Source organism: Pelophylax lessonae (assembly GCF_965119305.1).
Source record: "Pelophylax lessonae genome assembly, chromosome: 10".
Taxonomy (NCBI): Eukaryota; Metazoa; Chordata; class Amphibia; order Anura; family Ranidae; genus Pelophylax; species Pelophylax lessonae.
The window spans coordinates 241,430,529-241,679,128 of NC_138777.1; the positions used below are offsets into that span (position 1 = coordinate 241,430,529).

The 248,600-nt window shown below is 49.9% G+C and overlaps 1 protein-coding gene and 1 long non-coding RNA gene across 4 annotated transcripts; one reads left to right on the forward strand and one right to left on the reverse strand.

The window, feature by feature from the left end:
* Positions 1-859: 859 nt before the first annotated feature.
* LOC309565356 lies at positions 860-3,318 on the forward strand. Its single transcript, XR_014225805.1, has 3 exons — positions 860-929; positions 1,527-1,585; positions 3,234-3,318. It is a non-coding gene; the product is annotated as an uncharacterized lncRNA (long non-coding RNA).
* Positions 3,319-6,659: 3,341 nt separating this feature from the next.
* PIEZO1 (piezo type mechanosensitive ion channel component 1 (Er blood group)) lies at positions 6,660-221,172 on the reverse strand. Of its 3 annotated transcripts, XM_082269696.1 has the most exons (50): positions 221,079-221,172; positions 193,957-194,079; positions 192,312-192,354; positions 185,806-185,971; positions 178,375-178,549; positions 173,764-173,977; positions 158,417-158,588; positions 154,603-154,716; positions 153,458-153,548; positions 148,301-148,398; positions 128,179-128,439; positions 126,128-126,239; positions 125,868-126,046; positions 122,804-122,952; positions 118,229-118,402; positions 112,067-112,176; positions 107,305-107,465; positions 102,641-102,817; positions 97,557-97,682; positions 90,360-90,560; positions 87,536-87,740; positions 87,346-87,450; positions 85,164-85,317; positions 82,984-83,227; positions 80,699-80,795; positions 78,827-78,995; positions 74,610-74,699; positions 74,378-74,454; positions 61,312-61,386; positions 59,467-59,567; positions 54,627-54,756; positions 49,270-49,341; positions 45,421-45,596; positions 40,585-40,721; positions 38,967-39,173; positions 37,583-37,841; positions 33,563-33,751; positions 32,515-32,689; positions 31,465-31,570; positions 28,560-28,707; positions 27,789-28,003; positions 26,658-26,816; positions 25,223-25,370; positions 23,336-23,524; positions 23,155-23,247; positions 17,809-17,981; positions 15,961-16,083; positions 14,239-14,318; positions 13,457-13,652; positions 6,660-7,262 (listed from the first exon to the last, which is right to left on the reverse strand). In XM_082269696.1, exons 1-50 carry the CDS (start codon positions 221,083-221,085, stop codon positions 7,013-7,015), a joined length of 7,395 nt encoding a protein of 2,464 aa, XP_082125822.1. In that variant the 5' UTR covers positions 221,086-221,172; the 3' UTR covers positions 6,660-7,012. The 3 variants fall into 3 exon arrangements, with proteins under 3 accessions (XP_082125822.1, XP_082125824.1, XP_082125823.1); XM_082269698.1 differs by lacking the exons at positions 148,301-148,398; positions 153,458-153,548; positions 154,603-154,716; ... (5 more) ...; positions 193,957-194,079; positions 221,079-221,172 and adding an exon at positions 146,759-146,776; XM_082269697.1 differs by lacking the exons at positions 148,301-148,398; positions 153,458-153,548; positions 154,603-154,716; ... (5 more) ...; positions 193,957-194,079; positions 221,079-221,172 and adding an exon at positions 146,726-146,734.
* Between the last annotated feature and the right edge of the window lie 27,428 nt (positions 221,173-248,600).

Consider the following 248,600-nt stretch of genomic DNA (forward strand, 5'->3'; position numbering starts at 1 on the left):
CCCCGCACCTCTGAGGGGGGTTGTGAAGAGACTCCTCCCCGCACCTCTGAGGGGGGTGTGAAGAGACTCCTCCCCCTGCACCGTTCAGGGGGGGGGGTGTGAAGAGACTCCTCCCCCTGCACCGTTCAGGGGGGGGGGTGTGAAAAAACTCCTCCCCCTGCACCGTTCAGGGGGGGGGGTGTGAAGAGACTCTCCCCGCACCTCTGAGGGGGGGTGTGAAGAGACTCCTCCCCCTGCACCTCTGAGGGGGGGTGTGAAGAGACTCCTCCCCCCGCACCTCTGAGGGGGGGTGTGAAGAGACTCCTCCCCGCACCTCTGAGGGGGGTTGTGAAGAGACTCCTCCCCGCACCTCTGAGGGGGGTGTGAAGAGACTCCTCCCCCCGCACCGTTCAGGGGGGGGGTGTGAAGAGACTCCTCCCCGCACCTCTGAGGGGGGTTGTGAAGAGACTCCTCCCCGCACCTCTGAGGGGGGTGTGAAGAGACTCCTCCCCCCGCACCGTTCAGGGGGGGGGTGTGAAGAGACTCTCCCCGCACCTCTGAGGGGGGGGGGGTGTGAAGAGATTTTCCCCTCACACCATGGCGGTCACACACAGGAAGAACCCCGCTGTTAGGATGGCAGTTTGTGAATGAAAAGCCGGGGAGAGCGACTGTCCCAAGTACTCGGACTTTATTAAAATGACTCCTTTGCTGTTTTCAGCCACACCTATTTATTAAAGGGGAACTCTACTTTCATGGGGTGGGGGTGTTACTCTTTAGGGTTTGTATTTGGGTTCTCCTGACATTAGTAGAGATGGATGTCTGATATCACATATTGGAGCTGATTGTTGTATTGGGATGTTTATTATCTTTATTTCCTTCTCAGTATTGCCGACACCCCGGACATCGCGCCGCTCCTCTGCTACAGCTGTAGACTGACCATCAAAGATCTGGTGAGGAAACCTTCCAAATCATTCTGTCACTCGGAGCCCCCCGAAGGGTGAGGGGTTCCCTTGGCTCAGAGCCCCCCCGAAGGGTTAGGGGTTCCCTTGGCTCAGAGCCCCCCCGAAGGGTGAGGGGTTCCCTTGGCTCAGAGCCCCCCCGAAGGGTGAGGGGTTCCCTTGGCTCAGAGCCCCCCCGAAGGGTGAGGGGTTCCCTTGGCTCAGAGCCCCCCCCGAAGGGTTAGGGGTTCCCTTGGCTCAGAGCCCCCCCCGAAGGGTTAGGGGTTCCCTTGGCTCAGAGCCCCCCCGAAGGGTGAGGGGGTTCCCTTGGCTCAGAGCCCCCCGAAGGGTTAGGGGTTCCCTTGGCTCAGAGTCTTGGCAGATTTTGTTTGTTTTGTTATGTTTTTTTGTTCTTTGTAACCAAAACCATGAGAAGTCTCTCTGTGTCTGTCTGTCTCTGTGTCTGTCTGTCTCTGTGTCTGTCTGCGCTCTGTCTGTCTGCGCTCTGTCTGTCTGCGCTCTGTCTGTCTGCGCTCTCTGTCTCTGTCTGTCTGTGGCACACAATCCTTTGCTGACAATTGATGGTAAATCTTCTTCTTCTCCTGGCAGAATTCTGTGGATAAGTTGCCCGCTTACATCTTGGAGGAGGGGGAACTCCGGATTCGCAGGTAAAGCTTCATAATAATCTGCAATACATGTCAGACTGGAGGGGGTTGGGGCCGATTGCACACCTAAAGGGGGAGATTTACTAAAACTGGAGAACACAGAATCTGGTGCAGCTGTGCATGGGAGCCAATCAGCTTCTTCAATGAAGCTTTGACAATAAATCCTTGCACTCTCCAGTTTTAGTAAATCTCCCCCCGATCTCTCCATGTGAGAGAGACTTTATTAGTACAGCAATTGTGGGTTCATGGTGAGCAAAGAACTGAAGAAATGACTGAATACTATGGAGAATAAATCGTTTTGACACGTCAGATGATTGTCATTAGAAGGGATTTCCTGCTGTATAGATGTGGGGGCGGGGCATACTTTGTTCAGCCTGAATTGTAGTTTTTATTTTATATCTGCATCCTGATTGGTGGTCTCCGCCCATAGACAGTCTAAGAATGATTGTTGTGTGTTTATTTTTCAACACAACAATCTGTGTGTAACCCCCGACATTGGCTGTACCCCCCCCCCCATCACCGGCGCTCTCCCTATCATTCCGCACCACACCGCTGAGTGCGTCCGATTACCGCTCACTTACAGGACGCATTCAGGATTATTACTTTTATTTATTTTTCCTAAAATGAAAGTCTCTTTGTATAATTGTAACCCTTCTCTGGATGATGAGATATTTCTGCTGAATATGACGGGTCTGAATGTGATTGGTTGTTCTGGAAAACAGGGCGGGTCTAACAGAAAGCGATATTTAACTCCTCACCATAGAAAGTGATTGTAAAAAGATGTAACATTCCTAAATTTTTACTGCCTTACACCCCCCCCCCCCCCCCCGTGCAAGGCGGGGATCATCTGATTAAGGCGGTGTCTCATTGCTTCCCCCCCCCCCCCCCCCCTTCTGCTTAGGCCCCTTTCACACTTTGTCACATGACCGGTCGTACCCCATGATTTCCAATGATTACCGTTCATATCGGTGCGACTTCAAAGTATTCCCTGCACTTTGGGAAGATTTTAATGCGTTTTGAGGTCCAAAGACAGCGGCATTGCTTCAAGTTGTGGCAAAATTGCGCGATTTTAAAGTCGCATGAGTGTGAAAGGGGCCTAAGAGAGGAATCATGTGATCTGGTGACCCCCCCCCCCCAGCACACAATGTGATCTGGTGACCCCCCCCCCGGCGCACAATGTGATCTGGTGACCCCCCCCCCCGGCGCACAATGTGATCTGGTGACCCCCCCCCCCGGCGCACAATGTGATCTGGTGACCCCCCCCCCCCGGCGCACAATGTGATCTGGTGACCCCCCCCCCCCGGCGCACAATGTGATCTGGTGACCCCCCCCCCCCCGGCGCACAATGTGATCTGGTGACCCCCCCCCCGGCGCACAATGTGATCTGGTGACCCCCCCCCCGGCGCACAATGTGATCTGGTGACCCCCCCCCCGGCGCACAATGTGATCTGGTGACCCCCCCCCCGGCGCACAATGTGATCTGGTGACCCCCCCCCCCGGCGCACAATGTGATCTGGTGACCCCCCCGGCGCACAATGTGATCTGGTGACCCCCCCCCCCGGCGCACAATGTGATCTGGTGACCCCGGCACCTCGCCGGCTGATTGGAGTTTTATTACACAAACCTTTTTTCTCTTCCATTTTGTTTCCAGGCTGGATATAAGAAAATCAATCGAAGAGTTTCTGCTGGATGACGATCCCGGAGACCTCTGATGTCCGTCTGTCTCCCAGCGCCTCCCCCCCCCCCCCCCAGGGGGCGGTAACTTCATCTGCAGTTATCTTTTAAAATCAATTTTATTTATTTTTAAAAATCTCGGCTCAGATCAAATCTGTTTTTATTTATTTATAGATCTTTTATTGTCTTCTCTCCCTTCCAGAATAAACTTCATTTTACAACTTGTTTTATATGAAGTAAATGTGTATCCAGGGGCGGGACAACAAGTCCTTACCCCCCCCCCCCCCCCCCAATCACTATTTATATACCCAAAGCAGTCCTTTTTTTTTTTTTCACACAAATTTTTGCAATTTACAAAAAACTTTTACTAAAATAAAGCGTTATTTCATTAAAATGTGTGGTATTTTATCTTCTGGGGGTGCTAATACCCCCTGCAGTGTATGGCAAGTCACTGCATACCCCAATTCAGTGCCCCCCTGCAGTGTACACCAACTCAGTGCACCTCCCCCCGCACTGTATGCCAAGTCACTGCACCCCCCCCCCCCTTGCAGTATACCCCAATTCAGCGCGCTCCCCGCAGCAGATGTATTATTATAGAAGAGGAGCAGAATATCAGTCAGAGGGGAGCTGCTGTCAGGACACGAGGATCTAAAACAACCAAATTATATTCTACAAAAATCTCTTCATAAATGTCAAATTTTCAATGAAAATAGTTGTAGAAATCCCTTTCTTCCACCAATAAAAAGACAGCTTTGGGGAGATTTCCCTTCACTTCCTGTCCCAAAGCCAAACAGGAAGTGAGAGGAAATCTCTGCAAATTAAAATAATGCCTTGGGACCCCCCAGGTCACCAGAACTAGTGTCCCCATTGGAAGATTTCCCCTCTATTACTTTCTGGGGACACCCCAAAATTTGGCATTTTCTTTCACTTTGACTGATAATGATAAACGGGAGAAAAAGAGGGGGGGCACAGACAGCAATAAAAAAAATCTGACAGGGGGGGTCTCATCTCTCCCCACACTAGAAAAAAAAAAAATTGTTTTGTCTTTAGTTATACTTCAAGTAACCCCCCCCCCCTCCCCCGATGATTCTGTGTTTTTATCCATATTTAGGTCTGTATGCATTACTGGTGAGAGAACGGATCCAAAAAGGTAGAGACTTCTCCAAACTGGCGATTTATATTTTTACATTCCTTCCCACAGATCGGGACTGCAACTTCTTTACTGCATCCATTCATTTATTTCCTTATTGAATTGACTTTACCGCCATTTTACTTACCTCACATACCAAAAACACGGCGTAAGTCGTGTAAATGACATTTTTAGCATCTGGAGAAAATGTCACCGGATTCAATTATCTCATGAGATATTCTTTGTGTTCTGAGCGCACACTGTGCGATTTGTGTTCTGAGCGCACACTGTGCGATTTGTGTTCTGAGCGCACACTGTGCGATTTGTGTTCTGAGCGCACACTGTTCGATTTGTGTTCTGACATTGATCAGCGCTCGTAGCCATTGGCTGCCAACACGGATTGCTGCTTTTCCAGCATCTCCCTTTGACAAAAGCCAATCATTAGAGCAGCTTCTGTCAGGACAGCCGTACACAGGGACCAAATGTTGGCGTTTCTGCTGACTCAGCTGATATTCAGCCTGTGTGGACTGCGCTGAACCCATTCCTCCTTCTCTGAATGATTGGACGAAGTCTCCAGTTGGTGTCGGTGAGCGCCGATGGGTGCAGTTTGTACACCAGAAAGACATTCAGCCTTTTCAGGAGAGATAATCAATGAAATATTTCTCTAACCATCTTGGACTTTTCTTCACGATCTCAGAAATCTCTGATTTCTACCGATCGGTAGTATAAATTAGGGCTGCAACTAACGATTATTTTTATTTTTTTTTGCTTAATTGAGTGTTTTTTTGATTAGCTAATTAATTCTGTAATTAATACAGACCCCAGACTGGGATGGGCTCACTCGGGGATGATGGGGCTCACTCGGGGATGATGGGGGTGTCACTCAGGGATATAGTCACTCAAACTTCAATAAGGAAAGGTTTTATATAAAAAGGTCATTAGAATGTTCATAATGGGGGGAGGGGCACCAGGGAAAAGCAAATGACACTTCAGCTATAACACTAATTGCAATGAAATCATAACTGCGCTCCTTGGAATGAATATCTGCCTGGCATGCACGGTTATCCTGGTATCCCCGGTATAAGCAGCGCGCTGTAACACTTGCCTGTCCCAAGCTCACAGAAAGTGCGGCGCCTCTTCCCTGACCACGTGTGCGTCTCACCGCCGATTTGCGTTCCACCCATAGCAGCTCTCCTATTGGCTCAGAACGTCCCATTCCATCTAAAAGCCAGCCAATCATCGCCAGCAGTTCTCCAGGCGCCAGAGATCAAACCTTCCCACAATACGGGGGAGCAGGAGACGGTCAGTGCACACCTCGGTGTGGACAGGGCCGGGGGGGGGGGGGGGGAATTCACCCGGCCAGCAATACTTCAAGCAGCGCTGCAGCCGGCCAGGGGGCGTGTGACGTGACGCGTCGACGCCTTTCAAGCACGTCGACAAATTTTTGGAGTCGACTACGTCGACGCGACGTGGCAGCCCTAGTATAAATATCACATAACACGCAACGTTTAGGAGATATTTACTTACATGCAGCCAGTTACTGGCACAGGAATGGCCGCCCGTTCTGTTTCTTCTGAGCTGTGAATGGTGGCTTCTGTGCGCATGTGTGGAAGTGACATCATCACAGATCTGGCCAGTCACAGAGACCGTAGAAGGAAGATGGAGGCGCCTGCAGCGCTGAATTCTCGGGGCGGGGAGGGCTTTGTTTTCAGGTAAGTTTAACATAATGTGTGAGTTTGCGATGCATATTGTGCCTTTACCCCCCCCCCCCCCCAAAAAAAAAACAAAATCTGTAGCGGTTTACAACCTTTATTATTCATAAATACTGATCTTATGTAACAAGTTATGAAGAAGTTTTATTTCACAGATGCCTTTTTAATAGTAAAAAATTGCTTTTGAAAAATAATGCGCTTCTTAGGTTTTGTTCAGAAAGCAGAAAATGGAGGCAGAAAACCGTGGCAGGCGGCCGCCCTGCGCTAAATTATCGCACATCAGGAGGCGGTCTCCGGTACAGTATTAGATCAGCACAGCCCCCCTCTGATTGGTCCGCCTTAGGGTAGTGTAAACACCAAGGCATCTTCCACTGTCAACATTGTAACAATATAACAACAACAATATATAAATAGAAGCTTTTTGATCTCCACTCACTCTGGTCCAGAACTTTGGTTGGAAGTTCCAAACTTTGACTTTTTAAAAAAAAATAAAAATGTGCTCATGAGTGATCGCCTCAGCGATGTGCGGTCTGATCCGGTTAAGACTTGCCGGTGCGATCCGGTTAAGACTTGCCGTGTAACTTGTCCGAATTGAGCAGCATTGTAGAGAGGAGGTTCCAGGAGATCCTTCATGAAAGGTCTCCGGTTGGCTCCAGCACTCTTCTGGTGAAGGATTTACGTTTCGGACACCCGGATCCCTGCCGGTGCTTCAGGAAGAAACGTTTACCGTGACTTCACCAATAACGTTCCTTACACCGACTCGGTAGTGTCTTCATTCCGCAAACATCACATAAATAATTCTAGTCCTGGGAGGTCGTATGATCCTCCTATCACTTCATGTCACTTACTCCGGCTTTCAGCTCCAGCATCTCATATCCAGCACAATTATTGCTCCAGTACTTGCACAGCAACATCTTAGTCCTTCTCCACCGTCCATTTGATCATAGTCTCTGGTGATCGATACAGGAAGATAAGTTTGGCATACAACTCTTCCTCCAGCTCCAACTCGCCACGCTCCCGCACCACGTAAATGTCCTGGCACAGCTTGAGAATATTGTCCACGCAGGGCAGCTCCTCAAACATGATGGAATGGGAGATCTCACTGAAGAAACCCCTCACAAACTTCCCGATGACGAGGACAATAGAAACGTAAAGTCCCATAATCCTGTGCAGGAGAGAAGAGTCAGAAACTCAGTATTTTCACACTGACAATGCGATGCCATTGGCTATTTCCTCTTTAAACAACAACTTGATTGGTTACAACAGAACTACTCCCCCCTCACTCCAGCATAGCAGTTTCCCACACCTACCCACCAATCCCACATCTTCCACAGGTCTGCTTCTGAGTACTGATCTTTGGCCATTTTTATTGGCCAGGCTGAGATAACATCACTTCCGCACATGCACGGTAGTTCCTTCACACCCACTTGCCAACCGCCTAACGTACATTTACTGCAGCAGGTCGGCTCTATTGCGCAAAATCATGTCCCTGTGTGTCATTTTGTGCAATTATCTCCTAGGTTTCCCTCCTGGGTTCCCCTTCTAGGTTTCCCTCCTGGGTTCCCCTTCTAGGTTTCCCTCCTGGGTTCTCCTCCTACTAGATGGTGCGATAGTGCCATGATTGGATAACAGGGATGTCAATCAACCCAATGTCAGCCGCCCACCCGCGATCGTTCCCCAGATAGGCAAAACGGCGATCTGACGGGAGAAGATGGAGATCTTGTATGTCTGCTAAGCAGGAACATACACCCTGGGTTCCCTTCTGATTTCCCCTCCTAGGTTTCCCCTCCTGGGTTCTCCTTCTAGGTTTCCCTCCTGGGTTCTCCTTCTAGGTTTCCCTTCTGATTTCTCCTCCTGGGTTCTCCTTCTAGGTTTCCCTCCTGGGTTCTCCTTCTAGGTTTCCCTCCTGGGTTCTCCTTCTAGGTTTCCCTCCTGGGTTCTCCTTCTAGGTTTCCCTCCTGGGTTCTCCTTCTAGGTTTCCCTCCTGATTTCTCCTCCTGGGTTCCCCTTCTAGGTTTCCCTCCTGGGTTCCCCTTCTAGGTTTCCCTCCTGGGTTCCCCTTCTAGGTTTCCCTCCTGGGTTCCCCTTCTAGGTTTCCCTCCTGGGTTCTCCTTCTAGGTTTCCCTCCTGGGTTCTCCTTCTAGGTTTCCCTTCTGATTTCTCCTCCTGGGTTCCCCTTCTAGGTTTCCCTCCTGGGTTCCCCTTCTAGGTTTCCCTCCTGGGTTCCCCTTCTAGGTTTCCCTCCTGGGTTCTCCTCCTACTAGATGGTGCGATAGTGCCATGATTGGATAACAGGGATGTCAATCAACCCAATGTCAGCCGCCCACCCGCGATTGTTCCCCAGATAGGCAAAACGGCGATCTGACGGGAGAAGATGGAGATCTTGTATGTCTGCTAAGCAGGAACATACATCCTGGGTTCCCTTCTGATTTCCCCTCCTAGGTTTCCCCTCCTGGGTTCTCCTTCTAGGTTTCCCTCCTGGGTTCTCCTTCTAGGTTTCCCTTCTGATTTCTCCTCCTGGGTTCTCCTTCTAGGTTTCCCTCCTGGGTTCTCCTTCTAGGTTTCCCTCCTGGGTTCTCCTTCTAGGTTTCCCTCCTGGGTTCTCCTTCTAGGTTTCCCTCCTGGGTTCTCCTTCTAGGTTTCCCTTCTGATTTCCCCTCCTGGGTTCCCCTTCTAGGTTTCCCTCCTGGGTTCCCCTTCTAGGTTTCCCTCCTGGGTTCTCCTTCTAGGTTTCCCTCCTGGGTTCTCCTTCTAGGTTTCCCTCCTGGGTTCTCCTTCTAGGTTTCCCTTCTGATTTCTCCTCCTGGGTTCCCCTTCTAGGTTTCCCTCCTGGGTTCTCCTCCTACTAGATGGTGCGATAGTGCCATGATTGGATAACAGGGATGTCAATCAACCCAATGTCAGCCGCCCACCCGCGATCGTTCCCCAGATAGGCAAAACGGCGATCTGACGGGAGAAGATGGAGATCTTGTATGTCTGCTAAGCAGGAACATACATCCTGGGTTCCCTTCTGATTTCCCCTCCTAGGTTTCCCCTCCTGGGTTCTCCTTCTTGGTTTCCCTTCTGATTTCTCCTCCTGGGTTCTCCTTCTAGGTTTCCCTCCTGGGTTCTCCTTCTAGGTTTCCCTCCTGGGTTCTCCTTCTAGGTTTCCCTCCTGGGTTCTCCTTCTAGGTTTCCCTCCTGGGTTCTCCTTCTAGGTTTCCCTCCTGGGTTCTCCTTCTAGGTTTCCCTCCTGGGTTCTCCTTCTAGGTTTCCCTCCTGGGTTCTCCTTCTAGGTTTCCCTTCTGATTTCTCCTCCTGGGTTCTCCTTCTAGGTTTCCCTCCTAGGTTTCCCTCCTGGGTTCTCCTTCTAGGTTTCCCTCCTGGGTTCTCCTTCTAGGTTTCCCTCCTGGGTTCTCCTTCTAGGTTTCCCTCCTGGGTTCTCCTTCTAGGTTTCCCTCCTGGGTTCTCCTTCTAGGTTTCCCTTCTGATTTCTCCTCCTGGGTTCCCCTTCTAGGTTTCCCTCCTGGGTTCCCCTTCTAGGTTTCCCTCCTGGGTTCCCCTTCTAGGTTTCCCTCCTGGGTTCTCCTTCTAGGTTTCCCTCCTGGGTTCTCCTTCTAGGTTCCCCTTCTAGGTTTCCCTCCTGGGTTCCCCTTCTAGGTTTCCCTCCTGGGTTCCCCTTCTAGGTTTCCCTCCTGGGTTCCCCTTCTAGGTTTCCCTCCTGGGTTCCCCTTCTAGGTTTCCCTCCTGGGTTCTCCTCCTACTAGATGGTGCGATAGTGCCATGATTGGATAACAGGGATGTCAATCAACCCAATGTCAGCCGCCTACCCACGATCGTTCCCCAGAGAGGCAGAACGGTGATCTGACGGGAGAAGATGGAGATCTTGTATGTCTGCTAAGCAGGAACACCTTTCTCTGTCTTCTGCCAGTCAGACCATCCCCCACACAGCAAGCACCAGCTAGGAGCACACTTAACCCTTTTGATCACCTGTTAACTCCTTCCCACACAGTGTCACCCAAACACTGGCTAGGCACACAGTTTACCCTTTGATCCCCCCTGATGTTTAACCCCTTCCCTGCCAGTGTAATTAGTACAGTGAATATTTTTAGAACTGATCACTGTAATAATCCCCGCCCATACTAGTAAAAAAATAAATAAAAATGCCATAAAAATATCCCCTAGTTTGTAGACACGATATAGAACTTTTACGCAAACCAATCAATATACGCCTATTGGGATTTTTTTTTTACCAGACAATAAGTAGCAGAATACTTATTGGAAAAAACTGATGAATAAATTTGACTTTTATTGGATGTTTTATAGCCGAAAGTAAAAAAAATGGAACAGCGAAAAAGGAAATTTCCAAGGCTAACGATAGCCAACCAGGTAAACAGGAGCTCAACCAAAACAACTGGAGACCCAGATAGTCCAGCTTTTGGATGGAACCAGAGCAGACTTCCGAAAATTCAGAATCCAGCCGAACTCCCTCAGAGTTCATATGGGGATCTCCAGGTTTTCCACCAGAGCAGTAGGAGACTCCGCTTGTAGAAGGAGGTCGTACAAGTAGCCCAGTACCGCGATCCCCCATTGGCGTAACAATGCTAGCACCGGGGCTAACACTTTTGTGAAGACCCGAGGAGCGGAGGCGAGACCAAAGGGTAATGCCACAAACTGAGAACGCTCCTCTCCCATGGGAAAGCGGAGGAAGGGCTGGTGACCGGCACATATTGGAATGTGAAGGTAGGCATCCTTGATGTTGATAGAGGGAAGATAATTCCTCTTAAGCAGGGATGCCACCACCGTGTGAATGGACTCCATTCAGAACATCTGCACCCGCACAAAGCAGTTCAGCGCCAGTTCAGAATTGGACGTACTTTGCCTTCCTTCCTGGGAACTGTAAAGAGGTTTGAGTAAAACCCCTGAAAACGTTCGGAAGTCGGAACTAGAACAATCACCCCTTGAAGTAAAAAGTCTTGCACTGCCCCAAAGAGACCCCATAAGGTAAGCGATCTAGGGACAAGTGCAGGTTGGAATGGAAGAACCTTGTCGGGGGGACAAGAGCAAAACTCAATCTTGTAGTCGGATCAAATTACTTTGTGGATCCTCTTGTTCTGTAACAGGGAGGTCCAATGATCCGGAAACCAACAGAGACGTCCCCCCCCCAGATACGGGTGAGAGCGCTCCTTCATGCAGAGGAAGCCTTGTCCGCAGGTCTGAAAGAGCCTGCTTGTGGCTTGCCAGACCAGGTCCTCTTTGAACCTCCGGTGGAGGCCCTGAAGGACTTTGATCCCTTGTCTTGTGACCCTGAGGGATGAAAAGGCCTCTTATGAGCAGAGAAGAATGGCCGACGTCTATGACAGGTCTCCTTGCCCTTGGTAGCCTGTGGAAGAAGGAGTACTCTTCACCCCTGTGAGACTCTTAATGATGTCCTCTAAGGAAGCTCCAAACAGGCGACCCCCTACAAGGGGGAGATCAGATAAGGTCTTCTTAGAAGTCTGGTCCACAAACCAGCATTTCAGACAGATAATACACCGAAGGACCACTGCTGGTACAGACAGTCTAAAATCAAAGCAGCCGCATCCAAAGAGGCATCACGGATAAACTGTAGCCCCTGGACCAACTGATCCTGCAGCTCCATAAAGGCAAAGGGAAGTGGTTTCTCCACAAGATCTCGGAATAAAAGTTTAGCTCACTCAGTCAGAATTTGCGACACCAGAGCAATAATAAATACCGGCCTCAGTGCCGAACCAGCCACAGTGAACATATGGCGGGGCCAGAGCCTCCGCCCTCCTATCAGCCGAATCTTTAAAAGCCGGGGACTCCCTAACCAGAATTAAGGGAGCTTCATTTAACCTGGAAACCGGCGAGCACTTTTTAAGCAGGGAATTCTCATAAGGACACCACATAGAAAAACGCTTAGAGTGTTTTGGACAACCCCACTGTTTTGTGACAATGTTGTCAAAGTAAGCGGAAAAGAGGAACATTCTCTGCTTTGGAGGGCTTGTGGGTGCCAAAAGGGGCCGACACCTCAGCCGCAACCTCCATTTTTAAAGTGTCACACACTGCACCAGCGCCTTTTCATGCGCGCTAGAGGAGCAGAGGAATCATCTTCACTATCTGAGCACTCAGGACGCAGACCCAGTAGGGTGACTCACGTCCGCAGTGGCCCGAAACAGATTTAGGATCCGATGAGACAGGGGAGGGCGGGAGGCGCTATATACTAAACTCACCTGGAAAACATATCAGGGGTGGGCCACCAACTGCAATCCCGCAAAGGGAACGCCGACGCAAAAAAACAAGGGGGTCGCCCTCCGAGCCCCTCATAATAGGAAATAGCCCCCTTAAAGGGGGGCCGCCCGCTGTGACACAGACGTGCAGGCAGGTTACCAGCGCTAAAAAGGGGCAGGTGCCCTACACATAAATGGCGGCATGGCTGCCATCAAAAAATAAACCGCCCCCACAGTGCCACCCCTTCCAAGGGAGGCGCCAAGCTGGCTGCATGGTCTAGGAGGCCGCAAGCCGCGGTCTACATTTTTGTAGAGACCCAGCCACAAGTGCACGGATCCCAGCCAGGCAGATGCCCAAAAGAAAGAGGGGAACCTAGGAGGAGAACCTAAAAGGAGAACCCAGGAGGAGAACCCAGAAGGGAAACCTAGGAGGGAACCCCGGAGGAGAACTCAGAAGGGAAACCTAAGAGGAGAACCTAGGAGTGTAACCCAGGAGGGAAACTTAGGAGGAGAACCCAGGAGGGAAACCTAGGAGGAGAACCCAGGAGGAGAACCGAGGAGGGAAACCCCGGAGGAGAACCCAGGAGGGGAACTAAGAAGGGTAACCTAAGAGAAGAACCTAGGAGGGTAACCCAGGAGGGAAACTTAGGAGGAGAACCCAGGAGAGAAACCCCGGAGGAGAACACAGGAGGCAAACTTAGGAGGAGAACTCAGGAGGGAAACTTAGGAGGAGAACTCAGGAGGGAAACTTAGGAGGAGAACCCAGGAGGGACACCTAGGAGGAGAACCCAGGAGGGACACCTAGGAGGAGAACCCAGGAGGGACACCTAGGAGGAGAACCCAGGAGGGACACCTAGGAGGAGAACCCAGGAGGGACACCTAGGAGGAGAACCCAGGAGGGACACCTAGGAGGAGAACCCAGGAGGGACACCTAGGAGGAGAACCCAGGAGGGACACCTAGGAGGAGAACCCAGGAGGGACACCTAGAAGGAGAACCTAGAGGGAAAGCCTCTGCTTTATAAAGGCCAAGCTCTGCCGAGCTCCACATAACGTTATTATCGGTATCCACCGAAGCGTGGAAGAAGTTGCATTAGACAAACAGGAAATTAGAATGTAAATAAATGATTTATAAAGACAATGGTGTACTGACCCGTATCCCGCCAGGAAGCCCAGACTTGGCGGACTGACTTTGTCATTAAATATGACCATGGGAAGGATGTCACAGTCTTTCTTGCATCCCTCCAGGTGGATCACCCACCACTCCAAGAAGCTGCTGTTGTCGGTTCCATCTCCTATATGCTTGCGATTCAGCTGAACGGTCACATTGAGGTAACTCTCTTCCTCATCTGTCCAACACAAAGGAAATAACATTAGAAATCCATGAAGGAGCACAGAAAATATTCCTGAATGTATACAAGGAACAGGCCTGTGTACTTTACTGAGGTAACCCGTGGGAACCAATCAAATTTCAGTTGTCTTGACTTCAGTTTAAGGATAACTACTGTAAGCAATGTCATCCTTTAACCAGTTCCCGGCCGGCCTACAGTCATATGACGCCCAGGCGGGACCTTCATCATATGACGTCCTCCCAGAACGTTCCACGCTGCAGTACGATCTGTTACCGGCTGTGTCCAATGACTGGTCACTGTACCGAACCACTGCCGGTACCATGTGATCACTATGACCAATCACAGCAGATCATGATAATTGCAAATAATAAAAGGCTTCCTTTCATGTCATTCGTTGTGTACAATTGTGTTGCTAGCTGTGATTGGTCACAGTGATCACATGGTACAGACAGGGCTAATCACAACAATACACACTGAAATAATCAATTTCATTCAGGAACAAATGGTTGTTTATAACAATGAAATTCATGGGTGTAAGCAATCATAATGTGTACAAAAAATAAAAGATGAGGTTGCGGTGTACCTGGCTGCAGCTGCTTCACAGGATTGGCCTCCGGCCCATTGGGGGCACGAATATATTTTGGAAATAAATGAGAGACGCAGCTGTAAAAGAAACAGAATCACATGACCAACCTTACCCAGAATACATTTCACCAAACGATTCCAAAGCCAACTTGCATGTTCTAAATAAATAAAATGCCTTAAAGCAGTGATCTCCAAACTGTGGCCCCGGGGCCAGATGTGGCCCTTAGATCACCATTCGCCCCCACCAACCCCATCAATGGGGCACTATTGCACCCATTAAAACCAATGATGGGGCATTTTCTACTACCCCTGGCCACAGTGCCGCCCCCCCTAAAGCCTGAAGGACAGTACACCAGCCCCTTGTTTAGAAAGTTTGGAGCCCCCCGACCTACAGGAAGGGTGGGGGAGGGAAGCGGCTCGGTGCTGCATGGATCTTCAGTAGTAAATGTCGTATTTAGGAACACTCCAGTCTGGAGTTTAGAGACAATTTTATTTCTTATTTTTGGATACAGTAAGGAGGGAGCGGCACCCCGGTCTTATTACTATATGTGCCCCCCATTGGGGGAGGGGGGATCCAACATCGTCACTTCCCACCACAACTCCAACTGAGAAGAAATCTTCCAGTGGGGACACCCGTACCAATGACATGTCTATAAGATTATTCTCTCCAACAGACCCCGGAGCAGGGCGCCCTTCATCTTTGGATAAAGAAGTCTCATACCATAAAGGTCAGTGAGATCTCCCAATGGGCTACACAAAATTATTTTATAAATTTTGACTTGATAAAGAAGCGATGTCCTGATATAAAAGTATGTCCTGATACAACTGAGTATAAAAGAGAAGAGGGCACCTCTAAGTGTAGCAATATGGTTCCATTTAATGAAGGTTCAACATTTAGCAACTCACATGGTTGATGATTAAAACGCATCTAAGTATGCCGGCATCCGGGGTAAATCTGTCCACATAGACCATCCTCCTCCCCGCCATCATCCCTTCCACACTGAACACATACACAGTGACCCCGCAGGGTTGTCACCCACACTGAACATATACACAGTGACCCCGCAGGGTTGTCATCCACACTGAACACATACACAGTGACCCCGCAGGGTTGTCATCCACACTGAACACATACACAGTGACCCCGCAGGGTTGTCATCCACACTGAACACATACACAGTGACCCCCCCCCCCCCCAGGGTTGTCACCCACACTGAACACATACACAGTGACCCCGCAGGGTTGTCATCCACACTGAACACATACACAGTGACCCCCCCCCCCCCCAGGGTTGTCACCCACACTGAACACATACACAGTGACCCCGCAGGGTTGTCACCCACACTGAACACATACACAGTGACCCCGCAGGGTTGTCACCCACACTGAACACATACACAGTGACCCCGCAGGGTTGTCATCCACACTGAACACATACACAGTGACCCCGCAGGGTTGTCACCCACACTGAACACATACACAGTGACCCCGCAGGGTTGTCACCCACACTGAACACATACACAGTGACCCCGCAGGGTTGTCACCCACACTGAACACATACACAGTGACCCCGCAGGGTTGTCACCCACACTGAACACATACACAGTGACCCCCCCCCCCAGGGTTGTCACCCACACTGAACATATACACAGTGACCCCGCAGGGTTGTCACCCACACTGAACACATGGAATACAGACGAGGACAGGTAGAGGAACTCACACTGGGGCTGAACGTTTTCCTTCCAGAAGATCAGCCAGCTGCATCCGCACCTCACTTCCCCGCTCCAGGTCCTTCGTGTGCTTCTCAAACGTGTTCTCCACAGTGCCCCCTTTAGACAAATCCCTGAAATAACCAAAAGACACAAAGAGTGGTTTAGTCTTCGCATGTTAGAATTCATCATTGTGTGTAAAGGTGACAGAGAACCCGATATTATTGCCCCTCCTTATATATCCGGCGTGAGGGAAGATAGAATGCTGGACACTGAGCCGCCATTCACTGAACAGAAATACAAACCCAGAAAAGCCGGAGCGGATTTCATCTATAGAATGGCAGCGTGCAATACGGAATAACACATGCAGTCCTTTATATAAATACATAGATAATTGCAGCGGTTGGAATGAGACTTCAAAAGCTCTTCTTGTAATATTCTGACAAATCCACCGATTACACGGCAATCACTCTGCAGGAAATCTGAGCCAAAGATACAGAAATCAATCTGCAGCAAAATAATCCATGTGGAACGCTTGTGGAAATTCTACAGCGAGGAGACGGCCGCCAATATATGAAGAGATCAGCGAGAGGAAAATTACCCAAATCTGCAAACATTCTCCCCAATCGGTGAAATCTCCACCCTACATGTTTCGTCCAACAGGACGCTCTCTGGGGATGAACAGTGACATTGTAACTCTATTAGAGAAACTTTCCACCCAACCAACAGAATTATAGGAGAAGTCCGGACACAATAATATCAATGTAAGAAAATCATCATTGGTGAAAAACACAAATCAAACATTCAGAACATGAAGCTGAAGACGGGGCGGGGTTACATGTCAGTCCCATCAGGACGAGAGCGCGGTACAAGCAACAAACTGTCCAATCAAATGTCCCAAAAAACACAAAGATACCGTCCAGACATCAGAAACACCTCAACTGACTGACGGACTCCGGAAGTCCGGGGACATAACAAGACAAACAGTTCAGGCACTGGGAGAGGTCACATGAAAAGAGCGGCGGCCATCAAACCCAACATTGCACGCAATCCGCAAATAACTAACAGAGATCATTAAATGTCATCCACCCCCCGCCCTCATTCCCACCCCCATTCCCGTCCTCATCTCCGCCCCTGCCCTCGTCCCCTCCCCCGATCCCGTCCTCATCCCCGCTCCTGCCCTTGCCCCCACCCCCGATCCCGTCCTCATCCCAGCCCCTGCCCTCACCGGCTCACCCCCACCCCAGATCCCATTCTCATCCCTGCCCTCACCCCTGATCCCGTCCTCATCCCCGCCCTCACCCCGATCCCGTCCTCATCCCCGCCCCTGCCCTCGCCCTCACCCCCGATCCCATCCTCATCCCTGCCCTCACCCCCGATCCCGTCCTCATCCCTGCCCTCGCCCCCACCCCCGATCCCGTCCTCATCCCTGCCCTCACCCCAGATCCTGTTCTCATCCCTGCCCTCGCCCCCATCCCTGATCCCGTCCTCATCACCACCCTCATCCTCGCTCCTGTCCTCGTCCCTATTCAGTGAACATCTTCTGAAAGAATGAAAAGTGTTTTCCTGGACAAGGTGGAGATCCCAACATCATCGTCCCCCCTTCTACCGCATACAGAGAACACTTTGTATTCATTGAGCAAATGCAAAGTGTTCTCCAAATGGCGCCTGTGCTGAGCGACCTCCTGCTTTCACAATGCAGCGGAGCAGCCGCTCGCCATGGGACAGGAACCTAGCAGCCATCACTATAGATGCATTTCCTAATACAGCGATTGGTCAGCGGATTTGTCAGAATGCTACAAGAAAACCCTCCAAGCGCTGCAATAGTTTCTATTTTTATTTCTCAGACATTTTCTAACCTCTGGAAGTTCCAGGTGAGACGAAGTGTAATATCGGAGGATCCATTCCTCAGCTCATCCCTCATCTGATCCCGGCTCGGAGGACTGATCCCCCATATTGATCCAGAGTTCCCCTCGATTCTTGCAGTCACAATGTCCTCATAGCTGTACAGAGTGATGAATTGCATCGCCGTCTACAAAGAGAACATAAAATGTCACTTCATCCAATACATAACATATTTCCCTTTCTATGTCTGACCAAGGGCGCCCCCTTGTGGATGGATTGTGCATCCATTACATTTACCCCAATATGCAATATGAACTCCGGATAGTCGCACTCCTGTAACCGCCTTTATTATACAAAGTGTCCATAAAATAACACCAATCACAACTGCAGTGAAGGGAGGAGCCTGCTGACGCATTTTGTGCTTATCCGTAACATATATTGGATATAAAAAGTCTACACACCCCGGGTAAAATGTCCAATTTCTGTGATGTAAAAAAAATGAGGCAAAGATAAATCATTTCAGAGCCTTTTCCACCTTTAATGTGACCTATAAACTGTACACACTGAAATCTTTTAGGGGGGGGGGAGTAAAAATAAAAAAACAAAATAATATGGTTGCATAAGTGTGCACACCCTTAAACTAATACTTTGTTGATGTTATTTCAGCTCTCAGTGTTTTTGGGGAGGAGTCTATCAGCATGGGACATCTGGGAAATATTTGCCCGCTCTTCTTTGCAAAAACTCTCCAAATCTGTCAGATTGTGAGGACATCTCCTGTGCACAGCCCTCTTCCCATCACCCCACAGATCTTCAATGGGATTCAGGTCTGGGCTCTGGCTGGGCCTTTCCAAAACTTTCATCTTCTTCTGACTCGGCCGTTCCTTTGGTGATTTGGATGGATGATTTGGGTCGTTGTCATGGTGAAAGATGAAGTTCCTCTTCGTGTTCAGCTTTCTAGCAGAAGTCTAAAGGTTTTGTGCCAATACTGACTGTTCATAATTCCCTCTACCATGACTAAGGCCGCTGTTCCAGCTGAAGACAAACAGCCCCAAATCATGACACTGCCACCACCATGCTTCACAGTGGGTATGGAGTTCTTTTGGTGATGTGCAGTGTTGTTTTTGCGCCAAACATTTCTTTTGGAATTATGGCCAAAAAGTTGAACCTTGGTTTCATCGGACCAGAACACATTTCCCACATGCTTCTGGGAGACTTCAGATGTAGCCGGGCTTGGATGTTTTTCTTGGTAAGAAAAGTCTTCCGTCTTGCCCCTCCCCCATAGCCCAGACATATGAAGAATACGGGAGATTGTTGTCACATGGACCACACAGCCAGGACTTCCCACATATTCCTGCAGATCCTTTATGTTGCTGTTGGCCTCCCTGACCAGTTTTCTTCTCATTATTGGAGGGACGTCCAGGTCTTGGTGATGTCACTGTTGTGTCAGATTTTCTCCACTGGATGATGACTCTTCTCTGTGTTCCATGGAATATCTAATGAATCGGACCCTTCTCCGGACTGAGACCTTCTAACAATGAGATCCCTTGGATGGAAGCTCTCTGAGGACCTTCTAACAATGAGATCCCTTGGATGGAAGCTCTCTGAGGACCTCTAACAATGAGATCCTCTGATGGAAGCTCTCTGAGGACCTCTAACAATGAGATCCCTCTGATGGAATCTCTCTGAGGACCTTCTAACAATGAGATCCCTTGGATGGAAGCTCTCTGAGGACCTCTAACAATGAGATCCTCTGATGGAAGCTCTCTGAGGACCTCTAACAATGAGATCCCTCTGATGGAAGCTCTCTGAGGACCTCTAACAATGAGATCCCTTGGATGGAATCTCTCTGAGGACCTCTAACAATGAGATCCCTCTGATGGAATCTCTCTGAGGACCTCTAACAATGAGATCCCTTGGATGGAAGCTCTCTGAGGACCTTCTAACAATGAGATCCCTCTGATGGAAGCTCTCTGAGGGCCTCTAACAATGAGATCCCTCTGATGGAAGCTCTCTGAGGACCTCTAACAATGAAATCCCTCTGATGGAAGCTCTCTGAGGACCTCTAACAATGAGATCCCTCGGATGGAAGCTCTCTGAGGACCTCTAACAATGAGATCCCTCTGATGGAAGCTCTCTGAGGACCTCTAACAATGAGATCCCTCGGATGGAAGCTCTCTGAGGACCTCTAACAATGAGATCCCTTGGATGGAAGCTCTCTGAGGACCTCTAACAATGAGATCCCTCTGATGGAAGCTCTCTGAGGACCTTCTAAGAATGAGATCCCTCTGATGGAAGATCTCTGAGGACCTCTAACAATGAGATCCCTCTGATGGAAGCTATCTGAGGACCTCCAACAAGGAGATCCCTCGGATGGAAGCTCTCTGAGGACCTCTAACAATGAGATCCTCTGATGGAAGCTCTCTGAGGACCTCTAACAATGAGATCCCTCTGATGGAAGCTCTCTGAGGACCTCTAACAATGAGATCCCTCTGATGGAAGCTCTCTGAGGACCTCTAACAATGAGATCCCTCTGATGGAAGCTCTCTGAGGACCTCTAACAATGAGATCCTCTGATGGAAGCTCTCTGAGGACCTCTAACAATGAGATCCCTTGGATGGAATCTCTCTGAGGACCTCTAACAATGAGATCCCTCTGATGGAATCTCTCTGAGGACCTCTAACAATGAGATCCCTTGGATGGAATCTCTCTGAGGACCTCTAACAATGAGATCCTCGGATGGAAGCTCTCTGAGGACCTCAAACAATGAGATTCCTCTGATGGAAGCTCTCTGAGGACCTCTAACAATGAGATCCCTTGGATGGAAGCTCTCTGAGGACCTCTAACAATGAGATCCTCTGATGGAAGCTCTCTGGAGACCTCTAACAATGAGATCCCTCTGATGGAAGCTCTCTGAGGGCCTCTAACAATGAGATCCCTCTGATGGAAGCTCTCTGAGGACCTCTAACAATGAAATCCCTCTGATGGAAGCTCTCTGAGGACCTCTAACAATGAGATCCCTCGGATGGAAGCTCTCTGAGGACCTCTAACAATGAGATCCCTTGGATGGAAGCTCTCTGAGGACCTCTAACAATGAGATCCCTCTGATGGAAGCTCTCTGAGGACCTTCTAAGAATGAGATCCCTCTGATGGAAGATCTCTGAGGACCTCTAACAATGAGATCCCTCTGATGGAAGCTATCTGAGGACCTCCAACAAGGAGATCCCTCGGATGGAAGCTCTCTGAGGACCTCTAACAATGAGATCCTCTGATGGAAGCTCTCTGAGGACCTCTAACAATGAGATCCTCTGATGGAAGCTCTCTGAGGACCTCTAACAATGAGATCCCTCTGATGGAGGCTCTCTGAGGACCTCTAACAATGAGATCCTCTGATGGAAGCTCTCTGAGGACCTTCTAACAATGAGATCCTCTGATGGAAGCTCTCTGAGGACCTCTAACAATGAGATCCCTCTGATGGAGGCTCTCTGAGGACCTCTAACAATGAGATCCCTCTGATGGAGGCTCTCTGAGGACCTCTAACAATGAGATCCCTTGGATGGAAGCACTCTGAGGACCTCTAACAATGAGATCCCTCTGATGGAAGCTCTCTGAGGACCTCTAACAATGAGATCCCTCTGATGGAAGCTCTCTGAGGACCTCTAACAATGAGATCCTCTGATGGAAGCTCTCTGAGGACCTCTAACAATGAGATCCCTCTGATGGAAGCTCTCGGAGGACCTTCTAACAATGAGATCCTCGGATGAAAGCTCTCTGAGGACCCTCTAACAATGAGATCCCTCTGATGGAAGCCCTCGGAGGACCTCTAACAATGAAATCCCTCTGATGGAAGATCTCTGAGGACCTTCTAACAATCAGATCCCTCTGATAGAAGCTCTCTGAGGACCTCTAACGATGAGATCCCTCTGATGGAAGCTCTCTGAGGACCTTCTAACAATGAGATCCCTCTGATGGAAGCTCTCTGAGGACCTCTAACAATGAGATCCCTCTGATGGAAGATCTCTGAGGACCTTCTAACAATCAGATCCCTCTGATAGAAGCTCTCTGAGGACCTTCTAACAATGAGATCCCTTGGATGGAATCTCTCTGAGGACCTCTAACAATGAGATCCCTCTGATGGAAGCTCTCTGAGGACCTCTAACAATGAGATCCTTTGGATGGAAGCTCTCTGAGGACCTTCTAACAATGAGATCCCTCTGATGGAAGCTCTCTGAGGACCTCTAACAATGAGATCCCTCTGATGGAAGCTCTCTGAGGACCTCTAACAATGAGATCCTCTGATGGAAGCTCTCTGAGGACCTCTAACAATGAGATCCCTCTGATGGAAGCTCTCGAAGGACCTCTAACAATGAGATCCTCTGATGGAAGCTCTCGAAGGACCTCTAACAATGAGATCCTCTGATGGAAGCTCTCTGAGGACCTCTAACAATGAGATCCCTCGGATGGAAGCTCTCTGAGGACCTCTAACAATGAGATCCCTCTGATGGAAGCTCTCTGAGGACCTCTAACAATGAGATCCCTCTGATGGAAGCTCTCGGAGGACCTCTAACAATGAGATCCCTCTGATGGAAGCTCTCGGAGGACCTCTAACAATGAGATCCATCGGATGGAAGCTCTCGGAGGACCTCTAACAATGAGATCCCTCTGATGGAAGCTCTCGGAGGACCATGGATTTTACTGTAGGATGCAACTAAGAAAATGTCAGGAAAGACCTCCAGAACAGCTGAACTTTATTTGGGGTAATCAGAGGCACTTTAAATGATGGCAGGTGTGTACTGACTCCTATTTACCATGAGTTTGAATGTGATTGCTTAATTCTGAACACAGCTACATCCCCAGTTATAAGAGGGTGTGCACACTTATGCAACCACATTATTTTAGTGTTTTCTTGTACAGTTTATAGGTCACATTAAAGGTGGAAAAAGTTCTGAAATGATTTATCTTAGTCTCATTTTTTTTACATCACAGAAACCGGACATTTTACCCGGGGTGTGTAGACTTTTTATATCCACAGTACAAAAAGGTCCAGCATGACCCAGTTGTATGCCTATGATAGACGAGGCAGTCCATTCTGGTGCTCGGATTTCTAGGGGGATGAGAGCAGTACGGGAACAAAGGGCTTTGGGAAGGTTAGTCTGGTCTAGGATTACATGGAAGTTTAGTGTTTGGGTTAATATTAGGATTATAGGGATCGGGTCTGAGTGTTGGGGATAGTGGAAGGGCTAGGAAGGCACGGTGTAACGCTCGCCATCTGGGGCACCAAGGTTCACCATCACTGCTCTATGTGGTAGTGAAAGCTCTGGTGATCATCAGCCCATGGGCCTCATTCATTATTGTATACTTACTGGCTGTCTCTCAAATTCATAGGTGAGGTCCTCATACTGTTGCTGGGTGAAGGGTTGGATGGATTGCTGCTGGGCACTCATGGTGAACAGAGGCTGGAGGAACATACAATGAGGTGAGAAGGTTTCTAAGGAAATGCTGATGATATAAAAATAAAGATTTCCCAGCGATTGTCCTACTTACCTCATATCCTCCCAACTTGAAGGTCACAGTCACATCAATAGGATGGTTGACCACTCCAACCACTGAGCGTACCAGGGACATGAAGAGCAAAGGGAACCAAATGATGCAGATGAGGAAGACGATAATCAGACCTCCCATCCCGTATTTCACCATCTTCTTCTTCTTCTGACCTTTGGGCTGAGGATATTTCTGTAAGAAGGAAAGTGTTAGAAACCGCTAATTGGCTAATACGCACATTATGCGTTCTCACGTTTGCACGCATTGACCCAGATGTTTTGGTGCCAAAGAAGGCCTATTTAAAGGCAGCTGTTGCATTTGCACTTTGCTGTCTTGTCTACAGCTCCTGCCTTTGTTCCTGAACCTGTGACCTGTTTCCTGCTGATCTCCTGTTGACCTTGTGGCTTGTCCCTGACTCTGCTTGTCTGCTGCCTGTCCTGACCCCAGGTTGTTTGACACCATTCTCTCGGATCTTCCTTGTCTATCTGCCTTCGGACCTTGACCAGTTCTCCCTTGGCGGGGCGACCCTGAGGACCGCAACCTGGTATCCACACGCAGCGAAGTCCATCCTCACCACCAGAGGCTCTGGCGAAAACCAGTGGATACTTAGATTCTGCACCTCAGGCTAGCCTGTGTCACTTACCTTGGGGGTTCCCGTCCAAGCTCCGCCCTCTAGGCGAACATCGGGGCCTATCTCTGCCGTCAGGTTACCACCAGCAACCTAACAGTAAGTCTTGTGATAAGGACATGAAACAGACGCCTTCCCTGGCCCCTCAGCCATCTCCCGCTACAGAGATGATATGGTTTCTCTTTAGTTGTGAGCTTTCCCTCTTGGTACATGGGGAGAGCTGTGGCTTATCGCAACTGCTATTTGTTTTTAGTTTAAGTATGGGATCATCAAATGCATATGGTGTTTTTTTCTATGTTTGGCCAAGTTATCAGACGATCATTGAGGAGACAATGATGGTTGACCTCATGTAACTCACACTTCTCATAGAATTATGCTTCAGAAACTAGAATGGCCGAATCACCTCACTCATTGGTGGTATTTTGTGGTACACATAGTTACATAGTAGGTGAGGGTTAGGGTTACATAGTTACATAGTAGGTGAGGTTGAATAAAGACAATAGTCCTTCCAGTTCCCCCTGTGTAGGTGTGTGTGGCTGTAATCATCTCACATACCCCTGAATGTTCTGATCCTTGAGATGTGTGTCTAAGAGTCTTTTAAAAGCCACCATACTACCCGCAGTTACTGCCAATTGTGGAAGAGAATTCCACAATCTTATTGGCCTTACTGTAAAATAACCCTTACGTAGCCTGAGATTAAATCTCTTCTCCTCTAATCGCATTGTATACCCTCGAGTCCTCATGCAATTCCTTCGAATGAACAGCTTTTTTTCTAAGCTGAGATCACCATTGAGATATTTATAAATTGCTATCATGTCCCCTCTCAGGCGTCTCTTCTCCAGGGAGAATAAATCAAGCGATTGCAGACGCTCTTCATAATTAAGGTCCTCCAATCCCCTAATCAGTTTAGTTGCCCTTCTCTGGACTCTCTCCAGCTCCAACACATCCCTCCTGAGGACTGGTGACCAGAACTGGACAGAATACTCCAGATGCGGTTGGACCAGAGTTTTATAAAGTACACGTTCACATGGTCATATACTTGAGGGCACATAATGTAAGTGGTACTTGTCTTCTTGTTCGTAGTTTTTGTTTGTGGAGAACATTTTGCCACCAGCATGTAACAGTTTACCAAGTTTTCTCCGTACTAACTTTCTGGAAACTCCAAAAAAAAAACAAAAAACATTGGAAATAAGAAGAAAACAGTTGCAGCTGGCAGAGGTCGGCTCTTTACCGTTTTTTGGGTGTCTGAGGCGTTTTCCTACCTTCTCTGTCTCCCGGCTACACTTGATAATAAAGATGTTGGCATAAATGTCCTCCACACACATCCAGTTGGAGAGGGAAAGGGTGGTGTCTGTCCATACCCAGTCCATGACGGCTCTCAGCTCCACCAGGAAGGGGACCAGGCGGAAACTGCAACACAAGAACAAACAGTATCTTAACTGTATCAGAACCATCTAAAAAACCAACACTGACCATCAATAACCAGTAACTGTCATATATACCTATGATGCAAAATTAAAGGAACACTCCACCTGCCATTTATTTCTCAGCTTTGTGTGTAGGCCGGGTGGTTGAATCCCTCTGTAGTGAGAACTCTGAGCAGGATAACGGCCTACAGCTCACTCCACTCGTAGTTATTATAAGGGATTGCGAATAGTTCATATTTAAAATGATTTTTATATTACAGAAATGACTCCTAATAACGGGACAACAGAAGGGAAGAGCCCATGGCTGGGGGGGATTCATCACATCACTGGAGTCCTCTATAGAATGCAAACCTCTATAAGGGGTCCTAGGAAGGGCAGCAGCTTTGCCCAACCACCTCCTAATTCACATTTATAGGGATTACAATAGACACAGAGTCTTTTCTGTATATCCTCTCCCTACCAGCAGAAGATCCAACTGGCTGAACCACCAATGGAAATATTTGCTGGTTTCACCTTATAACCTCTCCATAGACGAGCCTTTAACTGGAAGGGGGGGAGGAGACTGGATTGGGTTGTCTTATCTTATGTAGTTACTCATGGAAATATATTTGCATTGTATTACAGACAGCCATGTGATCATTGGACTTTATCATGACATTGTATGATCGAACGTATCTGGAGTTTGATCTGCATGTCTCTCTTGCCACGATTTCACGTTGGCTTTTTTACTTCTTTGAAAAACTTAATAAAAATCATTACCAATGTAACACCAATTCTATATAAGAGGCAGGAGGACCATAAGATGCTGGGAAAATTGGATTTTTTCTACATCCATTTCTTGGAGCAGATCACGGGACCCAGAGCAGAATATAATTATGACTATGTGGGTTATACGCCACCTATAGGTGAATGGACACGGTCAGTTGTGTTTACAACAGCAGACCATCCTCTCTCGGCGGGGAACGATCGCAGCTGCCGGCCCTGTGAATCGGCATCTCCGCTGCCTAGTGGGGGCAGGAGCGGAGGGCATACACATACGTCATTTCGCGCACCTGAGCCAGCCTGCCGTAGTATATATGCGGCGGGCGGTCAGCAAGTGGTTAAAGTAATGCAGTGCCGTATTTGGCAAAAAATGGCCTGGTCATGAAGGGGAGTAAATCTTCCAGAGGTCAAGTGGTTAAATCTCTGAAGAGGCCAATATTTTCAATGATAGTTAATATAAGAGGTAAAATGTCCACCACAACCCAATCAGACAGCACGATCTTCTCACCCCTGGAAGAGGAAGAGGTTGACGTGGTTGTATTTCTTGGTCAGGAAGTTGCCTAAAATGCGGGTTGGGTATCCACAGCGGATCTGATAGGCCGACAAAGCAAAGTAGATACACTTGACAAAATACCAAAGCTGAGCCACCGTGTTCTGGCTGAACATCCTGCAAATCAGAGAAAAGAAACAATATAAGTTCTAGAACTCCATCCTTATACATGGAATGAAGTCCATGGAGGTCAATGTCCCTCTACATAGAATGGAGGTCAATGGCCCTCTACATAGAATGGAGGTCAATGGCCCTCTACATAGAATGAAGTCCATGGAGGTCAATGTCCCTCTACATAGAATGAAGTCCATGGAGGTCAATGTCCCTCTACATAGAATGAAGTCCATGGAGGTCAATGTCCCTCTACATAGAATGAAGTCCATGGGGGGTCAATGTCCCTCTACATAGAATGAAGTCCATGGAGGTCAATGTCCCTCTACATAGAATGAAGTCCATGGAGGTCAATGTCCCTCTACATAGAATGAAGTCCATGGAGGTCAATGGCCCTCTACATAGAATGGAGGTCAATGGCCCTCTACATAGAATGAAGTCCATGGAGGTCAATGTCCCTCTACATAGAATGAAGTCCATGGAGGTCAATGTCCCTCTACATAGAATGAAGTCCATGGAGGTCAATGTCCCTCTACATAGAATGAAGTCCATGGGGGGGTCAATGTCCCTCTACATAGAATGAAGTCCATGGAGGTCAATGGCCCTCTACATAGAATGAAGTCCATGGAGGTCAATGTCCTCTACATAGAATGAAGTCCATGGAGGTCAATGTCCCTCTACATAGAATGAAGTCCATGGAGGTCAATGTCCCTCTACATAGAATGAAGTCCATGGGGGGGTCAATGTCCCTCTACATAGAATGAAGTCCATGGAGGTCAATGGCCCTCTACATAGAATGAAGTCCATGGAGGTCAATGGCCCTCTACATAGAATGAAGTCCATGGAGGTCAATGGCCCTCTACATAGAATGAAGTCCATGGAGGTCAATGTCCCTCTACATAGAATGGAGGTCAATGGCCCTCTACATAGAATGAAGTCCATGGGGGTCAATGCCCCTCCTCCTCTGCTCTTCCTTACCTCTCAGTTACGGCTGGAAGGATGAAGAACATCCAGACATGAATTCCAATCACCAGAATCACCTGGAAAATCAGCTTCCCAAGGACGGTTTTTCGGAGGTACAAAGCGCGGTCTATCACCATGGTGGAGAACTGGATGAGGAGCATAACCAGGAAGGCTTCCGGGACCTGATCATCGGACAGCGAGGATGTGATGTCCGCAGCCGCTGAGTGTTTCTAGGAGAAGGGACATCAATATAGGAGTCAGGTACGGATGACACGGGAAGAAGGATCCTTTCTACATTCACACATCAATGACATCATACTTGGAGCTTAACCACTTCCGGACCGCCCACCGTCTATTTACGCCGTTACTTCGACTGTAAATTCCGGGGGTTCTGGCAGCAGATAGCAGCCATAACCCCGGTATTATTTTTACACGGCAGGCGGTCTTCTTTGACATAAAAGTTGTCTCAGCACCACTGGATCACTTTTATGGGCGGTGGAATAGGTGTCCCCCCCCCCCCCCCCCCGCTTCTCGTCGTTTTTTTTCCCGCTTTCCGGTAGCGGGGAAAGCGATCTGATCCTCCGTCCTGATGGGCAGGAAGTCCGAAATAGGCCTGGTCCTCTGGTCCTTAAGTGGTTAATAGAGGACACAGAAGTATTCATACACGCCCACGAGGAGCTGACAATCTAAAATCCATATCATGGGAGCTCTTGTTTTTTTGACCTGCACTATTTGCCTGGTTGCTATGGGCAACAACACTTCTGTTCCATCCCTTCAGTCACTTACCCCAAAGGCCCAGAAGCCAAAGACAATGATGACAAAGTCCACCACATCGGCCAGGAACATCAGAGCATAGACATCCGTCGCGGCTCGATACGGAGTGTGAAGGATGTCATGGAAGAAGGATTTCACGGGGGTGTACACCCCCTTCGCCCTGCAAGGGACAGACAATACAAAGCTTTACCACAATAATCAGGACCTTTTATGTTCACATCTCATTGAACTCAGTCACCGTCTGCATACTTGTTGCAGGTCAGTGACTAAAAGTATTAAAGTACTGAGGTCAGCAAGAGAGCCAGGCAACCAGCATTTTCAGGGGAAGAGGTCAGCAAAGGCCGCCTCCATTTTTCTCTTATAAAAGGATTCTGATTTGTAATTGGATCCATAGGCGGTTCTCATGTGACATAATAATAGAGGGAATATGTGGATATTCATTGGCAGTTGGGCATCATAGATGGTTCTGATGTGGCACACAATAGTAAAGATATTACTGGTTTCATCAGACTGTAAACTGGGACTTCAGGGATTGGAGCAATGGGACTGGTTTCTTATTCTGGCCTCCCCACTATACAGTGGGTACGGAAAGTATTCAGACCCCCTTAAATTTTTCACTCTTTGTTATATTGCAGCCATTCTTCTTCCTCATGAATGTACACATAGCACCCCATACTGACAGAAAAACACAGAATTGTTGACATTGTTGCAGATTTATTAAAAAAGAAAAACGGAAATATCACATGGTCCTAAGTATTCAGACCCTTTGCTCAGTATTTAGTAGAAGCCCCCTTTTGATCTAATACAGCCAGGAGTCTTTTTGGGAAAGATGCAACAAGTCTTTCACACCTGGATTTGGGGATCCTCTGCCATTCCTCCTTGCAGATCCTCTCCAGTTCTGTCAGGTTGGATGGTAAACGTTGGTGGACGGCCATTTTTAGGTCTCTCCAGAGATGCTCAATTGGGTTTAAGTCAGGGCTCTGGCTGGGCCATTCAAGAACAGTCACGGAGTTGTTGTGAAGCCACTCCTTCGTTATTTTAGCTGTGTGCTTAGGGTCATTGTCTTGTTGGAAGGTAAACCTTCGGCCCAGTCTGAGGTCCAGAGCACTCTGGAGAAGGTTTTTGTCCAGGATATCCCTGTACTTGGCCGCATTCATCTTTCCCTCGATTGCAACCAGTCGTCCTGTCCCTGCAGCTGAAAAACACCCCCACAGCATGATGCTGCCACCACCATGCTTCACTGTTGGGACTGTATTGGACAGGTGATGAGCAGTGCCTGGTTTTCTCCACACATACCGCTTAGAATTAAGGCCAAAAAGTTCTATTTTGGTCTCATCAGACCAGAGAATCTTATTTCTCACCATCTTGGAGTTCTTCAGGTGTTTTTTTAGCAAACTCCATGCGGGCTTTCATGTGTCTTACACTGAGGAGAGGCTTCCGTCGGGCCACTCTGCCATAAAGCCCCGACTGGTGGAGGGCTGCAGTGATGGTTGACTTTCTACAACTTTCTCCCATCTCCTGACTGCATCTCTGGAGCTCAGCCACAGTGATCTTTGGGTTCTTCTTTACCTCTCTCACCAAGGCTCTTCTCCCCCGATAGCTCAGTTTGGCCGGACGGCCAGCTCTAGGAAGGGTTCTGGTCATCCCAAACGTCTTCCATTTGAGGATTATGGAGGCCACTGTGCTCTTAGGAACCTTAAGTGCAGCAGAAATCTTTTTGTAACCTTGGCCAGATCTGTGCCTTGCCACAATTCTGTCTCTGAGCTCTTCAGGCAGTTCCTTTGACCTCATGATTCTCATTTGCTCTGACATGCATTGTGATCTGGAAGGTCTTATATAGACAGGTGTGTGGCTTTCCTAATCAAGTCCAATCAGTATATTCAAACACAGCTGGACTCAAATGAAGGTGTAGAACCATCTCAAGGATGATCAGAAGAAATGGAAAGCACCTGAGTTAAATATATGAGTGTCACAGCAAAGGGTCTGAATACTTAGGACCATGTGATATTTCAGTTTTTCTTTTTTAATAAATCTGCAACAATGTCAACAATTCTGTGTTTTTCTGTCAGTATGGGGTGCTATGTGTACATTCATGAGGAAGAAGAATGAACTTAAATGATTTTAGCAAATGGCTGCAATATAACAAAGAGTGGAAAATTTAAGGGGGTCTGAATACTTTCCGTACCCACTGTAACTTCCCATCTCTTCCAGCAGCTTCAGTCTCCATACCACAATATAAGTGACAAATCCAACATGGCGGGAGAGAACATCCGATAACCCCAGCAGGTCTGAGGACCCGAAGACTTTGGAGCCCCCAACACCAACCCATACCAGTCCTGTGTGGAACCATTTTCAGGCCTAACTCCAGCTTTCATTTAACTTGAAATAGTTTGGATTCAAACTGGTCTAAACAAACGATTTCCTTCAGGAATACATGAGGCCGCTGTCAGCTCCGTACAGTACTCAGCGCTGGGCTCCGGTGAAAGTACGGGGACTTCCTGTTCCTGGAACAAATATGAGTTGGGGGTGGGGGCTGCTCAGCCATTCACAGGAGGCTTTGTATTTAATGAATAAATACAAGACTTTCTCTGATTGGGCGGATGATGTCATAGGCTCCACCTCAGTTAATGAGAGAACACCATATATTCATTCATAGAATACAAAGGCTCCTGTGAATGGCCGAGCAGCACCCAGTCTGACTCAACTTTTCTCCGGGTGTAGGAAGAGAAGTTCCCATCCCGCTGGCTGAACATGGCGCTGTATACTGGATGGAGCGGATACTATATACAGTTTGTTTGGTGCTGACAGCGGACTTATGTAGAGAAGGAAATAGGTTGTCTGGATGAACTCGATCCAAGCAAACTATTTCAGGGTAAATGAAGGGCGGAGTTACGCTTTACGCCTTTTATGTTCTTACATGCGAATGAAAACGGTTTCCACTTTCAGCCCAATCATCTTCACCCTGACAGCGGCCGGCTTCCTCTTCTTCTTCTCTGGATCTCGATGTTTCTCCTTTCCTCCATCTAGAGAACAAAGAATGAAGGTTATATCATGATCAGAGGTATATATATATATATATACTGCTTTTAGAACTTCGACTCTGAGAAAACAGACATATTTCTCTTTGATCGCCCCTGGTGGTATGTTTTCCTATCACACTGCGTGGGTAACATTACTGCCACAGTCCGTCCATACAGCCGTCCTTCCTCCTTTCCAGTATACCACACCTAACTGGTGAGTCAGCGAGTATCCCAATCCCTCCACTGCCAGGGGATATTCACCCCTCTTTTTTCTCTTTTTGGGCATCAACTGAATGAGTTAAACTGATAGAACATACAGTGAGCTTCTCATGTTGTGTTGTGACAGGCGCACCTTTGAAAATCTGTTCAGTTTATCTTCTTGATGGCAAATCTGGCGGTCCACTCCCCACGGTCTACTCCCATCGGTCTACTTCCAGTGGTCTACTCCCCGTGGTCTGCTCTCCGCTGTCTACTCCCATCGGTCTACTTCCAGTGGTCTACTCCCCGTGGTCTGCTCTCCGCTGTCTACTCCCAGCAGTCTACTTCCAGTGGTCTACTCGCCGCGGTCTACGACCATTGGCATATTATCTGTGGTCTGCTCTCAGTGGTCTATTCTCTGCAGTTTACTCCCAGCGGTCTACTCCCATCAGTCTGCTCCCATCAGTCTGCTCCCATCAGTCTGCTCCCAGCGGTCTACTCCCAGCGGTCTACTCCCAGCGGTCTACTCCCATCAGTCTGCTCCCAGCGGTCTACTCCCAGCGGTCTACTCCCAGCGGTCTACTCCCAGCGGTCTACTCCCAGCGGTCTGCTCCCAGCGGTCTGCTCCCAGCGGTCTGCTCCCAGCGGTCTACTCCCAGCGGTCTACTCCCAGCGGTCTACTCCCAGCGGTCTACTCTCAATAAATAGAATATGAAGAGGCCTGAAAATATCTCCAAAAATTTTCTCACCTTTGTCGGTCTCACTGGTCTGTGAATCTCCCCTCTTGCGCCGGCGGACCAGAGAACTGCGGCTCCCTTTGGGGTCTATATTGGTGGCGAGGTCGGTTTCCGGCTGGCTCGGTTTTCTCTCCTTCTGTGGTTTCTGTATGGGATTCATATCTTCCCGATCCCACAATCCATAACTCTGAAAAGACAAAGAATACCCCTCCCCCGTAAATGACATTTAAAAGGTAAAATGCAGGCAAAGCCACATACAAAGGTCTCTTCTTATTGGGGTTAGATGGAGGGGTGCTCTTTGCTGTCGGGGGGTGCTTTTCTCTCGGGGTGCTCTATGCTGTCGGGGGGCTCTTTTCTGTCGGGGGGCTCTTTGCTGTCGGGGTGCTCTTTGCTGTCAGGTGCTCTATGCTGTCGGAGTTCATTGGTCACACATTGTTTGCACTCACATGATATTCGGTACAAACGTAAACAGTCACTTCCGGCGCTAAGAGGTCCTCCGTAATGAAAGACAACGGTAACTTGAACCATCTAAGCGGATGCTGCCCCCCCCCCCCCTTAGCTGGGGTGGTCTGAATAGTACTAAAAAACGAAATAATCATGGAAGGCGCACGCACCCAGTGCATTACCATAAAACCGTATGAATCAGCCCTGAGGAAGGGGTACGGCCCTGAAACGCGTCAGCTGCTTACTCTGTTATGTGAATGTGATAGATGGGTGTCCCACTGCCCAGCGTTGGGTTTGTTTCTTGGTTTGACTCTTTCACCTTTAGTGAGTACCTATTTTTTGTTGTTCGCACTATTGAATGGCGTCATGGTAACGCTCTGGGTGCGAGCGCCTTCCATGTTTATTTTGTGTTTTTATGATATTAGGCTTTATTTAAAGGGTAAGCGCACCCAAATCTGACATTGGAGGTTTTGGCAGATGCTTGGCAGTTCTATCTTCCATTCAGGACTCTATGGTGGAGATTTCTGGGTCTGCACTCCTTCCATGGCCATTATAAAAGGTTTCCACCCTTCTTGTTGGATAGATTGTTCCGTACTTGTAAAGAGAATCCGCTTACCATGAGCAGAGATCGGTGGAAGAAGAGGGCCAGGAGTTGGATCAGGTCATATTTCACATAGGAGTCACTTTTCTCCACCCCGAGGATGCGCGGCGGGAAGAAGGGTTTCCCCTCAAAACGCACAAAAATGGTGTCGCTATTCCATGGAAAGAAGCTGAACTGACAGAGATACTTTATCACCACCATTATCTGGAGGAGAAGACAACATGGGGCAGGTCAGGGCTGGACTGGAGGCAAAATATATTAAATAGCATAAAATTCCGATCTTTATTCTCATAAATTCAATACAAATGCGGGGGATGGTAGACAGAGGAGGCTTCTAATGGGACAGACAAACCAAACATTTTATATTGTTTTCTGAAAGAGAGGCAACCATAATTCCACTGACAATCGTCTCCTTCTCTACCTTGGTGGCCGATGTGCTGCTGAGAAATCCGCCCCGTACCTTCCATGTGACAAAACCAAACCACCAACCACCTGGAATGGACAGTGCATGGCGGGAGGAGGACAGAACACCAATCACCAGACAGAACCTCCCCCAGCCAGAGGACACTTCCTGCCCCTAAGTCTCTGCTCCCCCAGTCTGAGGGGACACTTCCTGCCCCTAAGTCTCTGCTCCCCCAGTCTGAGGGGACACTTCCTGCCCCCAATGCCCCGTACACACGTGCAGATTATCAGTCTGCAGACTTACCTTTTCTATGTAGTGAAGGGCCTGCCGGATTGCATACAAATTGAAAGTGTTTAGGTTTGACCTCATATTATATGGTTTTGGTAAGTCTGCAGATAATCTGCACGTGTGTACGGGGCATTAGTCTCTGATCCCCCAGTCTAAGGGGACACTTCCTGCCCCTAAGTCTCTGCTCCCCCAGTCTGAGGGGACACTTCCTGCCCCTAAGTCTCTGCTCCCCCAGTCTGAGGGGACACTTCCTGCCCCAAGTCTCTGCTCCCCCAGTCTGAGGGGACACTTCCTGCCCCAAGTCTCTGCTCCCCCAGTCTGAGGGGACACTTCCTGCCCCAAGTCTCTGCTCCCCCAGTCTGAGGGGACACTTCCTGCCCCAAGTCTCTGCTCCCCCAGTCTGAGGGGACACTTCCTGCCCCAAGTCTCTGCTCCCCCAGTCTGAGGGGACACTTCCTGCCCCTAAGTCTCTGCTCCCCCAGTCTGAGGGGACACTTCCTGCCCCAAGTCTCTGCTCCCCCAGTCTGAGGGGACACTTCCTGCCCCTAAGTCTCTGCTCCCCCAGTCTGAGGGGACACTTCCTGCCCCAAATCTCTGCTCTCCCAGTGTAAATGGACACTTCCTGCCCCAAGTCTCTGCTCCCCCAGTGTAAATGGACACTTCCTGCCCCAAGTCTCTGCTCCCCCAGTGTAAGTGGACACTTCATGCCCCAAGTCTCTGCTCTCCCAGTCTAAGGGGACACTTCCCGCTCCAAGTCTCTGCTCTCCCAGTCTAAGGGGACACTTCCTGCCCCCAAGTCTCTGCTCTCCCAGTCTAAGGGGACACTTCCTGCCCCCAAGTCTCTGCTCTCCCAGTCTAAGGGGACACTTCCTGCCCCCAAGTCTCTGCTCTCCCAGTCTAAGTGGACACTTCATGCCCCAAGTCTCTGCTCCCCCAGTCTAAGCAGACACTTCCTGCCCCAAGTCTTTGCACACTTCCTGCCCCTAAGTCTCTGCTCCCCCAGTCTGAGGGGACACTTCCTGCCCCTAAGTCTCTGCTCCCCCAGTCTGAGGGGACACTTCCTGCCCCAAGTCTCTGCTCCCCCAGTCTGAGGGGACACTTCCTGCCCCTAAGTCTCTGCTCCCCCAGTCTGAGGGGACACTTCCTGCCCCAAATCTCTGCTCTCCCAGTCTAAGCAGACACTTCCTGCCCCAAGTCTCTGCTCCCCCAGTGTAAATGGACACTTCCTGCCCCAAGTCTCTGCTCCCCCAGTGTAAATGGACACTTCCTGCCCCAAGTCTCTGCTCCCCCAGTGTAAGTGGACACTTCATGCCCCAAGTCTCTGTTCTCCCAGTCTAAGGGGACACTTCCCGCTCCAAGTCTCTGCTCTCCCAGTCTAAGGGGACACTTCCTGCCCCCCAAGTCTCTGCTCTCCCAGTCTGAGGGGACACTTCCTGCCCCCAAATCTCTGCTCTCCCAGTCTAAGGGGACACTTCCTGCCCCCAAGTCTCTGCTCTCCCAGTCTAAGCAGACACTTCCTGCCCCAAGTCTTTGCACACTTCCTGCTCCAAGTCTCTGCTCTCCCAGTCTAAGGGCACACTTCCTGCCCCAAGTCTCTGCTCTCCCAGTCTAAGGGGACACTTCCTGCCCCCAAGTCTCTGCTCTCCCAGTCTAAGTGGACACTTCATGCCCCAAGTCTCTGCTCCCCCAGTCTAAGCAGACACTTCCTGCCCCAAGTCTTTGCACACTTCCTGCCCCAAATCTCTGCTCTCCCAGTCTAAGGGGACACTTCCTGCTCCAAGTCTCTGCTCCCCCAGTCTAAGGGGACACTTCCTGCCCCAAGTCTCTGCTCTCCCAGTCTAAGGGGACACTTCCTGCCCCAAGTCTCTGTTCTCCCAGTCTAAGTGGACACTTCATGCCCCAAGTCTCTGTTCTCCCAGTCTAAGCAGACACTTCCTGCCCCTGCCCCAAGTCTCTACTCTCCCAGTCTAAGGGGACACTTCCTGCCCCAAGTCTCTGCTCTCCCAGTCTAAGGGGACACTTCCTGCTCCAAGTCTCTGCTCCCCCAGTCTAAGGGGACACTTCCTGCCCCAAGTCGCTACTCTCCCAGTCTAAGGGGACACTTCCTGCCCCAAGTCTCTGCTCCCCCAGTCTAAGGGGACACTTCCTGCCCCAAATCTCTGCTCTCCCAGTCTAAGGGGACACTTCCTGCTCCAAGTCTCTGCTCCCCCAGTCTAAGGGGACACTTCCTGCCCCAAGTCTCTGCTCTCCCAGTCTAAGGGGACACTTCCTGCCCCAAGTCTCTGCTCTCCCAGTCTAAGGGGACATTTACTTCCCCAAGTCTCTGCTCCCCCAGTCTAAGGGGACACTTCCTGCTCCAAGTCTCTGCTCCCCCAGTCTAAGGGGACACTTCCTGCCCCAAGTCTCTGCTCTCCCAGTCTAAGGGGACACTTCCTGCTCCAAGTCTCTGCTCTCCCAGTCTAAGGGGACACTTCCTGCTCCAAGTCTCTGCTCTCCCAGTCTAAGGGGACACTTCCTGCTCCAAGTCTCTGCTCTCCCAGTCTAAGGGGACACTTCCTGCCCCAAGTCTCTGCTCTCCCAGTCTAAGGGGACACTTCCTGCTCCAAGTCTCTGCTCTCCCAGTCTAAGGGGACACTTCCTGCCCCAAGTCTCTGCTCTCCCAGTCTAAGGGGACACTTCCTGCTCCAAGTCTCTGCTCTCCCAGTCTAAGGGGACACTTCCTGCCCCAATTCTCTGCACTGGCTGGGTAGATGGAGAAACGGTTTTCAGAGGCAGGAACTATAGCAAGGGATCTCAACGCTGGAACCACAGATATCTGAGAGCAGATAATAAAGAATGTCAGCCGCACTCCGCTTAGTTCTTCTTGCAGTATTTTTCAATACTCAATAAACTGACTGCATACAGCGAATATCTCCACCCAAAAAACAGCCTTCCTTTACGCGTTTCACCACTTCTGGCTTTTTCACAAGGATAAGGGAAGTCCCAGACAGCCTTTAAAATCAGATGGCCTAATCCACCCCCCCCCCCAATAAAAAAAAAAAAAAACATGATGGCATCCTGAGAATTGATTAGGATTATGCTGCACTCTCTAGTTTTAGTAAATTAGACTCACAAAGTCTCTTCTATGTGAAAAAGTCTCCCGGCCAGCAAAGCTTCCAGACATACATTCCGCACATACATTCCGCACATACATTCCGCACATACATTCCGCACATACATTCCGCACATACATTCCGCACATACATTCCGCACATACATTCCGCACATACATTCCGCACATATGCTTCTCCCTTAAAGTTGTGAATTAAGGGGACAACATAGACTCATGGAAGCTCAGGACTCACCTCAGTGAACACAATGGCCGTCATCCAGAATTTCTTGCTTGGCCGGTGGATGGACAGCATTGCCCAGAGGAAGACCAGGATGGGAAGGAAGAGGGAGATGAGGGAGGCGCTCACCATGTTGTTCAGGATGATAATAAAGTAACAGAGGAGTTCTGAATGGGCGGCCACCAAGTGGTAGAGTGCAAGCAGCAGCCTCAGCGGGCGGCTCTGAGACCTGAAGAAATGACTCGATTCCGAGAGTTCTAGGAAGGTCAGCGGCCTGAGAACAGATAAGAGAGCAATGAGAAGACTGGAGGACCATGGCTTCATCAATGGTTGGGTGATCACAGACAGCCCTGTACTTTGTATAGAGGAACCCCTATAGGAAACCAAAGAACATGGAGGCCGCTTCTGCTGAGCTCGCCATTCTTCTTCTCTGGCTGTCCGGCTCCTCCATTGCCTTCAGTAGTTTGAGGAACTGACCTGGAACAACCAGGAAGAGTTCTGACCTCTGACCTCCATGTTTGTTCCAGGTCAGCGACTCGGAAACCACAAAAACAGCCAAAAAACTCGCAATCTTGGAAAGAATTCAGCAATGGCGTCCCACGCATTTCTTCCAGTATTCGTTTCCTTTCATATTTTCAGGCAATCCACAGAGTAATGAAATCCATCCAAACCAATCAGAATCATTATGTACAAAACGGGCATCAGTAAGATGAATTCTGATTGGCTGAGAAGTTCCTTAAAGTGGAACTAAACCCTCCGATTTATCCGTTTCCCAAAACCGTTCCATGGAAGGAAAGCAATGAAGGATCACCCTCATCCTCCACGTGTACTTATCTCAGCTCTCCACCCAACTGTCAAACCATCCAATCTCAGCTCTCCACCCAACTGTCAAACCATCCAATCTCAGCTCTCCACCCAACTGTCAAACCATCCAATGTCGGCTGTCATATCCCATTTATTACAGGAACTTATATACCACCGTCAATCTATACACATATATATTATACATTCATATCAGTCCTGCCCCCAAGGAGCTTACAATCTAAGGTCCCCGGGTCCCATTCACACAGACTAGGAGCAATTTAGAAAGGAGCCAATCCGTCCCAGTATGTCCTTCGAGGGTGGGAGGAACCCCGGAGCACCCAGAGGAAACCAGGCACATGGAGAACATGCAAACTCCATGCAGGCAGTGCCGTGGTTGGACCTCAGTGCTGCCAGGAGGAAGTGCTGACCACTTAGCTACTGTGCTGCCCCAAGCCACATGTGCAGTCCCATGCAGATCAGAGGCTAAGATGGCGGCTTCCTTGGCTGTAAAGTACAGGAGATTTTCTTGTTTATCAGACAGACAGGAAGTTCTTATTCTACAATATGGAGATTCCTCTTCCTCCCGGCCCCTTACCTGCATATTAATAATTCACTGGCGGTGCGGGAGCGTTTCGCTGGCACAACCTCCAGGATTTCTTGTCCCGCGGAGACCTCCTCCCAGGCCGCAGGGGTTGGAATCCGCTCCATGCTGTTACTGCGGGTGTTGTAGCCGGTACTGAGCGGAGTGATGATATCTGTACCGTCTACTATGCTGCTGATCCCTTCCTCCTCGTCACAGCCGCTGCGAGAGAAACGAAGAATGACATGAGGAATGACACAGGGCAGGAGGAATGACACAGGACAGGAGGAATGACGCAGGATAGGAGGAATGACGCAGGACAGGAGGAATGACGCAGGACAGGAGGAGTGACACAGGGCAGGAGGAATGACGCAGGGCAGGAGGAATGACCCCGGGGCGGGAGGAATGACACAGGGCAGGAGGAATGACGCAGGGCAGGAGGAATGACGCAGGGCACGAGGAATGACGCAGGGCAGGAGGAATGACGCAGTACAGGAGGAATGATGCAGGATAGGAGGAATGACACAGGATAGGAGGAATGACGCAGGATAGGAGGAATGACGCAGGACAGGAGGAATGACGCAGGACAGGAGGAATGACGCAGGGCAGGAGGAATGACACCAGATGGGAGGAATGACACAAGACGGGAGGAATGACACAGGATAGGAGGAATGACACAGGATAGGAGGAATGACACAGGATAGGAGGAATGACACAGGATAGGAGGAATGACACAGGATAGGAGGAATGACACATTATAGGAGGAATGACACATTATAGGAGGAATGACATAGGATAGGAGGAATGACATAGGACAGGAGGAATGACGCAGGACAGGAGGAATGACGCAGGGCAGGAGGAATGACACAGGGCAGAAGGAATGACACAGGACAGGAGGAATGACACAGGATAGGAGGAATGACACCGGGCAGGAGGAATGACGCAGGGCACGAGGAATGACGCAGGGCACGAGGAATGACGCAGGGCACGAGGAGTGACGCAGGGCAGGAGGAGTGACGCAGGGCAGGAGGAGTGACGCAGGGCACGAGGAATGACGCAGGGCAGGAGGAATGACGCAGGATAGGAGGAATGACGCAGGATAGGAGGAATGACACCGTACAGGAGGAATGACGCAGGACAGGAGGAATGACGCAGGGCAGGAGGAATGACGCAGGATAGGAGGAATGACACAGGATAGGAGGAATGACGCAGGATAGGAGGAATGACACAGGGCAGGAGGAATGACGCAGGGCAGGAAGAATGATGCAGGGCACGAGGAATGACCCAGGGCACGAGGAAAGACGCAGGGCAGGAGGAATGACGCAGGATAGGAGGAATGACGCAGGATAGGAGGAATGACGCAGGATAGGAGGAATGACGCAGGGCAGGAGGAATGACGCAGGGCAGGAGGAATGACGCAGGGCAGGAGGAATGACGCAGGATAGGAGGAATGACGCAGGATAGGAGGAATGACGCAGGATAGGAGGAATGACGCAGGACAGGAGGAATGACACAGGGCAGGAGGAATGACGCCGGAGAGGAGGAATAAAAACTACGCTTAGTGGGATCCCTCCTGGGACATTTTATTCCTCCTTTTCTCTTCTCTCTATCTCAAGGTTGTCCAATCACCTACCTTGTAGCCATACTGGTCTGGGAATCCACGCCTTTGTCAGGAGTCGGAGCTGCAGGTAATGTGGACGGAGCGGTGGCCTTGCTGTCCTGGCCGGTCTCATAGATGGTGGTCAGGTCCTTCCGGGTCACATCTTCCCCCTATAGGAATATATATATATATATAGTGAGAGCCAGAGCTTGATGCTGGTAATAAAATGAAAAGGTTGGGGATCGTCCATCTGAAGACAATCTATTGAGGAATTTGGGCCAATTTTATTTGTTAAATTTATAAACTTTTGAAAAATGCTTTATATTTTTTATTTTTTAAACTTTATCTGTGTTTTACAACAAATACTCATCAAACGCTGAGGCCCTCTTAGCCCCCGTTCACACTAGGGCGACCTGTGAGGCGACCTGGTCGCCTCCCATAGGGAAGCTGCGGACCCGTTCTAATAGGAGCGACACAAGTCCCTCCGACTTAGAAAAGGGGTCCGGAGCTTCTTTGGGGCGACCAGGAGGCGACCGCCATAGACTTCAATGTTATGAAGTCCGTGGCGGCCGCTCCGAGGTCGCAGTGCGAAGTAGCGTCGCCCCTATGTGAACGGGGCCTAACACGCTTCCCGCACTTCCATGGACCTTCTAAGTACAGACAGTTGGTCTTCTTGTAGACTCTCTGGGGGTTCATCTACTGAAGGCCAATAGGCTGTAACTTTGTAAAGGAAGTTGCATTTTGCAGGGGAATTGTTCGTAGAGCTGAATGAATGTGGGGAAATTTCACTTTGCCACAAATAACCAATCACATTCAAGGAAAATACCAAACAAGATTCTTGCTTGCGTATGATTGGATAATGAAAGTCAACTCATTCACTAAGCTCTGGGGAAAATTTCCTTGCAAAGTACAATCTCTCTTCAAAGGTGAAGTTTATCTGCCTTTAGTAAATCAATTCCAAGATCCCCAACTAAAACTTTGTACAGCTGCAGGAAAGCAAAGCAATCAGGTGAAATCATTGCTCCGCCTCCTTCCCTCGTAGCGTTCCACCTCCTTCCCTCGTAGCACTCCGCCTCCTTCCCTCGTAGTGCTCCGCCTCCTTCCCTCATAGTGCTCCGCCTCCTTCCCTCATAGTGCTACGCATCCTTCCCTCGTAGTGCTCCGCCTCCTTCCCTCGTAGTGCTCCGCCTCCTTCCCTCATAGTGCTACGCATCCTTCCCTCGTAGTGCTCCGCCTCCTTCCCTCAGTGCTACGCATCCTTCCCTCGTAGTGCTCCGCCTCCTTCCCTCGTAGTGCTCCGCCTCCTTCCCTCGTAGTGCTACGCATCCTTCCCTCGTAGTGCTCTGCCTCCTTACCTCGTAGTGCTCCGCCTCCTTCCCTCGTAGTGCTCCGCCTCCTTCCCTCGTAGTGCTCCGCCTCCTTCCCTCGTAGGGCTCCGCCTCCTTCCCTCGTAGTGCTCCACCTCCTTCCCTCGTAGTGCTTCTCCTCCTTCCCTCATAGTGCTACGCATCCTTCCCTCGTAGTGCTCCGCCTCCTTCCCTCATTGCGCTACGCATCCTTCCCTCGTAGTGCTACGCATCCTTCCCTCGTAGTGCTCCACCTCCTTCCCTCGTAGTGCTCCGCCTCCTTCCCTCGTAGTGCTTCTCCTCCTTCCCTTGTAGTGCTCCGCCTCCTTCCCTCGTAGTGATCCACCCCCTTCCCTCATAGTGCTCCGCCTCCTTCCCTCGTAGTGCTCCGCCTCCTTCCCTCGTAGTGCTCCGCCTCCTTCCCTCGTAGTGCTCCACCCCCTTCCCTCATAGTGCTCCGCCTCCCTCCCTTGTAGTGTAAAGTTCAGCTTGAGCTTTAGAGCTTAGTAAGGGTCCGGTTTTTTCATGCAGTGCAGATAAGGACAGCCAGGAAAAGGAGCGCATGGCTTGTCATGGCGGCGCGATCTCGCTCCTTCTACAGGACATTCGGGAATGTCCGTTCGGAAGGACGAGACTCCCGCCCGGCCATATATGTACAGTGGCCGGGTGGGAGGTGGTTAAGGTAAAAATGGGATTTTTGACTTACCGTAAAATCCATTTCTCTGATGTTCATTGATGGACACAGCGCCTGATCTTCATAACCATTGGGACGTTTCAAAGCCGTATTAAACATGAGGGGTGGGAACAGCAAGAAAAAAATTCCCAAGGCTAAACTGTAGCCAACCAGGTAACAGGAGCTCAACCAAAACAACTGGAGCTCACCTGAAAAACATTACCCCCCCCCCCCAAAGAGGGAAGAAGCCCCCTAAACAGCAGCCTGCAAAACCTTGCGGCCAAAGGAAGCATCCGCAGATGCCAACACATCGACTTTATAGAACTTTGTGAAAGTGTGCGCAGACGACCAAGTAGCCGCCTTGCACTCCTGCGTTACTGACGTCTGATGATGGAAGGCCCAGGAGGCACGGAGCGCCCACGTAGAATGCGCCTTCCCAGGGAAAGGAGGAACCGGACCCCTGATGGACTAGGCCTGCACTACCATCTGTCTGATCCATCTAGAAATAGTCACAGAAGAAGCGGACAGTCCTTTCCGAGACCCATCTGTGAGCACAAATAGTGAGTCTGACTTCCTAAAAGACTCCGCCAGGTACACCCTAATCGCCCGAACCACATCCAGGGAATGGAACGTAATTTCCGTAGGATGTTTAGGCCTGGGACACAGGGAAGGCAACACAAAGTCTTCTTTCAGATAGAAATCAGAGACCATCTTTGGAAGGAACGATGGATAGGGGCGAAGAACCACCTTATATCTCTGTAGACCACCAAATCAGGGGAACGACAAGACAACACCGCCAATTCCGACACCCTGCATGCAGAGGTGATAGCCACCAAAAAGGCCACCTTCTGGGATAGAGTAAACAGGGAAATCTCAAAAATATTTTCAAAGAGAGGCTTCTGTAGAGCTGAAAGCACCAAGTTGAGATCCCAAGGCAGTAGGGGGGACCGCACCGGTGGAGTCAAATGTTGAATCCCCTGAAAAAAAGGACGCACCAGGGATAGGCTACAACAAAATGGCGGCTCCACGAGGCTCCCAGGAAGGATCCCTGGGACCAGGCAAGACACAGAGCAAGAAGGGGGAGCCGTGGCAGGAGCCCCCAACCAGGTACAGCCCCCCCATAGACGATGCCTGGTTGCTAGCGGCTTACCCACCCCTATCGCCAGTACAGCACCCTGCCCCAGCCCCAGGAGGTAGCCAGACCAGAATACAACCCCAGAGTATAGGTGGAGGGGGGATGGGGGTGCAGAGAGGGGGGGATAGATGACCCACAGGACCATCAGACTCAAAGGGGGGGGGCCTAACGGGAAGTAGGGGAACCCGTGGGTCCGACCATCCCAGGGAGGGGCCCGTGTTCACCCCAAAACCCTCCAGGGGGGATAGCTACTCACAAAACTAGGAACCAGGCAGGCACCGCTCCAGGCAGAACCTCCTCTCCATCTAAATGGGGGAGGGCTGTCGGCCAGGAGGAACGCTGCGACTTGGGCCAAGACCCGGGCGTATGCAACCTCGCGAGGTGTTTAACTCGCAGGCCAGTCCCGGTTCTGGTGGGGCTATGTCGCGGCCGACCTAGCGCGGAGCTGAGGTTTGCATGCGCTCGCTGGCAAGACTGGGGTGACCACTGGACCTAGATTATCCAGCCCCACCGCCCAGTCCGGCAGTTGATTGTAGATCTCACAGGAAAAACCCAGCGGAAAAAAAATGGCAGGACCAGAGATTCCAGCACGGAACGAGGTCCTTACTCCTGACAAGGCAGAAAAGAGAACCTATAGCAGAGAGGGGAGGTATACCTCCTGGGACCGCCCATAGGGGTATTCAAGTTCTTTTTTTTGCCTAGTGTCTTACTCCTGTAGGGGGCAGTATAACCCAATGGTAAAGAAGATCAGGAGCTGTGTCCATCAATGAACGAAAGAGAAAAACATTTTTAGGTTTAGGATCACTTTAGGAATCCACCTGGAAGCGTCTTATTATTGAATGGGTGCCTCTGCTGACCACTCACTGGGCCTTTTCCTTTCTGCAGATATACTGCAGGAGTTTGCTGGGATTCTTACAGTTAATGGGAACATTTGCAGTCTTATAGGGCACTTTAGGAAAGTTTGACTATAGACCTACCCTTTATCTCAAATTCCTCCTCAATACAGCAATGCAGATGCCTAGGCACGCCTGGACCTCATAGTATCTGCAGTGTGAGAGGATCGAAGGCACTGAGGCTTTGCACAGATCTGGAGGGAGATTTGTGGATGTTGCTGCTGCGCTGCATTGCTGGAGAGAAAGCTTTACTGGAGGATCTGCAGTGCAAGGATCCCCCTGCTTCTTCTGTAGATCTGGCCTTCCTCCCCCTCCCCCGCTTCTTCTGTAGATCTGGCCTTCCTCCCCCTCCCCCGCTTCTTCTGTAGATCTGGCCTTCCTCCCCCTCCCCCTCCCCTGCTTCTTCTGTAGATCTGGCCTTCCTCCCCCTCCCCCTCCCCTGCTTCTTCTGTAGATCTGGCCTTCCTCCCCCTCCCCCTCCCCTGCTTCTTCTGTAGATCTGGCCTTCCTCCCCCTCCCCCGCTTCTTCTGTAGATCTGGCCTTCCTCCCCCTCCCCCGCTTCTTCTGTAGATCTGGCCTTCCTCCCCCTCCCCTGCTCTTTCCTACCCCTCTGGGCATTAGAATATCAGCCCTTGTAGGGGCAGCTCTGACCAAGGAAGCAAAGCGTTCCTCTATGAAGATTGACGAATACTTCCCCAGGTTTGTCTTTTTGTGGGCAGTTTACAAATTTTAGGTCCTCTCTAACAGCAAACCCCAAAATCTTTATATGTAACCTCATTATTTATAATACAGACAGTGAAATCTGCGAAATGTCATCTTACCTTGGATAGTTTTTGTGCCAGAATGTATCTCTCCACCCACAGAACAGTCGTCATGTCCACATACTGTCTGGTCAGTGTGCCCAGCCAGTCTACCAATCCATCCAACATGGCAAGCAAGAGGACCCAGAGAAACTTCAGTATATCAAGTATACGCTGCACCACATTACTGCCCCCTGCTGGAGAGAGAAATGTCAGATTAGATGGCATAAAATACCTTTACCCATCCCCCCACTGATCCCTGCGAAGTCCTGAAGATCCCAGGCCAAGCAATACACCGGTCCTCATTCACCCGGGAGTGTGAAAATTCAGCAGCTACAAATATCTGCTGACCTTAAAAGAACAAAAACTCCCCAGGACCAGAGGTCCGGCGCTGTCCTTCCAGCAGCCAATTCTTCTCAAGGATTCGGATCTTTGGTGCCACCATCATAGCTTCGGGAGCCGGCTGTCACCTCCTGATGACTCACAGCCAGCTCCCCACTGCACAAGCTGGAGACTGGGGGGTTCAGGGAGAGACTGGGGGGTTCAGGGAGAGACTGGTCCTACAGCCACCTGGGATGTGTGACAATATCCTAGGAGGACACAGGTGGGGGGAGGCCAAGGTGAGGACAAAACCATCCTTTCCCAGAAGAGGATTGAGGAAGTGGGAGGAGGTACCATGAAAAAGGTGCTCCTTTCCCCCCAAAAAGCTGCACTTTAGTTAAAGGGAAACTTTCATCTTCAGACGAAGGTCCACTTCAACTACTCTAACTTATATTCATACCCCATCTCTTCCAGAAATAACACCACATCCTGCCATCCCACTTACTGCCACCCCACCTATGGCCATTCAACGTACTGCCATCCCACATACTACCATCCCACTTACTGCCACCCAACTTACTACCATCCCACTTCCTGCCACCCAACTTACTGCCATCCCACTTCCTGCCACCCAACTTACTGCCATCCCACTTCCTGACACCCCACCAATGGCCATTCAACGTACTGCCACCCCACCTATGGCCATTCAACGTACTACCATCCCATTCCTGCTACCCAACTTACTACCATCCCACTTACTGCCACCCCACCTATGGCCATTCAACGTACTACCATCCCACTTACAGCCACCCAACTTACTACCATCCAACTTACTGCCATCCCACTTACTGCCATCCCACTTACTACCATCCCACTTCCTGCCACCCCACCTATAGCCATTCAACGTACTGCCACCCAACTTACTGCCATCCCACCTATTGCCATTCAACGTACTGCCATCCCACTTACTACCACCCAACTTACTATCATCCCACCTATTGCCATTCAACGTACTGCCATCCCACTTACTGCCACCCAACTTACTGCCATCCCACCTATTGCCATTCAACGTACTGCCATCCCACTTACTACCACCCAACTTACTGCCATCCTACCTATTGCCATTCAACGTACTGCCATCCCACTTACTACCACCCAACTTACTGCCATCCCACCTATTGCCATTCAATGTACTGCCATCCCACTTCCTGACATTCAACTTACTACCATCCCACTTCCTGCCATTCAACTTACTACCATCCAACTTACCGCCATCCCACCTATTGCCATTCAACGTACTGCCACCCCACTTACTGCCATCCCACATATTGCCATCCCACTTACTGCCACCCAACTTACTACCATCCCACTTAATGCCACCCCACCTATTGCCATTCAACGTACTGCCATGCAACCTACTGCCATCCCACTTACTGTCATCCCACATATTGCCATTCCACTTACTGCCACCCCACTTATTGCCATTCAACTTACTGCCATCCAACTTAATGCTATCCCATTTACTGCCGTCCCATTTACTGCCATCCAACATACTGCCATTTAACTTACCGCCATCCTACCTAATGCCATCCAACTTACAGTCATTATTGTTATTATTATACAGGATTTATATGGTGCCAACAGTTTATGCAGCGCTTTACAATAAAAAGGGGGACAGCACAATGAAGCTTACAATCTGTCATCCAACTTACGGTCATCCCACATATTGCCATTCAACATACTGCCACCCCACTTCCTGCCACCCAACTTACTGCCATCCCACCTATTGCCACCCAACTTACTGCCATACAACTGGCAATGGCGGAGCCTCAGTGGGTAGAGGAACAAGCAATAGAAGGTAGAAAGATAGAGGGGGGGGCGGAGTAAGGAGAGGACGATGACTAATCATGACTTGAAGAGTAGAGGAGGCTCTGCATAGAAACCGGGCCTGAGATCCACAGAGCTCCATAGTGACCGAGGATCCCATCCAAGTCTAATAAGTGCAGTACGGTATTCTGTGAACAAGGCCGACATCCTTTATACTTTCTATCCAAATCCATTTTATCAACCAATGACTAAAGAAGAAACCGGAGACAACCCCCAATATCTTTTTATGTTCACACCACTTTTTGTGTCATTTTATTGTTGTTTTTGGATATAAACTATTTTTAGATTCTGCATTAATAAAATACATATTTTTTGTCCATTTTCCCTTTTTTGGTGACTATTGGGGGTTGTCTCTGGTTTCTGCTATTGTCATTTTAGGATGATGGTACCTCCCCCCCTTTTTATTTCTTGGATTGGATGAATATATACAATCGAGGTCTATGATTTATATTATAAATAGTGACTGAGCTGTTTTGTAGGAAATCCCATCAATAACTAGAAATGAAAGTGAATGCAGACGTAGAATGCGGAGATCACTGCACCTCCATTCCTCTTCATGGAAGCCCAGAGACCCCCTAACACTGCAATCCCATCTACAAGGTTCAACCCTTACTAAGACCACCAGACCTTCTTATTGGACAGTGAAGCCATCCACCACAAGAATAAACCAATAGGAAAGTGCAGAAGGGGGGTTCCTGCTGCACATGGATAAGGCTGGAAGTACAAGGTCCCCCCTCCCCCCCCCAGTACCTGCACTTTATGCATTTACTATCTGCACTGGGGAAGTAAGAGCAGCAATCTGACTGTACTGTTCAGTAGGGGTTTCTGGATCACAAGAATTACAAATCTGTAGCAGGTAAGAGAGCTTGCACCCAATTCCTCTGGTATTTTGATACTAATCGCTGTATTGGTGTCACTGGCCCCCGAAAAGTGTCAGTCAGTGTCAGATTGTCCGCCGCAATGTCACAGTCCTGCTATAAGTCGCTGATCGCCGCCATTACTAGTAGAAAAAATAAATAAAAATCCATAAATCTGTCCAATAGTTTTGTAGATGCGATATCTTTTGCGAAAACCAATCAATAAACGCTTATTGGGATTTTTATTTTACCAAAAATATGAAGCAGAATACAAATTGGCCTAAAATGGTGAAAAGATTTGTTTTTTACACTTTTTTATTGGATGTTCTCTATAGCAAAAAGTAAAAAAAAATATTTTTTTCAAAACGGTGGCTCTTTTTTTTTTGGAGATCAAATACCGCTAAAAGAAAGCTCTGTTTGTGGGAAAAGAGAGACATGAATTTCGTTTGTGTACGGCGTTGCACGACCGCGCAATTACCAGTTAAAGCACCGCAGTGCCGAATTATAGAAGGTGCTCTGATCAGGAAGGGGTGAAACCTTCGGGGGATGGGGAGGATTGGCTGCCTGTCATTGAATCGCTCTTCATAGCTCTTGGCTGTCACATTTACTCAATGATTTCAGTAACCTGGAACATGCATGCAGATCAGGAGTTCAGACTTCACTGCATACATGCTTGGGGTCAGGGACCGGAGAGTACAGAGAAAGCCAGGGAACCGGCATTCCATAAGGAGATCCTCAATGGCGGCTCTCATGATCCACCACCAGGAGATGAATGGAAAGCCTGGAATGCGGCGGATTTCCTCACCTTGGTCCTCCTCCAGAGTCTGGGGCTCCTCCGGTTGTTCTGCTGGAGGTTCCTGGCTCTCAGGCGCCAACTCTGCAGCTAAAAGACAAAATTCAAGGGAAATAAAATGATTTTGGGGCCTTTTTACTGAAGTTGTCTCTAGAAGTTTATAGCAGTTTTCTATCTGTATTTCTCACTAATTCGATACATTGAATCCAAATTCTATGAAATACAAGCGAGCCGAGCCCAGAAACCCCCGTATCCTCCCAGGAGGGACTGGTCTTTGTATGGAACCATCCATAGTGGGTCAGTCGCCGGGAAGTCAGACACTTGTGTGGGATTATTCCATCTTCAGCTATTGAGCTCTGTGAACAGTTTTAAAGCAAACAAAGCTTGAAGGTGAGAAGAGGAGGAGGAGCCCCATGCCGTACTGAACGTGTGATACATTAAATCTACCAATTCACAGCACAGCACAGCACACACTCTAATGGGCATGGACCATTCTTATCAATGGAGTGAATGCAGTGAAATACAACACACAGAAAATTCATGGAGTTACAGTATCTCACAAAAGTAAGTACACCCTCCCATGTGACAACACTGAAGAAATGAGACTTTGCTACAATGTAAAGTAGTGAGTGTACAGCTTGTATAACAGTGTAAATTTACTGTCCCCTCAAAATAACTCAACACACAGCCATTAATGTCTAAACCGCTGGCAACAAAAGTCAGTACACCCCTAAGTGACAATCTCCAAATTGGGCAGAAAGTGTTAATATTTTGTGTGGCCACCATTATTTTCCAGCACTGCCTTAACCCTCTTGGGCATGGAGTTCACCAGAGCTTCACAGGTTGTCACTGGAGTCCTCTTCCCCTCCCCCATGATGACATCACAGAGCTGGTGGATGTTAGAGACCTTCCCCTCCTCCACCTTCTGTTTGAGGATGTCCCACAGATGCTCAATAGGGTTTAGGTCTGGAGACGCTTGGCCAGTCCATCACCTTTACCCTCAGCTTCTTTAGCAAGGCAGTGGTCATCTTGGAGGTGTTTGGGGTCGTTATGTTGGAATACTGCCCTGCGGCCCAGTCTCTGAAGGGAGGGGATCATGCTCTGCTTCAGTATGTCACAGTACATGTTGGCATTCATGGTTCCCTCAATGATCTGTAGCTCCCCAGTGCCGGCAGCCCCAGACCATGACACTCCCACCACTATGACTGTAGGAAGACACACTTGTCTTTGTACTCCTCACCTGGTTGCCCCCACACACGCCTGACACCATCTGACACCAAATAAGTTTATCTTGGTCTCATCAGAGCACAGGAGATGGTTCCAGTAATCCATGTCCTTAGTCTGCTTGTCTTCTGCAAACTGTTTGTGGGCTTTCTTGTCCATCATCTTTAGAAGAGGCTTTCTTCTGGGATGACAGCCATGCAGACCAATTTGATGCAGTGTGCGGCGTCTGGTCTGAGCACTGACAGGCTGACCCCTCCCCCACCCCTTCAACCTCTGCAGCAGTGCTGGCAGCACTCATACGTCTATTTCCCAAAGACAACCTCTGGATATGACGCTGAGCACGGCACTCAACTTCTTTGGTGGACCATGGTGAGGCCTGTTCTGAGTGGAACCTGTCCTGTTACACCACTGTATGGTGTTGGCCACCGTGCTGCAGCTCAGTTTCAGGGTCTTGGCAATCTTCTTATAACCTAGGCCATCTTTATGTAGAGCAACAATTCTTTTTTTCAGATCCTCAGAGAGTTCTTTGCCATGAGGAGCCATGTTGAACTTCCAGTGACCAGTATGAGAGAGTGAGAGCGATAACACCAAATTTAACACACCTGATCCCCATTCACACCTGAGACCTTGTAACACTAACGAGTCACATGACACCGGGGAGGGAAAATGGATAATTGGGCCCAATTTGGACATTGTCACTTATGGGGTGTACTTACTTTTGTTGCCAGCGGTTTAGACATTAATGGCTGTGTGTTGTCACTTAGGGGTGTACTGACTTTTGTTGTCAGCGGTTTAGACATTAATGGCTGTGTGTTGAGTTATTTTGAGGGGACAGTAAATTTACACTGTTATACAAGCTGTACACTCACTACTTTACATTGTAGCAAAGTGTCATTTCTTCAGTGTTGTCACATGGGAGGGGTGTACTTACTTTTGTCAGATACGTTATTTATGCAATCATTTCTCGGGTAAGAGTCAGGAAAGTCTCTTCATTAGAATTCTGCCACATCCGCTACATTGTGGAAGCGTGTCTCACCACAAGTCCCCCTCCCCCCCTCCTCCCCCAAACTAATAGGAAACAAGTGGGGGGCAGCAGTAAAGGACGCTGAATACAAATAGCTGCCTCGCACTGCAGTGGCAGAGTACGGATGTGAGGGGGCGCCCTCTGTTTTTCCTGATTAATCCGCGCACATTTTACAGAAGTCGCTTTTTACTTTGAAAGCAGAACTGAGGATTTCCCAACAAATACAACTCTGATCCAGAATCCCAACTTCCACATTTTATAAACAACCCGCAGGCCTCACATTGTCCCATAAACCTGCAGTCAGACTCCGCCCCCAAAAAACACTGGGAGCTGGGATACCAGCAACAAAGTATCAGTGTAAGGGTGTGCACACTTATGCAACTATCATTTTAGTTTTACTCCCCCCCCCCCCCCCTAAAAGATTTCAGCGTGTTGGTGGGCGGAGTTGTACAGTTTTATCGGTCACATTAAAGGTGGAAAAAGTTCTGAAATTATTTATTGTTGTCTCATTTTTTTTACATCACAGAAAGCGGACATTTTACCTGGGGGAGGGGGGGGGGGGTGTAGACTTTTATATCCACTGTAAATGGACCTGAATAGCAGGAGATCAAATTTCACAGGAAAGCTCCAGCAGAGCAATGGATGATTTCGTAGAAATGTCTCCACACGGTGGTTAGAAATGGTATAAACCCCTCCCCCACACACCATACAGAATTCATCATCTCTGATTTATTGAAGGAGAAAACCTTGAAATTTGTGTTCACAATAAATATGAAATCAATAACAGAAATGTTTAAAAAATGAATGAAAGTTCAGCTTCTCTCTGATAGGTGAACATTCACCTCCTTCAGTAAACCGACGCCCACATTTCATCATTTCCCATCATAGAAGGTTTACACCCACAAATATTCCGCCATTTTCTATACTTGCCGAAAAAATTTAAATTTGCTTTTCAAAAATAGAAATCTTTATATTTGTCAGATTCCTCATTTCTCTGTTCCTGGAATGGCCGCCTCTCCCATCCCCCTCCCCGGAGTCCAAACCACCGGCAGAATACAGAGAATCCGGAAAGTTCTCACAGCTTCACTCCTCCCACATTTTATATCACAGCCAACATGGATTCCATTCATTATTTTCCTCCATCCCCCATAATGACGAGAGAAGATTGTATGAAATCCCATGTACATAAGTATTCACCCCCTTTACCATGTACATAAGTATTCACACCCTTTCCATATACATAAGTATTCACACCCTTTGCCATGTACATAAGTATTCACCCCCTTTTCCATGTACATAAGTATTCACCCCCTTTTCCATGTACATAAGTATTCACCCCCTTTGGTGAAGCTCCTTTGGCACCAATTCCAGCCTCCAGTATTTCTGAGTATGATGCTACAAGCTTGGCACTCCTATGTTTGGGCAGTTTCTCCCATTATTCTTTGCAGGACCTCTCAAGCTCCATCAGGTTGGATGGGGGAGGGTCGGTTTTCAGATCTCTCCAGAGATGTCCAATCGGGTTGAAGTCTGGGCTCTGGCTGGGCCACTCAAGGACATTCACAGAGTTGTCCCGTAGTCACTCCTTTGTTATCCTTGCTGTGTGCTTAGGGTCGTTGTCCTGTTGGAAGATGAACCTTCGCCCCAGTCTGAGGTCCAGAGCGCTCTGGAGAAGGTTTTCATCAAGGATGTCTCTGTACATTGCTGCATTCATCTTTCCCTCCATCCTGACTAGTCTCCCAGTTCCTGCCCACACCATGATGCTGCCACCACCATGCTTCACAGTAGGGATGGTATTGGCCAGGTAATGGGCGGTGCCTGGTTTCCTCCAGACATGACGCCTCCCATTCAGGCCAAAGAGTTCAATCTTTGTTTCATCAGAGCAGAGAATTTTGTTTCTCATGGTCTGAGAGTCCTTCAGGTGCCTTTTGGTAAACTCCAGGCGGGCTGTCATGTGACTTTTACTGAGGAGTGGCTTCCGTCTGGCCACACCCATACAGGCCTGATTGGTGGAGTGGTGCAGAGACGGTTGTTCTTCTGGAAGGTTCTCCTCTCTCCACAGAGAAATGCTGGAGCTCTGTCAGAGTGACCATCGAGTTCTCGGTCACCTCCCTGACTAAGCCCCCCTCCCCCGATCGCTCAGTTTGGCCGGGCGGCCGCTCTAGGAGGAGTCCTGGTGGTTCCAAACTCCTTCCATTTACAGATGATGGAGACCACTGAGCTCATTGGGACCTTCAATGCTGTACCCTTCCCCCGATCTGTGCCTCCATACAATCCTGTCTCCGAGGTCTACAGACGATTCCTTGGACTTCATGGCTTGGTTTGTGCTCTGACATGCACTGTTACCTGTGGGACCTTCTATAGACAGGTGTGTGCCTTTCCAAATCATGTCCAATCACCTGAATTTACCACAGGTGGACTCCAATCAAGTTGTAGAAACATCTCAAGGATGATCAGTGGAAACAGGAGGCACCTGAGCTCAATTCTGAGTGTCATGGCAAAGGGGGTGAATACTTATGTACATGACAAAGGGGGTGAATACTTATGTACATGGCAAAGGGGGTGAATACTTATGTACATGGCAAAGGGGGTGAATACTTATGTACATGGTAAAGGGGGTGAATACTTATGTACATGGGATTTATTCACTTTTTTATTTTTAATAAATTTTCAAATATTTCACACAATCTTCTCTCACGTTGTCATTATGGGGGAGGGGTTTGTAGAGTTTGGAGGAAAATAATGAATGGAATCCATGTTGGCTGTGATATAAAATGTGGGAGGAGTGAAGCTCTGTGAGAACTTTCCAGATTCTCTGTATTACCGGGGACTCGGCATCGATAGAAATGTCCTCCAGCTGTTGCAAAACTACAAGTCCCATCATGCCTCTGGGTGTCATGCTTGTGGCCTATCAGAGCCTTGCATTGCCTCATGGGACTTGTAGTCCCCCAATCACAGGTTGAGCACCCATGACCTACAGAATACACAGAGAAGAAGATGATTGGTAGAAAGGTTTAGGGATCCATGAAATGGATAATGGCTGCCCCACCAGGGGGGGAGGGGATTATAGAATTCTACAGAGGGGACCCGGAAAGCATGAATATAATAATCAATCTTCACTCACCTCCTTCTGATTGGGCGTCTCCTTTCTGAGCTCCACCCGGAGTCTTTGCCGCTTCCATCCTTTGTTTCTGTTGACTCCGCCTCTCCTTCAGCGCAGACTTGGCATTGGTCACCCAGGCCTGATAAGCCAGCTAGATGGAGACACAACATAGGGGGATTAATGTACAGACAGACGGACGGACACAGCAATGATGGGTCAGAAATAGGAGGGGCTTACTGATCCATTGTTACTATGGAAACAAATTCAAGATTTAAAGAGAGTTTTTTTTTTTTGTGGAAGTCGGAATAAAATACTGGACTGAGGTCCCGGAGGTGGAGGAGAGATGGCCTGAGGTCCCCGGAGGTGGAGGAGCAGTGGCCTGAGGTCCCCGGAGGTGGAGGAGAGATGGCCTGAGGTCCCCGGAGGTGGAGGAGCAGTGGCCTGAGGTCCCTGGAGGGGGAGGAGCAGTGGACTGAGGTCCCCAGAGGTGGAGGAGCGGTGGACTGAGGTCCCGGAGGTGGAGGAGAGATGGCCTGAGGTCCCCGGAGGTGGAGGAGAGATGGCCTGAGGTCCCCGGAGGTGGAGGAGCAGTGGCCTGAGGTCCCCGGAGGTGGAGGAGCAGTGGCCTGAGGTCCCCGGAGGGGGAAGAGCAGTGGACTGAGGTCCCCAGAGGTGGAGGAGCAGTGGACTGAGGTCCCCAGAGGTGGAGGAGCGGTGGACTGAGGTCCCGGAGGTGGAGGAGAGATGGCCTGAGGTCCCCGGAGGTGGAGGAGAGATGGCCTGAGGTCCCCGGAGGTGGAGGAGCAGTGGCCTGAGGTCCCCGGAGGTGGAGGAGCAGTGGCCTGAGGTCCCCGGAGGGGGAAGAGCAGTGGACTGAGGTCCCCAGAGGTGGAGGAGCAGTGGACTGAGGTCCCCAGAGGTGGAGGAGCGGTGGACTGAGGTCCCGGAGGTGGAGGAGAGATGGCCTGAGGTCCCCGGAGGTGGAGGAGCGGTGGACTGAGGTCCCCGGAGGTGGAGGAGCGGTGGCCTGAGCTCCCCGGAGGTGGAGGAGCAGTGGCCTGAGGTCCCCGGAGGGGGAAGAGCAGTGGACTGAGGTCCCCAGAGGTGGAGGAGCAGTGGCCTGAGGTCCCCGGAGGGGGAGGAGCGGTGGACTGAGGTCCCCGGAGGGGGAGGAGCAGTGGTCTGAGGTCCCCGGAGGGGGAGGAGCGGTTGCCTGAGGTCCCGGAGGTGGAGGAGAGATGGCCTGAGGTCCCCGGAGGTGGAGGAGCAGTGGCCTGAGGTCCCGGAGGTGGAGGAGCAGTGGCCTGAGGTCCCGGAGGTGGAGGAGAGATGGCCTGAGGTCCCCGGAGGTGGAGGAGCAGTGGCCTGAGGTCCCTGGAGGGGGAGGAGCGGTGGCCTGAGGTCCCCGGAGGTGGAGGAGCAGTGGCCTGAGGTCCACGGAGGGGGAAGAGCAGTGGACTGAGGTCCCCAGAGGTGGAGGAGCAGTGGACTGAGGTCCCCAGAGGTGGAGGAGCGGTGGACTGAGGTCCCGGAGGTGGAGGAGAGATGGCCTGAGGTCCCCGGAGGTGGAGGAGAGATGGCCTGAGGTCCCCGGAGGTGGAGGAGCAGTGGCCTGAGGTCCCCGGAGGTGGAGGAGCAGTGGCCTGAGGTCCCCGGAGGGGGAAGAGCAGTGGACTGAGGTCCCCAGAGGTGGAGGAGCAGTGGACTGAGGTCCCCAGAGGTGGAGGAGCGGTGGACTGAGGTCCCGGAGGTGGAGGAGAGATGGCCTGAGGTCCCCGGAGGTGGAGGAGAGATGGCCTGAGGTCCCCGGAGGTGGAGGAGCAGTGGCCTGAGGTCCCCGGAGGTGGAGGAGCAGTGGCCTGAGGTCCCCGGAGGGGGAAGAGCAGTGGACTGAGGTCCCCAGAGGTGGAGGAGCAGTGGACTGAGGTCCCCAGAGGTGGAGGAGCGGTGGACTGAGGTCCCGGAGGTGGAGGAGAGATGGCCTGAGGTCCCCGGAGGTGGAGGAGCGGTGGACTGAGGTCCCCGGAGGTGGAGGAGCGGTGGCCTGAGCTCCCCGGAGGTGGAGGAGCAGTGGCCTGAGGTCCCCGGAGGGGGAAGAGCAGTGGACTGAGGTCCCCAGAGGTGGAGGAGCAGTGGCCTGAGGTCCCCGGAGGGGGAGGAGCGGTGGACTGAGGTCCCCGGAGGGGGAGGAGCAGTGGTCTGAGGTCCCCGGAGGGGGAGGAGCGGTTGCCTGAGGTCCCGGAGGTGGAGGAGAGATGGCCTGAGGTCCCCGGAGGTGGAGGAGCAGTGGCCTGAGGTCCCGGAGGTGGAGGAGCAGTGGCCTGAGGTCCCGGAGGTGGAGGAGAGATGGCCTGAGGTCCCCGGAGGTGGAGGAGCAGTGGCCTAAGGTCCCCGGAGGTGGAGGAGCAGTGGCCTGAGGTCCCCGGAGGGGGAAGAGCAGTGGACTGAGGTCCCCAGAGGTGGAGGAGCAGTGGCCTGAGGTCCCCGGAGGGGGAGGAGCGGTGGACTGAGGTCCCCGGAGGGGGAGGAGCAGTGGCCTGAGGTCCCCGGAGGGGGAGGAGCGGTTGCCTGAGGTCCCGGAGGTGGAGGAGAGATGGCCTGAGGTCCCCGGAGGTGGAGAAGCAGTGGCCTGAGGTCCCGGAGGTGGAGGAGCAGTGGCCTGAGGTCCCGGAGGTGGAGGAGAGATGGCCTGAGGTCCCCAGAGGTGGAGGAGCAGTGGCCTGAGGTCCCCGGAGGTGGAGGAGCAGTGGCCTGAGGTCCCCGGAGGGGGAAGAGCAGTGGACTGAGGTCCCCAGAGGTGGAGGAGCAGTGGACTGAGGTCCCGGAGGTGGAGGAGCAGTGGCCTGAGGTCCCCGGAGGGGGAAGAGCAGTGGACTGAGGTCCCCGGAGGTGGAGGAGCAGTGGCCTGAGGTCCCCGGAGGTGGAGGAGCAGTGGCCTGAGGTCCCCGGAGGGGGAAGAGCAGTGGACTGAGGTCCCCGGAGGTGGAGGAGCGGTGGACTGAGGTCCCCGGAGAGGGAAGAGCAGTGGCCTGAGGTCCCCGGAGGTGGAGGAGCGGTGGACTGAGGTCCCCGGAGGTGGAGGAGCGGTGGCCTGAGCTCCCCGGAGGTGGAGGAGCAGTGGACTGAGGTCCCTGGAGGGGGGGGAGCGGTGGACTGAGGTCCCCGGAGGGGGAGGAGCAGTGGACTGAGGTCCCCGGAGGTGGAGGAGCGGTGGACTGAGGTCCCCGGAGGGGGAGGAGCGGTGGACTGAGGTCCCCGGAGGGGGAGGAGCAGTGGACTGAGGTCCCCGGAGGTGGAGGAGCGGTGGCCTGAGGTCCCCGGAGGGGAAAGAGCGATGGCCTGAGGTCCCCGGAGGGGGAAGAGCGGTGGACTGAGGTCCCCGGAGGGGGAGGAGCGGTGGCCTGAGGTCCCCGGAGGGGGAAGAGCGGTGGACTGAGGTCCCCGGAGGGGGAGGAGCGGTGGACTGAGGTCCCCGGAGGGGGAGGAGCAGTGGACTGAGGTCCCCGGAGGGGGAGGAGCGGTGGCCTGAGGTCCCCGGAGGGGGAAGAGTGGTGGACTGAGGTCCCCGGAGGGGGAGGAGCGGTGGACTGAGGTCCCGGAGGTGGAGGAGCGGTGGACTGAGGTCCCCGGAGGGGGAAGAGCGGTGGACTGAGGTCCCTGGAGGGGGAGGAGCGGTGGAGAATGCAGGAAGCATTCCCTAGGGACGCATTTAACCCTTTGATCGTTTTTTTTATTTTTTGCGCTATAAATAAAAAAAAGAGCGACAATTTTGAAAAAAAAAAATAATATTTTTTATTTTCTGCTATAAAACAATGGAAGAAACGGAATTTCTTCTCAGTTTATTCCGATATTTATTCCGTCTTTGGTAAAAAAAATCCCAATTAGCGCCCATTGATTGGTTTGGGATGGATTTATGGAATTTTTATTTATTTTTTTACTAATAATGGCGATCAGCGATTTATAGCAGGACTGCGATATTGCGGTGGACAAATAGGACACTAACTGACACTTGTTTGGGGACCAGCGACCCTAATACAGTGATCAGTGCTAAAAATATGCACTGTCACTGTACTAATGACACTGGCAGGGAAGGGGTTAACATCAGGGGCAATCAAAGGGTTAAGTGTGCTCCTAGGGAGTGCTTTCTAACTGTGGGAGAGGTGCTTGTACTGGGGGGAGACAGAGATCTCCATTTTCCTCCCTTACAGAACGGCGGTCTGCTTCTATTCTGGACGATCGGTGGGGCCGCCGGACCTGTTGATTGGCTCCCGCTGTGTGCAATGTCGCAGTCCCGCAAAAAAAAAAATCGCAGATCGCCGCCATTACTCGTAAAAAAAAAAACAATAAAAATGACCGAAATCTTTCCCTTAGATAGTAAATGTGATAACTTTTGCGCAAACCAATCAGAATACGCTTATTGCGATTTTTTTTTACCAAACATAGGTAGCCGAAAACAAATTGGCCAAAAATGATAAAAAATTTTGATTTTTACTTTTTTTTGGGGAATTTCATATAAAAAAATGTGAAAAATATTGTTATTTTTTCAGAATTGTCGCTCTTTTTTTGTTTATAGAGTAAAAAATAAAAATCGCACCGATGATCAAATATCACCAAAATAAATCTCTGTTTGTGGGGAAAAAAGGACGTAAATTTTATTTAGGTACAGCGTCGCACGACCGCGCAATTGTCAGTTAAAGTCACGCAGTGCCGAATCGCAAAATGGGCCCTGGTCACCGAGCAGCCAAATCCTCCGGGGGTTGAAGTGAAGTATTTGGATGATTTGGTGTCTCTGCAGTAATGAGGATTGGTTACACTATGAGCGTCCAATCACACGCCATCTACACCCAGCCCTCATCCTCACCTGGAAGGCGCTCTGTTTGGGTGGCTTTGGTTCCTCCAGCCCTGACTCCTCCTCTTCCTCGCTGTCCGATTCGAATAGGAAATAATCTCCGGAGTGCAGCACTGGGGGACAGGAGAGACAAAAACTCAGCCGAGGCTTCATACAAACATAACAAATAAAAGAATTGACAAAGAACGAAGATTTTTATTTTACTGATAAATGTATCAAAAACTATCAGATGTCTCCCCGCCCCCCCTCCCGGGACCCTCCCCCTTCACCCTCATAGGACCCTCTCACTCCCCCGCCGGACACCCTCCAGCTCCCCTCCTAGGACCCTCCACCCCCCCTCCCGGGACCCTCCCCCTCCTAGGACCCTCCCCCTCCCCCCAGGACCCTACAGATCCCCCCCCAGGGAACCTCCCCTCCTAGGACCCTCCGCCCCCCCTCCCAGGACCCTCCCCCTCCCCTCCTAGGACCCTCCCCCTCCCCCCAGGACCCTCCAGCTCCCCCCCCAGGGACCCTCCCCTCCTAGGACCCTCCGCCCCCCCTCCCGGGACCCTCCCCCTCCCCCCAGGACCCTACAGATCCCCCCCCCAGGGACCCCCCCCTCCTAGGACCCTCCGCCCCCCCTCCCGGGACCCTCCCCCTCCCCTCCTAGGGCCCTCTCACTCCCCCGCCGGACACCCTCCAGCTCCCCCCCCCAGGGACCCTCCCCTCCTAGGACCCTCCGCCCCCCCTCCTGGGACCCTCCCCCTCCCCTCCTAGGACCCTCCCCCTCCCCCCAGGACCCTACAGATCCCCCCCAGGGACCCTCCCCTCCTAGGACCCTCCCCCCAGGACCCTCCCCCTCTCCTCCTAGGACCCTCCGCCCCCCTCCCGGGACCCTCCCCTCCCCCTCCCCTCCTAGGATCCTCCCCCCGGGACCCTCCCCCGGGACCCTCCAGATCCCCCCCCAGGGACCCTCCCCTCCTAGGACCCTCCAGCTCCCCCCCAGAGACCCTCCCCCCCTCCCGGGACTCTCCCCCTCCCCTCCTAGGACCCTCCCCCTCCCCCCAGGACCCTCCCCCTCCCCTCCTAGGACCCTCCGCCCCCCCTCCTGGGACCCTCCCCCTCCCCCCAGGACCCTACAGATCCCCCCCAGGGACCCTCCCCCCAGGACCCTCCCCCTCTCCTCCTAGGACCCTCCGCCCCCCTCCCGGGACCCTCCCCTCCCCTCCTAGGATCCTCCCCCCGGGACCCTCCCCCGGGACCCTCCAGATCCCCCCCCAGGGACCCTCCCCTCCTAGGACCCTCCTAGGACCCTCCAGCTCCCCCCCAGAGACCCTCCCCCCCTCCCGGGACTCTCCCCCTCCCCTCCTAGGACCCTCCCCCTCCCCCAGGACCCTCCCCCTCCCCTCCTAGGACCCTCCCCCTCCCCCCAGGACCCTCCCCCTCCCCTCCTAGGACCCTCCCCCTGGGACCCTCCTAGTGCAGCTGCATGGAATAGCTTGGAGAAGCTCCAGATATGGGAACTGAAACAAATCATTTAGAATATCAATGGATGCTAAACAGACCCTGGATGGGGATTGGCCATAAAAAAGTGATTGTTGTACAAACACAAAGATGGAAGTTTGCCTGTTTGTGCCGATGCGAAGGATGGAGCACTGCAGCGGCTGGCCGGTCACATGGAAAACCAAAGATTTCACTCCAGCCAATCGCTTCTTCCCAAATCAGGAGAAGTCTACAGACAGAGGAAGAAGAACCAGCAACTTCTGCTGCCACTTTCCTAGACAAGAGGACCCCAATATTTCCCTCAGATTCCGGAATGCAGCCGCCATGGATGGAGAATTATTGAAGGGATTTCCTCCATAGAGGACTGGGAAGTACCTGAAGCGTGATCCAGCCATGGGCGGCTCCAGTGGATCTTTTTAGATTTCTTCTTCTTTAATCCGTCCTCCTCTCCTGTGAGACAAGAAGAAGCCGCGGCGTCAGCGGGAGGAAAACGCAGAAACATTTCTGTACCGCCCCCAGAGACAAACTCAGCGAATAGAAAACATTTCTGTACCACCCCCAGCGACAAACTCAGCGAATAGAAAACATTTCTGTACCGCCCCCAGAGACAAACTCAGCGAATAGAAAACATTTCTGTACCGCCCCCAGAGACAAACTCAGCGAATAGAAAACATTTCTGTACCGCCCCCAGAGACAAACTCAGCGAATAGAAAACATTTCTGTACCGCCCCCAGAGACAAACTCAGCGAATAGAATACTGCAATAAAAATAACAATCATGTCACACGTCCTCCTCGGCTCTCCAGGCCCCTCCCTACTGAACATGTCACACTTCCTCCTCGGCTCTCCAGGCCCCTCCCTCCTGAATATGTCACACGTCCTCCTCGGCTCTCCAGGCCCCTCCCTCCTGAACATGTCACACTTCCTCCTCGGCTCTCCAGGCCCCTCCCTACTGAACATGTCACACTTCCTCCTCGGCTCTCCAGGCCCCTCCCTCCTGAACATGTCACACGTCCTCCTCGGCTCTCCAGGCCCCTCCCTCCTGAACATGTCACACGTCCTCCTCGGCTCTCCAGGCCCCTCCCTCCTGAATATGTCACACGTCCTCCTCGGCTCTCCAGGCCCCTCCCTCCTGAACATGTCACACGTCCTCCTCGGCTCTCCAGGCCCCTCCCTCCTGAATATGTCACACGTCCTCCTCGGCTCTCCAGGCCCCTCCCTCCTGAATATGTCACACGTTCTCCTCGGCTCTCCAGGCCCCTCCCTACTGAACATGTCACACTTCCTCCTCGGCTCTCCAGGCCCCTCCCTCCTGAACATGTCACACTTCCTCCTCGGCTCTCCAGGCCCCTCCCTCCTGAACATGTCACACTTCCTCCTCGGCTCTCCAGGCCCCTCCCTCCTGAACATGTCACACTTCCTCCTCGGCTCTCCAGGCCCCTCCCTACTGAACATGTCACACATCCTCCTCGGCTCTCCAGGCCCCTCCCTCCTGAATATGTCACACGTCCTCCTCGGGGCGGTGGGTTTTGCACATAGTGGCCCCAATCCTCCTCGGCTCTCCAGGCCCCTCCCTCCTGAACATGTCACACTTCCTCCTCGGCTCTCCAGGCCCCTCCCTCCTGAACATGTCACACGTCCTCCTCGGTTCTCCAGGCCCCTCCCTCCTGAATATGTCACACGTCCTCCTCGGGGCGGTGGGTTTTGCACATAGTGGCCCCGATCCTCCTCGGCTCTACAGGCCCCTCCCTCCTGAACATGTCACACTTCCTCCTCGGTTCTCCAGGCCCCTCCCTACTGAACATGTCACACTTCCTCCTCGGCTCTCCAGGCCCCTCCCTCCTGAACATGTCACACGTCCTCCTCGGCTCTCCAGGCCCCTCCCTCCTGAACATGTCACACTTCCTGCTCGGCTCTCCAGGCCCCTCCCTCCTGAATATGTCACACGTCCTCCTCGGCTCTCCAGGCCCCTCCCTCCTGAACATGTCACACGTCCTCCTCTCCTGAGAGACAAGAAGAAGCCGCGGCGTCAGCGGGAGGAAAACGCAGAAACATTTCTGTACCGCCCCCAGCGACAAACTCAGCAAATAGAAAACATTTCTGTGCCACCCCCAGCGACAAACTCAGCGAATAGAAAACATTTCTGTACCGCCCCCAGAGACAAACTCAGCGAATAGAATACTTCAATAAAAATAACAATCATGTCACACGTCCTCCTCGGCTCTCCAGGCCCCTCCCTCCTGAACATGTCACACTTCCTCCTCGGCTCTCCAGGCCCCTCCCTCCTAAACATGTCACATGTCCTCCTCGGCTCTCCAGGCCCCTCCCTCCTGAACATGTCACACGTCCTTCTCGGCTCTCCAGGCCCCTCCCTACTGAACATGTCACACTTCCTCCTCGGCTCTCCAGGCCCCTCCAACCTGAACATGTCACACGTCCTCCTCGGCTCTCCAGGCCCCTCCCTACTGAACATGTCACACGTCCTCCTCGGCTCTCCAGGCCCCTCCCTCCTGAACATGTCACACGTCCTCCTCGGCTCTCCAGGCCCCTCCCTCCTGAACATGTCACACGTCCTCCTCGGCTCTCCAGGCCCCTCCCTCCTGAACATGTCACACGTCCTCCTCGGCTCTCCAGGCCCCTCCCTACTGAACATGTCACACTTCCTCCTCGGCTCTCCAGGCCCCTCCCTACTGAACATGTCACACGTCCTCCTCGGCTCTCCAGGCCCCTCCCTCCTGAACATGTCACACTTCCTCCTCGGCTCTCCAGGCCCCTCCCTCCTGAACATGTCACACGTCCTCCTCGGCTCTCCAGGCCCCTCCCTCCTGAACATGTCACACTTCCCCCTCGGCTCTCCAGGCCCCTCCCTCCTGAACATGTCACACGTCCTCCTCGGCTCTCCAGGCCCCTCCCTCCTGAACATGTCACACGTCCTCCTCGGCTCTCCAGGCCCCTCCCTACTGAACATGTCACACGTCCTCCTCGGCTCTCCAGGCCCCTCCCTACTGAACATGTCACACGTCCTCCTCGGCTCTCCAGGCCCCTCCCTCCTGAACATGTCACACTTCCTCCTCGGCTCTCCAGGCCCCTCCCTCCTGAACATGTCACACTTCCTCCTCGGCTCTCCAGGCCCCTCCCTCCTGAACATGTCACACGTCCTCCTCGGCTCTCCAGGCCCCTCCCTCCTGAATATGTCACACGTCCTCCTCGGCTCTCCAGGCCCCTCCCTCCTGAACATGTCACACGTCCTCCTCGGCTCTCCAGGCCCCTCCCTCCTGAACATGTCACACTTCCTCCTCGGCTCTCCAGGCCCCTCCCTCCTGAACATGTCACACGTCCTCCTCGGCTCTCCAGGCCCCTCCCTCCTGAACATGTCACACGTCCTCCTCGGCTCTCCAGGCCCCTCCCTCCTGAATGTCACACGTCCTCCTCGGCTCTCCAGGCCCCTCCCTCCTGAACATGTCACACTTCCTCCTCGGCTCTCCAGGCCCCTCCCTCCTGAACATGTCACACGTCCTCCTCGGCTCTCCAGGCCCCTCCCTCCTGAACATGTCACACGTCCTCCTCGGCTCTCCAGGCCCCTCCCTCCTGAACATGTCACACGTCCTCCTCGGCTCTCCAGGCCCCTCCCTCCTGAATATGTCACACGTCCTCCTCGGCTCTCCAGGCCCCTCCCTCCTGAACATGTCACACTTCCTCCTCGGCTCTCCAGGCCCCTCCCTCCTGAACATGTCACACGTCCTCCTCGGCTCTCCAGGCCCCTCCCTCCTGAACATGTCACACTTCCTCCTCGGCTCTCCAGGCCCCTCCCTCCTGAACATGTCACACTTCCTCCTCGGCTCTCCAGGCCCCTCCCTCCTGAACATGTCACACTTCCTCCTCGGCTCTCCAGGCCCCTCCCTCCTGAACATGTCACACTTCCTCCTAGGCTCTCCAGGCCCCTCCCTCCTGAACATGTCACACTTCCTCCTCGGCTCTCCAGGCCCCTCCCTCCTGAACATGTCACACGTCCTCCTCGGCTCTCCAGGCCCCTCCCTCCTGAACATGTCACACGTCCTCCTCGGCTCTCCAGGCCCCTCCCTCCTGAACATGTCACACGTCCTCCTCGGCTCTCCAGGCCCCTCCCTCCTGAATATGTCACACGTTCTCCTCGGCTCTCCAGGCCCCTCCCTCCTGAACATGTCACACGTCCTCCTCGGCTCTCCAGGCCCCTCCCTCCTGAACATGTCACACTTCCTCCTCGGCTCTCCAGGCCCCTCCCTCCTGAACATGTCACACTTCCTCCTCGGCTCTCCAGGCCCCTCTCTCCTGAACATGTCACACGTCCTCCTCGGCTCTCCAGGCCCCTCCCTCCTGAATATGTCACACGTCCTCCTCGGCTCTCCAGGCCCCTCCCTCCTGAACATGTCACACTTCCTCCTCGGCTCTCCAGGCCCCTCCCTCCTGAACATGTCACACTTCCTCCTCGGCTCTCCAGGCCCCTCCCTCCTGAACATGTCACACGTCCTCCTCGGCTCTCCAGGCCCCTCCCTCCTGAACATGTCACACTTCCTCCTCGGCTCTCCAGGCCCCTCCCTCCTGAACATGTCACACTTCCTCCTCGGCTCTCCAGGCCCCTCCCTCCTGAACATGTCACACGTCCTCCTCGGATCTCCAGGCCCCTCCCTCCTGAATATGTCACACGTCCTCCTCGGCTCTCCAGGCCCCTCCCTCCTGAACATGTCACACTTCCTCCTCGGCTCTCCAGGCCCCTCCCTCCTGAACATGTCACACGTCCTCCTCGGCTCTCCAGGCCCCTCCCTCCTGAACATGTCACACTTCCTCCTCGGCTCTCCAGGCCCCTCCCTCCTGAACATGTCACACGTCCTCCTCGGCTCTCCTGGCCCCTCCCTCCTGAACATGTCACACGTCCTCCTCGGCTCTCCAGGCCCCTCCCTCCTGAATGTCACACGTCCTCCTTGGCTCTCCAGGCCCCTCCCTCCTGAACATGTCACACGTCCTCCTCGGCTCTCCTGGCCCCTCCCTCCTGAACATGTCACACTTCCTCCTCGGCTCTCCAGGCCCCTCCCTCCTGAATATGTCACACGTTCTCCTCGGCTCTCCAGGCCCCTCCCTCCTGAACATGTCACACGTCCTCCTCGGCTCTCCAGGCCCCTCCCTACTGAACATGTCACACTTCCTCCTCGGCTCTCCAGGCCCCTCCCTACTGAACATGTCACACGTCCTCCTCGGCTCTCCAGGCCCCTCCCTCCTGAACATGTCACACTTCCTCCTCGGCTCTCCAGGCCCCTCCCTCCTGAACATGTCACACGTCCTCCTCGGCTCTCCAGGCCCCTCCCTCCTGAACATGTCACACTTCCCCCTCGGCTCTCCAGGCCCCTCCCTCCTGAACATGTCACACGTCCTCCTCGGCTCTCCAGGCCCCTCCCTCCTGAACATGTCACACGTCCTCCTCGGCTCTCCAGGCCCCTCCCTACTGAACATGTCACACGTCCTCCTCGGCTCTCCAGGCCCCTCCCTACTGAACATGTCACACTTCCTCCTCGGCTCTCCAGGCCCCTCCCTACTGAACATGTCACACGTCCTCCTCGGCTCTCCAGGCCCCTCCCTCCTGAACATGTCACACTTCCTCCTCGGCTCTCCAGGCCCCTCCCTCCTGAACATGTCACACGTCCTCCTCGGCTCTCCAGGCCCCTCCCTCCTGAATATGTCACACGTCCTCCTCGGCTCTCCAGGCCCCTCCCTCCTGAACATGTCACACTTCCTCCTCGGCTCTCCAGGCCCCTCCCTCCTGAACATGTCACACGTCCTCCTCGGCTCTCCAGGCCCCTCCCTCCTGAACATGTCACACGTCCTCCTCGGCTCTCCAGGCCCCTCCCTCCTGAATGTCACACGTCCTCCTCGGCTCTCCAGGCCCCTCCCTCCTGAACATGTCACACTTCCTCCTCGGCTCTCCAGGCCCCTCCCTCCTGAACATGTCACACGTCCTCCTCGGCTCTCCAGGCCCCTCCCTCCTGAACATGTCACACGTCCTCCTCGGCTCTCCAGGCCCCTCCCTCCTGAACATGTCACACGTCCTCCTCGGCTCTCCAGGCCCCTCCCTCCTGAAAATGTCACACGTTCTCCTCGGCTCTCCAGGCCCCTCCCTCCTGAACATGTCACACGTCCTCCTCGGCTCTCCAGGCCCCTCCCTCCTGAACATGTCACACTTCCTCCTCGGCTCTCCTGGCCCCTCCCTCCTGAATATGTCACACGTCCTCCTCGGCTCTCCAGGCCCCTCCCTCCTGAATATGTCACACGTCCTCCTCGGCTCTCCAGGCCCCTCCCTCCTGAACATGTCACACTTCCTCCTCGGCTCTCCAGGCCCCTCCCTCCTGAACATGTCACACGTCCTCCTCGGCTCTCCAGGCCCCTCCCTCCTGAACATGTCACACTTCCTCCTCGGCTCTCCAGGCCCCTCCCTCCTGAACATGTCACACTTCCTCCTCGGCTCTCCAGGCCCCTCCCTCCTGAACATGTCACACTTCCTCCTCGGCTCTCCAGGCCCCTCCCTCCTGAACATGTCACACTTCCTCCTAGGCTCTCCAGGCCCCTCCCTCCTGAACATGTCACACTTCCTCCTCGGCTCTCCAGGCCCCTCCCTCCTGAACATGTCACACGTCCTCCTCGGCTCTCCAGGCCCCTCCCTCCTGAACATGTCACACGTCCTCCTCGGCTCTCCAGGCCCCTCCCTCCTGAACATGTCACACGTCCTCCTCGGCTCTCCAGGCCCCTCCCTCCTGAATATGTCACACGTTCTCCTCGGCTCTCCAGGCCCCTCCCTCCTGAACATGTCACACGTCCTCCTCGGCTCTCCAGGCCCCTCCCTCCTGAACATGTCACACTTCCTCCTCGGCTCTCCAGGCCCCTCCCTCCTGAACATGTCACACTTCCTCCTCGGCTCTCCAGGCCCCTCCCTCCTGAACATGTCACACTTCCTCCTCGGCTCTCCAGGCCCCTCCCTCCTGAACATGTCACACGTCCTCCTCGGCTCTCCAGGCCCCTCCCTCCTGAACATGTCACACTTCCTCCTCGGCTCTCCAGGCCCCTCCCTCCTGAACATGTCACACTTCCTCCTCGGCTCTCCAGGCCCCTCCCTCCTGAACATGTCACACGTCCTCCTCGGCTCTCCAGGCCCCTCCCTCCTGAATATGTCACACGTCCTCCTCGGCTCTCCAGGCCCCTCCCTCCTGAACATGTCACACTTCCTCCTCGGCTCTCCAGGCCCCTCCCTCCTGAACATGTCACACGTCCTCCTCGGCTCTCCAGGCCCCTCCCTCCTGAACATGTCACACTTCCTCCTCGGCTCTCCAGGCCCCTCCCTCCTGAACATGTCACACGTCCTCCTCGGCTCTCCTGGCCCCTCCCTCCTGAACATGTCACACGTCCTCCTCGGCTCTCCAGGCCCCTCCCTCCTGAATGTCACACGTCCTCCTCGGCTCTCCAGGCCCCTCCCTCCTGAACATGTCACACGTCCTCCTCGGCTCTCCAGGCCCCTCCCTCCTGAACATGTCACACTTCCTCCTCGGCTCTCCAGGCCCCTCCCTCCTGAATATGTCACACGTTCTCCTCGGCTCTCCAGGCCCCTCCCTCCTGAACATGTCACACTTCCTCCTCGGCTCTCCAGGCCCCTCCCTCCTGAACATGTCACACGTCCTCCTCGGCTCTCCAGGCCCCTCCCTCCTGAATATGTCACACGTCCTCCTCGGGGGGGTGGGTTTTGCACATAGTGGCCCCGAACCTCCTCGGCTCTCCTGGCCCCTCCCTCCTGTTCAGTGCCCCCACAGTAAGCAGCTTGCTATGGGGGCACCTGAACAGAGTCACAGCCCCCTGTATCCATTTAGGAACAGTGCTGCGTTTCGGCCCCGCCCCTTCTCTCTCCTCATTGGCTGACTCAGATTGACAGCAGTGGGCACCACAGCTGTGTCTAGGCCAATGAGTGGAGTCCTGGACAGGTGCTGAGACAGTCGTGGACATTGCTGGATAGAGAGGGGGCTCAGGTAAGTATTACGGTGGAAGAGGGGGGAGGGGCACACAAAGTTTTTTATCTTATGCATAAAATGCACCTTCAGCCTTTACAATCACTTTAACCCCTTGGAAAATCATTCATCGTTCTGGTACCGAATGAGAAACATTTTCATATTTGTCCCTTCAGATAATTTCAGAAGAACCGTCGTGATTGGCTCTTGAAAGTTGTATAGATCAGATCAAATTATAAGACGATCGATTCGATTTTCTGATGGCGTGTGCGAGGAATTAAGGATCTCCTGAAGTGGAACAACGACAGGATTCACCTCACTGGCAAGGATTAAATCCCTGCCCCCCCCCCCCCCTGATTTCCCTTTAATGTTTCTCTGCCTGACATCCAATCTCAATTCAACTTCACCAGGAAAAGTCGCGTTCCTCTATCACAGAGCTGCAGATATAGAGATCAGCTGGACGGTTTATAAATCCTGACCATGTGATATTCTACCCATTATCCATGTGAAATGCGTCAGTAATTTACCGACACCATTCATTGTTTAATAAAAATGTATTGAAAGGAAAAGTGGTGACAATAAATCACAGCGGGGGGAGGGGGAGGGGATTTTGCTGTACAGTAAACAAAGGGATTGAAGGCAGAAGGTGCATTCTATGCATTGGAATAAAAAGCCTTCTGTGTGCCCCTCCCCCCTCACCCCCCTAATACTTACCTGAGCCCCATCTCTATCCAGCGTTGTCCAGGATTCTCTCGGTCATCTGGGACTCTCCCTCTTTATTGACTGAGACACAGCCATGGTGCCATTGGCTCCATCAAAGTCAGTTAGCCAATCAGGAGAGTGAAGGGAATGGGGCTGAATGTCAGCTCTATGTCTGAATGGACACATGGAGCTGTGGCTTGGGTGTCCCCATAGTAAGCTGCTTACTGAGGGGGCACTAAACAGGAGGGGAGGGGCCAGGACCACAGAAGAGGAGTGCAAAACCAACGGCACAGAGGAGGAAGGGTGACATGATTGGTATTTTAAAAAAAAGGAGACTTTACAATCACTTTAAGAAAGTTCCATAAATTCAATGTTTTTCCATCGATTTATCTATAAGAAATGTCGGTAGCTGTGGAGAGAACCACACAGGTCCTTGTAGAGCGGAATATACTATATACTCTACACATTCAGGTCTATCACCCCCACCCAATAAATATCATTTCCCTCAAAGGATCTTCATGAATTACGCTAAACGTCTGACAATCGTAATACCAACCAAGACAGCAGAATAAAGTTATTAAACAAAGAAAGATAAAAGAAAAGAAACGGAACATTTCTAACAAAAAATCAAGTTTAATGCCGAGATTCTTCCTATAAAAATAGGATTTTTGTACTCACCGTAAAATCCTTTTCTCTGAGTTCACTGACAGACGCAGCTCCATATTCTTCACCATAGGGTTATACTGCCCTCTACAGGAGTAGGACTAGGCAGACAACACAAAAGCTTGGCTACGCCCTGTGGGCCGTCCTCAGATGTCATACCCCCCCCCCCCTTCTTAGAGATACTCAGTTTTGTAACAAGCAGTAACAGAAGCATAAAAGCTCCTTAGAGGGGTGGGGGCTGTAGAGGGGCAGGAGCTGTAGAGGGGCGGGAGCTGTGTCTGCCAATGAACTCAGAGAAAAGGATTTTACAGTGAGTACGAAATTCTGTTTTTTCTTCCGTTCATTGGCAGACACAGCTCCATATTCTTCACCATAGGGACGTCCCAAAGCAGTCCCAAACATGAGGGGTGGGAATACCAAACCCAAGGCTAAACACAAGCCAATCCAGGTAATAGTAGCTCAGCTAGAACAACAGGAGGCCGACCTGAAATACACCCTCAGGAGGGAAAACAGACCCACTAAATCGCAACCCGCAAAAACTTTGCAGCCAAAGGAGGCATCCATAGATGCCAAAACATCCATGTTGTAAAACTTCCAAAAAGTATGCGCCGACGACCAAGTGGTTGCCATGCACACCTCTGCCACTGACTCCGGATGACGGAAGCCCAGGAAGTACTGAGTGCCCGAGGAGAATGAGCCGCCACAGGGAAAGTGGGGAACCAGACCCAAAAGCGAATAAGCCTGGGTCACCGTGTGTCTGATCCATCTGGAAAAGGTAGCAGAGGAAGCCGGAATCCCCTTCCGCACCCCATCCGCAATCACAAAGAGCGAGTCTCACCCCTGAAGGGACTCAGTGGCTGCCAAATAGCTTGGACATCATCCAGAGTATAAAAGGCAAATACCCTGGGATGAGCCGGCCTGGGACACAAGGACGGCAGCACAATGTCCTCATTCAAATGGAAATCAGAGACAACCCTTGGGAGGAACGACGGCCATGGCCACAGGACCACCTGATCCCAGTGAACCACCAGATAGAGAGAACTACAAGACAAAGCACACAGTCAGTGTGTGAAACGCGTCTACCTTGTCACGATTGTCATATTTGGATGTCCAGTTAATAAATCTGGATTTTGACTCAACCTGGAGTGCTGCCAATTCCTTTTCCTTTATCAAGTTTTCACGGAGGCGAGCCGGGCATGCACCGGTGTGAGTCATCAGGCAATTACACCACCTTGAGCAGTGAGTTCTTGTCTGTTCAGCCGCCAACTCCGACACCCTGCGAGCAGAGGTCATCACTACCAAAAAAGTCCCGTTTTGTGACAGCGTAAGGAAAGGGATCTCCAATATATCTTCAAAGGGAGATTTTGAAAAACCGACAGAGCCAGGTTCAAATCCCATGGTGACAGAGAAGAACTTACAGACGGAATAAATTGATGAACCCCCTTAAGGTATGTACGCCCCAATGAATGAGAAGCCCAAGGTCTTTGAAAAAAGGCTGCCGAGGCCGACAGTTTGCCTTTCACGGTGCTCAAGGAAAGTTCCTGATTCAACCCTGTTGAAGAAAGGCCAGAATCTGAGCCACCAAAAAGGAACAAAGATGGACTCCACGAACCGCACGCCAGGAAATGTACGCCTTCCACATCCGATGATAAAGCTTTCCAGATGTAGATTTCCTCACCTTCAACATGGTTGGAATCACGAGCCAGACAAGCCCCTGTCCTTTAGCACCTGGCTCTTAACAGCCAGGCCGTCAAAGCCAGCAACTGTAAAACCGGATGGAAGATCGGTCCTTGAGACAACAGATTATATCTTAGAGGAAGAATCCACGGGGCATTGGCAACCAGTCGCACCAGGTCAGCGTACCAAGACCAGCAAGGCCAGTCCAGAGCCACCAGAATGACCGCAATCCCTTGGTCCTCGATCCTGAGTAGAAGTCACAGAAGAAGCTGGAGCGAAGGAAGGCGTAAATCAGATGGTACCGGCTCCATGGAGCCACCATAGCATCCGTGGTGTCTGCCAGAGGATCTCACGACCTGGCCACAAACCTAGGCACCTTTCTGTGGACACCAATAGAGCCACCTCAGGGGTGTCCCAACACAGACATATCTGATAAAACATGTCCGGATGAAGGGACCATTCCTCTGGTCCAACGCCAACAACCACTGAGGTAATCCGGCTGCCAAATTTTCACACCAGAAAAGTGCACAGCGCAGAAGGCAAGAATGATCTTGCCCACCGGACAATGCGGTACACCTCCAGGGATGCTAACACCCTCCTTGTGCTGTCCTGGTGATTGACAAACCCACGGCCGTAGCCCTGTCCGACTGAATCCGCACTGGGTCCCCCCGGAGCTCCGCCCAAAGTAAACCCTGATCGCTCAAGGTTTCAAGACATTGACGGGCAATCTGGACTCTTCCAGGGTCCAACAGCCCTAAGTCGAGTTCAGCCCCAGGACCCCTCCCCCCCTGGACAGGGTGGCATCTGTCATGACCACTGTCCAGTACAGGGGGGGAAAGGACTTGCCCTGTAGCAAGGTTGGGGAGCGCAGCCACCAGACCAGAGAACTCTTTGTCACCCGACTCAGCCAAATCCCATTGTCCAGCGACTTGGGACACTTGTCCCATTTGACCAGAATCTCCTTTTGAAGGAGTTTTTGTTTAGAACTGTGCAGAGTCTGCAGATGGAACCGCCTTGAAGGTGGACTTATTATCAGGCCTCAACACTCGCATATCCACCCGAAGGGGCGCCACTTGTGGGCTAACAACAGTTGAATCGCAGAATGCAACTTCTGCAACTTTCCCAGAGGAAGGAACGCTCTGGCTAGAGCTGAATCCAGAGTCAGTCCGAAATAATCCAATCTCCTGGTCAGAACCAGGGAAGACTTCTGAAATTCAGAAGCCACCCGATCTCCCGCAGAGTCTGGAAAGTAATTTCCACATCGGCCATCAGAGCCGATGGAAACTCTGCTCACAAGAGGAGGTCATCCAGGTATCCTAGCACAGCAATCCCCCGCTGACGCAGCAACGCGAAGATCGGGCCCAACACTTTCATGAGGAACCGAGGAGCGGAGGCTAGACCAAAGGGTAACGCCACAAACTAACAGTGTTCCTTCTCAGAGCGAAGCAGAGGAAATGCTGGGTGCTAATAGGAACGTGCAGGTAGGCATCCTTGACGTCTAAAGAAGCCAGGAACAACCTTGATGCAGGGACGTCACCGCCATCCAAAAGGACGTCATGAATTATTGCACCCGTACAAAACGGTTCAGGGCCTTGAGGTCCTGAATAGGACGAACTTGCCCTTCTTCCTTGGAACCATGAAAGGGTATGAATAACCCCCCCCCCCCCCCCCCCCCCCCCCGTAAACGTTCCAACACTGGAACCAGGACGATCACGCCCTGGGACAACAAGTCCTGCCCTGCCCACCAGGGAGTTTGCAGCAGAGCCAGGGGCAGGTGCACATTGGAAGAAAAGAACCTTTCCGGAGGACAAGAAACGGAATTCCATCTTGGAACCGGATACAATAACCCCATGGACCCACTGGTCACTGACCCAGGGAGGTCCATGGCCCCAGAACCACCGAAGACACCTCTACCACCCCAGACATGGATGGGGCAAACTGTCATGCCGAACGGGTCTTGTAAGCAGGTCTGGAGAAGAGAAGCTTGCTCTCAGATTGCCAGACCAAGGCCACTAGAAACCTCTCAAAGGGGCCTTGAAGGGCTTGGAACCTTTTCTTCTCGTGGGCTGAAATCATCCAGAGTGGCCCCGAACAGGCGCTCACCCTGAAAAGGCAATTCAGTCAGATCCTTCTTTGAGGTGGGATCCACAGACCAACACTTCAGCCACAAAAAACGCCTAAGCACCACTCCTGAACAAAAACTGAGTATCTCTAAGAGGGGGGGGGGGGGGGTATGCCAGCGAAGGACGGCCCACAGGGCGCAGCCAAGCTTTTGTGTTGTCTGCCTAGTCCTACTCCTGTAGAGGGCAGTATAACTCTATGGTGAAGAATATGGAGCTGCGTCTGTCAATGAAGAAATGATAAAACCTTATGGCTGTGTACCTGTCTCCTCCTCCTCATTCTCGCTCTGCTTCCTCCCCTGGTGGTAACGTTCCTGTTTCGCACGAATTCTCTCCATCCTGTAGAAGACAAAATGTAAAAAATTAAAGTGATTTCTACAATCTCAGTCTTCTCTAAAACACGGATTTTGTATCGGATTGAAATAATCCGGATCGGGTCGGTTTGGCCATTTATGATAATTGGGTTCGGTGTGTCGGAGAGTTCGGATACTTACTGCTTCTTCAGCTGGGTCAGTGAGCGTCTCTCAGTCTCATGGTGGAAATCCATGTTCTTCCTTATACTGGCCATATACAGCTCAAACCCCCTACAATGAGAGCGAGATATAAAATGTGGTCATGTTTCTGAACCCCGATATCTGCCCCTCAGAGGACCCTTCCAGGGGTAACATATCAATTATCTGCACCAAAAACTTTTATTGCCCGTTACAGAATTGTCACAGAAAATGGAATTCTTACATCGGAAAGATTCGTGATAATCACCACGATAATCACTACAGGCTATTAAATCCACACTCAAGCTGGAAATCTTTATTTGTGCAGTTTTAGCTGGGGTGTCCCCACTGGGAATATTATCCCTCACTTCCTGTCTAGCTGATAGAGAACAGGTGGTCAGTCATAATGCCCAGGGCACAGGCAGCATTTATACCCCTCAAAGGTTATAATTAGAAATGAGCTCAGGTGTGTTTGGATCCCAATCTGAACCCACCTTAGAGATCCCGCCAGGAAGCTTTCACCTGTACCGGGTCAAACCTCTACAACTGGGGCAATCCTCACCCCACAACCACACAAATATACGGGGCGAGTATACATATGGTGCTTATGGCTCAGTAGTGACAGATTCCTGGTGGGATCACTGAGGAGGGATTGGACTCAGATCCAAAACACACCGGAGCTCATTCCTAATTATAACTCTTCCCCACTATATCCAAAACTAAAAGGGGAAAAAGATTTAGATGGCTGGAGTTTCCCTTTAAACTCAACATGAACTCTAAGCCTCCCCTTCCCATATCCTAACCCATCGTGCCAACACTAAGCATGGGGCGCCTTCCCGCCAGGAACAAGGTTTTGGGGCACCTTCCCGCCAGGAACAAGGTATTGAGGTGCCTTCCCACCAGGAACAAGGTATTGGGGTGCCTTCCGCCCAGGAGCAAGGTATTGAGGTGCCTTCCGCCCAGGAACAAGGTATTGGGGTGCCTTCCGCCCAGGAACAAGGTATTGGGGTGCCTTCCCGCCAGGAACAAGGTATTGGGGTGCCTTCCGCCCAGGAACAAGGTATTGGGGTGCCTTCCGCCCAGGAACAAGGTATTGAGGTGCCTTCCGCCCAGGAACAAGGTATTGGGGTGCCTTCCGCCCAGGAACAAGGTATTGAGGTGCCTTCCCACCAGGAACAAGGTATTGGGGTGCCTTCCGCCCAGGAACAAGGTATTGAGGTGCCTTCCGCCCAGGAACAAGGTATTGGGGTGCCTTCCCGCCAGGAACAAGGTATTGGGGTGCCTTCCCACTAGGAACAAGGTATTAGGGTGCCTTCAAACCAGGAACAAGGTATTGAGGTGCCTTCCCACCAGGAACAAGGTATTGGGGTGCCTTCCAACCAGGAACAAGGTATTGGGGTGCCTTCCCGCCAGGAACAAGGTATTGGGGTGCCTTCCCGCCAGGAACAAGGTATTGGGGTGCCTTCCCGCCAGGAACAAGGTATTGGGGTGCCTTCCCACTAGGAACAAGGTATTGGGGTGCCTTCCCACCAGGAACAAGGTATTGAGGTGCCTTCCCGCCAGGAACAAGGTATTGGGGTGCCTTCCCACCAGGAACCAGGTATTGGGGTGCCTTCCCGCCAGGAACCAGGTATTGGGGTGCCTTCCCACTAGGAACAAGGTATTGGGGTGCCTTCCCACTAGGAACAAGGTATTGGGGTGCCTTCCCGCCAGGAACAAGGTATTGGGGTGCCTTCCCACTAGGAACAAGGTATTAGGGTGCCTACCAACCAGGAACAAGGTATTGAGGTGCCTTCCCACCAGGAACAAGGTATTGGGGTGCCTTCCAACCAGGAACAAGGTATTGGGGTGCCTTCCCGCCAGGAACAAGGAACAAGGTATTGGGGTGCCTTCCCGCCAGGAACAAGGTATTGGGGTGCCTTTCCGCCAGGAACAAGGTATTGGGGTGCCTTCCCGCCAGGAACAAGGTATTGGGGCGCCTTCCCGCCAGGAACAAGGTTTTGGGGCGCCTTCCCGCCAGGAACAAGGTATTGAGGTGCCTTCCCACCAGGAACAAGGTAAGGCCTATCAGTGCCCATCAGTGAAGGCAAAAAATTACTTTTTTACAAAATGTACTGACAGAAGCAAAGAAAAACGTTTTGTTTTGTTTTTTCAAAATTTTCAGTCTTTTATTCTTTTTATTTTTTTGTAAAAAATAAAACCCCAATGGTGATAGTGGCACCCCAATACCTTGTTCCTGCCTTCCCACCAGGAACAAGGTATTGGGGTGCCTTCCGCCCAGGAACAAGGTATTGGGGTGCCTTCCGCCGAGGAACAAGGTATTGAGGTGCCTTCCGCCCAGGAACAAGGTATTGGGGTGCCTTCCGCCCAGGAACAAGGTATTGAGGTGCCTTCCCACCAGGAACAAGGTATTGGGGTGCCTTCCGCCCAGGAACAAGGTATTGAGGTGCCTTCCCACTAGGAACAGGGTATTAGGGTGCCTTCCAACCAGGAACAAGGTATTGAGGTGCCTTCCCACCAGGAACAAGGTATTGGGGTGCCTTCCAACCAGGAACAAGGTATTGGGGTGCCTTCCCGCCAGGAACAAGGTATTGGGGTGCCTTCCCGCCAGGAACAAGGTGTTGGGGTGCCTTCCCGCCAGGAACAAGGTATTGGGGTGCCTTCCCACTAGGAACAAGGTATTGGGGTGCCTTCCCACCAGGAACAAGGTATTGAGGTGCCTTCCCGCCAGGAACAAGGTATTGGGGTGCCTTCCTACCAGGAACAAGGTATTGGGGTGCCTTCCCGCCAGGAACCAGGTATTGGGGTGCCTTCCCACTAGGAACAAGGTATTGGGGTGCCTTCCCACTAGGAACAAGGTATTGGGGTGCCTTCCCGCCAGGAACAAGGTATTGGGGTGCCTTCCCACTAGGAACAAGGTATTAGGGTGCCTTCCAACCAGGAACAAGCTATTGGGGTGCCTTCCCGCCAGGAACAAGGTATTGGGGTGCCTTCCCACTAGGAACAAGGTATTGAGGTGCCTTCCCACTAGGAACAAGGTATTGGGGTGCCTTCCCACCAGGAACAAGGTATTGGGGTGCCTTCCAACCAGGAACAAGGTATTGGGGTGCCTTCCCGCCAGGAACAAGGTATTGGGGTGCCTTCCCGCCAGGAACAAGGTATTGGGGTGCCTTCCCACTAGGAACAAGGTATTGGGGTGCCTTCCCACCAGGAACAAGGTATTGGGGTGCCTTCCCGCCAGGAACAAGGTATTGGGGTGCCTTCCCGCCAGGAACAAGGTATTGGGGTGCCTTCCCACCAGGAACAAGGTATTGGGGTGCCTTCCCGCCAGGAACCAGGTATTGGGGTGCCTTCCCACTAGGAACAAGGTATTGGGGTGCCTTCCGCCCAGGAACAAGGTATTGGGGTGCCTTCCGCCCAGGAACAAGGTATTGGGGTGCCACTATCACCATTGGGGTTTTATTTTTTACAAAAAAATAAAAAGAATAAAAGACTGAAAATTTTGAAAAAACAAAACAAAACGTTTTTCTTTGCTTCTGTCAGTACATTTTGTAAAAAAGTAATTTTTTGCCTTCACTGATGGGCACTGATAGGCAGCACTGATAGGCAGCACTGATAGGCAGCACTGATAGGCAGCACTGATAGGCAGCACTGATGGGCACTAATAGGCGGCACGGATAGATGGCACTGATAGGCAGCACTGATGGGCACTGATTGGTGTCACCAATGGCCAATGCTGGGGCTTTACTGTATTCAGGACACTGATGATTAGTGCCCTGATTACCTGTGCAGGTCACCCCTGGGAGGAAATGCTTCTGATTGGCTCTCCTCTCCTCATACTCTGTCAGTGTGAGGCAAGGAGAACTGATAAACATGACTTCCGTATTTACATGTGACCGGCTGTGATTGGACACGGCTGAACACATCAGCTCTTTACCAAGATTGGGGCCACGCCATGTCCTAGGAATGCGCCGCGATCGCTGCACACCTGTTCTGGGGCGCCATCATATGACATCACCACAGAATGAGAGCCGCACCGCTCTCCCCTCATTTGGCGGCGGGCGAGCGGGCGGGAAGTGGTTAGGGAGACATTTAAACACACATTAAAGAAGACGCACAGAGCGGTTTCCACTTCTGTCAGGATATATTATACTCTTAGATATCTCTATATCATATCCAATGTATGGCGTTCTCTGCCAATCGTTGGGAGAAGAGCGAACCTGAAGGCTTGCAGGGAGGAGGCGCGAAGGTCGTTGACCACATGGAGGAAGTAGGAGCTGAGGAAGACTCTTCTCTGCAGCAGGAGGAAGAAGAAACAGATACTGTCCCATATGATGCCGGCTTCTTCCACAGGGAGGGGACAGTCATGGCCTTTGTCCACTTCATGAGCTGAGGGAAGAAAGAGAAAGAAAATGTTCTCAGCACTACGACTCCTAAAGACAATCTACAGCCAATCAGAGGACATCTCAGTCCGGGAGTTTCTAGTGAAGGATACAAAGATAGTGCAGAAAATTGTCTGAACGGTTTGGAAACGGCTTTTATTGGCTCCACCATGACACCATTGGCTCCACCATGACACCATTGGCTCCACCATGACACCATTGGCTCCACCATGACACCATTGGCTCCACCATGACTGGACTGCATAAAGCCAGCGCCATAAAGACATTCATCATAAAACTGTGCTTTCCACCTCCAACCTTCACCCCATTATAGGGACCTTGGGGGACCTGCCAAGAGACCGAACCTCAACCCAACCTCTATAGAATTTATTACAATACCAATGGCAAGTCAGGTCTTCTGGTTCAACATCAGAACCTGACCTCACAAATGTTCTTTTATCTGAATGGGCACAAATTCCCACCATCCCCCTCCGAACATTTGTAGCTTTCCCAGTTAACTGGAGGATGTGTAAGACGCTAAAGGGGTCAACAAGATTTTGGAGTTGGATGTCCAACAAGCTCACATAGGAGTGATGGTCAGGTGTCCACATATGGTGATCTTCATGTCAGGGCTGCGCTAAAGCTGAATACCCAATTATAGTCACACCTTCTAAAAAAGAACCACATTTTCCGATACCCAACAAAGCAGAACCCCTCCCCCAACCATCAAATCAATGCCATACAGGTGACCCGAACACTCTAATCTTGGTATTCAGCTGCTGATTCATCCACATGATGTGTGATAACCATTGGGTTCAACCCGGGTGGATTTATTTCAAGTGGAACTTTTCACCCCCCTTTACATTATTTACCTTCTTACCTGTGCACCCCCTTTACAAAATGTACCCTCTAAGCTGTACACCTCCCTTTACATTATTTACCATCTTACCTGTACACTCCCTTTACAATATTTATCCTCTTACCTGTACACCCCCCTTTACAATATTTATCCTCTTACCTGTACACCCCCCTTTACAATATTTATCCTCTTACCTGTACCACTGGGTTATCCACAGAAAAAACATACTCACCTGCCCAGCAAATCCAACGCTGTCCGGTGTAAGTCACCGCTCCATCTAGGATCTCCAGGTCCCGCGCCATCTTCTCATGTGACGTCATCAGGTCAGCTGTCTCTTCTGGGTTCTTTGAGCCGGCCCCCTGATGATGCACAGTAGTGCATGCGCGGTTTGATGCAGATTTTCCTGATGCATGCGCAATGGGGCAATGGTATTTCTATCATATAGTATATTCCCATCATATAATGTATTTCCATCATATAATGTATTTCCATCATATAATGTATTTCCATCATATAGTGTATTTCTATCATATAGTGTATTTCTATCATATAATGTATTTCTATCATATAATGTATTTCTATCATATAATGTATTTCTATCATATAATGTATTTCCATCATATAGTGTATTTCTATCATATAATGTATTTCTATCATATAATGTATTTCTATCATATAGTGTATTTCTATCATATAGTGTATTTCTATCATATAATGTATTTCTATCATATAGTGTATTTCTATCATATAGTGTATTTCCATCATATAGTGTATTTCTATCATATAGTGTATTTCTATCATATAGTATATTCCCCCCCTCTATTCTTCGGTTTGGCGCGGCCCATACTCACGGTTGTAGTAACCCTTGACGGTGCAGACCAGGCTGAAGAGTTGGATCACCCAGCAGAAGTTGTTCTGCATTTGCTGCACAAACACACACGACAAAAGCTGGAAGACGAATAAATACAAAGACGGGTTACCTGACAATCTGCCATCTTTTAAGACATTTATCATGAATTAGGATCTTACAGTTAGTGGGCTATACAGTATAAATCATTTCAGAACTTTTTCCACCTTTAATGTGACCTATGCTTTTGACTTAGCATAAAATCCATTTCTCTGATGTTCAATGACGGACACAGCTCCTGATCTTCTTGACTTTTGGGTTATACTGCCCCCTACAGGAGTAGGACACTAGGCAGAAAAAAAGTCTGGCTACGCCTATGGAGAGTCCCAGGGGGTACACTCCCTCTCTCTTCTATAGGTACTTAGTTTTGTTTCAACCCCCCCACTGAAGGAAGGTCAAGACCCAAGACACCAAAAAAGAGCGAGGATGAACCCCAAGAGTCTCACACCACGCAATGTACATCTTCCACGTACGATGGTAGATCTTTCTAGAAGTAGATTTCCTAGCTTTTATCAGCGTTGGAATCATCGACTCAGACAGACCTCTATCCATCAGCACCTGGCATTCAACAGCAAAACCGTCAAAGCCAGCGACTGTGCAGTAGGATGGAAGATTGGTCCTTGGGACAGCAGATCCTCCTTGAGAGGAAGCTTCCAAGGAACGTTGGTGACCAGATCGGCGTACCAAGCCTGGGGAGGCTAGTCCAGGGCCACTAAGATGATCGGAATCCCTTGTGCCTCGATCCTGCGTAGAAGTCTTGGCAGAAGCTTGACAGGAGGGAAGGCGTAAATCAGACGATACTGACCCCAAAGGCCACCAGCGCGTCTGTAGCGTCCGCCAGAGGATCCCGTGACCGAGCCACAAACCTCTGAACCTTTCTGTTGAGCGGAGACGCCAACAGATCCACCTCTGGGATGCCCCACTGGTGACACAACTGATGAAACACCTCCGGATGAAGGGACCACTCTCCTTGGTCCAAGCCTGCCAACTGAGGTAGTCCGCCTGCCAGTTTTCCACCCCTGGAATGTGTACGGCGGAGAGGACTGAAACGAACCGCTCTGCCCAACTTAGAATGTTGGCTACCTCCAGAGCTACCAGAGCACTTCTTGTGCTTCCCTGGTGATTGACAGTTCAGCGCCTTGAGGTTCAGGATTGGATGCACCTTGCCTTCCTTCCAGAGAACTGTAAACAGGTTTGAGGAAAAACCTTGAAAACCTTTCCGATATCAGAAACGGGATAATCACCCCTTGAAGTAACAGGTCTTGCACCACCCCAAACAGACCCTGTAAGCGGTCTGGGGACAGGCGCAAATTGAAAGGAAAGAACCTTGCCGGTGTTGAATTACTCAATTTAAGGGGATCACAGAGGACAAGGGAAAGGTCTCTTTACAGTAAGAGCTGTGAAAATGTGGAATAGACTCCCTCCAGAGGTGGTTCTGGCCCGCTCACTGAATTGCTTTAAAAAAGTCCTGGATTCTTTCCTGGGTGTACATAATATAACTGGGTACTAATAATTTATAGGTCAAGTTGATCCAGGAAATATTCGATTGCCTCTCGGGAGGATCAGGAAGGAATTTTGGATCATGCTTCGCTGGGGTTTTTCGCCTTCTTCTGGATCAACTGCGGGTATAGGATTGTGTATATGGGATTGTAAGGTTGGGTTTTCTTTAGGCTTCATGTACACGGGACGTTGTTAAAAGTCTCTTTGAATGCTGGAATTTTTAGGACATTTAAAACGTCCGTTAGGTTGAGTTTGCACCAGCGTTTAGCCGGCGTTTGCGTTTAGAACCGTTCCTAGAGGTCAAAAAAGTAATTCCCCTTTAAAATGGAAAAACGCGAGCGCTAAACGCAGGTCATCGCGTTCGGTTGCATTCGGCCGCGTTTTGGCATTTGAAACGCCGGGAAACACACGCTCGAACGCAAATAATTGCTTTCCAAAAAACGGCCCTGATCTCAACTGCCTGCAAATGACTGTAAACGACCCGGTGTACATGGACAGATAAGATAACATTGAGGAGGGTTCAGGGGCTTCTGAAAAAAACGCCCAACTGCTCCTAAACGGCCATTTACAACGTCCAGTGTACATTGAGCCTTACTGTTTTTTGGTTTTCATTGGTTGGGCCAGTTGGACTTGTGTCTTTTTTCAATCTGACTAATTATGTAACTATGTGTATCTAAAACTGATTTCACACAGACCTAACAAATGTGTAAGGAGAATGTAATATCTCACCGATAGAAGGTTCTTGGAGAGGATAACAGTGATGTTATAGATGATCAGACAGTCCCATAGGACAAGTCTCGCCTTCAATGGCTTCTGCAGAAGAGCTGTGCCAGAAAGGAGGAGGTAGAAGCAGGACATCAGGTATCCCAGGCCAAAGACACTGATCCTGGTGGCCCCCGTGATAAAGACAATGGCCAGGACAAACCAGAAGAGATAGCGGAAGACCACCACCTTCAGCATGTCCAGGTATGACCTGTAATGAGAGTTATTATTGATGTCAGATGAAGCCGGGAGGAGAAATAACTGCAGCTATGAATACAAATGAGACATACAGAGCCCTTCAATGAGGTCATCTCCCCGTTTTATTCATTATTAGATCTTCACCTTTAATACTTCCTGAATTTCCAACCTCTTTATGAACTGTTGGCGTTTTATTTCCCTTAGACTTTTGCAAACCAGTAAGAAGACAGATAACGGTTCTCCAGCGCGGTTTAGAACTCGCCGCCGTGGGTTGAGGCTGAACTGTTATCACTGAAGGACTTTCCTCATCGTGGTTCTCTGTCTAGCAATTCTACAACTTTATTTTTGGCCAGGCAATGTATATTCAACTTTTTAATTATTGTCATAAATTTAAATGAATATGAATTTATGGTCTGCCATTAACAGCACCTTTTGAAGCGTTGTTAAAAATGCTTGCTGCATTTTTAGTGCATAATTGGGCGCACTAAAAAAAAAAAACCCACTAAAAACGCACCTCCCCATTGAAATGCATTGAATATGCAGCAAGAATTCATCAAAAATGCACTTGTGTGGCATTTTTGATGCATTTTTTTGAGCCGCGTGTGATGGGGAAATGGTATATTTTATATTTCCTTACTATTAAAGTGTCTCACTAATGCTTTCTATGCCTCCAAATCCTGGTCAAGGAGCCATATAGGGATGTAAGCAAAGTTCTACCGTATACTAAAGGAATGTTACTATTAAAGCGGAGTTCCATTCAAAAGTGGAACTTCCGCTTATCTGTACCCTCCCCCTCTCTGGTGCCACATTTGGCACCTTTCAGGGGGGGAGGGGGGAAAGCGGGTTCCTGTTTTTGACAGGTACCCTGTCTCCACCTCCGTTGGACCTTGCCGCGGCGAGGTTCGTGAGAGGTTCGGCCCCTACTCCTCCCTCTGCTTCCTGGCTAATTACCGAGCGCAGCGCGCTTTGCGCATGCACATTAGGGACCCGGCCTTGGAGCAAAAGGGTTCGCTGCCGAGTTCCCTTACCAGAAATGGCGGCGGCAGCACCCGACAGCCAAGGGAAACATTGGCTATGGTGCCTATATTGCTGGACTCCAGGACAGGTAAGTGTCCTAATATTAAAAGTCAGCAGCTACAGTATGTGTACAATATGTAATTTTGGGGGGGGCGGAACCCTTAACTGGTCAAGTCTTTGAGGGGTCGTATTGGAAAGCGAGTTGTCTTTTAAAGACCTTTATACCACAGCTAAAGCCTATAAGGTTTTTGTGTCACATCGGTGAGTGCCGTGCCATGCCATATAGTGGAGGGATCCGTGGCAGAAACAGCATCTTTACTATTCTTGTTATATTTTCTATTATTATCTGTCATTACTTTTAATAAATGTTATACTTTTAAGTATTTATGTGATCTCTCTTTGCACATATCGAACACAACCCAAAAAATGTGACAAACCAGCACGACCTACAAAAAACACACCATAAGCGCAGTAAAATCACAGACATTCTCAGGAGCCATTATTGGCCCCTTTTTTCTTCCGTCACAAGGCTGAAAACTTTTCTGCTGATAATTTTTGGCGGCTGAAATCTCAGTCCATCACTAGTTATTATTGAAAAGTAATATTGAATTTGCTTTTTACAGGCTTGGTCTTCCAGATTGTAATAAATATATTGTTTTGTAGGATAGCCACTAGAGGGAACTCTCATTGGCTCAGTGCAATTAGCCTCCTCCCAGCACCTGCTGAGATAAGGTATCAGGCAGGAAGGGAATACATTGCTTTTAATTAATTCTTGGATCCTATTTGCATTGTAAGGAGGAGCACAGCACATCCTGCAAAACCAGGAAGAAGAACTGCCTAAAACAAGGCCGCCCCCATGAATCCTGATGATTTGTGTGCACTGGCCCTTTAAAGCCTAAACACAGAAGAAGGTCAGAACAGGAAAGGCTCACCGGCAGTTGATGAAGTTGGGCGCCAGATTCGGCCGGCTACCAGGAAATTCGATTTGCTCCGCATTCTCTCCAGCCACCGTGTACCATTCTTCTTTCTTCTCATTCACAAACACCTTCCATTGTTGTGACGCACACAGAAGCAGGAGGAAATCATCTAAAGGGAGAGGAACCCGCAGCGTTAGTCATAGGGAGGAATGGAGGAAAACGCATGAAGATCACTAAAACTCCTGATCATAACTAATGGAATCCTCATCCAAACACAAGAGGAACCAGGGGACAGGACCACCTAAAGTGGAACTTTAGTCAGAAAATGAAGTCCTGCGAGATGACGTCAGGCGGTCCCCTCTGCAGGTCTAGCGATGTAATACATTAATAATAACCATCTATACTGTGTACAATCCAGTAGTAAAGCAGAATTAAATCCTCCTATCCTTTACAGCCAAGAAAGCTGCTTCTGTTTGATCTGCAACTGCCATGGTGCTGCACATGTGATCAGTCATGACTCTGGCCATTTGATGGTGTGACAGTTTGGTTGAGGACACAAGTAAATGTGACAGTTTGCAATCCCAGCAGTCCAGGAATGTGACGTGTTTTGAAACCGTTAGATCGATGGTTTTAGTTCCACTTTATGATTTACTGCTGCTCAGGGGCTCTGGGCTTCAGCAAAATGGCCGCCTCAGGCAAGAAGAAATGGGGCAATGCTAGAGGCAATTTAAATCTCACACTAATTTTGGTAGCAAAATTATTAATGTGGAATGGACTCCAGGGGGGCACATTGTGGGACGTGCGGCTGCAGCTCACACTTGCAGGTGTGCCTAATTATTTGTTAATTTGTGGGGGGTTATTCCCCCTTTAAACAAATTCACCTCACCTGCACAGGTAACCTTGATTGGAGGGATTCCATCACATGTTATTTGGATCCTGGTAATGAAGGTGGCCTTTTGGGACACACGGTGTGGCAGCCTCTGCTCAGCAAGCACCCCCCCTTGTTGTAGGCACTTCTATGGGGTTTGTCACCCTTAATTCAAGGGGGGGGGCAGTTTTTGAGATTTAAGTTACACTTGGCTTAATCCGCCAAATTTTCTTGCCATATCTGTGTGTATTTCAATTAAATTGTTATTTTTGGAGGGGGAGGGGGAGGGTGCAGCCTGAAATCCCATGTATGTTACTTGCTAAAGAATGTTATTTTATATCAATATGTTATGGGTAGAGATCCACTTTAACTTCCATGTGTTCTTTACATGCTCAGAATTTCCCATTATAAGGGGAACTACAGACAGACAAAAAAAAATGGAATCCAGCTTTGCAGCCATGGTGAACTTACCAATCCTACAACGTCCAATCACAGGCGGGGGCGGGGTTTTGACCCGTCTGTGTTGTTTAGTGATGTTGGTGGTAAGAAGCTCATAAACCTAAATGTGTATTACCAATCTCTCATTGAAAGTGAAGTTCTTATTTGTAAGAAAGAATGATGAACCCAAGTACTTTCAGATGGGAAGGTCAATGAGAATGGCAAGGGATGAGTTATCTTCCCTGAACCATCAGACCCACCAACCATCAGAACCACCAATCATTGGACCTACCAACCAACGGATCCATCAACCACCCGATCCACCAACCACCAGGCCCACCAACCACCGGACCCAACAACCACCGGACCCACCAACCACCGGACCCACCAACCACCGGACCCACCAACGCATGTACCCACCAACCACTGGGCCCACCAACCACCGGACCCACCAACCACCGGACCCCCCAACCACCGGACACACCAACCAACCACCGGATCCACCAACCACCGGAGCCACCAACCACTGGACCCAACAACCATCAGAACCACCAATCATTGGACCCAACAACCACCGGACCCACCAACCACTGGGCCCACCAACCACCGGACCCACCAACCACCGGAGCCACCAACCAACCACCGGATCCACCAACCACCAGAGCCACCAACCACTGGACCCAACAACCATCAGAACCACCAATCATTGGACCCACCAACCACCAGACCCACCGCAGACTCTCTTCACAAGCTGAGCTTGCCTAAGGTTTGATCCAGATTCCAGTAGCTCCGGGATTAATTTTTAATCATGAAAAACCCTGAAGGCAATGAAAAGCACTTCCTGAACCTTCACTAGAGAATCGGTCGTCCCTTGACCCCCGGCACACTTACAGATGAGGACGTTGGCTTTGGGAGGAGTGAAGAAGTCTGGCAGATACATCCATTTTATGAGAGCCGAATTGACAGGAACCATCTTGTCCCACCTCCAGGGGTATTCTGTCATTGAGGAAAAGAGACACAAGAAGTCACTAACATATCGAGGATGGTCACTACAAGAAAGATCAGGAGAGAGAAGACCCACCTATGCAGAGCACCGGCGGCATGCCCAGGCACAGCAAGTACTGCAAGAGGAGGAAGAAGACCAGGAATACGCAGTACTTGGGCCACAATGTAGCGATCTTCCCCCTCTGGCGTCGAGTCAGAATCACAATCAGCCAACAACCATGAAAGATCACCATGAAGTTCATTCGCTGGCCAATCACGTTTACAGTCAGCAGGAAGCAAATCTGAAGTGAGATGAGGGGGATGGGACTGCATGATAAGGAAGTACTAAAGAAAGAAAACGAACGATCCCAACACATAGAATGGATCGGTGTAGACAGATCCCAATGATCCCCAGTGCCTAAAAATGACCCCTTTCACTGCTCATTTATTAACCATGTCTGTGCATGTGACTATAGGAGACCGTATAGGAGACAGAATATGTGATAGTATAGGAGACCGTATAGGGGACGGTATATGTGATAGTATAGGAGACAGTAAAGAGGACATTATAGGATACAATATAGGTGACATCATAGGAGACATTTAGGTGACAGTATAGGAGACGTTATAGGTTATGGTATAGGTGACAGTATAGCAGAAATTAAAGGTGACATTATAGGTGAGGATATAGGGGACAGTATAGGAGACGGTATAGGTGACAGTATAGGTAACATTATAGGTGAGTGTAGGAGATATTATAGGTGACAGTACAAGAGATATTATAGAAACTAGAAACATAAAAGCACAATACACGTTAGGAGGGGAACCCTTGGGGGGAATCAAAAATGGAGAAGGATCTGGGAGTCTTGGTTGAGGATAGATTAGGCAACAGCATGCAATGTCAAGCGGCAGCTGCCAAGGCCAGCAGAATATTAGCATGCATAAAGAAAGGGATGTATTCCAGAGATAAGACTATAATCCTTCCACTTTATAAAACTCTGGTCCGACCGCATCTGGAGTATTCTGTCCAGTTCTGGTCACCAGTCCTCAGGAGGGATGTGTTGGAGCTGGAGAGAGTCCAGAGAAGGGCAACTAAACTGATTAGGGGATTGGAGGACCTTGACTATGAAGAGCGTCTGCAATCGCTTGATTTATTCTCCCTGGAGAAGAGACGCCTGAGAGGGGACATGATAGCAATTTTTAAATATCTCAATGGGGATCCCAGCTTAGAAAAAAGCTGTTCAGTCAAAGGGATTGCATGAGGACTCGAGGACATACAATGCGATTGGAGGAGAAGCGTTTTAACCTCAGGCAACGTGGGGGGTTCTTTACTGTTAGGGCTACAAGAGTGTGGAATTCTCTACCACAAGAGGTGGTTTCTGCGGGAAGTATGGTGGCTTTCAAAAGACTCTTAGACTTACATCTCAAGGATCAGAACATTCAGGGGTATGAGAGATGATGACAGCCACACACACCTACACAGGGGGAACTGGATGGACTATTGTCTTTATTCAACCTCACCTACTATGTAACTATGTAATATATAGGTGACAGTATAGGAGATATTATTGATGACAGTATAGGAGATATTATAGATGACAGTATAGGAGACGGTATAAGTGACAGTATAGGAGACAGTACAGGAGACAGTATAGGCGACGATATAGGTGACATTACAGGAAACCGTATAGGTGATGGTATAGGAGACCATATACATGACAGTATAGGCGACTGCATAGGTGACAGTATAAGAGACTGCATAGGAGACAGTATCGGTGATGGTATAGGTGACAGATAGGAGACATATAGGTGACAGTATAGGATACAGTGTATGTGACGGTATAGGTGACAATATAGGTGACAGATAGGAGACGTATAGGTGACAGTATAGGAGACTGTACAGGTGACAGTATATGAGACATTATAGCAGACAGTATAGGTGATGGTATAGGTGACAGATAGGAGACAGTATAGGTGACATTATAGCAGACAGTATAGGTGACAACATAGGAGACGGTATAGGTGACAGATAGGAGACAGTATAGGTGACGGTATAGGTGACAGATAGGAGACAGTATAGGAATAGGAGACGGTATAGGTGGTGGTATAGGTGACAGTATAGGAATAGGAGACGGTAAAGTTGACAGTATAGGAGACAGTATAGGTGACAGCATAGGAGACGGTATAGGTGACAGATAGGAGACAGTATGGGTGACGGTATAGGTGACAGATAGGAGACAGTATAGGAATAGGAGACGGTATAGGTGATGGTATAGGTGACGGATAGGAGACAGTATAGGAATAGGAGACGGTAAAGGTGACAGTATAGGTGATGGTATAAGTGACAGATAGGAGACAGTATAGGAATAGGAGATGGTATAGGTGACAGTATAGGTGACGGTATAGGTGATGGTAAATCTGAGTGGCATTTACTGACAGCAGAAAATGATTGAAGGTATCCCAGGCCGTACATCTGCAGATCTACCCCCTGTTTTGGGCTTTGGGTAGAAGTTGGACCATACTGGGAATGTATTTAATGGAGGGGGGCGTACACATTATAGGGGATCTGTACATATTATAAGGGATCTGTATACATTATACGGGATCTGTATACATTATACAGGATATGTACACATTATAGGGTATCTGTACACATTATACAGTTCCCACCACACCTTACTGAAGAGCGACAATCCCCACACTAACAAAGTGTCATGCATTGTGGTGCAGCGTGACTAAAAAATAAAACTGATCATGCGTCACTGAAATAAATGGGCTGCACCACCACAACGCACAGCAATAAACAGCAACCCACAGCAACACACGTACGCCGCTGCACCACAGTGATGAGCGCGGCCTCGGTACGGTTTTACTTCCCATACACCCGGGGACAAACCATTTCTCTTCCTCCCAGAACTCACCTCCAGACCGAACTTGTAGAAGAAATAGTTGATAAAATACTTGATGCAGTTTAGGAGTCCCTGATCCAGATGTTGCCGCCAAACTTCCGGGAAGACAGTGTGATTGCGCGGCACCTCCAGCTGATGGCGTTTGCGGTAGAACGTCTGGTGACGGTAAACGATGGCTTCAAATACGAGCAGAACCAGAACCTGCAGGTGATTCTGAAGAGACACAAAGTGACACCAAGCTAATTCCTCCATCTACAGAAGACACGCCCACTGCGCATTCCCAGACCTACAGAAGACACACCCACTGCGCATTCCCAGACCTACAGAAGACACGCCCACTGCACATACCCAGACCTAGAAAAGACACGCCCACTGCACATACCCAGACCTACAGAAGACACGCCCACTGTGCATTCCCAGACCTACAGAAGACACGCCCACTGCGCATTCCCAGACCTACAGAAGACATGCCCACTGCACATACCCAGACCTACAGAAGACACGCCCACTGCACATACCCAGACCTACAGAAGACACGCCCACTGCGCATTCCCAGACCTACAGAAGACACACCCACTGCGCATTCCCAGACCTACAGAAGACACGCCCACTGCACATACCCAGACCTAGAAAAGACACGCCCACTGCACATACCCAGACCTACAGAAGACACACCCACTGTGCATTCCCAGACCTACAGAAGACACGCCCACTGCGCATTCCCAGACCTACAGAAGACATGCCCACTGCACATACCCAGACCTACAGAAGACACGCCCACTGCACATACCCAGACCTACAGAAGACACGCCCACTGCGCATTCCCAGACCTACAGAAGACACGCCCACTGCGCATTCCCAGACCTACAGAAGAAACGTCCGCTGCGCATTCCGAGATCTACAGAAGACACACCCCCTGCACATTCCCAGACCTACAGAAGACACGCCCACTGCGCATTCCCAGACCTACAGAAGACACGCCCAGTGCGCATTCCCAGACCTACAGAAGACACGCCCGCTGGGCATTCCCAGACCTACAGAAGACACGCCCACTGCGCATTCCCAGACCTGCAGAAGACACGCCCTCTGCGCATTACCAGACCTGCAGAAGACACGCCCACTGCGCATTTCCAGACCTACAGAAGACACGCCTGTTTGTTTTTTTTTTTAATTTTGCAAATAATCATTCTTCATAAATTTTGGCCAAAATATATTCTGCTCCATTTCTTTGGTGAAAATACCCCAAATCAGTTTATATTTATCTGTATTTATAGGCCGATATTTTTGTACATTTAAAGTTTTGAAAAATAAAGACAATTTTTGACACAAATCTGGTACTGAACATGTTAATTTTTGTTTAATGCTTAATGGCTGGCTGGAACCGGGCTGCTGTGGGTGGGTGTATGGCTGTGATACACTCCCGCTAGACTAGTCCCGCCTCCAGACGAGGCTGTCCAAGGCGAGGGAGGTGGCCTAAGAAGGCAGAATAACATCACAAAAATATCGGCCAGTTCCGGGGCCGATACCGATATATCGGGGAAAGTGCATATCGGCCACCCATATATTGGCCTTGCCGATAATCGGTCGATCCCTAGGATATGTCGGGATTATTGGGGATTAAAATAATAGAAAAAAATGGATTTAAAAAGCCATGTATATTCCATTTTATGCATATAGATTGTGAACAGCATAGCTTCCATCTTGTTTGAAGGTGAAGAAAAGTTCATATATGATCTCTTGAAAAATGTCTGTTACAAGAGAGAGTAGAATTTCAACAGAGATCTTTGTATTTCTTTTAAAATCGTAAATAAGTGATACATTGACATCTCTATCAGATAAGACATAATGGTAGTGCCAGACGTTAGTCTGTCTGTAAGTATTGCAACAAAGGACAATAGTGTATTCATTAAGTTCATTTGAACTATATATTGTTAAGATACATCATTATGTGTGAGAAGATATTAGCCATAATTATGTCATTATATTATGTAAGGCATATACATATATATTTAGAAATTATTTGTATATCATATTTTGGGTTTATATTCTTACAGTAGTAGTCTTACTTAGAATACTTTTCTATTAAGTGTAAGAGCATGTGTATCTTGTCACTAATTATCTCATTTCAGAGAATTTTGTGTCTAAGTGTTTAAGGTATCATAAATACTACAAGCCAGACACAATAGATCTTCCAATCCGAGCCTAAATGTCTGACAGTAATATCAGCATTCAAATAATTAATGGATCTTCACTGGCCGGACAGGTCAAAGGTCATCAGATAAGAATATGTTCTAATTAGTCTAAATACCAAATCTAATGAACGGTACAATATTGCTCCCTTTGGACACACTAATAAATGCAGTCTTGGGATAATTTAGTATTTCCAATATAAATATATATATTGTATTAAAAATATAATTATTGAAATGGCATTACTTGCCAAGAAGAATGATGGAGATTAGATGGACATTTATGTATGTACTGAGAGTATGGACAAAGTTTTATGTTGTGTTTTATGGTTACTCTTAAATATAGAGAAATCATCCTTTAATTTTATTATACAAAACATTGGGTTAATTATTAAAGAGGTGCGACTATGACCTCACCAGTTAAGGTATAGAATATCCCAACCGATGGGGATAATGTTTCATCCCTCTGGGTTTAACTTATGGTAATTTTAATAGTCTTTTGTTCAATACCATATAAAAGGAAGAACCCAGATGAGAGACAGGACACATTACATTACATTGCCCAACATACATTACACTTGCAACATACACACTACTACATCCATCTAGACATACTCCATCTTGCTCCATCATTCATCTGAAACTTTGAGGGAAGCCAAACGAAACTCCTCCCTCACTGGCATCCATCTTAAGGACTCTGGTAACGACCATTTGAAGCTAGCAGCCATCTTAAGTGTGGTAAATATGCCTTGCTATGTTATTTGATATTATTCAATATTGTTTATTCCTTCTTTATATGTTTTATATTGCATATTTAAGGGTAATAAGATTACAATCCCAGCCGTATAAACCATAGTAGATTTTTCTCTAAAAAGCTGATTTTTGTTTTTATACATTTTTATTAATATCAGATTCAGTGCATTATTTGCAATTTCAAGTCTTCCGTTTTGCATGGCTTATTCTCGCTCCATCTGCAGTGAAGTGACTTTCGGCTATGCGATTCGCAGACAATTGTGGTCTGTTTATATAGAATACTTACCTATGGTTTATGCTATACCTGGAGAAAAGTTAATATTGCTTTCGTTTTGCTTTCACTTTGTTTTAGTTTCACTTTCATTATTGAGCTAAATATCACATTGCATTGATTGTTTGAAGTTAGTATTTTATGTAGAGTTATCTTTTTGTGTCATTTAAGTTTGATCATATATTGTGAATACATGTCTTGTGAATAAATATTTTATATATATTCCATACTGTAGACTATACTCACTAAGATTGGTATATGCTTTTAAAAAGAAATTAATCAATTAAAAATAATTCACTACATATTGATTTGTGGAAATAAGTGGAGATTCTCCTTCCTCACAGATCTTTGCTTATTGACATAGACACTGTTATATTCAGAGCAGTATAAATATTCTGACATAATGGACGCACAGCGAGATATTATTATTAAATATTCTTACAGATGTATATCTGATAATCCATCAATCAATATCTGATAATCCATCAATCCTGATCTAATTTCTTGTGACCCAAAAACGCCAGACACAATGTTTCTCAACTCTGGTCCTCAGGACCCCCTAACAGGCCAGATGTGAAGTATTACCTTGAGGAGATGCAGACTAGAATACTGCAATCACTGAGCAGTAAATGGGATCACCTGTGATGGATTTGACTTATTTTGCAAACCTGGCCTGTTAGCGGGTCCTGAGGACCAGAGTTGCGCCAGGACAGTACAAACCCCCCCAAATCCCCACTTCATGTAAAGTTGGGAGTCTGAGGCTTCGTGGAAAGTAGTGAGTCCGAGGCTTCATGGAAAGTAGGGAGTCTGAGAAATTTTTATTTGCTTCTAGGAACACGACACCCCCCAACTTCCGATAATCCGACCCTCACTGCCTAAGCGGCCAATCCCTAGGGCCCTAGGATAGTCCTATGAAAGCCAAAGAAGTGTGTGTATCACCCTTCAGATGGTTCATAGCTGCAGAGGGACCTCGAGGGCATCCAGAGGTGGACCTGCTTGTCTTGGTTCTCCACTGCATCACATTTTGGGTGGGGGTGGCGAGGTCTGTATACCATTTGTGTACAGAGCACCCCCAGGCGGCCATATTGCATTTTACAGAAAATTGCAGCGACTGGAGATTGAAAAGAAAAGAGAATTTCTAATCACATTCAATCACAATATTTGTGTAGAAATAGAATGAGATTTTTTTTTTTTATTTGCTTTTTTTGTTCTCACACAAGCGGAGTTACCCTTTAATTCTCTTCCTATCTGTAACATAATAATGTAATCCAAGAGTTGCTTTCAAGCTTTTATTAACCGCTTGCCGACTGCCTAACGTACATTTACTGCGGCAAGTCGGCTCTCCTGCGTGAAATCACGTCCCTGTACATCATTTCATGCAGGATCTCTGGGGGGCAGCGCTGCCGGAGGCGCAATTGCGGGCTGATTGGCTACAGGGGGAGCCAATTAGCGGGTAAAGCAGATCCGATATCCTCCGGTCACCGGTAATCGTTCCCGAGACAGACAGACAAGAGACCTGACAGGGGAGAAGATAGAGATCTTGTGTTTCTGCTTCCTACTAATACCTCCTCCCCGATACCTCCTCCCTGATGGCCGCACTCATTGCCTGAGGAAGAAGCACGCATGCTTGGAACGCGTGCACCTCCCACTCCATCTTCTACCTGGAAGTGAAGTTAGCGGCTCTTCTTTGACGGACGCCGTGTACCCGGAAGTGAAGTCAGCGGCTCTTCTCTGAGGGACACTGCGTACCCGGAAGTGAAGTTAGCAGCTCTTCTCTGAGGGACACTGCGTACCCGGAAGTGAAGTTAGCAGCTCTTCTCTGAGGGCCACCGCGTACCCGGAAGTGAAGTCAGCGGCTCTTCTCTGAGGGACACGGCGTACCCAGAAGTGAAGTCAGCGGCTCTTCTCTGAGGGCCACCGCGTACCCAGAAGTGAAGTCAGCGGCTCTTCTCTGAGGGACACTGCGTACCCGGAAGTGAAGTCAGCGGCTCTTCTCTGAGGGCCACCACGTACCAGGAAGTGAAGTCAGCGGCTCTTCTCTGAGGGACACTGCGTACCCGGAAGTGAAGTCAGCGGCTCTTCTCTGAGGGCCACCACGTACCAGGAAGTGAAGTCAGCGGCTCTTCTCTGAGGGACACTGCGTAACCAGAAGTGAAGTCACCGGCTCTTCTCTGAGGGACACCGCGTACCCAGAAGTGAAATCAGCGGCTCTTCTCTGAGGGCCACCCCGTACCCGGAAGTGAAGTCAGCGGCTCTTCTCTGAGGGACACTGCATACCCGGAAGGGAAGTCAGCAGCTCTTCCCTGAGGGACACCGCGTACCCGGAAGTGAAGTCAGCGGCTCTTCTCTGAGGGACACCGCGTACCCGGAAGTGAAGTCAGCGGCTCTTATCTGAGGGACACCGCGTACCCAGAAGTGCTGGGAGCCACCAACACAGCCGGACCCAGCGAAGATTCCCCAGATCCCTGCTGCTCATCCTCACACAGGAGTGGATGAACCCTTTACATGCCGGTTTATCATGTCCATCCTGTGAGTTTGCATTTGTCTGTTGTTATTAAACGCATCTTTTATACTGCACTTAGATGGTGCTGCTCTTTCTCTTTTCTTAAGCAGGAACACGAACCACACAGTTAGAAAGCACTCCCTATGGACATATTTAACCCTTTGATCGCCCCTGATGTTAACCCCTTCCCAGACAGTGTCATTAGTACAGTGACAGTGCATATTATTTAGCACTGATCACCAAAAAGCATAGTGTCCGATTTGTCCACCACAATATAGCAGTCCCGCTATAAGTAGCTGATTACCGCCATTACTAATTAAAAAATAAGATAAATAAAAATGCCATAAAAATATCCCCTAGTTTGTAGAAGCTATATATAACTTTTGCGCAAACCAATCAATATACGCTTTTTGGGATTTTTTTTATCAAAAATATGTAGCAGAATACAAATTTGAATAAATTAATGAAGAAATTTGATCTTTTACATTTTTTTATTGGATGTTGTATACTAGAAAGTAATATTGTTTTTTTTTTTTCTTTCAAAATTGTCTTTTTTTGTTTATAGCGAAAAAAAATAAAAAACACAGAGGTGATCAAATGCCAACAAAAGAAAGTTCTATTTGTGGGGAAAAAAAGGACACAAATTTTATTTGGGTACAGCGTCGCACGACCGCGCAATTGTCAAAGTAAAGCAGTGCCAAATCACAACAAATGGCCTGGTCATTAAGGGGGGTAAATCTTCCGGTCCAGAAGTGGTTAAAGTAATCCCTGGTGATCCTGCCATGAGGCGCCCTGTTCAGGTAGTTCCTGTTATGGGGGGAGAATGGTGTCACAATAGATGAGGGAAAAGAGTGGGTAATATGAAGAGAAGCGTGAAATGAATGAAGAGCGTCGCTTGGAATGAATGAAGAGCGTCACTTGGAATGAATGAAGAGTGTCACTTGGAATGAATGACGAGCGTCACTTGGAATGAATGAAGAGCGTGACTTGGAATGAATGACGAGCGTCACTTGGAATGAACGACGACCAGCACTTGGAATGAATGACGACCGTCACTTGGAATGAATGACGAGCGTCACTTGGAATGAATGAAGAGAGTCACTTGGAATGAATGACGAGCGTCACTTGGAATGAATGATGAGCGTCACTTGGAATGAATGACAAGCGTCACTTGGAATGAATGACAAGCGTCACTTGGATTGAATGAAGAGCGTCACTTGGAATGAATGATGAGCGTCACTTGGAATGAATGACAAGCGTCACTTGGAATGAATGACGAGCGTCACTTGGAATGAATGACGAGCGTCACTTGGAATGAATGACGAGCGTCACTTGGAATGAATGACGAGCGTCACTTGGAATGAATGACGAGCGTCACTTGGAATGAATGACGAGTGTCACTTGGAATGATCGAACCATCTCTGGCCACCTATGGAGATCTCAGCATTCAGGAATGTGTTATGATTATATAACAGTAGGGGGCGTCAGTGTACCTGAATGTAGCCCAGGTTGGGGTGACCTTTGCGGATTCCAAACCAGTTGGCAGGATCGATTGGTGAGCGGTACAGGGCGGAGTCCTGGATCTCCTCCTCCAGCAGGTTGGTGCCGTTGGGAAGAGGCTGAAATGGAACAGAGAATAATGAGAGACATTCGTTATCAGCGCAAATCACAAGAAATAAAATGAATATTTTTCTAATAGAAGCGGGGGAAGTAACAATGGAGGCTGATGGCGGCTGCAGGTCCTGCTGGGACTTTGTGTCAGAAATCCTAATTATTGCTTCACTCTCCGCCCCAAAGAAACAGAAAAGATCACAAAAATGGAGCCGTTCCCTGATAAATAAAACTTCATGAATTACTCCTCATGTATTCTCAGACTTTTCATGCCTGTATTTACTTTATAAGTCACATATATCAGCAACCGAGGACTTCTTTGTTTGGAACTAGAATAGGGCGCCTCCTGCTGGTTCTTTTAGGGGGTTCTCAATGCTGGTAGGCGCAGGCGGAGCCCAATTGTAAACTGGGAGTGGTCAGCGGCAGTACTGGTGGCACAAGTGAGCACAACAGTTCCGGATGTACAGAGATGTATGTGCAAGTGTCAACTCTGCAGGTGTCGGCTCTACAGGTGTCAGTTCTGCTGGTGTCAGCTCTGCAGGTGTCGGCTCTGCAGGTGTCGGCTCTGCAAGTGCCGGCTCTGCAAGTGTCGGCTCTGCAAGTGTCAGCTCTGCAGGTGTCAACTCTGCAGGTGTCGGCTCTACAGGTGTCGGCTCTGCAGGTGTCGGCTCTGCAAGTGTCGGCTCTGCAAGTGTCGGCTCTGCAGGTGTCGGCTCTACAGGTGTCAGTTCTGCAGGTGTCGGCTCTGCAGGTGTCGGCTCTGCAAGTGTCGGCTCTGCAAGCGTCAGCTCTGCAAGTGTCAGCTCTGCAAGTGTCAGCTCTGCAGGTGTCAGTTCTCAAGTTTCAGCTCTGCAGCTGTCAGTTCTCATGTGGCGGCTCTGCAAGTGTCAGTTCTCATGTAGCGGCTCTGCAGGTGTCAGTTCACAGGTGTCAGTTCTGAAAGTGTCAGTTCTGAAAGTGTCAGTTCTCATGTGGCAGCTCTGCAGCTGTCAGTTCTGAAAGTGTCAGTTCTCATGTGGCGGCTCTGCAGCTGTCAGTTCTCAGGTGTCAGTTCTGCAAGTGTCAGTTCTCAGGTAGTAGCAGTCAGTCAGGTTCCAGGAGACACACCATAAGCCAATTACCAAGCATGTGGAGCTACATTGTTGCAGGAAATTTTGGTGAGCCACCCCTGAAGAGTTCCATTTGCTTGTTAGGAGGAGTAAATGCTTTCGGAAGATTTCATTTTGAAGCTTCAAGTCTTCAAGGGGCCCCAAGAAGGTTGAAGAAGGTTACCTGGGATGCCTCAACTTATGGGGCATGCAGGTAAAAAGCCAGACATAGAGGCAGCTGAAGACCTTATGTGTATGCTGGGCATTGGAAGGGTACAATATTGGGGCACTCACCCCAACAAAAACATCCCCAGAACTCACCCCATTAATCAGCAAAGATGACCGGTCTAATGTACCACAGATCCAGTCTGCATACCTGTGGAATATACTGGGACTCACCTGTGTGCAGTGTATGGAGTTGGGACTCACCTGTGTGCAGTTTATAGAGTTGGGACTCACCTGTGTGCAGTTTATGGGGTTGGGACTCACCTGTGTGCAGTTTATAGAGTTGGGACTCACCTGTGTGCAGTGTATGGAGTTGGGACTCACCTGTGTGCAGTTTATAGAGTTGGGACTCACCTGTGTGCAGTTTATGGGGTTGGGACTCACCTGTGTGCAGTTTATAGAGTTGGGACTCACCTGTGTGCAGTGTATGGAGTTGGGACTCACCTGTGTGCAGTTTATGGGGTTGGGACTCACCTGTGTGCAGTTTATGGAGTTGGGACTCACCTGTGTGCAGTTTATGGGGTTGGGACTCACCTGTGTGCAGTTTATGGAGTTGGGACTCACCTGTGTGCAGTTTATGGGGTTGGGACTCACCTGTGTGCAGTTTATAGAGTTGGGACTCACCTGTGTGCAGTGTATGGAGTTGGGACTCACCTGTGTGCAGTTTATAGAGTTGGGACTCACCTGTGTGCAGTTTATGGGGTTGGGACTCACCTGTGTGCAGTTTATAGAGTTGGGACTCACCTGTGTGCAGTGTATGGAGTTGGGACTCACCTGTGTGCAGTTTATGGGGTTGGGACTCACCTGTGTGCAGTTTATGGAGTTGGGACTCACCTGTGTGCAGTTTATGGGGTTGGGACTCACCTGTGTGCAGTTTATGGAGTTGGGACTCACCTGTGTGCAGTTTATGGAGTTGGGACTCACCTGTGTGCAGTTTATGGGGTTGGGACTCACCTGTGTGCAGTTTATGGAGTTGGGACTCACCTGTGTGCAGTTTATGGAGTTGGGACTCACCTGTGTGCAGTTTATGGAGTTGGGACCCCCCTGTGTGCAGTTTATGGAGTTGGGACCCCCCTGTGTGCAGTGTATGGAGTTGGGACTCAGCTGTGTGCAGTTTATGGAGTTGGGACTCACCTGTGTGCAGTTTATGGGGTTGGGACTCACCTGTGAGCAGTTTATGGATTTGGGACCCCCTGTGTGCAGTTTATGGAGTTGGGACTCACCTGTGTGCAGTTTATGGGGTTGTGACTCACCTGTGTGCAGTTTATGGAGTTGGGACTCACCTGTGTGCAGTTTATGGAGTTGGGACTCACCTGTGTGCAGTTTATGGAGTTGGGACTCACCTGTGTGCAGTGTATGGAGTTGGGACTCACCTGTGTGCAGTTTATGGAGTTGGGACTCACCTGTGTGCAGTTTATGGAGTTGGGACTCACCTGTGTGCAGTTTATGGAGTTGGGACTCACCTGTGTGCAGTTTATGGAGTTGGGACTCACCTGTGTGCAGTGTATGGAGTTGGGACTCACCTGTGTGCAGTTTATGGAGTTGGGACTCACCTGTGTGCAGTTTATGGAGTTGGGACCCACCTGTGTGCAGTGTATGGAGTTGGGACTCACCTGTGTGCAGTTTATGGAGTTGGGACCCCCCTGTGTGCAGTTTATGGGGATGGGACTCACCTGTGTGCAGTTTATGGAGTTGGGACTCACCTGTGTGCAGTTTATGGAGTTGGGACCCACCTGTGTGCAGTGTATGGAGTTGGGACTCACCTGTGTGCAGTTTATGGAGTTGGGACTCACCTGTGTGCAGTTTATGGAGTTGGGACCCACCTGTGTGCAGTGTATGGAGTTGGGACTCACCTGTGTGCAGTTTATGGAGTTGGGACCCCCCTGTGTGCAGTTTATGGAGTTGGGACTCACCTGTGTGGAGTTTATGGGGTTGGGACTCACCTGTGTGCAGTTTATGGAGTTGGGACTCACCTGTGTGCAGTTTATGGAGTTGGGACTCACCTGTGTGCAGTTTATGGAGTTGGGACTCACCTGTGTGCAGTTTATGGGGATGGGACTCACCTGTGTGCAGTTTATGGGGTTGGGACTCACCTGTGTGCAGTTTATGGAGTTGGGACTCACCTGTGTGCAGTTTATGGGGTTGGGACTCACCTGTGTGCAGTTTATGGAGTTGGGACTCACCTGTGTGCAGTTTATGGAGTTGGGACCCCCCTGTGTGCAGTTTATGGATTTGGGACTCACCTGTGTGCAGTTTATGGAGTTGGGACTCACCTGTGTGCAGTTTATGGGGTTGGGACTCACCTGTGTGCAGTTTATGGAGTTGGGACCCCCCTGTGTGCAGTTTATGGAGTTGGGACTCACCTGTGTGCAGTTTATGGAGTTGGGACTCACCTGTGTGCAGTTTATGGAGTTGGGACTCACCTGTGTGCAGTTTATGGAGTTGGGACTCACCTGTGTGCAGTTTATGGGGTTGGGACTCACCTGTGTGCAGTTTATGGAGTTGGGACTCACCTGTGTGCAGTTTATGGAGTTGGGACCCCCCTGTGTGCAGTTTATGGGGTTGGGGCTCACCTGTGTGCAGTTTATGGATTTGGGACTCACCTGTGTGCAGTTTATGGAGTTGGGACTCACCTGTGTGCAGTTTATGGAGTTGGGACTCACCTGTGTGCAGTTTATGGAGTTGGGACTCACCTGTGTGCAGTTTATGGAGTTGGGACCCCCCTGTGTGCAGTTTATGGAGTTGGGACTCACCTGTGTGCAGTTTATGGAGTTGGGACTCACCTGTGTGCAGTTTATGGAGTTGGGACTCACCTGTGTGGAATTTATGGGGTTGGGACTCACCTGTGTGCAGTTTATGGAGTTGGGACTCATCTGTGTGCAGTTTATGGGGTTGGGACTCACCTGTGTGCAGTTTATGGAGTTGGGACTCACCTGTGTGCAGTTTATGGAGTTGGGACTCACCTGTGTGCAGTTTATGGAGTTGGGACTCACCTGTGTGCAGTGTATGGAGTTGGGACTCACCTGTGTGCAGTTTATGGAGTTGGGACTCACCTGTGTGGAATTTATGGGGTTGGGACTCACCTGTGTGCAGTTTATGGAGTTGGGACTCACCTGTGTGCAGTTTATGGAGTTGGGACTCACCTGTGTGCAGTGTATGGAGTTGGGACTCACCTGTGTGCAGTTTATGGAGTTGGGACTCACCTGTGTGCAGTTTATGGGGTTGGGACTCACCTGTGTGCAGTTTATGGGGTTGGGACTCACCTGTGTGCAGTTTATGGAGTTGTGACTCACCTGTGTGCAGTTTATGGAGTTGGGACCCCCCTGTGTGCAGTTTATGGGGTTGGGACTCACCTGTGTGCAGTTTATGGATTTGGGACTCACCTGTGTGCAGTTTATGGAGTTGGGACCCCCCTGTGGGCAGTTTATGGGGTTGGGACTCACCTGTGTGCAGTTTATGGATTTGGGACTCACCTGTGGGCAGTTTATGGAGTTGGGACTCACCTGTGTGCAGTTTATGGGGTTGGGACTCACCTGTGTGCAGTTTATGGGGTTGGGACTCACCTGTGTGCAGTTTATGGAGTTGGGACTCACCTGTGTGCAGTTTATGTGGTTGGGACTCACCTGTGTGCAGTTTATGGAGTTGGGACTCACCTGTGTGCAGTTTATGGAGTAGTCCTCCGGGATGACAATGGTCAGCTGATACAACATCTTACAGACGATGATAATGGAGGTCCAAATGGTACAAAGACTGGAAGCCATGGGCTGGAAGCGTGAAAACGGGACGGCAAACGCCCAGAGGATGACAAAGAGGAAATTCATCACAGAAACCTGAACAACAAATTAGAAGTAATAAGTTTTAGCCATCACCACCGTGTAACCACAGGGAGTATAAAGTATAAACATGTATACCTGGGACCATAGAAGTCTTCCCTGTGGGGGCCAAAGGTGAAGATTTCACTCCGGTTTATGATCAGGATTTTGTTTTTGTATTATATTGATGATTATTTGCAGTAATTCTGGGAAAGTGTTCTATTATTTGTATTGATTTCCTGTTATTTATTAATCTGTGTTTTCCACTTAAAGTTCAGCCCTTTTTCTGACATTTGTTGCTTACAAAGTAAAATCTGTATTTTCTGCTAGAAAATTACTTAGAACCCCCAAACATTTTATATATATATTAGCAGAGACCCTAGAGAATAAAATGGCGGTTGTTGCAATATTTTATGTCTCGGAGTATCATGTCACGCTTTAAAAACTCGTGGAATGGCGACAAACTACGGTACTTAAAATCTCCATAGCTGACGATTTAAATATTTTTAATAGTTGAATTTTTTATAGTTACCTACTTAGAGTTACAGAGGAGATCTGGGGATAGAATTAATCCTCTCGCTCTGACGATCGCGGCGATATCTCACATGTGTGGTTTGAACACCGTTTACATTTGAAGGTGCGACTTACGTATGCGTTTGCTTTGTGTGCGAGCACAGGGGGGGGGGGTGGGGCACTTCAAAAAAACATTTTTTTTTCCTATTTTATTTCTTCACTTTCCTTTAAAAAAAATAATTTCTGATCACTTTTATTGCTGTAAGGAATGTAAACATCAGTGACGGGTACTTTATGGAGGGATCTACAAGACCCGGACATCGCTTCCGGTTACTACATCTGAGACCCAATCAAAGCAGATCCCGGCATTGTTCGGGTCTCTGGTAAGCCGGCAGATGTGTTGGCTGGTGGTACGGGTCTCCCGGGGGGAAAGGAGAACCCCGGTGAGCAGTGGCAGGAGGGGGGAGGGAGGTTGAGCAGTGGCGGGAGGGGGGGAGAGCAGTGGCGGGAGCGGGGGGGGGGGGGGTGAGCATTGGCGGGAGGGAGGGGTGAGCAGTGGCGGGAGGGGGGAAGGGTGGTGAGAAGTGGTGGGGTGGGGGGCAGTGGTGGGAGGGGGGGAGGGAGGATGAGCAGAGGCGGGAGGGAGGGTGAGCAGTGGCAGGAGGGGGGGGGTGAGCAGTGGCGGGAGTGAGGTTGAGCAGTGGCGCCCCGCTCCCATTGCCTGTAATAACAGCCAGGTGGCTGATTAGCCCCATCTAATGTTATTATAAGAAAGCCAACCTTCTGCTCCAAAAAAATCGCTACGTCGCTGGTCGCCAACGGCTATTTATTCTACGTTGTATTTATTAGCATGGATGGTTTGGTTTAGTAGAGTGCAGATTTAGTGCAGATTTAATCTGTTTTATTTGGTGTGAATGGCTGTTATGGGGAATTTTGTCATGTTTTGTTCTATTCATTGATGTTATCTTGTGTCTTTCTTGAGTGTAATATGGGTTGCAATTATTTTCATTACATAGTTACATAGTTAGTGAGGTTGAAAAACGACATCAGTCCATCCAGTTCAACCTATGATGTGTGTGTGTTTACTGTTAACCGTACATTGTATACCCCTGTATGTTGTACATTGTATACCCCTGTATGTTGTACATTGTATACCCCTGTATGTTGTACATTGTATACCCCTGTATGTTGTACAATGTATACCCCTGTATGTTGTACATTGTATACCCCCTGTATGTTGTACATTGTATACCCCCTGTATGTTGTACATTGTATACCCCCTGTATGTTGTACATTGTATACCCCCTGTATGTTGTACATTGTATACCCCTGTATGTTGTACATTGTATACCCCTGTGTGTTGTACATTGTATACCCCCCTGTATGTTGTACATTGTATACCCCCTGTATGTTGTACATTGTATACCCCCTGTATGTTGTACATTGTATACCCCCTGTATGTTGTACATTGTATACCCCCTGTATGTTGTACATTGTATACCCCCTGTATGTTGTACATTGTATACCCCTGTATGTTGTACATTGTATACCCCCTGTATGTTGTACATTGTATACCCCCTGTATGTTGTACATTGTATACCCCTGTATGTTGTACATTGTATACCCCCTGTATGTTGTACATTGTATACCCCCTGTATGTTGTACATTGTATACCCCCGTATGTTGTACATTGTATACCCCTGTATGTTGTACATTGTATACCCCTGTATGTTGTACATTGTATATCCCCTGTATGTTGTACATTGTATACCCCTGTATGTTGTACATTGTATACCCCTGTATGTTGTACATTGTATACCCCTGTATGTTGAACATTGTATACACCTGTATGTTGTACATTGTATACCCCTGTATGTTGTACATTGTATACCCCTGTATGTTGTACATTGTATACCCCCTGTATGTTGTACATTGTATACCCCTGTATGTTGCACATTGTATACCCCTGTATGTTGTACATTGTATACCCCCTGTATGTTGTACATTGTATACCCCTGTATGTTGTACATTGTATACCCCTGTATGTTGTACAATGTATACCCCTGTATGTTGTACATTGTATACCCCCTGTATGTTGTACATTGTATACCCCCTGTATGTTGTACATTGTATACCCCTGTATGTTGTACATTGTATACCCCCTGTATGTTGTACATTGTATACCCCTGTATGTTGTACATTGTATACCCCTGTATGTTGTACATTGTATACCCCCTGTATGTTGTACATTGTATACCCCCTGTATGTTGTACATTGTATACCCCTGTATGTTGTACATTGTATACCCCCTGTATGTTGTACATTGTATACCCCTGTATGTTTTACATTGTATACCCCCTGTATGTTGTACATTGTATACCCCTGTATGTTGTACATTGTATACCCCTGTATGTTGTACATTGTATACCCCCTGTATGTTGTACATTGTGTACCCTCTGTATGTTGTACATTGTATACCCCTGTATGTTGTACATTGTATACCCCTGTATGTTGTACATTGTATACACCTGTATGTTGTACATTGTATACCCCCTGTATGTTGTACATTGTATACCCCCTGTATGTTGTACATTGTATACCCCCGTATGTTGTACATTGTATACCCCTGTATGTTGTACATTGTATACCCCTGTATGTTGTACATTGTATACCCCTGTATGTTGTACATTGTATATCCCCTGTATGTTGTACATTGTATACCCCTGTATGTTGTACATTGTATACCCCTGTATGTTGTACATTGTATACCCCTGTATGTTGTACATTGTATACCCCTGTATGTTGAACATTGTATACCCCTGTATGTTGTACATTGTATACCCCTGTATGTTGTACATTGTATACCCCTGTATGTTGTACATTGTATACCCCCTGTATGTTGCACATTGTATACCCCTGTATGTTGCACATTGTATACCCCTGTATGTTGTACATTGTATACCCCCTGTATGTTGTACATTGTATACCCCTGTATGTTGTACATTGTATACCCCTGTATGTTGTACATTGTATACCCCCTGTATGTTGTACATTGTATACCCCCTGTATGTTGTGGTCTTTAAGGTGCCCATCTAATAGTTTTTTGAAACTATCGATGCTCCCTGCTGATACGACTGCTTGCGGAAGAGAATTCCACATCCTTACCGCTCTTACAGTGAAGAACCTCTTACGCATTTTAAGGTTAAACCGCCTTTCCTCTAGTTTTAGTGAGTGGCCACGTGTCTTATTGTATTCCCTTTCTCTGAATAGTTTGTTCCTTATGCTAGGGTCGCCAGTACAGTATTTGTACATTGATGATATATCCCTGCCAATGGTCACTGTAATGGTCACCGTAATGGTCACCATAATGGTCATTGTAATGGTCACTGTAATGGTCATTGTAATGGTCACCATAATGGTCATTGTAATGGTCACCGTAATGGTCACTGTAATGGTCACTGTAATGGTCATTGTAATGGTCACTGTAATGGTCACTGTAATGGTCACCATAATGGTCATTGTAATGGTCACTGTAATGGTCAACATAATGGTTATTGTAATCGTCACCGTAATGGTCATCATAATGGTTATTGTAATGGTCATTGTAATGGTTATTGTAATGGTCACCGTAATGGTTATTGTAATGGTCACCGTAATCGTCACCGTAATGGTCATTGTAATGGTCACAATAATGGTTATTGTAATGGTCACAATAATGGTTATTGTAATGGTTACCATAATGGTTATTGTAATGGTCACCGTAACGGTCTCTGTAATGGTCACCATAATGGGTATTGTAATGGTCACTGTAATGGTCATTGTAACGGTCTCTGTAATGGTCACCATAATGGGTATTGTAATGGTCACTGTAATGGAGGCGGGGCTGCTCCAGGATGGGCTGCTCCCTGGTCACCAAACCACCAAGACTTTGTTATAACTCCTTCAGAGGTCTATGCATCACACACAGTTCAAATGCGAAGAGTTCAGCTCACCTCTAGCAGGGCCACCCACACGTTGTAAAGGGCCACCAGTTTCAGCACGTGCAGCTCCAGGATCCGCCAGAGGAAGACCTGAACCCCATGCAGGAGCTCCGAGAACTTGTAGAAGAGGACGGTGAGACGCTGAGCCACCAGATTCCACTTGCTGAGATTTTCTGAGACATAAAACAAGAAGACACAACAACATTCACACCATTACCAGTACGGTGTTCAGAGCTTCAGAGATTCTATTGGCTGAAAGGAATCTATAGATCAGGGATCCTTAAACTGCGACCCTCCAGCTGTTGCAGAACTACACCTCCCATCAGGCATTGTACAACTCTGACATTCACAGACATGACTAGGCATGATGGGAATTGTACTAAACAAATTCATTTAAAATGGCGCCTCCTAGCAAATAATGAGTTAATAATAACTGTAGTGACAGCAGCCGTCAGTTTTGGTATACGCCAATCCCCAATATATCTTCATTCTGAGGCGCTGCTGTGATTGAACATAAATGTGAAGAGCTAATGATAATCCAAAAATCACAATTCACTTCAATTTTGAAGCACATGAATACAAAGTATCACACAACAATTGAAATGTCCATCGAAACATCAAAATCTCCGAATCACCACACGTGATAAGTGCTCCTCCACCCGTATATGAACAGGCCACTCACCCGATGGCTGACCCTCATATATGAAAGGGCCACTCACCCGATGGCTGACCCCTGTATATGAAAGGGCCACTCACCCGATGGCTGACCCCCGTATATGAGAGGGCCACTCACCCGATGGCTGACCCCCATATATGAAAGGGCCACTCACCCGATGGCTGACCCTCATATATGAAAGGGCCACTCACCCGATGGCTGACCCTCATATATGAAAGGGCCACTCACCCGATGGCTGACCCCTGTATATGAAAGGGCCACTCACCCGATGGCTGACCCCCGTATATGAGAGGGCCACTCACCCGATGGCTGACCCCCATATATGAAAGGGCCACTCACCCGATGGCTGACCCTCATATATGAAAGGGCCACTCACCCGATGGCTGACCCTCATATATGAAAGGGCCACTCACCCGATGGCTGACCCCTGTATATGAAAGGGCCACTCACCCGATGGCTGACCCCCGTATATGAGAGGGCCACTCACCCGATGGCTGACCCCTGTATATGAAAGGGCCACCCACCCAATGGCTGACCTTCGTATATGAAAGGGCCACCCACCCGATGGCTGACCCCTGTATATGAAAGGGCCACTCACCCAATGGCTGAGGGCCACCAGGACCAAGATCACTTATAATGGACTTTCTTGTCTCTGGGATCAGCTTGGAAATCCTCTAATATAGATTAGCCAAAAACACTAGGTCGCCCCCTGGGCTAGTAATAGGAAGCGATACACGGAGGGCGGAAGCTGAGCGAGATACATGGAGGGCGGAAGCTGAGCGAGATACACGGAGGGCGGGAACTGAGCGGGATACACGGAGGACGGGAGCTGAGCGGGATACACGGAGGGTAGGAGCTGAGTGGGATACACCAGTAGTAGCTGAGCAGGATACACGGAGGGTGGGAGCTTAGTGGAATACACGGAGGGCGGGAGCTGAGCGGGATACACAGAGGGCGGGAGCTGAGCAGGATACACAGACAGCGGGAGCTGAGCAGGATACACAGAGGGCGGGAGCTGAGCAGGATACACGGAGGGCGGGAGCGGAGCAGAATACACGGAGGGCGGGAGCTGAGCAGGATACAAGGAGGGCGGGAGCTGAGCGGGATACACAGAGGGCGGGAGCTAAGCAGGATACACAGAGGGCGGGAGCTAAGCAGGATACACAGAGGGCGGGAGCTGAGCGAGATACACGGAGGGCGGGAGCTGAGCAGGATACACGGAGGGCGGGAGCTGAGCAGGATACATAGAGGGCGGGAGCTGAGCAGGATACCTGGAGGGCAGGAGCTGAGTGGGATACACGGAGGGCGGGAGCTGAGCAGGATACATAGAGGGCGGGAGCTGAGCAGGATACCTGGAGGGCAGGAGCTGAGCGGGATACACGGAGGGTGGGAGCTGAGCGGGATACACAGAGGGCGGGAGCTGAGCGGGATACACAGAGGGCGGGAGCTGAGCGGGATACACGGGGGGTAGGAGCTGAGTGGGATACACCAGTAGTAGCTGAGCAGGATACACAGAGGGTGGGAGCTGAGTGGAATACACGGAGGACGGGAGCTGAGCGGGATACACAGAGGGCGGGAGCTGAGCAGGATACACAGACGGCGGGAGCTGAGCAGGATACACAGAGGGCGGGAGCTGAGCAGGATACACGGAGGGCGGGAGCGGAGCAGGATACACGGAGGGCGGGAGCTGAGCAGGATACAAGGAGGGCGGGAGCTGAGCGGGATACACAGAGGGCGGGAGCTAAGCAGGATACACAGAGGGCGGGAGCTGAGTGAGATACACGGAGGGCGGGAGCTGAGCAGGATACCTGGAGGGCAGGAGCTGAGTGGAATACACGGAGGGCGGGAGCTGAGCGGGATACACGGAGGGCGGGAGCTGAGCGGGATACACAGAGGGCGGGAGCTGAGCGGGATACACAGAGGGCGGGAGCTGAGCAGGATACATAGAGGGCGGGAGCTGAGCGGGATACACAGAGGGTGGGAGCTGAGCGGGATACATAGAGGGCGGGAGCTGAGCGGGATACACAGAGGGCGGGAGCTGAGCGGGATACACGGAGGGCGGGAGCTGAGCAGGATACATAGAGGGCGGGAGCTGAGCGGGATACATAGAGGGCGGGAGCTGAGAGGGATATACGGAGGGCGGGAGCTGGACTGGATACATGGAGGGCGGGAGCTGAGCGGGATACACGGAGGGCGGGAGCTGAGCGAGATACACGGAGGGCGGGAGCTGAGCGGGATACACGGAGGGCGGGAGCTGAGCAGGATACATAGAGGGCGGGAGCTGAGCAGGATACCTGGAGGGCAGGAGCTGAGTGGGATACACGGAGGGCGGGAGCTGAGCGGGATACACGGAGGGCGGGAGCTGAGCGGGATACACGGAGGGCGGGAGCTGAGCAGGATACATAGAGGGCGGGAGCTGAGCGGGATACACAGAGGGCGGGAGCTGAGCGGGATACAAAGAGGGCGGGAGCTGAGCGGGATACATGGAGGGTGGGAGCTGAGCGGTATACATAGAGGGCGGGAGCTGAGCAGGATACATAGAGGGCGGGAGCTGAGCAGGATACACAGAGGGCGGGAGCTGAGCAGGATACACGGAGGGTGGGAGCTGAGCAGGATACACGGAGGGCGGGAGCTGAGCAGGATACACGGAGGGCGGGAGCTGAGCAGGATACACGGAGGGTGGGAGCTGAGCGGTATACATAGAGGGCGGGAGCTGAGCAGGATACATAGAGGGCGGGAGCTGAGCAGGATACATAGAGGGCGGGAGCTGAGCAGGATACACAGAGGGTGGGAGCTGAGCAGGATACATAGAGGGCGGGAGCTGAGCAGGATACATAGAGGGCGGGAGCTGAGCAGGATACACAGAGGGTGGGAGCTGAGCAGGATACACAGAGGGCGGGAGCTGAGCAGGATACATAGAGGGCGGGAGCTGAGCAGGATACATAGAGGGCGGGAGCTGAGCGGGATACACAGAGAGCGGGAGCTGAGCAGGATACACAGAGGGTGGGAGCTGAGCAGGATACACGGAGGGTGGGAGCTGAGCAGGATACACGGAGGGTGGGAGCTGAGCAGGATACACAGACAGCGGGAGCTGAGCGGGATACATGGAGGGTGGGAGCTGAGCAGGATACACGGAGGGTGGGAGCTGAGCAGTATACATAGAGGGTGGGAGCTGAGCAGGATACACAGACAGCGGGAGCTGAGCAGGATACACGGAGGGTGGGAGCTGAGCGGTATACATAGAGGGCGGGAGCTGAGCAGGATACACAGAGGGTGGGAGCTGAGCAGGATACACGGAGGGCGGGAGCTGAGCGGGATACACAGAGAGCGGGAGCTGAGCGGTATACACAGAGGGCGGGAGCTGAGCAGGATACACAGAGGGTGGGAGCTGAGCAGTATACATAGAGGGCGGGAGCTGAGCAGGATACACAGAGGGTGGGAGCTGAGCAGGATACACAGAGGGTGGGAGCTGAGCAGGATACACGGAGGGCGGGAGCTGAGCGGGATACACAGAGAGCGGGAGCTGAGCGGTATACACAGAGGGTGGGAGCTGAGCAGGATACACAGAGGGTGGGAGCTGAGCAGTATACATAGAGGGCGGGAGCTGAGCAGGATACACAGAGGGTGGGAGCTGAGCAGTATACACGGAGGGCGGGAGCTGAGCAGGATACACAGAGGGTGGGAGCTGAGCGGGATACCGGCACCTCTGGTACACATTCCCCGGGAGGAAGGAATGTTACCACAGAATGACGAGTGTAACGGAAATTATAAACTGAACCTGGGGGGGGGGGGGACATGGAGCCGCCATTTCCGAGCTCTGCTTTCTATACTGCCAACTGCAATCCTGATCCCTCGGCTTCAATCATTTCATTTCTGAGCACAGATCAGGACATTACCAGTCAGGAAAGGCCAGGCAAATAGCATTTTCAGGAGAAGCTCAAGTAAGAATGACATCCTATTGGACTGCAGTAAGGCTGCAGAATGAGTTTGAGCCAGGTAGACGCAGGTCCAGCAGAGGGACGCCCCCCCCCCCCCTCCCTCCTCACACAACACCCTGAACTCTCATTGTTTAGTGGAATTACTCTCGCCGGCTCTCACCTCCATGAAGGGATCCATCCTCAGCGCACTCCGCCCCTTGCTCCTCCCCTTCCTCCTCCTCCTCCGTGGCCCTGCCAGGACCTGACACCTCGTCTTCTATTGGTTCCTCTCTACATAGAAATAGAAGAACAATGTAGATCAATGTGAAGACTTCCAGAAGCCGAACATCCGACATGAAAGCCTCATCCACATCCATGGCAGGGAAGATACAAATCAATCGTTTTATATTTAAATCGGATTTTTTATTTTTTTTTATTTTTATCAAATTTATTTTAATAAAATGCTTTTGGAGTAAAGATAGTTTTCTATTGAAGATACATGAATAATGGAGTTTATTCAGCATGAATTGGAGCTTAGTTATGTAGCATGAGGCTGTATATTCTGCAATATTTCCATGCAATGAATCCAATCTCTGCTCTGTACTGATGTCACAGGAACCATGAGATACACAAAGTTCAGGAATATTCCTTTATTCCGCAGATCTGTGTACACTACAAACTGTATGATTGGACTTATTCTAAATAGGAAAGATCATTTCTTCCTGACCCCCCCCCCACACTACGGGGTCAGGAAGGGGCACACAAGAATCGACACCATTGGGAAGTAGTGAAGCTTTGCCTGGCAGAACGGCTCGGGATTTGCCCTTAGCGGGGTATGTAAAGCGCTGCGCTATATAAGTACCTGAAATAAATAATAAATAAATATTAGAGGCTGCAGGAGAAGATCTGCGCTTTACACCCGCAGCAGTGCGATTTATTTCTAAGATTCCCTTTACTGAGGAATTCCCCTCTGTGTGCGTCCGCCTCCCCCCCCTAGAAATGTTCTTTTATTACAAATCTTAAAACCAAAATGTTCCTATTAGCTATAATATGTTTCCGGGTGAATTCACATCACCGACCCGCTGAATCGCAGAGCAGTCAGAGCGATTCACCTGCTCACCACTGGGGGGCAGTGAGATGGGAAATTCAGTGCAGTAAATTTGCTTTATTTGAAGTCTACAAAATGCAGATTTCATTGACTGCGATGTCAGGCTGTGCGATGCGATTCGCTGCCCGCCATTGCAGTGCCCTGCATTCCATGGCAGCGGGGTGCAGCGCCAGGCTGAGTTGCAGTGTGAATGGGAGACGAGCGGCTCGATTCCGGATAAAATGAGAATAAAGATTGCGATTCTCGGCGGGACGTCTCTCACATTCTACAAAAAATTGGACGAACTTTACGGTTTCCTTTTAAGTTCATTAAAGTTTATTTCTCCCAAAAAATTGCATTTGAAAGACAGCTGTGCAAATACGGTGTGACATAAAATATTGCAACAACCGCCATTTTATTCTCCGGGGTCTCTGCTAAAAAATGTATAAATATAACGATTGGGGGTTCTCAGAAATTTTCTAGCAAAAAATACCGATTTTATCTTATAAGAAACAAATGTCAGAAAAAATCCGGGCCTTAAAGAGGAAGTAAAGCTTCCAGTGTAACTTGTACCTATAGGTGATCCTACGATAAGACTTCCCTATAGATGACCCTATCATAAGACTCCCCTATAGGTGATCCTATGATAAGACTGCCCTATAGGTGACCCTATGATAAGACTCCCCTATAGGTGATCCTACGATAAGACTTACCTATAGGCGATCCTATGATAAGACTCCCCTATAGGTGATCCTATGATAAGACGCCCCTATAGGTGATCCTATGATAAGACTCCCCTATAGATGATCCTATGATAAGACGCCCCTATAGGTGATCCTATGATAAGACTCCCCTATAGATGATCCTATGATAAGACTCCCCTATAGGTGATCCTATGATAAGACTCCCCTATAGATGACCCTATGATAACGCTCCCCTATAGGTGATCCTATGATAAGACTCCCCTACAGGTGATCCTATGATAAGACTCCCCTATAGGTGATCCTATGATAAGACTCCCCTATAGGTGATCCTATGATAAGACTCCCCTATAGGTGATCCTATGATAAGACTCCCCTATAGGGGATCCTATGATAAGACTCCCCTATAGGTGATCCTACGATAAGACTTCCCTATAGATGATCCTATCATAAGACTCCCCTATAGGTGATCCTATGATAAGACTCCCCTATAGGTGATCCTATGATAAGACTCCCCTATAGGTGATCCTATGATAAGACTCCCCTATAGGTGATCATATGATAAGACTCCCCTATAGGTGACCCTATGATAAGACTCCCCTATAGGTGATCCTATGATAAGCCTTACCTATAGGCGATCCTATGATAAGACTCCCCTATAGGTGATCCTATGATAAGACTTACCTATAGATGACCCTATGATAACGCTCCCCTATAGGTGATCCTATGATAAGACTTACCTATAGGTGATCCTATGATAAGACTCCCCTACAGGTGATCCTATGATAAGACTCCCCTATAGATGATCCTATGATAAGACTCCCCTATAGGTGATCCTAGGATAAGACTCCCCTATAGGTGATCCTATGATAAGACTCCCCTATAGGTGATCCTATGATAAGACTCCCCTATAGGTGATCCTATGATAAGACTCCCCTATAGGTGATCCTATGATAAGACTCCCCTAGAGGGGATCCTATGATAAGACTCCCCTAGAGGGGATCCTATGATAAGACTCCCCTATAGGTGATCCTATGATAAGACTCCCCTATAGGGGATCCTATGATAAGACTCCCCTATAGATGATCCTATGATAAGACTCCCCTATAGGTGATCCTATGATAAGGCCCCCCCTATAGATGATCCTATGATAAGGCCCCCCTATAGATGATCCTATGATAAGACTCCCCTATAGATGATCCTATGATAAGACACCCCTATAGGTGATCCTATGATAAGACTCCCCTATAGATGATCCTATGATAAGACACCCCTATAGGTGATCCTATGATAAGACTCCCATATAGGTGATCCTATGATAAGACTCACCTATAGGTGATCCTATGATAAGACTTACCTATAGGTGATCCTAAGATTACCTCTGATTGGTGGAAATGGCAAAGCAAGGTGTGGATAAAAAGCAAAACTAAGCAGAGCTCCCCTTTATGTGGGTTCATTTCCACTCATATAAATATATACATCATATCATATATACAGTATCTGACAAAAGTAATTAGACATTAATGGCTGTGTGTTGTCACTTAGGGGTGTACTGACTTTTGTTGCCAGCGGCTTAGACATTAATGGCTGTGTGTTGTCACTTAGGGGTGTACTGACTTTTGTTGCCAGCGGTTTAGACATTAATGGCTGTGTGTTGTCACTTAGGGGTGTACTGACTTTTGTTGCCAGCGGCTTAGACATTAATGGCTGTGTGTTGTCACTTAGGGGTGTACTGACTTTTGTTGCCAGCGGTTTAGACATTAATGGCTGTGTGTTGTCACTTAGGGGTGTACTGACTTTTGTTGCCAGCGGCTTAGACATTAATGGCTGTGTGTTGTCACTTAGGGGTGTACTGACTTTTGTTGCCAGCGGTTTAGACATTAATGGCTGTGTGTTGAGTTATTTTGAGGGGACAGTAAATTTACACTGTTATACAAGCTGTACACTCACTACTTTACATTGTAGCAAAGTCACATGGGAGGGGTGTACTTACTATACACACTCTATATATATATTATATATACACACTATATACGCTGTGTGCAGTCATAGGCTGCGGTGTCATCGGTCCCTCACCTGTAATCACAGCTTTATCACACCGTAATGTCGCCGGTGTCGCAGAGATACGGTTGCCCGGTAACGGATTATTTGCTGCTTTCTCCTGGGTGTATTCCTGACTTTTATTGCTCTGTAAACACCCAGAATACACAGGGAGGTGAGGAGCCGCCGCTCCATCCAATCACTTCTACATAGAAATGATTACCCGTCTCCCCGTCTTCAAGCCCTCAGCCTTCAGCCGTCTATGGTATGGACCGGGGAGATTTGTTTTAGTTTGCAGTAAACTATCCCAACAGATGAACCAAATCCCCCCTCCCTGATAAATCCAATCCCCCCCTCCGTGATGTACCAAATCCCCCCCCCCCTCCCTGATGTACCAAATCCCCCCCCTCTCCCTGATGTACCAAATCCCCCCCCTCTCCCTGATGAACCAAACCCCCCCCTGATGAACCAAACTTCCCCCCCCGATGAACCAAATCCCCCCCTCCCTGATGAACCAAATCCCCCCTCCCTGATGAACCAAACCCCCCCCCCTGATGAACCAAATCCCCTCTCCCTGATGAACCAAATTCCCCCTTCCTGATGAACCAAACCCCCCCCTCCCTGGTGAAATAAATCCCCCCCCTCTCCCTGATGACCCAAATCCCCCCCTCCCTGATGTACCAAATTCCCCCACCTCTCCCTGATGACCCCCCCCCCCGATGAAATAAATCCCCCCCTCCCTGATGAACCAAACCCCCCCTCCCTGATGAACCAAATCCCCCCCTCCCTGATGTACCAAATTCCCCCACCTCTCCCTGATGACCCCCCCCCGATGAAATAAATCCCCCCCTCCCTGATGAACCAAACCCCCCCTCCCTGATGAACCAAATCCCCCCCCCTCCCTGATGAACCAAATCCCCCCCCCCTCCCTGATGAACCAAATCCCCCCCCCCTCCCTGATGAACCAAATCCCCCCCCCTCCCTGATGAACCAAACCCCCCCTCCCTGATGAACCAAATCCCCCCCCCTCCCTGATGAACCAAATTCCCCCTTAATGATAACCCAAATCCAACCCCCGATGAACTCCCCCCCCTTCCCCCGATGAAATAAATCCCCCCCTTTCCTCCCTGATGAGGCAGAGGAAAGGACACTATACTGGGCGCATGCTGCCATCACTGTGGGGGTGGGTACGATGGCCAATGCTGGCAGTCTGGTGACCTCTTCTCCTTGGACCTCCGAGGTTCGGACATTTGGAGGAATTCCAGCAATCCTCCTCCCCCATGGCGCCATTTTCTTTATGAAGGTTCAACACTTCTAATCTATTCAAACTTTTTACAGAGAAAGATTTGGAAGGAACTGGAAGAAGCCGGAGCATTCATGATATTCTGTGTATCATTTACAGGTGAGTAATGGAAGGCTCATACCTGACCGCTTCCCTCTTCACCTTCTATATAAACTTCTCTATTAACAACGATATCATCTAACTGCCAAATTCTTCTCAGGTTTTATTATTTAACTACTAAATTGTTTTATGTTACTCTTAAAGTGATTGTAAAGGCAGAAATCGAGTTCTATGCATGAATGTAAAAAACCTTCTGTGTGCCCCTCCCCCATACTCACCTGAGCCCCCTCTCTATCCAGGAATGTACATGGGAGCCGTGGCTGTCCCGGGTCTCGCTGTACTCATTGGCAGAGACACAGTAACGGCAGCCATTGGTTCATACTGCTGTCAATAACAACCAGTGAGCCAATGAGCAAAGGCAGAGGGCGGGGCTAAGCTAAAGTTCTGTGTGTCTTATGGAGACATAGAGCGTGGCTCAGAAATGAGTACACACAGGTGCCCCCATTACAAGCAGTTTGCTGCTGGGTCACTGGTCAGGGGGGAGGAGCCAGGAGTGGTGGCGGGGGACCAGTGAGGAGCCAGGAGTGGTGGCGGGGGGACCGGTGAAGAGCCAGGAGTGGTGGCGGGGGGACCGGTGAAGAGCCAGGAGTGGTGGCGGGGGACCGGTGAGGAGCCAGGAGTGGTGGCGGGGGACCGGTGAGGAGCCAGGAGTGGTGGCGGGGGACAGGTGAGGAGCCAGGAGTGGTGGCGGGGGACAGGTGAGGAGCCAGGAGTGGTGGTGGGGGATCGGTGAGGAGCCAGGAGTGGTGGTGGGGGATCGGTGAGGAGCCAGGAGTGGTGGTGGGGGATCGGTGAAGAATAGGACCGGGGTACAAAGCAGGGTAAGTAGAACGTGTTTGGTATTTAATATCACTTTGATTTGGAATTCAGTTTCGATGGTTCAGCTATCCTAGGAAGGGAAAAGTGAAGAATATACAATAATAGGGAGGAGGAGGAGGAGGAGAGGAGGAGTGAAGAATATACAATAATAGGGAGGAGGAGGAGAATGTAGGAGGAGGAGGAGTGAAGAATATACAATAATAATATCATCATCACACTGCTACTCTGTATCATTCTTAGAGACGCCACAGATTTACATCCCCAGACCCCGGATCCCCATTGGTTGTCGCTCACCCGTCGGTCCGCAGTGCTTTGCTCAGAGACGCCTTGGCCAGGTCGGTGATGTACATGAAAGGCCGGTGGAAGTAATGCAGCTGAAGGATACAGGCCAGGAGGAAGAAGCCGGGGATGAGGATGCTGGTGAAGAGCTCCGACACGCTGAACTTCTCCAGTCCCAACGCACCCAACCTACAGAGAAGAGGTCCAAGAATGAGGGAAAGGACATGGAAACCGATCCGTCACTCCATACAGATTATCAAAGTCCAGCCGATCTTATCCCATTGGATAGAGAATGTTCATTGTTTGTGGTGGGAACAATATGGAAGCATCGATGTCTCCATGTCTGACATTCCAATAGTCAACTACCCGGGCTATGGCCTGAAAATGTAATGAGAGCTTCCATCATTGAAGGAGAGAGGAGGACCTGGACAACCAATCATGGCAAGAATCACCCCAGGAGAGCGCCCTCCTCAGTGCCCCGGTGGTAATACAATGCTATTAGGGGGCATCAGGAGTTGGGGATTTATGATCACAACTACAAAGCACAAATTTTATAGTCAAATATTTCCAGAAATACACATGGAACAGCGGAGGAGGAGGAGGAGGAGGATAGATTAAAGACATGGGGGGGGGGGAGGAAGAGGAGGATCTATTGAAGACAGGGGAGGAGGAGGAGGAGGAGGAATTGAATACAAGGGAAAAGGAGGAGGAGCATGTGTCAAAGAAAAGGGAGGAGGATGTATTGAAGACAAGGAAGGAGGAGGAGGATGTATTGAAGACAAGGAAGGAGGAGGAGCATGTATTGAAGACAAGGAAGGAGGAGGAGCATGTATTGAAGACAAGGAAGGAGGAGGAGCATGTATTGAAGACAAGGAAGGAGGAGGAGGATGTATTGAAGACAAGGAAGGAGGAGGAGGATGTATTGAAGACAAGGAAGGAGGAGGAGAATGTATTGAAGACAAGGAAGGAGGAGGAGGATCTATTGAAGACAAGGAAGGAGGAGGAGGATGTATTGAAGACAAGGAAGGAGGAGGAGCATGTATTGAAGACAAGGAAGGAGGAGGAGAATGTATTGAAGACAAGGAAGGAGGAGGAGGATCTATTGAAGACAAGGAAGGAGGAGGAGGATGTATTGAAGACAAGGAAGGAGGAGGAGGATGTATTGAAGAGAAGGAAGGAGGAGGATGTATTGAAGACAAGGAAGGAGGAGGAGGATCTATTGAAGACAAGGAAGGAGGAGGAGGATGTATTGAAGAGAAGGAAGGAGGAGGATGTATTGAAGACAAGGAAGGAGGAGGAGGATGTATTGAAGACAAGGAAGGAGGAGGATGTATTGAAGACAAGGAAGGAGGAGGAGGATGTATTGAAGACAAGGAAGGAGGAGGATGTATTGAAGACAAGGAAGGAGGAGGAGGATGTATTGAAGACAAGGAAGGAGGAGGAGGATCTATTGAAGACAAGGAAGGAGGAGGAGGATGTATTGAAGACAAGGAAGGAGGAGGAGGATGTATTGAAGACAAGGAAGGAGGAGGAGGATGTATTGAAGACAAGGAAGGAGGAGGATGTATTGAAGACAAGGAAGGAGGAGGAGGATCTATTGAAGACAAGGAAGGAGGAGCATGTATTGAAGACAAGGAAGGAGGAGGAGGATGTATTGAAGACAAGGAAGGAGGAGGAGGATGTATTGAAGACCAGGGAGGAGGAGGAGGATGTATTGAAGACAAGGAAGGAGGAGGAGGATGTATTGAAGACAAGGAAGGAGGAGGAGGATGTATTGAAGACAAGGAAGGAGGAGGAGGATGTATTGAAGACCAGGGAGGAGGAGGAGGATGTATTGAAGACAAGGAAGGAGGAGGAGGATGTATTGAAGACCAGGGAGGAGGAGGAGGATGTATTGAAGACAAGGAAGGAGGAGGAGGATGTATTGAAGACAAGGAAGGAGGAGGAGCATGTATTGAAGACAAGGAAGGAGGAGGAGGATGTATTGAAGACAAGGAAGGAGGAGGAGAATGTATTGAAGACAAGGAAGGAGGAGCATGTATTGAAGACAAGGAAGGAGGAGGATGTATTGAAGACAAGGAAGGAGGAGGAGGATGTATTGAAGACAAGGAAGGAGGAGGAGGATGTATTGAAGACAAGGAAGGAGGAGGAGGATGTATTGAAGACAAGGAAGGAGGAGGAGCATGTATTGAAGACAAGGAAGGAGGAGGAGGATGTATTGAAGACAAGGAAGGAGGAGGAGAATGTATTGAAGACAAGGAAGGAGGAGCATGTATTGAAGACAAGGAAGGAGGAGGATGTATTGAAGACAAGGAAGGAGGAGGAGGATGTATTGAAGACAAGGAAGGAGGAGGATGTATTGAAGACAAGGAAGGAGGAGGAGGATCTATTGAAGACAAGGAAGGAGGAGCATGTATTGAAGACAAGGAAGGAGGAGGATGTATTGAAGACAAGGAAGGAGGAGGAGGAGGATGTATTGAAGACAAGGAAGGAGGAGGAGGATGTATTGAAGACAAGGAAGGAGGAGGAGCATGTATTGAAGACAAGGAAGGAGGAGGAGCATGTATTGAAGACAAGGAAGGAGGAGGAGGATGTATTGAAGACAAGGAAGGAGGAGGAGGATGTATTGAAGACAGGAAGGAGGAGGAGGATCTACTGAAGACAAGGAAGGAGGAGGAGGATGTATTGAAGACAAGGAAGGAGGAGGAGCATGTATTGAAGACAAGGAAGGAGGAGGAGGATGTATTGAAGACAAGGAAGGAGGAGGAGAATGTATTGAAGACAAGGAAGGAGGAGGAGGATGTATTGAAGACAGGAAGGAGGAGGAGGATCTACTGAAGACAAGGAAGGAGGAGGAGGATGTATTGAAGACAAGGAAGGAGGAGGAGGATGTATTGAAGACAAGGAAGGAGGAGGAGAATGTATTGAAGACAAGGAAGGAGGAGGAGGATGTATTGAAGACAAGGAAGGAGGAGGAGCATGTATTGAAGACAAGGAAGGAGGAGGAGGATCTACTGAAGACAAGGAAGGAGGAGGAGGATGTATTGAAGACAAGGAAGGAGGAGGAGAATGTATTGAAGACAAGGAAGGAGGAGGAGGATCTATTGAAGACAAGGAAGGAGGAGGAGGATCTATTGAAGACAAGGAAGGAGGAGGATGTATTGAAGACAAGGAAGGAGGAGGAGGATGTATTGAAGACAAGGAAGGAGGAGGAGCATGTATTGAAGACAAGGAAGGAGGAGGAGGATGTATTGAAGACAAGGAAGGAGGAGGAGAATGTATTGAAGACAAGGAAGGAGGAGGAGGATGTATTGAAGACAAGGAAGGAGGAGGAGGATGTATTGAAGACAAGGAAGGAGGAGGAGAATGTATTGAAGACAAGGAAGGAGGAGGAGGATGTATTGAAGACAGGAAGGAGGAGGAGGATATACTGAAGACAAGGAAGGAGGAGGAGGATGTATTGAAGACAAGGAAGGAGGAGGAGCATGTATTGAAGACAAGGAAGGAGGAGGAGGATGTATTGAAGACAAGGAAGGAGGAGGAGGATGTATTGAAGACAAGGAAGGAGGAGGAGAATGTATTGAAGACAAGGAAGGAGGAGGAGGATGTATTGAAGACAGGAAGGAGGAGGAGGATCTACTGAAGACAAGGAAGGAGGAGGAGGATGTATTGAAGACAAGGAAGGAGGAGGAGAATGTATTGAAGACAAGGAAGGAGGAGGAGGATCTATTGAAGACAAGGAAGGAGGAGGAGGATGTATTGAAGACAAGGAAGGAGGAGGAGGATCTATTGAAGACAAGGAAGGAAGAGGAGGATGTATTGAAGACAAGGAAGGAGGAGGAGGATCTATTGAAGACAAGGAAGGAGGAGGATGTATTGAAGACAAGGAAGGAGGAGGAGGATGTATTGAAGACAAGGAAGGAGGAGGAGGATGTATTGAAGACAAGGAAGGAGGAGGAGGATGTATTGAAGACAAGGAAGGAGGAGGAGGATGTATTGAAGACAAGGAAGGAGGAGGAGGATGTATTGAAGACAGGAAGGAGGAGGAGGATCTACTGAAGACAAGGAAGGAGGAGGAGGATGTATTGAAGACAAGGAAGGAGGAGGAGCATGTATTGAAGACAAGGAAGGAGTAGGAGGATGTATTGAAGACAAGGAAGGAGGAGGAGAATGTATTGAAGACAAGGAAGGAGGAGGAGGATCTATTGAAGACAAGGAAGGAGGAGGAGGATCTATTGAAGACAAGGAAGGAGGAGGATGTATTGAAGACAAGGAAGGAGGAGGAGGATGTATTGAAGACAAGGAAGGAGGAGGAGGATGTATTGAAGACAAGGAAGGAGGAGGAGGATGTATTGAAGACAAGGAAGGAGGAGGAGGATCTATTGAAGACAAGGAAGGAGGAGGAGGATGTATTGAAGACAAGGAAGGAGGAGGAGAATGTATTGAAGACAAGGAAGGAGGAGGAGGATCTATTGAAGACAAGGAAGGAGGAGGAGGATGTATTGAAGACAAGGAAGGAGGAGGAGGATGTATTGAAGACAATGGAGAACGATGGATGGGAAGCGGTCGGTTCACGAGGAGGACACTTACTGCTCATCTGTGAGGGAAGTCAGGTTTTTCCAGTAGATGGGAAAATCTTCGAACTGGAACGTATAGATGGCTATAAGGACCAGCATTGTGTAGGCCACCACCAACCACCAAAAAAAGTTTAGCAGCTTCCGCCAGAGCGCGTAATACACCTGAAAGAAATGTCCGGATCATGGGATTAGTTATTTCCATCACCTGCAGGCATTTTCCGTGTTCCCCTGGACCTCAGCCAATAGAACGGCTTCCTTCACATCCTTCGATTTTCCAAGCAATATTATGGAAATGGTAACCACAGGTTGTGCTCCGGCCCAACTCTTCCCATCCATAGACAGCTTCAGAGCCAGGTAACAACCGAAGCTATTGGCCACCATGATAACCAAATTATTAAAAATGGGTGGGGCTTGATTGCCTAACTCCTTTCCACCGACTGCCTCCTGGCCCTTTAAGAGTTCCAAAAGGTGGGTATAAGGGTCATGTGATCACTGTGATTGGCTGTCACAGTGGTCACATGATCGGAAAGCTACCAATCACAAATATGCTTCAGGAGCTTACTGATCCCTGCCGGGTACGGTGCTGACAAAGGGCTGCATATATATGGGTGTGGCACATTTCCAGAGGTTAAAGGTCATTTTTTTATTAAATGGTTAATGAAGCCTGGCTGAAATACTCCCAGGTGGTTTACCTCCTCATGCCCTGGCTAGTTTCCTGGACACGCCCCTTTGCCCCACGCCGGACACAGAAGGGAGTGCGCATTCTTGTTGAAAGGCTGCACATGCGCAGTGTGCTCTCTCCCTCTATCACAGCCACAAAGCTTGCTTGTTCCTGTAGTTCAGCGATCCCCAGACTACGGCCCTCCGGCTGTTGCAGAACTACACCTCCCATGAGGCTTTGTACAACTCTGACATTCACAGACATGACTAGGCATGATGGGAGTTGTAGTTCCTGAACAGCTGGAGGGCCCTGCTGTAGTGGATTCAGAATGAAATCTGGTGATGTCACCACTGGGCCGCTCAATGCTTTTCTTGTTGAAGGCTCTGACATGAGGAAGCAATGACTTGCCTCTACCAAGATGGCCGCCTCCATACAGACACATAAGTCAGTACAGGGGAGAGACTACAGACAATACTGGGAGTAGTCCTTCACTCTCTACAGTTCAGTTCTCTTTAATTCTCAGATGCAGAAATAATAATACTTTCCCTTCGGTGGAGTAGAACCCCCCTCCCCCCTCAGTTGCAGATTTTCTCTCACTTCCTGTCTGGTAAAACCATTGTCCCCAGGACAGGAAGTGGAGGGAAATCTTTTAAACCTTGACGGGAATTGTAATCCTTCCCCTACAGCTTTGTTTTATGTAAAACCTTTATGGAATGCTGAAAGTTCCCCTCCATATATATGGTGTAATGTACAGTGAGGGGAAAAAGTATGTGACCCCCTGCTGATTTAGTATGTTTGCCCACTAACAAAGAAATGATCAGTCTATAATTCTATTGGTCGGATTATTTTACCAGTGAGAAAACAAAAATATCCAGAAAAGTTATCAATTGATTTTCATTTTAATGAGTGAAATAATTATTTGATCCCCAATCAATCAGAGGAAAGTTTCCCGCACATTATTGTATTTATGATACAAAAAATGAAGGCAAAAGGGGGTCCAACCCGCTACCAGCAAGGAGGACCTAATAAAGTGGGCGGGGAGTGTATGTGAGGAGCGCTCCCATTGGTTTGTATAAGGGAACATGAATAAATGTAATCTCACTGAAACTTATCAGAAAATATAATTCGATTTACAAAATTAAGGGCCACGCCTCCATTACTAAGGGACACGCCTCCATTACTAAGGGACACGCCTTCATTACTAAGAGCCACGCCTCCATTAAAGGCCACGCCTCCATTACTAAGGGCCACGCCTCCATTACTAAGGGACACGCCTCCATTACTAAGGGACACGCCTTCATTACTAAGAGCCACGCCTCCATTACTAAGGGCCACGCCTCCATTACTAAGGGACACGCCTCCATTACTAAGAGACACACCTCCATTACTAAGGGGCACGCCTCCATTACTAAGGGACAAGCCTCCATTACTAAGGGCCACGCCTCCATTACTAAGGGACACGCCTCCATTACTAAGGGACACGCCTCCTTTAGGACACACCTCCATTACTAAGGGACACATCTCTATTACTAAGGTCTACGCCTCTACTACTAAGGGCCACGTCTCTACTACTAAGGGCCACACCTCTACTACTAAGGGCCACGCCTCTACTACTAAGGGCCACGCCTCTAATACTAAGTACTATGCCTCTATTACTAAGTGCCACACCTCTATTACTAAGGACTACACCTCTATTACTAAGGGCCACGCCTCTATTACTAAGGGCCACACCTCTATTACTAAGGACTACACCTCTATTACTAAGGGACACGCCTCCATTACTAAGGGACACGCCTCCATTACTAAGGGACACACCTTCATTACTAAGGGCCACGCCTCTATTACTAAGGCCACACCTCCATTACTAAGGGCCATGCCTCCATTACTAAGGGACACGCCTCCTTTAGGACACACCTCCATTACTAAGGGACACATCTCTATTACTAAGGTCTACGCCTCTACTACTAAGGGCCACGCCTCTACTACTAAGGGCCACACCTCTACTACTAAGGGCCACGCCTCTACTACTAAGGGCCACGCGTCTAATACTAAGTACTATGCCTCTATTACTAAGGGCCACACCTCTATTACTAAGGACTACACCTCTATTACTAAGGGACACGCCTCCATTACAAAGGGACACGCCTCCATTACAAAGGGACACACCTCCATTACTAAGGACTACACTTCTATTACTAAGGACTACACCTCTATTACTAAGGACTACACCTCTATTACTAAGGGTCATGCCTCTATAACTAAGGGCCACGCCTCTATTACTAAGGGCCATGCCTCTATTACTAAGGGCCACACCTCTATTACTAAGGGCCACGCCTCCATTAGGTCCCTGCTTACTTTTACAGAATAAGAACCGGTTTGTTATAGGTGGACTATAATGGGAGAAGTTGGGACTTACCTGGAAGATGATCAGACAAAGAAGGAAGAGGAACATATAGACGATTTTATAGACCACCAATCTCCCGGCAAAGCTGACCACTATGAACATCCCTCCGCAGACGTAGATCCAGTACTTGGCGTAGAACCCCATCACCTGCTCCCCCACACACTTCAGCAGATGTTTCTCTGCAGACTGACCTGCAATGACAGACATGGCCTCCATCATACCGACATTCCAATCTGTGCCAATTACCGGCCAACCCAGATCTCCCCACTCACCAGATTCCTGAACCGTCACCTCCACCAATGGGGGGCTCACCCGCCGACGTTTCTGCAGCTGCTCCGTGACAAACTGACGGAGGAGGAGCCAGAAGGTCAGAGTGTAGAGGAGCTGCAAAAGAAAACCCAGAGAACATGTTTATTATCTACAACCGGAAATCCCACCGAGATCCACCAATCTGAGAGACGCACCGATATCCCACCCACAAGAAGAGGGACCTCTAATATATCTATGTATACAGACCCCCAAATATACCCATCCCCCACACAGACAGGATTATCAAGGGTGAACGGTACCATGATTAGAGAGGGAGTGGCTAAGAGAGGGAGTGGCTAAAAGAGGGAGTGACTAATAGTGGGACTGGTTAACAGTAGAACTGGCTAATATTGGGACTGGCGAATAAAGGGACTGGATAATAGGGGGACTGGCTAACAGTGGGAGGGACTAAAAGAGGGACTGGCTAATATGGGGACTGGCTAATAGTGATTGAGGAGGACAGGGACACTGCGGGATGAGGAGAACAGGGACGCTGCGGGATGAGGAGGACAGGGACGCTGCGGGATGAGGAGGACAGGGACGCTGCGGGATGAGGAGGAAAGGGACGCTGCGGGATGAGGAGAACAGGGACGCTGCGGGATGAGGAGGACAGGGACGCTGCGGGATGAGGAGGAAAGGGACGCTGCGGGATGCAGTGTTAATTTTGGCAGCAAATTTCATTTTAGTTTTAGTCCCATTTTAGTCTTCTGCAAGTGTTTTAGTTTTAGTCGACTAAAACTCTAATATATTTTAGTCGACTAAAACGCCCTACATTTTAGTCGACTAAAACTCATTTTAGTCATCTATAATCTAATGGGTGTAGTTCAATTGTAATTTGTAATGCATTATTTAAGCATTTCTCTACAATTTCCAAACTCATTATATACTACTGCTGGTCCTGGAGTGAAAAATCTAATATCTTATTATTTATGCTTTGAGCACCAGTGTTCATTTTTGGCAGCAAATTTCGATTTAGTTTTAGTTATAGTCTTAAGACTAAAATGCCATTTTAGTTTTAGTCGTATTTTAGTCACCTGAATTGTGTTAGTCGACGAAAACATTTTAGTCGGTTTTAGTCGACGAAATTAACACTGTCGGGATGAGGAGGACGGGGACGCTGCGGGATGAGGAGGAAAGGGACACTGCAGGATGAGGAGGACAGGGACGCTGCGGGATGAGGAGGAAAGGGACGCTGCGGGATGAGGAGGAAAGGGACGCTGCGGGATGAGGAGGAAAGGGACGCTGCAGGATGAAGAGGACGGGACGCTGTGGGATGAGGAGGACGGGGATTCTGCGGGAAGAGGAGGACAGGGACGCTGCGGGATGAGGAGAACAGGGACGCTGTAGGATGAGGACAGGGGCGCTGCGGGATGAGGATGACAGGGACGCTGCAGGATGAAGAGGACGGGACGCTGTGGGATGAGGAGGACGGGGATTCTGCGGGAAGAGGAGGACAGGGGCGCTGCGGGATGAGGATGACAGGGACGCTGCAGGATGAAGAGGACGGGACGCTGTGGGATGAGGAGGACGGGGATTCTGCGGGAAGAGGAGGACAGGGACGCTGCGGGATGAGGAGGAAAGGGACGCTGCAGAATGAGGAGGACGGGGACGCTGCGGGATGAGGAGGACAGGGACAGTGCAGGATGAAGAGGACGGGGACGCTGCGGAATGAGGACAGGGACGCTGTAGGATGAAGAGGACGGAGACGCTGTGGGATGAGGAGGACATGGACGTTGCTCGTCCCTATTGGTCCCCCATTCTTAGGGCCCTAGCAGAGGAGCTATTGGTGGGAGAGATTAAATATGATTGGACGGGAGAGGGTATACCGGTCCGGACTCTCATGAGTTCTTTGCACAATTCATATTGACCATGTGAGGTTTTATTATGTTAAACCTTTATTGTACTCTGATACACAACGAATGTACTTTATTTGTAGTCGATGTATCTGCTGAGTTTTACTTTTTTACTGAAAATTCTCAAAAAACAAATGATTGGAAAATAAAATAGGGGTTACCATAGCGCCGAGGTTAAGGCAGGGGTAGGGGGCGCGTTCCAGTCCCAGCTGGGACAGCCTCATGAAGCCGAGTCTTGTGGGCAGCTCATCCTCCAGGTCCATGCTCCAGATGTACTGCAGGCTGCACAGCGTCATGGCGTAGAGAAGGATGAAGGGGGAGCACAGCATGGCAAACTGCCGCCGGCTTCGAACCATCCAGATCAGGCAGGCCCAGAGAAGAAGAACAAACGTCAGCCAGCTGTGATAGGTGATACTCCAAACCTGCCGGTGACAACCATCACAATCATTACATTTCTAATATTTCACTGCAAGGTCCAAAACAACTGAAATGAGAGGACAAAGCTGATATCAATCCCTCCTCTGTACATTTCCAAAACATTTTCATTGGTTACTGCAGAAACCCCCAACCTCATATGGGGTGTCATGGGTCAGACTACCCCCAGATCTCATATGGGGTGTCACGGGTCAGACTACCCCCAGATCTCATATGGGGTGTCACGGGTCAGACTACCCCCAGATCTCATATGGGGTGTCACAGGTCAGACTACCCCCAGATCTCATATGGGGTGTCACGGGTCACACTACCCCCAAACTCATATGGGGTGTCACGGGTCACACTACCCCCAACCTCATATGGGGTGTCACGGGTCACACTACCCCCAACCTCATATGGGGTGTCACGGGTCACACTACCCCCAGATCTCATATACAGACATAGGCTGTCCACACTGGTGCGCACCCTGGAGCACAAACACATGCGTGTATATGAGCAGAGCAGAGGACGGCGGTGTCAGAAGAGCAGAGATTGATGTCAGTAGAGCAATGGACGTTGTCGTGGATTTTTATTTTATATATATTTTCTTTTTTTAACAATTTTTTTTTTCAGCCCTGTTGGGGGTTTTGGTGAAACATTAAGAGTCTAAACAGGCCCCTGATGTCTCACTTTTAAGACAGAGAAAGGGACTGTGGGCAAAGATTCTGCAGTCGCTTTCTCTGCAGCCTGGGAAGTGTTATGCTGAGTTGCTTCCTGTTCATTCACAAACTGAAGCATAGAAAAGAGAGTTTACTATGCTTCAGTTATAAACACAGGAGTGATCAGTACTGTTTATTCAGAAAAGGAAGGGGATGATAAATTAAATATTTACCAGCCCCTTTCCCCACAGCAGCCGGCGGGAGAGGATGGAAGCTGGAAGCACTGCAGGGGGGGCGACAGGGGGTGCCAAGAAGCAGGGGAAATTGTCACCGCACGAGGTGATTAGGGTTTGCCCAGGCACACCTGGCACACCCTGTGCGCACGCTTATAGTTGTCCATATGTTTTTCTGTTCTACAATCATGGAAGTAGCATTATGGAACCGGCAAACATCAGATCTTGATTCAGATTGTACCCACATATAAAAGGTGATAAACGTGAACGAATGGCACATAAAACCGACACGCCGTATTCATTTTCATCATCTAAATCAGTGTTTCTCAACTGCGGTCCCCAGGGCACACTAACAGGCCAGGTTTGCAAGAAAACTGAAATACATCCCAGGTGATATCATTTGCTGCTCAGTGATCGCAGTATTCCAGTCTGCATCTCCCCAAGGTAATACAGAAAATCTGGCCTGTTTGTGTACCTTGAGGACCGGAGTTGAGAAACACTGATCTAAACGAATGTAAAAACAAGCAGATCTGTCATGTGAAAAAACGAACGTTTACCCACATTTACAACCCTTTCAAAGCCTTGAAACTGCAGGAAATTTGCAGGCTTTTAGGATGATTGAGATTCCATCTTCCGGCTTTATTAGAATTCAGTGTTCCAGATTCGGTGTCATGGAGGAGACAATGTAGGTGGAAATCCTCTTATATAAACCTCAGCAGAGGGTTCCGTGTTCTCTATGCCATTACCATGTGTGGTCTTCATGCCAAGATCCATAAAGTTCTCTAAGACCCTCAGAACGAACGTTGTAGATGTTAAGCCGGCCATACATGGAGCAAATTTCTTTCCTGCAACCCAAAATTTGCTTGATTTCCCCATCAACACACACAGTATTGACAGGGGAATCCCTACTGTGGAGCGATTGTGTTATCCCGGTGGGGGGGTTAAGAGAAGCCATCAACGCCAGGAAAACGCAGTAATTCGTGCTAGCGGCTATAACAGCTGCTAGTGATAATCAATCAACTTGGTACATTCAGCCTGTCCATACATGGTTCCAATCTAGGATGGTCTCTGCTGAACCGGCTGAGATTCGCACCATCTATATTCAGCCTTAGTCTTTCAAGGGCTTTACAGATTACCAATTGACTGGAAATCAATCATTCCATCAAATGGAAAATCTACAAGTGGCTTTGATTTCAGACAGCGAATAATTTGTGCAGAGAAGTCGGCCCGGCTGGTCTGGACAAATCATTGCTTGTTTGAAGAGCTGACCGTTTGATGCTACAAGAAGTCTGAAAGAACCCCAAAATCGAATTGTGGGATGTTTGGGTAACTTAGAACAGTTGAGGTCAAAGTGCACCCATCTGCAATCAAAAGGAGGTCACACCAATACGAGAGGCGTGGTAAAGTGGACCTTCACCCTGAAGGAAATGCATTGCCTCGCCTCCTCCCCCACCCTCTCTCAGAATTGGATATAAATGTATATGTGTGTGTGTATATATATATATTTTTTGTGTTCATTTGCTTGGGCTGCAAAGCAGCAATTCCCTATTTCTCATCTAGGCGAGAACAACATTTGTGTCCCCCGTGCTGTAAGGCTTTAGATCCTGAGTGACCCCCAAGAAACATCAGCATCCGTGCAGGGTTCCCTGAACATCTACACACCCGGGTATGAATTATACACTCTGCATTATATTTGAAGAAGGAATAGATCAGGAAGAGGGAATGGCTCAGGAAGAGGGAGTGGCTCAGGAAGAGGGAGTGGCTCAGGAAGAGGGAATGGCTCAGGAAGAAGGAGTGGCTTAGGAAGAGGGAGTGGCTCAGGAAGAAGGAATGGCTCAGGAAGAAGGAATGGCTCAGGAAGGGGGAATGGCTCAGGAAGAGGGAGTGGCTCAGGAAGGGGGAATGGCTCAGGAAGAGGGAATGGCTCAGGAAGGGGGAATGGCTCAGGAAGAGGGAGTGGCTCAGGAAGGGGGAATGGCTCAGGAAGAGGGAATGGCTCAGGAAGGGGGAATGGCTCAGGAAGAGGGAGTGGCTCAGGAAGAGGGAATGGCTCAGGAAGAAGGAGTGGCTTAGGAAGAGGGAGTGGCTCAGGAAGAGGGAGTGGTTCAGGAAGAGGGAGTGGCTCAGGAAGGGGGAATGGCTCAGGAAGAGGGAATGGCTCAGGAAGGGGGAATGGCTCAGGAAGAGGGAGTGGCTCAGGAAGGGGGAATGGCTCAGGAAGAGGGAATGGCTCAGGAAGGGGGAATGGCTCAGGAAGAGGGAGTGGCTCAGGAAGAAGGAATGGCTCAGGACGAGGGAATTCCTCAGGAAGAAGGAATGGCTCAGGAAGGGGGGATGGCTCAGGAAGAAGGAATGGCTCAGGAAGGGGGAATGGCTCAGGAAGAGGGAGTGGCTCAGGAAGGGGGAATGGCTCAGGAAGAGGGAATGGCTCAGGAAGGGGGAATGGCTCAGGAAGAGGGAGTGGCTCAGGAAGGGGGAATGGCTCAGGAAGAGGGAATGGCTCAGGAAGGGGGAATGGCTCAGGAAGAGGGAGTGGCTCAGGAAGAGGGAATGGCTCAGGAAGAAGGAGTGGCTTAGGAAGAGGGAGTGGCTCAGGAAGAGGGAGTGGTTCAGGAAGAGGGAGTGGCTCAGGAAGGGGGAATGGCTCAGGAAGAGGGAATGGCTCAGGAAGGGGGAATGGCTCAGGAAGAGGGAGTGGCTCAGGAAGGGGGAATGGCTCAGGAAGAGGGAATGGCTCAGGAAGGGGGAATGGCTCAGGAAGAGGGAGTGGCTCAGGAAGAAGGAATGGCTCAGGACGAGGGAATTCCTCAGGAAGAAGGAATGGCTCAGGAAGGGGGGATGGCTCAGGAAGAAGGAATGCCTCAGGAAGAAGGAATGGCTCAGGAAGAGGGAATGGCTCAGGAAGAAGGAATGGCTCAGGAAGAGGGAATGGCTCAGGAAGGGGGAACGGCTCAGGAAGAGGGAACGGCTCAGGAAGAGGGAACGGCTCAGGAAGAAGGAACGGCTCAGGAAGAGGGGATGGCTCAGGAAGAAGGAGTGGCTTAGGAAGAGGGAATGGCTCAGGAAGAAGGAACGGCTCAGGAAGAGGGAATGGCTCAGGAAGAAGGAACGGCTCAGGAAGGGGGAACGGCCCAGGAAGAGGGAATGGCTCAGGAAGAGGGAATGGCTCAGGAAGAAGGAATGGCTCAGGAAGAGGGAACGGCTCAGGAAGAGGGAGTGGCTCAGGAAGAGGGAGTGGCTCAGGAAGAGGGAACAGCTCAGGAAGAGGGAATGGCTCAGGAAGAGGGAATGGCTCAGGAAGAGGGAGTGGCTCAGGAAGAAGGAACGGCTCAGGAAGGGGGAATGGCTCAGGAAGAGGGAGTGGCTCAGGAAGAAGGAACGGCTCAGGAAGGGGGAATGGCTCAGGAAGAGGGAATGGCTCAGGAAGAAGGAATGGCTCAGGAAGAGGGAATGGCTCAGGAAGAGGGAGTGGCTCAGGAAGAGGGAACGGCTCAGGAAGAGGGAATGGCTCAGAAAGAGGGAATGGCTCAGGAAGAAGGAATGGCTCAGGAAGGGGGGATGGCTCAGGACGAAGGAATAGAGGGTTATGTGCCACCTTCGTCAAAGCCCTGACTTAAATCCCATTGAAAATTTGTTGGGGATTTTGGAATGGGAAATTCATGTACGGATGACACAAGTTATCATTTCTGCTCCGGGGGGCAATACCAGCTTCTGATAATGGAGGAGGGGGGGGGGGTAGATTCCTTTTTGTAGAACATGGCAATAAATCTATTGATATTTTTGTTAAATGATGGAAAGAGCAGATTTTCTTGTTTTCTCAGGCTCGTGTATCACCTTTATCTGTAGGCGTTCCTTGAATAAAGATCGAATGTTTGCCTGCTGAAGTTTGTTGGAAAAAAGTCAAGAATTGCCACGGGGAAAATTCCACTTTTCTCATGACGGAAAGTCAAAGTTTATATATTTAAATGTTATTTATCTTAACCCTGAATAAACGATTGCCACCATTTTAAATGTCTGAATGTGTTTCATTGTATTATTTAGGTAAATTAAGTTTGATTTGTGGTTTGGTCGGGGGGGATTGTGTAGTCCCATGTAAGGTGAAATAAATAATTATTGGCTCTGTATATTTCACTGGTGGGTCATAGATGCCCAGTTGGCCACATGGCAATGAAGGAATGAGCTGTCTAGCTGCATCCTCCTTATACAAGAACATTAACCCCTTGGGGGTGTTAGCTTTATGTTGGAAGTGATGGCATGTGACTATCACACCAGATATGATATTCTGTACTCTGACACCTGGGGGAGCCGTTGTCCCACATGTGTCTCATCCATTGGAAGGGAGGACAGAGCCATGCTTGTGTGAAGTTCAGCCTGTTGCATACACACACCACCTCCTACACCGCGTACATTCCACAGGACTGTCAAGTGATGTCATGGCCAGCCCACCCTCTGATTGGCCAGCTGTATGGAGCAGATGTTCTTCTTTATACTTTGGAAATCATCATTGTGGAAAAGGGGGGTTCGGAGAAGAAGTTATACGCATGCAATGCCACCCCCCCCCCCCCTTGCCTCTGGTTCTCCGGGGACATTGCCAAAATGTACATAAACAAGTCGGTCTATAGGTCTACCAGCTGCTGTTCAATGAATGGGGGAGGGGGGCACAATTCTGTGACACTCCTACAAATTGTCCCCGGGGTGTAGAATGTTCAAGAAACAATATACCGTATTTATAGAGCGGTTCTGCTAATCGACATTTTATATTCCATCTGGGCTTTATAAACGCAGCTAAGTGGCCAATTAACATTACAAATGAAAACAGAAGTGAGGAACCTCGAAGCGTTTCATACGTCACCCTCCCGGGTTTCATACGTCACCCTCCCGGGTCTTATACGTCACCCTCCCGGGTTTTATACGTCACCCTCCCGGGTTTTATACGTCACCCTCCCGGGTTTTATACCTCACCCTCCCGGGTTTTATACCTCACCCTCCCGGGTTTCATACGTCACCCTCCCGGGTTTCATACGTCACCCCCCGGGTTTTATACGTCACCCTCCCGGGTTTCATACGTCACCCTCCCGGGTTTTATACCTCACCCTACCGGGTTTTATACGACACCCTCCCGGGTTTTATACGTCACCCTCTCAGGTTTTATACGTCACCCTCCCGGGTTTCATACGTCACCCTCCCGGGTTTTATACCTCACCTTCCCGGGTTTTATACGTCACCCTCCCGGGTTTTATACGTCACCCTCCCGGGTTTTATACGTCACCCTCCCGGGTTTTATACGTCACCCTCCCGGGTTTCATACGTCACCCTCCTGGGTTTTTACGTCACCCTCCCGGGTTTTATACGTCACCCTCCCGGGTTTTATACGTCACCCTCCCGGGTTTTATACGTCACCCTCCCGGGATTCATATGTCACCCCCGGGTTTTATATGTCACCCTCCCGGGTTTTATACGTCACCCTCCCGGGTTTTATACGTCACACTCCCGGGTTTCATACGTCACCATCCCAGGTTTTTTATGTCACCCTCCCGGGTTTTATACGTCACCCTCCCGGGTTTCATACGTCACCCTCCCGAGTTTTATACGTCACCCTCCCGGGTTTCATAGGTCACCCTCCCAGGTTTTATACCTCACCCTCCCGGGTTTTATACCTCACCCTCCCGGGTTCTATACCTCACCCTCCCGGGTTCTATACCTCACCCTCCCGGGTTCTATACCTCACCCTCCGGGGTTTTATGGGCTTTGAAGTACTAATGATTTTTTTTGGGCTCAGACAAGATTTACTAAAGTTATTCAAACTTTACACACACATGACCTTTAATGAAATCCCAGTCTTAGTCCGTAGGGTTCAATATTGAGTTGGCCCACCCTTTGCAGCTATAACAGCTTCAACTCTTCTGGGAAGAGGGGAGAGGTGAGGAGAGACAAGGAGAGGTGAGGAGAGACAAGGAGAGGTGAGGAAAGATGAGGAGAGGAGAGAGGAGAGGTGAGGAGAGATGAGGAGAGTTGAGATGAGGAGAGGTGAGATAAGGAGAGGTGAGATGAGGAGAGGTGAGGAGAGATGAGGAGAGGTGAGACGAGGAGAGGTGAGGAGAGGAGAGATGAGGAAATGTGAGAAGAGATGAGCAGAGGTGAGGAGAGGTAAGGGGAGGAGAGGTAAGGAGAGATGAGGAGTGATGAGCAGAGGTGAGGAGAGGTGAGGAGCGATGAGGAGAGGTGAGGGGAGGAGAGGTGAGGAGAGATGAGGAACGATGAGCAGAGGTGAGGAGAGGTGAGGAGTGATGATCAGAGGTGAGGAGAGATGAGGAGAGGGGAGGAGAGATGAGGAGAGGGGAGGAGAGATGAGGGAGATGAGAAGAGGTGGGGAGAGGGGAAGATGGATGAGGAGAGGAGAGATTAGGAGAGGTGAGGAGATGAGGAGAGATGGGAGGATAGATGAACAGAGGTGAGGAGAGGAGAGATGAGGAGAGGAGAGATGAGGAGAGGAAAGAAGAAATGAGGAGAGGAAAGGAGAAATGAGGAGAGGAAAGGAGAAATGAGTAGAGGAGAGCAGAGATGAGGAGAGGTAAGATGAGGAAAGATGAGGAGAGGTGAGCAGAGATGAGGTGAGGAGAGATGAGAGGTGAGGAGAGGTGAGGAGAGATGAGGAGTGATGAGCAGAGATGAGAAAATATGAAGAGAGATGAGGAGAGATGAGGAGAGGTGAGGAGAGGTGGGGAGAGGGGAGGAGAGGTGGGGAGAGGGGAGGAGAGGTGAGGAGAGGGGAGGAGAGGTGGGGAGAGGGAGGAGAGATGAGGAGAGATGAGGAGAGGTGGGCAGAGGGGAGGAGAGGTGGGCAGAGGGGAGGAGAGGGGAGGAGAGGTGGGGAGAGGGGAGGAGAGATGAGGAGTGATGAAAAGAGATGAAGAGAGATGAGGAGCGATGAGGAGAGGTGTGGAGAGGTGAGGAGAGGTGTGGAGAGGTGAGGTGGGGAGAGATGGGGAGAGATGAGGAGAGGTGGGGAGAGATGAGGAGAGGTGAGGAGAGGTGTGGAGAGGTGAGGAGAGGTGGGGAGAGATGAGGAGAGGTGAGGAGAGGTGTGGAGAGATGAGGAGAGGTGAGGAGAGGTGAGGAGAGATGAGGAGAGGTGTGGAGAGGTGAGGAGAAGTGAGGAGAAGTGAGAAGAAATGAGGAGAGATGAGGAGAGATGAGGACGCAGCTCTGTGAAATGTTGGTGGGAGGTAAACTCTTCTAATGGTAACAATTGTCACTTAGAAGCAAAGAGCAGATCCCCTCTGAAGAGTGACGGGACAGAGCGGGAGAATACACAACCAGACGGGAGCGTGTGCAGAGACTTGTGAAGGATAAACATTTATATAAAACGCACTTTGTCAGCTCGAGACTGCCGGAATTACCTGGAACATTCACTTAGGGCATTCACTTAGAACATTCACCTGGAACAATAACCCGGAATGATAATGTAACAGAACCTTAACCCACACTGTACTTGAGGACTTCCGTCATTATACGGCTTCCTCCCAGTTGTGAACATAGATATCAGATTTTCCAGCCGCCCCCATACAAAGCTAGCTAACAACTTAGCTTGTACTGGAATCTCCCTTTATTGAACAGCCACACAGAATGTATATACAGCATGTACCTCCCCCTCCTGATCAGATTACCACACACAGGTCAGGTGAGTCTGATTACATTATCATATGCAGATGAAATTGTATACAGAAATAGAATTACCTGAACTAATTATCTAGCCATCTGGACAGAAACAACGTGAGGTCATTAACATTTAACAATGGAACAGACAGACTTAACACAATCCACATCACACCTCAATAGACAGACAATAGGGAGAGCCTGCCTATGACAGTCTGTCCGTCTCCTACATTGAAGAACATGGAATACACATCTGAGCATTGCTTTGATTATTTAGGAGTCACAGACTTCATGGCAACAGTCTATAGGTCTCACAGTGTAAAGTGGGATTAAATCTTCATATTTCTTGAGATATATTGTTGATAAATATTACTCTCCCATTTGAAGTTATCCAAACCATTAAGTATCTGTCTTTCACTCCCAGTGACAGTGAGTACCATCACATATCTTCCCCCCAAAGGTAGACTAACCAGGTACCAGACCTCCAATCGCTCTGTGCCTGAGATAGTCGGGTAACAAGTTCTAAACAGTCAATCCATCATGGCAGCTTCCTTGACAAAGTTCCACATAGTTTGTAAGTTTGTCCCGGCAGGGCGCATGGAGCTCTCATAGCCGATCAGTCTGTGGAAGTCTGGTTTGGGCAGGCCAGACTGGGCTTCTTGGTCACCCTGTGTCCCTAATAGACACAGGGTGACTTACACATAAGAGGGGCTCAGGGGGCTGAGAGAGGAATTTTCCAACCTCTCTAAGGTAGGTTGTGTTCCACGGGCCCCCCAATGTCTGCACCCACCCAGTACCCCAAACAAATTGTCCGGAAAACAGCGTTACTCACCCAGCCAACCTCTGCCTCTCCCGTAGAACATACCCGCCGCTGGGGATAAGCGTGGACTGGCCCTTCTCCAGGGAGTCCTTTCAGCCGCTGGAGAGAAGACAGGGTGGTGGGACTCACTTCGTCAGGCTGTTGTGGATCTGGGCCGACTGTCCAGCATCCCTGGGGTATACAAGTGAAGACTGTAGTCCCGTCCACTACCACAGGAACTCCAACTTTTGTATGTTGAGGGCAGAAGTCAACCGCACTCTGCTCTTTTGCCAGCTCTTCTGCTGGGTTGGTGTCATCATTCTGGGGCACCGTCTGCTGCTGGGAAGGGGAGTCAGCTGCTCCATCTTCCTTACCCTCATCTGGCAGTTGGGACAACCTTTCTCTGGTACTGTCTCCCAGATGTACAGATCCTGGCTGGGGAGGGAAGAAAGTTCCCCCTGCTGTGACTGACTGTTGGGGAGGAAGGACAACAACCTCCTCTCCCTTCTAACCCTGGGCCTCCGGAAATGCCACAGGTGTGGGGCTGAGTTCGTTGACTTTCTGACTGGCTGCCAGCGCTTCAGCTGGGTGTAGAAGCTTCACTTCATCAGCTTGTCACTGGGGCAAGGGGCCAATTTCCCCAGCTTCCTGGAACTCTGTAACTGTTGTGGGTGCTGGGCAGAGGTTGGTGGCCCTGTTGCCAGCACTTCTGCTGGGGACTCCACATAATCCCCTCCGGCTAACTGTTGGGGAGAGAGACTGGCTACCTCCACTTTCAGACTGTGGATCTCTCGCTGGGGAGGAAGGATGACCACCTTCTTCTCCGAACTGTGCAGCTGCTGTTGGGGAGTGATCACCACCTTCTCACCCTGGGCCTCTTCTCTCAGGAGGCTGAAGCTGCTGTTGGTGTTGGGCAGAGCTCAGTGATGTTAGGCCCTGATGCCAGCTATTCTGCAGGGAAGTAAACTGAAAAGTCAGTGGCCTGGCACACATCTTCCTGGGTCAACAATTGTTGCAGGCAGAGGTCAGCAGGCCTATGCCTGGATGCCCGCTCTTCTGCTGTAGGCTCACTGGGATGTTCCTCCTCAGCAGAAAAGTCTATTAAATCCACAGCCTCTGGAATTTCTGAAAGTCCAGGGCATGGGCTGGTTGCACTTGGGCCCAGTGCCAACACTTTGGTTGGTGATTTATCATCCATATTATCCTCCGATGGAAAGTCAATAAAATCTGTGATCCGTGGTTGGGTAATGAAGATGGCTTCCTCTTCTCCCATACCTTTATCCAGTGGCTGGACAGATGCATTCCTCCAGTGTGACCGTTCCTTCTGCTGGTGTCTGGGTCTGATGGAAGGAAGAGACGGTGCGGTTCCATGAGGACTTCCATCACACAGCGTTCTGCTATAGAGGGCTGATAATGGCATTTCTCCAGAATCTCTTCAGGCGGAGATCTGGTGGCCTGGAATTTGGTTTACATTTTCTCACATTCATAAATCAATCTGTGCCTACTCATACCCTGAGGAAGCCAGAACCTTCAGCAGAATCCGCTCCGTCTCCCCACATACGTGTCTGGATAGATCATCAGTGTGTGTGATAGAGAACAGATGCAAGAGGTCATTTTTGGATCCGAGAAAAATACAGTGCCTTGCGAAAGTATTCGGCCCCCTGGAACATTGCGACCTTTTGCCACCTTAAAGGCTTCAAACATAAAGATATAAAACTGTAATTTTTTGTGAAGAATCAACAACAAGTGGGACACAATCATTAAGTGGAACAAAATTTATTGGATATTTCAAACTTTTTTAACAAATAAAAAAATGCAAAATTGGGCGTGCAAAATTATTCAGCCCCCTTAAGTTAATACTTTGTAGCGTCACCTTTTGCTGCGATTACAGCTGTAAGTGGCTTGGGGTATGTCTCTATCAGTTTTGCACATCGAGATTTTTGCCCATTCCTCCTTGCAAAACAGCTCAAGCTCAGTGAGGTTGGATGGAGAGCGTTTGTGAACAGCAGTTTTCAGTTCTTTCCACAGATTCTCGATTGGATTTAGGTCTGGACTTTGACTTGGCCATTCTAACACCTGGATATGTTTATTTGTGAACCATTCCATTGTAGATTTTGCTTTATGTTTTGGATCATTGTCTTGTTGGAAGACAAATCTCCGTCCCAGTCTCAGGTATTTTGCAGACTCCATCAGGTTTTCTTCCAGAATGGTCCTGTATTTGGCTCCATCCATCTTCCCATCAATTTTAACCATCTTCCCTGTCCCTGCTAAAGAAAAGCAGGCCCAAACCATGATGCTGCCACCACCATGTTTCACAGTGGGGATGGTGTGTTCAGGGCGATGAGCTGTGTTGCTTTTACACCAAACATAACATTTTGCATTGTTGCCAAAAAGTTTGATTTTGGTTTCATCTGAGCAGAGCCCCTTCTTCCACATGTTTGGTGTCTCCCAGGTGGCTTGTGGCAAACTTTAAATGACACTTTTTATGGATATCTTTAAGAAATGGCTTTCTTCTTGCCACTCTTCCATAAAGGGCAGATTTGTGCCGTATACGACTGATTGTTGTCCTATGGACAGAGTCTCCCACCTCAGCTGTAGATCTCTGCAGTTCATCCAGAGTGATCATGGGCCTCTTGGCTGCATCTCTGATCAGTCTTCTCCTTGTATGAGCTGAAAGTTTAGAGGGACGGCCAGGTCTTCGTAGATTTGCAGTGGTCTGATACTCCTTCCATTTCAATATTATCGCTTGCACAGTGCTCCTTGGGATGTTTAAAGCTTGGGAAATCTTTTTGTATCCAAATCCGGCTTTAAACTTCTCCACAACAGTATCTCGGACCTGCCTGGTGTGTTCCTTGTTCTTCATGATGCTCTCTGCGCTTTAAACGGACCTCTGAGACTATCACAGTGCAGGTGCATTTATACGGAGACTTGATTACACACAGGTGGATTCTATTTATCATCATTAGTCAGTTAGGTCAACATTGGATCATTCAGAGATCCTCACTGAACTTCTGGAGAGAGTTTGCTGCACTGAAAGTAAAGGAGCTGAATAATTTTGCACGCCCAATTTTTCAGTTTTTTATTTGTTAACATAGTTTGAAATATCCAATAAATTTCGTTCCACTTCATGATTGTGTCCCACTTGTTGTTGACTCTTCACAAAAAATTAGTTTTGTATCTTTATGTTTGAAGCCTGAAATGTGGCAAAAGGTCGCAAAGTTCAAGGGGGCCGAATACTTTCGCAAGGACCTGTAAAACCTATTGGTTCCGCCTCTCCTAAATCTTGGGATCTGGCTCATTTTCGGCACCCACACATCTGCCTATTGCTGTGCTTTACTCATAAGATGATACAAGAAAAGAGTGACTATGATGAAATATTGTGGGGACTTTGCAGTGGTCTCCTTGACCAAAATTTAATGCTGCCGGGCCGTAGTCAGCCAGAGCTCTGATAGATCTGCTCTCCTCAGGTCTCCCTAACCTCAGAGTAATGGATTGCTTCTGCCTGCTGTTAGGGAGTGTCCTTGGCAACTAACCTGAGTTATAAATATTTATGTCTTATTGGCCGGTTACTAGAAGGTGCATGCCGGGGAAAGCAATAAATGTTTGGAGTGATCATGGAAAGTGCTCTGGTCTCCCTGGCTATACCTGAGGAAGCTGTGTCACTGTGTGTTCATGTCCCCCCATACCTGCTACCTGGGGAAGGTGTGCCACTGTTTGTTCATGTCCCCCCATACCCGCTACCTGAGGAAGGTGTGCCGCTGTGTGTTCATGTCCCCCCATACCCGCTACCTGAGGAAGGTGTGCCAGTGTATGTTCATGTCCCCCCATACCCGCTACCTGAGGAAGGTGTGCCGCTGTGTGTTCGTGTCCCCCCATACCCGCTACCTGAGGAAGGTGTGCCACTGTTTGTTCATGTCCCCCCATACCCGCTACCTGAGGAAGGTGTGCCTCTGTGTGTTCATGTCCCCCCATACCCGCTACCTGAGGAAGGTGTGCCGCTGTGTGTTCGTGTCCCCCCATACCCGCTACCTGAGGAAGGTGTGCCAGTGTATGTTCATGTCCCCCCATACCCGCTACCTGGGGAAGGTGTGCTACTGTTTGTTCATGTCCCCCCACACCCGCTACCTGGGGAAGGTGTGCCGCTGTGTGTTCGTGTCCCCCCATACCCGCTACCTGAGGAAGGTGTGCCGCTGTGTGTTCGTGTCCCCCCATACCCGCTACCTGAGGAAGGTGTGCCAGTGTATGTTCATGTCCCCCCATACCCGCTACCTGAGGAAGGTGTGCCGCTGTGTGTTCGTGTCCCCCAATACCCGCTACCTGAGGAAGGTGTGCCACTGTTTGTTCATGTCCCCCCATACCCGCTACCTGAGGAAGGTGTGCCGCTGTGTGTTCATGTCCCCCCATACCCGCTACCTGAGGAAGGTGTGCCACTGTTTGTTCATGTCCCCCCATACCCGCTACCTGAGGAAGGTGTGCCTCTGTGTGTTCATGTCCCCCCATACCCGCTACCTGAGGAAGGTGTGCCGCTGTGTGTTCATGTCCCCCCATACCCGCTACCTGGGGAAGGTGTGCTGCTGTGTGTTCGTGTCCCCCCATACCCGCTACCTGAGGAAGGTGTGCCGCTGTGTATTCGTGTCCCCCCATACCCGCTACCTGAGGAAGGTGTGCCAGTGTATGTTCATGTCCCCCCATACCCGCTACCTGAGGAAGGTGTGCCAGTGTATGTTCATGTCCCCCCATACCCGCTACCTGAGGAAGGTGTGCCACTGTTTGTTCATGTCCCCCCACACCCGCTACCTGAGGAAGGTGTGCCACTGTTTGTTCATGTCCCCCCATACCTGATACCTGAGGAAGGTGTGCCTCTGTGTGTTCATGTCCCCCCATACCCGCTACCTGAGGAAGGTGTGCCGCTGTGTGTTCATGTCCCCCCATATCTGCTACCTGGGGAAGGTGTGCCTCTGTGTGTTCATGTCCTCCCATATCTGCTACCTGGGGAAGGTGTGCCGCTGTGCGTTCATGTCCTCCCATACCCGCTACCTGAGGAAGGTGTGCCTCTGTGTATTCATGTCCTCCCATACCTGCTACCTGGGGAAGGTGTGCCGCTGTGTGTTTGTCTCCTTGGAGTTCATAGAGCACAGTACTATTCTCCTCGGAGTCCATAGAGCGCAGTACTTTTCTTCTCGGAGTCCATAGAGCACAGTACTCTTCTTCTCAGAGTCCATAGAGCGCAGTACTCTTCTCCTCAGAGTCCATAGAGCGCAGTACTCTTCTCCTCAGAGTCCATAGAGCGCAGTACTCTTCTCCTCAGAGTCCATAGAGCGCAGTACTCTTCTCCTCAGAGTCCATAGAGCGCAGCACTCTTCTCCTCAGAGTCCATAGAGCGCAGTACTCTTCTCCTCAGAGTCCATAGAGCGCAGTACTCTTCTCTTCGGAGTCTATAGGGTGCAGTACTCTTCTCCTCTGAGTCCATAGAGCGCAGTACTCTTCTCCTCAGAGTCCATAGAGCGCAGCACTCTTCTCCTCAGAGTCCATAGAGCGCAGTACTCTTCTCCTCAGAGTCCATAGAGCGCAGTACTCTTCTCTTCGGAGTATATAGAGCGCAGTACTCTTCTCTTCGGAGTCTATAGAGTGCAGTACTCTTCTCTTCGGAGTCCATAGAGCGCAGTACTCTTCTCCTCAGAGTCCATAGAGCGCAGTACTCTTCTCCTCTGAGTCCATAGAGCACAGCACTCTTCTCCTCGGAGTCCGTAGTTTTCTGGATTGGGTTTGCAGCAGGCAGGTGTCTACAAAGGCCAGCTCTGCATCAAAGCTGCCAAACACATCACTGTGTAAGTAAATGGCGGTTCCTTCCCAACAATGACATTAGAATTTCCATGACAGAACCTGAGAGCTCTTCCAGCGCCATTTGTACTCAGTGTGGAAATTTGGCATCATTATCCGACAAATACCTGGAAGTGCAATGCTGTGGAGACATTGTCGTCATGTAGCCCTTCTCCCCCCCCCAGATTTATAAGGAAAATCTAATTCGATGATTTTCTTTCTTCATTTCTTTTGGAATAATAAAAAGCTTGAAGCGGGAGTCCAGCCAGAACTTTCTTCTTTTTAACCCCTTCATGCCGACTGTACGCAAATATGTGTCCTCGCTGGACTGGGCTTCTCCCATGGGGCCACATATTTGTGTATCTCCCTTTGTGCTGGCAGCGCACCACGCAGCCCACTCCCAGCACAGAGAGCGGGGGTTTACAGGGAGCCCCGGGCCCCGTACAAACATTAGGGACCCGGAACTCCTAATTCAAGGTCATCTAATTGCTCTGATGCTCCTGATCCCCGGTCACCTGATGAGCCCGCCTCCAGGTTTTCTTTCTCTGTGAATGGAGGAGAGAAACACTTAGTATCTCTCTCCTTGCAGAAAAAAAGTAAATTAATAAATAATAATATAGAAAAAATAAAATAAAGAAATACAAAAAAATAGCTAGGATAAGGTTTGATTTGAATCGCAGAATGCAACTTCTGCAACTTTCCCAGAGGAAGGAACGCTCTGGCTAGAGCTGAATCCAGAGTCAGTCCGAAATAATCCAATCTCCTGGTCAGAACCAAAGCAGACTTCTGAAATTCAGAGGCCACCCAATCTCCCGCAGAGTCTGGAAAGTAATTTCCATATTGGCCATCAGAGCCGATGGAGACTCTGCTCACAAGAGGAGGTCATCCAGGTATCCCAGCACAGCAATCCCCTGGTGACGCAGTAACGTGAAGATCGGGGCCACCACTTTCACGAGGAACCGAGGAGCGGAGGCTAGACCAAAGGGTAACGCCACAAACTAACAGTGTTCCTTCTCACAGCTAAGTAGAGGAAACACTGATGCCGGGTGGAAATAGGAACGTGCAGGTAGGCATCGTTGACATCTAAAGAAGCCAGGAACCCCCTTGATGCAGGGATGTCACCACCGTCCAAAAGGACGTCATGAATTATTGCACCCGTACAAAACGATTCAGGGCCTTGAGGTCCAGAATAGGACGAACTTGCCCTTCTTCGTGGGAACCATGAAAGGGTATGAATAAAATCCCCCGAAAACATTCCGACACTGGACCAAGGACGATCACGCCCTGGGACAACAAATCCTGCCCTGCTCACAACGGAGCTTGCAGCCGAGCCGGGGGCAGGTGCACATTGGAAGAAAATAACCTTTCCGGAGGACAAGAAACGGCATTCCATCTTGGAACCGGATACAATCACCTCATGGACCCACTGGTCACTGACCCAGGGAAGTCTACGGCCCAGGAACCAGCAAAGACATCCCCCCACCCGACATGGATGGGGGCAAACTGTCCTGCCGAACGGGTCTGGTCAGCGGGTCTGGCAAAGCTTGCTCTCTCATTGCCAGACCAAGGCCACTAGAAACCTCTCAAACAGGCCTTGAAGGGCTTGGAACCTTTTTCTGAAGTCCCTGAGGGATGAAAAAACTTCTCATGGGCTGAAATTGTCCAAGGTAGCCCCGAATAGCTCCTCACCCTGAGAAGGCAATTCAGTCAGATTCTTCTTGGAGCTGTGATCCACAGACCAACACTTCAGCCACAAAAAACATCTAAGCACCACTGCCGAGACGGATAGCTTAGAGACTCAAGGGAACCGGATCCAAAGATGCATCGCAGACAAACTGCAGACCCCGGACCAATTGCTCTGCCAGTTTGCATAGGCGGGGGAAACCGGTCGCCCCCCATGGGCAGACGCAAAAGCGTCGCCCACCTCGTCCATGTCTGCGACACCCGAACTGAGGCCAAAACATGCCTCAATAAGGCACCAGCCATAGTAAACACGTATCAGGCCTTAGAGATTCTGCCCGCCTGTCAGCCGGAGTCTTAAAAGCCGGGGATTCTATCACCGGAAACATGGTTGCCATAGTCAACCTGGAAACCCACCGGTGGGAGCGTCCACTGCTTCAGAATCGACTCCTAAAGGGATACCGGACAGCAAAGCTTCTTGGGACCATCAAGGGTCGTATTAGCCGCCCCCAGCCCTTAAAGACACAATTGTCAGAATAAGATGGATAAGAGAAAACCATAACCGCATGAGACGGTTTATGGGTGACAATCAGAACAGATATGGCCACAGTAACCTCGGCTGCATCCTCCAACATAAATGACTCCTGCACGGACGCAATCAATGCATCTACAAGCGCCTCTTTTGTGTGGCGCAGCAGCCATGGAGGAATCATCCTCACTGTCTGACGGTTCAGGGAAAGGTGGACTCGCAGGGTGGTCCCATCCGCAGCGACCGAAACAGATGCAGGATCTGATGAGACAGGAGAGGGCGGGGGGTGCAATTGCTAAGCCAACCACTATCCTTACCCCGCACAGGGGTCCGCGACTAAAGCCCCCCACAGTAGACGCCGACTGAGGCCCGCAAAAAGGGGGGCCAACGAGAGAACCCCGCAAGCGGGTCCCCCCAAGGAGGCCTGCCTAGGAGGCTGAAAACTCCACTAATACAGGAGAACCCGTAGGCAGACTACCTCCATGGAGCCACTGGGGAAGGCGAATGCCCCACAGCAACCTGGCAGCTAAACCTGCCTGGGACCCTGTTCAACCCCACATAAGCCACTCAACCAGAAGGGAGCCGTCTAGTAGGCCGCAAAGCCGCAGCCTAAATTTTTGGCCTGCCCGACCGCGTGGTACTGGGACACATGAATTTATTCCATTTTGAAATAAGGATGTAACACGGCAAAATGTGGAAAAAGTGAAGCGCTGTGAATCATTTCCGGATGCTCTGCACTCCGCTATGTCATGTCTGCTGATATTCAGAAATCCCCTTATATCCACTCCGATTCCCCCATTATGTAAGTCAGACATTCACAATAATAATAATAAATGAGGTCTGATGACTTACCACCATGGCGATGAGCGCACAGATATGACTTACCACCATGGCGATGAGCGCACAGATATGATTTACCATCATGGCGATGAGCCCACAGATATGACTTACCATCATGGCGATGAGGGCACAGATATGGATATGACTTACCACCATGGCGATGAGCGCACAGATATGACTTACCATCATGGCGATGAGCGCACAGATATGACTTACCATCATGGCGATGAGCCCACAGATATGACTTACCATCATGGCGATGAGCGCACAGATATGACTTACCATCATGGCGATGAGCGCACAGATATGACTTACCACCATGGCGATGAGCGCACAGATATGACTTACCACCATGGCGATGATCGCCCAGATATGGATATGACTTACCATCATGGCGATGAGCGCACAGATATGATTTACCACCATGGCGATGAGCGCACAGATATGACTTCCCATCATGGCGATGAGCGCACAGATATGGATATGACTTACCATCATGGCGATGAGCGCACAGATATGACTTACCATCATGGCGATGAGCGCACAGATATGACTTACCATCATGGCGATGAGCGCACAGATATGACTTACCATCATGGCGATGAGCGCACAGATATGACTTACCATCATGGCGATGAGCGCACAGATATGACTTACCATCATGGCGATGAGCGCACAGATATGACTTACCACCATGGCGATGAGCGCACAGATATGACTTACCACCATGGCGATGAGCGCACAGATATGACTTACCACCATGGCGATGAGCGCACAGATATGACTTACCATCATGGCGATGAGCGCACAGATATGACTTACCACCATGGCGATGAGCGCACAGATATGACTTACCACCATGGCGATGAGCGCACAGATATGACTTACCATCATGGCGATGAGCGCACAGATATGACTTACCACCATGGCGATGAGCGCACAGATATGACTTACCACCATGGCGATGAGCGCACAGATATGACTTACCATCATGGCGATGAGCGCACAGATATGACTTACCATCATGGCGATGAGCGCACAGATATGACTTACCATCATGGCGATGAGCGCACAGATATGACTTACCATCATGGCGATGAGCGCACAGATATGACTTACCATCATGGCGATGAGCGCACAGATATGACTTACCACCATGGCGATGAGCGCACAGATATGACTTACCACCATGGCGATGAGCGCACAGATATGACTTACCATCATGGCGATGAGCGCACAGATATGACTTACCACCATGGCGATGAGCGCACAGATATGACTTACCACCATGGCGATGAGCGCACAGATATGACTTACCATCATGGCGATGAGCGCACAGATATGACTTACCACCATGGCGATGAGCGCACAGATATGACTTACCATCATGGCGATGAGCGCACAGATATGACTTCCCACCATGGCGATGATCGCCCAGATATGGATATGACTTACCACCATGGCGATGAGCGCACAGATATGACTTACCACCATGGCGATGAGCGCACAGATATGACTTACCACCATGGCGATGAGCGCACAGATATGACTTACCATCATGGCGATGAGCGCACAGATATGACTTACCACCATGGCGATGAGCGCACAGATATGACTTACCATCATGGCGATGAGCGCACAGATATGACTTACCATCATGGCGATGAGCGCACAGATGTAGCTCTGGTTGAGGATGACGTTGGCCAGCAGGGGGAGGGGTGATTGTTCTTTTGATTTTTCAGGTTTTTCATCTGTTGAAAGAAAACACCATTAATGGGATTCTGGGCGGAGCTTATTGCTGGACCCGACTCATGCAGAATGAATACCAGGAACAATAATCATTATTAATGAAGATCTCAGGTGACCTCTATCTCTATGCAAACTTCCACTTTGCACAGGTTACCCCTCCCCCTCCACATGTAAATAAAGCTGCAGGATGCGGGTGACAATGGAGTCCTTCTATAGACACATTTAGATTTATTGAGAAGCCCAGAAATATAAAGTCACAATTTATGTCAATCCCCCTCCTAGGCCACCAGCAGAAAACTGAGGCATGCTGGGTAGAGGAGAGTAATTGGGGGCTGGCCTAAAACCTGTTTGCCAGTGTCCCGCCCTCCTGTAGGTGGCAGCATAACCCGCTGTGTGAATTCCTGGACACATCAATAGATGGAGAAACACATTTTATTCACTTTTCACTATGAAACTTTCTGTGATATTTTTATCAGAATTATAAAAATGCAACCACATAATTATATCTTTTTATTTCAATTACTGCATTCCCCCTCCCCCGATGTAAAATGTCCATCATGCTTTGGTTTTGAATAATTTGCTGCATTTCACAGCCCAGGCGAGACGCAGCGACAACCAAAATATATTCAAGCGGGTCTCATTCCCGCCATGTATGACATTCCCAGGAAGGACGATGGATTTTTACACGCAGGCGGAGCGCAACATCAAAACACTTGGAAGAGGCGTGGAAATGTACGCTCATGCGTTTTACATTTTAAATGCAATGTCTAGGAAGTGACAGAACAGGAAATAATAAAAGTATGGAGTACAATGTACACAAAATACATGAAGACATCTGAATAGAAGGTACAGTGTCTGACAAAAGTAAGTACACCCCTCACATTTCTGTAAATATTTTATTGGACATTGTCACTTAGGGGTGTACTGACTTTTGTTGCCAGCGGTTTAGACATTAATGGCTGTGTGTTGAGTTATTTTGAGGGGACAGTAAATTTACACTGTTATACAAGCTGTACACTCACTACTGTACATTGTAGCAAAGTCACATGGGAGGGGTGTACTTACTTTTGTCAGACACTGTAAGTGACATTGTATAATAGATGAATCAGACATCATTTCAGAGGACAGGCGGAGTTCTTCTGGTAATTGGACCATGAAAGGGACTTTCCACAAATCGTTTTATTTCTGAATTTGTCATTTTTCAGTTTCGCGTTTCATGACCTGTGAGAGTTTCTGACGTAAATCGTTCATTTCCTGAGTCCCCGGCACATGGGGGGGGGGGGGGGGGGGGTTTACTAAAATCTGCTGCAGCTCTGCAGAGTAACCAATCAGCTTCCGGGGTTTATTGTCAAAGTTTCATTGAAGAAGCTGAAGTCAGTCTGATAAAGCAAAGTATTACTCCGCTGATAGGAGTCACCGTTATGTTCCTCCTGCACTGCACAAGCGAAGGGTGCCGGTTCTGCAAACTACAAAGTCTGATGTGAAGAAATGTCTGGATTTTCGCACTCCAATAAAATCACTTCCCTGCCTCAGTTCATCTGCATTACATGGGGGGTGATGGGATTAGTAGTTACACAAGAAAGCAGACATTGTTTAATGCTTCCAGATCATCTCACAGGAAGAAATGACAACGCTGCATTCTTGGCAAGATAAAGAGGTATTTTCTGTGCTTGATAAAAATGTGCTTTACCAGAAAATAAAAAAAGAGAAAACAAATGCAGTCACATCCTCGAAGGTCTGGTAAGAATCGATATTTGAGATTTTAGTGCACGCGGTGAGAAAAAAGTATTCAATCCCCGATCAATCAGCAGATTTCTGGCTCCCAGGTGAGATGAGCTGAGATTAGGAGGATTCTCTTATAGGGAGTGCTCCTAATCTCAGCTTGTTACCTGTATAGAAGACTCCTGTCCACAGAATCAACCAAGTCAACCAGTCTGGGGCTCCATGGAAGATCTCACCTCATGGAGGATCAATGATGATGGAGAACGGTGAGGAATCAGCCCAGAACTACACCGGAGAATCTTCTCAATGATCTCAGCTGGGACCATCGTCACCAAGAAAACAATTGGTAACACACTACCCCATGGAGGACTGAAATCCTGGAGCTCCCGCAAGCTCCCCCTGCTCAGGAAATCACATGGTACAGCCCGTCTGATGTCTGCTAATGAACATCTGAATGATTCAGAGGAGAACTGGGTGAAAGTGTTGTGGTCAGAGGAGACCAAAACTCAACTCAACTCACCATGATTGGAGGAGGAGGAATGCTGCCTATGACCCCAAGAACCCCATCCCCCACCGTCACACATGGAGGTGGAAACATTACGCTTTGGGGGTGTTTTTCTGCTAAGGGGACAACTTCACCACATCAAAGGGACGATGGGCGGGGCCATGTACCATCAAATCCTGGGTGAGAATCTCCTTCCCTCAGCCAGGGCATTGAAAATGGGTCATGGATGGGAATTCCAGCATGACAATGACCCAAAACACACGGCCAAGGCAACAAAGGAGTGGCTCAAGAAGAAGCACAGAAGGTCCTGGAGGGGTCTAGCCAGTCTCCAGACATTAATCCTATAGAAAATATGTGGAGGGAGCTGAAGGTTCGAGTTACCAAACGTCAGCCTGGAAACCTCAATGACTTGGAGAGGAGAAAATCCCTCCTGAGATGTCTGCAAACCTGGGGGCCAACTACAAGAAACGTCTGACCTCTGTGACCCCCAACTACAAGAAACCTCTGACCTCTGTGACCTCTGTGATTGGCCAACAAGGGTTTCTCCACCAACTACTAAGGGGATCAAATACTTATTTCACTCATTAAAATGCAAATCAATTTATAACTTTTTTTTGAAATGCGTTTTCTGGATATTTTTGTTATTTTGTCTCTTGCTGGTAAAATAAACCGACCAATAGAATTATAGACTGATCATTTCTATGTCAGTGGGCAAACCTACAAAACCAGCAGGGGGTCAAATACTTTTTCCCTCACTGTAAGTGAGTGACAAGCAGGTCACCCACCCCCCCCCCCCCCCCCACAGCTGTCAGCAGTTTATGGACATAAATACGGGGGGGGGGGGATCTGCCAATAGAAAGGCCGGAGGGGCAGAAGAATCTCTTTATTTCTTAGTAAGTTGATCCAAGATGGAGACGAGTTATGCCCAGGAAAGGCGCTTTGCAGCCAGGCGGTGACCTGCAGCATGGAAAGTGTTCACCGCTCGCCTCTGGCAGTCAGGAAACTGCAGAAAGGTGGAAAATGGAAAATGCCATTAAAAACCGCCCAAGAAAAATAACTACAGGAAGAATTTTATGTAAAACAACACACAGCGTCGCTGGGAGGGTTAGAGGGAGGCCGGATAAACATTTAGTGTCACTGTAGGGACGAAGCCATAGACATCCACAGCGCGCCATCAAAGCAGATCTGTGCAATGACGACATTTAGCTTTAATGCCCCCCCTCCCCCGCAGCATGTACTCTTTTCCTTTACTCCCCTCTAATATGTTCAGCCTCTAGGAGAGAAGAGACATACACGTACCTCTAGGTATGGAGGAGCATGTGATTCACCCCCCCCCCACTCTATTCTGCAACATGCTAGTCCTAGGACCAGCACTGTCAATAGAGGGGGAGGGGATAGTGAGGATTACTCAGATATTCCTCTCTTCACTGCTAGCACCTAAACAGACCAGGGAGGAAGAAATGATGGTGCCAAGAGAATTAATGTGAACCTGACACTTTGTCTTGATAGGAACAGCTTCCACCTTCATACCCCCCCCCCCCCTCACAGACCTATCAGTATCAATAACATGTGACCCTGTCATTATACGGAGCAGATTGAAGGAAGCCCAGCCTGGAAAAAGGCAGAAGGTGAATACTTACCTTTCTAGAAGCCCACGTCTTAAAACTCAGCCTATTGCTCACCTCAAGTATTCAACTTAAAACTTCTGGAAAATGTTACTGCAGGATGTAGGAGCCGACGGGAGGACCAAAGCGCACAGTGGGGGGAGAAGATATTTGGCACACCCAGAAGTGTCAGATCCCTGCAGTGGCTGGAGATCTCTGGCTATGGAGATTGTGGCTAAATATACTGCATGTACGATCGTAAAATAATCTCATCAATGCAGGTCAATGGCTTACACACGTTATCCAATGTAGTTTATAATTATTTACACACAGAAGAAACCCGAAATGTGTAATACGTATTCCCAATGCATGCTTCACAGATTCCTAGAGGCTCCCATCATAGAACTCTCCATCAGAAAACACCAGCCTGTCCATAACCCAGGAACAAAGGAGGAGATCTGGATCGGCACGCCTGTTCTTTGTCAGTATTTTCAGGAGGTCAGCAGTGGCAGCTCACGCATTTCTCCTCATATAAGGAACCGATCGCCTTCAGGAAGGAAGTGGAATATTTTGCCCATTTCTCTTTTCATCATTTCAATCTTCAGCATTCCCTCCTCCTCCCCCTTGAATGAGATCAACTTTTCTCCCACCGTAGGAATCCACACTGAGGTGGCCATGCAGATATTTATAGAACACAGGTGTACTCCGGAGTCTGGGTGCCAAATGTAGAGAAAAGGCTCAGCGTAGGGAAAGATAAAAGACGAGCAAACAAGGTTTCCATTTGTGGTTAATGGTCTCTTTGAACTTCAATTTCAGATCCTCCTCTTGGAACACAAAAGACCTGCTGAGCCAGATACACCTGGTCCTAGACCTCCTGTGTGATGTCACATTCCGGGACCCCTCGGGGACACGACCTATGACCTAGAGGTGGGCAGCCAATGGCTGGTCAGCTGCTGTAGTCTCCATCTGTCCGGATGAAAACTTTAACCCCATTATTTGTATGTGCATCACATGGACAGGAGATGAGGGAAAATTTCCCCACTGGGATTACAGACAGAAATGAAAACAGACATTAAATTTCACATATATGAGGCCCAAAACAGACAGCGTGGTGCCTCCAATGAACACTCAGATTGTATTTGCCTCAATTATAATTCCATTAATGGTACTTTGATCATTCACATCTACTAGGCAACCACAAACCCTATGAAGGTAAGAAAAGCCTCATACCGGGGTGGGTGGTGGAAGCCGGCTGGATGACATGGACTGTACAATCCTGAGGATCTTCCCCGGCTGCTTCACTGCCGCTGGACAACATGGGCTGCAGAATAAAGAGGGGGAGAGGACATCAGCAATGGAAACATCTCCTAAAGTATAACTAAAGGCAAAACTTTGTTTAAGTGTTGGATGGAGGGGGGAGGGGTGAGACCCCCTGTCAGGATTTTATTGCGTTCTGTGTCCCCCGTTAGGGAGATTCCTGCTCTCTATTTGGCCTGTTTACCGTTCTCATGGAAAGTGAAAGAAAATCCCCAAAATATTGAATTGTCCCTAGAACAGGAATAGAGGGAAAATGTTCCCATGGGGACACTAGTTCTGGTGACAGCCCAGGATCCCCTCACTTTGGAGGGATTTCCTTTCACTTTCATTTGTTGTGGAATTTAGTCAAGTTTGTGAACAGAAAGATACAGGGCCTTTATTTCATGTTGCAGCCGAGATGTTTTAATGTTATTGCGGCAACAGCTGATGCGGTGTAACGTTACAACACACTACGCCGTGAAAATTCCCTACCCTCCGGACCTCTGAGCATGCGCAATGGTAACCTGCTCAGCTGTTCCATGATGTAGGTGCACCGGAAGTGACGAGGGTAGGGAATTTTCACAGAACACCTTCTCCGAGGGACACGACCCAAAACGTGTTCTCCAACAGAGGTAATTATACCGTGTAGAAAGCCGAGACACGACTGGCCAACAGCAGACATCAGACGTCTTTATCAGCAGAACTAATTGGAATAGATTGCTGCGGTCGGGACGTCACACTATAGACAACCAAAAACCAAACTACAGGATCACCGCCCATGTCTTACCAGATGGTCATAAAACATCCCAACTTTCACACTTTAGATCCCTCAATAGGTCTGGGAGAGTTTGTGACACAAAAGTGGACTATTGATGAACTCGGGCCTATGTTATATTTTATATGATCATCAGGATCATTTCTTTATCATAGTGTTGGCAATGAATCAGGAAGTGAAGAGAAATCTCCCCAATGGGGGTTATAATCCTCTCTTATTCTATCTGAAATAAAAAGGAATGTTTTGCCTAAAGCTCAACTTTAAATCTAAAGTATTGAGGTCCTGAGCAAAATCCTGCACTCACCTTGGTCTCCTCCCCCATGCTGTACCGTTCCTTTGACCAGGACTCCACCTCAGCCATTTCCAGATCATCTCTGACAAGGGGGTCACCTGCTTTAGCCTGGACACCTTCCTCCTCCTGAGAAACAGATGACATGTGACCAAGAATTAAGAAGATAAATTAGGGCCCTTATGACACCTATGACTGATTTTTCAATTGTGTACAGATAAAAGTTAAAGGAGTCACCCGTTTAATATTGGGACCCCAGTGGAGAAGACGCTGCTCTAAGTTCGAGGGAGTCTAACCCTCCCAGCGGAGTTCTCCTTTATTCTGCACCGCACAGATTGCAGCAATATGAATTGCGACATGTAGGAGGGGCTAGAGGTGGACATTTCTGACGGGAAAACATCAGCAATGAGGATGAGAGAGGATGTAAGAAGTTGGTGGAAGATTTGGTGTTCTGGCATCTCTACATTACCGAAATACCAATTCCAATCAGAATGACTTTATAAAGGAGCAACGATCCTAAACTGTCACCACATAGGAAAGAGTTAATAACAGGAAGAGCTCTGGATACAAAAAAACACAAAGTAACTACAGAAAACCATCCAATGAAATGAAGACTGAATTTTAGAATTTGCCAGAAAATTAAAGTGGAAGTTCAGCCAAAATCTAAAGCTAAACCTAATATCAGCCACATTCTAAACCTGATCTATCTAACCCTGAGAGAAGAGATCGATGTACTTACCTGTTCTGGAGCCGGTCCGATCCCAGGCTGAGCTGCCAGCGGGGGCTTCAGTGTGCAGGAGAGGCAGCCGACAACGGAAGCCCCATAGTAAGTCTATGGGTGAGGCAGCCGACAACGGAAGCCCCATAGTAAGTCTATGGGAGAGGCAGCCGACAACGGAAGCCCCATAGTAAGTCTATGGGTGAGGAAGCCGACAACGGAAGCCCCATAGTAAGTCTATGGGTGAGGCAGCCGACAACGGAAGCCCCATAGTAAGTCTATGGGAGAGGCAGCCGACAACGGAAGCCCCATAGTATGTCTATGGGTGAGGCAGCCGACAACGGAAGCCCCATAGTAAGTCTATGGGTGACGTCACTTCCCAGGCATTTCCCAGCCGTTGTTGGCTTTCTCTTGCACACAGAATCCGCCGCTGGAGACCAGACCGGACCGGATCGGCTTCAGAAAAGGGACAGCGTTTTTTCTTTATAGGGTTAGATAGATTTGTTTTAGAATGTGGCTGAGAGTAGATTTAGCCTTAGATACGTTTTGGCTGAACTTCCACTTTAAAGTCTATTGCTGAAAAATTATACTTGCTGGGCTATTGGGACAAAAAAGTTCTGCTTGCCAGGCAATCAAGCCCAACGATGAAAAGTTTGATTGACAGGTGATGAGGCCTGGAAGGTGACACTACACAGACAATGTGACTAAATACGATGGTCATCACACTGGGTAAGTGAGTGATTAGGGAAGACATGGATGATGGCCGCCTGTCCTCCTGGTAAGGTCTGGGCAGGCAGGTACAGGGTTAGATCTGGCATGTGATGGCAGTAACACGGTAATAAAGGACAGATGATGACTGAACAGGGAAGACCAATGATGATGGCCGTCTGTTTTCCTGGTGGAATGTTCTCTCTTGTAGAAGAAGACAGGGAATGCCGCTAGTTAGTGTAGCTTCACCAATAGCAGACCCCATTCCCTTATAGCAAGCAGGCCTTCTGGTACCGTATTGACCCCGGGACCTAACACATGGTGATATACTCTGGACAGGAAGCACAAGAGGCAGAGCAAAAGGGAGAACAGAAGGGTAGGTGTGGCACAGGAAGGTTCTGGTGTCTGCAGAGGATGGCAGGGACTGATGCCCCAGCAGGAATGTGATCAGAGAGTCACTCTGAGGTCAGTCTAGGAAGCGGGCAGTGATGTGGCCAGTAAAAAGGCAAACAGTCATTCCAGGCAGAGGCGTGGCCAGTAGACAGAAAGTGGTTAGTCTAGGTGGCAGGCAGAGATGTGGTCACTGGTCAGTAAAAGGATAAGCAGTCGTCTCAGGCAGAGGCATGATCAGTAGACAGGAAAAAGTCAGTCCAGGTGGAAGGCAGACAAGTGGACAGCAAAAAGGCAAGCGGTCGTTCCAGGCAGAGGCGTGGTCAGTAGACAGGAAGTGGTCAATCCAGGAAGCGATGTGGCTAGTAAAAAGGTAAGCAGTTGATCCAGGCAAAGGCGTGGTCAGTAGACAGGAAGTGGTCAGTCCAGGCAGAGATGTGGTCAGTAAAAAGGTAAGCAGTTGATCCAGGCAGAGGCGTGGTCTATGATAGGAAATGGTCAGCCCAGGCAGCAGGTAGAGATATGGTCAGTAAAAAGGCAAGCAGTTATTCCAGGCAGAGGCGTGGTCAGTAGACAGGAAGTGGTCACTCCAGATGGCTGGTAGAGTAATGGTCAGTAAAAAAGGCAAGTGGTTGTTCCAGGCAGAGGCGTGGTCTATGATAGGAAATGGTCAGTAAAAAGGTAAGCAGTTGTTCCAGGCAGAGGTGTGGTCAGTAGACAGGAAGTGGTAAGTCCAGGAAGCAGGCAGAGGTGTGGTCAGTAGACAGGAAGTGGTAAGTCCAGGAAGCAGGCAGAGGTGTGGTCAGTAGACAGGAAAAGGTCAGTCCAGGCAGCAATGTGGCCAGTAAAAAGGCAAGCAGTAGATCCAGGCAGAGGCATAGTCAGTAGACAGGAAGTGGTCAACAAAAAATCAAACAGTCAATCTAGGCAGAGGCGTGGTCAGCAGGCAGGAAGTGGTCAGTCCAGACAGAAGGAAGGGATGTGGTCAGTAAAAAAGGCAAATGGTTGTTCCAGGTAGAGGCATGGTCTGTAGATAGGAAATGGCCGGTCCAGGCAGCAAGCATAAATATGATCAGAAATATGGTCAGTAAGAAAAGGCAATCAGTTATTCTAAACGGAGGCGTAGTCAGGATCAGGAAGTGGTGAGTCCAGGTGGCAGGCAGAGGCGTGGTTAGTAGACAGGAAGTGGCTAGTAGAAAGGAAGTGGTGAGTCCAGGCGGCAGGCAGAGTCGTGGTCAGTACACAGAGAAAAGTCAGTACACAGAGAAAGCAGATCAGATAGAGGCAAGGACAGCTAATGAGAAACGTAGGGGAAAAAAAGTCCTGGGTCCCGAACGCTGGGCAGTGCAACCTCCATAGTCAGCAGAGGTTCACCAGGAAGTGACCTAGTCAGGGGGGGACATAACTGCCATACAAAGTAAATCTTTACACCAGGTACAGTCTGGGCAGGTGGGCACAATGATAAATCTGGCTAGGGACAGCGATGAACACAGAGATATATGGCAGAGTAGGACTGATCAGGGAAGACCACTGATGGACCTGTCTTCTGTGGAAGGTTTGGGCAGGCAGGCTCAGGGTTAGATCCTGATTGGTTAGCACTATTTATAAGGAGATTTCTGGTGTCTGAAGTATAACACAGAATTGATAGGGAAAGTTGCATGCAAACTACTAGCAAGCTGGCAGGAGGGGAGAGCAGAGTGAGCAGAGACATGAACTCATCGGTCGGCTGCTGTTCCTCTTTTATCCAATTAGCAGGCGGGGGCTGGGTAGAAGACACCACCAACAGAGAAAGGGGTCTTCCTCCTGGCTGTGCTGTCTGGCAGGACGGTGATCATATTGGGAATAAATGGACAGAAAAGGAAATCCTTTGGCAGAAAAAGAAACAAATTTCTTTGTATTTGGAGGTTTGCTGGAGTTCAGCTTTATCTGCACTAGAAATGTTCGGCTCACGTTCCCGGGAGACTCCTCACCGTGTAATGTTAATGAATACACCCCCAGATATGGAACACTCACCCGCACACCGCTGGGGTTCTTCAGCTTCAACAGGGAGATGACCGAGTAGTAGAGCAGCAGCAGAATTCCCGGGTTCACATAAACTGGCCAATCATGGTTTTGGTTGAGAATGAGGTCATCAACGCTCCCCGTGCAATTTGAGTGATTCACAATGTCATTCAGGCCAAAGAGTCTGCAAGAAGAAACCGGGATTACACCAATATTCACCGGAAGAGGCCGGGGTCACATATACACCAATATTCACCGGAAGAGGCCGGGGTCACATATACACCGATATTCACCGGAAGAGGCCGGGGTCACATATACACCGATATTCACCGGAAGAGGCCGGGGTCACATATACACCGATATTCACCGGAAGAGGCCGGGGTCACACATACATGGATATTCACCGGAAGAATCCGGGGTCACACATACACCGATATTCACCGGAACAGAACGGGGTCACATATACACCGATATTCACCGGAAGAATCCGGGGTCACACATACAGATATTCACCGGAAGAGGCCGGGGTCACATATACACCGATATTCACCGGAAGAGGCCGGGGTCACACATACACCGATATTCACCGGAAGAATCCGGGGTCACACATACAGATATTCACCGGAAGAGACCGGGGTCACACATACACCGATATTCACCGGAAGAGACCGGGGTCACACATACACCGATATTCACCGGAAGAGGCCGGGGTTACACATACACCGATATTCACCAAAAGAGGCCGGGGTCACACCTACATGGATATTTACCGGAAGAATCCGGGGTCACACATACACCGATATTCACCAGAAGAGGCCGGGGTCACACATACACCGATATTCACCGGAAGAATCCGGGGTCACACATACACCGATATTAACCGGAAGAGGCCGAGGTCACACATAAACCGATATTCACCGGAAGAATCCGGGGTCACACATACACCGATATTCACCGGAAGAGGCCGGGGTCACACATAAACCGATATTCACCGGAAGAATCCGGGGTCACACATACACCGATTTCCACCGGAAGAGACCGGGGTCACACATACACCGATATTCAGCGGAAGAGGCCGAGGTCACACATAAACCGATATTCACCGGAAGAATCCGGGGTCACACATACACCGATATTCACAGGAAGAGACCAGGGTCACACATACACCAATATTCACCGGAAGAGGCCGGGGTCACACATACACCAATATTCACCGGAAGAGGCCGGGGTCACACATATACCAATATTCACCGGAAGAGGCCCGGGGTCACACATAAACCGATATTCACCGGAAGAGGCCGGGGTCACACATACACCGATATTCACCGGAAGAGGCTGGGGTCACACATACACCGATATTCAGCGGAAGAGGCCGGGGTCACACATACACCAATATTCACCGGAAGAGACCAGGGTCACACATACACCAATATTCACCGGAAGAGGCCGGGGTCACACATACACCAATATTCACCGGAAGAGGCCGGGGTCACACATATACCAATATTCACCGGAAGAGGCCGGGGTCACACATATACCAATATTCACCGGAAGAGGCCCGGGGTCACACATAAACCGATATTCACCGGAAGAGGCCGGAGTCACACATACACCGATATTCACCGGAAGAGGCTGGGGTCACACATACACCAATATTCACCGGAAGAGGCCGGGGTCACACATACACCGATATTCACCGGAAGAGGCCGGGGTCACACATATACCAATATTCACCGGAAGAGGCCCGGGGTCACACATAAACCGATACTCACCGGAAGAGGCCGGAGTCACACATACACCGATATTCACCGGAAGAGGCCGGGGTCACACATACTCCGATATTCACCGGAAGAGGCTGGGGTCACACATATACCAATATTCACCGGAAGAGGCCGGGGTCACACATACACCGATATTCACCGGAAGAGGCCGGGGTCACACATACACTAATATTGTCAACTCTTCTTTGTAATTTTCAGGACTGTTTTAACCCATCCCCCCCTCTGTTCATACCTAAAATAATGCCTGGAGTTCTGCTTTAGGGTTCACCGGGAGGTTAGGTGTTGAAGGGAAGTTGGGGGGGGAGTAAGGTGTTGGAGGAGAGTTGGGTGTTGAGGGGGGGGGGGGGAGTTGGAGGGGAGGTCGGGTGTTGGGGGGGGAGAAGCGCGTTGGAGGGGAGGATGGGAGTTGGAGGGGAGGATGGAAGCTGGGTGTTGGCTGGAAGTTGGGTGCTGGGGGGGGAGTTGAGTATTTGGGGGGGGGGGGGAGTTGGATGTTGGGGGGGAGTAGGGAGTTGGGGGGGATGGGAGTTGGAGGGGAGTTTGGTGTTGGAGGGAGTTGGATGTTGGAGGGGAGTTGGATGTTGGAGGGGGGGGAAGTAGGGTGTTGAGGGGGGGGGTAGGGAGTTGGAGGGGAGGACGGGTGTTGGGGGGGAGAAGGGTGTTGGAGGGGAGGATGGGAGTTGGAGGGGAGGATGGAAGCTGGGTGTTGGGTGTTGGCTGGAAGTTGGGTGCTGGGGGGGGGAGTTGGGTGTTGGAGGGGAGTTGGATGTCAGAGGGGAGTTGGGTGTTGGTGGAGGATGGGAGTTGGAGGGGAGTTGGAGGGGAGTTGGGTGTTGGTGGAGGATGGGAGTTGGAGGGGAGTTGGGTGTTGGAGGGGAGTTGGATGTTGGGGGGGATGGGAGTTGGAGGGGAGTTGGGTGTTGGAGGGGATGGGAGTTGGATGTTGGAGGGGATGGGAGTTGGAGGGGAGTTGGGTGTTGGAGGGAAGTTGGGTGTTGGATGTTGGAGGGGATGGGAGTTGGAGGGGAGTTGGGTGTTGGAGGGGAGTAGGGTGTTGGAGGGGAGTTGGATGTTGGAGGGGATGGGAGTTGGGTGTTGGAGGGGATGGGAGTTGGAGGGGAGTTGGGTGTTGGAGGGAAGTTGGGTGTTGGATGTTGGAGGGGATGGGAGTTGGAGGGGAGTTGGGTGTTGGAGGGGAGTTGGATGTTGGAGGGGATGGGAGTTGGAGGGGAGTTGGGTGTTGGAGGGGATGGAAGTTGGAGGGGAGTTGGGTGTTGGAGGGAAGTTGGGTGTTGGATGTTGGAGGGGATGGGAGTTGGAGGGGAGTTGGGTGTTGGAGGGGATGGGAGTTGGGTGTTGGAGGGAAGTTGGGTGTTGGAGGGGAGTTGGATGTTGGAGGGGAGTTGGATGTTGGAGGAGAGTTGGATGTTGGGGGGGGGGGGGAGTAGGGTGTTGAGGGGGGTGGTAGGGATTTGGAGGGGAGGACGGGTGTTGGGGGGGAGAAGGGTGTTGGAGGGGAGGATGGTAGTTGGATGTTGGAGGGGAGTTGGGTGTTGGCTGGAAGTTGGGTGCTGGGGGGGGGGGTTGGGTGTTGGAGGTGAGTTGGATGTCAGAGGGGAGTTGGGTGTTGGAGGAGGATGGGAGTTGGAGGGGAGTTGGATGTTGGGGGGGAGTAGGAAGTTGGGGGAGATGGGTGTTGGAGGGGGGATGGGTGTTGGAGGGGATGGGAGTTGGAGGGGAGTTGGGTGTTGGGGGGGGAGTAGGGAGTTGGGAGGGATGGGAGTTGGAGGGGAGATGGGGGGGATGGGTGTTGGGTGTTGGAGGGGAGTTGGATGTTGGGGGGAGTAGGGAGTTGGGGGGATGGGAGTTGGAGGGGAGATGGGAGTTGGGGGGGATGGGTGTTGGAGGGGAGTTGGATGTTGGAGGGGAGTTTATTTACTTTAGATGCAGCCGTGACGTCACTGGCGCATGCGCTCTGAAGGAATGGCATACCCCTGCCATAAACAGTGACTTCGTTTTCAGGTGAGTCTGTCATAATGTGCTAGTATGCGATGCACCCCACACATTATGAGTAAATTGTCAGGGACCTTTTTTTTTTTTTTTTTTTTTTTTTGCTGCTGTTTACTAGCGCTTTAAGGTGTTTTGTCCAGCTAATACTTTTTTTTTGTTGTGAGTTCTGCTGGATGTTTATTTCCATACTTCCTGGACTCCCAGCATGCTGTGCAGATCCTCCATTTATAAGGACTACATATCCTCTACCTCCTGAAACTCCTCCCCTCAGAAGGTGGGCTCTGTGAAATGTGTGACACGGCACTGCCTACTCACAGGGCACAGTGACTCCTATCACAGAATTCGATGGAAGTCCAGGTGTGGGTTTTTCACAGACTTCAGGATGGTAAAAGGAGGCTGGAAGTGATTTGAAAACGATGTGGAAATGAAGATCTGATTTTGAATTTTGACTCTATATACACAAAGACTTCCAGTCCTGAGTGAATCTTAGAAGTTGTTTTCATCTTTCCTTGAAGAAAATGAGGATTCTCTGCTGACAGCATCCCCTGATGAAGTGGATACAGCCCCTGATGAAGTGGATACAGCCCCTGATGAAGTGGATACAGCCCCTGATGAAGTGGATACAGCCCCTGATGAAGTGGATACAGCCCCTGATGAAGTGGATACACCCCCTGATGAAGTGGATACACCCCCTGATGAAGTGGATACACCCCCTGATGAAGTGGATACATCCCCTGATGAAGTGGATACAGCCCCTGAAACACTTTGACTTTGTAAAACTTTTGTCATTGAAATGAATTTGTATCTGGGTTTATTATCACTGTGTGACCCTCCAATCCAGATCCACTCCTCCCTATCACATCTTAAGGTGATGGTGGAAATCCTTCGATGTGAAGAAGCTGCCAACCCAACACTCAGATTCTCAAGATTTACAGCAGCATACCATTGGATGAGAGCAATGATACAATATTATTATTAGACTTACATCTCAAGGATCAGAACATTCAGGGGTATGAGAGATGATTACAGCCACACACACCTACACAGGGGGAACTCCGCCCACACACACCTACACAGGGGGAACTCCGCCCACACACACCTACACAGGGGGAACTCCGCCCACACACACCTACACAGGGGGAACTGGATGGACTATTGTCTTTATTCACCCTCACCTACTATGTAATTATTATTATTATACGGATTTATACTATAATTTATATATATTTTAGGGCAGATAGTACAGTTATAATACAATTCAATACAGGAGGAGGGCCCTGATCCTGAGAGCTAACAATCTAAGAGGGAGGGTCAGGTGATTGAGAATGGGAAATAGACCGAGGGCGCACCGGCCTGACGCATTATCCTTTGTAAATAATATTTTTCATTGTGATAAAAGAAAGGCGCTCACAGACAAGGGCTTGATAAAGATCGCATTAAAGAGGTTGTAAACTCGTTTGATTTTTTTTTTTTTTTTTTTACACCCTGCAAAAGAAAGACATAATGAGCTAGTATGCATCGCATACTAGCTCATTATGCAATACTTACCTCAGAAAGAGCCCCCGCCGTGCCGCTCACTCACCTCTATGACGGGCGACATGTCTAGTCGCCCGTCTTCCGGGATCGCGGCATCCGGCCATCTGATTGGCCGGAGCCGCGGTGACGTCACTCCCGCGCACGCGCGCGGGAGCCGACAGTCACGGCACGGGGCTCTGAAGGAACGGCACGATCGGCCGTTCCTTCAGAGCGCATGCGCCAGTGACGTCACTGGCGACATGTAAGGTAAATATCTCCTAAACGGTGCATGTTTAGGAGATATTTACAGTACCTATAGGTAATCCTTATCATAGGCTTGCCTATAGGTACAAGTTGTAGAGGAGGGTTTACTTCCTCTTTAAAGAGGCTGTAGTGCCCACAGTATCACATCATGGATAGAAACGTCCACAGAAACTTTCTGACGCGTTTCGAGGTCCTGCCTCTTCTCCATTTATTTTTCACAAAGGATAATGCACTTTGCCGGTGCGCCCTCTGTCTATTTCTCGCTTTCAGTTATCCAGACATCCCAGTCTTGTGAGGGCAGCAAGGTGGCATTTATCCGGAATAACCAAGACAGAGATCCTAGAGCCAAACCTTTTTGGGGTCCACTTTCCAGTGCATGAGAATTGTGTGATGCTTCTTTTGAGGGTCAGGTGATAGCTGAGGTAACACGAGTGGGGGATGGGCTGATGGATTATACAAAGTACATGATATATATAGAAAAGCCCCATGAAGCCACTTTCCAAGCATTCGCTTCCAGCAAGTCTCACTGCCCAACGTTGGCATTCTGAGAAGTGCTGGGAGGATTCCGGCTCCAGGCATGGAAACATTTCCACATATTTGTGTGATTGTATAAACCAGACCATAGATTAGCATTGGTTTACATAAAAGGAAGGCCGCGCGCCTGTGAGCGGAGGACATGGCCGATCCTCTGACGGAGTATTAAGTGTGATGTGAGAGCGAGGAGTGAGGCGCGAGGCACGCCATATTTGTTGACATTTCTCCACTGTATGGCAAGCCTTTGATTTTCCATTCTAAAGTTACGGGGGAAGGGCAGGAACAATGTCATGCTGTCACGTCTCGTTCCTGGACTTTCGGGAACAGAACCTGAAGAATTGCGCTTTGTGGTCCTTCGATTGGTCTTCATGTGAAAATAATTAACGGAGCGAAGAAATGAAATGTCTTTAATCAGTCGATGGAGAAGTTTCTATTAGCAATGAGTCGGTTTGTGTTCCCAGCATGCATTGTGTGGACGACTTTCACCCAGAATGGACAGAAAAGTCCGGAGTAATGGGGAGTTCCACACAAAGAAGAGGTCCTCATCCGGCCCTCAGACACTAAAGTTTGTACACCTGATCTGTCCAGGCATAGCGGAATGGAGGAGTTCCATGATGTCCTCTGCGGAATCTTCTCTGGGGGAAATAGATTGGTCAGGATGGACTTTCCCAGCCAATCACGGTCTAGTGTCAGTACTCAGTAGGTACTCAAAGTCCGGAATTTTCCTCTGCCTGTATCATCGGTTAGTAAACGTTCTTCTCTTTTATTTGAATTTGAAGAACCGATTGAATTCTAACCTTCCTCCAAACATCCGATCTCTTCTGAGGTCCCAAGGGATCAACAAAACTCAAATCCCATCTCTTCAATCTGGGAGGTTTTGGTGGTCAGCCGTTCATTCTTCAGGATAATTTATCATTCTATGCCAGAACCCGAAGGCACAACTGCAGATTACAACGTATCTAAAGCCCGGATCATCCCCTCACTTCCTCTCTGGTGGAACCATTGCCAGCATGACTGTATGTTTTGCCTTAAGTGCCGGTTCACATTGGTGCGATGCGGGAAATCTGCGAATCAACCGCCGATTCCCGCATCGCACCCGACTCGCAGGCAGATCACTCCGCCATATGCGAATCCCTGGGAGTGTCAATACAAAGACCCCCAGATTAATTTGCATATCGCAGTGCGGACTGTCAGTTCAGACATGAATCGGATCACATAAGTGTGAACACCCATGCTGGTGCAGACCAATTCTGGTGCAGACCAAAAAAGGGTCCTGTGTGACTTTGGTCCGAATGCGATGCAAATTCAGCCATGCAATCTGTACAATCTGTACGACTGAATTCACCTCGCACATCGCATGCAATGTCTGTCATCGCATACGTGTGAACCGGCACTCAGTTCTAATTTGAGTTGCAGTTGAACTAGTGATGGGATGAAATCAGAACATAAAGATAGATTTTTATGGTACAGAGATGAGAGCCTGGGACGGTCCCTGGACTCCGGGACAGAAAATATTCACCAATAATCACCAATAATCCTTCACAGAGATCACTGAATTGTAAAAAGAAAAAACAATATCTGGTGGTTCTGAACGTTTGGAGAATTGGCAGTTGGCTTGTCGGAGTGAGAACTTCCATTTCTCTGCCAGCTCCGGGTATGCGCTAAAATGAACAAAATGTCATCCAATGACCAAATTATCCCAAAGAAGGCGGAGCCTGGGTCAGACATTCTAACATCTCACTGGAAGAAGGCCGGAGGCGGGTCAGACATTCTGACATCTCACTGGAAGAAGGCCGGAGGCGGGTCAGACATTCTGACATCTCACTGGAAGAAAGCAGGAGGCGGGTCAGCCATTCTGACATCTCACTGGAAGAAAGCAGGAGGCGGGTCAGCCATTCTGACATCTCACTGGAAGAAGGCCGGAGGCGGGTCAGACATTCTGACCTCTCACTGGAAGAAGACAGGAGGCGGGTCAGACATTCTGACATCTCACTGGAAGAAGGCCGGAGGCGGGTCAGACATTCTGACCTCTCACTGGAAGAAGACAGGAGGCGGGTCAGACATTCTGACATCTCACTGGAAGAAAGCAGGAGGCGGGTCAGACATTCTGACATCTCACTGGAAGAAGGTGGAGCCGGGTCAGACATTCTGACATCTCACTGAAAGAAGGCCGGAGGCGGGTCAGACATTCTGACATCTCACTGGAAGAAGGCAGGAGGCGGGTCAGACATTCTGACATCTCACTGGAAGAAGGCCGGAGGCGGGTCAGACATTCTGACATCTCACTGGAAGAAAGCAGGAGGCGGGTCAGCCATTCTGACATCTCACTGGAAGAAGGCCGGAGGCGGGTCAGACATTCTGACATCTCACTGGAAGAAGGCCGGAGGCGGGTCAGACATTCTGACATCTCACTGGAAGAAGACAGGAGGCGGGTCAGACATTCTGACATCTCACTGGAAGAAGACAGGAGGCGGGTCAGACATTCTGACATCTCACTGGAAGAAGGCCGGAGGCGGGTCAGACATTCTGACATCTCACTGGAAGAAGGCAGGAGGCGGGTCAGCCATTCTGACATCTCACTGGAAGAAGGCCGGAGGCGGGTCAGACATTCTGACATCTCACTGGAAGAAGGCCGGAGGCGGGTCAGACATTCTGACATCTCACTGGAAGAAGGCCGGAGGCGGGTCAGACATTCTGACATCTCACTGGAAGAAAGCAGGAGGCGGGTCAGCCATTCTGACATCTCACTGGAAGAAGGCCGGAGGCGGGTCAGACATTCTGACATCTCACTGGAAGAAAGCAGGAGGCGGGTCAGCCATTCTGACATCTCACTGGAAGAAGGCCGGAGGCGGGTCAGACATTCTGACCTCTCACTGGAAGAAGACAGGAGGCGGGTCAGACATTCTGACATCTCACTGGAAGAAGGCCGGAGGCGGGTCAGACATTCTGACCTCTCACTGGAAGAAGACAGGAGGCGGGTCAGACATTCTGACATCTCACTGGAAGAAGGCCGGAGGCGGGTCAGACATTCTGACATCTCACTGGAAGAAAGCAGGAGGCGGGTCAGCCATTCTGACATCTCACTGGAAGAAGGCCGGAGGCGGGTCAGACATTCTGACATCCCACTGGAAGAAAGCAGGAGGCGGGTCAGCCATTCTGACATCTCACTGGAAGAAGGCCGGAGGCGGGTCAGCCATTCTGACATCTCACTGGAAGAAGGCCGGAGGCGGGTCAGACATTCTGACATCTCACTGGAAGAAGGCCGGAGGCGGGTCAGCCATTCTGACCTCTCACTGGAAGAAGGCCGGAGGCGGGTCAGACATTCTGACATCTCACTGGAAGAAGGCCGGAGGCGGGTCAGACATTCTGACATCTCACTGGAAGAAAGCAGGAGGCGGGTCAGCCATTCTGACATCTCACTGGAAGAAGACAGGAGGCGGATCAGACATTCTGACATCTCACTGGAAGAAGGCCGGAGGCGGGTCAGACATTCTGACATCTCACTGGAAGAAAGCAGGAGGCGGGTCAGCCATTCTGACATCTCACTGGAAGAAGACAGGAGGCGGATCAGACATTCTGACATCTCACTGGAAGAAGGCCGGAGGCGGGTCAGACATTCTGACATCTCACTGGAAGAAGACAGGAGGCGGATCAGACATTCTGACATCTCACTGGAAGAAGACAGGAGGCGGATCAGACATTCTGACATCTCACTGGAAGAAGACAGGAGGCGGGTCAGACATTCTGACATCTCACTGGAAGAAGGCCGGAGGCGGGTCAGACATTCTGACATCTCACTGGAAGAAGGCAGGAGGCGGGTCAGACATTCTGACATCTCACTGGAAGAAGGCAGGAGGCGGGTCAGACATTCTGACATCTCACTGGAAGAAGGCCGGAGGCGGGTCAGACATTCTGACATCTCACTGGAAGAAGGCAGGAGGCGGGTCAGACATTCTGACATCTCACTGGAAGAAGGCAGGAGGCGGGTCAGACATTCTGACATCTCACTGGAAGAAGGCAGGAGGCGGGTCAGACATTCTGACATCTCACTGGAAGAAGGCCGGAGGCGGGTCAGACATTCTGACATCTCACTGGAAGAAGGCAGGAGGCGGGTCAGACATTCTGACATCTCACTGGAAGAAGGCAGGAGGCGGGTCAGACATTCTGACATCTCACTGGAAGAAGGCCGGAGGCGGGTCAGACATTCTGACATCTCACTGGAAGAAGGCAGGAGGCGGGTCAGACATGATACATGGACTACTCTGCATGGTCCTAATAAACTGGATGAGGGGCCTAGTGGAAACCAATGCGGGGCGCACAGTGCTATTATTCCATCACTGCTGATACCCCAGGCCTAATGATGCTTATTCTGTAATAAACTTTATCTCAGTGGATCTTCTGCACAATTGGAGGCCCAATATAAAGTCCCTATATAAAGTCACAATATACAGGGATGTCATTCATCCACAGAAAACACAACTTCAAAAGAATAAATGTAACTACAAACCTGATTCCAAAAAAGTTGGGACGCTGTACAAATTGTGAATAAAAACAGAATGTAATGATGTGGAAATTTCAAATTTCAATATTTTAGTTGGAATACAACATAGATGAGATATCAAATGTTTAAACTGAGAAAATTTATAATTTTAAGGGGAAAATAAATTGATTTTAAATTTTATGGCATCAACACATCACAAAAAAGTTGGGACAAGGCGGCCATGTTTAGCACTGTGTGGCCTCCCCTCTTCTTTTAATAACAGTCTGCAAATGTCTGGGCACTGCGGAGAAGTTGCTGAAGTTTAGGAATAGGAATGTTGTCCCATTCTTGTCTAATCCAGGTTTTTAGTTGCTCAACTGTCTTAGGTCTTCTTTGTCACATCTTCCTCTTTATGATGCGCCAAATGTTTTCTATGGGTGAAAGGTCTGGACTGCAGGCTGGCCATTTCAGTACCCGGATCCTTCTTCTACGCAGCCATGATGCTGTAATTGATGCAGTATGTGGTCTGGCATTGTCATGTTGGTCTTCCCTGAAAGAGACGACGTCTGGATGGAAGCATATGTTGTTCTAGAACTTGGATCTACCTTTCAGCATTGATGGTGCCTTTCCAGATGTGTGAGCTGCCCATGCCACACGCACTCATGTAACCCCCATACCATCAGAAATGCCGGCTTCTGAACTGAGCGCTAAGAACAACTTGGGTTGTCCTTGTCCTCTTTAGTCCGGATGACATGGCGTCCCAGTTTTCCAAAAAGAACTTCAAATTTTGATTGGTCTGACCACAGAACAGTTTTCCACTTTGCCACAGACCATTATAAATGAGACTTGGCCCAGAGAAAATGCCTGCGCTTCTGGATCATGTTTAGATTTGGCTTCTTTTTTGGCCTATAGAATTTTAGCCGGCAACGGTGAATGGCACGGTGGATTGTGTTCACCGACAATGTTTTCTGGAAGTATTCCTGAGCCCATGTTGTGATTTCCATTACAGTATCATTCCTGTATGTGATGCAGTGCCGTCTAAGGGCCCGAAGATCACCGCCATCCAGTATGGTTTTCCGGCCTTGACCCTTACACACAGAGATTGTTCCAGATTCTCTGAATCTTTGGATGATATTATGCACTGTAGATGATAGATGATATGTACTGTAGATGATGAGAACTCCAAACTCCTTGCAATTTTTCTCTGAGAAACTCCTTTCTGATATTGCTCCACTATTCCCCCCCCCCCCAGCATTGGGGGAATTGGTGATCCTCTGCCCATCCTGACTTCTGAGAGACACGCCCACTCTGAGAGACACGCCCACTCTGAGAGGCTCTTTTTATACCCAATCATGTTGCCAATTGACCGAATAAGTTTCAAATTGATCCTCTAGCTGTTCCTTATACGCAGTGCTTTAAGTGGCCCAAAAGAGGTGCCGGTACTCTATTATAGCCTATACATTTTTTCGCCCCCACCCCACATCAGGGTCCCCACAGAGCACCCCCCTCCCCCCCCTAGCCTGGGCTGGGACTCCAGAGCAGGGGGACTCACTGGTGGGAAATATTCTTGGGGGGGCAATTGAGGGCGCAGATGTCCAAAATGAGCGTACTGGTACGCTGAGGCGCACGGAGAGGTGGCGGTATGCTCAAGAGTCATATTTGGAAGTGGCGGTACTGAGTACCAGTGCATACCGGCCCACTTAAAGCACTGCTTATACGTACATTTAACTTTTCCGGCCTCTTATTGCTACCTGTCCCAACTTTTTTGGAATGTGTAGCTCCAAAATGAGCCGATATTTGGCTGACATTTCAAAATGTCTCACTTTCATCATTTGTTATGTTATCTATATTATATCGTGAATAACATAGAAGTTTATGAGATTTGTAAATTAGTCCATTCCTTTTTTGCTCACAATTTTTACGGTGTCCCAACTTTTTTTTGGAATTGGGTTTGTAAGTTTCCAGGACAGGCACTGCTTGGCCACCCTGAGGAGGGAGCCCCTCGGCCCACGATGGGCCCGGGATGACGTCTCTCTTTGCAGACTATAGACAGACCCTGGAAATCTCCCACAATACCTTCAGATCTCCTAAAAGTGAAACTATCCCAGATTATGATGAATGACCGTCTCTCAGACATTCTGCATGAGAAGAGATCTCTAAGAAGACACAGGATCCTCGGATCAGACACGGGATCCTCGGATCAGACACAGGGTCCTCGGATCAGACATGGGATCCTTGAATCAGACACGGGGTCCTCGGATCAGACACGGGGTCCTCAGATCAGGCACGGGATCAGGCACAGGATCCTCGGATCAGACACGGGATCCTCGGATCAGACACAGGATCAGACACGAGGTCCTCGGATCAGACACATGGGATCCTCAGATCAGACACAGGGTCCTCGGATCAGACACGGGATCCTCGGATCAGACACAGGGTCCTCGGATCAGACACGGGATCCTCGGATCAGACACAGGGTCTTCAGATCAGACACGGGATCCTCGGATCAGACACGGGATCAGACACGGGATCCTCGGATCAGACACGGGGTCCTCGGATCAGACACGGGGTCCTCGGATCAGACACAGGGTCCTCGGATCAGACACGGGATCAGACACAGGGTCCTCGGATCAGACACGGGATCATTGATCAGATATCTGATGGGACTATGGGGAATCTTGATGGGATGATGGAGGGGCTCGCTGGAACCACCTACTCCACATTTCATATTTCCTTTCCTGTTCTTTCGTACTTCTTTCCTTCTTCTCCTTTACTTTCAGCTCTCCAATCAGACAGGAAGGGCTGCTGATTGGCCGCTCTGGGTTGATCATCCCCTGATGGAGGGGACAGACCATTGGTTTGAGAATCGCACCCTTTACCTGTTCTCAGAGATAGGAGGGTCACCCACCCCCCCCAAGGAGGGTCACCCGCCCCCCGATTCTCATGAATTTTGTGTGACTAAAACTCAGGAAAAGGATTTCTTTGTGTTTTATTGGATTGCAGCATTTTTGTGCTGATAATGTTTCTTGCGGAGCTCCTTACCTCATTATTTTATATCTGCCCGGGGTTACGCTGTGACGGCGGAGCGGTGCGCGCCGCGGCTGCGTTCCGCCATTGCTGTATATAGATTTATTATAATACAAAGATGTTTATTAGTGAATTTTATCAGCGTGAATAATGGAGAGAATGACAGAATTAGTGAATGTCTGGAGAATGACGGTAATGGCGGTTTCCTCTAATAAACGCTCGGCCTCCACATTCTCCGCCATTAGTCACAGATTCGCAGATTCTCCGTCCTCTTTGAAGATAATCTCACAGAGAGATTTATGAGCTATTTTTATTATTCCGGTTATTTGCGTTCTTTCCGTCTTTCATGAGCGCAATAAAACGCATTTATAAATAAAGTTTTTTCTGGTTTATTTGTAGAATGGCGATTTATAGGAGAGAATGCGACACAAGATCCAACAAAACCGCTTTTATTTTTTTCTCGTAAGAAGTTTAGAAACTTTCATGAAAATCTCGCACGCGGCAACCGCTAAACCCGACATTTACGTGAAAAAAATATTCCAGACAAGGATTGGTGGGGGAGGGGGTGGGGGTATCTATTGGATAGTTCTACAGATTTTCATTGTAGGACGTGTGAAAAAGCTTTCCTACTTCTCAGTCAGAGGGAGGACCTGGGGCAGCCGCCATGACACCCCAGAGGGAGGGCCTGGAGCAGCTGCCATGACACCCCAGAGGGAGGGCCTGGGACAGCCGCCAAGACACCCCAGAGGGAGGGCCTGGAGCAGCCGCCAAGACACCCCAGAGGGAGGGCCTGGAGCAGCCGCCATGACACCCCAGAGGGAGGGCCTGGGACAGCCGCCATGACACCCCAGAGGGAGGGCCTGGGACAGCCGCCATGACACCCCAGAGGGAGGGCCTGGGACAACCGCCATGACACCCCAGAGTGAGGGCCTGGGGCAGCAGCCATGACACCCCAGAGGGAGGGCCTGGAGCAGCCGCCATGACACCCCAGAGGGAGGGCCTGGAGCAGCCGCCATGACACCCCAGAGGGAGGGCCTGGGACAGCCGCCATGACACCCCAGAGTGAGGGCCTGGGGCAGCAGCTATGACACCCCAGAGGGAGGGCCTTGGACAGCCACCATGACACCCCAGAGGGAGGGCCTGGGACAACCGCCATGACACCCCAGAGGGAGGGCCTTGGGCAGCCGCCATGACACCCCAGAGGGAGGGCCTGGGACAGCCGCCATGACACCCCAGAGGGAGGGCCTGGGACAGCCGCCATGACACCCCAGAGGGAGGGCCTGGGACAACCGCCATGACACCCCAGAGGGAGGGCCTGGGGCAGCAGCCATGACACCCCAGAGGGAGGGCCTGGGGCAGCAGCCATGACACCCCAGACGGAGGGCTATGGACAGCCGCCATGACACCCCAGAGGGAGGGCCTGGGGCAGCAGCTATGACACCCCAGAGGGAGGGCCTGGGGCAGCAGCTATGACACCCCAGAGGGAGGGCCTGGGACAGCCGCCATGACACCCCAGAGGGAGGGCCTGGGGCAGCAGCCATGACACCCCAGAGGGAGGGCCTGGGGCAGCCGCCATGACACCCCAGAGTGAGAGGTGCAGAGATGCGGAGCTCACCTTCATTATCACACACAGTCAGAATATACAAATTTCATTGAACACCCAAAAGACGCAGAACATGCGCAGGGGGCTGAGCTGGCATTGAGGACACATCATCATCATCATTTCTCTAAGCAATGGGGTCACTTACCTCGCCCAGAGCGCTGCAGGGGAGAAGAGGTCCTGGATGAACGGAGTTTGGTAGCCGTACAGACAGATCAGGTGACCTCCAGCGAAAAAGCCAACCATGACACTCAGCGTGTTCAGTCCAATCTGGCTGATGGGGAGGTGACACGCCCACCACGTGCAAAAGCCAATGAAAACCAAGTAGTAGACGGCAGAGAAGGCGGAGGGGACGGTGATTCCTGGATAAAGTAAAGTGATAAATACAAAGCAGTCAGCGAGAATTCACCCCAAACCTCATCTCTAGAAAAGGAATTTACAATCGCTCTGTAATGGGAAGACACCGGCGGCAAATCGCAACTCCATCACTGGCCAAACCGACTCTGAAAATACTGACCATTGGGAACGTATGATTGGATGAGAGGAGGAAACCGAAACCTACAAACTCATGTGGACAGCGCGGTCCCAGCTCAGATACTCCTCCGAGTCTGACCCATTCATCTCTTCCAAAGTGTGAAATCTTATTGGCTCCGGACAACCTCCCACCGGCTCCAGACAACCTCCCACCGGCTCCAGATAACTTCCCACCGGCTCCAGATAACCTCCCACTGGCTCCAGACAACCTCCCACTGGCTCCAGACAACCTCCCACCGGCTCCAGATAACCTCCCACTGGCTCCAGACAACCTCCCACCGGCTCCAGACAACCTCCCACTGGCTCCAGACAACCTCCCACCGGCTCCAGACAACCTCCCACTGGCTCCAGATAACCTCCCACTGGCTCCAGACAACCTCCCACCGGCTCCAGACAACCTCCCACTGGCTCCAGATAACCTCCCACTGGCTCCAGACAACCTCCCACCGGCTCCAGACAACCTCCCACTGGCTCCAGACAACCTCCCACTGGCTCCAGACAACCTCCCACCGGCTCCAGATAACCTCCCACTGGCTCCAGACAACCTCCCACCGGCTCCAGACAACCTCCCACTGGCTCCAGATAACCTCCCACTGGCTCCAGACAACCTCCCACCGGCTCCAGACAACCTCCCACTGGCTCCAGATAACCTCCCACTGGCTCCAGACAACCTCCCACCGGCTCCAGACAACCTCCCACTGGCTCCAGACAACCTCCCACCGGCTCCAGATAACTTCCCACCGGCTCCAGATAACTTCCCACCGGCTCCAGACAACCTCCCACTGGCTGCGGATAACCTCCCACTGGCTCCAGACAACTTCCCACCGGCTCCAGACAACCTCCCACCGGCTCCAGATAACTTCCCACCGGCTCCAGATAACCTCCCACCGGCTCCAGACAACCTCCCACCGGCTCCAGATAACTTCCCACCGGCTCCAGATAACCTCCCACCGGCTCCAGACAACCTCCCACTGGCTGCGGATAACCTCCCACTGGCTCCAGATAACCTCCCACCGGCTCCAGATAACCTCCCACCGGCTCCAGATAACCTCCCACTGCCCCCCCCCATTAATTCTTCTTCTTCTCCCCCTTTTCTTTCCTATCGCCTCCTTCCTAATTTTCTCCTTATATCCTGGCTAAAGGCTTCCCCATATTACATACAAGACCCTATTTTACGTTATGTAGGATCGGCCGACCGGCCCCTTAGATTTTATTTTTATTTTAAATTCCTTTTTCTGGTCAATTGACGGATATCTGATATCCTTCGTTATAAACCACCGGAAAAGGTTTTCATAGTAACCCTTCTATCCATGCTTTGCTACGGTTATGTGAGGATATCTTTCAGTTTGCCTCAAAGTTCGGCATTTTTTCGGCCTTTTGGTGGGCGGTCTTGGTGGCGAAAGGCGGCATATGTGCGTACAAATTGCAAACACAGTTGTGAAGAGAGCAGGTGCCCCCCCTCCCCCCACACACTCACCGGCAGCTAGGTGCCCCCCACCTTAGATAATAATAATCACCCCCCCCCCCCGACGTCTCCTCATACGCCTGGCCTCAATTCATTTCTATGGGTGAGCTGTGGCCTCCATTGGTCCCCTAGGACTGCGGCTTCTCCATAGGAATGAAGAAGGTCCATAAAGAAGTATGAAGAGGTAAGTATGATCAGGGATGAAGGAAGGTAAATACAGAGCATCCGGAAAGTTCTCACAGCGCTTCACTCCTCCCACATTTTATGTCACAGTCTTATTCCAACATGGATTCCATTCATTATTTTCCTCCAAATTCTACAAAGCCCTCCCCCATAATGACAACGTGAGAGAAGTTTGTATGAAATCTTTGCAAATTTTGAAAAAATCCCATGTACATAAGTATTCACACCCTTTCCCATGTACATAAGTATTCACCCCCTTTGCCATGTACATAAGTATTCACTCCCTTTACCATGTACCTAAGTATTCACCCCCTCGGCCATGACACTTAGAATTGGGCTCAGGTGCCTCCTGTTTCCACTGATCATCCTTGAGATGTTTCTACAACTTGATTGGAGTCCACCTGTGGTAAAGTCAGTTGATTGGACATGATTTGGAAAGGTACACACCTGTCTATATAAGGTCCCACAGGTAACAGTGCATGTCAGAGCACAAACCAAGCCATGGAATCCAAGGAATGGTCTGCAGACCTCGGAGACAGGATTGTATGGAGGCACAGATCGGGGGAAGGGTACAGAAACATTTCTGCAGCATTGAAGGTCCCAATGAGCACAGTGGCCTCCATCATCTGTAAATGGGAGAAGTTTGGAACCCCCAGGACTCTTCCTAGAGCGGACCGCCTGGCCAAACTGAGTGATCGGGGGAGGGGGACCTTAGTCAGGGAGGTGACCAAGAACCCGATGGTCACTCTGACAGAGCTCCAGCATTTCTCTGTGGAGAGAGGAGAACCTTCCAGAAGAACAACCATCTCTGCAGCACTCCACCAATCAGGTCTGTATGGGTGTGGCCAGACGGAAGCCACTCCTCAGTAAAAGTCACATGACAGCCCGCCTGGAGTTTACCAAAAGACACCTGAAGGACTCTCAGACCATGAGAAACAAAATTCTCTGCTCTGATGAAACAAAGATTGAACTCTTTGGCCTGAATGGCAAGCGTCATGTCTGGAGGAAACCAGGCACCGCCCATCACCTGGCCAATACCATCCCTACTGTGAAGCATGGTGGTGGCAGCATCATGCTGGGGGGAGGAACTGGGAGACTAGTCAGGATGGAGGGAAAGATGAATGCAGCAATGTACAGAGACATCCTTGATGAAAACCTCCTCCAGAGCGCTCTGAACCTCAGACTGGGGCGAAGGTTCTTCCAACAGGACAACGACCCTAAGCACACAGCCAAGATAACAAAGGAGCGGCTACGGAACAACTCTGTGAATGTCCCTGAGTGGCCCAGCCAGAGCCCAGACTTCAACCCGATTGGACATCTCTGGAGAGATCTGAAAATGGCTGTGCACCGACCCTCCCCCATCGAACCTGATGGAGCTTGAGAGGTCCCGCAAAGAAGAATGGGAGAAACTTCCCAAAAATAGGAGTGCCAAGCTTGTAGCATCATACTCAGAAATACTGGAGGCTGGAATTGGTGCCAAAGGAGCTTCACCAAAGGGGGTGAATACTTATGTACATGGCAAAGGGGGTGAATACTTATGTACATGGCAAAGGGGGTGAATACTTATGTACATGGCAAAGGGGGTGAATACTTATGTACATGGCAAAGGGGGTGAATACTTATGTACATGGCAAAGGGGGTGAATACTTATGTACATGGGATTTCACACAATCTTCTCTCACGTTGTCATTATGGGGGAGGGGTTTGTAGAATTTGGAGGAAAATAATGAATGGAATCCATGTTGGCTGTAATATAAAATGTGGAAGAAGTGAAGCTCTGTGAGAACTTTCCGGATTCTCTGTATGATCAGGGATAAAGTTACAGTATCTGACAAAAGTAAGTACACCCCTCACATTCTATCTTTTCATGTGACAACACTGAAGAAATGAGACTTTGCTACAATGTAAAGTAGTGAGTGTACAGCTTGTATAACAGTGTAAATTTACTGTCCCCTCAAAATAACTCAACACACAGCCATTAATGTCTAAACCACTGGCAACAAAAGTAAGTACACCCCTAAGTGACAATCTCCAAATTGGGCCCAGTTAGCCATTTTCCCTCCCCGGTGTCATGTGACTCATTAGTGTTAGGTGTGGTCTCAGGTGTGAACAGAGGCTCTAACACTTCCTTAATATTTAAAGTGTTTCCATTGGGGAGATCCTCACTTCCTGTTTCAATGAAATAATAAAGAGACCCAGACAGCAATCAAACATCTGACAGAGGTTCTAACCCCCCCCCCCTTTCTACCCTAAACCTGTCCCAACATCCCAAGGACCACACATATGAATGGCAGAAAAGAGGTCTCCAGCATGTTCTGAGCCCCCTCCTTCCCCCACCCATGGGGCCCCTTTAGGCTTTGGCCCCTGAGTAGCAGCACAGATTGCTTTAGCTTCCTGCCCATCCCCCGAGGAACAGATAAAACCTTCATAAATTCCTAAGGAGGATAAAACAACAGAAAATAATTGTAGACCCCCAGCTCAGGAAACGGCCCCCCTCTCTGTATACGGAAAGTGCCGAGTAAACTGCCGGCAGGGTGTAAATTCCAGCAGGAAATATCGGACATGACGGTCCATTACCTGCCAATGCCAGGAGGAGAAGAGCCAGGCATTTCCCCACAGCCTCCAGCAGTTTGTGAGCGGCCTCCTTAATTCGTGAAGCCAGGACCCCGTCATGTGAAGAGACCTTCGCATCCTCATCATCCTCCTCCTCCTCCTCATTCCCAGCCCCCGTCTTCCTCGGCTCTTCTTCTTCCTATAGAAAGGAATGAATGGCGGGATTAAACTTGTGAAAGTCTACTTTCTATAACAGCGATGGACGTCAGGTCCTGGGACCACCCAACTGATTACAGCATTCCTGCATGGACAGCGTTGTCACCAGAGACCCTCATTGGACAGCGTTGTCACCAGAGACCCTCATTGGACAGCGTTGTCACCAGAGACCCTCATTGGACAGCGTTGTCACCAGAGACCCTCATTGGACAGCGTTGTCACCAGAGACCCTCATTGGACAGCGTTGTCACCAGAGACCCTCATTGGACAGCGGCTCCCCTGTAAACATTTCTATATAAAGGAAAAGGAATTGGCAGCACTCCAGGTTGAGTCAAAATCCAGATTTATTGACTGGACATCCAAATAATGACAATCGTGATTAAGCACACAACCAGCCTGCACGGCCGCCGAAGGCCCAATCAAAGCTGCATTCGGCTCTGATCCGGTCTCCGTGTAAAAACCCGGAAGTGATGTCATGAGTGACATCACTTCCGGGTACTTGGTGCCAGATTCAAAAAAATGACAGCATTCAAAACAGACAAACTTGGCGTTTTGAATGCTTTTAAGTGCAGAGGAGGGGTTTGGGGTCTTTTAGACCCCCCGATCCCTCCACAACAGTACCTGTCAAATATAAAAAAAAAAAAAAAAAAAATGTTTTTAAATGTACGAAAATATCGCCCAATATCGGCCGATACGCGATGACCAAAATATCAGTATTGGTATCGGCAATGAAAAAACGATATCGGTCGATCATTAATTAGAAGGCCGCCCCCTTCCCAAAATTCTGATCCCATGATCATACAAAATTCCCATCTATATGAATGCAGAATGGGAGGAGCCTTTGGGATTGGCTCCATACACAGAACTGTGACAATCCGATTTATTGGGATACAATTCCAATATACGGGAGCTGCTCAGAAAATTGGAATCTCATCAAAACGTGAATTCATTTCAGTAATTCAATTCAGAAAGGTAAACTCCTATATTTTCTATAGATGTCACACAGAGTTACACCCCTTTCACACGGCTTTCCGATCCGGTCCGTTTTTCAGGCGGATCGGATCGGATGCTCCATGTACCTTCTAGAGCTCTTCATGCTTCCCTCTGCTGACCAGCTTTATGTAGATGCTGATTTCATTTTCCAGCAGGACTTGGCACCGCCCACACTGCCAAATCTACCAATACCTGGGGGTCACATGATCATGGGATCACTGTGCTTGATTGGCCAGCAAACTTGTCTGACCTAAATCCCATAGAGAATCTGTGGGGGATTGTCAGGAGGAAGATGAGAGACACCAGATCTAACAATGCAGAGGAGATGAAGGCCGCTATCAAAGCAACCTGAGCTTCCATAACACCTCAGCAGTGCCACAGGCTGATCCCCTCCATGCCACGCCTCTATGCCACACCTCCATGCCCCGCCTCCATGCCCCGCCGCATTGATAGAGTAATTCATGCAAAAGGAGCCCCGACCAAGTACTGAGTGCATCCTATACTGTACATGGACAGACTCCTCCCCCTATACTGTACATGGACAGACTCCTCCCCCTATACTGTACATGGACAGACTTCTCATCCTATACTGTACATGGACAGACTTCTCATCCTATACTGTACATGGACAGACTTCTCCCCCTATACTGTACATGGACAGACTTCTCATCCTATACTGTACATGGACAGACTTCTCCTCCTATACTGTACATGGACAGACTTCTCCTCCTATACTGTACATGGACAGACTTCTCCTCCTATACTGTACATGGACAGACTTCTCCTCCTATACTGTACATGGACAGACTTCTCATCCTATACTGTACATGGACAGACTTCTCCTATACAGTACATGGACAGACTTCTCCCCCTATACTGTACATGGACAGACTTCTCATCCTATACTGTACATGGACAGACTTCTCCTCCTATACTGTACATGGACAGACTTCTCCTCCTATACTGTACATGGACAGACTTCCCATCCTATACTGTACATGGACAGACTTCCCATCCTATACTGTACATGGACAGACTTCTCCTCCTATACTGTACATGGACAGACTTCTCCTCCTATACTGTACATGGACAGACTTCTCCCCCTATACTGTACATGGACAGACTTCTCCCCCTATACTGTACATGGACAGACTTCTCATCCTATACTGTACATGGACAGACTTCTCCCCCTATACTGTACATGGACAGACTTCTCCCCCTATACTGTACATGGACAGACTTCTCATCCTATACTGTACATGGACAGACTTCTCATCCTATACTGTACATGGACAGACTTCTCATCCTATATACTGTACATGGACAGACTTCTCCTCCTATACTGTACATGGACAGACTTCTCCTCCTATACTGTACATGGACAGACTTCTCCCCCTATACTGTACATGGACAGACTTCTCCTCCTATACTGTACATGGACAGACTTCTCATCCTATACTGTACATGGACAGACTTCTCCTATACTGTACATGGACAGACTTCCCATCCTAAACTGTACATGGACAGACTTCTCCCCCTATACTGTACATGGACAGACTTCTCCTATACTGTACATGGACAGACTTCTCCCCCTATACTGTACATGGACAGACTTCCCATCCTATACTGTACATGGACAGACTTCTCACCCTATACTGTACATGGACAGACTTCTCCTCCTATACTGTACATGGACAGACTTCTCCCCCTATACTGTACATGGACAGACTTCTCATCCTATACTGTACATGGACAGACTTCTCCTCCTATACTGTACATGGACAGACTTCTCCCCCTATACTGTACATGGACAGACTTCTCCTATACTGTACATGGACAGACTTCTCATCCTATACTGTACATGGACAGACTTCTCCCCCTATACTGTACATGGACAGACTTCTCCTATACTGTACATGGACAGACTTCTCCCCCTATACTGTACATGGACAGACTTCTCCTATACTGTACATGGACAGACTTCTCATCCTATACTGTACATGGACAGACTTCTCCCCCTATACTGTACATGGACAGACTTCTCCCCCTATACTGTACATGGACAGACTTCTCCCCCTATACTGTACATGGACAGACTTCTCCTATACTGTACATGGACAGACTCCTCCTATACTGTACATGGACAGACTTCTCCTCCTATACTGTACATGGACAGACTTCTCCCCTATACTGTACATGGACAGACTTCTCACTAACACAACATTTCTCTATTATAAATCATTTTATTGGTCTTCTGTAATATTCAAATTTTCTGAGATGGTGAATGTTGGGGTGTCACTCGCTGGAAGCCAAAATTATCAAATCTCTCGCTCTGTGTGACATCTATAGGAAATATATACGAGTTCACCTTTATGATTGAATTAGTGAAATAAATTCCCTTTTTGATGATATTCTAATGTTATGAGATTCTCCTGTATATCCCCCTCCCCCCTGTATATATATCCCCCCCTGTATATCCCCCTCCCCCCTGTATATATCCCCCCCTGTATATATCCCCCCCGTATAAATCCCCCCCTGTATATATATCCCCCCCTGTATATATCCCCCCGTATAAATCCCCCCTGTATATATATCCCCCCCATATAAATCCCCCCCTGTATATATCCCCCCCTGTATATATCCCCCCCGTATAAATCCCCCCCCTGTATATCCCCCCCCCCTGTATATATATCCCCCCCGTATAAATCCCCCCTGTATATATGCCCCCCCTGTATATATCCCCCCCCTGTATATATCCCCCCCTGTATATATATCCCCCCCCTGTATATATCCCCCCGTTTAAATCCCCCCCTGTATATATGCCCCCCCTGTATATATCCCCCCCTGTATATATATCCCCCCCTGTATATATCCCCCCCGTATAAATCCCCCCCTGTATATATATCCCCCCCCCCTGTATAGTAACACATCAGACACTAAGAGATAAATGAAATAGAAATCCTCCATAATAATGAGAATCCCGATCGATGATTGCGCTGCCGGGGATTTTGGAGCGATTGTTGCAGAACATTCTCCTTACATTTCATTATTATTAGAAGCTCGGCTTCTTCTGTTCATTTAATAATGGAGCTCATGGAACAGGAAGTGATGTTGGCAGGAAGTAGGGGGGCGGGAACAAAGGGTTTGAACGTTGTCATGTGCTGAAGATGGAAGTTTCAGTTTTTGGAGGAGGTGAGGAAGGAAGGAGAAGTCTGGAAGATCCTCCATAACAGAGACTGCAGATAGGAACTTTGCCCGTCTCATGTAACTTCTGGTTTATTCATATTGCTAGGGAGGATAGATAGCTTGTGCATGTGTATATTGTATGCATACTTTGTAATACATTGTATATCTTCTATTGTATTCCTACAAGTGTAACAGTTTGTATGTACAGCATTTATGTTTAATAAAGTCTAATAATACACTACAGAGGTGATTGTGCTTCCTTGCTGTTACTGCAGATGAAGGACAGGTCCTGTGAGCGGGGGAGGGGTTAGAGCTCAGCGTTCAAGTAGGATGGAGATGGCGGCCAAGTCCTGTGAGAGGGGGAGGGGTTAGCGCTCAGTGTTCATGTAGGATGGAGATGACGGCTGGGCGGATCCTGTGAGCGGGGGAGGGGTTAGCGCTCAGTGTTCATGTAGGATGGAGATGGCGGCCGAGTCCTGTGAGCGGGGGAGGGGTTAACGCTCAGCATTCATGTAAGATGGAGATGATGGATGACGGCCGGGTCATGTGAGCGGGGGAAGGGTTGGAGCTCATCGTTCATGTAGGACGCACGGTTTCGCTCTGCGGGGGAGAAGGTGTGACCTCACGGTTCCGCTCTGCGGGGGAGAAGGTGTGACCTCACGGTTCCGCTCTGCAGGGGAGAAGGTGTTACCGCACGGTTCCGCTCTGCGGGGGAGAAGGTGTGACCTCACGGTTCCGCTCTGCAGGGGAGAAGGTGTTACCGCACGGTTCCGCTCTGCGGGGGAGAAGGTGTGACCTCACGGTTCCGCTCTGCGGGGGAGAAGGTGTGACCGCACGGTTCCGCTCTGCGGGGGAGAAGGTGTTACCGCACGGTTCCGCTCTGCGGGGGAGGTGAGACCTCCCAGTTCCGCTCTGCGGGGGAGGTGTGACCGCACGGTTCCGCTCTGCGGGGGAGAAGGTGTGACCGCACGGTTCCGCTCTGCTGGAAGGTGTGACCTTCTCCCCCGCAGAACAGTCTCACCTTCTCCCCCGCAGAGCAGTCTCACCTTCTCCCCCGCAGAGTGGTCTCCCCTTCTCCCCCGCAGGGCGGTCACACCTTCTCCCCCGCAGAGTGGTCTCACCTTCTCCCCCGCAGAGTGGTCACACCTTCTCCCCCGCAGGGCGGTCTCACCTTCTCCCCCGCAGAGCGGTCTCCCCTTCTCCCCCGCAGGTCGGTCTCCCCTTCTCCCCCGCAGGTCGGTCACACCTTCTCCCCCCGCAGAGTGGTCACACCTTCTCCCCCGCAGGGCGGTCTCACCTTCTCCCCCGCAGAGCGGTCTCCCCTTCTCCCCCGCAGGTCGGTCTCCCCTTCTCCCCCGCAGGTCGGTCACACCTTCTCCCCCGCAGAGCGGTCTCACCTTCTCCCTCGCAGAGTGGTCACACCTTCTCCCCCCGCAGGGCGGTCTCACCTTCTCCCCCCGCAGGGCGGTCTCACCTTCTCCCCTCGCAGGGCAGTCTCACCTTCTCCCCCCGCAGGGCGGTCCCACCTTCTCCCCCCGCAGAGCGGTCTCACCTTCTCCCCCGCAGAGCATTCTCACCTTCTCCCCCGCAGGGCGGTCTCACCTTCTCACCCCGTAGAGCGGTCTCACCTTCTCACCCCGTAGAGCGGTCTCACCTTCTCCCCCGCAGAGCGGTCTCACCTTCTCCCCCGCAGAGCGGTCTCACCTTCTCCCCCGCAGAGCGGTCTCACCTTTTCCCCCCGCAGGGCGGTCTCACCTTCTCCCCCCGCAGGGCGGTCTCACCTTCTCACCCCGTAGAGCGGTCTCACCTTCTCCCCCGCAGAGGGGTCTCACCTTCTCCCCCGCAGAGAGCGGTCTCACCTTCTCCCCCGCAGAGCGGTCTCACCTTCTCCCCCCGCAGAGCGGTCTCACCTTCTCCCCCGCAGAGCGGTCTCACCTTCTCCCCCGCAGAGCGGTCTCACCTTTTCCCCCCGCAGGGCGGTCTCACCTTTTCCCCCCGCAGGGCGGTCTCACCTTCTCCCCCGCAGAGCGGTCTCACCTTCTCCCCCGCAGAGCGGTCTCACCTTCTCCCCCGCAGAGCGGTCTCACCTTTTCCCCCCGCAGGGCGGTCTCACCTTCTCCCCCGCAGAGCGGTCTCACCTTCTCCCCCGCAGAGCGGTCTCACCTTTTCCCCCCGCAGGGCGGTCTCACCTTCTCCCCCCCAGAGCGGTCTCACGGAACCGCGTCTGAAGTCTGATGTTGGGTGGAAGAGGGGGGGGGGGAGGGGATTTTCATTCACCTAAATATATAAAACTAATAATATACAGAAAAGGAGGAGATTTGCACTCGGAGAACGGGGGAAGGGAAGGGTTAATGGCGGCCAGGAAGGTCACATGACTGGCACAGCTGGTGACGTCTGGCGCTCGCTCTGCCAGGATGAATGTAAATAAAAAGTTCAGGCAAAGAAAACACGGCTGGGAGTCGGACATTTCCCGCACTGAGGGGGGGGGGGGGAGGGCTGAAGAATGGAAAAAAAGAGAGCGAGGGGAAAAGAAGCTGGAGGAGGGGAGAGAAATGACACGAAAATAAAGAGCGCGGCGCCGGCTCCTCCCCTTCACATAATCCCAGCTCCTCCCCTTCACATAATCCCAGGGGTGTATATAATGACAGAGGGGTGTATATAATGACAGGGGGGTGCATATAATGACAGGGGGTGTATACAATGACAGGGGGTGTATATAATGACAGGGGGTGTATATAATGACAGGGGGTGTATACAAGAATGGGGGGGGTTTGTATATAAGAACGGGGGGGGGGTATATAAGGACGGGGGGAGAAGGGTGTATATAAAGACACGGTATGTAGAGGTTGGTGGGGGGTGTATATAAGAACGGGGGGGAGGGGGGGTGTATATAAAGACACGGTATGGAAAGGTTGGTGGGGGGTGTATATAATGACAGGGGGGGAGGGGTGTATATAAGGACACGGTATGGAAAGGTTGGTAGAACCCTCCGGAGGGAGGTCCGGGTACAGGAAGTGAGGGGGCGGCGGCACACACACCGCTCCTGCCAGCAGCGCCCACCTGATCGGTCACATGGGTTGACCTGCGGACTCTCCCGCGTGGCGATGGGGGGCTCGTCCGGGACAGTAGGCGGTTGCAGAGTCCCAGACACACAGCGGAGACCAGGAACATCCCGAAATCCGGAGACACCAGACGCACCGTGTTGGGAATGTCATAGATGTCCAACCTGAGGAGGAAGCGGATAGAAGTTTTATTCAGAGCTCAGCAGGGAACACAGACTGGGATCAGAGAGGGTTCAATATTTGGTTGGCCAATCCTAACTCTTCTGGGAAGGCCGTCCACAAGGTTTAGGAGTGTGTCTGATGTTGGAGAGAAGGCCTGGCTCCGATCTAATTCATCCCAAAGGAGTTCTATCGGGTTGAGGTCAGGACTCTGTGCAGGTCAGTCAAGTTCCTCCACCCCAAACTCACTCCTCCATGTCTTTATGGACCTTGCTTTGTGCACTGGTCCAAATAATTTGGTGGAGGGGGGATTATGGTGTGGAGGGGAGGGGGGATTATGGTGTAGGGGTGTTTTCAGGGGTTGGGCTTGACCCCTTAAGGTGTCATCATACCAAGACATTTTGGACAATTTCATGCTCCCAACTTTGTGGGAGGAGTTTGGGGATGGCCCCTCCCTGTTCCAACATGACTGCACACCAGTGTACAAAGCATAGTCCATAAAGACATGGATGAGTGAGTTTGGGGTGGAGGAACATGATGACTGGCCTGCACAGAGTCCTGACCTCAACCTGATAGAACACCTTTGGGATGAATTAGGTGGAGACTGCGAGCCTGGCCTTCTCATCCAACATCAGTGCCTGACCTCACAAATTTGCTTCTGGAAGAATGGTGAAACATACCCATAGACACTCCTAAACCTTGTGGACGGCCTTCCCAGAAGAGTTGAAGCTGTTATAGCTGCAAAGGGCGGAGCCAACTCAATATTGAACCCTACGGACTAAGACTGGGGGTCATTAAAGGTCATGTGTGTGTAAAGGCCGGCGTCCCAATACTTTTGGTAATATAGTGTATAATCTACCCAGGGTCCCTATAGACGGAGATCAGAGATATTATCCCCCCGGGGTCCCTATAGACGGTGATCACAGATATTATCCCCCCGGGGTCCCTATAGACGGTGATCAGAGATATTATCTCCCGGGGTCCCTATAGACGGTGATCAGAGATATTATCCCCCCGGGTCCCTATAGACGGTGATCAGAGTTATTATCTCCCTGGGGTCCCTATAGACGTTGATCACAGATATTATCCCCCCGGGTTCATATAGACGGTGATCAGAGATATTATCTCCCGGGGTCCCTATAGACGGTGATCAGAGATATTATCTCCCGGGGTCCCTATAGACGGTGATCAGAGATATTATCTCCCCAGGGTCCCTATAGATGGTGATCACAGATATTATCTCCCGGGGTCCCTATAGACGGTGATCACAGATATTATCTCCCTGGGGTCCCTATAGACGGTGATCACAGATATTATCCCCCCGGGGTCCCTATAGACGGTGATCACAGATATTATCCCCCCGGGGTCCCTATAGACGGTGATCACAGATATTATCTCCCTGGGGTCCCTATAGACGGTGATCACAGATATCATCTCCCGGGGTCCCTATAGACGGTGATCAGAGATATTATCTCCCCGGGGTCCCTATAGACGGTGATCAGAGATATTATCTCCCCGGGGTCCCTATAGACGGTGATCAGAGATATTATCTCCCTGGGGTCCCTATAGACGGTGATCAGAGATATTATCCCCCCGGGGTCCCTATAGACGGTGATCAGAGATATTATCTCCCCGGGGTCCCTATAGACGGTGATCAGAGATATTATCTCCCCGGGGTCCCTATAGACAGTGATCACAGATATTATCTCCCCGGGGTCCCTATAGACGGTGATCAGAGATATTATCTCCCTGGGGTCCCTATAGACGGTGATCAGAGATATTATCTCCCCGGGGTCCCTATAGACAGTAATCACAGATATAATCTCTCCGGGGGCCCTATAGACGGTGATCACAGATATTATCTCCCTGGGGTCCCTATAGACGGTGATCACAGATATAATCTCCCCGGGGGCCCTATAGACGGTGATCACAGATATTATCTCCCCGGGACCCTATAGATGGTGAACACAGATATTATCTCCCCGGGGTCCCTATAGATGGTGATCACAGATATTATCCCCCCGGGGTCCCTATAGATGGTGATCACAGATATTATCTAGCCGGGGTCCCTATAGATGGTGATCATAGATATTATCCCCCCGGGGTCCCTATAGATGGTGATCACAGATATTATCTAGCCGGGGTCCCTATAGACGGTGATCATAGATATTATCTCCCCGGGGTCCCTATAGATGGTGATCATAGATATTATCCCCCCGGGGTCCCTATAGATGGTGATCACAGATATTATCTCCCCGGGGTCCCTATAGAAGGTGATCATAGATATTATCTCCCCGGGGTCCCTATAGATGGTGATCATAGATATTATCTCCCCGGGGTCCCTATAGATGGTGATCAGAGATATTATCTAGCCGGGGTCCCTATAGACAGTGATCACAGATATTATCTCCCCGGGGACCTTATAGATGGTGATCACAGATATTATCTCCCCGGGGTCCCTATAGACAGTGATCACAGATATCTCCCCGGGGTCCCTATAGACGGTGATCACAGATATTATCTCCCCAGGGTCCCTATAGACGGTGATCACAGATATTATCTCCCGGGGTCCCTATAGATGGTGATCACAGATATTATCTCCCGGGGTCCCTATAGACGGTGATCGGAGATATTATCTCCCGGGGTCCCTATAGATAGTGATCACAGATATTCTCTCCCCGGGGTCCCTATAGACGGTGATCATAGATATTATCTCCCGGGGTCCCTATAGACGGTGATCACAGATATTATCTCCCGGGGTCCCTATAGAAGGTGATCACAGATATTATCTCCCTGGGGTCCCTATAGACAGTGATCACAGATATTATCTCCCCGGGTCCCTATAGACGGTGATCATAGATATTATCTCCCTGGGGTCCCTATAGACGGTGATCACAGATATTATCTCCCGGGGTCCCTATAGACGGTGATCACAGATATTATCTCCCTGGGGTCCCTATAGACAGTGATCACAGATATTATCTCCCCCCGGGGTCCCTATAGACAGTGATCACAGATATTATCTCCCGGGGTCCCTATAGACAGTGATCACAGATATTATCTCCCCGGGGTCCCTATAGACGGTGATCACAGATATTATCTCCCTGGGGTCCCTATAGACAGTGATCACAGATATTATCTCCCTGGGGTCCCTATAGACAGTGATCACAGATATTATCTCCCCGGGGTCCCTATAGACAGTGATCACAGATATTATCTCCCCGGGGTCCCTATAGACGGTGATCACAGATATTATCTCCCGGGTCCCTATAGAAGGTGATCACGGATATGATCTCCCCGGGGTCCCTATAGACGGTGATCATAGATATTATCTCCCGGGTTCCCTATAGAAGGTGATCACAGATATTATCTCCCGGGGTCCCTATAGACGGTGATCACAGATATTATCCCCCCGGGGTCCCTATAGACGGTGATCACAGATATTATCTCCCAGGGTCCCTATAGACGGTGATCACAGATATTATCCCCCCGGGGTCCCTATAGACGGTGATCACAGATATTATCTCCCCGGGGTCCCTATAGACGGTGATCACAGATATTATCTCCCGGGGTCCCTATAGACGGTGATCACAGATATTATCTCCCTGGGGTCCCTATAGACAGTGATCACAGATATTATCTCCCCGGGGTCCCTATAGACGGTGATCATAGATATTATCTCCCTGGGGTCCCTATAGACGGTGATCACAGATATTATCTCCCGGGGTCCCTATAGACGGTGATCACAGATATTATCTCCCGGGTCCCTATAGAAGGTGATCACGGATATTATCTCCCGGGTCCCTATAGAAGGTGATCACGGATATTATCTCCCCGGGGTCCCTATAGACGGTGATCATAGATATTATCTCCCGGGGTCCCTATAGAAGGTGATCACGGATATTATCTCCCCGGGGTCCCTATAGACGGTGATCACAGATATTATCTCCCGGGGTCCCTATAGACGGTGATCACAGATATTATCTCCCCAGGGTCCCTATAGATGGTGATCACAGATATTATCTCCCGGGGTCCCTATAGACGGTGATCACAGATATTATCCCCCCGGGGTCCCTATAGACGGTGATCACAGATATTATCTCCCTGGGGTCCCTATAGACAGTGATCACAGATATTATCTCCCCCCGGGGTCCCTATAGACAGTGATCACAGATATTATCCCCCCGGGGTCCCTATAGACGGTGATCACAGATATCATCTCCCGGGGTCCCTATAGACGGTGATCAGAGATATTATCTCCCCGGGGTCCCTATAGAAAACACAGAGCACGGGCCCCGGACTGTACTCTGCACGGCTGGCTTACATTCGTTGTATATGTGATCACCTATGTATGAGATCATCGTCACATGACGTCTCATTCCTTAAAGGAGAACCCAGGAATATGGAAACAATTAGGCCATGGAGAGGAAACCAGCTGATGAAATGGGAGAGAAAGATGGCACCCATCCCCCATAGACTTGTGTCAGAAGATCACATGGGTAAACAATAGGGATCTCAGATTATTGTGGTTCAGGAACAAGGCCTAGGGGGGTGGTCCTTGGCTCCTAGGTTTTGAGAACTTTCAGCTGTGAGGCCAATGAACCCTCTCTAATGCTGGGACAAACAATAGCGCTCTGTAATGGGAATATACCGGCCCTGATCTCTGACACCTTACAAGGACAATGAGAAGGTTCCTCAGAAGGTTCCCCAGAAGGTTCCTCAGAAGGTTCCTCAGAAGCTTCCCCAGAAGGTTCCTCAGAAGGTTCCCCAGAAGGTTCCCCAGAAGGTTCCTCAGAAGGTTCCCCAGAAGGTTCCCCAGAAGGTTCCCCAGAAGGTTCCTCAGAAGGTTCCTCAGAAGATTCCTCAGAAGGTTCCCCAGAAGGTTCCCCAGAAGGTTCCTCAGAAGGTTCCCCAGAAGGTTCCTCAGAAGGTTCCTCAGAAGGTTCCCCAGAAGGTTCCCCAGAAGGTTCCTCAGAAGGTTCCCCAGAAGGTTCCTCAGAAGGTTCCTCAGAAGGTTCCCCAGAAGGTTCCTCAGAAGATTCCTCAGAAGGTTCCCCAGAAGGTTCCCCAGAAGGTTCCTCAGAAGGTTCCTCAGAAGGTTCCCCAGAAGGTTCCTCAGAAGGTTCCCCAGAAGGTTCCCCAGAAGGTTCCTCAGAAGGTTCCCCAGAAGGTTCCCCAGAAGGTTCCTCAGAAGGTTCCTCAGAAGGTTCCCCAGAAGATTCCTCAGAAGGTTCCTCAGAAGGTTCCCCAGAAGGTTCCTCAGAAGGTTCCCCAGAAGGTTCCTCAGAAGGTTCCCCAGAAGGTTCCTCAGAAGGTTCCCCAGAAGGTTCCTCAGAAGGTTCCCCAGAAGGTTCCTCAGAAGGTTCCCCGGAAGGTTCCTCAGAAGGTTCCTCGGAAGGTTCCTCAGAAGGTCCCTCAGAAGGTTCCCCAGAAGGTTCCTCAGAAGGTTCCCCGGAAGGTTCCTCAGAAGGTTCCCCAGAAGGTTCCTCAGAAGGTTCCTCAGAAGGTTCCCCAGAAGATTCCTCAGAAGGTTCCTCAGAAGGTTCCCCAGAAGGTTCCTCAGAAGGTTCCCCAGAAGGTTCCTCAGAAGGTTCCCCAGAAGGTTCCTCAGAAGGTTCCCCAGAAGGTTCCTCAGAAGGTTCCCCGGAAGGTTCCTCAGAAGGTTCCTCGGAAGGTTCCTCAGAAGGTCCCTCAGAAGGTTCCCCAGAAGGTTCCTCAGAAGGTTCCTCAGAAGGTTCCCCAGAAGGTTCCCCAGAAGGTTCCTCAGAAGGTTCCTCAGAAGATTCCTCAGAAGGTTACTCAGAAGGTTCCCCAGAAGGTTCCTCAGAAGGTTCCTCAGAAGATTCCTCAGAAGGTTACTCAGAAGGTTCCCCAGAAGGTTCCTCAGAAGGTTCCTCAGACGGTTCCCCAGAAGGTTCCTCAGAAGGTTCCCCAGAAGGTTCCCCAGAAGGTTCCTCAGAAGGTTACTCAGAAGGTTCCCCAGAAGGTTCCCCAGAAGGTTCCCCAGAAGGTTCCTCAGAAGGTTCCTCAGAAGGTTCCTCAGAGAAAATCCTTCCACCTGGCACTCCGATGTCTTCCTGACCCATGAAAATCTGGGTACGCAGGGTGTGTGAGAAATACAGCCCTACATGGTCACCCCACAGCTCTGCCCATCAGTGAAAGCTCCAAGACGATCCTAGTTAGAGCTTACACAGGGATGAGGTCTCTCTCCCCACCCCCATCTACAGGCCCTAAGAGGGGCGTCCCCCCTGTACTCACAGATATCTTTCTGAGGTCCTGGCAGAGAATAGAGAAACACGAGAGAGAAAAGAAGAACTTCATATCCAACCAACCAATGAGACTCACCGAGTTACTCCGACATGGCGAGCCAGGACTTCCCAGTCGCTACCTGGACAAGAGAACAAAAAATCACATATAACCGAGGGGTGGGGGTGGGGATTATACTGTGGCAGTAGTGGGGGCGGGGCAAAATCAACTCTTCTCACGATATCTTCTCTTAGGACTGAATGTTTTTGGGTCTCTTCTCTTAGGACTGAATGTTTTTGGGGTATCTTCTCTTAGGGCTGAATGTTTTTGGGGTATCTTCTCTTAGGACTGAATGTTTTTGGGGTATCTTTTCTTAGGATTGAATGTTTTTGGGGTATCTTCTCTTAGGACTGAATGTTTTTGGGGTATCCTCTCTAAGGACTGAATGTTTTTGGGGTCTCTTCTCTTAGGACAGAATGTTTTTGGGGTATCTTCTCTTAGGACTGAATGTCTTTGGGGTCTCTTCTCTTAGGACTGAATGTTTTTGGGGTCTCTTCTCTTAGGACTGAATGTTTTTGGGGTCTCTTCTCTTAGGACTGAATGTTTTTGGGGTATCTTCTCTTAGGACTGAATGTTTTTGGGGTATCTTCTCTTAGGACTGAATGTTTTTGGGGTATCTTCTCTTAGGGCTGAAGGTTTTTGGGGTATCTTCTCTTAGGACTGAATGTTTTTGGGGTATCTTCTCTTAGGATTGAAGGTTTTTGGGGTATCTTCTCTTAGGATTGAAGGTTTTTGGGGTATCTTCTCTTAGAGCTGAATGTTTTTGGGGTATCTTCTCTTAGAATTGAATGTTTTTGGGGTATCTTCTCTTAGGATTGAATGTTTTTGGGGTCTCTTCTCTTAGGACTGAATGTTTTTGGGGTATCTTCTCTTAGGACTGAATGTTTTTGGGGTATCTTCTCTTAGGACTGAATGTTTTTGGGGTATCTTCTCTTAGGACTGAATGTTTTTGGGGTATCTTCTCTTAGGGCTGAAGGTTTTTGGGGTATCTTCTCTTAGGACTGAATGTTTTTGGGGTATCTTCTCTTAGGATTGAAGGTTTTTGGGGTATCTTCTCTTAGAGCTGAATGTTTTTGGGGTATCTTCTCTTAGAATTGAATGTTTTTGGGGTATCTTCTCTTAGGATTGAATGTTTTTGGGGTATCTTCTCTTAGGATTGAATGTTTTTGGGGTATCTTCTCTTAGAATTGAATGTTTTTGGGGTATCTTAGGACTGAATGTTTTTGGGGTATCTTCTCTTAGGATTGAATGTTTTTGGGGTATCTTCTCTTAGAATTGAATGTTTTTGGGGTATCTTAGGATTGAATGATTTTGGGGTGGGGAGAGAAGCACATCAATGTAACCAGCATTGGAAATATGTCTGACTTCCTTAGGATCCAGACTGGTATGGGTCGGGTCGGTACTTGGAGTAAATCACACTTTACTGCAGTGCTGCAACAGGAGACCTTCTTATAGGAGAGAGGAGCAGAAAGAAGACTCCTCATTCTGCTGCACTGGAGGTCCAGGATTTGGCTGCACTGTTTGGCAGGGGCTTCAGGGTTATACGACTGACTGCACAGAATTACAAATCCTTTGAGTGGTGGGGCGGAGACTGACCCGAGGAAGGGCGGAGCAAAGACCTCCACGCCAAATCCCATCAGCCCCTTCCTATGATGAGCATACATAGTAATGTAGATCTACGTACAGTTATGGCCCAGCAGGTCGTCCAATCCCGGCACAGTATGGAGGCAAAGCTGGAAGATGAGGTGTGAACACAGGAAAATGATGCTGACGGCGAGCAAAGATTTCAATAATCGCCCCGTGTGACCTGGAAGGGAATGAAAAGAAGTCAAAGCTGCGCTCGGTGAGAACTTACAAACTCCATGCAGACTGCGCTTCCTCTATGTCCCCAATTCCCAGTCACAGTCCCTGTTATAAAGCAAAAGTATAAGCACAAGGGACTTATCTTCAGTCAAATGTGTCCCTTTTGCTGAAATCTTCCTCTTCAGATGCCCCTCCCACCAATCTTCCGGTATGGTGGGGGCTAACAGAAGAAAGGGGCTGTGACAGGCTGACTATGCCCGCCCCTTCCACCCAGCTCCTCCAATCACAGAAGGCGACATATTACAACTGGAACAGCATCTATGAATGGAGGTGGGGGACCTATCGCTCATCAAATCACGCGTGTCCTTGGTCAGACCGAGGTATCACACATGATCACAGAGTTTCTCCATTCTGGGAAAATCTAGATGGGAAATTCTCCTTCAGAAATGGGGATTAGAAAACCTTTTACTGGGAGGAGGGGCGTCTCTTGGGTGGTAAAAACACTCACACAGCCGAATTACCGGCGTCACTTAGAGAGATTGCTTCCTGTGGTCTATACTATTCCTATTATAATAGAAAAAGACGGAAAACACCAACCGTGGTGTGACAGAAATTTATAATAGAGAATTCTACGGCTCGATCCGAATCCAACTCTTCTGATGATGCTCAGGCTATTGATGGGGGTGGGGGAGGGGGAGAGCACTTCAGACATCAGATGGGATTGTTCTCACTGACCGATATTCTAAAGGGTTATAAATTCTCTGGAGAACCTTCCTGACCCTTCCACCCATGGTGACCAATCTGTGTCCTTCCCTCAGGAGCCCCATCTGTGTCCTGCTCTAGGGTGACCCATCCATGTCCTTCCCTACACCCCTATGGTGACCCATCAGTGTCCTTCCTTACTCCTCTACGGTGACCCATCCGTATCCTTCCCTACGGTGACCCATCCGTATCCTTCCCTACGGTGACCCATCCGTGTCCTTCCCTACGGTGACCCATCCGTGTCCTTCCCTACGGTGACCCATCCGTGTCCTTCCCTACGGTGACCCATCCGTGTCCTTCCCTACGGTGACCCATCTGTGTCCTTCTGTAGAGTGACCCATCCGTGTCCTTCTCTACTGTGACCCATCTGTGTCCTTCCCTATTGTGACCCATCCGTGTCCTTCGGTAGAGTGACCCATCCATGTCCTTCCCCTACGGTGACCCATCCGTGTCCTTCCCCTATGGTGACCCATCCGTGTCCTTCCCTAGGTGACCCATCCGTGTCCTTCCCTACGGTATCCCATCCGTGTCCTTCCCTATGGTATCCCATCCGTGTCCTTCCCTACGGTGACCCATCCATGTCCTTCCCTACGGTATCCCATCCGTGTCCTTCCTTACGGTGACCCATCCATGTCCTTCCCTACGGTGACCCATCCATGTCATTCCCTACGGTATCCCATTCGTGTCCTTCCCTACGGTGACCCATCCGTGTCCTTCCCTACGGTGACCCATCCGTGTCCTTCTCTACTGTGACCCATCCGTGTCCTTCCCTACGTTGACCCATCCGTGTCCTTCCCTACGGTGACCCATCCGTGTCCTTCTCTACTGTGACCCATCCGTGTCCTTCCCTACGGTGACCCATCCATGTCCTTCCCTACGGTATCCCATCCGTGTCCTTCCCTACGGTGACCTATCCGTGTCCTTCCCTACGGTGACCAATCCGTGTCCTTCCCTACGGTGACCTATCCGTGTCCTTCCCTACGGTGACCTATCCGTGTCCTTCCCTACGGTGACCCATCCGTGTCCTTCACTACGGTGACCCATCCGTGTCCTTCCCTCTGGTGACCCACCCGTGTCCTTCCCTACGGTGACCCATCCATGTCCTTTCCTACAGTGACCCATCCGTGTCCTTCCCTATGGTGACCCATCCGTGTCCTTCCCTTGGGTAACCCATCCGTGTCCTTCCCTACGGTGACCCATCTGTGTCCTTCCCTACGGTGACCCATCCGTGTCCTTCCCTACTGTGACCCATCCGTGTCCTTCCCTCTGGTGACCCATCTGTGTCCTTCCCTTGGGTAACCCATCTGTGTCCTTCCCTCTGGTGACCCATCTGTGTCCTTCCCTACGGTGACCCATCTGTGTCCTTCCCTATGGTGTCCCCCCCCCCCCCGGTCTCTAAACATTATGAATTTGTAACCTAAACTCAGTTCCTGTAAAGATATCAATGTCCCGTAAACCTGATTTACTACTTCACCCCCCCCCCCTTGATCCCCCCCCCTAAATCCCCCACCCCCCAGGGCATCTCTCTTGTATATTGGAAGAGGACAGAGTTGTGAAGATTTGGCAGGAGGTGGTATTTATATAGAGGGTTTCCTGGGGGTGCAGAACTGAAGGCCGCAGGGCTGTGTGTCTCCAGGCGCTGACAGCTGGACGGTGCCATGGTAAATAAAAGGCTGGAATGGAATTTGGTGTCTCCAGGGAATGGCAGGTTACAGAGCTTGTGAGAGAGAGAGGGAAGAGTAAGGGTGTCGGCGTTACGGATGGAATTGCGGTATTACATCGCGATTCTCAGAAACTCTCCCCTACCGGCCAGCAGCATTTTCTTGGCAAATTCAGTACAAAGTTCATGGTTAGGAGAGCGGAGGAGCGGCCAGCAGAATGCAGCCTGGGCCCCATTTTCTCCGCTCACTACCGAGACTCCACACTGCGACTACCAGCTGTTCCGTATGAATGTCCGGAACTCCGAAAACACATCTGTCCCATTTACCTTTACTACAATGTTCAGAAAAATAAACATTGGCCGTGGTACCGGCACAGGAATTCCATCCCGGCTCCTGATTTATATGGTGAGTTCCCCTCCTATAAGCTGTGAGAAGATAAACCATCTCCAACGCGTTCAATAGTTTGCATTGAATATCACCCTGACACTCGGCTTTCCCCATCTCTGCAAAGCCCGCAGGTCACACAAATTTATTGGAATTCCGTATGTCATGCCACACGCTCTGCCAATGTTGTCATGTCATGTAAGTACATCATAGGGGACCCATCCTGACCACGATAAATAGGCCATCACTAATACCAGGCCAAGGTGGATCCACTGAACCAAATCACTCTGCAAAAGGTCCATCAGCATTTTCAGTGGAAGGCAGGACCCTCTATCTGACCTAAATGTTCTGCCCCAGTGCTTTTATGTCCCTTCCCCCATGCCATGTGAAAAGCCTCCTTTGGGCTCTTGTTCCTCTGAGGGTCTTCACACCGGCCAAGGGGATTCCTGCTGACGTATATTTTGCCTACACCAGCCACCTTTATAGAGCTACATTGTACTCAGGAGCCCCCATGTCCTACCTAATGGATTTGTGGGTCTGGTCCCAGATAAAGGCATTGTCACAAAGATTCAAGAACTACGAAGTTAGAGAGAATTTGAACCTAAAAGTAGCAAAGGACAAGCCAAGAGAAGAACCAAATAACTACGACATCAAATTCAAACCGTCAAGTGTCCAAGTCAAACTTTAGCTTTATGTTGGGGAAGAGGTGAAGGTATGAAGATCCAAACTTTCAGTGGAAGGCAGGGCCCTCTATCCTGATTGTGTTGGCCCCCCATGTAATTTCATGTCCCTTCCCCCATGCCATTTGAAAAGCCTCCAACATTTGGGCTCTTGTTCAGCAGCATGAGTTCCACCGCGGGTCTTCACACCGGCCAAAGGGGATCACTGCTGAAGTATATTTGCCTACACCAGCCATCTTTCTAAGGCTCCGTTCACATGTGAGCATATGGATCGCAGGCAGAACCGCCGCGGTTCCACCCGCGATCCGGAGATTTATTGCAAATCGTGGGACGCCTAGCGTTGCCCGTTGATTTGCAATAGCCCCCCAAACGCCGAGCGATGTTGCCGCGATTTCCGCCTGCCGAATCGCAGCAACATCGCGCAAACAAAATCGCGGGACGCAATACGCTCCAAAGAAGCTCGGCGTTTGGGGGGCTATTGCAAATCAACGGGCAACGCTAGGCGTCCCGCGATTTGCAATAAATCTCCGGATCGCGGGCGGAACCGCGGCGGTTCTGCCCGAGATCCATACGCTCACATGTGAACGGAGCCTTAGGAATATGTGACATTGTACTCAGGGCCCCATGTCCTATGCAATGGATTGTTGGCTCTGGTCCCAATTAAAAGCATGATCACAAAGATCCAAGAACTGAGACGTTAGACAGGATTTGAACTGAAAAGTATCAAAGGACAAGCCATGTTTGAAGAGAAGAATCAACTAGGAAGTCAAATTCAAATCCGCAAGTGTCCAAGTCAAACTTTAGCTTTATGTTGGGGAAGAGGTGAAGGTTTGGAGATCCAAACTTTGCTGGTTTGGTAACAGAAGGCAGAAGAGACACAAAGTGTGTTTATGGGTTAAAAAAAAGAAATTATTGTGACCACCGGGCATGTCAAAAGAAAGTCCCCTGAGAAATAGAGATACCAGAGGTAGGGAGAAGGAGGGGTTAGGTGTGTGTACCCCACCACTGAAGGCCAGAAAATAATGGAGATACCAGAGGAGGGCAGGAGGAGGGGGTAGGTGTGTGTACCCCACCACTGAAGGCCATAAATAATGGAGATACCAGAGGTAGGGGGAGGAGGAGGGGGTAGGTGTGTGTACCCCACCACTGAAGGCCATAAATAATGGATATACCAGAGGTAGGGAGGAGGAGGGGGTAGGTGTGTGTACCCCACCATTGAAGGCCAGGAAATAACGGGGGAGAGGCACACAGGAGCCTGAAATCTCCCTTTTATTTAGTTATGTAATCGCTTCGTTCCCAGCTATTCCGGATTGGAAGCTTCTGGTTCTGAGGATTTACCCCCTCCTCAGTATCAGGCCGCTGGCCGTATCATGGATCGGGTACCTTCTCCAGTATATTAGACTCAGTCATCTATTAATGATAATCTGGACTCTTATTTCCGGAGAAGTCCCGGGGACTGTCTGTGGGGTTCATATTGAGGTTCTGTGAAAGTCTCTTGACTTTTGCTGCATTCTACTTTCCTATCCATTAGTCATATACTGAATATCCGGTTCCCTCCTATATAATGAAGAATATTAATAGAAGAAAGGCTGAGACGGACGATGAGTCACTAAGATGACGAAATTCACAACTCCATTAAAGAAATCCTAAACTGAACAAACACGCAGGGCACCATTGTTTAGTCCTCCTTATTAAATGACGTTTCCCTGGCTGTCACGCTGGTCCCAATGTGTCACCAACACAGAGAATGGTTTACAGGTCATGAACATTCACTTCACTTGCTGCATGCTTGTCCCAGATCAGTGACTCAGATGCATTCAGGCCAGAGGCAGCCAGGTAAGAGGCTTCTTTTTATTAAGAGCAGCAATGACGGCTTCCTTTCCGATCATACGAAGAAGATAAATCATTTCAAATAAACACAAAACTTAACCAGGTTATAAATTCATTCAATTCATTAAATGTATTCATAGATACAACTGCAAAAACACCTGAGACTACCCTGATACCGGAGACCACCCTGATACCCGAAACCACCCTGATACCCCGAGACCACCCTGATACCCCGAGACCACCCTGATACCCCGAGACCACCCTGATACCCGAGACCATCCTGATACCCGAGACCACCCTGATACCCCGAGACCACCCTGATACCCGAGACCACCCTGATACCCGAAACCACCCTGATACCCCGAGACCACCCTGATACCCCGAGACCACCCTGATACCCGAGACTACCCTGATACCCGAGACCATCCTGATACCCGAGACTACCCTGATACCAGAGACCACCCTGATACCAGAGACCACCCTGATACCCGAGACCATCCTGATACCCGAGACCACCCTGATACCCCGAGACCACCCTGATACCCGAGACCACCCTGATACCCAAAACCACCCTGATACCCGAGAGCACCCTGATACCCGAGACCACCCTGATACCCGAAAGCACCCTGATACCCAAAACCACCCTGATACCCGAGAGCACCCTGATACCCAAGACCACCCTGATACCCGAGACTACCCTGATACCCGAGACTACCCTGATACCCAAGACCACCCTGATACCCGAAAGCACCCTGATACCCAAAACCACCTTGATACCCGAGAGCACCCTGATACCCGAGACCACCCTGATACCCGAGACCACCCTGATACCCGAGACTACCCTGATACCCAAGACCACCCTGATACCCGAAAGCACCCTGATACCCGAAAGCACCCTGATACCCAAAACCACCTTGATACCCGAGAGCACCCTGATACCCGAGAGCACCCTGATACCCGAGACCACCCTGATACCCGAGACCACCCTGATACCTGAGACCACCCTGATACCTGAAAACATCCTGATACTTGAGTCTATCCTGATACCCGAGACCATCCTGATACCCGAGACCATCCTGATACCCGAAACCATCCTGATACCCGAGGCCACCCTGACACCCGAGACTACCCTGATACCTGAGACCACCCTGACACCCGAGACCACCCTGATACCTGAGTCCACCCTGATACCAACATGATACACAAAACCATCCTAAAACCATCCTGATACCTGAGACCATCCTGATACCTGAGGCTACCCTAAAACCTGAGACCATTCTAATACCTGAAACCATCCTGATACCTGAGGCCAACCTCGATACCGGAGGCCAACCTCGATCCCGGAGGCTATCCTGGATACTCGAGGAAATTCTGGAAATCCAAGGCCATACTGATACCCAAGGCCTTTCTTGATACCAGAGGCGATCCTGATACTGGAGACCATACTAATACCTGAGGACACCCTGATACCCGAGACCATACTAATACCTGAGACCATCTGGAATTCCTAAGGCTTTCCTGATACGAGTCCTCCTGTGATCTACTTCATAGTAGGATTCAAATCGGGAGCAGGAAAGAATTTGTCCAATTGATCCAATCAGGGATCTCCTGCTTTGTGCAGTGTTTGTTATCCTACACAGGACATGTTAACAAGAGGGGTGAGCACAAGGAAGACCACCGGTGTAGTGCAGCACTTTCATTGTCCAATCACAAACAGAGGTTGGCCCTAGACTGTATGACTCACCTGCAGTATAGTCTGCAGACAGCAGCACCTGGCTGTGTTCTCTGGCAGGGGTACCCAGGATGCAATGCCCACTGAAATGAATTGAAAAATACCATTGCCTGTATAATGGCTCCATATATGAACTAAACATGTTCATAAGCAGGGGGTTACCTTTATTGAAAACGAAATCCCCTCTCCCTGTTGGTCAGTTAATGTGAAGCGAAGGCTCACTGACTAATAGGAAGTCTAAAGAATTTGGAGGGGAGGGGCCAAGCATGACATTAGTAGAAAAGTTAATATTTGCACGTAACGTCAGCTGCCTGTATTTCTCGATTCGCTGATTAACCCAGAATATTTCTTTCTATCCTTCCCAGAAAAATATTGAATATCTGGGAGCTCCTCAGAACATGAAACAGCAAGGAGAAGGTTTCTGCGTTTTCTTATGGGGGAGGAGGGGGTCAGGGATGTGATTTCAGCAAGGTGTCTGTAACACGTCATTCGGCGTTATTTATGAACTGATTGAGTTGAATGCGCTGTCATCACAGACAGGTCCTCCGATGTGATTGGACGCAGCGGCTGCTGTCCTGTCATTGGGCCCCCAGAGACGTCATCCAAACTGCGATCGGGTTCCATGTGTCTCCCGGATCCGAGCCAAATCCCAGCAGGGAGAGTGCCAGTCAATGTCACAGCAAAGCCCAGTCCCCATAGACTCTCCTCCATCACCGGCTATTACCGCCAGAATATTTATTAGGGTCCCGGCGGCTCCTCCGCCATACGAGGATCAGTGGATGGGATTACAGTTCAGTAGATAGAATTACTGCCAACTCCGTGTCGCCTCCGATCAACAACCAAAATCTACTACAAGTACATCGAACGTTTCTCATTAACTCCCTGAGGACCAAGACAACCAAAACAGAACCTCCCATCCCCATCAACTTTCATCTGCAGTGCAGCTTCTGGCCTTTCATATGTTTATTATATCACTTTTCTTTTCAGGTTTTTTTTGGTTTTATTCTTGAATTTCTCTTTTCAATTAAATATTAAAAAAAGCAAAATATTACATTTAAATGTTCTTCTTCTTCACCCCAAAAACTTCCCCCCAGGGTAAGATCCGGCCCTGAACCCATCCCAGCCTGCAGCCTTACAACAGAATATGGAGCCTGGCTTGTGGAGGCCATGATCAGACGACCTCAGGGATCGGACAACCTCGGTGATCGGAAGACCTCAGGGATCGGACAACCTCGGTGATCGGACAACCCTCGGTGATCGGACAACCTCAGGGATCGGACAACCTCAGGGATCGGACAACCCTCGGTGATCAGACGACCTCAGGGATCGGACAACCTCGGTGATCGGACAACCCTCGGTGGACGGACAACCTCGGTCAAAGGACAACCTCAGGGATCGGACAAGCCTCGGTGGACAGACAACCCTCGGTGATCGGACGACCTCGGTGATAGGACGACCTCGGTGATCAGACAACCTCGGTGATCAGACAACCTCTCTGGATAGACAACCTCTGTGGACAGACAACCTCGGTGATCAGACAATCTCTGTGGACGGACGACCTTGGTGATCGGACGACCTCAGGGATCGGACAACCTCGGTGGACGGACAACCTCGGTCAAAGGACAACCTCGGTCAAAGGACAATCTCAGTCAAAGGACAACCTCGGTCAAAGGACAACCTCGGTCAAAGGACAATCTCTGATTTAGTTTTTCAAAAAAACTAGACAACCAGAAGAATTCTACAATTCAAAAATACTTCTGCAGCTCAAAGCATGTGACCAAAACCCGGATTAAATACGTTTACTTTACAACAGCTCCCCCCTGGTGGATTATATAATATATAAATCCTGTATAATAATAATAATAATATGAAAAGAAAAAAGCGGATACAATATGGATGAAGGCAGTATTTTTCTTTTTGTGCGAATATTAATAATAACATTGTGACGCCCCTATGAGAAGAATATACAGAAGAGCCCCCCATCCCCCGACTTCTCCTTTGCAATTCTTTATTTTTCTAAAACAATAAAGATGAGTTTTTTGATGAATTGCGGTTTCATTTATCGGTTATCTGCGTCTCCAGACAATGAAAAGCAAAAATAAATCTTCCACCAATCGATGAAGCGGAGGAACGAGCGACTGATTGCAGCCAGATCGCATTATCCATCGCTGTGCGATTATAGGAGGAGTCATATTCTCCGAGGAAGTTCCCTTCTTCTGTCCAATCTGTGGTTTCTCCCGGTGACCCAGAGCCGCCAGACCAAACCAAAATATGAAAACTTTACTTACAACCGGCAGAGACAGACGGAGGTTTCACGCCTATTACAGCTCATTAGTGGAAGATCTAAAACAAATATGCCGCTGTGGGGATTGCAGCCGATCCGCATTACAGACACCAGAAAGCAATCGTCTTTATGTAACAATCGCTCTTCACATATTTACACCAACAACGAGGCCAATTATCATCTAAATGTTTTGTGTACCGACATCGAAGTGTCACCATGGAATTCCCAGCAGTGATTTACGTCTGGATGGTTCAATCAACAACCTGGAATGCTGCCCGGCAGGCTAGAAGGTTTAACCTATGAGAATGGATGTGCGTGCAATTCACCATCTCCCCCCCCCCCCCCATCCCCCCTTAAACCCCACCCCCCACCTCAAACCCACTCACTGCTGAAGAGAAGAGAAAATTGTGTTTTTTCAACCGAAAAGCACGAGGATTGATCATGTAGTCCCACGGTGTCACTCAGAGATGTACACTGATCATGTAGTCTCATGGTGTCATTCTGCTCACCGTCCGAGGCTCCACGTTCTGCTCGCCACCCGAGGCTCCACCTTCTGCTCACCACCCGAGGATCCACTTTCTGCTCACCACCCCAAGGCTCCACCTTCTGCTCACCACCCCAAGGCTCCACGTTCTGCTCACCACCCCAAGGCTCCACGTTCTGCTCACCACCCCAAGGCTCCGCGTTCTGCTCACCACCCGAGGCTCCACGTTCTGCTCACCACCCGAGGCTCCACGTTCTGCTCACCACCCCAAGGCTCCGCGTTCTGCTCACCACCCCAAGGCTCCGCGTTCTGCTCACCACCCGAGGCTCCACGTTCTGCTCACCACCCCAAGGCTCCACTTTCTGCTCACCACCCGAGGCTCCACGTTCTGCTCACCACCCCAAGGCTCCACGTTCTGCTCACCACCCGAGGATCCACGTTCTGCTCACCAACCGAGGATCCACGTTCTGCTCACCACCCGAGGCTCCACGTTCTGCTCACCACCCCAAGGCTCCACGTTCTGCTCACCACCCCAAGGCTCCACGTTCTGCTCACCACCCGAGGATCCACGTTCTGCTCACCACCTGAGGCTCCACGTTCTGCTCACCACCCGAGGCTCCGCGTTCTGCTCACCACCCGAGGCTCCGCGTTCTGCTCACCACCCGAGGCTCCGCGTTCTGCTCACCACCCGAGGCTCCGCGTTCTGCTCACCACCCGAGGCTCCGCGTTCTGCTCACCACCCGAGGCTCCGCGTTCTGCTCACCACCCGAGGCTCCGCGTTCTGCTCACCACCCGAGACTCCGCGTTCTGCTCACCACCGGAGGCTCCGCGTTCTGCTCATCACCCGAGGCTCCACGTTATGCTCACCACCCGAGGCTCCACGTTCTGCTCACCACCCGAGGCTCCGCGTTCTGCTCACCACCCGAGGCTCCACGTTCTGCTCATCACCCGAGGCTCCACGTTCTGCTCATCACCCGAGGCTCCACGTTATGCTCATCACCCGAGGCTCCACGTTATGCTCATCACCCGAGGCTCCACGATATGCTCACCATCGAGACTCCACGTTCTGCTCACCACCCGAGGCTCCATTTTCTGCTCACCATCCGAGGCTCCACGTTCTGCTCACCACCCGAGGCTCCACGTTCTTCTCACCATCCGAGGCTCCACGTTCTTCTCACCACCCGAGGCTCCACGTTCTTCTCACCATCCGAGGCTCCACGTTCTGCTCACCACCCGAGGCTCCACGTTCTTCTCACCATCCGAGGCTCCACGTTCTGCTCACCATTGTCTAGCTTTAAATGTTACTCTCAGTTTATGGCTCTGTCATTGATCTCTATCACCCGTATTTATCATCTGTAGATTGTAGATCATCAAACCAAAATTATATGTTGTGCTGATTTTGATTTAAAACCTGCAACTGTATCCGAGCCGCAGGCGGATTGTTGGCCAAAAACTTCTATTCATAACACTTCAAGCAGATTGGAGACGATTAAGCTGGGAACAAGCTGGGCTTCAAAGAGTGTTACAAGGAATACAGCGTACCGCCACACATGGAAAACGATCGCTCTGATTGGTTCCAACACCCCTACTTGTTTTCCCATGAAAATCATCAAAACGGCTTTATGAGTTGGGAGAAAAACAGACGAGTTAGAATTGCGTCTCTGCTCATGTATGTCAATGATTGGGAGATTTATAGATGGTTGTGAAATGCCCCCTCTATATATAGTCATTGGGGGCAGGAGGGGCTTATCCCATGGACAGAGATGAAGAGGAATGTAAGAATATATTCCCATACTTCTGTATTACTTCCAGAAGACGGGGACATGACCTCAAACTAGGAACATTCAACAATCATATAGGAAAGTATTATTTCACTGAGATTGGTCACTCGATGGACCCCTCGCTCGTTTCTCTGCCGTCACTTTCCTGGGTTTCTATTACACATAAATATTCATCCCCCGTACATGAACAATGGAACGGAGCCAATGTGGTTAAATATTAATTAACCTTGGATACATTTTTGGGTTGAAGGAGGAAACTCATGAAACACAAAACACACGATTCCGGAATATTCTGTTCTTAGTGGGAACTCTAACTATCGGCCCAATCACAGCACAGCATGGGTGCAAACCACCAATGAGGGCCGATTAGATTTTCCTCCACCTGAAAGTCTCCAAAGTCAAATTGTAGCTCTACAATTCCTGGGTGGATTTCCCACGATTGGAAAATATACAAATTATTAGCTGAGAAAAAATGGCATCTTCATCATTATGGCCTTATAAGGGGGGGGGGGGGGGGGCAAGGACAGACCACTGATTGGAATAATTATCAAAGTGACTATAAGGCCCCATGCAGACGGGGCGTTTTTTTTTTTTTTTTGTAAATTCAATGTTTATTGAGAAAGGAAAAAGGGCATACAATATAATACAGCACAACAGAGCATATTGATAAATGTCAATAACTGTAAGTGGAGATGTAGCGGGTCAGGGAACAAGCATAAAACAATGACACACGTGTAGTCTTGTGCTCCCAGACCGCTATAGTAGTAAATGGAGGTTCAAAAAGGAAAGTGGGCTATGGTGCGTAGTTCAACCAGGCAACGCCCCCCCTCCACCGGCATCTCTCAAATGGCCGGTCTGGTAGGAAGAGGAGGAACCAAGCTGACCTTCCAGGCACCCTGCAGCCATCACAACATAGGAAGAGTAGAAATGCCCAGGGGGGGGGGGGTAGTTTTCCATATGGGGGAAGAGCAGAAAGAGGAGAGAAGAGAGGGGAGGAAAAGTCAGCAGACGGGGCGTTTTTAACGCCGGTGTAAGTAGCGTCAGGCGTTTTTTTTTTTGCAGCCTAAAAACGCCCCTCCATGTTATTCTATGGCCTCATGCACACACAGATGTTTTTGAGCTGTAAGCGGCCTAGGCGTTTTTAAGCTGCAACAAGAACCCACGACCTGCGCGTTCTGAGGACCAGCGTTACAGCGTTAAAAACGCCTGACGCTGCTAAAGGCTAAATAACGTTGCTATAACGTGGCTTAACGTGCGTTAAGCCACGATATACGTTTTTTTTTCTTCCATTCAAAATCAATGGTTCCCTATGGGAGCCTATTGATTTGAAACTTTGACAGGTGTGGTCCAGGGGGGGCTGGGCTGCTCGCTCGTCCCCTCCCCTTTCCTAGCCTGCCGGGCTGCATGCTCGGATAAGGGTCTGGTATGGATTTTGGGGGGGACCCCACGCCAAAAAAACGGCGTGGGGCTACCCTCAAACTCCATACCAGACCCGAAGGGCCTGGTTTGGAACCTGGGGGGGACGCCGTTTTTTTCCCCATTTTGGCGTGGAGTTCCCCCTCAAGATTCTCACAGCGCAAGTCGCCCCGCAAGTCGGACCCGACTTGCGGTGCGACTTCCATTCAAATCAATAGGCTCCCATAGGGAACCATTGATTTTGAATGGAGGCAGAAAAAAACGCTGCTAAAAGCAACGTGGCAAAACGTGCGATAACGCCAATGGAAAAAGCAGCTGAAAGCACGTTTAACATCTGCTTTTTCCCGACGTCAGAACTAACTTTGACGCACGTTTTTTCTAACGCCCCGTGTGCATGGGGCCTAAAAAGCCCAATTCTGCCCATATTGATGGTCATGACCCATGGGTGAGGATTGGATAGATGCCGGGATCAATGACTCCTGAACATCGGAAGACGCAGAGCGTTTCCTCTTCTCATTACAATAAATACATTATCGGCGCACATTGATGGGGGATCGGACATCAGAAAACTGGATTCAGCTAAAAAACAATCAATCAATGGCGTGAAAGTTCAGCGCTGACGCCGTTCATAGAGAGAAAAACAGAAGCCAATCCCTGGAGGCATTAATGGAAGGAAATGAAGAGCGTGAATCACGAGCGCGTAAAAAACATCCCCAAATAACCAATCAGAGAATTCTCCGAGGAAATCCCAACAAAGACTCATCTGTCTCCTTTTACCTTTCCCCACAACTGAAAGGCGTCAATTAGCGGCGGCACCGGAACGCACGCGGCACTTTCACTGTGAAATTCACACTCAGTGAACCTCTCGGCTCCACTGAGAAATAATCCAATAAAAGATCCTCCAACAATCGGCCGCTGTCACTTTATAGGAAATATTTCAGGGAAACGTCGTTTTATGGAGATGTGCCAAGACTAGAACCCTTCTATTCCCATATCTGGGGGGATACGGCTCTTTATGGATATCCGGAGGAGGAACTGCGGCTTCATCGCTATGCAAAGTTCCATCACAGCTCAGAATTCCCGAATTTCCACAAACCGGTCCCTCATCCGATTTATTCTTATAATCCAATCATATCAATCTGTAAGCAAGTACACTATATAACCAAAAGTATAGGGACCCCTCTCTATATACACTATATAACCAAAAGTATAGGGACCCCTCTCTATATACACTATATAACCAAAAGTATTGGGACGCCTCTCTATATACACTATATTACCAAAAGTATTGGGACCCCTCTCTATAAACACTATATAACCAAAAGTATTGGGACGCCTCCCTATATACACTATATAACCAAAAGTATTGGGACGCCTCTCTATATACACTATATTACCAAAAGTATTGGGACGCCTCTCTATATACACTATATTACCAAAAGTATAGGGACCCCTCTCTATATACACTATATAACCAAAAGTATTGGGACGCCTCCCTATATACACTATATTACCAAAAGTATTGGGACGCCTCTCTATATACTCTATATTATCAAAAGTATTGGGACGCCTCCCTATATACACTATATTACCAAAAGTATTGGGACCCTCTCTATATACACTATATTACCAAAAGTATTGGGACGCCTCCCTATATACACTATATTACCAAAAGTATTGGGACCCTCTCTATATACACTATATTACCAAAAGTATTGGGACGCCTCCCTATATACACTATATAACCAAAAGTATTGGGACGCCTCCCTATATACACTATATAACCAAAAGTATTGGGACACCTCTCTATATACACTATACACCCCCCACCCCCTCTCTATATATACTATACACCCCCTCCCCCCTCTCTATATACACTACACACCCCCTCCCCCCTCTCTAAATACACTATACACCGCCCTCCCCGTCTCTATATATACTATACACCCCCCTCCCCCTCTCTATATACACTATATAACCAAAAGTATTGGGACCCCTCTCTATATACAATATATTACCAAAAGTATAGGGACCCCTCTCTATATACACTATATAACCAAAAGTATTGGGACGCCTCCCTATATACACTATATTACCAAAAGTATTGGGACACCTCCCTATATACACTATATTACCAAAAGTATTGGGACGCCTCCCTATATACACTATATTACCAAAAGTATTGGGACCCCTCTCTATATACACTATATTACCAAAAGTATTGGGACGCCTCCCTATATACACTATATTACCAAAAGTATTGGGACACCTCCCTATATACACTATATTACCAAAAGTATTGGGACGCCTCCCTATATACACTATATAACCAAAAGTATTGGGACACCTCTCTATATACACTATACACCCCCACCCCCTCTCTATATATACTATACACCCCCTCCCCCCTCTCTATATACACTACACACCCCCTCCCCCCTCTCTAAATACACTATACACCGCCCTCCCCGTCTCTATATATACTATACACCCCCCTCCCCCTCTCTATATACACTATATAACCAAAAGTATTGGGACCCCTCTCTATATACGCTATATTACCAAAAGTATTGGGACGCCTCTCTATATACGCTATATTACCAAAAGTATTGGGACGCCTATGGAAATGTTTCACCATTCTTCCAGAAACGCATTTGTGAGGTCAGGCACTGATGTTGGATGAGAAGGCCGGGCTCGCAGTCTGCACTCTAATTAATCCCCAAAAGTGTTCTATCGGGTTGACCCACCTAGAGGAAGCTCTGCAGAGGACACGCCTGACAACTGCTATGAAATGAATGGGAAGTGATGTCTCCCATAGATTTACTATGGGGCTTCCGTTGGCCGTGTCCTCTACACCCGCCTACACAGTGAAGCAGCCGCTGACAGCTCAGGCTGGGATCGGACCAGAGCGGTTTCAGAAAAGGTATTATACGGATTTCTTCTTTACAGGGTTAGATCGTGGGATGTCTATAGATGTAGCAATTTTAGTGTTAGGGTGGACTTCTCCTTTAACTACTTCAATACCTCCCCTGATGTGTACAGATAGCTGGTAGTGATGGGCACTGATCGGCGGCACTGATGGCCATTGATAGGTGGTACTGATGGGCGGCACAGATGGCCATTGACAGGCAGCACCGATGGCTATTGATAGGTGGTACTGTTGAGCACTGATAAGTGGTACTGATGGGCACTGATAGGTGATACTGATGGGCACTGACAGGTGGCACTGATGGCCATTGATAGGTGATACTGATGGGCACTGATAGCTAATACTGATGGGCGGCACAGATGGCCATTGATAAGTGGTACTGATGGGCACTGGTAGGCAGCACTGATGGACAGCACTGATTGGCATATCTTATGGGCACTGTTGGGGCTGCACTGATGTGCCCTGATTAGCTGTACAAGTCTCCCCTGTGAGGAGAAGCTGCTGATTGGCTCTTCTCTCCCTCTGTCAGTGTGAGGAGAGGAAAAGCCAATAAATGGCACTTCCATGTTTACATGTGATTGGCTGTGATTGGACACAGCTGATCACATGGGTAAAGAGCCGCCCCCCGGGGGTGCGTGAACGCGGCTAAACCGGGCGCCATCATATGACTTTATTTATAAAGACGGATAAATCTGTGAGTCCAATCCTTCATACCGGATAAATTCTTATTACATTGTTACTCCCGGAGAATAGAATGAGATCGGCAATTCTCCAATCATGCGATACAATGTAACTAAACTCTTTTTAGTTGGCTAAAATACAACGAAAACTAAATCCAGATCGGAAGTATTGATGAACCCTGCGGTCAGTCAGACACTCGGTGGTCATTCTTCCTCTTCCTATCAGAACTGGGCAGATCTGAATCGGGAAAGAAAAGTTCGGCCCCCATAATTAGACGTTCTCTAATCTGTCCTATGTTCCATAGGCAGGACAGAACTTTGGGGGGGGGGGGGGGGGGGGACCTGGGACAGAAAAGATTTGAGGATGTGACATATTGGAGTGATTATAATATCTTGTTCTCAGCTGGAGAGGGAAAATGTAATAAAGAGTGACACCTTATAAAAGAGATCTGCAGGACAGCTGGCGCCCCCCACAGCCAAGACTCCTCGCCAGCGATGGAGAGCGCCACCAATTGGCTCGGAGCAGAACATGGAGCCGTCATTCTACAGAAGTCCTTCACCAGCCATTGGACGGTCATTGAAGGCCATTGGGGTTAGGACCGGTTCTCTTTAACTATTACAAAGATTTCAGAATTCTTCTTCAGGGTAATCTTACGATGATGCTGAAATTTGGGGACTAAGGAGCCACACAAAGGTGACACCATTGTTACTTTCTGCAGGTTCCTGGTGTCACCCATCAGCTCCTGCAATGAATGGGGATCACTGGAGACCAGCGGAATGCACAGCGTCCTGTAGGGCCCCCCGCTCTGTCCCAGGAGGGGACCCCGCTCTGTCCCAGGAGGGGACCCCACTCTGTCCCAGGAGGGGACCCCGCTCTGTCCCAGGAGGGGACCCAAGACTGACACCCAGACCAGTTGGGTGCGGTGAACCTCCGGGAACGCAGATCCAAGAAATCAGGAGACAAAAACAGATTGCCGGACCGTCTGTGTAATGGGGCCTAAGATGCCTATGTAGCCCCTCCCCCCTCCTGTCTGCAGTACAAGTTAGACTGACAGCACTGCGCAATGTAACAGCTCTCTGATTGGCTGAGTAGATGATTGGAGGAAAAGAAGTATAAACTTTAAAAAGCTGCAATAGCAGAACTTTCCTAAACCCACAAGAGTGAAATCAGTCTGTATTTGCAGTAAAGCATGCTTGTTATACTCACTGTGGAACCTAAGGGGTTAATGTAAAAAGGCTGTTTGAACCTGTCTCCTCTGATCCTCTCCTTCTTCCACTGTCCCCATAAAGTTTCATCAACAAAAATATTGTTTTTTTTGACAAACAGAAGTGCAACTTTAAAATATATTTTAAAAATCCCCCCCAAAAAAAGCGCCGGTCACCCCCATTGGCTGTGATGGCATGGCACAGATTATATAGAAGTAAAGGCCGATATATATATATATATATATATATACACAGGAGACTCGTTATACCGGCACAGAATCATGGCGGGTCAGATGAAGGAGTTACTGAAGATGAAGAGTAATGGTGGAGAGACGGGAGAGGAGATCATACAAGGGAAGGTTTATATGAAGGTGAAGCTTGGCAGAGAGTGGAGGGGGGGGGGGGGGGAGAGGGGGAGGGGGGGGGGCTCCATATAAAGGAGAATGAAGAGGAGTCACCTCAGGAATATCCCAGGAATGTCCGATAAACCAGAAAAACACCGACCATCCAACCTTCCTAGAGAATTCCAACAGCCAGCGGGAGAGGGCCGAAGTATGGAGACCGGAGACATAGAGAACATGGGGGGGGGGGGGGGGGTGGGGGAGACCGGAGACATAGAGAACATGGGGGGGGGGGGGAGACCAGAGAGATATAGAACATGGGGGGGGGGGGGCTGGAGACATATAAAACATGGGGATGGGGGGAGACATATAGAACATGGGGGGGGCCAGAGAGATATAGAACATGGGGGGGGGGCAGAGAGATATAGAACATGGGGGGGGAGGCATACAGAACATGAGGAGAAGTGGTGGGGGGGAGGGGGAAAAGTGTGGGGGGAGAGGGAGAAGTGGTGGTGGGGGGGGAAAGAGAAGTGGTGGGGGGAGAGAGGGAGAACTGAGGGGGAGAGGGAGAAGTGGTGGGGGGGGAGAGGGAGAAGTGGGGGGGGTGGGGGAGGGAGAAGTGGGGGGGGGAGAGGGAGAAGTGGTGGGGGAGAGAGGGAGAAGTGGTGGGGGGGAGAGAGGAAGAAGTGGTGGGGGGAGAGAGGAAGAAGTGGTGGGGGGAGAGAGGGAGAAGTGGTGGGGGGAGAGAGGGAGAAGTGGTGGGGGGGGAGAAGTGGTGGGGGGAGAGGGAGAAGTGGTGGTGTGGGGGAGATGGAGAAGTGGTGGGGGGGAGAGGGAGAAGTGGTGGGGGAGGGAGAAGTGAGGGGGGAGAGGGAGAAGTGGTGGGGGGGAGATGGAGAAGTGGTGGGGGGGAGAGGGAGAAGTGGTGGGGGAGGGAGAAGTGAGGGGGGGAGGGAGAAGTGAGGGGGGAGAGGGAGAAGTGGTGGGGGGTGGGAGATGGAGAAGTGGTGGGGGGGAGAGGGAGAAGTGGTGGAGGAGAGAGGGAGAAGTGGTGGAGGAGAGAGGGAGAAGTGGTGGGGAGAGATGGAGAAGTGAGGGGGGTGGGAGAGGCTGAAGTGGTGGGGGTGGGAGATAGAGAAGCGGTGGGGGGAGAGAGGGAGAAGTGGTGGGGGGAGAGAGGGAGAAGTGAGGGGGGAGAGCGATAAGTGGTGGGGAGAGATGGAGAAGTGGTGGGGAGAGATGGAGAAGTGGTGGGGGTGGGAGAGGGAGAAGTGAGGGGGGAGAGCGATAAGTGGTGGGGAGAGATGGAGAAGTGGTGGGGGTGGGAGAGGGAGAAGTGGGGGGGGGGAGAGGGAGAAGTGGTGGGGGAGAGAGGGAGAAGTGGTGGGGGGGAGAGAGGAAGAAGTGGTGGGGGGAGAGAGGAAGAAGTGGTGGGGGGAGAGAGGGAGAAGTGGTGGGGGGAGAGAGGGAGAAGTGGTGGGGGGGGAGAAGTGGTGGGGGGAGAGGGAGAAGTGGTGGTGTGGGGGAGATGGAGAAGTGGTGGGGGGGAGAGGGAGAAGTGGTGGGGGAGGGAGAAGTGAGGGGGGAGAGGGAGAAGTGGTGGGGGGGAGATGGAGAAGTGGTGGGGGGAGAGGGAGAAGTGGTGGGGGAGGGAGAAGTGAGGGGGGGAGGGAGAAGTGAGGGGGGAGAGGGAGAAGTGGTGGGGGGTGGGAGATGGAGAAGTGGTGGGGGGGAGAGGGAGAAGTGGTGGAGGAGAGAGGGAGAAGTGGTGGGGAGAGATGGAGAAGTGAGGGGGGTGGGAGAGGCTGAAGTGGTGGGGGTGGGAGATAGAGAAGCGGTGGGGGGAGAGATGGAGAAGTGGTGGGGGGGGGAGAGGGAGAAGTGAGGGGGGAGAGCGATAAGTGGTGGGGAGAGATGGAGAAGTGGTGGGGGTGGGAGAGGGAGAAGTGGTGGGGGGGAGAGGGAGAAGTGAGGGGGGAGAGCGATAAGTGGTGGGGAGAGATGGAGAAGTGGTGGGCGGGGGGAGATGGAGAAGTGGTGGGGGTGGGAGATGGAGAAGTGGTGGGGGGGAGAGGGAGAAGTGGTGGTGGGGGGAGAGGGAGAAGTGGTGGGGGAGGGAGAAGTGAGGGGGGAGAACCATAAGTGGTGGGGAGAGATGGAGAAGTGGTGGGGGTGGGAGAGGGAGAAGTGGTGGGGGTGGGAGATGGAGAAGTGGTGGGGGGAGAGCGATAAGTGGTGGGGAGAGATGGAGAAGTGGTGGGGGTGGGAGAGGGAGAAGTGGTGGGGGTGGGAGATGGAGAAGTGGTGGGGGGGGGGGGAGAGGGAGAAGTGAGGGGGGAGAGCGATAAGTGGTGGGGAGAGATGGAGAAGTGGTGGGGGTGGGAGAGGGAGAAGTGGTGGGGGTGGGAGATGGAGAAGTGGTGGGGGGGGGGGGAGAGGGAGAAGTGAGGGGGGAGAGCGATAAGTGGTGGGGAGAGATGGAGAAGTGGTGGGCGGGGGGAGATGGAGAAGTGGTGGGGGGGGGAGATGGAGAAGTGGTGGGGGGAGAGGGAGAAGTGGTGCGGGGGGGGGGGGCAGAAGTGGTGGGGGAAGTGGTGTGGGGAGGGAGAAGTGGTGGGGGTGGAAGAGGGAGAAATGGTGGGGGGCAGAGGGAGAAGTGGTGGGGGGGTAGAAGTTGGGGGGGAGAAAGAAGTCAATGGTCACTAATCAGCTCCTTCCTCACTCCATAAAGATCTGCTGGTGACCTCAGGTGACCTCCCTCACCCCCCCCCCCTCCTCCTCCTCTCACCATGGCCTTCCAGCAGCTCTCTGCAGTTACTGGAGGAACTCTGACACACATTAACCCCTTCACCTCCAGAACGTTCCCCCCTTCATGACCAGGACACGTTTTTGCTATTCAGCACTGCGCTACTTTTGCTGGTATGGCGCGGTCACCCCACGCTGTACACAAACACAATTTATAACATTTTCCCACACATAGAACTTTCTTTTGAACACCAAATAACAAAAACAACATTTTTTACTTTCTGCTATAACCCCCCCCCCCCACCCTGTTCACACTCACTCCGACATGTGCTGCTCTCTATCTCCCCCTTCGGTCCATGTCCCCGCTGTCTGCTGCTCTCTATCTCCCCCTTCTGTCCATGTCCCCGCTGTCTGCTGCTCTCTATCTCCCCCTTCTGTCCATGTCCTCGCTGTCTGCTGCTCACTATCTCCCCCTTCTGTCCATGTCCCCGCTGTCTGCTGCTCTCTATCTCCCCCTTCTGTCCATGTCCCCGCTGTCTGCTGCTCTCTATCTCCCCCTTCTGTCCATGTCCCCACTGTCTGGTGCTCTCTATCTCCCCCTTCTGTTTATGTCCCCGCTGTCTGCTGCTCTCTATCTCCCCCTTCTGTCTATGTCCCCGCTGTCTGCTGCTCTCCATCTCCCCCTTCTGTCCATGTCCCCGCTGTCTGCTGTTCTCTATCTCCCCCTTCTGTCCATGTCCCCACTGTCTGCTGCTCTCTATCTCCCCCTTCTGTCCATGTCCCCACTGTCTGCTGCTCTCTATCTCCCCCTTCAGTCCATGTCCCCGCTGTCTGCTGCTCGCTATCTCCCCCTTCTGTCCATGTCCCCGCTGTCTGCTGCTCTCTATCTCCCCCTTCTGTCCATGTCCCCACTGTCTGCTGCTCTCTATCTCCCCCTTCTGTCCATGTCCCCACTGTCTGCTGCTCTCTATCTCCCCCTTCTGTCTATGTCCCCACTGTCTGCTGCTCTCTATCTCCCCCTTCTGTCCATGTCCCTGCTGTCTGCTGCTCTCTATCTCCCCCTTCTGTCCATGTCCCCGCTGTCTGCTGCTCTCTATCTCCCCCTTCTGTCCATGTCCTCGCTGTCTGCTGCTATCTCCCCCTTCTGTCCATGTCCCCGCTGTCTGCTGCTATCTCCCCCTTCTGTCCATGTCCCCGCTGTCTGGTGCTCTCTATCTCCCCCTTCTGTCCATGTCCCCACTGTCTGCTGCTCTCTATCTCCCCCTTCTGTCCATGTCCCTGCTGTCTGCTGCTCTCTATCTCCCCCTTCTGTCCATGTCCCCACTGTCTGGTGCTCTCTATCTCCCCCTTCTGTCCATGTCCCTGCTGTCTGCTGCTCTCTATCTCCCCCTTCTGTCCATGTCCCCACTGTCTGCTGCTCTCTATCTCCCCCTTCTGTCCATGTCCCCGCTGTCTGCTGCTCTCTATCTCCCCCTTCTGTCCATGTCCCCACTGTCTGCTGCTCTCTATCTCCCCCTTCTGTCCATGTCCCCGCTGTCTGCTGCTCGCTATCTCCCCCTTCTGTCCATGTCCCCGCTGTCTGCTGCTCTCTATCTCCCCCTTCTGTCCATGTCCCCGCTGTCTGCTGCTCTCTATCTCCCCCTTCTGTCCATGTCCCCACTGTCTGCTGCTCTCTATCTCCCCCTTCTGTCCATGTCCCCGCTGTCTGCTGCTCGCTATCTCCCCCTTCTGTCCATGTCCCCGCTGTCTGCTGCTCTCTATCTCCCCCTTCTGTCCATGTCCTCGCTGTCTGCTGCTATCTCCCCCTTCTGTCCATGTCCCCGCTGTCTGCTGTTCTCTATCTCCCCCTTCTGTCCATGTCCCCGCTGTCTGCTGCTCTCTATCTCCCCCTTCTGTCCATGTCCCCACTGTCTGGTGCTCTCTATCTCCCCCTTCTGTCCATGTCCCCGCTGTCTGCTGCTCGCTATCTCCCCCTTCTGTCCATGTCCCCGCTGTCTGCTGCTCACTATCTCCCCCTTCTGTCCATGTCCCCGCTGTCTGCTGCTCTCTATCTCCCCCTTCTATCCATGTCCCCGCTGTCTGCTGCTCTCTATCTCCCCCTTCTGTCCATGTCCTCGCTGTCTGCTGCTATTTCCCCCTTCTGTCTATGTCCCCGCTGTCTGCTGCTCTCTATCTCCCCCTTCTGTCCATGTCCTCGCTGTCTGCTGCTATCTCCCCCTTCTGTCCATGTCCCTGCTGTCTGCTGCTCTCTATCTCCCCCTTCTGTCCATGTCCCCACTGTCTGGTGCTCTCTATCTCCCCCTTCTGTCTATGTCCCCACTGTCTGCTGCTCTCTATCTCCCCCTTCTGTCCATGTCCCTGCTGTCTGCTGCTCTCTATCTCCCCCTTCTGTCCATGTCCCCACTGTCTGGTGCTCTCTATCTCCCCCTTCTGTCCATGTCCCTGCTGTCTGCTGCTCGCTATCTCCCCCTTCTGTCCATGTCCCCGCTGTCTGGTGCTCTCTATCTCCCCCTTCTGTCCATGTCCCCGCTGTCTGCTGCTCTCTATCTCCCCCTTCTGTCCATGTCCCCGCTGTCTGCTGCTATCTCCCCCTTCTGTCCATGTCCCCGCTGTCTGGTGCTCTCTATCTCCCCCTTCTGTCCATGTCCTCGCTGTCTGCTGCTCTCCATCTCCCCCTTCTGTCCATGTCCTCGCTGTCTGCTGCTATCTCCCCCTTCTGTTCATGTCCCCGCTGTCTGCTGCTCTCTATCTCCCCCTTCTGTCCATGTCCCCGCTGTCTGCTGCTCTCTATCTCCCCCTTCTGTCCATGTCCCCGCTGTCTGCTGCTCTCTATCTCCCCCTTCTGTCCATGTCCCCGCTGCAGTTGGGGATTTAGCAGCTGTGGTGGCAGCTCTGCACATGCTCAGTTCTTAGCGAGTTTCTATGCTGAGCATTTCCTCCCTATTACATCTGAGCAGCCCATGTGACTATAGAGTCACAAATGTGGGCATATACACAGTGACAGGCCACTCCCTCCCTCCTTCTCCATGCCCACTAACCAGCTAAACACAATGGAGGTAGGATATTACATGTAGATTAATGGAGGCTTCACCTCCCTCTTATTCTAAAACACAGGCTGTGACTGGCAGAAATCTGCCCACACTGTGGTATTGCCACAAAATAATACAGATTTGATTTCAAATATATATTTGTATGACAATTTAAAACAGTTTATTGATATGTATATATATTTTTTTAAATGTAGACAGGCTGGGGGAGAGTCGGGTCATGTGACAGCCGGATACCCAATAGGAAGAAAGGACTTAGATGTTTTTTTTATTAATAATTACAACGCCGTCATCCGTATACAGAAATAGAAGGAGAATCGACATTACACAGTGTGTGTATCACTTTAAATCTTTACATGTCAAATATTGCATTTCTCTTCAAACAAATAGGGGAAGACAAAGTGCAGCGACTGTGTGAAAAGTGCAGCGACTGTGTGCAAAGTGCAGCGACTGTGTGCAAAGTGCAGCGACTGTGTGCAAAGTGCAGCGACTGTGTGCAAAGTGCAGCGACTGTGTGCAAAGTGCAGTGACTGTGTGCAAAGTGCAGCGACTGTGTGCAAAATGCAGCGACTGTGTGCAAAGTGCAGGAACTGTGTGCAACGTGCAGCGACTGTGTGCAATGTGCAGCGACTGTGTGCAAAGTGCAGAGACTGTGTGCAAAGTGAAACGACTGTGTGCAGAGACTGTGTGCAACTGTGTGCAAAATGCAGCGACTGTGTGCATAGTGCAGCAAATGTGTGCAACGTGTAGCGACTGTCTGCAATGTGCAGTGACTGTCTGCAACGTGCAGTGACTGTCTGCAAAGTGCTGCGACTCTGTGCAGCGACTCTGTGCAAAGTGCAGTGACTGTGTGCATTGACTGTGTGCAGTGACAGTGTGCAAAGTGCAGAAACTGTGTGCAAAGTGTGGCTGTGTGTAGCGACTGTGTGCAAAGTGCAGCAGCTGTGAAGTGACTGTGTGCAAAGTGCAGTGACTGTAGGAAAAGTGCAGTGCAAAGTGCAGTGACCGTGTGCAAAGTGCAGTGACCGTGTGCAAAGTGCAGTGACTGTGTGCAAAGTGCAGTGACTGTGTGCAAAGTAAAGCGTCCGTGTGCAAAGTAAAGCGTCCGTGTGCAAAGTGCAGTGACTGTGTGAAAAGTGCAGTGACTGTGTGCAAAGTACAGTGACTGTGTGAAGCGACTGTAGCAAAAGTGCAGTGTCTGTGTGCAAAGTGCAGTGCAAAGTGCAGTGACCGTGTGCAAAGTGCAGTGACTGTGTGGAAAGTGCAGTGACTGTGTGAAAAGTGCAGTGACTGTGTGCAAAGTAAAGCGTCCATGTGAAAAGTACAGCGTCCGTGTGCAAAGTGCAGTGACTGTGTGCAAAGTGCAGTGACCGTGTGCAAAGTGCAGTGACCGTGTGCAAAGTGCAGTGACTGTGTGCAAAGTAAAGCGTCCGTGTGCAAAGTACAGCGTCCGTGTGCAAAGTGCAGTGACTGTGTGCAAAGTGCAGTGACCGTGTGCAAAGTGCAGTGACCGTGTGCAAAGTGCAGTGACCGTGTGCAAAGTGCAGTGACTGTGTGAAAAGTGCAGTGACTGTGTGCAAAGTAAAGCGTCCGTGTGCAAAGTACAGCGTCCGTATGCAAAGTACAGTGTCCGTGTGCAAAGTGCAGTGACCGTGTGCAAAGTGCAGTGACCGTGTGCAAAGTGCAGTGACCGTGTGCAAAGTGCAGTGACTGTGTGAAAAGTGCAGTGACTGTGTGAAAAGTACAGTGACTGTGTGCAAAGTAAAGCGTCCGTGTGCAAAGTACAGCGTCCGTGTGCAAAGTGCAGTGACTGTGTGCAAAGTGCAGTGACCGTGTGCAAAGTGCAGTGACCGTGTGCAAAGTGCAGTGACCGTGTGCAAAGTGCAGTGACCGTGTGCAAAGTGCAGTGACTGTGTGAAAAGTGCAGTGACTGTGTGCAAAGTAAAGCGTCCGTGTGCAAAGTACAGCGTCCGTATGCAAAGTACAGTGTCCGTGTGCAAAGTGCAGTGACCGTGTGCAAAGTGCAGTGACCGTGTGCAAAGTGCAGTGACCGTGTGCAAAGTGCAGTGACCGTGTGCAAAGTGCAGTGACTGTGTGAAAAGTGCAGTGACTGTGTGAAAAGTACAGTGACTGTGTGCAAAGTAAAGCGTCCGTGTGCAAAGTACAGCGTCCGTGTGCAAAGTGCAGTGACTGTGTGCAAAGTGCAGTGACCGTGTGCAAAGTGCAGTGTCCGTGTGCAAAGTGCAGTGACCGTGTGCAAAGTGCAGTGACCGTGTGCAAAGTGCAGTGACCGTGTGCAAAGTGCAGTGACTGTGTGAAAAGTGCAGTGACTGTGTGCAAAGTAAAGCGTCCGTGTGCAAAGTACAGCGTCCGTATGCAAAGTACAGTGTCCGTGTGCAAAGTGCAGTGACCGTGTGCAAAGTGCAGTGACCGTGTGCAAAGTGCAGTGACCGTGTGCAAAGTGCAGTGACCGTGTGCAAAGTGCAGTGACTGTGTGCAAAGTGCAGTGACCGTGTGCAAAGTGCAGTGACTGTGTGCAAAGTGCAGTGACTGTGTGCAAAGTGCAGTGACTGTGTGAAAAGTGCAGTGACTGTGTGAAAAGTGCAGTGACTGTGTGAAAAGTGCAGCGTCCATGTGCAAAGTGCAGTGACTGTGTGCAAAGTGCAGTGACTGTGTGCAAAGTGCAGTGACCGTGTGCAAAGTACAGTGTCCGTGTGAAGAGTGCAGTGACTGTGTGCAAAGTGCAGTGACTGTGTGCAAAGTGCAGTGTCCGTGTGCAAAGTACAGTGTCCGTGTGCAAAGTGCAGTGACTGTGTGCAAAGTGCAGTGACTGTGTGCAAAGTGCAGTGACTGTGTGCAAAGTGCAGTGACTGTGTGCAAAGTGCAGTGTCTGTGTGCAAAGTGCAGTGACTGTAAGCGAAGTGCAGCGACTGTGTGCAACATTATCCCCAATCCTCAATCGATCCGCCTGCCTCAGACTGGATTGGCGGGTCACTGCACTTTGCACCCCTTTAACAAATCCACCCCAAAGTTGTGCTTACCTGGCATGCTCTGCGCGGACGGTCCAGCGAACCATGGTAACAGCAGCAGGAAGAGCAGGTAGATCAGAGATAACGCGTTGTAACGAAACAAGCAAGCTGCACAAGAAGAAAAACAAAACCGGCGTTACTAAAGATTCACAACTAAAACAAAGCAGCTTAACGCCACTAAAAATGAGTTTTTATTTTGGATGAAGATTTAATATTAAGGTTTTATATTCAGTCTACAATCCCGTTCTTTCAAGTCCCCCCCCCCCCCCAGCACTTCCTTTCAGTGTAACCCCCATAGAATTATTGGAAAGTGCCCCCCCGCCAAGCCAATCACATTACTCAACATTTCTTCATTGGACAGTCCAGGCCACAGGCTCCTTCATTCATTGGCCCTCAGTTATGTGCAGCCCACCTTCGGGTAATTCTTGCTAACAGAATGGCGGGACCACCCATATACCCCTCCCCCACTCCCAGCAGACCTCAGCTATTGTCCATAGATGGTAGATGACCCCTCCCTGTTGGGCGTGGGTTCTGGTTTATAATTTCTGTAATCATCTGGTATAATCTACCAGGAAGACTCCATCAACCTTCAGCCATTCGCAGTGGGCTGACCAATGAGAGTTTAGCTGGGCAGCGCTATGGCAGTGGCTTGGTTGGTGGACTTCCTCAGTGCCTAGACACGAGGGAATATTCCAGGACATCTGTCACCATTGAAGGGGCATCAAAGGTGAATCTCATGGCATCCTGCTTCAATAAGAAGGTGGGCAGGTTTGTGACCAGAACCAGGGATCCCTGGACCTTCTGGTGACCCTATGGGATCACGTATTTATAATCTACATGTTCCCTGCAGTTTGGATTCTTCCTTAGCTGCTTTGCAGACTCATGGTGACGGGTGTTCCGGCGATCCTGGTGGCACCAAACTGGCCAAAGAAAACCTGGCACTCGGGGCACCTTCATCTCCTGGGAGACTCTCTGTGGGCACTTTGACTCAGCCTGCGGTCTACCATCCTGGCTCACAGTCACTGACCCAGATACTGAGGAACGCTGTCTCTGACTTCATTATTCATACATGTATTATCCTCCGGATTTTCTCCAGTCTGGTCCGGATCAGCACTTGGCTTTGAGTACCTTTAAAGGTCACGCTTCAGCCTTAGCTTTTCTCTTTCCAAGACCTCTGTATGTTCACACTCTGATGAAGACCTTCAGAGGGGAACTCTCACAGCTTCTCTCCATTTGAAACCCATTGGGTCACTGTGGGACCTGAGTGTAACGGAACCGCGACCCCACAACGTGTTTGTGGGCTTCCGTCAGTAAACGGCTTCCTCCAGTCCTGAACATGGATATCAGATATTCCAGCCACCCTACACACAAAACTAGCCTGAACTTAGCTTGTATGGATCTGAAAACATCAACCACTTTATTGAATAGTCTCACACAATATATACACACACGAGGACGTCCCCCTCCTGATCAAATTATTCCACTAGGTCAGGAGCCTGATTACATTATCATATGCAGATGAAATTATATACAGAAATAGAATTAACCTGAACTAATTATCTAGCCATCTGGACAGAAACAACATATAAGTTCATTAACAATTAACAATGGGACAGACAGGCTTAACAGAATCCACATCACACCTCAATACACAGACAAAAGGAAGAAGAACATGGAACAGAGGCCAATGTGATTGGCTCCTGCAATGAACATGTTCAGAATCAAACAGGCCAGGAATAGTCTTCATATATTTCTAGAGATATATGGTTGATAAATATTATTGTCTCATTTGAAGTAATTCAAACCATACTCTGTGTCCATTAAGTATCTGTCCATCATTTTCTCGGTCACCCTGTGCCCCTAATAGACAGAGGGTGACTTACACATAAGAGGGGCCCAGGGAGCTGAGACAGGGATTTCTCAACCTCAAAAAAATTAAGCTGGGTTCCATGGGCCCCCCAATCAAAGTGACCCCCATGACATGAGTGTGGCTCTTCAAAAGCCTCACTGCGAGCAAATTCAAGAAATCCTCTTGGCTGACCTTACCCATAAGGTGGCCTTTCTGATGGCAGGATGTGGCTTGGAACCGGCAGCTTTGTCTTGTAAAGAGCTTTTCTTCGTTCTCTAAAAGGATGAGGCAGTTTTAGGACCTAAAGGCTTTTTTTCTTTCTAAGGTGGTCTTGTTTTTTCCATCTGAATTAGGACACCGGTCCCACTTCTTCACCCAGCTCCAAAGTATCCCACAGAGATTTCGTTCCATTGTTTGGATGTGGTGAGAGCAGGGTGGTGATACCTCTCAGCCATTGCTTCTATCTGAAACGCAGATCATCTTTTGGTTCTGCCAGTGGGCTGTCACATGGTGTGCCCTGCGTTTGTTCCCCTCTTTCTAGGAGGATTATCACCTTCAAGGTTCCTCCTATTCCTGGTAAGGCTCACTTGTCTCATTTCAGCACTAAGTGTGTTTCCCAGATCTCCAAGACTGCCACCTGCATTTCACACATTTGTACATTCCCCCCGATCCCTCCATAAAGAGTACCTGTCACTCCTATTACTGTCACATTCCCCCGATCCCTCCATAAAGAGTACCTGTCACTCCTATTACTGTCACATTCCCCCGATCCCTCCATAAAGAGTACCTGTCACTGCCTATTACTGTCACATTCCCCCGATCCCTCCATAAAGAGTACCTGTCACTCCTATTACTGTCACATTCCCCCCGATCCCTCCATAAAGAGTACCTGTCACTCCTATTACTGTCACATTCCCGCCGATCCCTCCATAAAGAGTACCTGTCACTCCTATTACTGTCACATTCCCCCCGATCCCTCCATAAAGAGTACCTGTCACTCCTATTACTGTCACATTCCCCCCGATCCCTCCATAAAGAGTACCTGTCACTCCTATTACTGTCACATTCCCCCCGATCCCTCCATAAAGAGTACCTGTCACTCCTATTACTGTCACATTCCCCCCCGATCCCTCCATAAAGAGTACCTGTCACTCCTATTACTGTCACATTCCCCCCGATCCCTCCATAAAGAGTACCTGTCACTGCATATTACTGTCACATCCCCCCCGATCCCTCCATAAAGAGTACCTGTCACTTCTATTACTGTCACATCCCCCCGATCCCTCCATAAAAAGTACCTGTCACTGCATATTACTGTCACATCCCCCCGATCCCTCCATAAAGAGTACCTGTCACTCCTATTACTGTCACATTCCCCCCGATCCCTCCATAAAGAGTACCTGTCACTCCTATTACTGTCACATCCCCCCGATCCCTCCATAAAGAGTACCTGTCACTCCTATTACTGTCACATTCCCCCCGATCCCTCCATAAAGAGTACCTGTCACTGCTATTACTGTCACATTCCCCCCGATCCCTCCATAAAGAGTACCTGTCACTGCCTATTACTGTCACATTCCCCCCGATCCCTCCATAAAGAGTACCTGTCACTGCTATTACTGTCACATTCCCCCCGATCCCTCCATAAAGAGTACCTGTCACTGCCTATTACTGTCACATTCCCCCCGATCCCTCCATAAAGAGTACCTGTCACTGCCTATTACTGTCACATTCCCCCCGATCCCTCCATAAAGAGTACCTGTCACTGCTATTACTGTCACATTCCCCCCGATCCCTCCATAAAGAGTACCTGTCACTTCTATTACTGTCACATCCCCCCGATCCCTCCATAAAAAGTACCTGTCACTGCATATTACTGTCACATCCCCCCGATCCCTCCATAAAGAGTACCTGTCACTGCTATTACTGTCACATTCCCCCCGATCCCTCCATAAAGAGTACCTGTCACTGCTATTACTGTCACATTCCCCCCGATCCCTCCATAAAGAGTACCTGTCACTGCTATTACTGTCACATTCCTCCCGATCCCTCCATAAAGAGTACCTGTCACTGCTATTACTGTCACATTCCCCCCGATCCCTCCATAAAGAGTACCTGTCACTCCTATTACTGTCACATTCCTCCCCGATCCCTCCATAAAGAGTACCTGTCACTCCTATTACTGTCACATTCCCCCCGATCCCTCCATAAAGAGTACCTGTCACTCCTATTACTGTCACATTCCCCCCGATCCCTCCATAAAGAGTACCTGTCACTCCTATTACTGTCACATTCCTCCCGATCCCTCCATAAAGAGTACCTGTCACTCCTATTACTGTCACATTACCCCCAATCCCTCCATAAAGAGTACCTGTCACTCCTATTACTGTCACATTACCCCCAATCCCTCCATAAAGAGTACCTGTCACTCCTATTACTGTCACATTCCTCCCGATCCCTCCATAAAGAGTACCTGTCACTCCTATTACTGTCACATTCCCCCCGATCCCTCCATAAAGAGTACCTGTCACTGCCTATTACTGTCACATTCCCCCCCGATCCCTCCATAAAGAATACCTGTCACTGCCTATTACTGTCACATTCCTCCCGATCCCTCCATAAAGAGTACCTGTCACTCCTATTACTGTCACATTCCCCCCGATCCCTCCATAAAGAGTACCTGTCACTCCTATTACTGTCACATTACCCCCAATCCCTCCATAAAGAGTACCTGTCACTGCTATTACTGTCACATTCCCCCCAATCCCTCCATAAAGAGTACCTGTCACTCCTATTACTGTCACATTCCCCCCGATCCCTCCATAAAGAGTACCTGTCACTGCCTATTACTGTCACATTCCTCCCGATCCCTCCATAAAGAGTACCTGTCACTCCTATTACTGTCACATTCCCCGATCCTTCCATAAAGAGTACCTGTCACTCCTATTACTGTCACATTCCTCCCCGATCCTTCCATAAAGAGTACCTGTCACTGCATATTACTGTCACATTCCTCCCGATCCCTCCATAAAGAGTACCTGTCACTCCTATTACTGTCACATTCCTCCCCGATCCCTCCATAAAGAGTACCTGTCACTGCCTATTACTGTCACATTCCCCCCCCGATCCTTCCATAAAGAGTACCTGTCACTCCTATTACTGTCACATTCCCCCCGATCCCTCCATAAAGAGTACCTGTCACTGCTATTACTGTCACATTCCCCCCAATCCCTCCATAAAGAGTACCTGTCACTCCTATTACTGTCACATTCCCCCCGATCCCTCCATAAAGAGTACCTGTCACTCCTATTACTGTCACATCCCCCCCGATCCCTCCATAAAGAGTACCTGTCACTCCTATTACTGTCACATTCCCCCCGATCCCTCCATAAAGAGTACCTGTCACTGCCTATTACTGTCACATTCCTCCCGATCCCTCCATAAAGAGTACCTGTCACTGCTATTACTGTCACATTCCTCCCCGATCCCTCCATAAAGAGTACCTGTCACTCCTATTACTGTCACATTCCCCCCGATCCCTCCATAAAGAGTACCTGTCACTCCTATTACTGTCACATTCCTCCCGATCCCTCCATAAAGAGTACCTGTCACTCCTATTACTGTCACATTCCCCCCGATCCCTCCATAAAGAGTACCTGTCACTGCTATTACTGTCACATTCCTCCCGATCCCTCCATAAAGAGTACCTGTCACTCCTATTACTGTCACATTCCCCCCGATCCCTCCATAAAGAGTACCTGTCACTGCTATTACTGTCACATTCCTCCCGATCCCTCCATAAAGAGTACCTGTCACTCCTATTACTGTCACATTCCTCCCGATCCCTCCATAAAGAGTACCTGTCACTGCTATTACTGTCACATTCCTCCCGATCCCTCCATAAAGAGTACCTGTCACTCCTATTACTGTCACATTCCTCCCGATCCCTCCATAAAGAGTACCTGTCACTCCTATTACTGTCACATCCCCCCCGATCCCTCCATAAAGAGTACCTGTCACTCCTATTACTGTCACATTCCCCCCGATCCCTCCATAAAGAGTACCTGTCACTGCCTATTACTGTCACATTCCTCCCCGATCCCTCCATAAAGAGTACCTGTCACTCCTATTACTGTCACATTCCCCCCGATCCCTCCATAAAGAGTACCTGTCACTCCTATTACTGTCACATTCCTCCCGATCCCTCCATAAAGAGTACCTGTCACTCCTATTACTGTCACATTCCCCCCGATCCCTCCATAAAGAGTACCTGTCACTGCTATTACTGTCACATTCCTCCCGATCCCTCCATAAAGAGTACCTGTCACTCCTATTACTGTCACATTCCCCCCGATCCCTCCATAAAGAGTACCTGTCACTGCTATTACTGTCACATTCCTCCCGATCCCTCCATAAAGAGTACCTGTCACTCCTATTACTGTCACATTCCTCCCGATCCCTCCATAAAGAGTACCTGTCACTCCTATTACTGTCACATTCCTCCCGATCCCTCCATAAAGAGTACCTGTCACTCCTATTACTGTCACATTCCCCCCGATCCCTCCATAAAGAGTACCTGTCACTGCTATTACTGTCACATTCCCCCGATCCCTCCATAAAGAGTACCTGTCACTGCTATTACTGTCACATTCCTCCCGATCCCTCCATAAAGAGTACCTGTCACTGCATATTACTGTCACATTCCCCCCCGATCCCTCCATAAAGAGTACCTGTCACTGCCTATTACTGTCACATTCCTCCCGATCCCTACATAAAGAGTACCTGTCACTCCTATTACTGTCACATTCCCCCCGATCCCTCCATAAAGAGTACCTGTCACTGCTATTACTGTCACATTCCTCCCGATCCCTCCATAAAGAGTACCTGTCACTGCTATTACTGTCACATTCCCCCCGATCCCTCCATAAAGAGTACCTGTCACTCCTATTACTGTCACATTCCCCCCGATCCCTCCATAAAGAGTACCTGTCACTGCTATTACTGTCACATTCCTCCCGATCCCTCCATAAAGAGTACCTGTCACTGCTATTACTGTCACATTCCCCCCGATCCCTCCATAAAGAGTACCTGTCACTCCTATTACTGTCACATTCCCCCCAATCCCTCCATAAAGAGTACCTGTCACTGCTATTACTGTCACATTCCTCCCGATCCCTCCATAAAGAGTACCTGTCACTCCTATTACTGTCACATTCCCCCCGATCCCTCCATAAAGAGTACCTGTCACTCCTATTACTGTCACATTCCCCCCAATCCCTCCATAAAGAGAACCTGTCACTGCTATTACTGTCACATTCCTCCCGATCCCTCCATAAAGAGTACCTGTCACTCCTATTACTGTCACATTCCCCCCGATCCCTCCATAAAGAGTACCTGTCACTGCTATTACTGTCACATTCCTCCCGATCCCTCCATAAAGAGTACCTGTCACTCCTATTACTGTCACATTCCCCCCGATCCCTCCATAAAGAGTACCTGTCACTGCTATTACTGTCACATTCCCCCCAATCCCTCCATAAAGAGTACCTGTCACTCCTATTACTGTCACATTCCCCCCGATCCCTCCATAAAGAGTACCTGTCACTGCCTATTACTGTCACATTCCCCCCCGATCCCTCCATAAAGAATACCTGTCACTCCTATTACTGTCACATTCCCCCCGATCCCTCCATAAAGAGTACCTGTCACTGCCTATTACTGTCACATTCCCCCCCGATCCCTCCATAAAGAATACCTGTCACTCCTATTACTGTCACATTCCTCCCCGATCCTTCCATAAAGAGTACCTGTCACTGCCTATTACTGTCACATTCCCCCCGATCCCTCCATAAAGAGTACCTGTCACTCCTATTACTGTCACATTCCTCCCCGATCCTTCCATAAAGAGTACCTGTCACTCCTATTACTGTCACATTCCTCCCCGATCCTTCCATAAAGAGTACCTGTCACTGCCTATTACTGTCACATTCCCCCCGATCCCTCCATAAAGAGTACCTGTCACTCCTATTACTGTCACATTCCCCCGATCCCTCCATAAAGAGTACCTGTCACTGCTATTACTGTCACATTCCCCCCAATCCCTCCATAAAGAGTACCTGTCACTCCTATTACTGTCACATTCCTCCCCGATCCCTCCATAAAGAGTACCTGTCACTCCTATTACTGTCACATTCCCCCCGATCCCTCCATAAAGAGTACCTGTCACTGCCTATTACTGTCACATTCCTCCCCGATCCCTCCATAAAGAGTACCTGTCACTCCTATTACTGTCACATTCCCCCCGATCCCTCCATAAAGAGTACCTGTCACTGCCTATTACTGTCACATTCCTCCCGATCCCTCCATAAAGAGTACCTGTCACTCCTATTACTGTCACATTCCCCCCGATCCCTCCATAAAGAGTACCTGTCACTGCTATTACTGTCACATTCCTCCCGATCCCTCCATAAAGAGTACCTGTCACTCCTATTACTGTCACATTCCCCCCGATCCCTCCATAAAGAGTACCTGTCACTCCTATTACTGTCACATTCCCCCCGATCCCTCCATAAAGAGTACCTGTCACTGCCTATTACTGTCACATTCCCCCCGATCCCTCCATAAAGAGTACCTGTCACTGCTATTACTGTCACATTCCTCCCGATCCCTCCATAAAGAGTACCTGTCACTCCTATTACTGTCACATTCCTCCCGATCCCTCCATAAAGAGTACCTGTCACTCCTATTACTGTCACATTCCTCCCGATCCCTCCATAAAGAGTACCTGTCACTCCTATTACTGTCACATTCCCCCCGATCCCTCCATAAAGAGTACCTGTCACTGCCTATTACTGTCACATTCCTCCCCGATCCCTCCATAAAGAGTACCTGTCACTGCCTATTACTGCCACATTCCCCCCCCCGATCCCTCCATAAAGAGTACTTGTCACTCCTATTACTGTCACATTCCCCCCGATCCCTCCATAAAGAGTACCTGTCACTCCTATTACTGTCACATTCCTCCCGATCCCTCCATAAAGAGTACCTGTCACTCCTATTACTGTCACGTTCCCCCCGATCCCTCCATAAAGAGTACCTGTCACTGCCTATTACTGTCACATCCCCCCCGATCCCTCCATAAAGAGTACCTGTCACTGCTATTACTGTCACATTCCTCCCGATCCCTCCATAAAGAGTACCTGTCACTTCTATTACTGTCACATTCCCCCGATCCCTCCATAAAGAGTACCTGTCACTGCCTATTACTGCCACATTCCCCCCCCCCCGATCCCTCCATAAAGAGTACTTGTCACTCCTATTACTGTCACATTCCCCCCGATCCCTCCATAAAGAGTACCTGTCACTCCTATTACTGTCACATTCCTCCCGATCCCTCCATAAAGAGTACCTGTCACTCCTATTACTGTCACATTCCTCCCGATCCCTCCATAAAGAGTACCTGTCACTCCTATTACTGTCACATTCCCCCCGATCCCTCCATAAAGAGTACCTGTCACTGCTATTACTGTCACATTCCCCCCGATCCCTCCATAAAGAGTACCTGTCACTCCTATTACTGTCACATTCCCCCGATCCCTCCATAAAGAGTACCTGTCACTCCCTATTACTGTCACATTCCCCCCGATCCCTCCATAAAGAGTACCTGTCACTCCCTATTACTGTCACATTCCCCCCGATCCCTCCATAAAGAGTACCTGTCACTGCCTATTACTGTCACATTCCCCCCGATCCCTCCATAAAGAGTACCTGTCACTGCCTATTACTGTCACATTCCCCCCGATCCCTCCATAAAGAGTACCTGTCACTGCTATTACTGTCACATTCCCCCTGATCCCTCCATAAAGAGTACCTGTCACTCCTATTACTGTCACATTCCCCCCGATCCCTCCATAAAGAGTACCTGTCACTCCTATTACTGTCACATTCCCCCGATCCCTCCATAAAGAGTACCTGTCACTCCTATTACTGTCACATTCCCCCGATCCCTCCATAAAGAGTACCTGTCACTGCCTATTACTGTCACATTCCCCCGATCCCTCCATAAAGAGTACCTGTCACTCCTATTACTGTCACATTCCCCCCGATCCCTCCATAAAGAGTACCTGTCACTCCTATTACTGTCACATTCCCGCCGATCCCTCCATAAAGAGTACCTGTCACTCCTATTACTGTCACATTCCCCCCGATCCCTCCATAAAGAGTACCTGTCACTCCTATTACTGTCACATTCCCCCCGATCCCTCCATAAAGAGTACCTGTCACTCCTATTACTGTCACATTCCCCCCGATCCCTCCATAAAGAGTACCTGTCACTCCTATTACTGTCACATTCCCCCCCGATCCCTCCATAAAGAGTACCTGTCACTCCTATTACTGTCACATTCCCCCCGATCCCTCCATAAAGAGTACCTGTCACTGCATATTACTGTCACATCCCCCCCGATCCCTCCATAAAGAGTACCTGTCACTTCTATTACTGTCACATCCCCCCGATCCCTCCATAAAAAGTACCTGTCACTGCATATTACTGTCACATCCCCCCGATCCCTCCATAAAGAGTACCTGTCACTCCTATTACTGTCACATTCCCCCCGATCCCTCCATAAAGAGTACCTGTCACTCCTATTACTGTCACATCCCCCCGATCCCTCCATAAAGAGTACCTGTCACTCCTATTACTGTCACATTCCCCCCGATCCCTCCATAAAGAGTACCTGTCACTGCTATTACTGTCACATTCCCCCCGATCCCTCCATAAAGAGTACCTGTCACTGCCTATTACTGTCACATTCCCCCCGATCCCTCCATAAAGAGTACCTGTCACTGCTATTACTGTCACATTCCCCCCGATCCCTCCATAAAGAGTACCTGTCACTGCCTATTACTGTCACATTCCCCCCGATCCCTCCATAAAGAGTACCTGTCACTGCCTATTACTGTCACATTCCCCCCGATCCCTCCATAAAGAGTACCTGTCACTGCTATTACTGTCACATTCCCCCCGATCCCTCCATAAAGAGTACCTGTCACTTCTATTACTGTCACATCCCCCCGATCCCTCCATAAAAAGTACCTGTCACTGCATATTACTGTCACATCCCCCCGATCCCTCCATAAAGAGTACCTGTCACTGCTATTACTGTCACATTCCCCCTGATCCCTCCATAAAGAGTACCTGTCACTGCTATTACTGTCACATTCCCCCCGATCCCTCCATAAAGAGTACCTGTCACTCCTATTACTGTCACATTCCTCCCCGATCCCTCCATAAAGAGTACCTGTCACTCCTATTACTGTCACATTCCCCCCGATCCCTCCATAAAGAGTACCTGTCACTCCTATTACTGTCACATTCCCCCCGATCCCTCCATAAAGAGTACCTGTCACTCCTATTACTGTCACATTCCTCCCGATCCCTCCATAAAGAGTACCTGTCACTCCTATTACTGTCACATTACCCCCAATCCCTCCATAAAGAGTACCTGTCACTCCTATTACTGTCACATTACCCCCAATCCCTCCATAAAGAGTACCTGTCACTCCTATTACTGTCACATTCCTCCCGATCCCTCCATAAAGAGTACCTGTCACTCCTATTACTGTCACATTCCCCCCGATCCCTCCATAAAGAGTACCTGTCACTGCCTATTACTGTCACATTCCCCCCCGATCCCTCCATAAAGAATACCTGTCACTGCCTATTACTGTCACATTCCTCCCGATCCCTCCATAAAGAGTACCTGTCACTCCTATTACTGTCACATTCCCCCCGATCCCTCCATAAAGAGTACCTGTCACTCCTATTACTGTCACATTACCCCCAATCCCTCCATAAAGAGTACCTGTCACTGCTATTACTGTCACATTCCCCCCAATCCCTCCATAAAGAGTACCTGTCACTCCTATTACTGTCACATTCCCCCCGATCCCTCCATAAAGAGTACCTGTCACTGCCTATTACTGTCACATTCCTCCCGATCCCTCCATAAAGAGTACCTGTCACTCCTATTACTGTCACATTCCCCGATCCTTCCATAAAGAGTACCTGTCACTCCTATTACTGTCACATTCCTCCCCGATCCTTCCATAAAGAGTACCTGTCACTGCATATTACTGTCACATTCCTCCCGATCCCTCCATAAAGAGTACCTGTCACTCCTATTACTGTCACATTCCTCCCCGATCCCTCCATAAAGAGTACCTGTCACTGCCTATTACTGTCACATTCCCCCCCCGATCCTTCCATAAAGAGTACCTGTCACTCCTATTACTGTCACATTCCCCCCGATCCCTCCATAAAGAGTACCTGTCACTGCTATTACTGTCACATTCCCCCCAATCCCTCCATAAAGAGTACCTGTCACTCCTATTACTGTCACATTCCCCCCGATCCCTCCATAAAGAGTACCTGTCACTCCTATTACTGTCACATCCCCCCCGATCCCTCCATAAAGAGTACCTGTCACTCCTATTACTGTCACATTCCCCCCGATCCCTCCATAAAGAGTACCTGTCACTGCCTATTACTGTCACATTCCTCCCGATCCCTCCATAAAGAGTACCTGTCACTGCTATTACTGTCACATTCCTCCCCGATCCCTCCATAAAGAGTACCTGTCACTCCTATTACTGTCACATTCCTCCCCGATCCCTCCATAAAGAGTACCTGTCACTGCCTATTACTGTCACATTCCCCCCCCGATCCTTCCATAAAGAGTACCTGTCACTCCTATTACTGTCACATTCCCCCCGATCCCTCCATAAAGAGTACCTGTCACTGCTATTACTGTCACATTCCCCCCAATCCCTCCATAAAGAGTACCTGTCACTGCTATTACTGTCACATTCCTCCCGATCCCTCCATAAAGAGTACCTGTCACTCCTATTACTGTCACATTCCCCCCGATCCCTCCATAAAGAGTACCTGTCACTCCTATTACTGTCACATTCCCCCCAATCCCTCCATAAAGAGAACCTGTCACTGCTATTACTGTCACATTCCTCCCGATCCCTCCATAAAGAGTACCTGTCACTCCTATTACTGTCACATTCCCCCCGATCCCTCCATAAAGAGTACCTGTCACTGCTATTACTGTCACATTCCTCCCGATCCCTCCATAAAGAGTACCTGTCACTCCTATTACTGTCACATTCCCCCCGATCCCTCCATAAAGAGTACCTGTCACTGCTATTACTGTCACATTCCCCCCAATCCCTCCATAAAGAGTACCTGTCACTCCTATTACTGTCACATTCCCCCCGATCCCTCCATAAAGAGTACCTGTCACTGCCTATTACTGTCACATTCCCCCCCGATCCCTCCATAAAGAATACCTGTCACTCCTATTACTGTCACATTCCCCCCGATCCCTCCATAAAGAGTACCTGTCACTGCCTATTACTGTCACATTCCCCCCCGATCCCTCCATAAAGAATACCTGTCACTCCTATTACTGTCACATTCCTCCCCGATCCTTCCATAAAGAGTACCTGTCACTGCCTATTACTGTCACATTCCCCCCGATCCCTCCATAAAGAGTACCTGTCACTCCTATTACTGTCACATTCCTCCCCGATCCTTCCATAAAGAGTACCTGTCACTCCTATTACTGTCACATTCCTCCCCGATCCTTCCATAAAGAGTACCTGTCACTGCCTATTACTGTCACATTCCCCCCGATCCCTCCATAAAGAGTACCTGTCACTCCTATTACTGTCACATTCCCCCGATCCCTCCATAAAGAGTACCTGTCACTGCTATTACTGTCACATTCCCCCCAATCCCTCCATAAAGAGTACCTGTCACTCCTATTACTGTCACATTCCTCCCCGATCCCTCCATAAAGAGTACCTGTCACTCCTATTACTGTCACATTCCCCCCGATCCCTCCATAAAGAGTACCTGTCACTGCCTATTACTGTCACATTCCTCCCCGATCCCTCCATAAAGAGTACCTGTCACTCCTATTACTGTCACATTCCCCCCGATCCCTCCATAAAGAGTACCTGTCACTGCCTATTACTGTCACATTCCTCCCGATCCCTCCATAAAGAGTACCTGTCACTCCTATTACTGTCACATTCCCCCCGATCCCTCCATAAAGAGTACCTGTCACTGCTATTACTGTCACATTCCTCCCGATCCCTCCATAAAGAGTACCTGTCACTCCTATTACTGTCACATTCCCCCCGATCCCTCCATAAAGAGTACCTGTCACTCCTATTACTGTCACATTCCCCCCGATCCCTCCATAAAGAGTACCTGTCACTGCCTATTACTGTCACATTCCCCCCGATCCCTCCATAAAGAGTACCTGTCACTGCTATTACTGTCACATTCCTCCCGATCCCTCCATAAAGAGTACCTGTCACTCCTATTACTGTCACATTCCTCCCGATCCCTCCATAAAGAGTACCTGTCACTCCTATTACTGTCACATTCCTCCCGATCCCTCCATAAAGAGTACCTGTCACTCCTATTACTGTCACATTCCCCCCGATCCCTCCATAAAGAGTACCTGTCACTGCCTATTACTGTCACATTCCTCCCCGATCCCTCCATAAAGAGTACCTGTCACTGCCTATTACTGCCACATTCCCCCCCCCGATCCCTCCATAAAGAGTACTTGTCACTCCTATTACTGTCACATTCCCCCCGATCCCTCCATAAAGAGTACCTGTCACTCCTATTACTGTCACATTCCTCCCGATCCCTCCATAAAGAGTACCTGTCACTCCTATTACTGTCACGTTCCCCCCGATCCCTCCATAAAGAGTACCTGTCACTGCCTATTACTGTCACATCCCCCCCGATCCCTCCATAAAGAGTACCTGTCACTGCTATTACTGTCACATTCCTCCCGATCCCTCCATAAAGAGTACCTGTCACTTCTATTACTGTCACATTCCCCCGATCCCTCCATAAAGAGTACCTGTCACTGCCTATTACTGCCACATTCCCCCCCCCCCGATCCCTCCATAAAGAGTACTTGTCACTCCTATTACTGTCACATTCCCCCCGATCCCTCCATAAAGAGTACCTGTCACTCCTATTACTGTCACATTCCTCCCGATCCCTCCATAAAGAGTACCTGTCACTCCTATTACTGTCACATTCCTCCCGATCCCTCCATAAAGAGTACCTGTCACTCCTATTACTGTCACATTCCCCCCGATCCCTCCATAAAGAGTACCTGTCACTGCTATTACTGTCACATTCCCCCCGATCCCTCCATAAAGAGTACCTGTCACTCCTATTACTGTCACATTCCCCCGATCCCTCCATAAAGAGTACCTGTCACTCCCTATTACTGTCACATTCCCCCCGATCCCTCCATAAAGAGTACCTGTCACTCCCTATTACTGTCACATTCCCCCCGATCCCTCCATAAAGAGTACCTGTCACTGCCTATTACTGTCACATTCCCCCCGATCCCTCCATAAAGAGTACCTGTCACTGCCTATTACTGTCACATTCCCCCCGATCCCTCCATAAAGAGTACCTGTCACTGCTATTACTGTCACATTCCCCCTGATCCCTCCATAAAGAGTACCTGTCACTCCTATTACTGTCACATTCCCCCCGATCCCTCCATAAAGAGTACCTGTCACTCCTATTACTGTCACATTCCCCCGATCCCTCCATAAAGAGTACCTGTCACTCCTATTACTGTCACATTCCCCCGATCCCTCCATAAAGAGTACCTGTCACTGCCTATTACTGTCACATTCCCCCGATCCCTCCATAAAGAGTACCTGTCACTCCTATTACTGTCACATTCCCCCCGATCCCTCCATAAAGAGTACCTGTCACTCCTATTACTGTCACATTCCCGCCGATCCCTCCATAAAGAGTACCTGTCACTCCTATTACTGTCACATTCCCCCCGATCCCTCCATAAAGAGTACCTGTCACTCCTATTACTGTCACATTCCCCCCGATCCCTCCATAAAGAGTACCTGTCACTCCTATTACTGTCACATTCCCCCCGATCCCTCCATAAAGAGTACCTGTCACTCCTATTACTGTCACATTCCCCCCCGATCCCTCCATAAAGAGTACCTGTCACTCCTATTACTGTCACATTCCCCCCGATCCCTCCATAAAGAGTACCTGTCACTGCATATTACTGTCACATCCCCCCCGATCCCTCCATAAAGAGTACCTGTCACTTCTATTACTGTCACATCCCCCCGATCCCTCCATAAAAAGTACCTGTCACTGCATATTACTGTCACATCCCCCCGATCCCTCCATAAAGAGTACCTGTCACTCCTATTACTGTCACATTCCCCCCGATCCCTCCATAAAGAGTACCTGTCACTCCTATTACTGTCACATCCCCCCGATCCCTCCATAAAGAGTACCTGTCACTCCTATTACTGTCACATTCCCCCCGATCCCTCCATAAAGAGTACCTGTCACTGCTATTACTGTCACATTCCCCCCGATCCCTCCATAAAGAGTACCTGTCACTGCCTATTACTGTCACATTCCCCCCGATCCCTCCATAAAGAGTACCTGTCACTGCTATTACTGTCACATTCCCCCCGATCCCTCCATAAAGAGTACCTGTCACTGCCTATTACTGTCACATTCCCCCCGATCCCTCCATAAAGAGTACCTGTCACTGCCTATTACTGTCACATTCCCCCCGATCCCTCCATAAAGAGTACCTGTCACTGCTATTACTGTCACATTCCCCCCGATCCCTCCATAAAGAGTACCTGTCACTTCTATTACTGTCACATCCCCCCGATCCCTCCATAAAAAGTACCTGTCACTGCATATTACTGTCACATCCCCCCGATCCCTCCATAAAGAGTACCTGTCACTGCTATTACTGTCACATTCCCCCTGATCCCTCCATAAAGAGTACCTGTCACTGCTATTACTGTCACATTCCCCCCGATCCCTCCATAAAGAGTACCTGTCACTCCTATTACTGTCACATTCCTCCCCGATCCCTCCATAAAGAGTACCTGTCACTCCTATTACTGTCACATTCCCCCCGATCCCTCCATAAAGAGTACCTGTCACTCCTATTACTGTCACATTCCCCCCGATCCCTCCATAAAGAGTACCTGTCACTCCTATTACTGTCACATTCCTCCCGATCCCTCCATAAAGAGTACCTGTCACTCCTATTACTGTCACATTACCCCCAATCCCTCCATAAAGAGTACCTGTCACTCCTATTACTGTCACATTACCCCCAATCCCTCCATAAAGAGTACCTGTCACTCCTATTACTGTCACATTCCTCCCGATCCCTCCATAAAGAGTACCTGTCACTCCTATTACTGTCACATTCCCCCCGATCCCTCCATAAAGAGTACCTGTCACTGCCTATTACTGTCACATTCCCCCCCGATCCCTCCATAAAGAATACCTGTCACTGCCTATTACTGTCACATTCCTCCCGATCCCTCCATAAAGAGTACCTGTCACTCCTATTACTGTCACATTCCCCCCGATCCCTCCATAAAGAGTACCTGTCACTCCTATTACTGTCACATTACCCCCAATCCCTCCATAAAGAGTACCTGTCACTGCTATTACTGTCACATTCCCCCCAATCCCTCCATAAAGAGTACCTGTCACTCCTATTACTGTCACATTCCCCCCGATCCCTCCATAAAGAGTACCTGTCACTGCCTATTACTGTCACATTCCTCCCGATCCCTCCATAAAGAGTACCTGTCACTCCTATTACTGTCACATTCCCCGATCCTTCCATAAAGAGTACCTGTCACTCCTATTACTGTCACATTCCTCCCCGATCCTTCCATAAAGAGTACCTGTCACTGCATATTACTGTCACATTCCTCCCGATCCCTCCATAAAGAGTACCTGTCACTCCTATTACTGTCACATTCCTCCCCGATCCCTCCATAAAGAGTACCTGTCACTGCCTATTACTGTCACATTCCCCCCCCGATCCTTCCATAAAGAGTACCTGTCACTCCTATTACTGTCACATTCCCCCCGATCCCTCCATAAAGAGTACCTGTCACTGCTATTACTGTCACATTCCCCCCAATCCCTCCATAAAGAGTACCTGTCACTCCTATTACTGTCACATTCCCCCCGATCCCTCCATAAAGAGTACCTGTCACTCCTATTACTGTCACATCCCCCCCGATCCCTCCATAAAGAGTACCTGTCACTCCTATTACTGTCACATTCCCCCCGATCCCTCCATAAAGAGTACCTGTCACTGCCTATTACTGTCACATTCCTCCCGATCCCTCCATAAAGAGTACCTGTCACTGCTATTACTGTCACATTCCTCCCCGATCCCTCCATAAAGAGTACCTGTCACTCCTATTACTGTCACATTCCCCCCGATCCCTCCATAAAGAGTACCTGTCACTCCTATTACTGTCACATTCCTCCCGATCCCTCCATAAAGAGTACCTGTCACTCCTATTACTGTCACATTCCCCCCGATCCCTCCATAAAGAGTACCTGTCACTGCTATTACTGTCACATTCCTCCCGATCCCTCCATAAAGAGTACCTGTCACTCCTATTACTGTCACATTCCCCCCGATCCCTCCATAAAGAGTACCTGTCACTGCTATTACTGTCACATTCCTCCCGATCCCTCCATAAAGAGTACCTGTCACTCCTATTACTGTCACATTCCTCCCGATCCCTCCATAAAGAGTACCTGTCACTGCTATTACTGTCACATTCCTCCCGATCCCTCCATAAAGAGTACCTGTCACTCCTATTACTGTCACATTCCTCCCCGATCCCTCCATAAAGAGTACCTGTCACTGCCTATTACTGTCACATCCCCCCCGATCCCTCCATAAAGAGTACCTGTCACTCCTATTACTGTCACATTCCCCCCGATCCCTCCATAAAGAGTACCTGTCACTGCCTATTACTGTCACATTCCTCCCCGATCCCTCCATAAAGAGTACCTGTCACTCCTATTACTGTCACATTCCCCCCCGATCCCTCCATAAAGAGTACCTGTCACTCCTATTACTGTCACATTCCTCCCGATCCCTCCATAAAGAGTACCTGTCACTCCTATTACTGTCACATTCCCCCCGATCCCTCCATAAAGAGTACCTGTCACTGCTATTACTGTCACATTCCTCCCGATCCCTCCATAAAGAGTACCTGTCACTCCTATTACTGTCACATTCCCCCCGATCCCTCCATAAAGAGTACCTGTCACTGCTATTACTGTCACATTCCTCCCGATCCCTCCATAAAGAGTACCTGTCACTCCTATTACTGTCACATTCCTCCCGATCCCTCCATAAAGAGTACCTGTCACTCCTATTACTGTCACATTCCTCCCGATCCCTCCATAAAGAGTACCTGTCACTCCTATTACTGTCACATTCCCCCCGATCCCTCCATAAAGAGTACCTGTCACTGCCTATTACTGTCACATTCCCCCGATCCCTCCATAAAGAGTACCTGTCACTGCTATTACTGTCACATTCCTCCCGATCCCTCCATAAAGAGTACCTGTCACTGCATATTACTGTCACATTCCCCCCGATCCCTCCATAAAGAGTACCTGTCACTGCCTATTACTGTCACATTCCTCCCGATCCCTCCATAAAGAGTACCTGTCACTCCTATTACTGTCACATTCCCCCCGATCCCTCCATAAAGAGTACCTGTCACTGCTATTACTGTCACATTCCTCCCCGATCCCTCCATAAAGAGTACCTGTCACTGCCTATTACTGTCACATTCCCCCCCGATCCCTCCATAAAGAGTACCTGTCACTCCTATTACTGTCACATTCCCCCCGATCCCTCCATAAAGAGTACCTGTCACTGCTATTACTGTCACATTCCTCCCGATCCCTCCATAAAGAGTACCTGTCACTGCCTATTACTGTCACATTCCCCCCGATCCCTCCATAAAGAGTACCTGTCACTCCTATTACTGTCACATTCCCCCCGATCCCTCCATAAAGAGTACCTGTCACTGCTATTACTGTCACATTCCTCCCGATCCCTCCATAAAGAGTACCTGTCACTCCTATTACTGTCACATTCCCCCCGATCCCTCCATAAAGAGTACCTGTCACTCCTATTACTGTCACATTCCCCCCAATCCCTCCATAAAGAGAACCTGTCACTGCTATTACTGTCACATTCCTCCCGATCCCTCCATAAAGAGTACCTGTCACTCCTATTACTGTCACATTCCCCCCGATCCCTCCATAAAGAGTACCTGTCACTGCTATTACTGTCACATTCCTCCCCGATCCCTCCATAAAGAGTACCTGTCACTCCTATTACTGTCACATTCCCCCCGATCCCTCCATAAAGAGTACCTGTCACTGCTATTACTGTCACATTCCCCCCAATCCCTCCATAAAGAGTACCTGTCACTCCTATTACTGTCACATTCCCCCCGATCCCTCCATAAAGAGTACCTGTCACTGCCTATTACTGTCACATTCCCCCCCGATCCCTCCATAAAAGAATACCTGTCACTCCTATTACTGTCACATTCCCCCCGATCCCTCCATAAAGAGTACCTGTCACTGCCTATTACTGTCACATTCCCCCCCGATCCCTCCATAAAGAGTACCTGTCACTCCTATTACTGTCACATTCCTCCCCGATCCCTCCATAAAGAGTACCTGTCACTGCCTATTACTGTCACATTCCCCCCGATCCCTCCATAAAGAGTACCTGTCACTCCTATTACTGTCACATTCCTCCCCGATCCCTTCCATAAAGAGTACCTGTCACTCCTATTACTGTCACATTCCTCCCGATCCCTCCATAAAGAGTACCTGTCACTGCCTATTACTGTCACATTCCCCCCGATCCCTCCATAAAGAGTACCTGTCACTCCTATTACTGTCACATTCCCCCCGATCCCTCCATAAAGAGTACCTGTCACTGCCTATTACTGTCACATTCCCCCCAATCCCTCCATAAAGAGTACCTGTCACTCCTATTACTGTCACATTCCTCCCCGATCCCTCCATAAAGAGTACCTGTCACTCCTATTACTGTCCATTCCCCCCGATCCCTCCATAAAGAGTACCTGTCACTGCCTATTACTGTCACATTCCTCCCCGATCCCTCCATAAAGAGTACCTGTCACTCCTATTACTGTCACATTCCCCCCGATCCCTCCATAAAGAGTACCTGTCACTGCCTATTACTGTCACATTCCTCCCGATCCCTCCATAAAGAGTACCTGTCACTCCTATTACTGTCACATTCCCCCCGATCCCTCCATAAAGAGTACCTGTCACTGCTATTACTGTCACATTCCTCCCCGATCCCTCCATAAAGAGTACCTGTCACTCCTATTACTGTCACATTCCCCCCGATCCCTCCATAAAGAGTACCTGTCACTCCTATTACTGTCACATTCCCCCCGATCCCTCCATAAAGAGTACCTGTCACTGCCTATTACTGTCACATTCCCCCCGATCCCTCCATAAAGAGTACCTGTCACTGCTATTACTGTCACATTCCTCCCGATCCCTCCATAAAGAGTACCTGTCACTGCCTATTACTGTCACATTCCCTCCCGATCCCTCCATAAAGAGTACCTGTCACTCCTATTACTGTCACATTCCTCCCGATCCCTCCATAAAGAGTACCTGTCACTCCTATTACTGTCACATTCCCCCCGATCCCTCCATAAAGAGTACCTGTCACTGCCTATTACTGTCACATTCCTCCCCGATCCCTCCATAAAGAGTACCTGTCACTGCCTATTACTGCCACATTCCCCCCCCCGATCCCTCCATAAAGAGTACCTTGTCACTCCTATTACTGTCACATTCCCCCCGATCCCTCCATAAAGAGTACCTGTCACTCCTATTACTGTCACATTCCTCCCGATCCCTCCATAAAGAGTACCTGTCACTCCTATTACTGTCACATTCCCCCCGATCCCTCCATAAAGAGTACCTGTCACTGCCTATTACTGTCACATCCCCCCGATCCCTCCATAAAGAGTACCTGTCACTGCTATTACTGTCACATTCCTCCCGATCCCTCCATAAAGAGTACCTGTCACTCCTATTACTGTCACATTCCCCCGATCCCTCCATAAAGAGTACCTGTCACTGCTATTACTGTCACATTCCCCCCCCCCGATCCCTCCATAAAGAGTACCTGTCACTCCTATTACTGTCACATTCCCCCCGATCCCTCCATAAAGAGTACCTGTCACTCCTATTACTGTCACATTCCTCCCGATCCCTCCATAAAGAGTACCTGTCACTCCTATTACTGTCACATTCCCCCGATCCCTCCATAAAGAGTACCTGTCACTCCTATTACTGTCACATTCCCCCCGATCCCTCCATAAAGAGTACCTGTCACTGCCTATTACTGTCACATTCCCCCCGATCCCTCCATAAAGAGTACCTGTCACTCCTATTACTGTCACATTCCCCCCGATCCCTCCATAAAGAGTACCTGTCACTCCTATTACTGTCACATTCCCCCCGATCCCTCCATAAAGAGTACCTGTCACTCCTATTACTGTCACATTCCCCCCGATCCCTCCATAAAGAGTACCTGTCACTGCCTATTACTGTCACATTCCCCCGATCCCTCCATAAAGAGTACCTGTCACTGCCTATTACTGTCACATTCCCCCCGATCCCTCCCATAAAGAGTACCTGTCACTGCTATTACTGTCACATTCCCCCTGATCCCTCCATAAAGAGTACCTGTCACTGCCTATTACTGTCACATTCCCCCCGATCCCTCCATAAAGAGTACCTGTCACTGCCTATTACTGTCACATTCCTCCCCGATCCCTCCATAAAGAGTACCTGTCACTCCTATTACTGTCACATTCCCCCCGATCCCTCCATAAAGAGTACCTGTCACTCCTATTACTGTCACATTCCTCCCCGATCCCTCCATAAAGAGTACCTGTCACTGCCTATTACTGTCACATTCCCCCCGATCCCTCCATAAAGAGTACCTGTCACTCCTATTACTGTCACATTCCCCCCCGATCCCTCCATAAAGAGTACCTGTCACTGCCTATTACTGTCACATTCCCCCGATCCCTCCATAAAGAGTACCTGTCACTGCCTATTACTGTCACATTCCCCCCGATCCCTCCATAAAGAGTACCTGTCACTGCCTATTACTGTCACATTCCTCCCGATCCCTCCATAAAGAGTACCTGTCACTGCTATTACTGTCACATTCCCCCCGATCCCTCCATAAAGAGTACCTGTCACTCCTATTACTGTCACATTCCCCCCGATCCCTCCATAAAGAGTACCTGTCACTCCTATTACTGTCACATTCCCCCGATCCCTCCATAAAGAGTACCTGTCACTCCTATTACTGTCACATTCCTCCCGATCCCTCCATAAAGAGTACCTGTCACTCCTATTACTGTCACATTCCTCCCCAATCCCTCCATAAAGAGTACCTGTCACTCCTATTACTGTCACATTACCCCCCAATCCCTCCATAAAGAGTACCTGTCACTCCTATTACTGTCACATTCCTCCCGATCCCTCCATAAAGAGTACCTGTCACTCCCTATTACTGTCACATTCCCCCCGATCCCTCCATAAAGAGTACCTGTCACTGCCTATTACTGTCACATTCCCCCCCGATCCCTCCATAAAGAGTACCTGTCACTGCCTATTACTGTCACATTCCTCCCGATCCCTCCATAAAGAGTACCTGTCACTCCTATTACTGTCACATTCCCCCCGATCCCTCCATAAAGAGTACCTGTCACTCCTATTACTGTCACATTCCCCCCAATCCCTCCATAAAGAGTACCTGTCACTGCCTATTACTGTCACATTCCCCCCGATCCCTCCATAAAGAGTACCTGTCACTCCTATTACTGTCACATTCCCCCCGATCCCTCCATAAAGAGTACCTGTCACTGCCTATTACTGTCACATTCCTCCCGATCCCTCCATAAAGAGTACCTGTCACTCCTATTACTGTCACATTCCCCCCGATCCCTCCATAAAGAGTACCTGTCACTCCTATTACTGTCACATTCCTCCCCGATCCCTCCATAAAGAGTACCTGTCACTGCCTATTACTGTCACATTCCTCCCCGATCCCTCCATAAAGAGTACCTGTCACTCCTATTACTGTCACATTCCTCCCCGATCCCTCCATAAAGAGTACCTGTCACTGCCTATTACTGTCACATTCCCCCCGATCCCTCCATAAAGAGTACCTGTCACTGCCTATTACTGTCACATTCCCCCCCGATCCCTCCATAAAGAGTACCTGTCACTCCTATTACTGTCACATTCCCCCCGATCCCTCCATAAAGAGTACCTGTCACTGCTATTACTGTCACATTCCCTCCCGATCCCTCCATAAAGAGTACCTGTCACTCCTATTACTGTCACATTCCCCCCGATCCCTCCATAAAGAGTACCTGTCACTCCTATTACTGTCACATTCCCCCCGATCCCTCCATAAAGAGTACCTGTCACTGCCTATTACTGTCACATTCCCCCCGATCCCTCCATAAAGAGTACCTGTCACTGCCTATTACTGTCACATTCCTCCCGATCCCTCCATAAAGAGTACCTGTCACTGCCTATTACTGTCACATTCCCCCCGATCCCTCCATAAAGAGTACCTGTCACTCCTATTACTGTCACATTCCCCCCGATCCCTCCATAAAGAGTACCTGTCACTGCTATTACTGTCACATTCCCTCCCGATCCCTCCATAAAGAGTACCTGTCACTGCCTATTACTGTCACATTCCCCCCGATCCCTCCATAAAGAGTACCTGTCACTGCCTATTACTGTCACATTCCTCCCGATCCCTCCATAAAGAGTACCTGTCACTCCTATTACTGTCACATTCCCCCCGATCCCTCCATAAAGAGTACCTGTCACTGCCTATTACTGTCACATTCCTCCCCGATCCCTCCATAAAGAGTACCTGTCACTCCTATTACTGTCACATTCCTCCCGATCCCTCCATAAAGAGTACCTGTCACTGCTATTACTGTCACATTCCTCCCGATCCCTCCATAAAGAGTACCTGTCACTGCCTATTACTGTCACATCCCCCCGATCCCTCCATAAAGAGTACCTGTCACTCCTATTACTGTCACATTCCCCCCGATCCCTCCATAAAGAGTACCTGTCACTGCCTATTACTGTCACATTCCTCCCCGATCCCTCCATAAAGAGTACCTGTCACTGCCTATTACTGTCACATTCCCCCCGATCCCTCCATAAAGAGTACCTGTCACTCCTATTACTGTCACATTCCTCCCGATCCCTCCATAAAGAGTACCTGTCACTGCCTATTACTGTCACATTCCCCCCGATCCCTCCATAAAGAGTACCTGTCACTGCCTATTACTGTCACATTCCTCCCCGATCCCTCCATAAAGAGTACCTGTCACTCCTATTACTGTCACATTCCCCCCGATCCCTCCATAAAGAGTACCTGTCACTGCTATTACTGTCACATTCCTCCCGATCCCTCCATAAAGAGTACCTGTCACTCCTATTACTGTCACATTCCCCCCGATCCCTCCATAAAGAGTACCTGTCACTCCTATTACTGTCACATTCCTCCCGATCCCTCCATAAAGAGTACCTGTCACTCCTATTACTGTCACATTCCCCCCGATCCCTCCATAAAGAGTACCTGTCACTGCCTATTACTGTCACATTCCCCCCGATCCCTCCATAAAGAGTACCTGTCACTGCCTATTACTGTCACATTCCTCCCCGATCCCTCCCATAAAGAGTACCTGTCACTGCTATTACTGTCACATTCCCCCCGATCCCTCCATAAAGAGTACCTGTCACTGCCTATTACTGTCACATTCCTCCCGATCCCTCCATAAAGAGTACCTGTCACTCCTATTACTGTCACATTCCCCCCGATCCCTCCATAAAGAGTACCTGTCACTGCTATTACTGTCACATTCCTCCCGATCCCTCCATAAAGAGTACCTGTCACTGCCTATTACTGTCACATTCCCCCGATCCCTCCATAAAGAGTACCTGTCACTCCTATTACTGTCACATTCCCCCCGATCCCTCCATAAAGAGTACCTGTCACTGCTATTACTGTCACATTCCTCCCGATCCCTCCATAAAGAGTACCTGTCACTCCTATTACTGTCACATTCCCCCCGATCCCTCCATAAAGAGTACCTGTCACTCCTATTACTGTCACATTCCCCCCGATCCCTCCATAAAGAGTACCTGTCACTGCTATTACTGTCACATTCCTCCGATCCCTCCATAAAGAGTACCTGTCACTCCTATTACTGTCACATTCCCCCCGATCCCTCCATAAAGAGTACCTGTCACTCCTATTACTGTCACATTCCCCCCGATCCCTCCATAAAGAGTACCTGTCACTGCTATTACTGTCACATTCTCCCGATCCCTCCATAAAGAGTACCTGTCACTCCTATTACTGTCACATTCCCCCGATCCCTCCATAAAGAGTACCTGTCACTGCTATTACTGTCACATTCCTCCCGATCCCTCCATAAAGAGTACCTGTCACTCCTATTACTGTCACATTCCCCCCGATCCCTCCATAAAGAGTACCTGTCACTGCCTATTACTGTCACATTCCTCCCCGATCCCTCCATAAAGAGTACCTGTCACTCCTATTACTGTCACATTCCCCCCGATCCCTCCATAAAGAGTACCTGTCACTGCCTATTACTGTCACATTCCCCCCGATCCCTCCATAAAGAGTACCTGTCACTGCCTATTACTGTCACATTCCTCCCCGATCCCTCCATAAAGAGTACCTGTCACTGCCTATTACTGTCACATTCCCCCCGATCCCTCCATAAAGAGTACCTGTCACTGCTATTACTGTCACATTCCTCCCCGATCCCTCCATAAAGAGTACCTGTCACTGCCTATTACTGTCACATTCCCCCGATCCCTCCATAAAGAGTACCTGTCACTCCTATTACTGTCACATTCCCCCCGATCCCTCCATAAAGAGTACCTGTCACTCCTATTACTGTCACATTCCTCCCCGATCCCTCCATAAAGAGTACCTGTCACTCGCTATTACTGTCACATTCCCCCCGATCCCTCCATAAAGAGTACCTGTCACTCCTATTACTGTCACATTCCCCCCGATCCCTCCATAAAGAGTACCTGTCACTGCTATTACTGTCACATTCTCCCCGATCCCTCCATAAAGAGTACCTGTCACTCCTATTACTGTCACATTCCTCCCCGATCCCTCCATAAAGAGTACCTGTCACTCCTATTACTGTCACATTCCCCCCGATCCCTCCATAAAGAGTAACCTGTCACTGCCTATTACTGTCACATTCCTCCCGATCCCTCCATAAAGAGTACCTGTCACTCCTATTACTGTCACATTCCCCCCGATTCCCTCCATAAAGAGTACCTGTCACTGCTATTACTGTCACATTCCTCCCGATCCCTCCATAAAGAGTACCTGTCACTCCTATTACTGTCACATTCCCCCCGATCCCTCCATAAAGAGTACCTGTCACTGCCTATTACTGTCACATTCCTCCCGATCCCTCCATAAAGAGTACCTGTCACTCCTATTACTGTCACATTCCCCCCGATCCCTCCATAAAGAGTACCTGTCACTCCTATTACTGTCACATTCCCCCCGATCCCTCCATAAAGAGTACCTGTCACTGCCTATTACTGT

What these genes read in the sequence shown, in the direction of transcription:
- PIEZO1 (XM_082269696.1), bottom strand. An exon ending in CCCAACTTCATCAACTGCCG is followed by an intron (nt 83,228 to 85,163) that starts GTGAGCCTTTCC and finishes CTCTCATTACAG; the next exon opens with GTCATACCTGGACATGCTGA. An exon ending in AGACGCCCAATCAGAAGGAG is followed by an intron (nt 49,342 to 54,626) that starts GTGAGTGAAGAT and finishes TTTTAGCTGCAG; the next exon opens with AGTTGGCGCCTGAGAGCCAG.